This window comes from Equus przewalskii, chromosome 14 (assembly GCF_037783145.1).
Source record: "Equus przewalskii isolate Varuska chromosome 14, EquPr2, whole genome shotgun sequence".
NCBI lineage: Eukaryota > Metazoa > Chordata > Mammalia > Perissodactyla > Equidae > Equus > Equus przewalskii.
Genome location: NC_091844.1, coordinates 56,440,192 through 56,728,549, shown reverse-complemented (window position 1 = coordinate 56,728,549; position 288,358 = coordinate 56,440,192). Strand labels below are relative to the sequence as shown.

Genomic DNA, 288,358 nt, shown 5'->3' with positions numbered 1-288,358 from the left:
AAGAACCTAGAAGGGTAGAGGGGAAATTATGTTTCCACCCCACACTCACACGCAGGGAGGCTTAGAAAGAAGGATATTTTCCGAAAGGTGAAAACTTCACAAAAATCAAATGATAATGATAGCTAAAATTTGTTAAGAGCTTAATACATCTGTGCTACACCATAGAACCCTCGGAAGTAAGAACTGTTATTTTGCACATTATACAGTAAAGAAACAGAGATAGAGAGATCTTAAATAACTTGCCTAAAGGGAAAAATAAATGGAGGGGCCGAGATGTGAATGCAGGCTATTAGGCTTCAGAATATACTGCACTTCAGAGGCCGGGCCCTCTTCTGTCTCTCAGGCAGATAGCTGTCTTTCTAGTGGGATTAAACATCTAACTGTACTCACTCAAAAGTTTGGTTTTCTTGAAACTCATCCCACTCCAGGATACATGCAAAAATTTCTCAGTTTATTAATGCTAAAGTGATGTATAAACATACCAAGGATAAAGGAAGTTATCCCAACTGCTATTTAAGGAATATTAATAGTTCAGAATCCAAAATTATGTCCTACCCATTAAAACGCAAAGTGCAATTGATAGTTCTTCCCTCTATTTTTATCTTCCGGTGGTGTGCTGGAGTCAGCTTTACGGGCCCACCAGAACCATTAAATTTGCAGGATTTTTGTGAGCAAGTTGTGTAAAGACAGACAATACTTAAAAATTAATTCATATAGATGTACAATTAAATCAATTACATTAAAGGCAAAGGTAATAAATACCTAAACATATCACTTTCTAATTGTTTTGCAATATTTTACCATTATCTATTGCTGGGGCCCAGGGCAGGCTGCCCCAAAATATCCAACGATGATATATTGATGATTTTGAATTAAAGTTACTTGAGAAGCAACCAATGCAAAAACAGGCATTTTGACCTTCCTCCCTCTGTTCCCCCTGAAAGCAGGAAGCAAACCTCCCATGTGAAAGGTTCTCTTCCTGGATCCTCATCACCAGAGAGAGGGAATTCAAGGCCAAGAAGCCCATATAAACAAATTTTGTCAGTTTACTACTTCAAGCCTAAACTCTGCTTAAGTTCTTCACTAATCACAAATTTCAAACCTAAGTTTTTTTGTCCTGCCATTTCTCACAGATTTATTGTTTTTATTGTGTAAAAGATATATTCACATATATATATATATAGTCTCTCTGAGCAATATTTTCAGGATTCTCCTATGTGCATATAATAAAGTTGGGTTTTTCTCCTGTTAATCTGGCCTTGTGTCAATTTCATTGTTAGTCCAGCCATAAGAACAACAAGACAGGTAAAGTGTAAACTTGCCCCACCCCCAATGCTATGCTTTTGAAATAATTTACGTTGTTGACCATGTAACGGAATGACGGAAATACTGTAGAATGGGATGCTGTGTATCTCTTTCCAACTCCTCATGTAACCAAACCAGGTTCATTTTGCCTGTGGCATGACAAGCCAATCACTGAGACAACGAGTTTGCAGCAAAGAAAGCGTTTAATTCACAAGGCAGTCAAGTGAGGAGATGGGGGAACCAATCTCAAATCCACCTTCTCAAAAAACGGAGATTGGGGATATTTATGGGATAAAGCGGTGCGGTGGTCTGAAGTATGAGACTAGGTGGTTGAAGGGAAGGAAGAGTGAGGTATTTTGATGATCTGCACAGGCGTAGTCAGACTTCATCCCTCTTCACAGGACACATGTTCACAAAATGGTGGTGTAGGTATGATCTGAGGGTGGAGTTTTTAACTTTCTGATGTTGGGAATTCACCAATCAGGCACCTGCACAAGTCTCAACCAGTCTGAACTGGACAGGGGGTCAACTCTCAGTTCCTGAAAAACTTAAGCACCCCACCCATTACCATGGTGACCCATTAGCATAGGGTGGGCTTTAGTAAGCATTATCTAAATTCTCTGGCAAACAGACAACTAACCAAGTGTAGTTAAAGTCAGCCCCTGGTTTCACTCATTCAATGATATCACATTAGAGGCTAGAAATTGGCCAAAGTAGAAGTATTTACACCATGGAAATCAGCAAATGGTACAAATTAGGCCTTTGTCTTGTTTTCTTTTCTCCTTGTTAAACATTTACCAGCACATCACAGCCAAAAGTCCTTGAAGGCATATATATATCCCTTTATACATACATATGTATAAAATTTCTTTTTTAAAAAATAGACTTTATTTTGTAGAGTAGTTTTAGGTTCATGGCAAAATTGAGAGGAAAGTACAGAGTTCCCATGGACTCCCTGTCCCCACACGCACACAGCCTCTCTCATTATCAACATCCTCCCCCAGAGTGGTACATTTCTTATAATTGATAAACCTACATTGACACATCATTATCATCCAAAGTCCATAGGTTACATCAGAGTTCACTCTTGGTATGGTATATTCTGTGGATGTGGACAAATGTATCATAACATGTATCCACCATTGTAGTATTGTAAGAGTAGTATCACTATCATAAAAATCCTTTGTTCTCTACTGTTCATCTCTTCTTCCTCCTTAACTCCTGGCAACCATTGGTCTTTTTACTGTCTTCATAGCTTTCCCTTTTCTAGAATGTCATATAATTGGAATCAAACAGTATGTAGCCTTTTCAGACTGACTTTTTTCACTTAGTAGTGTACATTTAAATTTCCTCTATGTCTTTACATAGCTTGATAGCTTATTTCTTTTTAACTCTGCTTAATATTCCTCTGCCTAGGTATTCCATAGTTTATCCATTCACCTACTGAAGGATATCTTGATTGCTTCCAAGTTTTGGCAATTGTAAATAAAGCTACTATAAATATCTGTATGCAAGTGTTCACGTGGACATAAGTTTTCAACTCCTTTGGGTAAACACCAAGGAGTACAATTGCTGGATCATGTGTTAAGAGTATGTTTAGTTTTGTAAGAAAGTGTCAAACTGTCATCCAAAGTGCTTGTATCATTTTCTTTCCTGCCAGGAATGAATGAGATTTCCTGTTGCTCCACGTCCTCTTCAGCATTTGGTATTAACAGTGTTTTGAATTTTGTCCATTCTAACAGGTGTGTAGTGGTGTCTCATTATTGTTTTAGTTTGCATTTCCTAGATGACACATAATGTGGAGCACCTTTTCATGTGCTTATTTGCCATATATATAACCTATTTGATGGGGTATCTGCTAAGTTTTTGGCCCATTTTTAAATCAGGTTGTTTATATTCTTATTGTTGAGTCTTATGATTTCTTTGTGTATTTTAGATTGCAATCTTTTATCACATGTATCTTTTGCAAATATTTTCTCCCATATAAATTTTCTTCTTAAGGAAAAGTGACATGTAAGATTTGTATTGATTTTAAAGCATCTGTTTTAAAAGTAAATCAACTCAGCAAAAGAACTGGGAGGCATTGATAAGAGCAGCATGTCGGGAGAAAGTCCAAAGATCATTATTAGGTAGGGGCCTTGTTTCAGTGGAAGAAGAGAAGAGAAATGGTGGGAAAATGCAGAGTGTTTAGGCTTTATATATCCATTTGATTAGATGCTGCTTGAGGAAATGGAAGGTTTTTGAATTCATACTGCCTCTAAGTGTACTTCCCTTCAGTTGGAATCCTTTAATTTTAAACGTAATTGCCCAGAGTTAAACTGCACTTGTAAAACATATGACTCCGAAGAAGATTAAATTTTATTTTTGTGTAATCAGTTCCAGCATGCCATCAGAGGAGGGTAGGAATTAAGACTCCAAAGAGTAATCATTTCAGAATAGCACCAATAACTATAGAAAATAATCAACAGTATGTATTCCCCACATCATAGCTTCAAGTAAAATTATTTTCTTAATCTTATAATGTGCTTCTTTTTAAGCCTCCAGGTGCATCTACCCAATTTAACATTCTTGCAAATGTAGCTTTTTCCATATGAAATTATCTTGATTCAATGGCTTATGACTTTTTCTAGGGAGGAAATCGTCAGACTACATGGAGTATAAGCCCCATTCTAACCACATAAGCATATGAAACCCTTTTCTCGATGCTGGAAACTTCACTGACTATAAAAAGGGATGCATTCAGTATTGTACCGTAGGGGAGAAAAAGTAATTTTCCCTCTACCCTTCTAAGTTCTTAGCTGAGACCTCTGTAATAAAAGATGGATTAACAAGAGGAAACAAACAGAAGTGTATTGACATGTTTACCTTAAGTGTACATGGAAGACTCCCAAAGAAAAAGTCACTCCTTGAGGTGGCTTAGAATTCAGGCTTAAATACCGTGATAATAGGGGAGGGGGAGGTGGTGTAGGTCTCTCAGGGGAGAGTAAATGATTTTTAGGGAAGATGAATGGGCCCTTGGAGGAATAGATGGGAGGTCTGATAGTTTGCAAGCAAGTTTGTCTGGGTGTGGTTTGGACTTTCAGTCTCCTCTCCTGTGGGAAGAGTCAGTCTTTTCCGGTAGATGAAACTCCTGGGGAAGAAATTTGTGACAGCTGAGTTTCTTTTAGAGGATCTGTCTTTAGGCAGATAAGGGGAATTCAGAGACAGGTTCTCCCTATATAAGCTATTTTTCAAGTGCCTACGGCTCAAAATAATCCCTATCCCAAAGCGGCATATTTTGGGGTGCCATATCCTAAACTCCTACAGTCATATTTTGGGGTATCGCATTCTGCTGCTCTTCAGTATCATTAGTTATACTCATTTATCACCCCAAATCAATTGTCCAATCCCTGTTTTTTACTTTTTGATACAGAAAGACCTTCAGCCATGCTTGTGCAAGTATTCCAAGTGGGAAAAAATAGCTTTAATTTTACAGATCATAATTTTTTAAAACTTGAAGAGATTAAGAAAAATACCCTATTCATGTTTCCATATCAAATTGTTAGTAATTCACACCCTCAATCCTAAGGCTCTAGCCTTTCAATTGTGTTTTTCTCTTCAGTGCATCTAGTCAGCACTGAGTGAAAAAGCAAGGAAACACATTTACCCTAGAAATGGCAAAAGCAAGTGAAAAATGAAATGTCTAGGACAGTACAAAGAAGAATTTTCTTAATGTCTTACAAGAACATGGGTTTTATACAGTTTAATATATCACTTTCTCCTTATTAATTTTTCGTATGGGTCACTTTTGAATAGGAAATTGAAAAGTTCTGTAGAGTAAAAACCTACTTAAAAACACTTTGCATTGAAATCTGTCCCTAGAAAATGTTCTGAATACAATTACTCATATATTGTACCTTAAAAGAAAACACAAACATTTTCTTCACAAAGTAATTTTCCTGGTTATAATCGATGATGAGTAAATTTATCAAATCAACATCCCAGCTACTCCCTCCAAACTCCCTCCTTCTCTCCCCTGACCTCCATGCCCAACCCAATCGAAAACACACATCCGCTAGCTGAAGTCTCCGATTCTATGGTTAGTCTTTTAAAGCCTGTGACTACTTGGCAGAGATAATCCAATTTATAATAAGGTGCAGTTTAAATGAATTACAGATTGTTTTCCTTAGAAGAGGCCTTGATCAAGAATGATGACAAGCACTAAGCCACCACGCAAAAATAAAATGGTTCAGGAGGGGGAATTGGATGGTGACAAAGATAAAACCCTCACTTCTCAGTTTTGAATGAGACCAATGGTGACTTCAAGCCATTTCTTCTAAAGATTCCAATCTGTTTTGGAATTCGTTCTTTGAAGAGTGGTCCATCTTTTGAGTACCTGCTATGTGCTAGCTTTGTTCTTCTATATATTTTGATGTGATTTTCATAAGTCTTTAAGATATAGAAGTGCACTTATTATAGAAATGAGCAAAATGAAAGCTCCAAAATGTTCAATAATTTATGTTCAGTTATTCTTTTAGAAAGTTGCAGTATTAAGAATCAAAACTAGATCTGTCTGTCTCAAAAAACTTACTCTTTATATAGTACCTGTAGTTCCTCAAACAGGTGGCATAAATATGAATTATACTAATTGAGGAACAAAAGATGAATTTCACCATCGCATCTGATACATTCTAGCAATAAGCTTAAAGAGCACACTATCGAATGGATTTACGAGGCCTCGGCAGAGCTGTGCTGAATTTCTGTCTGGATTTCCCACAGTCTAGATAAACTTGAAGCTGTTCCTTCAATTAATCTTATTCCTTTTGTTTAGACATTTGTTCCTTCTCCCAGGCAGTAGTATCATATGAATGTGGTCTCCTATTCATTGGGCAAGAAGCCAGCACACTGTGGATCACTCCTTCTCCACGCTGAGGCAATCATTCACACCATAGAACTTATGACTACAATTATCTCTTATCCTGGAAAATCAACTACACGATTCATGAATTATGTATGGATCTGGTGGGGTATAGTAATGAATGAATAATTGCCAGCAATTCATGGGATTATTCATATACAGATGACCTCTCAAAGCCAAGTCATAGTAACCACATCATAAATAAATTGAATCATATAAGTGTTAAAAGCTTTAAAAAGTACTTCCACATACATGTTATCTATAAATGTCGTTTGTTGGAATGGACTTAGTAGTTTTTATTACATTTTATGAATTTCTAAGTTACATAAAATGTAGATTTTTAAAAGCCATGATAGCTTGGTGTTCCCATTACTGCTACAGTTCCCCTCATTAAAGATCTGTTAGAAATTCTACTTGGCCTTTACAAAATCTGAGCATTATAAAAAAGAAAAATAAAGTATGGTAAACCACAGGTGAGCAGAATGCAATTTAGCAGTGTGTGTTCAGCTTTTATGTTCTTTGTTAAGCCAGAATTGATTTCAGTAATTATCCCAATTTTCTAAGAGCCCTGGCCTGTGGGATATTTTTGCTTCCACAACTGACTTTTCTTTTGGTGTTCTTAGAACCCCAGCTATAAAATGTCAATAACCTGCCCCCTTTTTCAAAGTGATGTTGCCTGGATACAGAAGTTTATGTCCATAAGCATCATATGTTTTTTAAGATATTCCCTTGAGAAACAAAAACAAAAGCCTGGATTTCATTCTGCCTCTAAAAGTGTCAGACAGACGTTTATTTTTGAGGTAGAGCATCATTCAAACCCATTTTTAATACATTACTTGATCAAATACATTTAAAAATAAACTTAAACCTAAAACTTATAATGCTACATCTTAGTTAAGTAATTTTGCAGAGGTATTATCTACTGCCAGATTCATTGCTTCATTCATCACCTTTTCCACAAAGACCCTCCACATTCTCTCATTTAACAAGCACACCATATTCCTCCAAGCTTTGCTGTCTTTAACCTCCCAGAGAGCCTTTTCATATTAGCTGCCAACAACGCTTAGCACTTGGCTTTGCATAGATTTGCACTAGTTACATATTGTGTTTGATGGTTTCCTTTTTGTTCTCTTGTGTGAGTTATCTGGTCTCCAATGTTACACTCTAAATTCCTTTATGAAAAAGGCTAAGTCTTTTAAAATATAGGTTTTGTTATTATTTAAGTATACGAAGGCCAACAGATCAGGAAAAAACTGCCATTAAAAAGGTAGTTCGTTATCCTCAAAGATCCCAAGAGGGGCATGTCGTGCCATGGGGGCCGCACAGGGAAGCACCAGGATCAATCAGGAGGCAGAGGGAGTAGAGGAAAATATGGGCAAGGGCTTTATTCTGTTTTCCATGGGAAAGAATTAGCAAGTCAGGGTAAGCAGGCCTAGGATTGGCTAGTTTGAATAATTTCGGCAGGTTTGGCTCTCTAACTATCTGGTATGTGGCCCTGAAGTGATCAGGGCAGGGGAATAGGGACCCAGGATGTGGGAATGTAATGGAAGTGGTTAGAGCTATCGTTTGCATATGCAAGGTGTGCGTGAGTTGTTTGCTTCGAAGTAGCTAACCCAGGGAGAAGCAGTCTCTCCAGGTTCAGCAAGGCCCCAAGACGTCAAAGCATCAGCAAATAAAAGCCACAGGCAATACACTAAGGTGTCTATGTTTGAACTCTTTATAGTACCATGCAAAACAATAAATAAACTGAAACTGAGGGAATTACATTTTTCCTAGTTTTTAGTCATTTGAGATAGTTAGCATGGGTTAGCTTGACAAATGTAGTTATAAAGTCAAGAAAATCACTACTGCTTACTAGTAGTCCTCCAGCCAAGGACCACCAGGAACACACGTAGAGTTGAACAAAGTGGGCTTATTTCTCTACAGTGAGGGCATGGCGTGGGGATGCACGGCATGGGGAAGTGTAGGATGTCTCAGTAAGATGCTGTTAGAAAGAATTTGGATTTGGGTTGATTGGGTGATTTTGGAGAGAATCCAAAACAGTGAGAGTTTGAGCTGGATTGGGTGTTGCCAGAGAGTGGGGGCAATTCTATAACTGGGTATCTTGATAAGTCTTATCTGGAGAGAGGGCAGACTAGAGGGACGTAATAAGAAAACAGGTAAGGAAGCAGCAATCACTCTTATTAACAGTGAGAGATGAGGTCCATCATGGTCACAGAGTCACCTCATCGGATGTGGATGTTCTGTGAAATTTATGCTCAGCAGGAGGATACCAGTACCTAGCTGGGAGTGCCAGGCCAGCTCCTGGATCTCAGAGGCTGCTTTTCTCTTTCTAACTATAATGTATCAAGCACTAAACTTATCTATATATACACACAGAGTCAATTTTCATTATGAGTGAGTATTCACAAAGTCACCACGAACATTGAATTAATGCGTACTGAAGCATTGCTCCTATGGGAAATAGAGTTAGGTTCCTATGAGTCACCAGTCACACTTTTGTCAACCAATCAATATGTAACCTTATTTTATGTGTTTCTGTTTAAAGACACCTTATTTAATATATACTGTTGATTTGTTAATATTGAACTCACAGCCAACAGCACTATAGCTCATGCCTGAACAAAGCTTCTCTAACGCATGTATTTGTCTGACAAGGCACATCATAGCCTTCTTGCATTTAGGAACACTAGACGGCACTTACACCATTTGAGGCCATTTTAAACAGCAAAATCACCAACAAAAATGTGGAACTAAATAGACCATACTCTTTACAGTATGAGAGCTGAAACAAAATGGCAAAGCATAGCCTTGCTCAAACTCAGCTGGGAAGGTGCCTGATGGAGGATTCAAATCTTGTGCTGCTTTGTGCATATCCATGCATGAGCACGAACGTGCCACAGGTATTGATTTGGGGGTTACAAATAAATTTTAGTGAGTGGGTGGATTGACAGAGAATCCACATATGATGTGGATCAACTGTATATATTTTCTTTAATCCTCTGAAAAATTCTTCAAGGTAGCATTGTACTGAAAAAGTATCTCAGGGAAAATGAAGTATGTCATTTGCTCATGGTCACAGAGCTAGCTTCTGGCAGAGTCAGAATTTGAACCCAGGTCTATTTGATTTAAAATCTTAGTTTTTCCATCCCCACGCTGCTCCTATTTTGAATGAAGATGTATTCTCTTTAAACGTTAAGGCCGCTTCTTAAATTTAAGAAGGACATTATAGATAGTATTTCCAACATAGTGTTTAGTGCAGTCAATAATTTGGAAGCGAGTATAATGTTCCTTTCTTAATAATTATTAAGTAAATATGAATTGCAATTCAATCAGCATATAATATAATGCCTGCATGTGTCGGACAATGTTCTATAATTAAAGGACTCTGTAATTAAGGGAATGGCTAAGAGATTTCTTTTCAGAAACTGCAGGAGACTGCTATCACTTATTTATCTAAGAGCTTATTGTTTGAATCTGGAAGCAATGGGAGAGGCTTGAATGTTGCATGTTAGCTTTCCCTATGAAATGGGGTGAATTCTGAAATGAATACAAGTCAGAAAACTATGGCTCTCTATCGTTATTTGCCTACCAAAGGTTGAGAAACTAGAATTCCAAATGTTTGGCTAGATTCTGACAATATTGAACCTGTGATCCTGGAAAACAGAGATGGTTAAAGAAATTCCCCCACCCTTAGTGTTCCAGAAAAAGCTTACTGCAAAGAACCACCTTTTGCCACATGACTTAGATAAGCCTCGAGATGCCGCCTTGTTTACCTTGACAAGGCCATACATGGACCCTCCGAATTCCATTCTTTGTCTTGTAAGAGATTCGCTGAACTCTTTGTCCCCACTGATCAATCTGAACAAAATGGTTGTGAACTTGACTTGACCAAACTTTAGTTAAGCTTTTCTCCTGCACACATGACACTGAACTTGGAGACCCACACAGCCTTAGCCAGCATCAGAATGAGAAATAGTCCCTTCTTAACCACGCTTCCCCAAAATCACTGACCGTAAAGGGAGACATTCCCTGGTCAACTCCCCGATATCTGCTCTTTCTAGCTTTGTTTACTCCTTCCTAAGAAAAACCCTTTTCTGCCTGTCCTTTCAGATGCTTGCAGTTCCCATGGCCAGAGCACTCTCCCTACTGAATTGATCACCTCTCCCTATGGCAATAATCTTTTTGAATAAAGCCTCTCCTTGCTTAAGTCTGGGTTTGTTTTTTATTTGACTTTCTTCTTCTTCTTTTTTTGGTGAAGAAGATTGTCCCTGAGCTAACATCTGTGCCAACCTTCCTCTATTTTGTTTGTGGGACACCACCACAGCTTGGCTTGATGAGTGGTGTGTTGATCCATACCCCAGATCCAAGCCTGTGAACCCTGGGCAACTGAAGCAGAGTGCACGAACTTAACCACTACACCATGGAGCCAGCCACAGACAGTTTTTATGTCATAAAACTCTGATGATAAAATAAGGTTAAAAACAAAACTCTAGATTGCAGTCAGACTTTGAAATATGCTATTTTCCTGGGTATAGCCACATGTAACCGTGAGACAAGTGACATTTTCTTGAAGTTCCTTTTTTTTCACCCAAGTAAAATTGAAGTCGAGAACAAAATGCACTCTCTTAAGAAACTATATTTCAGAGGAAAAATATATCTTCTTTCATCAATTTATGGAAATAACTTCTTACCTTACATAAATCTGAGTAGGTTTTAGCCTTGGATTATATGCTTGAATTTATCGCTTACTATAAGTAATCTTAGAAAAGTAGATATATTGTTTCAGTTTATAAACCTGTTAAAGAGCATAAATACAGGACATCAAATTGATGAAAATCTTTGGGTGGAAAACTTAAAGTGAAAGTTTTTAGTATGAATGTTAATGTAAATTACATTCGACATAAAATGAGTCTATATACAATCCTATTCTAAGTTATTAAATTGACCTGAATATTGATATTAGTCTTTCAAGGAGCCTGTGTATGGTACAAATCAAGCCTTTGTTTGCTCTTGAAAAAGCAGTAACATTAGAATAAACATGATAGCTTTCACCTTTATTGAAAGGAAGGAAGAAGGATAATATTTATGGAGAATCTGCAGAGTTCCAGACACGGTGTTGACTACTTTCACATCCGGCTTTATTTAATTCTCTTAATCTTTTGAAGTAGAACCAGTATTTCCCAAATTACTAGAACATTGAGACCCAGTAAGACCTTGAAATTAAACTTTCCAACTAGAATCTAGCAGAGACAGACTATGAACACAAGACTTCTGCTAGATGTCTAGAACTCTTGCCATAGCTTCTCTCCATCAGCTTGGATGAAAATTGACTTCAAACTTTCCACGATGCTTTACGACTAGAAAAGCTTATAGTTTACTCACTCAAAAATGGATTTTAAGTCAGAAATTCTGCAAATAAGAGGGAGCTACAGTCCACAATTAAAATTGCTTTTTTGTTTACTCAAAGAAATGAGGGTGGTGAGCACAGACACTCTGTAAATGAAAGTTAACTCAAATATTAAGATACTGAAAGAAGGAAGTCTCTCCAAATCAAAGAGGAATTATTACCAGAACCTTCTTGCTTGTCATTTATTTGGTTCAAAATTCCAGATCAGCTCCCTGATGTATACTCTGGCTCAAGAGAGGAGCATGGCCTTTATGGATTATAAGAAACTTATCTACTTGATTACCATGAAAGCTGTTATTTTATTTCAAATAAATTTTCACCTATGACAAAGCTAATTATTTATAAAGATTATTTTACAAAAATTGCTTTTTATAAAATAGCAGTCAGAAAATAAGGATATTAATATAACTCTCAAGAGAGTATAAAAAAACTCTCAGATAAATTTTGATAAGACCTGAAGGCACATGATGCTCAAACATATATTCACCTATGTTAAAAAGGATTAATTTTGAAATCTTTCTTCAATGTCCTCAAAATATATTTCTTCCCTTACTCCCAAACTCGTTTTCTAGAAAGGGTTCAATCTGTTGCAGAAAATTGTATTACCTAAAGAAGTTATCTTATTAAGAAATTCAGAGTAGTAAATGCAGAATATTTGCTGATGGGGTAAGGAGGAATGAAAAAAGCATGTTTCATTGAGGTGGGGGGGATTAATGGTTTATAAACTAGTCTTTTGAGAATATCAAACTCAGAAAGGTTGGTGAAACATGGTCAATTCTAGTCTTCTTCTAAGCTTCAGAAATGGTCCCTTTCAGAAAGACAGTTTCAGGAATTGTACAGTGAATTAACTATTAGAAAATAATGAATTATTGAACTATAACATGTCTAAATTACTTGCAAAAGAATACTACGTCATACTGCTTTCAACAAAATAAAATCTCAGGGCCCAGCCGCGGTGGTCTAGTGGTTAAATTTGGCATGCTCTGCTTCGGCGGCCTGGGTTTGGTTCCCAGGTGCCGACCTACACCACTTGTGGCCATGCTGTGGCAGCGGTCCACATACAAAACAGAGGAAGACTGGCAATGTATGTTAGCTCAAGGTGAATCTTTCTCAGGGAGAAAAGAAAATATAGGATACCATGTACTCCCACGACTTTTTAAGTAAATGTAGTATATCCCATTGCTTGTTTTTTTAAATTGTTATAGACTTGAGCATGTTCAAGGTCAGTGTTAAATTTAAAATTCTTCTGTCCGTAATGTTAGGAAGCATTATTTTTCCCTACCTTATGTATCCTCTTAACAACTATATTCAAAACAAATTCCCAACACGCAAGTCAAGCTCAAAGATTGAAAGCTTTAATAGGTAAAAACTGTTTCTTCATCTCTATATTGATGTTTTTGTACATTTCGTTCTCCATTCTGTGAGAACATTTCTTGCCTTGTTTGTGATACCAATAATGCCTCCTACCTAGTTTTTGTTTTCTTTCGTGTATTCCATCTTTCCCTTTTTTCTTACAGTTAAGTGTCCTGATATTTTTCTGCAACAAAATTGTTTAAATAACAAAATAAAATATGCAAATATCTGTGGGTGAATTTTTCTCTAACAAGGTTGTTTCGATTCTCAACAACTCAAATTCACTTAATTTTTTGCTTCCCGCATAAATCAGTAGAGGTTATACTGGTTAATCAAATATTTTGGGTAACAAATAAAAATATGAAGTACACAAACCATAATTTTATTTCTTATTCACTTACTTTAGGACAATTCATGTCTTTCTGGTCTTCATTGCATTTTACTAATTAACGTAGAGCTAAAGGCAAGAACGCAAGGAAGGAAGCCTATTGGGATACCAGCTGTCCTTTCTCCATACTGTACTGTTTTTGTATATAAGGAAAGAGATATGTTCCTGTTCAAAGCTTGTGTCTATTGTTTAAGTTGGGTTGCTTTTTTTTAAATTGTTTTGTGGGAGTTTTTAATATTCTTCTCATGTCCTCTGTTGTAATTGTACATCACAAATGTAGCTTTCCTTTTAATAATCCTAATAGTTTCAGTTGACAACACAACATATTTCACTTTCTTACGTTCATATCTACATCTTACCTGGAATTGATTTTTGTGCATAGTATAAGGTAAGGAATAAAAAAGTATTTTTTGCCTGTAGATATGCAATTGACCAACATTATTATAAAAACAAAAGCAAAAACACCAAAAGAAAACTTTCTCCACTCCATTCCAGTGACATCATTGTCATAAATAAAATTATCAGGTGCCAATAGCATGACGTTATTAATTACTGTGGTTTTATAATGTCTTTATATATTTTATTAAAACTCCTTCAAATTATTCTTACTCTTCAACATTATGTTGGCCAGTTTTGAACCTTGATATTTTCATATGTAAGTTTTGGAATCAGCTTGTTCAATTCCACAAAAATAATACTGGGATTGGGTTAAACTGAAACTAGAGAAGAATTTGGGAAGAACTGACATTTTTATAATATTTAATTTCCCTATCCAGTAACCAAATATAATCTTTCAGTTATTTAAGTCTTTTATAATTTATCTTATTAGTATTTTGTAATTTTCTGAGTAGTTGTTTGAACATCTTACATTTAATTTATTCCTTAGTAGTTACTATTTCAGATACTAATATAAATAATGTCACATTACATTTTACTGTCTGGTTATTTGTTGCCATATATGGAATTATTAGAATTCTAGGGAAGATCAAAATTATTTTTTATATATATTTATGAGTACTTATACATATATATTTTGCATATTCAGCAGTGATGCTAAAAACCACCCATTAATCCCAACCATTTATCCTTGAATTTATTTTCTGTACATATAATCATGTATTTTATGACAATTAGCAGTTTTATTTCTTATTTTTCATTTCTATGGCTTGTGGTGGTTTTTTTTTTCTTTTTTTTTGCACTTGAGAAGGCCCCCCACATAAATATTGAATAGAAAGGTTGGTAGTGAGCATACTTCCCTTTCTTCCATTTTTAATGAAAAGCTTTCATAAATCTCCACTACGTATGATGTTTACTGTAGGGATTTCTTGATATGATTAATTAAATTAAATAATTTCACTTCTAATTTTTAGTTTTTACTTTTCACTTAAAATGGTGCTTATACATATTTTTTTAAATTAGGTGTTTTATATGTATCAATCAAGTCAAGTTCATTATTTCTGCTGTTCAAATCTCCTATTTGCTTGCTACTTATTCTATAAGTTATTGAGAGAGATATGTTAATATCTCCCACTATGATTGCAGAATTGTTCATTTCTTCTTACAGTTCTTCACTTGTTGCTTTACTACGCATTTTCAAGCTACATTACTGAGTTCACACAGATTTAAAATAGTGATGTCTTCTTGGTGGAAATGTCCTTCATTGTATCTAGTAACGTTTCATGGTTTAAAGACTTCTTTGTCTGATGTACAATATTTATTTTGGTTAGTATTTTCGTAATGAATTTTTCCAATCCTTTTGCTCTTAACTGTCCTGGATTACACTTCTTCATAAGCAGCATGTACTCTTTTCTTTCAATCTAGTCTGATAGACTTTGTTCTTTAATTGGATACTTAGACTAAATGTACGTATTTTTTTTTTAACATATTATAATGATTGATACAGTTCAGGTTTTCTCAATCACCCTATTAGTTTTCTGTTTTGTCTCATCTATACTTTGTTTGGAATAATTAATACATTTAATTCTTTTCCAGTTCCTCCAATTTGAGCTTGTCAGATGTAAATTCTTATATTTTCATTATAATAGTTACCCCAAAATATGCCTCCTTGCCTTATTAGAGTCTAATATAAATTGGTCTCTTTACCGTTCTTCAGTGTTAGCACTTAGAGGAATGCTTTAATCTCTTTCCTACTTTATGTCTTTGTGTTAGTATTGCTTGTCATTTTAATTCTACATCTATTTTAACCCCATAGATAGTATTATTTTCTTTTGTACAGAGACTATTATTTAGATTTATGTGCGTGTTTTCCTTTACATTGTTTTTCAGCCCTTCTCATGTTTCAGTTCTTCTCCATGGGATTATTTTTCTGCAGCCTAAAGGATGTTTTCTAGGGGTTCCGTTAGTGCAGGTATGCTGGCAATAAATTAGTTAAGCTTTGATTTTTACTGAAAATGTCTTTGTTTCTTTTTTCAAATAAATTTTTAATTTTGGAATAATTTTAGATTTACAAAAATGTTTAAAAGACGCTACAGAGTTCCCATTAATCCTTTACCCCCTCACTCAGTTTCTATAATGTTAACATCTTATATTACCATGCTATGTTCACCAAAAGTAAGAAATCAAAATTAGCACATTGCTGGTAACTAATCTCCAGATTTTATTTGGATTTTAGCAGTTCTTACGTCGATGTCAACAAAAGAGAAAATATAAAAAAAAATTTCCCCAAAAAGGTAGAAAAAGAGAAAACGTGGGGCAAAGAACAGGTGAGCAAATAGAAAATAATTAATGAGTTGATAGACTTAAACCTAACCATGTCAGTAACACACTAAATGTAAATGCAAATGCATGGATAACATGTCACAATGGCTGTATTCACGTGAAAGACACTGAGAATCAAGGTCTAGTTTGAGATATAGTCTATGCATTCTATGGTAGAAGGCTAGTTCCCCAAAATTCTTGAACTTGAATGTTTTATTTTTAAATTAATTTTATTAAGTTCCTAATTTGTGGAGTTGTGAATATCAGACGTGATATATAGAAGGTTCCTAATGCTAAGTCTAACCTACAGGAGGCCCTTCTGCTGATCACAATTATTATCTTTAGGTTATAAAAATTTCCATTTTAGAAAATCATGCAAAATGTTAGTTTTAATTTCAACTCTAGATTGTGACCCTCAGTCAACTGAAAAATTCACCTACACTGAAAGATTCAATCACTGAGAAATCTGGATAACCAATATTCAGCCCAATGTACTCAGTACCACATATATGCTATTTTATTAAATCCTTGCAGTATTCTGAGGTAAAACTTATTATTTACATTTTAAACATGGAGAAAATGAAGATAAGTGCTGTTCAATATGTATGAGGTTGCTGAATTAGTAAGTACAAAGATGAAATTCAAATCTCTTTTGTCAGATTTTAAAATCTATGTTCTTTATATTACAACTGCTTGACAACATGGAATCCATAATTAATACCAGAAGAAATAGAGTAGGAAAAGAAAGTAAAAGAAGACAATTATAGTAGCTTTTGGTCTTCTGATGGAATGTCTCACCCACTTTCCTCTGATTTCTGAAGATAAGTTAGAGATAATGGCTTTCATTCTGCCTGTAATAGTATCATCTTATTTTTGTTTCAATTTTTTATTCTTTTACCTGAAGGTAGTGAGAATACAGTAGAATTCAGTAAGGAATGTAGATCAACTTTCATTCAGCTATTTGTAATTTTCAGACAAAACAAGACTAGACAAGAATTCATTCACTTTAATCCAGAGGGAAAAACATACACATAAACACATTTTTTTAAAATAAATTGCTTAGCTCTTATAGAATAAAATGCCTCTAGAAATAAAACATCATAAAAAATTTTTAAATGATGACATGTAATGTTTGATGATAAACCATTTTCTAGTCTGAAAGATTACACATTGTCTTTATTCCCAGATGTAGGTCTGCAATCTTTCTTGGAGGATGTATTTCCTGTCTTTCTTTGATATCATCTTAGCAGCAGGTAGAGTGCTAGAATTCTTTTTCTTTTTTGAAACAAGTGATCAACCTTAAATACTGTGTGTTATTACAACTTTATTCTTGCATTAGAAGAAACAGCTGCTAAAACCTTCCTCGTGAAATATGGAGAAAGCTACTGCATTATATCAGTCAGTATTTCATGTGTATGCATATGTATATGTATATATATATATATATGTATGCGTATATATATATATATATGCTTTTACTCTTATGTCAAAAATGTAAGCAAGATGGTACTCTACAGAAACATACAGTAAATTATAGGCTAAAATGTGTAACCAGTATTTGGACAGTGTCATTAAGAAACACTACAATATTTTCCAAAGATTATTTTTGGTATCATTATGCAAATACAAGTGTTATGCTTTAAGACTTCGCTATTCAACTCAGTTCGGTTAAATACATATTTATGGAAATCTTGTTTTGGAGGAGGGATTCTGATAGTCTAAGAAAATATGGCATTGCTTATCAATATTTAATTATTTGTGTAATTGGTAAAGAGCCATTGGTATTTCCCTTCACATTAGACATGATCTAGTTGTAACTAATTGTAGAAATATCTCTGGAAAACATTTATTTACACATTGGTTTTACATAAAAATATGCAACATAATGACAATTTAGTTATATTAATCAAAAAATATTACTCTCAAAGTCTATTCTCACAGGAACTTCACCAACACCCATCTTTTAACTCTGAAGATAAAGTCCATCAACCAGCAAATTCTAATCAGAAGGACACTTGGTAAGCATGAAATTAGAGTGAGAAGAACGAAATAGATGATGAAACATTTAATGACTTTGGAATCTGATAACCTAACGAATTCACATGATTTCACTTTATAATCATCCAAACTGAATCAGTTAAGCTTATAAACATTTGGTATCTATAATAGTAAGAACTAAAATACTCAACTTGTTTATGCTTCAAATGTACACTGTACATATATATGCACATATGTACATAAAGGTATATATGATAGCTTTAATAATTTTAGTGTGATTCACCTCTGAGCTGTTAAGCACACATAGATGATGATGATAAAATGCAAATGTCAGCAATGATTATAGTTTATCACAATGTATATAAGAGGAAGTCAAAGGTCAATAAAATGCACTCAATTGGGAATTTAAAACATGTCTCTAGAAAAAATTTCATATTGTTTTTAACCATTTGGAATTTCTTTAACTTTCTGTTGTTTAATTACAGTACCCAACAAACAGAAAGAAAGGATAAGATAAACAATAAAAAACACATTTTAATGTTAAGATACAAGCAGAGAGAAGTTTGCTTAACACATGATTATTATTTAATATTTTATAAATCTAGAGAGCTTAATAAGTCTCAATTGTAGTAGAAAGTTCCACGAGGTAGCAACTTTAACTGCCATGATCACCCTTATATTCTTAGTACTTTGAACCTTGCTTGAGAGAATTGCTGCTTAAATAACGTTTATAGAATGACTATCTGACTGAACATATAAAAGTACTTTTGAAACACTATTGCCAGAAATTAAAACTGATTAAGAAGATCTTCAGATTATAGTAGTATTTTAGTCATTTATTTACATGAATCAATTACACATCTGTTATATGCATGGCATTATGTTGGACATAATCAAAACTACAACTGTAAAAAGGATAAGATCATATATAAGTAATCGTTATTGATTCTCTTTATTTTTAAAATAAATCTTTTTATATTTGTGGTTCTAAAATATTATAAAATAATGCATGTTGACTTGTAAAAATTTGAGAATATAAAGGTAAAATATAAAGAAGTTATTTCAGTCCCAAACTGAGTTAAAATTGATGAGGATTTTTAGGCTGGTTAGTTTTAAAACTACAGATGAGATTCAGCTCCAAGGAGTGGAATTTGTTTGCCCCTTTGTTGGGAAACATTTACATTTCTAAGGGAAACCTCTATCTGTGAAGATGCCTCCCTCTCTGTGCCAGGAAGAAGGGGGGATGGTCTTATCTCTAGAAGCTCTTAATCAATGCCAGAGGCAAGAACTTAAGTTGGTTACTGTCTGGCAACCTCATGTAACTGACCCCCCCCCCCCCAAATCCTCCTTTGTCTTTAGCCGAGGATAAAATTCAAGCGGTGACTTCTGCCATTTACTCAATCCGGTTTGATTCTTATCTAAAAGTTGTGGGACCGCCAAATGGCCAGACCATACGGGCACTGATACCATTTTAACTTTTTTACATATTCTTTGTCTTGTAAAGAGATGACTCACATACCTATGCCTTAAATTTAGCCCTAACCCTCAACTTGGGGCAGCAGCAGGAGCTCTGCCTGCCCGTGGGTCCTGTCCCCACGCACCAGCTCTGCCTGCCCATGGATCCTGTCCCCATGCCAGCGGGGGCAGCAGCAGCGGCTCTGCCTGCCCATGGGCTCTGTCCCCATGCCAGTGGGGGCAGCAGAAGCGGCGGCAGCAGAAACTCTGACTGCCCATGGGTCCTGTCCCCATGCTATTCTACTCTCTAAATAAAAGAGCACTACTGCCAGATCTTGAGAGTCTAAGAAATCTTTCTTTCGACTCCTCGGCTCACCGATCCCGCATCAAAAATCGCTATCAATATTTTGATGTAGTTCTTTTAATATTCAATTTATGCACATGTGCGTGATTAGACATTGTGAAGAGTTGGGCTTATTTTTTCAAAATAATGTTTTGCATGTTTTGGCAACTTAACCTTGCATTTTAAGCATTTTCTCATGTCTCCTAAAGTTTTGGGATGCACATAATTTTAATGAGTGCAAAGAATTCAGTCATAATTATTCCTTTATTCATTGATTCCCTTTTTTGTTCATTAAACAAATATTCATCAAGATCCTACACGGCAACAAACACTATTTTAGCAAAACAAAGATCCTGCTTTTTTAAAGTTTATATTTTACTGAAAATGTACAGACAATAAACAATTGTGCAAATACATATGTGTCAGGTAGCAGTGCAATGCAGCGGGGTTTGCCAGTTAAGAGGTCTGGGGACCTGGAATTGGCCACCCCAAGATATGTCTCTTTGGCATCAGGATTATTTGAGGCTGATTGCTTTTGATAAACTGGGACAGGGAAGGAGGCTCTGAGGAATGGAACTTGCCCTTCCTTAGGACACGTTTACATTTGTAAGGTAAATCTCTATCTGCAAAATGTGCCTCCCTCTCTGTACCAGGAAGAAAAAAGGAGATGACCTTCTCTCTAAAAACTCTTAATCAATACCAAAGGCAAGGACTTAAATCTGCATTTTATTGTGCTAGTCTGGTAACCTCCTGTAACTGACTTCCCTCCCCCTCCCAACGTTAGCATCTCCTTAAAGATTAAGCATCTTTCTTTAGGCTGGGAACCTGTGACCCCCACCCCCAGCCTGAGGCAACACACTTGCCACCCCGCAGCGTTCACTGGGACAGCAGACCTATCTGTCGTTTCCATCAAGCGCTGTGCTGACAGAGCAGCCTCGTGACTATTGTAAAAGGGACTTTTCAATCATATGTGAAACTCCCCGTTTGGGGGCTATATAACCACTCTGTGCACCCCACTTCTTCGGTGCCCTTTCTTCCTTCGGGAAGAAAGGCCCTGGGCCGTGGTTCCTCATAAAGCTTTGTTTAATTTTCTCTTGCTATTCTGTCTCATGTGAATTTAATTCGTTCTCCAGCCAGACGAACCCCCATTTGGGGAGAGGAAATGTCCTCCTCCCCTACAGAGGAGTAGAAGATTGGAGTGGTGGTTGTTTTATATAGGGTGGTCGTGAAAGGCCTCTCTGACAGGGTGACATTTGAGTAGAGAACTGAAGAAGTGAAGGAGCCACTCCTGAGTATCTGAAGGAACTTTCTGTTAGAAAGAAGAGTTATTGCAAATGCTGAGGCAGGACCTTGCTTGAAGTGTTTGTGGGATGAGGAGAGAAAGTAGGGAGTGGAGAAGAGAAAGCTGGAACAAGAGAGTGACAAGTGACATAGGGCTGCGGAGGCTGTGTAAACATTTTGACTTTTCTCCTAGGCGAAGGGTAGTCATTTGGAGGAAGTGACCTGACTTCCATTGTGAACTGATACTCTGACTTCTCTGCAGAGGGCAGAGCATAGGGAGGCAAGGGTGAAAACAGAAAACATCCAGAAGAGTATTGCAGTAACCTGGGTTAGAAATGATGGCGGCTTGAACCAGTGTGGTAATGGTAGTAAGAGTCAAATTCTGCGTATAATTTGTTTGTAGACCTGACAGGATTTGGTGATTGGGCAATGTAGCGTGTGAATGAAAGAGAATTATAAAGAATGATGTTGAAGATTTTGGTTTGAGAAAATGAAACTAGGGAGTTGCCTAAGATGGAGAAGGAGCAGGTTTCAGGGAAATCAGCAGTTTGGTTTTGAACTTCTTAAATTTAGATGAGTGCTTGAGATTCAAAGGGAAATGCCAAGAATTGAGAATTTGGATCTCAGTGAAGTAATATGGGCCAAAGATAAAACTTTGGGAGTTCGCAGTAAATTGATGCTGTTTTAAAGACTTGATATTGCAGATAATCCAAATGACTGTATGAAGAGAGAGAGGAGTTCCAAGGCCCAAGCTATGAGCAACTCTAACATATAGAGTTCAGGAATGTGAGGAGGATCCAGCACAGAGAACAAAAACAAGAGACTGGAAAATTTGGAGGAAAATCAAAGAGAAAGTGGTGTCCCAAAGGAAGAAATCGAAGAAAATTAAAGAAGAGTGAAGTGATCAAAGTTTTCAAATGCTGCTGTCAGATCAGCTAATAGGAGGGCTAAGAAATAAGCAGTGTATTGAGGGCGTTAGTGGTTGTGAGAAGAAGGGTCTTGGTAGAGTGGCAGTGTGAAAATCTGACTGGAATACTTTTAAAATAGTGAGAGCAGAGAAATTGGAAAAAGAAAATATAAACTAATTATTAGAGAAGATTTTCTGGAAAGAGAATTGGATAGTGTATTCTCTGGAGGGGAAAGGGGGTCGAGCAGAGGGGCTGTTTAAAGACAGGCGATGTGAGAGGTATACCAGCTCTCAAGTCCCCCTTTCTCAAGAAAAGCTTTCAGAGTAAAACACTGCAAACTTACATGTATGTCTCATTGGTCAGATTGTGTTTCATGGCCAATCCTACTAGCAAGGGAGGCTAGGAAAATGACTGCCCATCCGGGATCATTGCTTCCCTGAATACTGTCAAGATTCTATTAACAAGGAAGAAAGAGTGAATATGTATTGGGAGGCAGCTAATAATGTCCATTATAAATCCCTACGAAGGGCTAGGTATTGTGCTTGATGCTCGGCAGGTTTCTTTTTAAATATCATTGTCATTGATACTGAATAGGGGCACACTTTTTGTTCACTTTCTTACTACACTTGGCTCACTCTAACCATTTTTCATTATTGTGATTGCATTACTACTTTCAAGATCGAACTTAAAGAGGAATTTATTGGGTTTGCAGACACTAGAGTCATGTGAAAGCAATTATGGACATCAATGGCTTCTGATTGCTACTGCTCTTAAGGAGCCTAGGTCCCTTCTAACTGCTTTGCTTAATCTCTGCTGGCCCATGAAGTGTTGCCAGAGCTTGGGTGGCTGACGATTTCTCCAAGTCTTAAGTATGTCACTGAAGATTCATTGTAATGTCATTTAAACATATGCTGAATTGTATAGCTCTCAATAACAGGAAAATGTCCCAAAACACTAGCTAACAGGATGTGGGGCAGATGGCAACTCTATAAGCCCAGCTCTCTTATTACCTGTAAAGTTTCATCCAGGACAAGTGATCCTATGCCTAAAGATATAGAAAACATGCTTAGGTTGTTCTTCACAGGGGCAAAAGGGAGAATAAAAGTATTTTCGTAGGATTATTCTGCATAAAGAGGAAATAGCTTTGCTGAACATTTGCCTATGTAGAATTGTCAAATTGGTACACTTAATCTGAGCAAGCAGTAAATAAGGTACTTTTAAAGAGGAAATTTCCAAAGACAGGTGGGTTATTAGTCACGTTTCCCAGTCTTTCAGTTTAGTACATCACTTCTCAGAATGCGCAGCATTTTTAATGAGCAAGAGGGGCTGAATGTGTGCAAGTGTAACCCCTATATGCTCTCAGAAAGACAAATGTTTACTTGAAAGTGACTCACTGCGTCAGCGACTGTTTTTGAACTCAGTCTCAGCAGAGCGTTTCTGTAAACAAGTTCCCCTGAGAAGAGTAAAGGAAGTCTTCAGCCTTGTCCAGAGCTTGCCCTGGGCTTTCGCTTTCATCATTTCAACCAAATTTTATAGACTGCCTACACTGTATCGTGGTTATAATAAACTGGGAATATAAAAGTGAAAAAGACTGCTGCTCTGCCCCAAAGGGGGTTTACATTCTGACGGCAGCGGCAGATGAGAAGGAGATGTATGCGGAGGGGAGAGGACTACGGAGAGGTCTGTGGGTAGTCACTTCCGTAGTCAGTGGTAGGTAAAACAGGGAGTGTGTGGGTCGGAATATCCCAGTGAGAACCGCATCCCAGACCACTAACACATAATTCCTTTTTCCCCCTCTTTGTTCCACTATCTATTTCAATAAAAGTTTACAGTTTTAACTCAAGAGCCAAATAACACATCTATGAAACTATTCTCCAATTCAACTGTAAAAATTAATTTTTATTTTTAAAATCTTATTATTTTCATGTGGTTTTTAATTGTTCTTGTTTCTATTTGCATAGGCTTCCCGGAGCTGGAATTATGTCTTATGTGTTTGTGTACCCACGCTGCCTTAGCACAGGTCCCCAGGATCACCTGTCTCTCTTGGATCCGTCTTGCTCTCCCCTTCCATCCTCCATTCTGGAGAAACCTTGACAGTTACTCCCAGTTGTTTATGGGGCTGCATATTTTCCTCTGCTAACTCTTCTTCTCCACCTCCCTTTCCAAGGCTGCTACTTTTGCACGTGATGACTAGAATTCCAATTGTGCACATATTTTGACTTGCTGAAATCCTATGAAATCAATTACTTCAATTTAAGGATACCGATACTAAAAAATACCTATTTTGTAGTGGACAGGGCTCTTTCCTCTAACTTTATGGTTATTTTGCAGTTAACAGTGTGATACCAAAGTCTTGTTTGGAGATGCTCCAAATTTGAAGTTACATTTGGATTTTTAACTCTCATTATGATATGTTTTACATTAGTATTTATGATGAGAATTGATAGCCTTGATGTCTCTGATGTTTTCAACGACGAATTAATTTTGAAATGTTCATAGCTTCTTCTAGATCTGAAATTGTGGATTTTACTCTGGTTATTCCAGAGACCATGAACCTGTTGATAACTAGATATTGCAAATTTGTAGTTTGCTTCATACAGGGAGAATTCTCAAAAATAGCTTCAGATAAATCAATAAATCTTTGAGGTAAGAGTTGAGACCACTATGTGTACAATGCGTTTAGAGACTAAATTATCTGAGTATGTACTAGTAAATATTTTTATGTTTATGTATGTATATATATATGTGCTTAAATATATATGTCTATATATGTGTATATGATATATATGTGTGTGTGTATATGTGTGTATTTTAGCATACATGTAAATTTTGGTGCTTTTGTATTGCTTAGAGTCCACTAATTTTGACAGACTTTGCGGGGTCATTCTTATTTCCTAATAAGCTTCATTATCTTCAGAAGAATAGGTGAGAAGTTATGTAATTATGGTAAAATAGTAGACTTTTCTTCCCACATTTCCCCTGGAGTGTGGAAATGGCAATATACATCTTGTACTACTTCCTCAATCTAAGAGCAATCTAATGTAGCTAAGAGGCCCATTTCCATAGGTACTAGGATTTTTTTTCTTAAAATTGCAAAAAGTACAGTATGTGGGACAGATGGCAGTACTCTAAGATCAACTTCCTACCTACAAACTTTGACCTGGGTTCACCCTGCCTGAATGCAAAGTCCCAGCACTCTGACACTTGGGGCTGGATAATTCTTTGGAGCATGTGTGTGTGTGTGAGTGTGTGTGTGGTGGGGGATTTCCTGTGCATTGGAGGATGTTTAGCAGCATCCCTGACTGTTACCAACTAGATGCCAATAGCACCACACCCTCAATCTGTGACAATCAAAAATGTCCCCAGACATTGCCAAATGTCCCCTGGGGGACAAAATCACCCTCCTTCCATTTCTTGCCGTGAGTGACCAGACTTGTGCTTTGGTCAGGTCTATACTGTTAACTATAAAATGGCCCTGGGCGAGTCGTTGAGACTCTTGTTTATGTTCTTATCTTTAAACATGAGCATATTACCCTTATTGCCCACCTTGTAGTGTGGAAATGAGAATTAAATATAAATGTCGTGGTAGAGATGGATGTAGCTGTGAAAAGTATTATTCGTGTTTTTTTTAATTTAATGAAACAGAAATTAAATCCTATTTAAAACATAATTTAAACCGAAGGGTTATTTTTGCCTGAAATGTATATGTAATTGGAGTATTTTTTTACTTAAATCTTCCAGTCCCATAATGCTAAGATCCCTCAGCATTGCTGGCACCCTGCCCATATGGAGTGGGTACCCACAGCACTACATTTGACTTGCGCAGCAGCCCTCATTTCACAGTAGGGAAAGGCAAAGTGGTACATGTCCTGAGGTTGCTCAGGCAACATGTGGAAAGCCATACCAAATGCAGCCGGGAAGAAGTCCAAATTTCTAGCCTACCATGCAGCATCCTGAGATCCCCACACACTCCCCTTTACCTCCTATTCCTGGTACGCCTGGCAGTCACTGAATTAAGGGAACAAATCAATTTCAAGCTACAAATGCTCTTGGTAAACAGAACAAACTGCTGCCAGTTGACCGGCTCTATGACACACCACAACATGACAGGCATGGAAATTTCACCATCAGTGAGACAGGCCAGAGTTCATCCAATGGAAACACTGGTTAGATCTGACCTCAACTGTGGAAAATTTCTCTGCTCTGCATTATCATAGCTGTGCTGACCATCGTGCCCTAGTCCAAAAGGCAAACAAACAAAAAACTCTTCTTTTCACAAAACTCTTCACATTTCCAAAGTTCTCTCTTGAAGAAAATAATTAAATTATTCCAAGTTTGAACTAATAATCTTCTTCATTAAAAAGTCTCACTGTCCCCTGGGTTCCTTATGACATCATTGTCATCATGCTGGTTGCTCAAGTAAGAAATCCAGGCTCCCTTCTCAGCCCACCACTTTCCCTCATTCCCCTCATCAATCACTCTAGCAGCCTTGAAGGACTTCTTATTCCAATGTCTAAACATCTAACAAATTCGCTCCTTCCTCTGCACCCACTGCCATTGCTCTCCCTATTGCTCATTACTTTCACCTGGATTATTACAATGTCGGCCTAACTGATCACTCAGCTTTACTCCAGTCTCCAGTTTGCTCTCTAAATAGCAGACGTGATTTCCTTTCTGTAATGCAAATCTGATAATATTTCTGCCTGCTGAAGACTCTTCTCAAGTGAGACAGCTGAAAGAGTCTAGGTTCCCTTTCTCTCTGTACCCACTAAGACGCCAACTATAAGGTGCAAGCTCTAAAAATAGCTGCTGCATGAAAGTCCTTTTGGAACATTCTCCATATATGATTGCATTCCAGTAGAGGGCACATTCTCACCCAGAAACTTTTCAAATGAATGCAGGCTGTTTGGGTGTGAATGCTGTCTCTGCTTACTTGGTCCATTATTCAAATGAGACATGAGACAGGAAGGGAATGATGACAGAGAATATTAAAATCTATAGATGAATATGTTGTAGGTAACCGAGGCTTTCTCTGTGTCTTTGAAATTAAAAGAAACATAGATCCAAATAGATTTCTGGTTCTGTGGTTCAGGAGCATGTCCAGTGTAGTGAAAAGAGCAAAGAATTGGAATCAAGAAAACCGAGTCCTGAGTCTCAGAGTCCTGTTCAAATAATTTGTCATCTGCTATTGGTTTCTTCATCTGTAAAATGAGAATGGTGAACCGTGTTTATGTTATTAAGGAAAACACTGATATACAAAAAAGAACCACTCAAATCTGAGACATTATAAAAGCACATCCACAAACAAGTTTTCGTATAATTCTGTTTATTCTCAATTACCTAAAATTTATCCACGGACCCTGATGGCTTTGATAGTGACAATTCGACCCTGTATCCTGTATCCCAGGTTGGGAAAATTTTCTTTACAATTTACATTATCATTTTCCACTCAGCACATCATTCAATCCTCTGAAAAATCCTGGCGTGTTATATACTTTTATTTTTTCTAATTGTATAAGAAATAAACATGAAAAAGAAGACTAAACTTAATTGCTATATTCATCTTATTCATCTTATATTCTTTAAAAAGAAAAGATGGTTAGACACAAACTATATTGAGAAAACATTTTTATCCCCACAAACACATCTGAAAAATATTAAGATTGAAAATGGTTTACCATGAACGGAATAAAGTAATTGATTTTCCTGTTTTCTACTGGCACAATTACCTCTAATCACCACTGCACTGCAGCGAGTCTTTGTGGAGATCAGAGGGTATGTATAAACAGAACAGAGGAGATTTAGCCCAGAGTTAAATGCAGGATGTGTGGCATTTACAAAGGGGCAATGCAAATAATACCAGCACAAAGGTTTCATCCAAGGAGTAGAAAAATCTTTCAAATCAGTTCTGAAATGCTCAGTGCAGTTTTACACTGAAATTGGTTGTTCTGAGATTAGCTTCCTATAGCCTAAGTAGCAGTACGTGTAATGAGGGCCTATCAGAATAACCATTATCTTTCCTAGAAAATGCCGTTAGTATTCCAAGATGATGCTTCACTTTAGAAATCACGGACCTAAATTGACTGGGGTCAGAAATTCTACTATAGGTCTTGTTAAAAGAGCAGGACAGTGCCTACACAGTGATATTTTCTTTCTTAAACTTCCCTCAATATCTTGAGCATGTATTCCAGCTTGCTCCCGGATATCTGTTACTCTACATTTGCATATATGATGGCTATATATTCCAGGTCTGCACATGCTCATTAATTGGGGCTTAAAGGGTTGAAAGTCAGGTAGCTGAGATCTAGTGGCATTCTGAATTTAGGAAGGAAAACTGTTTCTTTGATGACTTGTACTTTTGGTCTTTCTTTTTTTTCCTTCAATAAGAAATGAGGATAACATTTACCTACCTCCTAAAGCTATTTAACATACCAGATAGGAGAAAATGATTTAAAGCATTTCATAAATTGTAAAATACCATATATATCCAAGGTAGTGTTTTTATTACTTTGTTACAAAGAAAGTAGAGCTAAGATAGAACTAAAGAAAGTTTCTTGGATGGGCAGACAGAAGGTTCTAGGAGAATGAATAAGCTATTTGCCTGTGATTCCATAAAGATATCTCTGTGTGATGCAGTCATTATAATGAGAGAATTCCAGCGAGGTCTTCACCTAACCTGGACATGGCTCCACACCGCATCTTGACACTACCCTGTGTCTGTCACTGCACACCTATGTATATTGTCTATCCTGATATTCTCTCATTTTTTGGGCATTACAAAATGCTTAATCTGCAGTTGTTTGACTCGGTGTTATACGGCTGGGGGAAAGTACAGAAACAATAAAGAAAAGGGGAGGGCTGCCCTTCTAAAGCTGTCTTTACAGAGTGGAAATTTCCAAAGGCCATAGTCAAGAAATGTCAGAAATGTGGTATGCAGTTTAGCACTCTCCCATCCTGAGCACGTTAATGACACTTTCATGAAGCCCAACCAAAGATTATGAATCCTTCTCATCATTGTAAGCCGGGCAGCCAACACTAAGCAATTGGAAATTGGCATGCAAACATACACCCATTTTTCATTCCTGTCCTAGGCTGAAGGTGAATGCTACAACCTGAGCCTGGCATGTCTTCACAGGCAGTTATAACATTTTTCATTAGAGAAGAAACACTGCTATCAGCATCTCTCTCTCTCTTGAATTATATATATTATAAAACATTTAAATTCAACCTCTGATCACTAACTTTGGGATGAGGACTTTTTTAATGATCATTCACTATATATCACTGATTTGAGAATTCAAATGGAATGGATTGCAACTATCGTTCTCTCTTAAATTAGTCTTTGGAACGTTTTTCATTTTAGTTCTTTATACATATCAATACACATCAGGTCTCTCCCCATGTTTGGAAGCCATTGTACAGTTTCCCCCTTTTTTTTTCTTAATGACATAACAGTGTCATTATTTTAATGCTCTGTTTCTCTTTGAAATAGGCTGACAAGGATCACTGGGTGAGGAGCGAGACGAACTAGAGACAATTCTGTCATAGAAACAGAGTCACATATAGTTTAACAGCTGAATAAACTCAGGATGTGGTCTGTGGCAGCCATAGTCATAAAGAATAGGTCATGTGCAAGCCACATTAGCAGAGCTTTAGTGTCAGAAGCTAAGGCCTCAAGTTCAAGTCTGCCCATTACTAACTTTTGGATCTTGAAGAAGTCCCTCAACTTCTTTCCATTTTTAGTTTCTTAATAGCAAAATGAACATGTTGATACCTCATGGGGATATTAAGGATTAAATGAGAAAATAAATATAGGTGATTTGTAAACCACAACGCATAATGATGGTATCATCTAAGTTTCTGTTCCACCACCCAGACAAATGTGAATGACATATAAAGACATTTGAGGATATAAAGTAGACTCATGTCAAAATTAGCAAGCGAGTGGCCTTTGACCACAGCAACATATACAGTACGGTCTTTGCCTGAGTAATTCAAATGTTCACAGTAAATCAGAACATTTGGCAATTTATACGATTTTGTCTTTGTTGGCATTCTCTTTTTGTTTATTAAAAAAGAGAGACGTAATTTACGTGCCATAAAATCTGATTTTAGTTTTAGTTCTATGAGTTTTGATATCTATATACACCTCTGTACTACCATCCAAAACAAGAGTTAGAATGTTCCCACTCCCCTTGAATTTTCTTTTCTGCATTCTAGTCAACATACGCACGTTAGCAGGTAACCATTTCTGATTTCTATCACCGTAGACTGTTTTATTTCCTGTATTTTGGTTTTATAGGACTGTTTGTTCTCTGGCGTCGTTTACTCAAAAACGTGTTTTGGAGAGTCAGCTATGTTGAGGATATCAGTAATTTGTGTGTTCCCTTAAATTGCTGACTGGTATTACATTGTATTGATAAATAAATGACAAGCAACAGGATATACTGGAGTATATGAGGAAGCCATTTAGTGTAAAACTAATCCAGCCTGACCTAGTTTTTCCAAAAGGGCCTAACATGGCTGTTGAGCATGCAGTGTATATCTGCTTTAAGCATTTACTATGTCCAAAGACAAGAACAAGTGCCCTTAAGATAAAGATGCAACTTCCCCCACATTGGCATTTCCTTAAGGATAAGCATCTCTCCCTAGGCTAGGAATTGATTGCTGCACTCACCCTCTGACTGCCAGCTCAAGACAACAGACCTGCTACCTGCTGTGTCCACCCAGACAACAGACCTGCTGCCTGCTGTGTGAATCACTGTGCTGTGCCGGCTAGGCTAGGCAATCTGGTGACTGTTATAAAAGGGACATTCCAATCATATGTGATACATGCTCTTTGACAGTGTATAACCACTCTGTACGCTCCACTTCTTTGGTGCCCTTCCTTCCTTGGGGAAGGAAGGCCCCAGGCTAGTCCTCAGATCTGGCTTACAATAAACTCTCCCTAATTTTGATTTATAGACTGGTTATGGGTTATTTGCATTGACAGTATGAATATGTAGAAAATTTTATTGCCATTTTTTTGTTGAAGGACACTTGGCTTGTTTCCAGTTTTCGGCTATTATGATTAAGTTTACTGTAAACATTTTTGCACAAGTCTTTTTGTGAATGTATGTTTTCACTTCTCTTCAGAGGGGGACCTTTCTTAGGAGCACACATTCCCTGAGGGTGTTATTTCTTTGGGAGTAGAATTGCTGAGTCATAGAGTAAATGCTGATATGAGTGTAAAATGGTACATCTGCATTGGAATATTGTTATCAATATTTTATAAAAGTAAGTATATATGTAACCTAACATCTACTCTATATGCTAGGCTTTCAAGAACATTTCCAAATTGTTCTTAGAAATGTTTGTACAAATTTTACACGGGCACCAGCAACTGATGATGATTCTAATCAACTCCATATTCTAACCAATGGTGCTTGTGTTGGTAATTTATTCATCTTCATTTGACATTATCAATTAAAAAAATTTCAGTTTCCTTGATGTTAGTTGCATGGGTAAGTGTTTCATTCTTTTTAATTGTTGAGTTGTATTTCATTATACAAATGACTTAATTTGTTTATCCATTTCTCATGTTGGTAGACAAGTGGGTTGTTTCCAGATTTGGCCTATTAAGGATAAAGCAGTTATAGATACCAGCATACAAGTCTTTTAATAGACTAAACTAATATTTTTATTTATCTATAAAAGTAGGATTTCTATGAATTGTTTATATCAGAGATCAGCAAACCACTATCTGTGGTTCAAATCTGGCCTACCACATGTCTTTGTAAAGAAAATTTTACTAATACACCATTGTACTCATTTGTTTATATATCATCTATGGCTGCTTTCATGCTGCAATGGCCAAATTGAGTTCTTGTAATACAAATCATATAACCTGCAAAGCTTAAACTATTTACTGTGTGGCTATTTATAGAAAAAGTTTGCTAACCCTTAGTTTAGATGTTCATTTATCTTTATGAGAAACTGCTGTAATTCACCAAAGCAGTTAGACAATTTTAAATTCACACCAACATTGTAGGACAGTTTTAGTTGTTCCATATGCTTGCTATCTTTTGATATCATTACTCTTTTTTTTTTTTTAAGATTTTATCTTTTTTCCTTTTTCTCCCCAAAGTTCTCTGGTACATAGTTGTATATTCTTAGTTGTGGGTCCTTCCAGCTGTGGGATGTGGGATGCCACCTAGGCATGGCCCGATGAGCTGTGCCATGTCTGCACCCAGGACTCAAACCAGCGAAACCCCGGGCCACCACAGCAGAGCACATGAACTTAACCACTCGGCCATGAGGCCAGCCCCAGTATTGTTACTCTTTTTATTTTACACATTCTAGTTTGTTGGAAAGATCTTATGTTGTGGGTTTTAGTTTGCATTACCCTGATGACCAAAAATATTGATCATCTTTTCATGATCTTATTGATCATCCACATATACTCTTTTGTGAACTATCTATTGAAATCTTTTGCAACTTGTTAAATTACATTGCCTATCTTTTTTTTTTTTTTTGGTGAGGAAGATTGTCCTGAGCTAACATCTCATGCCAGTCTTCCACTATTTTGTATGTGAGATGCTGCCACAGCACAGCTTGAAGAGCAGTTTGTAGGTCTGCTCCCAGAATCTGAACCATGAGCCCCGGACTGCCCAAGCAGAGTTTGTGAACTTAACAACTACACCACCACCTGGCTGGGGCCAACATTGCCTATGTTTTTATTGTTCATTTGTAGGAGTTCTTTATATACTCAAGAGATAAGTCCTTTTTAAAGATACATGTATTTCAGTTTTACCTACTTTATGACTTTCCTTGTCATTTTTGTAAGGGCATCTTTTGATGAACAGGAAAGCATATTTTTATGAGGTCCAATTTGTTGCTTTTCACTTATGGTTAGCACTTGCCATGTCTTGTCTAAAAAATCTTTGCCTACCCCAAGATAACAAAAATGTTCTGCTAAATTTTCTTATAACTTTAGGAATATGCTCTGCCCCATATTAATTGTGGTGTGTGGAGTGGTGGAACAGGCAAAGTTCGTTTTTTTCCCGTTGGTTATCTAGATGTTACAGCACCCTATGTTAAAAAAGATTTTCTGTCCCCATTTAATTGATTTGGAACCTTGGCTAAAAATCTATTAATCATATATGTTTGAGTTTGCTCTTGGCTTTATATTCCTTTTACTATTTGTCTATCCTTACACCAACACATATTATCTTCTTCACTGTAGCTTTATATGATCTTGAAATCAGTTAATGTAAATCCTCCACATTTGTTCATCATTTTAAAATACTGCTTTAGTCATTTTAGGTTTTGCATTTCAATACAAATTTTAGAATAAATATTTCAATACCTTTTAAAAAAAAATCTGGGATCTTGATTGAGATTGTATTGAATCCATACATCAACTTGAGGATAATGGAAATTTTCACAGTATTCAGTCTTAAAATAATCCATGTACAATCTCTAATCCATATATTTAGGTCTATATTATTTATCTAAGCAATTTTTTCTACTTTCTATATTTCTATTTTCTGTTTCTATTACAGACATCTTGAATATATTTCATATTTTATATCTTGGCATTGATATTCTAGATGTTAAAAATTAAGTTCTAATTATTCATTTCTAGCATATAGAAATATAATTACTTTTATATCCTGTGGCCTGTGTTGTGTTGGTAAATGTCTTATAAATACCATGTCAGATTTCAAGTTACAAACGGACATCACTGAACAATGAGTTGGGAAGGTAAGCGTAGTAACATAGAGTTATATAGAATTTCCATCATACAGATACAATAGATGTAAATATCCTCAAGAGCATAGATATTGTTAAATGTAATAAAACTATTGAGAAGTGACCATTTTGAGTGTTTATTACCTTTGTTTTTAATATAACCTACTTAAATGAAACTTCAATTTTTATTAACTTCTGTGCTTTACAACCTGTACACGAAATTCCTGAAAACTTAAAATCAACTCTTGTAAGCTAGTATCAGTCAAGTCCAGCAAGCTATTGTCTGTGACCTCTGTGATTCCTTTATTAGTTCCATTGTTAGTTCTAGCTTTTGTTTTTTTGTTAGTTTTTGTTTAGGATTCATGGGGTGTTCTACATAACAAGTTACTGGGGAATGAGGGCATGTTTACTTCTTCCTTCTAAAATGCTATGATTTTCATTTCTTCTTCTTGGTTAGGATTTGCAGTATAATGTTTAATAGAAGTGGTGGGAGCAAGCACACTTTCCTGTCTCCCGATCTCATGACCCCACAGATCTTCTAATGTTGTACAGCCTCATTACCAGCTTTCCAAGAATTAGTTCTCCCTCTGTCTCATAGCCTGCCATCCAACTGAAGGGTACATCAATGATCTCTTCGCTCTCCACCTGCACCATCAGTTTTCTGCACCTTGAGAGACCCCTCTCCTCCCTGGTGCCCTGACCCCAGCGTTTGGATGTTTGTTTCAGTGCACTTCCTATAGGCCTGGGATGCCTTGGAAGATTCCTTTTAGTGCCCGATGTCTGCATCCAGCCTCTGGCAGTGTCTGCCTTCCACTTGGTGAATCTTCAGAGCTCCTCAGAGGGAATTATATCGGTACATCTGCCCTTCCCAAAGCCTCCAGGAGGACATTCTCTATTCTCCTGCCCTAACCCAGCCTTAAGCAGTCAGTGTCTTGCAATTAAGAAAGATCTCATGAACTTCAGAGGGGCTGACTCTCAGCTCTCTTGAGCTGACCTCACCTTTTGGCATTTACCCTGTTGAACTCTTTGAAGGCGCATGGGAAAGTGTTGGCGAGTGGATGTAAACTGCTCTGGGTTTAGGGCTCCTGAGCACTCTAATCCATCACGCCAGTCCACTTATGGCCATTAAAAGTTTGACTAATTCCTCCTTATACCCATTTAGAGTGTATTTCTACTTTCCCACTGATCTGCATAGAGACAAGCAGACTTGATGTCTTCTTTCTTAGAAAATCACTCGTTACTTTCTATAATTTAGTTTTCTCTGTTTCCCCCAGCTCTCTGCTGAGTGTAAAAATACCATGAGTTTTTGGATTACCTGTCTTACTCTCATTGTTATCATGGGGGTGATAGAGTCCTGTGACTTTTTACATCCTGAGTGAAAAGGAGTCTTAATTGGTTCATTCAAATTTTGAGTGCATTAAAAAGTATTTACAAAGGTTCTTACCATTACCTAAGAGTTTTTAAGGAATTAGAAGCAAGAAAAGTAGAAACTGATTAAAATCATTTCATTTATTAGCTTCCGTATGCTAGCATAAGACCACTAAAAAATATAATACAATAGCCAATGATAACACATACATTAGCATTTTGTTTAATTGAGAACATAGTCATCATTGAAAGGTTATCTATTTGTTATTGTTTAGTATTATTTGACGAATGGTCACTAGTTGACAGTAACACGATGTACATTATAGAAATTTTTTAAACAGGATTAATATTTTTAAAAATTATTGGTCTCCTGTTCTTCCCTTACATTTCAACTAGTAGTCTCCAGATGTCCATCGGCTAGGGGAAAACCCAGTTTTGTTATGGACACCATGCAAAAATAAACTAGGTCCGCTTTAATAGCTAACATCAAAATAGGACTATGTAAAAAAGACCATTGACTACAAAGCCAAAATATTGTCTTGACAGATATTTTCTTCTTAATTTCTTTATCTCGTACCTTAACACATCAAGGACCAAACCTCAAGTGTTATATAGTGTCTTGCTAACCATCACAGCTGGCCTCAACCTATGGCAAGAAGAAAATATGATGTAGCAGAACTGAAAAGAAAGTTTTCCCTTTCTCCTGTCTTGGAAATAGATGAAATAAGGAAGAGAAAGAAGAGAATAGACCACAGGATGGATAAAGATAGGGTTTGTGTTAGGTAAGTAAATACACAACTAAGGAGAGTTTTTGCCTTCCAATGTCCCTCTCATTTTGTACTCTGAGAGGGAGCCTGCCTCCCAGGCTTTCCAATACTAACCTCTGCTACAGACACAAGTCAAGTAGGCAGCATCATGTAGTCAGAGTTTCTCTCTTTCTTCCTTTCTCTCTCTCTCCTTCCTTCTTTTTTTTCTGTTTTTCAAGCTAGCTTTGGTTCCCAAATGGACCTAGAACAAAAGAGAGACAGCTAACAGTCTATCTGTGGAGTTTTCCAGCAAGATATGTGAGGTAATTATGTAGCAAGCATTGTTAATAAGACTTCTCAAGTCACCCTCAAATATAAATAATTTCCAGCCCACCTCAGAAGCATCTATAATAGAGGTTGAGACTGAGGTTGGTTGAGTCATCCCAGTTGACCCATTAAAAATAACCAGACTGTGCCTTACACCAGCCCCATATTTAAACAATCAAATCCATAAGGAAAAGCAGCAACCACACAAAGGACGGGGCCCGTTGACCAGAGGAGCAGAGGACATTCTGCATGAGCACCTGAATCCCTGTTCTCTGCCTTGTAGATAAATGGGCCACACCCCTGATCCCTTTACTCTCTACATTCTAACCCCATCTTAGGGAAAGAAGAAGAGGGAGGGGGAATGTCCCTGAGAGAGTGGAAAATGGTACCAAAGAAAGAATATAATCCAACTAAGATTAGATCACTTATAGACCCCCCTCCAAATTTATATTTTCTCTGAACGTTTGAGTGACAGTGTGAGTTTTGAATCCTAATATGTATATATTTTATGGAATACATGAAAATATATTTCATATGTAATATGTAGATATTATGTTTCACATATCATAAATATATATGATCACATAAATATTTAAACATTTTTATGATGTATATATCATATATTTTATGATATAATATAAATAATTTTTTTTTTGAGGAAGATTAGCCCTGAGCTAACATCTGCTGCCAATCCTCCTCTTTTTGCTCAGGAAGATTGGCCCTGAGCTAACATCTGTCCTCATCTTCTTCTATTGTATATGTGGGATGCTGGCCACAGCATGGCTTGATAAGCTGTGCATAGGTCTGTGCCCAGGATCCAATCCAAACCAGCGAATCCTGGGCCACCGAAGTAGAACACACAAACTTAATTGCTATACCACCTGGGCTGCCCCTATAAATAATATTTTTGAGTGCTTAATATATGCTATCCATAATATGATACAGTAAATATAGAGTAAATATATAACATATGATGTACTGTGATAAGTGCTTTATGTGTATTAATTCATTGAATTACCTATGAATTCTTGCAGGTTACATACTATTTAGATCTTTTAGAGATAAGAAAAATGAAATCTGAGCAGGTGGGTGGACAGAGATGCAAACTCAGGCAAAGTCCTTGATACCTAGTCTCATCCACTCACAGGGCAGAGTAATCAGCACCTTGCAAAGAAATCAGCTACAGAGCAGTAAAGGTGTCTACATGTAAAAGCTGTGAATTTTGAAAAAGGCGTAGGGCTCGTTTTGAATTCTGACTCGGGTACTTACTAGCTGAATGATTTTTGTCAAGTCACTTAAACTTTTCTGATATTTAATAAAATGAACTGCTCATCATCACACTGAAAATTAAGAGATGATGTATGCAAAAGTAGGTAATGGGCAATAATTTTCTTTCCCAGGAAAATAGACAATAAATCTGAGGAGGATGTTAATGATGGAAAAATATACGGCTCCTCTGGGTACCAAAGATTTATGAAAAATATTCTAGATGTTTGTTAAATATGCTTCATACTTCCCGGGTACAAGTTCTGAAGTAATAACTATGTAGAGACAGGTCATCACAGAAATTTCAAACACACTGATGGGCTAAGATTTAAAAAATCTATTTCTGTTTTACATTTAATCTTGTTTCTGTGAAAATTAATCATTTTTGCTTTAAATTGAAACACTTTGAAAGTCACTAAAAGAATGGCAAGCGTTGTTTGCTTATGTAACACATTAGTAGGTGCATTGTATGGTTATATGCGTAGGATATTGCTTCTCCTCACACTTTTGGTTCAATGTAACTGATTTGTCAAATGGAAATAATTACTTACATTTCTTTCTCAGAATACAGTTATAAATAATAACTCTTACAGTGAATATAAAACCCTGAATATAGTGAAGTGTTGGCACGAATCTCTGGAAACTTTATAAGCCCAACTTCTTGGGAGGTTTCTGTTTCAAATCTGCATTTCCCTAAATGTATTGAACAGGATAAGGTCCCTAACTCCTTGTAGGGGCATTGTTCTCTGCCATTCTACACTGTTAAAGCAATCTTATCTTAAATTCTCCCAGCTTTGTCAGTCTTCTATTCAAGCTAAATTACAAGATGTTAATGGCACCTTTAAAAAAGAGACTTCCAAAAGCTCTTTTTAAAAGTGAATCAGATGCCATGGAAAGAACCAATGTACCTGAAAAGAGAGATAGAAAGAAACATTTATTTTAAATTTGAAAAAAGGGAAAAAAGCTGGTGATCTGTCCCTAAACCCCACATATTGCCGACTCCCATCTTTTCATCTTGAACATATTTTTCTTTTCCCTCATTCATTCAGAGCTTCCCTAGTTGGTGGGTTTTTAATGACACCACCACTTATGTGATGGAATCAAGAAACAAAAAACAGCACAATTAACAAGTTATCTTAAATTACCTTAGATGAAGATTGAGAGTGTTTAATATCTTTGGGTAAAACACACTTTGCATTCTCAAAAATTGTAGAGGTGAACTCTTCCTGAGAGTTGAAATGTGAAATTCTTTCAATCGAAGTCTCCTCACCCATGTTTAGAAGGTCAAACAATGATCTTAATTTTAAAATATATTGAGTTGATTATAATGATAATGTACATTCTCTTTTCGTCTCAGCTTGGGATCTCCTAAAGCACTCCCACAAAGGCCTCAAGAGACAGAAACACAGAAATTCCCCTCTCCTTCCATAGTGGTCCAAAGGTGACCTTAAGTTGGGGGTGGAGGATTCAGTGAGGCATCCCCATTGGGTAGACAAATAATGTGACGTCCAAATGCTGAAGATGTACACAAGCCTTTTCTTCCGTTTGCATGAAGAGTGTACGATTTGCAGATCAATATCTTATCTCAGGCAAGCCTTGCATCCCCTCAGTTATGATTAGATAATGGAAGACAAAGGCAATTCTCACACTTTTCTAAGGAATTTTGTCTGGGAGGAAGGGCTTAGATTGCTTCTCAGATCCAGTATCATTCTTTGGAAATTTCCATAGATCTAGCAGTCTTTCCACACATCATTCACCCACTATCTGAGTAGTGGATCCACGGTAGAACCTCTCTCAAGATGTGGCCCAGAGATCTGAATCCCTAGCACCAGGACCCCACTACTCTCTCCTTGTTTCCACTTCCTTCTGAGTGTTCAGCCCGTAGGTCCCATAACTAAAATGGTCCATCCATTCCACCTTTCTCTGCAGATGACTCAGTTTCAATGTCTTCATGAGCACTGAAACAAAAAGTTTAAGGAAAGACTTCAGGTCATCCTTAACACTGACTGCCAATGGCTCCTTTCCAACTCAGAAACATAAAAATGGTAGTTAATTCTTTTGAGGAAAGATAAGTTCCTATGAACAAGACCTGACTGTCTTTCTAGGGATGGGACGGAAAGTGGCTACTGTCTTGGAGGGGACTGTGGTGGTAAAAAACAAGATGCTCTTTGACTTATCAAAAGGTTATCTAGCTACATCCAGTCAACAGGTTACTTCCAATCTTTAACCAGATCTAAACTTGACTGACCACTAGTGGCTTTACTGGCAATATTAAATTCTGTGTTAAAATACACCATGAGTTTTGTACTTTGCTGTAACCGAGGAAATTGAGGCTCAGTGAGGTTACATGTCCAAGGTCATGATTAATAACATTGCCAGAAGTCAAACTTTTGTTTGTCTAATTTGAGACCCTTTGCTTAACACTATACTCTACTACTTCTAAATTTATCCAGATTCCTGAAAGATGACTACTTCGTAGCTTACCAGTCTCATGAATCACTGCATCATTGTTGCCTCGACTGGTTGACATAAGCCTGTGTACGAACTTATGTCAGGCTTGGAGGAGTTTAATTTTAAGAAAAAAAAAAGAATCTTTCACTATGAGGCAGGTCTATCATGGTTAAAAATTAAAAGAAAAAAATTGCATGGTTGTGATTATTAGTGCAATTGGTTAATTTTCTTCTTCAAATGCTTGTTTCTGAGCTGGATGGGCATATCGTCTCAGAGCACCTCCTCTGCAAGCCTGTACCATGATTATCAATCCCTTTGTAACTTTAAAGCTATTGTTGAGAGAGGTCTGGAGTGCTCAGTTTCTGATTCATTTCAGGAGAACAGCTGGAGTCAACAACTTGAGGCTATTTTTTTTTTCTTCCAGAATTACTTCTTAATTATTGCTGTACAGTGTGGGCTGTGGAATAAGTCTTTTTACTCAGAATTATAGGAGATTTTGTACAAGGTCGCCATGAACCTAATTTAAGGAGTAATTACTAACTCCATTTTCTTTTTTTGTCTGCACTCCTTAAGAAAATGTGTTCAAATTAATAATGTGATTGGTTTTGCCAGAATCAGTCCTGTTTCTGAGGCATATTTTATGGTCAGATTTTATACTCTGTGAATTCTTCTAAATTTTACACTTAGGCAAGGGTTAGAAGAAAAGGAAGTATGCAATATTTAATTGATGAGGCCTGGTTGCCATCCTAGTGCTCAGAAACAATTAAGATATTTTAACGACAAAGAAGCCCTTTCTGTAATCAGGCCATGCATCCAAATTTGAAAGGAACTGATTAGCATGAAAAATATTTGGCTGTTGTGCTGTCGCTGTAGGTCTCTCACTGGGTAGAACTAAACACGATGAAATTGTGCCGCTCAAGTTTACTATCACACTTTGGAGCATAAACAATCCCTCCAAACCCCAGTGCTTCTCCCCCACTTAATAACAATGCTTCTCCTCTACTTAAGCAAAGCAGAAAACCTGAACATTTCTGCTCCAATGGTATGTTTGCATTTCTGAAAAACTTCAGTTCAGAAAAATCAGAGTTTACAGGGAAAAACAGGATTGAGGAAGACCACTCAAAACCTATGGAACTTTGTAACCAGAACATTGACAAAAACTATAATAATCTTAATAGAAGTACTAGCGCAGTGATATGCTGATTTTTTAAATATCTCAATTTAGACTTCTCTTTAAGAGAACACGAAGTGAAAAAGTTGCCCATAGCTCCCTTTAGGAAACGGGTGAAACCTATTTTCCGTGCCCTATCTTTGCCATGCTAGACTGGCGTGGCAGAGAGGCTCCTGTGCTAGGGACATTTCTATCAGGACTTTTTTTGGAGTAATGTTTCAAAAAGAACAGAGCCTGGTGGGCAACCGCTACCAGACGTGCTAATCTCTGTAGAAATCTGAGTTGTATTTTCATTTTTGTTTATGTTTCTTTGAGTCAAGATACATTATTTGCAAAACAACGATGATGATGAATTATTTTTAGGCAAAAGGTAAAATGGTAATTAAAAGGGTATTTGGGACAACCACGTGTACATAAGGCATCCTTTCTGCATACAAACACTTTAGTAGTAAAAGACAGCTTATCGGCAATTTACTTCCCTTGTTTTGGGAGGTTTACATATGTGGGGTGGGATGAGGGTGAGAATTAGACACTTTTGAGGTTTTCATTGAGATTTCCTGCCCTCACTAATCCATTTACTTGTCGAATTGTACTCTTTTGTACAATTGTACAAAATTGTACTCTTTGTACTTGTTGAATTCTCACTTTTTAAATTTTACATTAATGCTTATTAAAATAATCAGAGCATTTTCTTCTTATTATTCAGCTTGCTTAGTCTATATGAAAAGAAGATGAGGCTGATAATGTGTTAATTTATGCTACCTTTCATCTCTCTCTCTAAAGCTATATAGAAGTAGAAATATCCTGGCCTATAAAGAGAATACCTGCCACGTGGAGCATACTTGCTTGTTGATCAGTGAGAGGATTCACAGGAGAAATCTGGTAGATCCTGACAAGAGAGCATGAAGAGAGGCATCCTGTGGGACACAGGAAAAAAGGGAGGGCAGTGCTCACTCTGCAAAAGAGTAGACAGATGGTGTACGGGGTTGTTGGAGGAGTTCTGAGGAAGATGCTGGGCAGTGTGAACCCAGTCATGAGGCTTCTACTTGCTCTGAAAAGAGGAATGAATATGAATAATGCGACCAATAGTGGGACAGAACCAGCTACATGGCTCCAAGGTGATAGTCACTGGCGGTGAGCAAGTCAGGCCCACTGCATATACACTGTGATTCAAGGGAGAGCAAACATCAAACGTAAGAAAGGCTGGGTATGTGAAGTAAAGTAATTGAAAGAACTCAACCTTTCATTCACTTACAGACAGCCCATCACTGAGCCTATCTTGAGGTCAACTGCTTGTCCTCACCAGGCACCCAAAACTGGTTACTCCTTAGTCCCACGACAATTTGGAGTCTGGGGCATATAAAGAGCCTCTGCTTTGGTGCACGTCACCTCAGAGTCAAGCGAATTAGCTGCCATCCACTTACAGACCTTCTGCCAAGTCACTTGTATCTGGCCTATTGTCCCCTTTCCCTTGGCAGAGAGCAGACACCGCTTATCTCAGACTCCACCTCTATTTCTAGTCCCTAAAAACCTGAGTTGCCATATGGCCCAGGTTTTCCATTGTTCTCCTTCAAGCCCATTTTTCTCATCTGAAACCATGGGGTCTGTCACTCCTAGATGCTAAAATTTGCATGCCCAACCATGACCACATAGTTTTTCTAAAGCCAAATTTCTATAGCCAGTTTTTCTACTCTTTCCCCAAAAGCTGTATGAATTCATCTTCCAGCATTGGCAGCAAGCACCAGCAAACCCTCTGGTCTCCCATCAAATCACTAACCCCACCCTCTCCCTCAACCTTCCTGTTTCACATTTCTGCTCCTGCCTTTGACAGTTATTTGGAGATAAGCTCTTTTCAGTTTTGAGGAGCCAAGACATGAAGACTTACAGGTTAGAATATGCCTATGTTACTTCTGGAATGATTGGCTTCTTGAAATATATTTCCCTGAGAAATTGAGCAGACAGAAAGTTTCCCAACTGATTATCCACATATGTACTTTCACCCATGACAAAATAATAAAGATAATAATAATAGTAAGAGTATTACTTTGTGTCAGGAATTCTTTGGCTCTTTACAAGTATTGAACAATTTAACCTGTTCAAGAACACTGAGAAAGCTGAGGCATAGAGCGGTTAAATACGTTGTCTAAAGTTACATAGTTAGTAATTGGCAGAGGAAGAATTTTAACCCAAGCTTTCTAGCCAAGAGCTTATGGTCTTAACTACCACATTAATATAGGAATCTGCTGAGAAAACCATCATTGATTAAAAGAAAAGAAAATGTAGGAGGAGGCACAACACGTAGGTGGAGGTATAAATGTGACTTGAAAATCAGTCCGTAGAAGCACACAACTAACGTTTGAGGGAAAAAGCAAATGGAAACTAAGATCGTTGATTTGGAGCATTAAATAGAGAAATAAGAACCCAATGAGACTATTTTGATCTTGAACTTCTGATTCCACTAAAAATGAAACTGAAAATTAGGGAACTGTGAAAAAATTGTCTCTCATTAAAAGAAAATAAGAACAGTCCAATGACATTTTATAGTTAGCAAGTTTATATAAATGACCGGGAACAGAATCCTAAACATCATCAGTTTCTCCCATGCAATTCAAAGATATGTGTGTATAACGTTAATGCCATTTTAGATGATTCTTACTCCCTAAAATCCTACAACTTAATTTTCTAAAATCTCAAATAATTTTGGACTATCAATTTAACATAAATTTTAGAGTTATACGCAAGATTAAATGATCAGATAAGTGGATTTTTGTTTCTGTTGAGTTAGTGACTGAGAACGAGAATCGAGGTACCTAAGATAATTGCATGGCCTTCTTTCTGTTGCTCAAAAGGAGCAGAGAAAGCTTTCTCTGAGACTGTGTGAAACGACACATAAATCCTAGCACTTAACATAGCGCTCTGTGACCTGCTGGTGCTCACTAAATGCTTGTCGTTCTATTGACTGAATTTAATGACCAGTAAATAAGCTACTGATTCATGGTCTTTAATAGCATTTCCATTTGGTGTACTAGGTAGGTTATATACATTTGTGAATTTAAAATCAATGCTTAGATAGCAAATTATTAAAAAAAGAAAAAACTACAGAACTACAGAATTAAAAAAAGACTAAAGTTTTAGCTTTTTTGATATATATACTAATTCTTATTCCATTTTGTTTGAAGTCTTTATGTGGCATCTTGTGCTAATAAATTCCACTCTTCTCCAGCCAGTTACTTCCCCCTAATTATTGCCATTGACAAGAGACGGGCCCAGTAAACTTACTTTCAGTCTACAAGACACTTCTAGGTAGGCACAGAGAGTGGTGACTGAGGAAACGAGGTCCATCATTTGACTACAGAAGCTAGGAGAAATACGCAGTCTAAACCTTGCTCAACTTATTAGTTGTAGCAGATGATTTTTTAAAAGTAGTTGTTCTATTGATAGCAATCATTTAAATTCATACCACATAAGTCAAATTGCATTTCTACTATTTCTGTTGTTAGAAGCTATAAATCCTAGACAGCTTACAAAAAATAAGTTTGAAACACTTCACTCTGACTATTTTCCTGGAACTGATCATAGGATTATATTATGAAATCTGGCTACGAATGCACCTAGAACATTCTAGGAATATCTCCAATATCCAATATAGAAGTTAGTGATTTCACTACCATTGCAATCAACTATTTTACAATAGCACCATGTGCAAAGAAATTGGTTATTTTGACAAGAAAAATTCTACCAAACTCCCTCCATTAAAAAAGATTTCATCCTGCAATGGAAAAAGTGAGGCAGGCATACCTACAGCATTGTATTAGTAAAGAATTAAGTAACAAAACAGACACCCAAATAATACGGAACTTAGTCAAATGCCAAAAGTATGCAGCATTGATTTTAGTTTCAAATGATCTTGAATTTGAGTTTTCGAGTAAGATTTTTAACTTACAGTAATGTTCTCTAAAAAGCAACATTTTAACTCAAAAAAAGTTTACAAGAGGTAGTTTTATTTTATTTCTTCAATTAGAGAATAGAAAGGTTCATTATACTTAGATTTGTACCTTTTCTAATGCTAGAGTAATATATATTTGACTATTCCCTTCAAACATTTTGTCAGCAAATTTAGAATCTGCCTTTTCTTATAAAGCTTTGCAGAATGCTGTGAAATAGCCAACAATAACAAAACATTTTAGAGTAGAAAATTCAAAAATTTAAAAATCATATTTAAAGAACTTTTTTATAACTATTCCCAAACCTTTATCCAGCCTAACTTTTCTGAGCATCTTGTTCCCCTTAATTGGTAATGTGCCTCAAAACGGTATCTTTGTAGGGGGAGCAATGCCATTTTTGAGGGACCAAGAGAGGTGAAGCAAGGTCTATATCCTTACATGTAACGTGAACTCTATATGAGTTTCTTACACTTAAAATAACATTGATTATTTAAATCAATACTTTAACAGTATTTTTGGCAATTTAAACATTTTAGGGCACATGCACAAAGCTCTGGTGTAAGCATAGAAATTTCATTATCTCCATCTAATTAAGTGAGGAAAATTAGAATAAAATGTAGTGATTTTTCTCAAATAGTTCTGCACATTAGGAGGTCTTGAATACAAGATTTCCTGTCTTCTCAATACTTAGATTTTTCCTTGTGCTTTTCATAACCAAGAATATTTTTTTTGAGGTCTTTCAGTCCCAAATACCACTTTTTTTATTTTTCCTTTTACAAAGTATTCCAGTATATAATTAAATCAAATAGCTAATGAAGCGTCCTTGTGAGATTTTTCCACTCAGAAAATGAATAGAATTCTTTCTGGAGCTGTGAATCACCAAGAGATGATGGGTATATTCAAGACAGCAGTTTAATCTTCGTTGTTAAGAAACTAGGCTAACTGATTCCAGTTCAAAGATTATTCCATTATCTAGAAACTAGATTGTTTTCCAAATCTTAATTGACAGATCTTAAAAGGGGTTTTGACAATATAGAATGTCCACATTGCTAGAGACATCGTATAAATATAGACAAATTTAGACTTGTCTAAACAGCCAAATAAAGATGGATACATGAGGAGGTGGCCTGTGGATCTTAATAATAATATACTGGTAGGAAGGACAGGTGGTGTTCAAACAAATGGCTAAAAACTACTCCTCCATGTGTGAACCATTGCCAGCGTCCCTTAAGGACTTTCTCTTACAATCTATTCTGCACAGCAAACCTAGAGTAATGTCCCTAAAGTGCTGCTTGGGTTGAGAATCTCCTATCTTTCTAAAGAGTCAAGAGAAGAGAGGCAGCATAGCAAAGAGAAAGTATATGGGTTTATGTTTAAGGTAAACAATCCCCAATCTGGCTATTTATTTGCTAACTGATCTTGTAAAAATTATTTAAACAATTTTCTTTGTCTAACCTGAAATTTCCTGAATGTGTCTTGTCTTACTGCTACAGTCTTTTGCTAGTGCATTTCTCTTAATGAAATGTTCACTCCTTTATTTGCACTTACCCAAAGCCACTCAGGCTTCAAGACTCAGCTCAAATATCTCCTTCCCTGGATCAGGTAAGATAAAAGATATTTCTTCTTACTCTGGTCTTCAATACCTCTAAATTTGGTCCTGCCATATAACCTTTACCAGATAAAATATACCATTTTATATATGTATTCTTCTAGTAAAATACTGTAAACACATTAGGAGTTCAATGATGCTATAATAGCTACAAAATGCTCATGGGGTCAATGATTATATAGTTAGAAATATTAACAATTGACTGACCAAAAGATTAACTAATAACAAATTTTAATGTAAACCTAAAAGAAAATCTGATATGGAAATGTAAGAACCTTTCCTAGTCAATATTTTCATTACCTTGAACAAGGACATCAATGTAATGCTCTTAAATCTACCTATAACATCAAATGGGAAATAATACGCATTACATTGGAAGACAAAGTCAACACCCTACTCAATGCCAAGACTTTCATACTCACATGCAAATCCAGTCTGACTCATTTTATTAAGAATTTTTCCCAAACAGCCACTCAACTATTTAATATAATTTGCATGTATTCTATTGCATCTAAAAATCAATTCCTAGAACGCTGACAAATTCTTGGGGGAAAAAAGCTATAGAAGAAGGAAGCCAAAGAAAGCCATTTTTTTCATCCTTTTTTTCCTTCAGTGTTCAGAATAACACCCCCTACCTTTCAACTTTAAAATAATCACATGACTCTTTATCATTTCCACTAAGTGCAAGGCTACAACACTATCTCCTCTCCTCTCTTCTCACATCTCCTCCCCTCCCCTCCACAATCTCTTCTTCTTTTATCTTCTGCACACACACACACACACACACATGTCTCAATCAGTACATCAAGCCAGAAGAAAAGCTAACTAATTTAGAATAGGAAGGGACCCCCCACCCGCGCCCTGAAATCACAGTACTTAGATGGCAATATTCTGATTCCCCATGAGGCTGAGCTGCAGTCACATTTTGTTTTTTGAATAACATTTGTAATAGAACAAATACCACAGGCTGCGTTTTCTAGTGCTTAAAGGTTCTCCAACTAGATTTTTGTTTTCTTTGACTTGACTTCTGTCTGTTCACCTGCCTTTTCTTATTTTCACTCAGAATCCTCAAACACAATGTGACGGATCCTTTAAAATGATAACCAACTTAAAACAAAAACATTAACATAAAAGTAAGTGATGTATCTTTGATTTACACAAAAATATTTACATAATAAAACATTTTGTGTTTTACAAAATATACTTTATTCCCTGCCAGTTTCCAAAGAACAATAATTTGAGAGGGCAAAGAAAACATAAACAAAAATAAAAAATAAATAAAAGAAATGTGTAAATTAAACTGTCATAAGAAAAATGTGAAGTCACGTAGAATTAATCCTTTTTATTTTATTTTATATTAAAAGTAAAAATACTCAAATTACTGAATAAAAGCAAAAAGAAGAAAAACATATTATCCCATGATTTGAGCACAACCCTGTTAGCATTTTGCTGATTCCCTATGGTTCTTTTGTAAGTATCTTTCTTTTAGTTATAATTATGTTGTATGTATAATTGCACCTTATTTTTTTCACTTAGCTTTGTCATAGGAATTTTAAAAACAAAATCCTTCAAAGAACCCAAAATAATACAGTTACTGCACTGAAGCATTTTGCTTAGTTATGAGTTTTCTATAAGGAAAAACAAACAAAAAACAAAAACAGAAAAAAGCAACCTGGCATGTTCTATTTTTTTTCTTGTCTGATAAAAGAAATCTTATGATGTCAACAGGATTAGTAAAGCTTTCCTGGAACCAATTTCTAATGCAAAGTCATATGGTGTCTTACAGGAGGCCAAATATGAGAATACAATGAGTAGTCATGCCAATTTCCGTGTCATAGTAAATTCTCATGAAAAAAAGAAAGAAAGAACTATATAGCTTACCCTGACCATGGCCTAGATATTGACTAGACTAAATCACCTTCTTCCTGGGATAAGCTACAACTCTTGAAGTGGCCTTTTCATTGAATGAGAGCATGGCTATACAGGAGCCCAACTGACCATGAGTCTCCTGACAGATTGTCATTGCCATAGGGAAAAACACCAAAGCCAGTCTTTATATCACTGCACATAGGACCACCTATAGATATAGCAAAGCTAGGAAGCTAGCCCAAGCTGGAGAAACCCAACAATAATGCTGCCTATTTGAGAAGCATTTCTAAGGGCTTGTATTCTTTCTTGGTAGGGCTTTCAGAAGGGACTCGAAAGATACAGAGCAACAAGCAAAGGTGGACTCAATGAGACTCCGGGGGACTGAAAAAAGGCTCAATGAAAAGGAACCTCTTTTCCCTGCTTTGACCTCCTTTCATATCTTCTCAGTCTCACCACCATGGAACGCTTTTATGAGTTTACTTACTTAAGTTTATCATAGTAACAACATTAATGAGTTATTATTGCCCTTGCTTTTCATATGGGAAACTACAGCCCAAACAAATTAATTAAATGGCCAAAGTTATGTCTACTAAATAGTAGAATCAAAGTTCTGTCTCATAGCTGTTTAACCCCATTTCCATGTCTCTGTACAGCATCAACAGATGCTTTTCTTCCATTCTTCTACTTGCTATCCATACTTTTTCCTTTCCTTCATTACTTTCATTTCAACATTGAATTTTTTATCTCTTTCTACATTTCCTATCACCCTTGAACTCCCTATCTGTACTTTGCCATCTGAGCCATCATCCTGCCAATACTCCTTTTGTGTAGGTTGGCAAGGCTAATTCAGTGGGTTTCTTGTAATCCTTAGTTCTTCCTAGCCTCTTCCACAAATGCAACATTAAACAACCAAACCTCAAAACTTGCAGTGCTGTTATTAAAATGACATTGCTATTTCCTTTTTTCACACCTCTACAGAATGACAATCAATTTTTTTAAGCACTCTTTCTTAGCTTTTACAACAATGTAGCAAAATGGCAATAAGTACATACTTGTCAATAGCTACTTTACATGTCAATGGACTAAACACTGGAATCAAAAGACAGAGGGTGGCTGATTGCAGAAAAAAAACAAGACCCATATATATGCTGGATACAAGAGATACACTTCAGACCTAAAGACACTCACAAACTGAAAATGAAGGGATGGAAACAGATACTCCATGAAATGGCAATTAAAAGAAAGCTTGGGGAGCAATATTGTATCAGATAAAATAGAATTTAAAACAAAAATGGTAGCAAGAGACAAAGAAGGGCACTACATAATGATAAAGGGGACAATCCAACAAGAGGATATAAGATTTGTAAATATCTATGTACCCAAGATAGTAGCACCTAAATATATAAAGCAATTATTAACAGATATAAGAGGAGAAATAGACAGTAACACAATAATAATAGGGAACTTTAACACTCCACTTATTCCAATGAATAGATCATCCGAACAGAAGGTCTATAAGGCAGCATTGGCCTTAAATGATACATTAGAACAGATGGACTTAGTAGATATACACAGAACATTCCATCCAAAAACCACAGAATACACATTCTTTTCAAATATTCATGGAACACTCTCCAAGATAGATCATATATTAGGCCATAAAACAAATCTCAATAAATTTAAGAAGATTGAAATAATACCAAGCATCTTTTCAGACCACAACAGTATGAAACTAGAATTCAACTACAGGAAGAAAATTGGAAAAGCCACAAATATGTGGAGATTAAACAAAATGCTACTGAACAACAATTGGATTAATGAAGAAAAGAAAGGAGAAATAAAAAATACCTGGAGACAAAAGGAAATGAAAATACAACATGCCAAAATTTATGGGATTCAGCAAAAGCGGTTCTAAGACGGAAGTTGATGTCAATACAGGCCTACCTCAACAAATAAGAAAAAACTCAAACAAACAATCTAACAGTGCACCTAAAGGAACTGGAAAATAAGAGCAAACAAAGCTTAAAATTGGTAGAAGAAAGGAAATAATAAGAATCAGAGCAGAAATAAATGAAGTTGAGACTAAAATAAGTTAGAAAAAATTAATGAAACCAAGAGCTGATTCTTTGAAAAGATAAACAAAATTGACAAACCTTTAGCTAGGATCACCAAGAAAAAAAAGAGAGAAGTCTTAAATAAATAAAATCAGAAATGAAAGAGGAAAAATTGCAACAGACACCTCAGAAATACAAAAGATTATAAGAGAATGCTACAAAAAACTATATGCCAACAAAGTGGATAATCCAGAAGAAATGGATAAATTCTTAGAATCATACAACCTCCCAAAACTGAATCAAGATGAAATAAAGAATTTGAATAGATATTGAATAGACCAACCGCCAGTAGCAAGATCAAAACAGCAATCAAAAATCTCCCAAAAAACAAAAGCCCAGGACAAGATGGCTTCCCTGGTGAATCCTACCAAACATTCAAAGAAGACTTAATATCTATCCTTCTCAAACTCTTCCAAAAAATGGAAGAGGAAGGGAAGCTTCCTAACTTATTCTACAAAGCCAACATTACCCTGATAGAAAAACCAGACAAGGACAACACAAAAAAATAAAATTACAGGCCCATATCATTGAATATCATCGATGCAAAAATCCTCAACAAAATAGTAGCAAATCGAATACAACAATACATTAAAAAGATCATAATACAATGTGGTCAAGTGAGACTTATTCCGGGGATGCAGGGATAGTTCATCACCCAAAAATCAATCAACATGATACACCACACTAACAAAATGAAGAATAAAAATCACATGATCATCTCAGTAGATGTAGAGAAACCATTTGACAAGAAACAGCATCTATTTATGATAAATACTCTGAATAAAATGGGTATAGAAGGAAAGTACCTCAAAATAAAGGCCATCTATGACAAACTCATATGTAATATCATACTCAATGGAGACAAACTGAAAGCTATCCCTATAAGAATAGGTACTAGACAAGGATGCCCACTTTCACTACTTTTATTTTAACATAGTATTGGAAGTCTTAGCCAGAGCAATCAGGCAAGAAAAAGAAATAAAAGGGATCCAAATTGGAAAGGAGGAAGTGAAACTGTCATTATCTGTAGATGACATGATTTTATATATAGAAAACCCTAAAGAATTCACTAAAAAACTTTTAGAAATAGTAAATAAATATGCTAACATTTCAGGATACAAAATCAACATACAAAAATCAGTTGTATATCTATACACTAACAAGGAGGTAGCAGAAAGAGATATTAAAATACAATCCCATTTACACTTGCCACAAAAAGAATAAAATATCTAGGAATAAATTTAACCAAAGAGATGAAAGACCCGTATACTGAAAACTATAAAACATTGTTGAAAGAAATTGAAAAAGACACAAAGAAATGGAAAGACAGTCTCTTGGATTAGAAAAACTAACATGGTTAAAATGTCCATATTTCCCAAAGCAATCTACAGATTCAATGCAATCCTGATCAAAGTTCCAATGACATTTTTCACAGAAATAGAACAAAGAATCCTAAAATTTATATGGAACAACAAAGGACCCCAAATAGCCAAAGGAATCCTGAGAAAAAAGAACAAAGCTGGAGGTATCACACTCCCTGATTTCAAAATATACTACAAAGCTATAGTAACCAAAACAGCATGGTATTGACAAAAACAGGCACACCGATCACTGGATCAGAATTGAGAGCCCAGAAATAAACTCACACATCTATGAAAGCTAATTTTCAACAAGGGAGCCAAGAACATACAATGGAAAAAGGAAAATCTCTTCAACAAATGGTGTTGGGAAAACTGAACAGTCACATGCAAAAGAATGAATGTAGACCATTATCTTACACCATACACAAAAATTAACTCAAAATGGATTAAAGACTTGAAGTTAAGATGTGAAACCATGAAACTTCTAGTAGAAAGCACAGGCAGTACACTCTTTGACATTGGTCTTAGCAGCATATTTTCAAGTACCATGTCTGACTGGACAGGAGAAACAAAAGAAAAAATAAGCAAATGGGACTACATCAAACTAAAAATCTTCTGTATAGCAAAGGAAACCATCAACGAAATCAAAAGACAATCTAACAATTGGGAGAAGATATTTGCAAAGCATACATCTGATAAAAGGTTAATATGCAAAATATATAAAGAACTCCTACATCTCAACAACAACAAAAACTAATAACCCAATTAAAAAATGTGCAAAAGATCTGAACAATTTTACAAACAAGATATACAGATGGGCAACAGGCACATGAAAAGATGTTCAACACCACTAATTATTAGGGAAATGCAAATAAAAACTGCCACAAGATATCACTTCACACCTGTCAGAATGGCTATAATTAACAAGACAGGAAATAACAAGTGTTAGAGAGGATGTGGAGAAAAGGGCACTCTCATACACTGCTGGTGGGACTGAAAACTGGTGTAGCCACTATGGAAATAGTATGGAGACTCCTCAAAGAATTAAGAACAGAACTACCATATGGTCCAGCTATTCCACTGCTGGGTATATATCCAAAGAACATGAAAACACAAATGCATGAAGATACATGCGCCCCTATGTTCATTGCAGCACTATTCACAATAGCCAAGACAAAAGCAACCTAGGTGCCCATCAAGGGATGAATGGATAAAGAAGATGTGGTGTATACACACAACGGAATACTACTCAGCCATAAAAAAGGATGAAATCTGGCCATTTGTGACAACATGGATGGAACTTGAGAGTTTTATGCTAAGCAAAATAAGTCAGAAGGAGAAAGTCAAATACCATATGAACTCTTTCATAAATAGAAGATTAAAAACACGTGATAACTTAAAACAGTTATACCTTTAAACCTCGCTCCTTCTCAACTCAGACCATTGGGAAATAAAGGACAGTATAGAATTCTGTGAACTGGAATCTGGTTGTGTATCGATCCTAAGAAGGAGATGATATGAGACTAAGTCACTTGGTTTAAATTTCTCTATATAAAATAATTAAAGTCTTAATTAGGTCCTAATTAGACCACCCCTTAGTGGAGGGCTGTGATCAACAACTATTCAGGGGTGCTTCCTTAGCCAGACAGCAAGGTGCTGTGGTTTCAGAATTAGTTTCGTTTTGTGGTTCCAGCAAGCTACATCACTTTACTCCTATGGGATGCAAAGTTTAAGTGAGAAAAGTATGATTTATTCATCCAAACATCCGTCTTTGGGAATAGTCTCCAAAATAAAATGTTATTCTTTTTGTACTTATTCTGCTATAAACAATTAACTAGGAGGCCACAGGAGACATTAGAAAAGGAAATGTGTGCGCCATCTGAACATCTGTGGTTGTTTTTTCTTCTGGCTTAAAGACAACACCATATTAAAACCTCAAGCAATACTTTACTGTCATTCTTCATCCAGCCTCAATTAAACAGGACGTGGTTTTATACCTTTGGTGGTTTTGAGGTTTTGGCATGGCTTGCATGTTTGAGGTTATATCCTTTTCTAATGTTACAGCTGTTTTCGTTATAGACATTGAAAACTAGAGGAAATGTACTAAGCTTACTGCTTTAGTGGGTATTGTAGATTTTTTACTTCTTCCAGCACTTGCTTCAGGTGACCTGCTCTGGATGAATCCAAAATCATTCCTTCCATACATTGAGTTTCCTGTTAAGGTAGATATTTTATGAGTTGCCTGCGCATCTACTAGTCCCTCTACTCATGCAAAAATACATTTGAATCTTCAGCCACAGTTGAGTAGCTTTGGTCATGACAACTGTTAACAAATTAGAATGACAAATTTTAGTAGGTCTTTCCAAAATGATAATGATAGCTACCTTGACAACGTATACACTGTCAAACTAGCAAGTTCTGATCTCCTCCACGTCCCCAGTCTCAGTCTAACATCAGAGGACTTTTTTTATTACAAAAATCAGTAGTCACATAGTCACAACTAGTCAAAAGTTACCAATTTCAAAAAATTTAGATTATTTTTTAAACCTAAACTATGATATCCCACATTAGGATTTAAATAAAGCCCAAAGAATAGTGATAGCAATGCTGGTGATAATAACAGAATAAAATGATTTAAGTTTTTTTAAAATATCAAAGCACTTTTACGTTTGGTGCTCTTTTTGTCATTTGTGAAGCAGGCTGTGTAGGATTATTAAACATTTTGGAACACAAGAAAAATGAAATCCAAGGAAATTAAGTATCTTCTGTGAGATGACACTTTGATGATGTGGAAAGTCCAGGTTTGTTGGACTGAGCCCTGAAGTCGTTACTGTCAGCGGTTTTCTTTACTAGTTTCTCCTGTGCCTAGAAGAATGATCTGGACGCTTTTCTACCAAACATTTCTGGAAAACAGATTAATGTATCTGTAAGGAGTTTCTGAACACAGTGTTATTCTGGGACTCAATTAGAGTATGATATTTTGCAGCTCCTGTCATCTAAAGAACAAAACCGTACTTGGCAAAAGGACTTAATGCTATGCACTAATCATTATAAAAACTCATCCTGAATTTGGTTCTGCTAGTCTATGCACTCATAATCCGAGAAACATGGCAAAATTTTTGTGGAGACATGATAAGGGCAATTGTTTAGGGGCAAGAAACATCCGGGGGATTTAGCGTTTCCAATTTCATGAGGACTCTCTTATTTTTTTCAAGACAAGTTCTTTACTTAACCTATCCCTAGCTAGTCACTCATTTAGTCTACAAATAGCAATGATAATGTGAAATTACCAAAAGAATGCTAGCAAAGAGTTCTGCAATTACAAATTTTAGTAAAATGCCAAGTGTTATTCTTTATTTTTCAGATCACTGCTACAACTAAGGAGGGTAAGAAAAATACCATAGTGCTTTAAATATTTTTGTTCACTGAATTTCTAGCCAAAAATGAAAATAATTTGCTAAATTTGTTTAACAATGATCTCTCAAATGAAATTGGTTGTGTCCAAGTCATCTTATGTGAACAATGATATCATCAATATTAATGTAGCACAAGGTAAAATGAAAGCTGTAGCGGAAGTACCATGACAGTACGTTCCACAGTCCAAAGAGAGGTGCAAGTATATGAATCCAGAAGTATCTATCCACCAGTTATGACTTTTAAACCCTTCAGCCCCATTGAGGAGATAAGAGGGCTTGAGGTGGTTAGAGATGGTGATATAATTTTGGCAGAGAAATATCGGCATGTTGTCTATCACAACATCTATAGAGAAGGCTTATAGGAGGCCTGTCCCTCACCTCAAGCGTAAGGGTAGGGCCTTTAATTGGGAGCTCTCTGAGCATCCTGTATGAGTGTATCCTAGTCTGTAGGACACTATGGGTTGGGGTCAGACACACAACAAAGAAATCTGAAGGTATACTGAGTAATTAACCAGTTGCTTTGATGGTGGAGAAAAGGAACAGTTGTAGTTGTCCACGAAGGGGCCTGAACTTACAAATTTTTCAGGCTTTTCAGGGTACTGAAAACATGAGAATTTCCTTTGCCACATATACATGAAAGAAAGAAAGAAAGAGAAAGAGACAGAAAGAAAGAAAAAGAGAGAGAGAGAGGGAGAGAGAGAAAGAGAGAAAGAGAAAGAAAGAAAAAGGAAGAAAGAAAGAAAGAAAGAAAGAAAGAAAGAAAGAAAGAAAGAAAGAAAGAAAGAAAGAAAGAAAGAAAAAGAAAGAAAGAAAGAAAGAAAGAAAGAAAGAAAGAAAGAAAGAAAGAAAGAAAGAAAGAAAGAAAAAGAAAAAGAGAAAGAAAGCAAGCCAGCATGGAGTGTTTTTGAACATATTCAAGTTCTTAGCAGAAAGAAGCTGGGCATCATGACATGGTAGGATCTATGAAAGGAATTACAGGAAAAAATTTAGAATGGAGATGAGTTCACCAATGCTTATGGAACCTTATTTGAGTGATCAAAGTGATGCGGATTTTTCTAGAGTCATCTTAAACATCTGTCAGGTTCAGAGGGTGGTAAGTCTCCGCAATGCAGTCATTAGAAACTTTGCTGCATCCATTTCCTCTTCTTCCTCCCCCTGTTCCAATCATAAAGGAGACCTGAAACCAAAATTAACAAGATAGAAAAGGAAGAAGAAAGGGATTTGGTGGAGAAGGGATAGGAGCTATGTACCACTTTCTCTGTCTTCCAGGCTCTCATTTATAGTAAGCGAGTCACGGATGAAAAGTTTTAACTTGAAAGCAAGACCAAGGAAATTACTATTACTCAGGCCTAAACAGTTGGTTACTAAACTGAGACTATGCTATGTGAACTGAAGAGACTGGAGAATAATCTTTACTACTTAAATTAACCAAAAAATGTCATTAGGACCTGCCTTATTACTTTTCATTCAGGGGCAGGAGAAAGCTTGGGCCCACAGAGAAATTTAAAGAAAACATAGGAGGCGTGTTGTTCTCTGATGACGCTCCTTGAGTCCTGCAGTAGACTGGTGTAAAACCAGTAATAATAGTCATTAAGAATGTGGCAAAGTTATTCGAACGGCCTACAATGTGATTCATGAGTTTTGACTTTCCTTCTAACGCTCAACTTCCGACTTACATTTTCAGACTCAGAATATCTTTTTTCTTTTGATAGCTATTACCCACTTCTGTTCTCAAGTTTCCATTCTGTTTCTAAAAATATTCTAATATAAAACAAGAGGTTCTGTTTTTCCTACCAGGCTGAGAACATTTTGAACCATGTTACAGGAAAATAGTAATCTAAACAGCTTTTAACTTACAGCATTAAATATCTGCATTTCCCTCTGTTTTATGAAAGGACAGATAGTGACAGAACAACTCATGGGAAATTAATAATAGAATGGTGGCTGAACCAGTTTAGACATGTTCCTCTTTGGCTGTGCTTTCAAGCTAATGATGAAAGAGTAGCAATTTTATGCAGTAATGGCCTTCCCCCTACTGTTTTTCAAAACTGCACTCATTAAACCACAGCCTTCCTATGCTCCTTTAATAATCAGCTATATAGTTAGGAGCAGTATGAAAGTGTTTCCATATTTTATAGTAACTAAGAATCCCTGCTATCTATAATTGCAGTCAATACTTGGATAAAAAGGGAAAGACAATTTTCTTAACGTTTTCATGCATGGAAAAACAATCAAGTTTTCCTGTTTTGGGAATTGCATTGACTGGCCCTAGCTGGGTTTACTTTTCCAAATTAAAATCAAGCCAGGCCATTGAAGTGTTAAAGTCTTTAAACATCTAGCTATTTTATTTTCTATAGCCCTAATGGCAGTGATAAGAATCTCCCCAAGTCACATTTATCTTTTACTCTCACACGAGGAGGGGCCAAACCAACTCTCTATTCATTGACTTTAAATCTTGATTAAGTTTTGACTGGAAACTAATAAAGCTGAAAACTGGAACATGGAATAATCCATTATTGATGGAATCTTGCCTTAAGAAGCAGTAGGAGAAGGAATAATAAATGTTCTTTTATTAAAGCTTGTGCTAAGCTAATGGGTCTGACTTCGTCAAGTTACTAATGGAAGCAGGGAAGTTGAACATGAGTTCACAGAGTGAAGAAGAGTGTGGAAAGGATGGAGGAGGTGAGACCTCAAAAGATTTTATTATCAGGTCTTGAAAACTAATCTTATTTAATGATATGCAGCTACTCCAAATTTGACATTGATGTCTAGTTTGTGTCATACCTAATGCGTGACAATGCTGAATCTTGACTATTTTATCTCATAACCTCAAAGAGAAAAGATAACCACATTCTGGTATAAGTGATAAAATAATTTCTTTTTCATAGACATTAGTTATTGTATCAGGAATTTTTGTGGGAACTCTATTCAAGAGCAATATGTATTTTCTTGTATTTTATGCTCATATTATGTTGACTTTTCCATCTTATTCCATGAAACATTGAAAGAGGCTGGTTCAAATCCCCCACTATATTGTAGAGTTCATTGTTTCTTCTCATAGATCTGTCCTTTTATGGCTATGTTATTGAGTGTATACAGATTTGAAATGGTTATGCTTCCCTCGTGGATCTTTATCATTTGGAATTCTTCTTCTTACCATTGTACCTTTTCTACTTTAAAGCTTAGTTCATCTGATGTTAACATGGCTGCACAATCTTTTTTTGGATGTAGTTTGTAAACTGTTTATTTTGCCCTCAACTTTCTTCTATCAGTTTTGTATCAGTATGTTTATATGTGCCTTTTGTAAATGACTCATAATTAGATATTTAAAACTTTAAGTGCAGTCTGAAAATATTTATATTGTAAATGGAACATTTAGTACAGTTTTATATAATAACTAAAATATTTGGGTTTATGTCTACTACCTTGTTGAATGTTCTGTAGCCCCCCTCTCCAGTTTCTTTTACTCTCCTTTTTTGGTTTATTTCAGTGTGTGAACATATGTATCATCATATTTTCCCTTTAACGATTGACCTTTATTAGCACAATTTTATGTATGAGGAAACTGAGTAATAGGAAAGGTCATCCATAGGAAAGGTCACTTAAGATCTGAAGACCTGTTGAGTGCCCCCAGGGACCATGCTCTTATCCATCATGCTGTTGCTCCAGAAACTATATCTCAGTTATCATTAATCCCACCATATCTGACACAGTGTTATGTCCATAAGACTAGTATCTTTAAAATGCATTCCTTTCTTAAATTCTCTCTCTTTTTGCTTCTGTGCTGTAATTTGAAGCGCTAGGCTCCCAGTGCAGAATTAGGAGTGAGGCAAGGAAACATTAGTCTAAGGATAGGTTATATATAGTCAGCTCTGTGAATTCCAGATGATCCTTGCAGATCCACATTTACAAGAAACATTTCTGAAAAGCTACAGTAATGAAATAAACTCTCTTTCCATCTCTCCAGAAGCTTAAAGCAACACAAAGTATCATTAATTCTCAAAGAATCTATGTTTGGCTCTGTGAATAAAACCAAGCATATGAGGAATCAGAAAGTTGTTTACATGTTGCCACGTATCTCTGAATTAAAGTATTTTTGAAGACAATTTCAAGGATTCTTTCAATTTCACAGTTTTATTAAACATTGTCAATTGAGTTTCTTAGTTTGGCTGTATTTGTTTATTGTGCTAAGGGGGATTAGAGGCTATCAAAGCAATATCAATGCAGATGGTCATGTAGCTCCTATTTGGTTGCCATAAATAATTGATAACAAAAAATGCTTTAATTTCATGAAATGCATATTTTGTATCATTTCTCCTGAATTTAAAACAGATCATCTAATTATAATGCAATATCAGAATAATTTGGCTGAGTTGCCTTTCTAATATTTATAGCTCATATTTCATTGGGCTTTCTCTTTCACGAGGCTAATTTTCCTTAACTTTTCAGGTTATTACTCATGAAGAGCAATAAAATTTGCTTTAGACAGTTTTCCCAAGCAGAATTGTAAACAGCACTGAGGAAACTCTCTAGAATCAAAGAATAATGCGTTCACAATAACTCCTACATAAAGTCAAATATTATTTAGACAATCTAAAAAGCTTGTGTGTGTGTGTGTGTGTGTGGCTGTTGCTGTTTTGCTCAATAGCGAAACTTTAAATAGAAGTAGATTCAATCTTAGGGTGGTTTTGATTTATTTTTATTTGTTTGTGTTTGTTTTCTTTTTCAATTAGTAAATGCAGTAGACTTAAGATAGACCAAATAAAAGTATTGAAAGGAGAGCCTTCCAAAGCAAACTGTCATTCAAATCATTCTTTGTGTGCAAAACATTTGCAATATGACAAAACTCTTTAGCATCTTTGGATTTCTTCCTGGGAGTTGTGTATATTATAAACTCAGATTGGTTCAGATTTTTGATTTAACAATTACCAACATTATTCAATTGGTTCAATTATATCTGAAGACATTTTTCTGGTAGAGCTGGCTTTGTGGTTCTTCCTTTAAAGTCTGGGAGTAATTCCAATGCTATTAAATGAGCTCTCAGGAAGATGAAAGAGGGAGAAGGGACATGGCAGGGCCTACAAATACAGAATGAAAAATGATTCCGAGTCAAATCTCACATATCAAAGTGCGAAATAATTTATTGCTTAAGGTGTTTCTACTTCTCAGTATTTTTAGTAGTACTGTTTTTGGTGTTGCTAAAAAATTAATTTACAAAGTATGAAAGTATATTAACCTTAACACTTTATAATCACAGATCATTTTTGGCCAAATATAATTAATATTATGCATATTGATCACCCATTCTTTTTGTCAGACCAAGTTCTTAGTGACATTTGTTTATTTTTAAAAAGTAAATCCTCCCTCAGATTAGGAAGATGGCCCACTGTAGAGAATATTAAAAAAAATGAAAGTAGAGGCTTGTCTTTCTAGTGTTTGTATCAACAGGAATGCCTAGAAGATTGCTTATAACCTAGCTGGCAATCTATGATCAAGAAACATTAGTTAACTGAATTTGAAGAACCACAGAGCTAGAAAAAATTTCAAAAAAGGGACTCAAATTGGTATGAATGGTTATACCCAAATTTTGAGCTGGGATTCTCTATTTCCAGGCTGGATTGCTCAAGTTGGGTCATACAACTCTCCTCTGTGATGCCAGAGTACTATGGAGGCCTTCCTTTCCCAGCCTGCTTCACGCCACCATTCCGTTGCCTCTGTACTTGACTGTCTCACAAGTACAAGCTACAATCTCGTTGATTGCAGAGCTTGTGTCCCATCTGCATTGTGTGCCCAGGACCTTCCGCAGTTACTGCAACATAACAGAAACTCAGTGTTTGTTAAATGAATGAATTATATGTTTTAAAGACAAATAGGGAAGTTAGTAAGTTTCTGTGAAGAGTATTGGTTCATTAAGTTGAGTCTCTAGACTTGTTACACCAGTAATCCTGTGCAATGGGAATTACTGCTCCAAACAATAAACCCAAAGTCCTGTAAGATTCTGAGGTATTATATAAAATAATATACTTAAAAAGTAAATGTCCAGTACAATATCTGGACATAATGGTGGTAGATGATATGAACATAAGTATACTATATGTGCACTTTGTATATGTATGGAAATAAATCACATAATTGAGTATCTGCTTTGCCATAATCTTACTAATCTACAAAGTGGTCATAATGATACTGACATAATTACCTGGAAGTAAAAATTATCAAAATAATATTGACTTTAAAACTTTGCAAAGAGACATTTCACAATGCAAAGAGACATTTCACAACGTAAAATATATATATAGTCAGGTACTGCATAACGATGTTTTGATCAACTACGGACTGCATATACGATGGTGGTCCCATAAGATTACAATGGAGCTGACAAATTCCTATCTCCTAGTGACATTGTAGCCATTGCAACATCATAGCAAGAGAAAAGGCAAAAGAAAAGGAAACTACAGACGAAAAAGAAGAACCTCTGAGAAAATTCGCAGTGAAGGGTTTAGCAGAAGCTTTTGCAGACCTGGACAAACTCCTTAAAAAGTTTGAAACATGGACCCCAACACCAAAAGGTTTTCATTAATAGAGGAAAAATTTCATGGTGCATTATCTTCTTACAAGCAAGTCTATGATGAAAAAAAGAAACAAACCAAGCAAACCACCATGGACATATTTCTGAAAAGAGTGACACCTCTGCAAGAAAAATCTCAGGCAGGTCCTTCAGGAGGTGTTCCAGAAGAAGCCATTGTTATCATGGGAGATGGCAACTCTGTGTTTGTTATTTCCCCTGAAGACCTTCCAGTGGGACAAGATGTGGAGGTGGAAGACAGTGATATTGATGATTCTGACCTTGTGTAGGCCTAGGCTAATGTTTGCGTTTGTGTCTTAGTTTTTAACAAAAAAGTTTAAAAAGTAAAAGTGAAAAAAAAATTTAAATAGAAAAAAAGTTTATAGAATAAGGATATAAGGAAACAGCTGTACGATGGGTTTATGTTTCATTCTTTCATTTTTTTCTCCCCAAAGCCCCCCAGTACGTAGTTGTATATCCTAGTTGCAGGTTCTTCTAGTTCCTGTTTATTCTAAGTGTCATTATAAGAGTCAAAAAGTTAAAAAAATTTAAGAGTTTATAGAGTAAAAATGTTACAGTAAGCCAAAGCTAATTTACTATTGAAGAAAGAAAAATCGTTTTTTATAAATTTCATGTAGCTTAAGTGTTCAGTATCTATAAAGTCTACAGTCGTGGACAGTAATGTCCTAGGGCTTCACATTCACTCACCACTCACTCCCCGACTCACCCAGAGCAAATTCCAGTCCTGTAAGTTCCGTTCATGGTAAGTGCCCTACACACACTTAGATACACAAATACCATCACGTTACAACTGCCTACAGTATTCAGGGCAGTAACATGCTGTACAGGTTCATAGCCTAGGAGTAATAGGCTATACCACATAGGCTAGGTGTGTAGTAGTCTATACCATCTATGTTTGTGTAAGTACACTCTGTGATTGCACAATGACAAAATTGCCTAATGACACATTTCTTAGAAGATATCCCTGTTAATCAATGACTATAAAATACATAAATATATATAGTTCATATATATATATATTTTAAAAAACTAGTAAATACATAGATATACCAACTGCTTTGAGCTTGTAGTTGATGCAAAAGAAGTACGTCTTTCTCTGAAAGTGTTTATAATCTTATGAGTCTTACCTAAAACCAATAAACAAGATCTAAATATTAAGTGCTGGTTATAAACATTAAAAGCCTTCTGAAAGGGAAGATATGAACGTGATTTGGAGACTAGAGAATAGAATTCATGAAGGGAAGAGAGTTTTGTTTCGGTGCAAAATAAAGGATAGGATTCAGATGTTCTAAAATAAGTTGAATGGAATTCCTCAATGAGAAGAAGGGTTGAGCTCAGACGTGGAGCTGAGAATAGATATGTCACATGCTAAAGACAAAACTATGGGTATGTGAAATTTTAAGTGGTACTGTATAGCTGGTAGTGAGAGGGTACAGAGATGGGGAATTTTCTGATGTTTAGGTAGGATCCAGAATCACAAGGTTATTCTAAGATCTTGAAGAACCAGGTTACCTGAAGAAACTAGTGTGTCTTAGGATGGCTGTTCTGGCAATGGTGAGCAGGACATTTGAGGAGATGATGACACCGTGTCAGAGATGAGATGGTGCTGCAGACACCTCATGCTATTAAAGCCCTGGGACAGAATCAAAGGGTGAGTAAATCAAGTTGAGTTAAAGTTTTAATGGAATAAATAAAAACACTTAATATGAATATCCAAGATGAAAACAGGAATGAGAAAGGTGACTTCAAGGTTTTAGGCTGGAAGATTGATGAAATGGCTATTATCACAAAACAAAAACCATTAGCCACAAAGATAGAGATTTCTGGGAGGCAAACAATTATTTCAGTTTAGCATCCTTTTATTTCAGTTTAAACCAAATGGATTATTCTTTATTATGTGTATGCTTCATTTCCAAATATTATGTGTATGCTTCATTTCCAAATACTATGTTCCAATCAGGAAGAGGACGAGCAGAGAGGGGCCCAGATCAGGAGCCTGACTTCATTTTTAAAGTAGTTTAATATGTTCCAGTTTCAAGATTTTTAATATAAATAATTTACAGTCCCACAAGGAAATCCCTCAAGGAAAGGAACGCTAAAACTACCATATTTAAAGAGCCATTTGTATGGATAATCAGATTAATTATATTTTTTTCGACGTATGACTTCTACACCAAATGAAAATGGCCAGATGAGAAGAATTTGATAAGCCTCACAGAAGACTGAAATGAAAAAAAGCAAATGGGTTCTGTGACTATTGAGTTATTAACACAGAAACAAAGACAAATAAAGTTAGAATGACGAATGTTCTTCTACCGTAGTTCTAAACTGCACAAGACACAAAATCAATTCCTGTGAGGATGGGACTTGGAGTAAGAAAAAGAAAAAACTACAAGATGCAAATTTGACCCATGCCTTTTTTTTAAATAAAAAAGCCTTAAAATTGATATTAACATTAATGTCATAGAAAAATACCAGTATTAGTAGGATAAAGTAGGTGCTAAAGAATATGGATCCTGGAATCAGATTGCCTGAGTTTGAATTCTGGTCCTGCAAGTCACTAGCTCTGTGACTCTGGGCAATCTACATAGCCTCTCCAACCTCTGTTTTCCCTTATATGGAATCAGCACAATAAATTTACCTTCCTAATACACGTGTCATATAATGAATTTCCTGTATGTAATGCTCTTGATACAAAGGGCCTGACACATCATACCTGCTTAATTTTGAAATATTTTTAAAAGAGAAAATTAGCTTTTTTAAATTCTCAAATGGAGAATGATTAACTTTCTTGTTTGATAATTTAAATTCTTGTCTTTTATTTTGTTTTATTTAACTTTTTATTAACAGCTTGATTAGGATATGATTGACACACAATAAACAGCACATATTCAAAGGGTACGATTTGATCATATCTGAGATGTGCATAAATCTGTAGAATCATTTCCATGATCAAAATGTCCATCAACTCCAAGAATTTCCTTCTGCCCTTCTCTCTCTCCTTCTCTATGTCCTCCCCTCTAATCCCTAGGCAACTGTTGATCTTCTTCTGTCACCACAGACTTGTTTGCATTTTCTAGAATATTTTTATAAAGGGAATCATGAAATATGTATACTTATCATAGATTACATTAAAAAATATTATATCTTCATGCATAGTAGAATAAACTTGTAGCAGTATACTACCATTTCCCCACTATTAGCCTTTGCACTATTGTAGTCAAATATTTAATTTTTACAGATATTCTAAACCCCACAATATAATTTTTTTGCTTTAAATAGTCAATTATATCTTAAAGAGGTTTTAAAAGATAAAAAAATATCTTTTACAAGTACCCACGTATTTACATTTCTATTGTTCCTCATTCCTTTGTATAAATCTATATTCCCATCTGGCACCATTTTTCTTCTTCCTGAAAAACTTCTTTATAAAATTTCTTGTACAGCAGATCTGCTGGTGATAAATTCTTTTAGCTTTTGCATGTCTGAAAAAAATTTGATATTGTCTTTGTTCTTAAAAGATATTTTTGCTTGGTACAGAATTCTGAGATTTACCTCTTATATTTACATATATTGCTCCACTGTCACCTGGCTTGCATTGTTTTAAAAAGAAGTCTGCTGTCAGTTTTCTTTATTTCTTTATATATTGTGTCTTTTTTCTCTGATCGTTTTTAAGATTTTCTGTTTATATTAGTGTAAGCAACTTGATTATGATGTGCTCTGGCAGAATTTTATTCATGTGTTTTGTACTTAGTATTTGTTAATTTTCTTGGATCTGTGAATGTATAGTTTTCATTAAATTTGGAAAACTTTTAGCCTTTTTCTTCAAATATTTTTTCTGTTCTCAATTTCAGAGACTCCATTTACATCTTTATTTGGCCACTTGAACTAGTCCCACAGCTCACTGATACTGTTTATCATTATCATTGTTATTATTATTACTTAGTCTTTGTGTTTCTTTGGGTATAATTTCTGCTGCTATATCTTCAAGTTTACTAAGCATTTTTTTCCTGCAGTGTCTGTCTGTTAATACTAATTAGTGGGGTTTTTTTTATATTAAATATCAAACTTTTTAATGTCTGTAGATTCAAGGTGTCTTTATTATATTTTACACCTTTCTCCTTAACTGACTCACGCTTTTCTCTACCTTCTTGAACATTTCTAACATAGCTATAATAACTCATTTAATGTCTTTGCCTACGAATGTTATCACCTGTCTCTTATCTGAATCTATATCTATTGATTGTGTTTTTTCAACATGGCTTGTATTCTCCTGCTTCTTTACATTCCTGGTAATTTTTGTTTGGTTTCGAAGTATTGTTAATTTTATTTTGTTAGATGTGGATATTTTGAATTCTTTAAAGTATTCTTTATCTTGTTTCTGAAGTGCAGTTAAGTTACACAAAAACTGTTTTAACCTTTGAAGGCTAGCTTTTAAGCTTTTTTAGGCGGGGCCACAGTAACTTCTCATTTCTGTCTAACTTTGACCTGCTACCAAGGTAATACTATCCCTTTGGTTTTTCTAATGTATTTTTTGACATGACTATGTTTTTCAATGCTTGATTATAAATTTTAAACATACAGAAAAATTGAAAAAAGTTTACAGTGAATGATCATATATTTACCACCTATATTCTATGATTACCATTTACTATATGCTTTATAACATATATTTAGATTTATTCATCCCTCTATCCACCTATCAATCCATCTGAAGTCTGCTTCATCTGACATTAGTCTAGCTACTCTTGCTTTCTTTTGATTAAGTTTTATACAGTATTTTCCCATATTTTTGCTCTCTTTGTTGTTCTTTCTTACTTCCTGATGTTTCAAGATTATTTTACCAAATCCTCTGTGTTTAAACAACTTCTTTTACCCATTCTTCTAGGAGAGATCTGATGGTGAGAAATTCTCATTTTTCTTCATTTGAGAATATCTTGATTTCCTCTTCATTCCTGAAGGGTATTTTCTCAAGATATGGAATTTTGATTTGACAGTTTTCTTCTTTCGGTATTTGAAAAATGTGGTGCTACTTCTGTCTGGCCTCCATAGTTTATTATGAAAACTCTGCTGTCATTTGAATTGTTTTTCCCCTACAGGTAAGATATCATTTCTCACTCACTGCTTTCTTTATCACTAGTTTTCCTAAGTTTGACTATGATGTATCTTGGCATTTTGGGTTTTTTTAAAATTTATTTATTCTGTTTGGAGTTTGCTCAGCTTCTTAAATCTGTGAATTTAAATCTTTTGCCAAGTTTGAGAAATTTTCAGCCATTATCTTTTGAATACTCTTTCATTCCAACAGTCTTTTTCCTCTCCTCCTGGAATTCTGACCCAAATGCTAGATCTTTTGTTATGGTTCCACAGGTCCCTGAGGTTTTATTATCTTTTTTCAGTCATTTTCCTCTCTGTTGTTGAAATTGGGTAATGTCTGTTGTCCTATATTCAACTTCACTGATTGTTTTCTCTGTTCCCTCCATTCTGATGTTGAGCACATCCACTGAGGGTGGCTTTTGTTGTTGTTGTTGTTGTATTTTTATTTCTAAAATTTCCATCTGGTTCTTCTTTGTATACTCTATTTCTTTTCTGAGAATTTCTGGTTCTTTGCTAAGATTCTATTTTTTTCCTTTTGTTTCAAGTATGTTCATAATTGCTCATTGAACCAATTTTATAATGGTTGTTCTTAAAATCTTTTTCCACTAATTCTAAAATCTGTATGATTTCTTTGGTTGCCTTTTCTCAATCAAGTTTAGATTTTTTTCGTTCTTGGTATGAGGATTGATTTTCAAATGAAACTTGGACGTTTTGGGTATTATTTTATGAGACTCTGGATCTCAGTTAAATATTTATTTCAATGTCCTTCCTTTGACACCATTCTAGGAGGGAAAGGGGATGGCCTCTCATTTCTGACAAATGGAAAATGAGATGTAAATACAGCTTCCCTACTTGGACTCCATTGGCACCCTGGGACCCATACCCACCTGGCCTATAAGACATTGTAGAGAGGCAGCCTCATTGCAGTTAGGTGGTCATGAAAGTTCTGAATCTCCACCGGATCTCCTCTTATACCACTCCAGCAGGGAGGGGGCAGGATGCCTCATTACTACCATGTGAGTTAGAAGTCCAGGCTCCCCATATGGTCTCCACTGATACCATGGAAGAGATGCCTTGTTTACCATCCGGTGGAGGATAAATGGCCCAGTCCCTACTCAGCCTTCTCTAACACCACCCCAGTAGAGTGTTGGAGCACCTTGGTATAGCCTGACAGGGGTAGAAGTAAGGCTCTCCAATCAGTCTTTGCTGGTAGGGGTAGAGACGGGGCCACAGTTTTTCTGAGATGTTTGACTGGAGTGGAGTGGTTATTATCTATCTTACTAGACTAGGTCTTTTAGTTAGAGAGAACGGACTTGTGCCAGGGCTTTGTTTAGTCTGTGCTCATTGGTACTTCTAGGTTGCTGGCTTCTCCAATACTCAGTCCAGGATCTATGAGGCAAAAAGAATGTACTACATGTCATTCCTTAGATCCTGAGGTCTCTAGCCAGTCTGCTTCTTCTTGCCATCTTTCAGAGTCTTCTTTTGCTTGTTTAATACATAATGCCCAAGATTTTAATCTGTACTTACCTGGAAGAATACAAAAATGTACCAGCAACATTTGTTTACCTTACCAGGAACCCCACATATTATGCAGTTTGCCATGCTCACCAGTAAGAACAGAGACTATTCTTGGCCCTATGTGAGTTCCAGACGTTGTTTAATCTGCTCCTATCAAGCGGTACCTTTCTCAGTCTTAAAAGCATCTGCTCATCAGAACTCAACTGAAGACCAAAGGGAGCTTTCTGCAGATCTCTAGAATCTCCCTTAGTGCACAGCAATCTCACCTTCATACAGCTCCCTCTTCTGTAGAGCTCTTTCCTGTGTATTGTAGCTGCTTTGGCTAGCCCTCCTTTTCAATTCTGTCGGCTCCCTGTTCTGTGGCCAAGAAATTCTCACAAAAGAGTAAACAGAGAAATCAAAGGGCTCACCTTGTTTGCTCCCTTTTCTCTCAGGGATCAGTGTCCTGTACTGACTTTTTCCAATATCTGAAAATCACAGTTTCATATATTTTTCCTAGTTTTTTCCTTTTTCTGCTGAGGAAAACTCTCCCTGAGCTAACATCTGTGCCAACCTTCCTCTATTTATTTTATATGCAGTTTGCTGCCACAGCATGGCTGATGAGCGGTGTAGGTCCGTGCCCAGGATCCAAACCCATGAACCTGAGCTGTTAGAGCAGAGCATGCTAAATGCTAAACTTAACCCCTACGCCATGGGGCCAGCACCCCAGTCCTTTTTTTTTTTCAAGGTAGGGGCAGATATGTTCCAGTTATTCCATGATGGCCAGAAATGTAATTTATTTTCCTTACTTTCCTTTTTAAGTATTATCTTGAATATTCCTAAAACATGATACATTTACTGCAGTTTTCCCATTTAAACCTCCTGAAAATACAGGCTTGCAATGGAAAATATTAATTCTGAAATGAGATGATTTGTATTACATTTACCAGGGTAAATGAACATCCTTCTATTATTTCATAATGTTTCAAGTAAACAAACAAACAAAAAACCCCAACAAGGACAACAGCTCATTAATGCAGAAAGTAGAGATGATAATTAATATGATCTAACTTCATCTAGAGATGAGCTGATATATTTCTACTTTGGAGCCCCTCAATGACATTCTAAATGTAACCTGGATCCTGTGATACTGCTAAGGGTAAGAAACTTAATTTTACCTTATTATTAAATTCATTTTACCTTATAACTAAATTGTTTATTTACTCGGAAAATGAAATCTTATACTGTATGGCTGTATTATAAAAGAACTTAAATTCTTGAAGATTATTAAAGGCAGCAAAAATTTTCTCCAAAAGGAATACTCTCCCCAGTAGGAAAAAAAATAAATAAAGTCTTGCCTCTGTTTTGTGTTATATTATTGCTAGTTCTTGTGAAACTGAATGAAGGAAACCTCATTTAAAATGGATTTGGGAAGCCAAAGGGGGGAGCTTTCACACAGGACCACTGAGGTGAGGTCAATTACACAAAGAATTGTCAATTTCAGACCCCAACAAGAAGAGATGTGCATTGCAGCCCCAATAAGAAATTGACTACCCCAGCAACTCAGCCAATGAGAAACCATCACAACCCTGAAATCTGGCCATCCACCAGTGGACTTTTGTTCAAAACAACCCCTCTCAAATTGCTCCTTTTTCTCTATAAAATAATATTCCTCTCTTTTGCTTGCTAGAATTGCCTATGGCTTTTGCTATAGCTTGCTTGTCCTAATTGCAATTCCTCTGCTATTCATGAATAAACCCATTTTGCTGGTAAAATAACTGGCTGTTTTATTTCTTTAGGTTACCATTACATAGTCCCACAATACATGCCAAACCTTAAATAGCTACAAAATACAAGATATGGTTATACGTGCTTATTTGTTAAGTTTAGGAGGACTGAGCAGTCATCAATGTGTACTTGTATTTAAATAGCATCATGGATGTCATCTGTTGCAGGAGAGTTATTCCATTACCGAACTCACATTTATTTCGTGTCACAGATATTTAATGTGTAAAAACGGAAATAACGGCTAATTGTGATTCTGCTTTGAAAATTGGCATTAGAAAAGTGTCTTATTTTGATGAATTGCAATCCTTTCTAATTTTCTTATGGATAGGCACATTTTAGAGGAGCCTGTAGGAACTGCTGCTGAGAAATAGATGTCTCTTCCCTATATACATAGAATATTTAAATAACTTAGAATAAAGGTTTGATACTACTCAGTGTTATACATGCTGCCTCAGAACTGGTTTGAAGAAATTGGAATAGCAGGGTCTTTTAACTCATTGAATCCTTGGCAGTTACTTTATTCGAATGTCAATGGATGATGAAATGAAAGCAGAGGAGGATGTTCCCATTCTAGCAGCTCACGGAGTAGAAAAGTTCTACTTTATATAACTAATTTATAGTTATGCTTATAATTATTGGTATTTGATTTTCTTTTTTAGCTACTGACTAGGATGATACTAATTCTGCCTGCTGAACGGTTTATCCATTTTTGTAAGGATTTCCTGTTCATCCATTGCAGCAATTTTCAAACCAGAATGATCTTTGGGTTGGAATAGATTAAGAGTAAGTAAGGGCTGCTAGTAACAAGTGCCCCTCCTCAAATGCTGAGTTAAAGTCCAATAGTTTCCCCCTTCTAATCTTCACTTAAGAGCTTTTATCATGCTAATATTCATAATCTCTGTGTGGAATATAATAGGTAGCTTTTCTCAACCTCAGTGAGGAAGAGAACAATTTTCATGCCTTTTCTGTGAATATTGTAGAAAAACAATGCACCCTCTAGAACACCAGTTGAGAAACACTGTGCTCAGCCATCCTAGAAAGAGTATACATGACCCATGATACTAGTCTTTGATCTTCATTCGAACATGAGCAGTGTCTGTGATGATGATGCCATAAAGTTCATATTCATGGATCCTTTAAGGACCACAGCTTCCTCCCATCCAGCTATGCGTGTCCCTTTCTATTCACACTGCCACTTCTCCCATCCAAAGATGGAGGCTATTTCTCCACCCTCCTATAGCTAGACTTTCAATGTCACTCATTTGGACCAATAGAATAAAATGACATAAATAACAGCATATGAGTTCAGAGCATAGGTCCTAAGAAGTCTTGCAGCTTCCTCCCACACCTGCTTGAAATGTGGCCCTGAAATTAAGATATAAGGAAGCCAATGTAGCCTAATATGGGATAGGATGAGAGGCTTAGTGGAGAAATAATGTGCCCCAAATATGTAAGTGACGCCATCTTGGATGTTCTAAACCAGTTGACCCCACAGCTGACTGCAGCTGCATGAGCCCAGTTGAACCCAGCAAAGACTACCCAGTCAACTGACAAAATCATAAAAAATATTAACTCATTGTTTTAAGCCACTAAGTTTTGGGCAGGTTTGCTATGGAGATAACTGATACAGTGGTCATACTAGAATAACACTCATAAAGTTGTGTTCCCTGACATTCAGGAATTCTACCAGTTTGGGAGGTAGAAAGAGTGTTGTGGCTCGGTCAAGTTCATTTGGATACACTTTATGTTTTAACAGAAACACGAGGAAGTTGAAGAGAAGTATCATATTTTTAAATGCTATACATTTTAATTTTGGGGAAAAGTTCAGTGCAGTGTGTTTCTTTATCCTTTTTTCTTTTCTTGAAAACAGACCCTCCCTCAGCAGATGAAGGGTTCCCACTGTTGTGAGTTCTCCACACCTCCTCTTTCCCATTTGTCCAAACATACTGCCTTTCCAAGAATAAGAAGAAAATGGAGGGTCACCAGAAAAGATGCTCTTCTCAGGGTACGATCCCAGGGATAAACTGGGCTCATTTGTAGAAGCAGCAAAAAGGGAAGCCCCATGTTGGGAAATGGATGAGGCAGTGGAGGAAAGAGCAGTCTCCCTTAGGAGAGTTCACAAGCTTTTAGATGTGTGGGGTTGTCATACAGATGAGCACCTTCTGTTTTTTTATTGGTGATTCTTTTCTGGGGTACAATGTGAACTGAGCATCCAATAGCACCAGAATTGACATTTATTGCTAAGTGAAGATGTGCTTTGTGCTTGTTATATCTTTTTCTACCGCAAGAAAAGGACGAATTGCTTATGGGGGGCATTAACTTTTACAAGCCCTTGAGTCTCATTAGTCCTTACCATAAGAATTGTTACTAAATGAGCTATAGGAATTAATGGCCCTCCAAATGGTCAGAAATCTCATCCTTTTGCTAACAGTAATATAATATAAAGCACAGACAAATGCCAGTGAAGTGAAGACCATATTGTACAGACTACTAAGTTTTGCTGGCATCCAGATATGTTATGAATTACTATAGTAATAGAAGCCAATGTGGCATATGGTGCATGGCATATTTTAAAATGTTACACATTTTAATTTTGGGCAAAAGTTCATTGCAGTGCCTGTTTCTTCATTCCTCTTTGTTTTCCTTGACAACAGACCCTCTCTCAGTAGCTGAAGAATGCCCATTGAAATATGTCAATACAATGCTATATTAATCAGCCTCCTTTATAAAATAACAATTTAGTTAACAGACCTGGAGTGTACATTACAGAGTTATAAAATAATAGAAGGTTATGAGTGTGCATATTATATAAACATATGTAACACACAAACACATAAACATATATGTGGATACAGCAATGTATGGTATGATAGAGCAGTGCTTATTATTTCAGTTATCGTTGGATGCATAAGAAACCATGACAAAACTTAACGACTTAAAACAAAAAAAGTTATTATTTCTCATGATTCCATGGGTCAACCGGACGGTTTGTCTGGTCTGTGACAGCTTGTCTGATATTTATGATGAAAAGGAATCTCAAGTTGGGTTGGATGGCTTAGGATGATCTCACACAGCTATTGTTGGCAGACTGGCTAATCTAGGGAGTTTCAGCTGGATGGCTCATTTCTGCTTCATATGATCTTGTATCCTCCAGTAGGCTGTCCTGGACTTCTTCACATGGTGCTCTCTGGATCCAAAAAGAGCAGCAAGAAAGGATAAGCCCCGATTCTGAAGAACTTTCGATGTCTCTGCTTGCATCACATTTGTCAATGTGCTATTATCAGAGCAAATCACATGAGCGAGTCTTGACTGAAGGAGTGGAGAAATAGATTCCATCTCTTGGTGGTGGGGTAGTTGCCAAATATTGTGACAATTATTGCAATCCACCACAGCGTGGGCTTTGAGAGCCCACATTCTTTCATAATCCATAATGTTAATCCTACTCTCCTTGCATGTGAATACAGACACATGATGAAAAGAACATGTTTTTGTTTGCTTGTTTGTTTCCATTTTGGAAAAGGATTATGCATTATTCATCTTTGTTGTCTTGGCACAAGGTACGATGTTTGGGGCTTGACTGTTACTTTACGGGTATTTGTTGAATAAATGAATATGTAAACAAATAAAGATATATATGAACAGAAATTAACTGCTTCATTTAACTGTAATTGAAATAATGGTAGAGTATAAAAAAACACGTGACATATCTAAGATACTTGATGTCAAATTTATAACATTTACTTTAGTTTCAAAAATACCAAATAAGTTTATGATAGAATCTGTCTCAGGAGTCAGCAAACACGTGACTGGCTGCCTATTTTTGCAAAGAAAGTTTTATTGGGACACAACCACCCTCATTCATTTATGTACTCTCTGTGACTGCTTTTGTACTACAATGGCAGACTTAAGTAGTTGATGACAGAGACTGTATGGCCAGCAAAATAAAAAACAGTTAATATCTGACCTTTTAAGAAAACATTTGCTGACCATTGTAGTATTTGAATATTTGAAACCATTAATTAGTATAGCATTTTCATTGTTATGTTTAGTAGCGTATCATTGCAAACATATGACTATATTATGAGTTACTAAGCATTGTGCTGTTTTTTATACGTTATAAAATCCAATATTTACAATAACTCTGTGAATTAAGTATTTTTAAAACATTATTTTATAGCTAATAAATGGTATTTCTGGGAATCAGTTCTGTAAGTTTCTAAACCTGTGCTCTTAGTCTTCATGCTATATTGATGGCTGGCATGTGAAGAATAACAAAATGGAGAACGAAGTTCTCAAGAATAGATAGATAAGTGACAGGCAGTGTGCTAGCAACTTTTCCTTCTACGAAAGACATCTTCTGGATATATACCCGGAAGTGGGATTCTTGGATCATATGGTAGTTCTATTTTTAATTTCTTGAGGAACCTGCATGTTGTTTTCCATAGTGACTGTACCACTTTATATTCCCACCTACCAGGATTCCCTTTTCTCCACATTAGCCAGCACTTGTTATCTCTTGTCTCTGATAATAGACATCCTAACAAGTATGAGGTATCTCCTGAGGACTGAGTATAAATCTAGAGGAAATAAAACTATTATCTTGAAGAGATATCTGTACTCCCATGTACATTGCTGAATTATTCACCATAGCCAAGACATGGAACCAATCTAAGTATTTGTTGGTGGATGAATGGAAAATAAAAATGTGCTGTATATGTATATACATACACAATGGAATATTATTTAGCCTTCAAAAAGAAGGAAAGTGTCATTTGTGACAATGTGGATCAACCTGGAGGGCACTAGGCTAAGTGAAGTGAGCCAGACAAAGAAAGATAAGTACTGCATGGTACCACTTACATGTGGAATCTAAAAAAAAGAAAAAGTTGAACTCATAGAAACAGAAAGTAGAATGACGGATGCGGGGGAGTGGGAGAAATAGACAGAAGCTGGTAAAGGGCACAAACTTTCAGTTATAAGATGAATAGATCTGAGGATCTAATGTATAACACAGTGACTACAGTTGACAACACTGTATTTTATAATTGAAGTTTACTAGGAGAATAGAACTTAAGTATTCTCACCAAAGAAAAAAAAGTAAATCTGTGAGATGATGGATGTGTTTATTAAACCTGGGGAAATCCTTTCACAATGTATACATATTTCAAATCATCATGCACACTTTAAATAACTTACAGTTTTATTTTTGTCAACTAAACCTCAATAAAGCTGAAAAAAAAATTCCTCCTCAACTGAGTGGAGATTTCTAAAAGAAATACATAAGAAGTGATGACAATAGAAGAGGATAGTTACCTATAAAATCAGATCAAGGTTTTCAGTCAATAGAATTAGAAGTATTACATCCTTACAACAAATCAAAACACTGTGCTCAACTGTGTTGACCTGAGTATTGAGTGCCCAGCTCTCAGCGTTGGCAAATGTCCCTGCAGGCTTTCCTGAGTCTCTTGACATTTTGAGTGAAGAGGGAAGGTGTCTAGGAGGACTTCTTGCTTATTCAATGACATCAAAAGATGTGTGAGAATTGATCTTCCCAAGAGTAATTCTTAGTAAATTTTAGTAATTTTTAATAGACATCTCCTACCTCAATCTGACAATGTCACTTGAAAAATTGAAAACCTAATTCTCCTCAAAACAGATTGAAGAAAAAAGAAAAGATAGGTAGATTAAATAGATAGAAAACTAGGGGAAAAATAGGAATAAATAGACAGATAACCAGAGTGTCAAAATGGCATTAAATAATCCATGAAGCCTTAAAATATTCCTGTTAATTTTACAGCTACTTAGAAATAAGTGTCGGATAGTTGCAAACACATGAAACTGAGATGCTCATAAGGCAGAATTTTCCCTTAAGCCAAATTGTCTCAGTAAAATAAGATGAAACAGAAAAATTAATCAATTTAATCGTAGCTTTGGGTAATAAATTATCATATAATATACACCAGCCATGGCATACATAACTGTTAATTGAAAATCATGGATTTTTCATATGGATATATGGCAGGCAAACTTACCTTTCTCTACCTTGCTTAGTATGACTTTTTTATAATGTGTAGCCATTGTATGAAAGAAGATAAAAGAATGAAAAGATCCAATGCTTTATAAATACAAGATGGGCATATACTCTGTCTTACTCCATTTTTAATACTATAATTCCGCTAGTAAAGTTAAAAATAGTGACATTTATTTAACATTTATTAGGTGCAGGCATAGCATTAAATGTTTAAGTGCATTAACTTATTGAACTACAAAACAACTCTAAAAATACTATTCTTGTTTTATAGATAAACAAAAGCTTAGAGGGACAAATGGCCTACCTTACCTCACACTGCTATTAGAGATAAGAAAATTAGCCCAGTGCTTTTTGAGTCCAAGTTCACCTGGATATATATTTAACACCTTTGATTTAAAAGAATTTTATTTTATTTTTCGTAAAATCTCTCATTAGATATAGAAAAATCAGTTCTATAACACAAGGCATGAGCATCATCTTTCTTAGTTCTCAATTGTTCTTTATGTGTTTGTTTCGGGTTCCCCAATCAGTTGACGAGCTCAGTATCTTTTTATTCCCTATTTCCTCTGTTCCCATGAGTCCCCCACAAACACTACCTAACTCCAGCACTTAACACATAGCTCTGGACGTTTAAGTGGAGTACAATGAACATTTTTTGATTAATTGAAAGGAGCAGATATTGTTATATTGAGTTCAAAGGCAATCAGTGGGCTTGCCTAGATCCACATTGTTAGTATCCAAAGTAGCGTTTAAGTCCATATCCTAGCCCCTATTTCTCTTTCAGCTAGGCAAAGCTGTTTCCAAGATTTTGGATTTACTGTATTTCATGATAATATATCCCTCTACGATCTTCCTTAGCAGAATATTTATATTTGATGCCATTCTCTTCTCATTGCACTTTTAACTCTCTACTCTGTTCTTCAATGAGAATCATATTTACTTGATAACATAGATTTTGTATAGTTTCATATTATTTCCAGGTAAATACTAATTATGACCTCATATGCTCCTCTAAATTCACCCATAATTTTCATCCCTATCCCATTTGTCCATCTTTGCTGGATTTATCTTGCCCACCATCCCTCAGCAAATCATTGCATCATTGACCCAACCGTCTCTATCCAAATTCTTCTTTATCCAAATCACTTCTCTCAATCTTAGTCATTCACCCATTATTGCAGAGCATAAGGTTATGCTCTGCAGTCTAGAGCATAAGATGTATTTAATTCCTCCCTTAATCCTAGAATCGAAAAAAATCTCAAATTTAGAAAAGCAATTACTTCCAAGTCTCACTAGATTTGCTCTCCTATCTGAAATCTGATTTCTTTGCATATTCCAATCCATTTTCCTTTAACAAAACTAAGATACATTAAACCCTGATTTTGTGATTATCTTTGTTATTGTTTCGTGTTCACTATTAGGAGTTTCTACCTCCCTAGCAGGTTGCTCAGTGAACTTTGGGAATGTGTCACATTTGAAGAATCTCCTGCCGTACTTTGCAACCTGATAGGTTTGAGCCTCCTTACACCACTTCCTGAGCTTTGCTAGAGAATGATGATGTTTATTATGTTCTGATAACAAAAATCCCCACATATCCTGTTGCTAACAGCTGTTCTGTGAATGTAGCAAAGTGAGTAGGAGGAAATGGCAATTCTTATAAAATCAAGCCTTTTTCCTAATCCAAGAACAAGTTGCACTTGGTTTGATAGGCCTCATGAGAGCCAAAAGAAATACTGGAGTACTGCATTTGTTTGCTTAAGCTGTAGAACTATATTTAAATTTAAATAGAGAGCGAAACCTGAAAACCTTCTGTGTATGGCACAAGTCATGTAACTTACAGAATAACTGTCACGATGGGAAGTTTCTTTCAGTTTTGCTATCTTATACAAGTTAGTATGTGAAGCTAGCAACCACTACCAAGGTCAGCAGCTGAATGTGAGTTTTCTCTGAATCACTTCCCTCAAAATAGGTAAATTTGGAGGGGGGTGTGGATTGATGGCTCAGAGTCAGGACAATGGGAGGAGGTTACTAGAACAATGGTAGAGCTCTCTGCTCTGAAGCAGTCTTTCTTACTATGCGTTATAATAAACAGTACAGACAATGAGATGAAATCTGTAGTTAGCAAAGTTCCAGATGACACAAAATTTCAGGATATGTTGTATTTGGTAGATCAAGATAGCTTGGAAGGTTTCATTATGTTGCATGCCAGCATGTACACCTATCAGCTTGACAGCCTGATTGCATACCCTCTGCCTCCTCTGCCAGTTTAGCAAATGACGTATTAGCGCTACTTGATTGACTCTATCCTTGTCATGCTCATTAATGTCTTGTGTCAATACACAAATGAAAAGTTGATTCACAGGTATTTTGATAACAGTGTCTGGGGCATAATAAGTGTTAATACACTACATTATCAGACATAAACTTTAGCTACCATTTCAGGGAAATTGATAAAATGAAAAATAAAAGGTTAGAATTAACGCTGTACTTAATATTTTAGCATGATTCCAATTACAAAATAAAAGGCGACTTATTTTTGAGAACTTGTTAGGTATTGTGTTTTATTCTAGGTCATTTAATACAAGGGAGCAAATAATCTGAGGATTAGTGACACTACCTACGTCTGTGTGTTGGTTCATCCCCTTGAAGCATCCCTAAGAGTTCATGAAGCTGAACTTTTCTAGTGCTCCAGCACATGCTATAATTTTTCTCTTGTACAAATACAGTTAGTCAAATCATAAGGAAATTATTCTTGTTCAAACTTCTCAACTCCAACTAAAAATAAAGATACTTCTAGTAGGGTAACAGCATTTATTAAACCTAATTATATATGACGAGGTAATTCAGCAATGACCTTAACAATATTAATTAAAAAGAATAAAGCAAATAGTATTTCAGAGGGTTACTATGTGCCAGATAATATACTAGATGTTATGTAAAAATTATTTCTACTTCTCAAAACCTCCTTTCCCCCTAGTTTGGAATTATTATCCTCATTAAGCTCTGTAGGAACTGAAAAGTAATGAAGTGGATTGACTTGACCCAAGTTATGCAATTGACTTATGTAGCTGCTGTATTCAAACCCAATGTTTCTGGCTCCAAATCCCATCTGTTACCACTATAAACATTCACTGAGGACCTGCCATATGCAAGAGAATTGTAGGTACTACCAGGAATCAAATATACCCTCGAATATTTACAAGGTAGGAGAAATAGTAAGAAGAGAACAGAAAGCTATATTCCAGGAATGTGATATTGTTCAAAAAGTGAGTCTGAGATTGAAAAGGAACAGAAGGTGTTGTCTTAGCCTTGGAATAAGTCTTGGGAAAGCATGGCTTTGGGGCTGCTCTCCATAGTTCGTGAATGTAGCAAAGGGTTGGTGTAGACTGACATTCTGTTGTTGCAAAAAGCATATTCAATGTGCACTACTTCAGAGGTTGCCTTCCTGGACCTCCTAACACTTTGATTGCTCACCGGACATCTGTTACTTAGCAGTAAAATCTTGCAAAGAAAAGTCATAGTTGATGTTCAAATAGCTCAGTATGAAAGACACGCACTGAGTAACAATGAATATGGGGAAACCATCTGACCCAGAGTAAGTAACATCCTCTAGAAAAGGTTTCATTTTTATATTTATGTTTCACCTGCCTACTCTGGATCTCTAAGAGGAGCCCAAAGAGTTGATGCTCTTGAGCTGAGAGGTTGGGTTTCAGGAACTCTCTTTCCCATTACAAAAACTGATCTGCTTTTGTCACTTTTCTAAATCGGGATTTTGTACAAATTCAGGTGGAATGAACTACTTCTAAAACGTAAAACTTAAAGATGACTTTTCCAGGATTTAAATGTTTAGAGACTTTTCCATTTTGGGTTTTCAAAGTTTTCCTCAATTAATAATCACTAGAAATGGATGATAATGATTAGTTCACAATGATTGCATTCCAAGGGTCTCAGTGAATCAACAGAAGAATGTCTGACAACAATTCTGTCCCTCAGGGTTTCCATTGGCATCATACTGAGCCACCTGCTGGGTGTGATCTGTCATCGGTATAAGTTGCTTTTTGTTGGACCCATTTCCAGAAGTCTGTTTCTTATAAATCCCCTTGGAGACAAGCACTTCTTTAAAGTGAAGCAATCAGATTTGGGGATTTTTCCAAAAGTCTCAGGAAACTAAGGCAGAGCTCATGCTGACATAAAGGTACATACACTGTTAATTAAATTTCTGTTCCAACAGACCAGCCTTCTTATTGATATAAATTAGGATCACAAGAGTTCAAACCTGTGACAACCCCAAATGATTTCTTATTCTTTAATAAATTAAGCTTTTGATAGATACATATTCTGTAGGAAAAGGGAAAAACTCATACTATTTTCCCTCATCAATATCTTCATATAATGCATTTAAAATATAATGCACTATATACATAGAAATGGAAAGAGGGATTTCTGAAAGATAGTTTGATGAATAATTTTTTTTTTGCACACACATTAGCAAAATAACATAAAGGAGTTATTTTTCCCTCCACTTTCAAGAGAAAAAGTGTCTTGGGTCTGGTTTTTACCATAGGATAAAAGAGATTTGAAGAATTCCTTGAAAACTTAGGCCTCTGAAGGAGACATTGTCCAAAAATGGGAGGGGAATAAACACTAGTTCTATCAGACTGAAAAAGAGAGTAGTAAGACTGGGGAAGGAATTCATATCACCAGGCTCACAAGTACTAGTCAAGGGAAGATAGAACTTCAGGCTTGGGTGTAGGCATGAGGGTTTCTTTGGCCTATTCCGTGGGCAGAGATGAATGACTCTATGGAGATCATCTCTGTATCTCACCTGGGGCAACACTGTCTCACAGATGGCAGAGAAATAGAATTTAGTCTTGGATTTGTGTGGTGTTTTACAGAAGAGGTCCACAAGTTGGTACCAGCAATTTGGTCTTCTCAAGTTAGGCTCAACATCTCTGAAGCTCATTTATAGCACCACCACCTTAAAAGGTAGGTCTTGATCTCCAGTGAATAATGTTCCACCCTCGTCAACAAAGAAATTCAGAAATCATCAGTACTTTTGTCAGATGATATTATATCGTCTGGGTGGATTATGGCCCTTTTTGGGTGGATTATAGTCCCTTCTGGGCTTGTCCTAAGCTAATTCTTCAGGGTTCAAAAGTCCCTCCCTAATCTATCTCCACTGGTAGGTAATAAATGAGGTCCTAAAGATCTAATAAATGTGTCATGTATGAGAGCTTTCACTCCAACACTGCATTGTCAGGCCAATAAATGATTGGTAAATAGAAAGAAAGACATGACAGTCTTCTATTCTGTTAGCTCTTTTCCCAACCCCATCTGCCCTTTGTCATCTGTATCACAGTTACTCTTATGTATGATTTTAAAAAGAATGCACTCCTATTTAAAGAAATACCACTTGGCACTGAATACAGAGGAGTGCTTAATAAAGCTACTGTTACGAGTTATACGTTTAAATAGCTATTTTTATGAATAGTAGAGCAAAAAACGATAAGTAAATAAATCATGTTTGACATCAACTTTAGTTGCATTAAGATTATTTATTTTTACCTGAATAAATGAAGAATAAAAGTATGGTTTCCGAAGTGGACTTTTTAGCTTGATGTACGAAATCACTCAAAATGTTGAATTGATATTAATATGATTAAGAAAAAACCCTGAGTGATATGTAGGTGTTATTATAATTCTTGCATTACCTGTGGCTGAAATAGTTTAAATGTTGGTTAAAAAACATTTAAATTGTTTAAATTTACACATTTCATAACTGTATCTCAAAGTACGGGACAGTTCTGCATCTTCATTGTGACAGTGGTTACATGAACCTACATATGTGACAAAATTGCACAGAAGTATACACACACACACAGACACATGCACGAGTTCACGTAAAATTGGTGGAATCTAAATAAACTCTGTGGATTGTGTCAAAGTCATTCCCCATTTCAATACTGTCCTATCGTTATGCAAGTTGTTAGCATTAGAAAAAATTGGGTGAAATGTACAAGGGACCTGCCTTTACATTTTTTATTGTAACTTCTGATGAATCTATAATTATTTCAAAAGAAAAAGGAAAAAAAAACCAGGAGAAAAAATAACGTTAAGAAAATGAAAAAGTAAGCCACAGACTGGAAAAAAATATATATAATACATATTTCTGACAAAGGACTTGTACCTAGAACATATAAAGAACTCAACAATAAAAAGGCAGCTCTCTTTGTTTAAAAAAGTGTGCTTAAAGTCTTGAAGGGCCTGCACAAAAGATGATATTTGAGAGAACAATATCTCTTTCAACACATGAAAAGGTGATCAAAATCATTAGTCACCACAGTAATTCCAAATAAAACCACAGGGCGAACACTACACACTCAACAAGTTGGCCAATATTAAAAGACTGATAATGACAAGTGTTGGCTAGAATATGGAGTTGCTTGAACTCTAACACATTACTGATGGAAATGTACAATAACAAACCACTTCAGGAAATTGTTTGAGAATTTCTAATAAACTGGACACGCAACTACCCTGTGACCCATCAATCCCATTCTTAGATAAGTATATTACCAAAATTAAATGAAAAAATATGTCTATGAAAAGACCTGTGAAAGAATATCCAAAGCTGCTCCATCTGTAATAATCAAAAGCAATAAATAACCCAAATGTTCACAAGCAAGAGAATGGATAAACAAATTATGGTGTAGTGAAGCAACAGTATATTACTCAGTAACAAAAAGGGATAAACTAATAGATGCAGCAACGTGATTGAGTCTCACAATGATACGTTGAATGAAGAAGCCAAAAACAGCTGAGTATACATTGAATGATTCCATCTGTATGCTGTTTGAAAATAGACAAAACTATTATATGACAATAGAAATTTTTAAAAATATGATATCTGATTGGGGTTGGGGTTCGGGATTAACTGGTAAGAGTCAAAAAGGAACTTTTTGGGGTTTTGTAAATGTTTTTTAAAGTTTTAGCATTAAACAATATAATTAAAAGGAAAAAATTCAATCAGCTATCAATAAAGACATGGAAGGGATAATTATAAGAGACTGCAATTGTTTGGTAGTTACATGAAAAGTACTTCTGCACAGGAAATTACAAATGACTGTGGGACAAAAACAAAGAAGAATTAATAAATGGAATTATAAACCATGTTCATGAGTTGGAGAATTCACTAGGGGAATAGTATCAATTCCCTCAAATTGATCTATAGGTGCAATTAAAACCCAATCAGAATACTAGAAGGTTTTCTTTTGTAGAGGTTAGCAATTTAATTCTAATGATATACAGATATAAACTTTCTAAAATAGACAAATGGGACAGAATAGAGACTAGAAACAGACCTACACGTAAATGATCACCTGATTAATGGCAATGGTGCAACTGTACCACACACTGAGGGAACGGAAGGTCTTTTTAACAAAAGATGCTGGCTCAACTGAATGCTCATATTAGGGGGAAAAATCGTGATCCCTACCACATACCATTCGAGAAATTCTCCAATGCACTAAAGAGCGAGATAGGTTAAGACAACTTTCCTTGCTTTTCTTCATATTCTCTCAATCTCAGTTTCCAACAAGATTTCAATTTGTTCCTGAATCTTGGTTCTTTATCTCAGCTGCAATCCTATTCCTGTCTGAAACACTCGATATTCTCCTTTTGTTTCTCTGTCTTTTTGCTGGTTATTGGCTCCATCTAAAGGACTTTAGCTTAGATGTCTGTTACTAGTGTTCCTTACTCCGTATTTGACTTACAGCTCATATTACTGGCCTTTCACAAGCAGCCTTTATTAACAACAGATACATTTTAAAAAATAAAGTGAGTACAAGCCATTTACTCTGCCTACACCTGACCTATGAAGGCAGATTCGAATGTAAACCCTGAACTAAACAGTTACTATGTATAGTTTGTAATAACTGTAACACCATGATTAAGATGATACCAGTAAATTAGTATAAGAGTCAGAAGGAAAAACAAGTAAAGAAATGGATGCAGACATCAAACGATGTGGAGAAAGCTGTTAATTTCTGTTGTCATAAGGTTTTAAGATATAAAGAAACTGATAATACACAATGGAATAATAAAAGACACTGGAATTTGCATTTTATGTAATAAATGCTGCATTTTTTAAAAGGCTAGAACTGGTTTGGAAGGCTTTCTTGTAAAAGGTAGCACTTAAACTAATCTTCCAGGATTGAACGGGATTTGGAGATGTGAAATTCAGGATAAACAAAACTAAGTTAAGCTTTTTGGGATAAGTTTACCTATGATGCATTCGTGTCTATTGTAAATTCGTCTAATAGTTCTAGTATTCTTATAAGTATCGCTTTTCTATGTTACCTTGATGTAGTTTTATGATGACTATTCATGATCTTCTCTTCAAATGCTAATGCCAGTAGGTCATATTCAGAGTAAAGAAATTTTTTTAGAAAGCAAAACATATTTCAGTGAAGATCCTGTCTATTACAGACCTCCTCACCCACTTCTTAATAACAGTTGTTTCTACAATTTGAATTCTGTTCAATACTTTCTGTCTTCTGGGTTAAGCGTTTTTTGGCTTATTAGAAAAAGAGAGTTACAATGGAAACAGGAAGGAGAATTCAAGTTCCTTTCAAAGTGGAATAATGGGAACCAGATTTACCATCCCATTTGAAACAATCAGAAAAAAAAAGAACAAAATACGTGGAAATCGGTTTGAAAGCACTGCACACCAGGTGACAAAGAACAATGATTCCTGAGAAACGGTGAACCGTATGAGTGCCACAGGCTGAGGTCTTAATGCCTTGGAAATGACAATCTGAGGGGACTAAGGTGGCTAAAGTTCTCAGCACTTTGCAGAGTGACCTGAAGATTTGAAGACTTTAGTCATTGCCTCAGTCACAAAATATCATAAAGGAATTGACGGCTGAACAAAACATGCAACAAAAATCAAGAGTTAATTTTCTAAAAAGACATCAATTAATGTTCTCTTTCTTGATTTGATACAAGTTATACAATTTAGTTAAAATTCATTAAGCCGCATCCTTTTGATATGTATTTTTCTGTACGTATATTATTTTTCAATAAGAAACTAAGTTCTTAAAATAGACATGATTTATAGTAATAAAAAGCAAAAACTAAAAACCATTTGGAAAGATTCTAACAAAAGATATGCAAAACTGATATGGAAAAAGGACAAAACCTTCCTAAAATTTGATAAAGAAGACAAATAAATGGAAAGAGATCCTGTTTCCATCAACAAGATTATAGCTGTGGAAACAGCAATACTCCCTAAATGCTAAAAATTCAATGATACTGTAATAAAAATTTATTACCAGGTTTTTCATGAAATATGACATAGAACTTTCATTTCAAATTTATATGGAAAGGTAAGTTTCCAAGAAACTTCAAGATACTTTTGAAAGAAAGAATAAAGAGGGGAAGGAAGCTGCCATACCAGATACTAGCGCTCATAAAACTCTAGACGTGAAGGGTATTATATTTGGAATTTGGGGGAAACAAAACGTCTAGAATTTAGAGAGAAACAGGGTTTTAGAATCAGAGAGAAGCACATATATATTGTTAATTTTCCAGTTCTAGAGTTCAGTATTGTGGGCACAGCATTCATTATATCATTAGAATAAATAAGGCAAAAGATTCATGCACTGAGTAATTCTGATAGTATATCATAAACTAAGGATTATGATCAAAATATTTATTTGTACCCAAGAGTCAGTGAAGGAAGAGAAGAAAAGGAGAAGGATAAATAATGAGGCCTCGCGGAGGCTGTTGAAATGAAAATGATAAGAAGAAATTAAACATAAGTAAAATCCATATGAATTATTGAAGGACTATGTGGTGTGAAGTAGAGGTCGAAACTAGGCATTTTCCAGTGTAGTTAGGAGGATGTGAAATAGCTAATGCAGATGTGGGAAGGTTAGGGACATTCAGATGCAATTTCGGTCATGTTGATTTAGAGGGATTCACTCTCTGTACAGGTAGTGACAATAAAAGACAATTTGAAATTCCAGCCTACAACTTCTAGAGAGGACAAGGCTGGTGATCTAGACATGGGAATTGTCTGCATATTAATTACTAAGTGAGATGACCTAAGGAGAGAATGAATTAATTTTACTCCGTGTGAAAATTACATTTCTAACAATCAAAGCTGTCAGATACTGACATCCATTGCCTTGAAAGGTACTGAGCTTTTAATTAGTTGATGTATTAATAGTCATCCGACATGTATATTTTAGGAAATCCCTAGACGGAGTCAGATATTAATCACTTTGTGAATCTTAGAGTTAATGCTAAGATTTTATGGCTTATGATTATTGCTATTTACATTTATTACTCTAAGCCCTACCACTTTATGTTTATAGACACACGGGCAAATTTAATTATTTTACATAAGTAAACATACAAATAAAAGTGTTGATATAAATTATATTGTTTGCCAAAGGATTGAATATCATTTGTGTATGAAAAATCACTCTCTTCATTGGGCAAAAGTTATTTTTATAGGGTTAATATACTTGGATTAGATACGATATAATGAAATTGGAGTAAGGGAAAAAATTAAGTCAAGATAAGGCTTTCATTGACACACACAGCAAAATTGACCTAATATTTACTGAGCTCTGTACTGCAAAAGAAGAGACAATCTAATATACAAATGAGTGAGTTTATTAGAAAGGTATACACATTTTAAAGTGAATGTTTTAATATTTCTCCAAGGAATATTTCTACCTTTGATTAGGAATGTGACACAGCTACGGATGGTAATTTCTAAGGCTCCGATTGGTGCTGTCATTTTCAGGTAGCGTGTTATTCGTTTCTCTGTTATTCTCCTCTCATCTTTCCTCTCCTTACCTTTTCCTTCTTCTTGCTTCTTGCTTTTTTTCTTCCTCCCTCTGCTACCCTTTCTTCCTTTTGAAAAGAAGATATACTTTTCTGAAGTAGTATAAGAATGAAAAGATGCATTTTCTAGGATCTTTATTGGCATTTTTATGTTCATAATAAAAAAACAATTAAATGCCTCTGATTTGTGGTTCCCAAGTTTTTCTTGCCTGTACTTTCTTTACAGATTAACACATTCCTCTTTTTTTAAAATTGAATTTATTTGAACTAAAAAAAATAATTTTGATTCTTTAAAATAACAACTATGTTGTGTAACATGTATAATGTGTAGAAGTAAAATATTTGAACATTGAACCATGGCAAGATGAGAGCAAATAGAAGCCAGAACATATGTTGAACTGAGTAATAGTGAAAATATCACAAATTGTGAGATTTAGCTAAATTCAAGGCTTTACATGTATATATTTATAGTGAAATACATATTTTTACATGTATATATTTTTTTTAAAAACACTTGTGACCATTAATGTGTTTTTACTTTACAAGAAGCTAAAATATTGAAAAATAAGGTAAATCCACAGGAAGTAGAACGAAAAAAAAAACAGATAAAAGCAGAAAGCAGCAAAATAAAATGTGTTTCTTCAAGACAGAATCAACAAATACAAACTGAGTTCTTCGAAACCAGTGTCAGGCATTGAAAGAGAGCCATCTCTATAGTTTGGCACTGTGCAATACAACTTTTTGTGATGATAAATTCTGTTCAATATTGGTGACGTCCTACGGCATTGCTACTAGTCACACTCTGCTATTTAACACTTTAAATATGGTTAGTGGGACTGAGAAACCAATATTTTCAACTTTTAAGCTTATTGCATATTTATTAATAAATATATTATGAAAAATTTTATTTCAATACATTTGGCAAGCTTTTTAAAATAGTTTTTATTGATGTATAATAGATATGCTCTATTGTATTCATTTTAGGTGTATAACATAGTGATTTGATATTTTTATACATTACAAAATGATCACCACAATTTGTCTAGTTACCATCTGTCACCATACAAACTTATTACAATATTATTGACTCTATTGCCTATGCTGTACATTGCATCCCACGACTTATTTATTTTATAACTGGAAGTTTTTCTTTCTTAACCACCTTTACCTATTTTGCCCATCCACCACCCTCTTCTCTGTTGGCAACCACTAGTTTTTTCTGTCTCTGAGTCTGTTTCTATTTTGTTTTGTTTGTTCATTTGTTTTGTTTTTTAAATTCCATATATAAGTGAAATCATACAGTATTTGTCTTTCTCTGTCTGACATTTCACTTAGCATAATACCTTCTAGGTCCATCCATGTTGTCTCAAATGGTAAGATTTCATTTTTTATGGCTAATATTCCATTGTATATAGACAAGGGTTATGGGTTTGGGAGAGGAAGACCCGAGGGTGAAGTATGATTCTCAACACATCATGTCAAGGGTACATTCTGTCAACACGACTTACCACTGTTGATCACTGTTGGTGTTAACTGTGACCACCTGGCTGAGTTGGCGTTTGTCTGGTTTCTCCACTGTAATGTTATAGAGATCTATTCTGAATGCACAAGAAACCCCAGAGCCAGTCTATTTCCACAGACAATTCTTTCATCATGAAAATTGAGGTCTTCCCATCTACACTGGTATGAGGTATTATTTGTAGCTGAATTATACTGAATCCATTTAACTGATTTTCTTAACCATATGACATAAATTCTCAGAGAAAATGTGGGCAATGAGGTTGATCATTAAGTTTGAGAATTATAGCTGCTCTTTAAAACAATCTTATGATTTAATCTTGAAATTTTGACTGCAAATACTTTCCCATTTTACAGTGGCATAAATACATATATATATTTATAGGAGCATAAATATACATATATAGTCAGTGAAATGTAAAAGGCAGCAGTTTGAGAAATTTAGCAATAACTTCCCAGTTAGAAAACTGTCTCAGCCAAAAAAAAAGTTTGTTATAGTAAATATAGTTAACAAATTAAAATATTAAAAATATTTTTAAGTAAATATATGAAATAGGAAATCTTAATACTGCTTCTTTCAAAGGATTCTCATTAGAGAATCTTTAATTATTACTTTGTGTTAGATTATTATTTTCCAGGGGAAAAGAGAACTTGGAAAATCTCATACCATGTAGGTTTTCAAAATCTTGTCTGTTTTAAATTCACAAATTTGCTACTCAAGTGCTTAATACTTAAATAGGGCAAAGGAGATCATATTTGGGTTAAGCAGAGAGAACTCATAAAGGATAAAATAGGTACAATTACTACCTTAAAGGGAACCTTAGGAAAACACTGGACTATGTTTTGGTGTCTGATGAAAAGACCTAAGATATACTCTCTTTTTTTTTTTTTTGAGGAAGATCAGCCCTGAGCTAACATCCACACCTATCGTCCTCTACTTTATTTGTGGGATGCCTACCACAGCATGGCTTTCCAAGTGGTGTCATGTCTGCACCCAGGATCTGAACCAGCGAACCCCAGGCTGCCGAAGGAGAGTGTGCGAACTTAACCACTGCACAACCGGGCCAGGCCCTCAAAATCCCTTTTTCTCCTTGTTAATGGATGACAATAAAAGAATTATGATTTATGTGTATACTTAGCGTGTAAAAGATAAGAAGACCTAGAATAAAAATAATAAAAAAATAGATAAAACTCACCAATTGTTCCCTAATATTATTATCTTGGCATATGTGAGAGTTTTCAGATTTATTCCCCCCTCCCCTTTTTTTCATGTTATGGGTCAGTGTTGATAGGTGATAAATATTAAAAAACATATAGAAAGTGTGATCAGAATTGAGCAAGTCAGTTGAGCACTGCAGAAACCTTTAAGCAGCAGAAGCCCCTGGGAGCCAGTGTGGAGCAGCGCTGCATTTGTGCTCTTTCTGTGAGAAGGGCCGCCAACAGGCAGCAGCTTGGCTTAGGAATCGGGAAGGTCAGTGAACTGTCTATAATTAAACCAAAGCAACCTTCAAGTATTCTATCCTGGGGCAAGACTTTTGAAAATACCATATTTTCTGCTTAAACCATCAAGATTTTGGCTGAATTTAGTAAGCGACCATTTTGCCAGAATTTCCTCCCACACACCGTGCTTTTTCTCAGAGGGGAATAGTATTTTCATGGTATTTATGGTTCCTCTCTAGCATAAATCTCTCCAGCCTGAATATGGTAAAACAATTTGAGGTAAAAGTAAGTATACTTAATTCTCTTTTATCAGGAAAGGACTTAACTCTTTTCCCAATCACCTCTTCCTCCTCAAAATCACTCACTGTGTTAATGCATCCTATTTCACGAATTATTACACAAAATCAAGGAAGCTTGGGACTCAAAAGTTATTCTATGACAATAGATTTCTTTAAAGTCAGATGTAATTTTTCCCACTCCTTGCAGAGATGTTATAAAATATAACTAACTTTACATTTGACAAACATTTAAGTGACTACTTCTTGCCAGGTGTCATGGAACTACAAAATAAAAACAAAACAAACACAGAGAGAGAAATCCTACTCTTAAGAATTCAGTGTTTAGTAATGTACTAAAGCCACCTATTGAAATTCTGGAATTAGATTGGGGGTCATTGAAATTTCTTCCTTTAACAAATATTTATTGAGTGCCTAGGAACGTTCTCCATGCTAGGGGACTGCAGAATAGCCTCTGCCTTGTGATGTTAAATTCTGGTGGGGCAAGACAGACAATAAAGATAATAAATAATATTACAGAGAAAAATAACAAATAGGCAAAAGATATAGAATTTAAGGGTGGGAGCTTGCAGTTTTATGGAGGATGGCCAGGGAAGGTCTCGCTGAGAAGGTTGCATCTCAGTAAAGTCTGAAGAAAGTGGAGGAGTAATACAGGTGGATATCCGGGACAAAGCACTCCAGGGAAACAGAAGAGGGAGTGGGAAGGCTCTGAGATGGGAGCGTGGCTGTCATATTTAAAAGACAGCAAGGAAGCCAAACTGGTCGGAGTGGAATGGGCAAGGTGGCAGGAGCAGCAGACAAGTCAGAGAGGAAATAGGAGCCTCGCATCATTAGAATATGGTTTGCCAAAATGTCACTCTGAAGACCTCTCTTAGAGGGATGCATCACATTCGAGATGACTCTTAGCATTTTCTTTTCTTTCCCTGTGTCCTCAGATAAATGGACTCAGATGTGATACCTTGGCTTATGACCGGAAAAGGCACGATGCTCACAGAGTAACTTCTAATTTGAATATAGCCGTCATTATCATCAACTTGGCAAATGTTCTTATTGACTTAGTGGAAATGCTGTTTGCAAATTACTTTTTGTGATTCTCACATTCAAAGGAATTTTCAAACCAGTGGGAAGAACAAGTTAGTTCTCTCGTTTTTTTCTGACTGTGGAAAAAACATGATAAAATTCAGTGGTGGTGGTGGAGAGAGACACGCTAAAGAACTCATTTGAAGTCACAGTAATTAAAGTAAAGCTTCACTGATTCCCTCCACACCTTATATCCAACTTAACTGCATATCTTGTCCATAGAGAGCCCTTAGTAAATATTTCCGAGCTAATGGATGATAGAATCTATAGAAGTTTTAAATGATAGAACTATTAAAGGAAATAATGACTAGGAAATAGTTCACTCAGTTCGAACAGGTATAGTTAGGTAATTATCACTTATATAATAAGAAATACATACTTAAGTGTTTCTAGGCCCACAAACCTTTCACCATTTATACCAATGTGAGTATCTACCTATACCTGTGCTTATATCTTCACCCAGGGTCTGATGTAGATGTCAGAATGGGAATCCACATATCAGACTCACCACTGGGTCACTGGTTTGTCCCTTTGTTTCATAAGTGACGTGCCATAAAGTAGGTCCATTGGATCATCTTCAGTGCAGAGAAGACGCCATCACCTCAGTTGGTTTCCACAAATACATCATCTTTAGCCTTTTCATTTCATTGCCTTCATTGAGTGTCAACGTGGCGCACAGAAAAAGGCCTGGCATTGGTCTAGGAGCTGGGGGGTGGGGAGTGCACAAAGCTGAACACCTACTGCAACGACAACAAAATCTCCACCTCGTGAACCTTACTTCCTAGTGGGAAGAAACAGACCCTCAACAAAATAAACATTATTATCAATGACGTCACAGAGAGAGTTTAAAAAGACAACAGAATAAAAGGCCACGAATGAGCAGTAAGGATGAGAATCCCTCAACTACTACTTGTTAGGAAAATTAATGAAAGCTGTGAACACAGATTCTTTATCTTTATTTTGAGATAAAAAATAATTCTTACTTCATGCATTAGATAAGAAATAAACAAAAATCTTAAAGAAGAAATATTCACATTGTATTTTATATTTATAAATTTTCAGAAGCATATTAACTTCATTGAAACTTCTTATAAATAGCAGCAGCAGATACAGCTACTTAAAAGTCACTGATTTTAAACACTAGAAGCTTCTGAGGTTTCTATAATGTCTAATAAATTTCCAATTGGGGAAGAAATTGTAATAAAAACAACAACAGTAAGTTTCTTTATAAATTAAGTTACAACTGAAGTGATTAACAATATCTCATCCTTGGGTGGTAGGCAAATGGCGCCCCTCCCAAAGATGTCCTTGTCCTAATCACCAGACCCTGTGAACATGGCAAAAGAGAATTAAGGTTAAAGATGCAATGACGACTACTCATCAGATGATCTTGAGATGAGAAGATTATCCTGGATTATCCAGATAGACCCAATAAAATCATATGGGTCCTTAAAAGTGAGAACCTTTCCCAGCTGTGGTGAGAGAAGGTGACTGACGATGGAAGAAGGGTCAGAAAGGCACCGTGTTGCGAGTTGATGGAGGAAAGGGGGCCCCCAACTAAGGAATGCATGTGGCCTCTGGAAGCTGGAGCAAAGCAAGGAAATGAATTTTCTCATGGAGCTTCCCGAGGAACCAGCCTTGCTGACACCAGCCCAATCAGACTTATGTCAGACTTCTGAACTACAGATCTGTAAGACAACAAATTTGTGTTTTTATCCACAAATTACTACAAAATTCACAGAGATATGTTACATTAGCAATATAGAAAACAAATATGCCATGATTTATGATTTTCCACAATTACCGGCAACATGTCTACTGAACATCAATGTCTATGCTGACACAATGTTTACGTCTCTAGCTGGGTAGAGGCAAGTTCAGAAGTAAAAGAATTTGGCAGCAAATTAGCTCTTGTCTCTTTGAGAAAAAAAAACATACGTGAGGAGAAAATATTAATTTCGAAAGAGATTGGAACATGAGGAAAATTATTCTTGAGACCTCTGTCTCAAACCAAGTCATCAAAAAGGATTCTTAATGGTACAAATTTCCAGGTTTAAGATTAACGAGTTCTGGGTGTCTAATGTACATCATGGTGATTATAGCTAATAAAACTGTATTATATAGTTGAAAGTTGCTAACAGAGTAGATCTTAAATGTTCTCACCACAAAAAAGAAATGGTAATTATGTGACATGATGAAGGTGTTAGCTAAGCTATGTTAGTAATCATTTTGCCATATGTAACAGTATGAAATCAACATGTTACACACCTTAAACTTACACAATGTTATCTGTCAATTATACCTCAATAAAGCTGGAAAGAGGGAGATGCTTATTTGCTTCCATGGTTCATAAATATTTTGCATCATTTAACTTTTCTTATCAGTCACGGAAAGAAATTTACAGCACAGTATTTGCACATTTTAAAAAGGATTTTTAGGTCCAAGTGTTTGCCTCATTGTTCCTTTTACCTAAATGGGATTTCTTTTCAGAGAGAGACTCCTACTTTTGATTTTGTGTTTCCTTTATCAGAGAGGAAGCTCATATTAATTATTGTTTCCACGTTTCATAAAGCATCTCACATTGTATGTGGTTCATGTAAGATGTACAATATGTTATCTGCCTCTTCTTTTCTCTTTTTTTTCTTTTCAGGGGAAGATTCACCCTAAGCTAACATCTGTTGCAAATCCGCCTCCTTTTTTCTTCCTTCCTGTTCTCCAAAGCCCCAGTACATAGTTATGTATAGTTGTAAGTTCTTCTGGCTCTTCTATGTGAAGCACCACCATAGCGTGGCTACTGACAGACAGGTGGTGTGGTTTTGCACCCGGGAACAAAACCCAGGCCACCAAAGCAGAATACGCCAAACTTTAACTGCTAGGCCATCAGGGCTGGCTCTTTAATTCCTTTTTTCACTCCAGCTCTTGTATTTGGGCATTCTTGAGGCTGGCCCTTGGCTTTTTAATCTATTACCTTTATATACTGTTCATGATTTTATCCACTATTGTTAAATATTAAATTTGTACAAATGATTTAACCATTATATTTTTAATATGATATTTCTCACATAATGAAAAAAACAAAGCACATTTACTCAGTATCTCCTATGTGCCAAGTACTGATAATAATACTAAAAATATCTGCTTGGATTTCTCATAATCATCCCAAATCATTAGATTATCTTTCCTTCTAAACCAGATTTTCCTCTTGGTTCCTAACTTCTATTAAAGGCCAGATCGTTTTCCCAGAAATCTCTCAAAAGAAATGTGTATAAACTTGAAATTATCTTTCACAAACTTCATTCTAAATCAGTCAGTATGTTTTCTTTACTTAAGAGTGACTTATTAATTGCCATGTTGTCTCCCATGTTTGGCTTCTCAGCTCCGTCTTCATGCAGGAAACCAATCCCCAGTGTTAAATTCCTTCTGTTAGAAATATCTTAAGTGTTTTCTGTCACTAACTCTCAGGGACAAGTGGATTATAGTGGAACAGAATAACGAGGCAGTGTCTTCCCCATTAATTTTCTCATTGATCTTTTTCTATAATTCAATCTCAGGAACCCATCCCATGGTGTAGCAGTTAAGTTTGGCATGCTCTGCTTCAGTGGCCCACGTTTGTAGCTTTGGATCCCAGGCATAGACCTATACCACTTGTCAGCCATGCTGTGGTGACCCAAATACAAAATACAGGAAGAGTGGCGCAGATGTTAGCTCAGAGCAAATCTTCCTCAAGGAAAAAGAGGAAGTTTGGCAATGGATGTTAGCCTAGAGTGAATCTTCCTCACCAAGAAAAAAAAAAAAAAGGAAGTTCATACACAAATACCTCATTTTCACAAAATGGAAATCTATTTTCATTTTCTCATTATAAAACTAATGTATATTCACGAAATTTCAAAACAGTACAGAAAATAGAAAGTGAAAATAAAGAGGCCTCTGCACTAAAAATCAAACATCCTGTGGGAGAGACAATAACTCAACAACAGCAGCCAGGTATCAAAGGGCTAAATGTGACAGAGACAGACACAAGACTAAAGATTGGAGAGCTGTAGTCAAGGATGGGGCATACGAGGCGTAAAGTGGGCACCGGCAGCAGTGAGGGAGGACCTCAAAGGAAGCTTTCTTATTTCACAATTGTCATCAAAGTGTGTGTTCTCTTTGGGCTTCTGAAAAGCATGCCCCCTGGTCACATGCTCTGTCACTCCTCTCTGCAATTTTTCCTTTACTCAGAAAAAGTGGTGCCATCAGCCATCACAGAGCACAGACACAGATCAAAGTTCTGTGATGGACTTGCGCAACGTGATTGAATCTTCGTGATGACCACAAAGGAAATAGATTTAAAACATCAATATCTCTAAATGTCTCTTACAATGAAAAACTTCTTCCTAGGCAACATGTGAAAAATGTGAGACTTTTAAACATTTTCTCAAATAACATCCTTAATTTCCTACAGAGAATGAATAACAACTACAAAAATGAATAACAGCAACACTACCAGGAAAGATAAAACAAAAATTGTTTTATCTACTAGAAAATGGGATGTCTGCCAGGTGCTATAACACGTAGAATTTAATTGAATGGTAATCTCCCCCACTTGCCTTTTTAATGCATTACTTGATAATTCAGTTGTGGTAACGTAGACATTTGGTCATCATTTCCATTGAGCACATGGATAAACATCATTAGTTTTCTCTTTGAAGTAATCCTTGTATTTGAAATGATCCCATTTACTGATTTTTATTCCTTAGTGTACTTTGTAGACTGAAATGACTGAAAAATTAAAATTTAAAACTAAACTTTTAAACATCATGATATTTTCCTTTAAATTTTTTTTTTCCTCTTTTGTTGGCAAGAAAGAACCTTGTTTTCATTAGGCATTCTTCTCTAACAGGACACAGACCAGACGTATGTACCATGCCTCAGATTTTTAAGCTAACGATTTTATGCAAAGTTTTAAGTACTTAATCCAGCTCTCTACTTTGTGAAGACTTGAAGCCATCGGAGGGACCGAGATGACCTTTGGGACGTGTGACGGGGGCAGTGCTTTAGAATGAGCTTTGGACATGGAATCTAGAGACCTGGATGGTGCCAAAACCCAACTTGTTCTTGGTCCGTGAATTTACAAAAGTCATTTAAAGGTGTTTAGCTTCACTTCCTCCTCCTCTTAAATGACTGTGATAAAATAGCCTATCTCACTGACCTAAGAGGAGTGTCACTCAAATCAACAAGCACTAGTTGCTAGCAGTCAAGAGCAAAAGTGTGGACAGGTCCCAGGAAGAGGAATAAAGATCTTTGTAAATGTCAAAGGGCTGGATTCATGTGAGTTATTATGAGGATGCAGCAATACCTCAGCAGCACATTTGCCAAAGATGGCTGAGTTGAGACACCACAGGGAGGGGATATAACCACTCAGATCCTTAAAATGCTACTGCTTTTCAAGTCTCTTGCTTTGTCACTGATCAAAATATGACTATATACCTTCTAGTGAACTGTAATGTTACTTGTTTTCTGAAAGCTATGTAACTACGAAAAGAGAAGTTTACTGCTAGCCTGACTCAGAGTAAGGTGGGAGAGAAGGGTCTTATCCTCTCAATTATAAAGAACGTAAGGCTGTTTGTGATCTGTCTTCTCCTTCCCTTTCTAGTCTCTGTCTCATCTCTCATTCTCCTTCCCCCAGTCCAGCCAACCTGCACTTCACTTCCCCAAGTATTCCAGGCATCTTTTGCTTCTGGGCCTCATATACGGTTTTCTCTCTGTCTGAAGAGCTCTCTCCACTTTCTCATTTTCCTGCTAACTGTGAGTCAAACTTCAGGTCCCAGTTTGGGCATTGCTTCCCCTAGGCAGACATGTACTGGATGCTGAGTTAGAAGATTCTGCTCTGTGCTACTGAGCACCTTCTGCTTTTACTACCACAGAACCTATAACATTTATTATAACTATTGGATTAATGTTCCCTTAGCTTCTCCAATAGAATTTAAGATCTTTGAAGGCAAATTTTACTTCCTATAGGTCATGAAGGCCATTGTATTTTCAGCCCTAGTGCAGTTCTTGGCAATAGAAGATATTTGACACATACTTGCTGAATGTATGATTGAATGGAGAATTGAATGACTGACAGCCTCTATGTTTCTGTTTATGTGGTCTTCATAGTTCAGAACTACTGTTCTAAGAGACTGCAGAGACCCACTCCTTGGTGGACATGGTCCACCATACTATGATTGCCTCTCTGCTTGCTACCATGTCAAGTGGGTCATGAAGTCATGCTTTGGCTATAATCCAATTCTATATGAGAAATTGAGGGAGGGAAAGTAGCTATAGCTAAACCAATTGACAGTGTCATAAGCTAAGTAGGGTGAAGAAATAGAAGGATATAAGGAAGTAGTGTGCATTTCCATATGTCACTAGCTAGGAGAAAACAGAGATGGAATTTAGGAGGCTGTTTAGGGGCTGGTAGACTCAACAGAGTGTCACACAATATAAACAGAGGGACGTCATATCTTCAAATAATAGAGATATTTTCATTTGTTTTGTTTTTAAGCAAAACAGTTTCTCTGTGGGGACCAGAGAAACTCCTTGTCCTAATTTGTGTCCCTTAGTAACAAAGCCTGATGTGAGAATTCTTGTGCAAGTGATTTAGTAGGGAGTGCCCTCAGGAAAAACCTGTAAGAGAGTAAGGGAAGCAAGATATGAGGAGCCTGGACAAACATGAGGGCTCAGCTGAAGCCCAGAATCAGTCAGATCCCAGCTGAGCTCTGGAACCTGCATAGTAATGCAATGTCCCACATGGGTAAGGAGCTGACCTTTTGTTCCCCAGGATCAGTCAGTCATGAGTTGTACACTACCGTCTATGGAGATGGTGTCGTTTTCCAGGTGTATCAAGCCAGGTGGCAATTCTCAGGAGACAGGGGAATCTGAGCTGTTAGCAACTAATACTCAACAGTGGCTGGGATATGAGTGAACCAGCCAGGGCAGAGAAACTGAGCAGGGCACCAAGCACATCTACACTCATCAGCTCCAGAAACAGATTGTTTCAGGGCCGAGCTGACTATTCGAGAAAATGATTGAAACCCTCTCATATCAGTATAATACCTGAATAGGGTCAATTCCACTGACTGTGCCATTTCTTGTATTTGAAACTTTTGAAAAGAAAATAGAGTCAAGCTAATCTAATGTTACTAGAAAAAAATGTGCACTTTTTGCCATTTCTAGATTCCCACTAAAATTAACTTCTATGAATCTCAGCTCTATTGAATTTGTCTTGAAGCACTCCAAGAAGAAGATGAAGGAAAATATTCAAGCTATAGCAAATGAGATTGAATTTAGACATTTGGAAGACAAAGTGTATTATTAAACTCTAGGGCTTACTCACTCTGATAAGAATTGTTGTGAAATTACTTTTATTAGAGATTTTTGAAAATAGGAAATACCTACATTCTCAAGATTATAACCTTAATTACCTTTTAATTCCGTTCTCTATTTGTGTCTCTGTGGATGAGAATGTAAAAGAATCAAATTTGAGCCCCACAGGAGGCTGTGTATTTAACTATCTCCTAAATGTAGTATAATATAACAGAATGAGCCCTGAATTGGATATCCAAGTTATGGTTCCCTACTAAATTAACTGGCCTTTTGACAGAAACGTAACCTCTCTAAAATCAATTTTATTCTAATGTAAAGTGATGAAGATGAACAATATAATCTTTCTGGTTCTTTCAGTAGTTCCTGATTTTATCTGGTAAAAACAAAATATTTATAAAATGCGTGCATTGGAGCTGGTTGTTTCTAATATAAGACAGACAATTTTTTTCTGGGTAATTAATGTATTATCCTATCAATATTTAGTGAATAACTCATCTTTTCCTGACTCATTTGAAATGTCATAATTAAAGAATGAGTATTTATAATTGTATCAGTTCATGGCTCTTTTATTATTTATCAACTTATCTATTCATTTGCTGAAGAACTATTTTTTAAGCACCTACTATGCGTCAGTCACTGCCCTTCGTGCTGATTTATCTGTCAATTATAGCAGTACCACAGTATTTTAACTATTTTATAGCACATTTAAGTGAAATAAATTCTCCTTAATTACATTTCCTTTTACTTGCTATCTATTTATTACTCCAAATGAAGAGTCATTTTGTCAATTTTCAAAATTCTAGTTGGAATTTTATTTGACCATCAAGCAGTGTTCTTAATTTCCTAGAAGATTCAAACAAATTCCTAGTTTGTGGGTATTTTAGAATATATGTTCACTTTCTCCTTGCATTAGGAAGGTGTACATTGTATCTCGGAGTCTTTTTCCAACATTTTCAAAATGATATGGTTTCTAGCTACACAACATTGGTATGAGGTTGTAACAACTCCTAAATTTCAGTTCAAAATGAATCTCATTCTTTGCAGTTGGTTCATTTGTTTTCATTTCGATGTGATTGAGTAGGTTTAGGTAAGTATGTATTTACTTGACCATCTTTCCTGGGAGCTCATTTATGTTCTGAGAAAGGTATGTGCAGCAAAGGTTCTGGTAGTTTATCAAAAATCCATTTCCCCTTCTTCCTGGGCTGCATCTAGACTACCTTTCCCAGCCTCCCTTGCAGGTAAGTAACTGAGTCAAGCCAATGGAAGGTGAACTGAAGTGATGTTTGTAATGTTTAGGTTGCAGCTTTTAAGAAGTGAGTATCCTCCATTCTCTACACTCTTTTCCATTCTGCTGCCCTCAGGATATAAGTTGTGACAATGCCCTAGGGAATGGGAGAGCTGCACTATGAAAGGAACATTGAATCACCACAAGAAGACCAACTACCTAGTCTTTCATGGCTGGAAACCAAACTCCTACAATGTGTGAATCATTATGCATTAGGCTGTTTTTCTTTTCTGATCACAGCCTAGCCTCCCTTAGTAACACCACTTTCTAATTCTCTCACCTTGTTTAACTCAAGGCACTGTGGTTTCTATTACACATAAAATTTAGTTAAAAGATTTTATAGATGAATTATCATTCAAAACTCTATGAACAGGGGGCTGGCCCAGTGGCCAAGTGGTTAAGTTTGTGCACTCTGCTTTGGCAGCCCAGGGTTTTCCCATTTGGATCCTGGGTGTGGACCTAGTACAGCTCGTCAAGCCATGTTGAAGTGGCATCCCACATAGAGGAATTAGAAGGACCTACTACAAGAGTATATAACTATTTACTGGGGGGCTTTGGGGAGAAGAGGAAGAGGAAGAAGAAGAAGAAAAAAGGATCGGCAACAGGTGTATGCTCAGGACCAATATTTAAAAAGAAAAACAAAAAACTCCATGACAAGTGTTCTTTCCACACTGAGAATTAGAATGATATGGTGTCTTAGATTTGGTTTCCTGGAGTCAGACTCTGAGATGGGGAGTTGTGTGCAGAAGCTTAATTGGGAGATAACACATGTAAGCGAGTGAGAAAGGCAGGGTTGGGCAAAGAGAGAAGGTGACCACAACGCGGCAGCAACTGAATGCTTAGTCTAGGTCCTATAAGGACCTCTGAAACTGGGATGGCCCTTTGGTGTTGTCCCAAATTGAGGCGTGGGAATGAGATGTTTGCATTTCCACATGAACTGATGGACATGAGCAGAGCAGCCCCTTGGAAAGGTCATAACCTTGCTGGAAACAGTTTTGTGTGGCCTAGGACCTGTCCCAGTAAGTGCTATCAGCATCTGATATTTCCAGCAGTTAGCACATTGATGCTTGAAGACAGGAATTGGGGGAGTGACCCCACAGTATACAGTACCTATAAGCATGTAGGTAATAATTTACTGTATGATTCTTTTTAAGAATCCATATCTGGCAAATTTAATAAAAAGTAATGATTTAGTACCTGAGTAAAACTTTTCTGTTGGAGGGGATTTGATTAAATCAACATTCTCCAATGCATGGTATATGCACTGCAGGATATGGGCACTATCCATTGGTCATTCAGAAAGAAAATATGAGTATGTTGCATAAAATACTTTTATATAGATATTGCATAACTAATTCATAAAAACTCTTAAAAACAGTTAATATAAAGCAGGCAAGTAGTACATGTATATCATTATAAATATTCGATTTACCATACTTCATATTTCATTAAGTCTATATTTCACATAGACTCTAAGATGAAATCAGTCAGAACATTACCATTTTATGTAACATTAGGAAAGAAAAGAATGCTGTTGGAAAAAATCCTAAGACACGGGAAAAAGAGTCCAGAATGACACATAAATTGATCACAATAGACGCTTGTTGCTTTGAAATTTCTTGAATCTACTCTAAGTTATTCACATTTTTTTTTTTTGGCTGTCATCGGTTTCATTACTTTGTGTTTGATAAGAACTAAAAAAATAACAGCACGGCTTTATTTATTTGGGGACATCTTCCTTCCTTAGGATATGTAATATATTTTGTTGCTTTGCCAAAAAATATGGAATTGAGGTCATTCTTCCAAAGACAAATGTTTGCCTCACTTCTATTGGATTTGTGCTCAGTCACGCTGCTTTGTGCCTTACACAATGTCTTTTTCTTTCAATGTCCAATTACAGGGTAATTATTTTGAAGACTTTTAAATGACAATTAAACTCACTATTCACAGAACCATCAAGGCACATAACTTGAAATCATTAAACTATGAATAGCTGTCTGACTGTAATTGTGAAATGCATCCTGACTTTGGAACTATTAAAATGTGAAGAAAGTACATTTTTAAATGGATGAAGTCTAGTATGTTACTGTTTTGTGTTAATTTATATTAACTAATGAACAGTTCATTTATTAATTTATTAATAAATTATTAATTGTTATTATACTATGTTATTATACTAGCTATTGTGCAATAAAATTTTTTCTTGAGAACTCTGGCTTATATTGCCAGGGGTTTATCTTACAAAAAGATTTAACAAATGGTTTTTTTAAGTAACATGTTTCTCTAGTTCATTTAAAGGATTTTTAAAATAAAAACCCAAATATGACATAAAATAAGGCAGACCTAACTAACAAGGATCCCAGCAGTTATTAAATGCCGTTTTCCAGAGAATTCCATATATCTTCTTGAGTTTGAATAATTCTAATAGACCATGCATTACTGCTTGGTTTCATAAGCTTCTTTACTCATTTTTTAACAAAACTTTCAGTTCAAAATATATCCATTACCTACTCTCCTAATTTTTTTGTTCCTTGTTTGCTCTGCCCCTCATAGATTCCTGATCTCAGATCATATATGAACAACAAATTACATTGCCAGTTTTAAAATACCACTATGATACAAGACTTAGAACCTATGGCCAAACCTCATTTGCGAACAATTGGATGACATATATTTCATTTTATTCAAGGTATTTTTTTTTGCCCCTGGCATAATTTTAAAAAATACAATCTAATTTAGGGAAAAATGTATAAATAAGAGGAAATTATTAGGTTTCAATATTTATATACTCATCAAACAAAAAAATAACTTTTTTGGTTAAAAAAATAGTGGCCTGCAAAACAACTTCCCTACTTTGGCTTATTGTCAAAAATGTTAAATAAAAGCATAAATAACTGTCAGTAACGAAAATTTCTCAGAATTTCTAAATTATTCTTGAACTCAAAATACACTCACAGAAAATATTTTACATAACTATGAAGCAGGGAAGTGTTTTCCCTCAGAATGTTTCAATTGGTTCCAGAGCGTGTTAGGAAGGCTTTTCCATCATGCTCTCACCCTGACAATGAAATAAACAACACTGCTTTTCAGTTCCACTGGCACTTTCAAGCTCTGGGCTCAGAAAGTGTAATTAAAAACTATTTGAAAGACTCATTTCACTGTTTACACATGGGAAGAAGCACGTCTTGTTCCAATTCCATTCCTAAAAAGACCTCCCACACTAGTACGGAAAAATTTTCAAAGGTCATGATTGAATTAAGCACCTACCTTGTTTTGTACTTGGCTCATGCTACCAAGTCATCACTATACTCCTGAATTATATCACCAACTTTGTTTCCCAGAGACAGGCTCATGCCACCCTCTGAACTCCAGAGCAGATTTTAGACTCCGTCTCTTTAAAAAGTTCTTTCCATATTAAACAGCAATAAATACAGACTCAACTTGAGTACATGGTTTGGCAATCTGATCTTCCAGTTGCCTGGCTATTAATCTCATCCAAACGTATGTCACTAGCTGTTCTGATGCTATCAATAATAACGTAATGATTTCAGACATGACGCGGAAGAAAAGCATACCCAGAGTTAGACAGCGACCTCAAAAGAAATAAACTAAGTGGAGCTACATTGATTTTTTTAAGAGAAGAAGAAAATCATACCATATAGAAAAGGCAAAAGGAGCAGGATTAAAACACATATTTCTATAATTCTAAGAATTGATCAAGAGGCAAATATTGCATATATAAAAGTGCATGGACTTGGTTGCACAAAATATTCATGTATTAACTTTATCTTGTTTTTATCAGCTTTATTGAGGTGTACTTGACAAATGAAATTGTAATAAAGTGTTTCCCATGATGATTTGATATACATATACTTTCTGCAAAGGATTCTGACCATCTAGTTAATGAACATATCCATCACCTCATATATTTACCTCTTTTGTTTTGGTGAGAATGTTTCAGTTCTACTCTCTTAGCACATTTCCATTATACAATACGGTATTATCAACTATAGCCATCATCTTGTACGTTATATCTTCAGACCTTACTCATCCTATAACTGAAAGTTTACACCCTTTTAACATTGTTTCCCTATTTACCATGCCCCCCAGCCCCTGGCATTCACCATTTCACTACCTGTTTCTATGAATTTGACTTTTTTTGTTTTTGTTTTTGTTTTTGTTTTAGATTCCACCTATAAGTGATACCAGGCAGTACTTGTCTTTCTCTTTCTGGCTTATTTCACTTAGCGTGATGCCCTCCAGGTAATCATGTCATCACAAACAGCAAGATTTCCTTGTTTTTTGAGGCTAAATAATATTCATTTGTGTGTATATATATATACACACACATATATATGGTGGTATATATACCACATTATATTTACCCATTCATCTATTGACAGACGTTTATGTTGGTTCCAGACAATGACTATTGTGAATAATACTGTTATGAACATGGGAGTGCAGATATCTCTTTGAGATAGTGATTTTGATTCCTTCAGATATATACCCCAAAGTGGGATTGCTGGATCATATAGTAGTTCTATTTTCATTTCTTGAGGAACCTTCATATTATTTTCCGTAGTGGCTATACCTGTTCACATTCCCACCAACAGTGTACAAGGGTTCCCCTTTCTCTACATCCTCGCCAGCACTTATTCCTGTCTTTTTGATAAGATATCATAAAAGTGTGATGTGATAACACATTGTGGTTTTGACTTGTATTTCCCTGATAATTAGTGATGTTGAGCAGCTTTTATGTTTAAATTTATTTTCAGGAGAAATACAATTGACGTATAACATTGTATAGGTTTAAGGTGTACAATGTGTTGATTTGACACATTTATTATATTGCAATATGATTACCACCATAGTGTTAGCTAACACCTCTATTATAGCACATAATTATCATTTCTTTTTTGTGGTGGGAACAATTAATATCTATTCTCTTAGCAACTTTGAAGTTTATAATACAGTACTGTTGTCTATAATCAGTATGCTCTGCATTAGATATCTGGGACTTGTTTATCTACTGGTTGCAAGTTTGTACCCATAAGCAATATCTCCCAAATTCCACCCCCCTCCTAGCTCCTGGTAACCACCATTCTACTTTCTGTTTTTACACATTTGGCTTTTTTAGATTCCAAGTGATGTCATGTAAGTGATATCATACACTCTTCATTTTTCTCTGCCTGACTTATCTCACTTAGCATAGTGTCCGCAGGGTCCATCCATGTTGTTATAAATGGCAGGATTTCTTCTTTATCATAACTGAATAATATTCCATTGTGTATATATACCACATCTTCTTTATCCATTCATCTGCTGATGGACACAAGTTGTTTTTATATCTTCACTACTGTGAATAATGCTGCAACAAACACAGAAGTACATGTATCTCTGATGTCCTGTTTACATTTCCTTTGGATATATACCAAGAGTGGAATTGCTGGACCAAATGGTACTTCTAGTCTTAATATTTTGAGGAAACTCCAGACTGTTTTCCATAATGGCTGAACCGGTTTGCAATCCCAACAACAGCGTACAAAAGTTCCCTTTTCTCCACATCTTTGCCAACAGTTGTTATCTCTTGATGATAGCCATTCTAATGGGTGTGAGGTGATATCTCATTGTTGTTTCGATTTGCATTTCCCTGATGATTAGTGATGTTGGGAACTTTTCCATGTACCTGTTGGCCATTTGTATGTCTTTGTAAAAATATCTATCTAGGTACTTTGCCCATTTTTTAAATTGTGTTATTACTTTTTTGCTATGACTTGTGTGAGTTTCTTGTGTATTTTGGATATTAACCCCTTATCAGATATGTGGTTTGAACTATTTTCTCCCATTCTATAAGATGTCTGTTCATTTTGTTGATGGTTTCCTTTGCTATGCAGAGTTTTAGTTTGATATGGTGCCATTTGTTGATTTTTGTTTTTGTTCCCTTTGCATTTGGTGTCAAATCCAAATAATCATCGCCAAGCTCAATGTCAAGATTACCCTGTATGTTTTCTTCTACAAGTTTTATGCTTTCAGATCTTACATTCAAGTCTCTAATCCATTTTTGTAGTTATTTGTGTTTGGGGTAAAACAGGGGTCCAGTTTCATTCTTTTGCATGTGGATATCCAGTTTCCCAACAGCAAGCACTTATTGAAGAGGCTATCCTTTCCTTGGATATGCTCGGCTCCTTTGTAAAAAATTGACCATATATGCATCAATTTACTTCTGGGCTCTTGATTCTCTTCCATTGAACTGTGTCTTTTTTTACACAAATACCATTCTGGTTTGATAACTACAGCTTTGCAATATGGTATGAAATCAGGAAATATGCTTCCAGCTTTGTTCTTCTTTCTCAAGATTGCTTTGTCTCTTCAGGGTCTTCTGTGATTCCATGCAAATTTTCAGATTTTTTTTCTATTTCTGTGAAAAATGCCATTGGAAATTTTGATAAGGATTGCATTGAATCTGTAAATAGCTTTGGGCAGTATGGACATTTTAACAATATTGATTCTTCCAATCCTTGAACATGGAATATCTTTCTATTTCTTTGTGTCTTCTTCAATTTCTTTCATCAAAGAATTTCATCTTTCAATTTCTTTCATTGTACAAATCTTTCACCTCTTGGTTTAAATTTATTTCTAGGCATTTTATTCTTTTTGGTTAAATTATAAATGGGATTTTTTTCTTAATTTATCTTTCTGATAGTTCATTGTTGGTGTATAGAAATGCAACTGATTTTTGTATGTTGCTTTGTATCCTGCAACTTTACTGAATTCATTTATTAGTTCTAACAGCTTTTTGGTAGAACCTTTAGGATTTTTTATATATGATATATCATCAGCAAACAAGGAAAATTTAACTTCTTCCCTTCCAATTTGAATGCCTTTTATTTCTTTTTCTTGCCTAATTTCTCTGCCTAGGGCTTCCAGTACTCTGTTGAATAAATCTGGTGAGAGTCTGGGCATTCACATGTTGCTCTTGAAATTAGAGGAAAGGTTTCAGCTTTTCACTATTGAGTTCGATGTTAGCTGTGGGCTTGTCATATACAGCCTTTATTACATTGAGGTATGTTTCTTCTATACCCAATTTGTTGAGAAGTTTAATCATGAAAATATTGTGGGCTTTCTCAAATTCTTTTATGCGTCTGTTGAGATGATCACACAATTTCTATACTTCACTTTGGTAAATGTATCACATTCATTGATTTGCATATATTGAACCATGTTTACATCCCAGGAGTAAATCCTACTTGGTCATGGTGTGTGATCGTTTTAATGTAGTGTTAAATATGGTTTGCTAGTATTTTGTTTAGGATTTTTGCATCTATGTTCATTATGGATATTGGCCTATGGTTTTCTTTTCTTGTAATACCCTTGTCAGGCTTTAGCATCAGAGTAATGCTGGCCTTGTAAAATGGATTTGCAAGTATTCCCTCCTCTTCTAATTTTTGGAAGAGTTTGAGAAGGATAAGTATTAATTCTTTACATCTTTGGTAGAATTCACCAGTGAAGCCATCAGGTAGTAGGCTTTTAATTTTTGAGAGGTTTTTGAGTACTGATTCAATCTCCTTACTTGATGGTGGTCTGTTCAGATTTTCTGTTTCTTCCTAATTCAGGCTTGATAGCTTGTGTGTTTCTAGGAACTTATCCATTTCTTCTGGGTTTACAATTTGTTGTCATATAAGTGTTCTCTATACTCTCTTATGATCCTTTTATTTCTGTGTTATCAGTTGTAATACCTCCTCTTTCATTTCTGATTTTTTTATTTGCATCTTCTGACTTGTCAATCTTGCTTATCATTTTTTAAAACCAACTTTGTTTTATGGTTCTTTTCTTTTGTCTTTCTAGTCCATTTCATTTATTTCCACTCTGGTCTTTGTTATTTTCTTCCTTATACTAGCTTTGGGCTTAGTTTGCTCTTCTTTTTCTAATTTCTTGAGATGCACAGTTAGATTGTTATTTGAATTATTTCTTTTTTTTATGTAAGCATTTACTGCTATAAACTTCCCTCTTAGAACTGCTTTTGCTAAACCTGTAAGTTTTTGCATGTTGTGTTTCCATTTCCATTTGTCTCAGATATTTTTTTATTTCCCTCTTGATTTCCTCTTTGACTCATTGGCTGTTCAGGAGCATGTATTTTAGTCTCCACATATTTATGAATTTTCCAGTTTTCTTTTAATAATTGATTTCTATTTCATACCATTGTGATTGGAAAAGATGCTGGATATGATTCAATCTTGTTAAATTTATTAGGCCTTATGTGTGGCCTAACATATGGAAAATGTTCCATGAACACTCAAGAAAAATGTGTATTCTGATGCTCTTGGATTGAATGTTCTGTGTATGTCTGTTAGGTCCATCTGGTCTAACATGTAATTTAAGTCCAACATTTCCTGATTAATTTTATGTCAGGTTGATCCATCCATTGTTGAAAGTGGGGTATTGAAGTCCCCTGCTATTATTGTATGGTTGTCTGTTTCTCTCTTCAGATCTGGTAATATTTGCTTTATATATTTAGGTGCTGCTATGTTGGGTGCATAAATACTTATATCCTCTTCATGAATTGACCCCTTTATAATTATATAATGACCCACTTCATCTTTTATTACAGTTTTTGGCTTAAAGCCTATTTTGTTTGATATAAATATTACTAGCTTTGATTTCTTTTTGTTTCCATTTGTGTGGAATATCTTTTTCTGGCTGTTCACTTTCAGTCTATGTGCATTCTTAAAGCTAAAGTGAGTCTCTTATAGGCAGCATGCAGTTTAGTCATTGTTTTTAATGCAATCATCCACTCTGTCTTTTGATTAGAGAATTTAGTCCATTTACATTTAAAGTAATTATTGATAAGGATAGACTTATTATTGCCATTTTGTTAGTTGTTTTATAGCTGTTTTGTAATTCCTTTGTTCCTTTGTTCCTCTCTTCCTCTCTTTCTTTGTGAATTGATGATATTCTGTAGTAGTATGCATTGATTCCTTTCTCTTTAGCTTTTGTGAATCTACCAGGTTTTTGCTTTGTGGTTACTGTGATGCTTAGATGAAACATCTTATAATTATGACAGTCTATTTAAGATATAAGTCTGGGTCTCTTTAGAATTGTTTTTGTTTCGTTCTCTTTGGGCTTCTGGATCTGGATGTCTGTTTCTTTATCCAGTTTAAGGAAGTTTTTAACCATTATTTCTTTTACTAAGCTTTCTTCCCCTTTCTCTCTTCTTCTTCTGGGAGATGCATATATTGGTCTGTTGATGATGTTCCATAAGTCCCTTATGCTATCTTCATTTTTTGCATTTCTTTTCCTTTTACTCCTCTGATTGGATGAATTTCATGGCCCTGTCTTTGAATTTGCTCAGCTTTTCTTCTACTTGATCTAGTCTGATGTTGAACCCTTGTATTGAATTTCTCATTTCAGTTATTGTATTCTTCAACTCTATGATTTCTTTTTGATACCTTTTTATGTTTTCAATCCCCTTATTGAAATTTTCACTTTGTTTATACATTGCTCTCCTGACCTTGGTGAGCATCTTTATGACCATTATTTTGAACTCTCTATTGGGTAAATCACTTATCTGTTTTCATTAAGATTGGTTTCTGGAGTTTTATAGGGTTTTTTTTGGAAACGTATTTCATTGTTTGTTCATTTTTTATTCTCTCTGTAAAAGGAGCAGTTGATGCATGGTCTGATAAAGGATTAGCTCTACCAGAAATTCAGTCACTTTCTTTATGACAGTCTGATGACTCATGTACATTAACCAACAAAACTCAGTAGACGGATTGGAACTGGAATTCCCTTATGATCATTTCTAAAAGACTGAACAATTAAAATCTTACTAATGGGGAGGAATACAGGAGACTCTCTATGGGTTTATTTGTAGGTAAATATAACAAGTGAAAAAAGTGTTATTGGATTCATTCTGTATAATCAATTATACTGATCCAAAAGACACATTAAAAGAACCACTTCTTCTTTCAACTCATTATGTTTTAGTAATATATCACAATGCCATCTATATAAATAGTATCTTTGTTACTGAAAAAGTTCATATATCCAGTTACTCCCTCAAATAATTTGTGTATGAGAAATAAAACCCCTATGCTGAAAGGCTACCATGTAACTGTTCAACTTCAGCCTAATCACAAATGCTCCCATTTATTTTTTTAATATTTGATCTGCCAACTGCTTCATTAAATACTTTATATAATTAACTCACTTAATTATCATATATATTCCATATATTCTATTACTATTTTCATTGTACAGAAGAGAAGAGAGAGCCTCTGGTGGACAAAGTAACTTGCCTGGTGTCATACAGCCATTAAATGGGAGGTAATTTCAAACCCTTATCTGTATGGTTCTGAAACTTGTGGTCTTTACCATTGTGTTATACTTTTCTATCTCAGATCATTCATAAATTGAGCACTGTGTAAAGGTCAACAGAAATAATAAGACCAGAAGTTGCTATCTCTAAGACTAGTTTTAAAATCTGTTAGCAGATAGATTAAATGTGACACTCTGTATGTGTCAGAATATGCCCACCTTCATAGAAATAAAGGAGAAATTGTGGCAAAATTCGCTACCTTTTTACCCAAAAACTTCCAAGGACTTTCCAGACATATTCAAATAGCTCTTATTCTTTCAATTCTCAACCAAATACAAATGGAATCTTGTTATCAACTCTCCATGTCAATATAAATGTATTTCTGTGCATTTATTCATATTTTCTCCCATATTTAGAGCACAGTGCAGTCTGGTTCAATCTGCTGGTTGTCATTCTGAACCTCTTTTATGGAGTATTTCTCCAACCTGGGAGGCAGATAAAGGAAGCTGGGCATTCTATTCACTGTCTCTACATTAAAGAATCCCTAAACAGATCAATGTCTATCCTGGACAGAAGATATATCTGTGCAGTTTTGTGCAGTTGTCAGAGCAATGCATGTCAGAATAGAAAGTAATTTTATTACAGCGTTAGCTCTATTTCTGAAAGGTCATGGAGCATCTTCTAATGTTGAAGCACCTGAGGTTTTGAAGGCCTGATAAAGTTTCTTCCGATCTTTTAATTCTGTTTCTAGACATATCATGGAACAATAGTGAAATACTTCTTCTCGTCTTGAATTCAGGTCCATATAGCCTTATGGTTGATTTAATCAGATGTTAGAATTAAAAGACAAATAGATGATTAAATAAAACATTTTTAAAGGAAAACTGTATCCTTCTATATGAGATTTTGTTGAAGGTGTAAATGTTTTCAGAGCAGGTTGATTCATCCCTAATGAGGTGTACCAAGGCATAAATCGTAAAAAGCAGAGAGATAACAGAAAACGAAACTCAATGGGATATATAATAGTCTCCAAACTAAGAAACCATCACGTATTTAATCCCATTTTCTCTCTTAAATCACCATGTAGATACGGGAAAATCATTTTACCTTAGTTTCTCCTCTGTGGGAGAATAGAAGTGCTTGAGAAAAATGAGGGGAAGTCTGATTCATGAAAACTATCACAAAACATTTGGACAGCTAAATGTTTCCAGTATAAAAAGTACAATCACAAACCCACATTTGGGTAGACTAAGAACTTTTCAAATAATTTGCACCAGATTAGAACAATGAGTAGATTCAAATCAATACACAGAGAAAATTATCTTGGCAGTGATGTTCTGGCTAGAAAAGCCTCTATTCCTTGGTGGCCAAAGTGAGTGAGAATTGTAAAATGAAAATGCATGTATGTATGGAACTCCAGCCATATCAAACAGCTTGAATTTCTCCAATTAAAAATGCTCCTTTTCCCTTGAGAATATTCTCTTTCATCTTCTGCCTTGTTGTTGCCTACTTATTCTTTAGACTATAACTCTGTTTTCATCTTCTTAGCCAAACATCACTTGATACCTTGTTCAGAGGTGTTCTATTTGGTGTTTCCGGATCTCTGTCTGTGCCTGTCTCTTGTAACGTATCCTACACTGAACTATTCATTCTGCTTCTCTGTCCACTTCACTAGATTGATAGTTCCTAAGGCTTCAATATTTTGTTTTAACTGTTTTCATTCCTAGTATCTAGCACAGTTCTTAATGCATGACAGGTAGTGATAAAAAAAGGAGAAGTAAGAAAGGAGAGAGAGAAAGAGAGGGAGGGAAGGGAAGAGCAGGAACTGAAATAGAAGAAAGAATATCTTAAAAGGTCTTTAGAGAGTAAGAAAGATTAAATCCTCTCAGATTTTTTTCTTTAACAGCTATAGTCCTTCTTCTGAAAAGAATGGAGAGAATTGTCCAGTGAGACTCTCCTTCCTTAGGCTTTCCCTAAGGCAGAAGTTGCAAAGTATGCCCACAAGGAATATAGTGATTTTATTGTAAAATTATCTGGTTCTGTATGTAAAAATGCCTTGTCTTCCAGCAAGCATGCAGTAGATCAATTTATCCCTTAAGTGTCACACAGAAGATACACCGATAGATTATGTAATATTTTTGTAGTACATTTCATTTAACGCATCTATATTAAACATCTAAGACTAAGAAATGAAAATACGATGGAAAAATAATGTATATTCTGTTATTAGTATGAATCAAGATAACATTAAGTATGAGGTTTTAGTCTGTGTCTGTGAATATGTGTATATATGCCTTAATAATTAATATGATATGATAGTATATTATATTGGGGGGAACGCATATGTTTTTGTCGAAGTAGAAACTGTAAAATAACAGCATTATACTATAATCTTAGTTTACATTCAGGAAACTTGAGACAACAGTTATTTATCTACCATAACAGAGATACTCCCATGCCCGAATAACTTTTCTCTTTTATTATAACTCAAAAATAAAGAAAATAATTAGAATCAGTTATTATTTAACCAGAAATAAAACCCGTCTCAAGCTTACTGTTGGGAAGAAGAGACAAAGTCGTAGATGTTCTGCTTTAATACATATTTTGACACTTTTCAGCTGAACTTTTCAGTTTTCTGGGGATACCACTGGGATATGTGTGCCAAAAATTTTATGCTCCCTTTTGTAGGATCAGAGTGGTAAGCTGGATGTTTTTAGCCAACCAAAATTGTTCTCCAAAAGAGCTCCATTATCTTTCCATTGTACCATACAGTAGAAAATTCTGAAAAATGTATGTGTATCTATAGAAAGTGCTGTTTGTCTCCTTCCTATATATGGATCCAGATCCACATCAAAATACCAACTTCTTTCCATGATACTGCAAATGCCATCTTCTTAATTTCTTCCTGAAATTTTCCCGTTTCATCTTGGATGTGTGTGGTATATTGACTAATCATAGACTATGCTCTTTGAGGCTATTTGTCAGCCTCTAATTTTCAATTAGATAGCAAACTGACCTACTCAGTCCTGAGTGTGAGCTTAGGTTCTAAATAGTGGGCCTTCTTCTGGGATAGTGCATTACATCCACATACCAAGATTTCAACACTTATGACTGGGGACCCTGCCACCATCTACCAGAGAAGCACTCTCAAGCTTTGGGGCAGATAGGCCCATCTATAGTGTCAGACAATAAGTTCTTAAACTTATTACCAAAGAAACACTGGTCACCTTAAGGAGAAAGCTGCAAACATGTAAATTCTGAAAAATTTTTTCTTTGGTTCTCGTACCCCTATACTTTGCGAATTGCTCTTTGTCTAAAACTGCTTGCCACACTATTTTATCCTCCTGGTTTCCATTTTCACCTGGATGGTGTGTTTACATATGATGTTGAGTATTTCTTGGAAAAAAACATCCAGTCTTTCTTTCAGATACCTTTCCTTCCCCCTGCTTCTCTCCCCAAAATGGTATCCAGGTATGGAATAGAGGAAGAAAGCTGTGAACTTTATGTGACACCAAAATATAAGTGTAGGAAGATTGGACTCCTCAGTAGCTTCCTCTCCTACCCAGGTGATGCGTCTTGCCTTGCTAGCACTTGCAGCTTGTTTGAGACTAGTATAACTTACAAGCTCATCTTCTGCCTTCCTTGTTTTCCATCAGACTGTGACCAGTAGCTCCCCCTTAAGCTTTCTTGTAGAGTTGCCACACTTTGCCACAGAGTTTCATCCAGACCTGAGGTTAGTCACAGAGCATCCATGCCACAAGGAAGCTAAGGGAAGTCGGACTGCTCAGAACCAGAGCTTTCCTTTGCCTGACCATGCTGTGCTGCTGTATTAACTTGCGCCCCAGGTGAGTGACCTCTTTCCGAGGTTCAAAGCAGAAAGCAAGTTATATGCTCTACTCTCCCAATCCTCACTATTTAGCTAAGGCTCATCCTCCACTCTCCAGATTTGTCCTAGAGAGAGAAAAATCAAAGCGCTGATGTTTGACCCTCTTATTCTCCTTTCCCCCATCAGTCCCAGGGTCAGAAAAACAGTAGACTTTTCTTTTCATTTCCCGTATTCATATCCTCCTATCAGTAAGCAGCAAGACTTTTTACTGAGTAGAAATATCTTTTCTGCATACTCAGTGCATAAGAGGGGAGGTGGATAAAAGTATTGGGAAAATCCTCTCAAGATCATAGCTTCAATTTCAAAGTTACTGTCTAAAATGTAAGTAGCAAGGCAAATTTATTGTCTTTTAACCCTCCATGTCAAAATAAACTAATTTTGCATTGTCACATATTTTAGAAAAAATTCACATAATTTAACTTCTATTTCTAAGTCAATAAGGTCATCTTTGACTCAGCACTCAACTGAGAGCTTATCCCTCTATTGTTTCAGTCTTGGTTCTTGCAATATCAAGTACTTGGGGGAGCTGGGGCCATATAAAAAGGCTTTCCCATCATCTAGGATAACCAAAGTCGCAACAACAAATGATGTCTGAGAGAGATCCAAATGGGAGATCAGGAATGGCATAGCTGATCTATTCAATTTTTTTTTTTTTTTAAGTCAGACTTATTGAGATAGAATTCACATACCATACAATTCACCCACTTAAAGTGTACAATTCTTTGGTGTTTTTTGTATATTCACAGATATGTGCAACCATAATCACAGTCAATTTCGGAATCTTTCATTGCCTAAAAAACAAAGCTCATGCCATCGAGGTGTCACTTCTCTATCACCTCTCATCCCCCTCCCCCAGCCTTAAGCAAAAATCTACTTTTTGTATCTACACATTTCCCTATTTTTAACTTTCATATGAATGGAGTCATACTGTATGTGGACTTCGGTAACTGGTTTATTTCACTTATCATAATGTTTCCAATGTTCACTCAAGTTGTAACATATGTCAGTACTTCATTCTTTCATGACCCAATATTATTCTATTGTATGGATGTATCACATTTTCTTTATTCATTGATCTGTTGATGGACATTTGAATTGTTTCCATCTTTTGGAAATTGTTAACAATGCTGCAATAAACATGGGCATACAAGTATCTGTTTGTGTCCCTGTTTTCAATTATTTTGGCTATATACCTAGGAGTGAAATTGCAGGAGATGGTAATTCTACTTAACTTTTTGAAGAATTGACAAACTGTTTTCCACAGAGGTTGTGATATTTTACATTCCCACCAGCAGTATACAAGGCTTCTAATTTCTCCACATCCTCACCAACATTTGTTATTTTCTGGTTTTTTGATAAAAGCCATCCTAATAGATGTGAAGTGGTATCTTGTGGTTTTAATTTACATTTCTCTAGTGATGTTGAATGTCTTTTCACGTACTTATTGACCATTTGTATATCTTTGGAGAAATGTCTATTCAAGTCCTTTGCCCATATTTAACTGAGTGTATGTTTTTTGCTGTTGTTGAGTTGTAGGAGTTATTTGTGCATTCCAGATATTAATCCCTTACTAGATACATGATTTGCAAAAATCAGATTTATAGTTTTAGCTCTTAAATTTAAGTTTTTGTTCCATTTTGAGTTAATGTTTATATATAGTGCAAACTTCATTTTTTTGTATCTAGATATCCTTTTGTCCCAGAACCATTTGTTGAAAAGATATTCCTTCCCACTGAATGGTCTTGATACCCTTGTTGAAGATCAGTTGATCTGAGAAGAGTGGATCTTCTTTTTGACTAAATCAGATTATATATTGCTAACTATTTGTGTTATAGAAGAATAGCTTCAAAAGAAAAATCCTAAAGGACATTCTATGTGTCAATTGGTGACAGACTATACAGATATACCAAGAGAAAAATTAGTGGCAAAACTATTTTCAGAGAAGATAATTCTAGCCATTTTAGCTTTGTGATTCATTTGAGGAGAAGTTAATTCTGTAAGAGCAGTGGACAATTAGGCATGTATAGAATGTAGATTTGTGCTCCTGACAAAATAATATGTTTTTCAAAATCAAAAAGTGAATGTGTCTGCAAACTATCAGTAATATGATCATAACCAAAGCTTTGACCCTCAAGCAAGGAATATCTTGCCTCAGAGTATATAAGCAACTCATGTGTAATTTCTACTGACAATAAAATTACAACATAACACAGATCTTTGTCAGCAATATCATGACTACTTTAAATGTGAAGGTCATAACATGAAATACAAGGTGACAAATAACTGAAACTCTTTTGATAAACATGTTCCACAGTACTTCACCAAGATCTGAATACTCATCAAAAGATTGCTATATTCAAATTAGAACCAATAAGCAAAATTTGAATGTTTCCTAAAAAGAATTCTTAGAACCATTCATTATGAATTAATACAATTTAACTTGTGTGAATTAAACAGTATAGTAATTGGGGGGGGTGGGTTTGAGTATTTTAAATTCTTCAGCTATAGTTAGCATCATAGTGAAATGAAAGTTCTATTCTCCTTAATCAGAGAACCAAGACAGTAAACTTCACAGCTCTCGGGAACAATTATGGGCACATGAGTGTGTATGTGTGTGTGTGTGTGTGTGTGTTTAATTATCACTATTGGTGAGCAAAGATGAAAAATAGAGGATCGTTTCAGTTTGTTTGTATGTTTATATATATGTGGTCAAATGCCAAGAAAAACTCAAATAAGTAGTTAGGTTGAAAACTGCTACTCCTAACAGAGATTTACACATGTACCAAGAAAACTTAGTGAGTTTTAAAACTAGTATATAATATTTAGGCTTTACATGGACACACTTATTAGCTTAAATACTTCTAATCAGCGTTAATGAGTGTACGTATTCAATGAACATCCACAGAAATACCTCTGCCTGATTTTCTTGGATGAGGTAAGCACTTCACTAATCTTAATATCAGTGCTCTCCCGCTGGTATGCGGTGTTTGTAGTTAATAACTTAAGAAAAGCAACACTGCCACCAAAATGTCTTCCCATATCAATCTGGCAACACTAATTGCTGCCTAGATTCTAAGATAGTTTGAAGAGAAAATCTCAGGTGTTTGTTTTCTTATTTTTTTTCTCTTTTATTCTGAAAGAACATTTAGCGGCACAATTCTTAGGAAGACCTGAGTAAGCCGAAGTCAACATAACTACTCGATTACCACAAAGTCTAAAGTTCTGAAGTATTCTTTCAGCATTCTTACGAGGAGCATGTCGTTTCCTCTGTTCCATGTCTGAGGGGATCCTTCACACATATCCAACCCTGCCAGAAGCGTGTGGATTCTGATATGAATATAAACAACCTTAATGAGTTTAAGCTATGTGGCTTTAAGTGGTCTTCTTAATTTCATTCTGGATATTAGAGTTTAGGAACGAAGGAAGTTGGGGTGAGGTGAATAGGAGAGAGAAATTGGGTGATGGACTAAACTGGTCAACTTAGTCCATATTGCTCTTCCTTGCAGGTGGTGGTAACCATGTGATCAAGATATGGACAACGATATGTTAAGGAAAATTTCTGGGTGGACCTTCTGGGAAAGCCTTATAAAAGGGATGAGCTCAGCTGGCATGGACCTTTGGATTTTTCTCCTTTAATTTTGCCTATTCATTCCTGGGAAATAGACACAATATTTGTGGGAGCAGCAGCCATCTTGTGATCATGAGAACAAAGCCCACATGCTTAAAATACGACACAACAGAAAATAAGAAACTAGGTCCCTGGGCATTTGCAGTTGCCCTGGAGCCTAACTGCAAACATCTTGCCATTTAAGACACTAAGCTGCTCTCAGTTTAAGCAACTGGAGTAGAGTGTTATGTTTCTAGATCTAAATATAATTTTAAATTATATAAGAGATGGGGTGCCTGTCCCCAATATATTTAAAAAATTTATTACCAAACATTTTAGAGTAACTTCCACTATCACCTTTGTTCTGGTCTGGAAGTCAAAAATTGCTTTTCATGTTGGTCTTGCCAAGTTGAGATGTAAGAAAATCTTATTAAACTTACTTGTCAATAAACGCCCCAAATCAAGGAATAAAATAACTGTGATGAAAGTTTAAAGTTAGTCCGAACCTGAGCATTAAGGAGGACTGCAAAGGCAAGTGCCTGCTGCTATGACAAAGCCCCTCAAGGCCATAGCAGAATGTTCTGGCACTTATGGGTGTATTTGTATTAAGGAGTGTGTGGTGTGTGTGTGTGTGTGAGAGAGAGAAATGTAACTACAAAACGTGGAAATAGACATTGAGTAAATTTGCTTTCTTGTGACTGTATGAACATAAATATTTAACCAAGGTAAATGATATAATCTATGAGAACCTCCTTTTCATGGAAAGATTTATTACTTCCACATTAGATTGTTTCTCCAGATTTGGGGAGAAGGCATTTTCCTTCTACTCCTCTGGGATCCATGTCAGCATGATGGTAAAATGAGAATGAGAAGGAATTTATACTTTCAAGTCATTTTCACTTCTGCCTCTCTCCATCCCATTCCCCACCCTCACTCTCAGTTCCCCTATCCCTAGGGTCCTTATATTTTCTCTCTCCTCTTTTCCCATCTCCAAAATGAAATCAAAGATCAATGTAAGATTTGAACCTGGCTTGCTTGGCACTACTGAAGGGTCTTTAACAAGACCTTCGGAGTTAATGGGGGTAATAGAATACCACTAACTTGTCTCAAACCAGCAATCGGACTGGACACTTTGAGCTGCAAGCTACATGATTTCCTGCAGCATCACAGTAATACCATAGGTCCCAGGATTAGCCATCCATTTGTAGCATCCTGTTTAAATTTCTGATGCCTAGTTCTTCCAAGTTGCAGAAGAAGGAAAACAAACAGAACCAGAATTTTCAACCATGATTGAACATTAGAATTGCTGGGGGTGTTTCTCTTGAAAAAATGATGCCTGAGCCCCCAATCCATACCAATAAATTAGAACAAATACTGAAGCTCAGACTTTAATTTTTATTTATTTTTAAGCTGATTTTCATAAGCAGATAAGGTAGAGAACTGTTGATCTAGAAGCTAAAAAGGCAGTTACAGGGATTCTGGGCTCTGGGCTAGAGTTATTGGTATGGACAATTATGGCTTTTGAAGTGTTAGACTCCTTGCCTTTTAATAAGTGTTTCCTATCACTATCTGCTTAAAAATCATCCATGATATACCCATTGCTCTAAGATAAGCAAATTTCTAAGCATGATTTCCTGATCTCTTCATTCTCCCATAGGCAATTTATGATCCAGCCATTCCACATTATTTTTTGTCTTATCTACCTTTCCCCCTAGACCATTAGCTCTTGGAGAACATGGACTCCGGCTTCTCATCTCTGTAGACCTGGGTATAGACCAAGGCCAGACACAAATAAGGGACTCAAAAATAATTCCAGAATTGGGTGGGTTTGTCTGATCATCTCAATTGGTCAGTAAGCCAATCTGAAATGAGGCTTACATAATACATGTTTTCGTGGACAACTGTCAACTTAAGTGTATGAATAGACAGATAAATAGATTCACTCGTTCAACATTTATTGTGAAGCTCCCATAAAGTAGACATTGTGCTAAGACCTGAGGACACACTACCAAGAGGCTATTAGTTGCCTTTGGGAAACTCCCTTTTGGGGGCACGTCATTTGTAAATACTGAAAAGCAGGCAAAGATGTGAGAAAAATATGTTTTGGTTCAGCATAAGAAATACAAAATATAGACACTAGATTAACTATTTCACATTTATGCTTAATTATCACATAATATAATAGTAAAGATGTTGTTAAATATATGTCAGGTTGACTTTGTTGTAAGTCTTATGTAATTATAACATACACCTCTGCTAACATGTTTTTAGTGTTTTAGTCCCCATATAGCACAGCTGTTTGCAACAAATAGATTCAACTACTTGTTCCTGAGGACTCTTCCATATTTACTACAGGGAGTTTTATCCCTTATTTAAGAGAGTATATTTCAGAGGGGTTAAATAAATTAAAAAGGTAGATTAAATGAAATATCCTAGGGAGAAAGGTATATGAGTTAATGATAATTAAATAATGCAGGTGTAAATAACATGGGAAGATGGGAATGGAGGGCAAGAGTTAACTGAATGTGTGCAGTAAACTTCGATTATATTTAAAGGCACCCTAGGCACTATTTAAAAATGGAATATTAAAGGAAAATGTTTGCCTTCAATCGCCAATTACTCCTTTTTCTCTCTTTCTAGCTAATATACTATAATCAGAACTTACAATGATGATGACTCTGACTGAGTTATGGGGAAAGGGAAGCAGTGGTTAAATGTAATATCAAAATATTAAAATAGATTAAAGAGATGCAGCTAAATGTTGGAATGTGTTTGGAAATAAAATAGTTTATAGCTACTCAGAGCCATACTATATTTAATAGTTTTAGAAACGTGGACAGAATCCTCTGAGCAAAAAAAATGCCCTCTAGTATTCCATGCCTGGAAATGTATCTCTTTAGTTATTGAATATGTTTTACTTTTCAAAGTTATGTCAAATTACACAACTCTTTAGGGCTTAATCAAAGTTCTGAATCAAAGTTCTGGCTCAATGGGGATTGTGTAGGGCAGAAGGGACCCTGGGCACCAGAAGCAGTGAGGACAATCCAAAGACGAATGTGCTTGTATGGGCAAGGATCAGACCTCTGCCTGGAGGGAGAGCTGACCTCCTGCAGTAGAGTGGTGGCCACATCAACCGCTTGCTGATCTTTTACAGATCAAAATTGTCAACCAAACGCTCTGTAGTGAACCCAAGCTGCCATTCTGTCTCCTCCCAGGACTGCTTTTGACTGAAATGAATTTCTTTAAAAAAAAAAATAGCACAATGCAAATATCTTTGTCACTGGTGGTGACATTGTGGCTGTCCAATTCGAGCTTGCTCCTGGTCTAACATCTTTTGAAACTTATACAAAAAAGAAGAGAGTGAACACACAGGGCCCCATTTCACTTTGAGCAATATATTTACTCTGTGGGGATCAGGAAAGCAAAATTAGAAAGAGATGAAGGCTTTGGTTAGCCTGCGAGGCCCGCCTATCCTTCTGTTTGATTGGCTTGCTTTTCATTCTCTGAAATATAACCTAGGGCCTTATAATCAATTAGCTGCTTCAGTTGAAATATGGTCTTGTCACTAGGAAATGTACTTCCAATTCCCAAACAGAACTTGCTGGACAGTAGTACAATTACATTCCAAAGCAACATACACACTTGACATGTTGCAAGTTAAAAGAGACATGTTTTTTATCCCTTGAGTTAAAATAGAATTGAAGGAAAATATGACCAAAGGCTTATATAAAATGACAAGGAAGAACATGGTAAAACTCTTCTTCTTCCCACAAAATTTGTCTTAGATGAAATGACTCAGAAATTACTTTCTTTCACAGTAGAGATGTGTTGCTTTGTGGAAATGATGCCTTTCAGAACAATGGAGCACAAAATAGATTCTGTAATACTCATTCAGCGGATATAGATTTCCTGGCCCAGAGGTGGGCTCAACAAGTGTCACCAAGTGACACGGGCTCAGATTTTAGTTTACTAGTCTCTAGGAAACCCACTTTTAGGTGTGAAGCTTTTGGAGAAGCCAGGCAAACACTACTCAGTCAGCTGATCAAGGTTTACACCAACAGTTTATAAATCATGTTGACAGTATGTACCTTTGATATGATGCGATGAGAATGGCACTTTACCTCTGTGGTCTTCCTCCCCTAAATCCATGACCTCAGTCTAAAACATCAGTCAATTCCCAATTGAGAGATGTTCTACAAAGTACCTGACCATTACTCTTCAAAACTGTCAAAGTCATAAAAACAAGGAAAATCTGTAAAACTGTCACAATGAGGAGGAGCCTCAGAGGACATGAGACTAAGTATAACTCGGTGTCCTGGATGGGATCCTGTGACAGAAAAAGGACATCAGGTAAAAACTAAGAAAATCTGAATAAAGTATGGACTTTGGTTAATAATAATGCATCAGTATTGGTTAATTAATTGTGACAAATATAGCAAGTCAGATGTTCATAATAGGGGAAACTAGTATGGGAATATATGGGAACTTTGTACTTTCAAACTTTCTGAACTCTCCCTACTATCTTTGCATCTTTTCTGTAAATCTAAATCTATCCCAAAATTAAAAGTTTACTAAATGTGAAGCTGGTAGTTTTTTCCTGTGCTAATGTTGTGTTAATATTGCAAAATTCATTTTACAGATGAGAAAATTGAGAGTCGTAGAACTTAAATGATTTGAGCCACATGACTGCACACATAAGCAGAGGGATAAACATACGGAATCAAGTCTGCTCATTTCCAAGGGCAAAGCTCTTTTTACCATGTTTAATGCCTGGGCTTCTTACAAGGGTTTGGAAACACATTCTAACTGGTGTAGGGGAGGAAGACATTACCTCTACCCTCTCTGGGTTCGTCTGGCCGGAGAATGAATTAAATTCACATGAAACAGAATAGCAGGAGAAAATTAAACGAAGCTTTATAACATGTATACATGGGAGAGCCTCAAGCAAGCTGAGCAACTCGCCAAAATGGCTGAAGTCCCCACCTTAAATATCATCTTCAGCTAACGACAAAGGAGGATGTTGGGGGTGGAGGGGGAGTGGATCATGGGAGATAATCACACAAGTACAGTAAACAAATGCAGATTTAAGTCCTTGCCTTTGGCGTTGATTAAGAGTTTCTAGAGATAAGGTCATTCCCCCTTCTTCCTGGTACAGAGAGTGAGACATCTTTACAGATGGAGATTTCCTTTACAATGTAAATGTCTCCTAACAAAGGGCAAGTAAGTTCCACTCCTCAGAGCCTCCTTTCCTGTTTGCAGTTTATTAAAAGTAACCAGCCCCAAATAATCCTTATGCCAAAGAGACATATCTTGGGGTGGCCAATGCCAGTCCTCCACACTGGCAACTTCACAAGTGTGGCTCACTCACTCACTTCCTTTAAGTCTCTGCTCAAACCTCACCTCCTCCAATGAATCTACTCTAAGCACTGTATTTAATAAGGCACAGAACTCCTGATTCCCCTTAATCAGTTGTACTTTCTTTTCCCATAACACTTTTCATCTTTCAACATACCTAGTAATGTACTTATTTATTCCCATGCTTGTTGCCTACTGTCTATTTTCCTCCACTAGAATGTAAGCTAAGGAGATCACAGATCTTTATAATATTCACTGATATGTCCTGAGCACAGAAAACAGTGCCTAATGCACAGAAGATTCTTATTAAATGTCTCTTGAATGAATGAATCAACCAATCTCAGTCTAGTCAGAATTTCTGGGGAAATATCTTCTGCTCCTTTTCGAGTAAGGACTTTGTGTAATCTCAATTCACATGATTCATTCTACAGTGGTGGCAAATTGCTTCATTTTGTTCAGCTTCTTCATTTTAACTTACCTATTTTAGACTACAATGTGTGCCCCTGACCATCTTTTCTGTATCTTAGTTTTTGTGCTTTTGACTCTTCACTCCTCTGAGTCCTTCTCCTGAACTCACATTGCTACAACTAACTACAAAAAGAGACAAGAAATAACAAGTGTTGGTGAGGGCGTAGAGAAAAGAGAAACCTTGTACATTGATGGGAATGTAAACTGATACAGTCATTGTGGGAAAAAGTATAGAAGTTCCTCAAAAATTTAAAAATGGAATGTCCAGCAGTCCCTCTTCTGGGTATAGATCCAAAGGAAATGAAATCATTATCTTGAAGAGATGGTGGCCCTCTCATGTTCATGGCAGCACTGTACATAGTAGGCAAAATATAGCAAAAACTTAACTGTCTGTCAATGGGTGAATGGATAAAGAAAACGTGATGTGTATATACAATAGTATATTGTTCAGCCTTAAAAAAGAAGGAAAGCCTGCCATTTGCAACCACATGAGTGAACTTGGAGGACATTATTCTAAGTGAAATAAGCAAGACAGAGAATAACAAGTACTGCTGAATCTCACTGATATGTGGAATCTAAAAAGGTAGAACTCACAGAAGCAGAGAGTAGAAGGGTGTCATGGGCGGGGAATGGAGGAGATGGGGAGATATGGCTCAAAGTGTACAAACTTTCAGTTATAAGATGAATAATTTCTGAAGATCTAATGTACAACATGGTGACTATGATTAATAATACTGTACTCTATACTTGAAATTTGCTAAGAGAACAGATGTTGTGTTCTCATCACAAAAACAAGGTAACTATGGGAGGATGACGGATGTGTTAATTAGCCTGATTGTGGTAATCATTCCACAATGTATACATAAATCAAATTATAATGTTGTACAGCTTAAATATATACAATTTTTATTTGTCAATTATACATAAATAAAGCTGGAAAATAAAACTAAAATAAAACTACAGTGTCAGTAATCACCAGTACTCAATTATATCAGCTTAACACTTGTTATTCTGAAATAAATTTTTATAACATCAAACATCTTTATATTTTCATATAGCCTGTAAAATTAGGAAGTCATATCTCATTTCTTTCTGTATTTCTAAATATTTGTCTGCAGGAACTGAAATTGTCACGGGTTACTGAGGAAGCCTAAAATGTCTCCATCTTCTCCTCTTTCACTCATTGCTTTTCTCCTGCTGTTGAAATTAAAGAACATTTCTCAGCAACGTGTCAGCCATTGTTGTGTCCCTTTTCCCTGATGCAGATATATGAGAAAACCGTAAATGAGTGTGGTTAAATAAGTTGTAAAATCTTTATGTCTAAAGGGATTAGCTGATATGTATTGGTGCATTATTTACCATGTTCATTACTTCTGCTGTTGAAAAGGAACGGTTTGGGTTTGGAGAGAGGGAGGAACACTGTCACCTCACTTCACTTGATTAGGAAAATTTTGTGGAAGCTGTTGCATTTATATGCAACAATAAAAATATTTCAGGAATTAAATTTGCCTCTGAGGTTTGTCTGCTGTACCTCTCCTCCAGCATAGTCAGCTCGATGTGTGTGTATCATCAAAGCCCCTCCATTAGCTGCTTAGAGTCTAAAATGAGGATATTTTGAGCACAAGACAAAGCTAATGTTATAAGACCTTCAGACTGACCATTTGCCATTGATACTAAAAATGGAACCTAATGATCTATAGGATCTTTTTCAATTGTAATATTCATTTTTCATGCATTCAACAAGTGGTTATTGAGAAATTACTATACAAGAGGTTGTGAAAAGCACTGTGGGAGATAAGCAGATAAAACAAGAACTTTGCCCTCAGGTAGCACACATGCCAAATCTCTACAGATAAAGCAAGGTAGAAAGTATGCACCGCGAAAAGGACATAAAAAGTACAATACAGGATATCTCAGGAGAGAGAGGAAGAAGTAAGGGACACCTGGTAGAGGAGTTTGAGTAAGATCCTGAAAGACAGATAGAGTGGAATCAGGCAGGTTGCCGTATGGAAGGCCAGTGACAGAGATATTTATTAGGTATGAAGACTCGGGTGAAAACAAAGTCATGGGAGTATACACTTAACACAGCGAGGAAGCATATGTGGATGAAGAGGAGAGTGGGTAGTTGAGATCACCATGGAAAATGTCAACATTTAAGGAAATGGTGAAAGAGTGGACACCAGTAATTAGGCCAAAATAGAAAGGAAACCAGAAAAGATTAGTTACCTATAAATCAAAGAAGGAAAGAGTCTAAAGAATGAAAACGGTAATGTTAGATGTTTGAGAGGGGTCTATCTAGTGAGTAGTGAGATGAGCCATTGGATTAGTGATTTTTAGTTCACCTGTGATATTATAAAGGTCAATTTCAAAATTAATGAAAAATCTAAATCAAAATGAGTTGAAGAGTAGGAGGAGCTAAAGAAGTGGAAAATAGTCAGTCTTAGCTTAAGTAATGCACCAGTGAAGGAAAAGAGTAACAGGAGGTGGGGTTTGAGTGCAAGGTAAGGTTGCAGCAAGCTTTTTAAGGCTGAAGGCAGTTTGAACACCCTACAGATAGAGAGAATGGAATTATAGAAAAGGAAAGTACGAAGACACAAGATTAAAGGGAACTTTTGAATCAAGGATCTGGGGAAATCGAGAGGGATATTGAACACATAGGTGGAGTTAGCGCTTTGGAGAGGAGAAGACACATGGCTTCCCCTGAAGTGAGAATGTAATTCATGTACTTTTAGGGGAGGAGAGGGGCGGGCAAGTTACAGGGCCTCATGCAGATTATAAGGTTTTTTTGTTTTTTAGAATGAGAGATTTAAAGGAAGAAGGAGGGGTAGAGAAATATGGTAAAGTTTTGCAGCAACCTCTGGGGAGAAGGCAAAGAAGACAATCCACAGTATGTGTAAACTTCTGCCATCATTTGGAACCAATAGAAGTGATATGCTCACAACTACTTTTTGGAAGCGTCCCCTTCAGTGTGACCTACTATAAGTTGAGTAGAGTCAAACTGAAGGGTAGTGGACAAATTAGAAAACTGCTGAAATAGTTCATACAAAATACAATGAGTGTTTTATTTGTAAGTGTTAATAGTAATAGTAAGAAGGAGCAGAAGCAAAATAGGCAGCATTTGGCAATTATTTCCTTATGTAAATTTTTACACCTATTATGTCATTTATTTTCATTATCTATCTGAGAAGTTGACAGAATAAGTTTTGTGTAACACAACCTACAAACAAAAACAATAGAAGTTAAATAACTTTCTAAGAAAACACAAAATTCATTGTAAACCAAAGCTAAAACAAAGCTGCCCTTACTTTTTGTCCATAAATTTTATCACTAAACTACATTGAAGTCAATATCTGTATTATAGGAATCGTTCCCCCATGGCTGAAACAGAAGGTTTTGATTCTATATGACACTCATTTTGCAGCAACTAGAGGCAAACAGTTCAAAATTAACCTTAACCTGTTTTCCAATTTTAGACATTGTGTCATCTGTCTGGATTTTTTAAAATATAAATTTGATCTTTTACATGTATATTCCTCTTTAGTAGAATACAATTTTTCTTTAAGCACATGCAAAAGTGGTAGAATAGTTACTATTTCAGACAATTGAGGAAACATCAAAATCACCCCAGTCCAGGAGAAAAGCTGTGATCAGCTGTGATAAACAACCACACATCATAAACCAACTGAATTTAACAAAAGCTAGTTCACAATCTACCTTTCTCGTTGGCCAGTTCACAAAAAAACACTCAGTAGTCTTCTGCGTCTTGTGAGATACAAGGATCCAAAACAAATTAGGATTGCAAAAGAACTGACCAGGGGCTGGCCCCATGGCCGAGTGGTTAAGTTCACATGCTCTGCTTCGGCGGCCCAGGGTTTCACTGGTTCTGGTCCTGGGCGCGGACGTGGCACCGCTCATCAAGCCATGCTCAGGTGGCATCCCACATGCCACAACTAGAAGGACCCACAACTAAAAAATACACCACTATGTACCCGGGGGCTTTGGGAGAAAAAGGAAAAACAAAAAAACTGACCACATTACCAATCCTTACCAATCTGCTGGGAATCTCCAACCAATCATGCATCTACTTAATCTCCATATACATGAACAGGTTTTGTTCTAAGCACATTACATCCAGCTCAGTGAGCTTTGGAGTTGGCATACCTACCTGTTTTGCTTGTTTATGATGTCACTAAGTGTGGAGTTTGATAACCTCAGCAGGTATTGTTTCCTGCCTACTTGGTTCTCCTGGAAATTTCCTGGGAGCAAACTCTGCCCTGTGAAGGGATCAGCAAGGACCTAAGAGTCATTCTCCAAAATTTTCCTATCTGGAGCTGGTAAGGAAGCTCACTTCCTCTTCCATCTGAAAATGTAAACTCAGAATGCTTGGGCCATGATCCCCACTTATTGAAGTCCTACACAAGATAAAGCTGAAAAAAAGAAGCAAGTATCAAAGACAGACACACAGAATCTTGACAGCATTCAATTCTTAATTCCAATCATCTCCAAACCCAACTTCACCCATTCCTTTCCCACAGCTCAATGGATCTGACTTTCAGTGGAAGTCTAAGACTGGAAAACTACCAAATGAACCTTCCTATTAGGATTCAGGGATTAGGAAAAGTGGCAGTAAATCTGCTGAAATTTGGGGGGTATTTACTGTAACTCATTACTATAGTCCACAGAGCCTAAGAGCATGATCTTCACATTCAGGCAGACAATTTGAATCAGAACTCCATCTTCTGTTAACACTGGTTTTAGGAAAATTATTTAATACGAAATTATTTAGTCCCAAATTCCTCTTCTGTAAAAGAGGGGTCATAGTGATAGTACCTGCCTTGTATGCTTACTGACTGCATGAAATTAGATAGTGATTTAGAATTCTTATTAGAGTGTTTGGTATAAAATAAGTATTCAATAAACTGTACCTATTATTTTCTATTATTGTTTATGTTGGTTGTCATTAATGTTATTAAAAAGTTTGGAGAAAACCAGTTATTCAGGAGCTGACATTGACACTGCTGCAATAGAGATGGTGCAGATTTGTGTTTGGAATTGTAACAAAGAGCACCCTCTTTACATCAGTCAAATTTTGCAGAAAAATATATTATTGGATATTTCAGTCTTTCTCTGATTTGAATATTTTGAGATCTAAGCATAAAGTAAAAAAGAAAGAAATCCTGCGGCTCCTCTACATATCCCCTTTTAGGAAGCTGTGTATTCAGGCATTTTGCCCGTTTAAAATAAAAAACTGAGTTATCTTTTTCATATTCATTTTAAGAGTTCTTTATTTATATTTAATATGAGTACTTTTTCAAAAGTGTGTGTAGCAAATATCTCTTCCCAATCTGTGGTTTGTATATCTACTATCTTAACGGTGTCTTTTGATGAAGAGAAATTCTTAATTTTACTGAGTACAATTCATCGATCTTTTCCTTTAATTTCTTTGCTTTTTGTGTACTTTTTACAAAATCTTTACCTACCACAAAGATATAAAGAATTACGTTTGTAACTTTATAGAAGCTTTGGTTTTAAATCTATCACCTTTTTTCTCCCATCCAATTGGAACTTATATTTTTGGTGTGTGATGTACAGGATAGAGTTCAAAGTTCACCTTTTTTTCCATATTAATATCAAATTGACCCAGCACTATTTACTGAAAAAACAATATTTTCCCAATGTCTTGCAATGGACTTTAATTGTAAGTTGTAAATTGGGTCACTGTATAAATGTGGGCCTATTTCTGGAGTCTCTGTTCAGTTCCACTATTCCATTTGCCTTTCTTTATGCTAATATAATTCTACACTGTTTTAGTTGATATATTCTTATGATAGGTTTTGATACCTGGTAGTTTATGTCATTCTTGCTTATTCTTGAATTTCCATATAAATCTTAGACAGAGCTTATTAATTTCCACAGGAAGAAATGTCTCAGGATTCTAAAGAGTATTGCATGAGTCTATAAGCAACTTTTGGGAATTGTTATCTTACAATATTTATTTGTCCAGTCCATGAACATGGTATATCCTCTGTTTATTTATGTCTTCTTAATCTCAGTAGTGATGCAGTTTTCAGTTAGGTGCCTTCGTAACTTTTCTTCAATTTATTCCTACATATTTGATTTTGTTGACGCTGTTATAAATAATGCATTTGTTAAATTTATTTTTGTAAATTGTTTGCTGCTGGTATATGTAAGCACATTTCATTTTTTATATTGACCTTGTATCTGGTGTAAAATCACTTGTGAATGCTAATAGTATATCTGTAGATTCTTGGTGAAGAAAGAGCATTTGTCAATTCACTATATTATAAATCTCAGTGAAAGACATAAGAGACTGTGGAATAAATCAGACACTTTAAATTCCATTTTCTCTTTATCATCTAATCTCTCTCCTGAGAAATAGCAGTACCTCCAATCCAGAGACCTTGTAGTCATCTGTGACACTTTTTTCTCTCATTTTTCTACATTCAATCACCAAAATCCGTAGACTCTGTTTTCTTCACATGACCCAAAATTATCCCTTCCACCTCTTCCACATACTCTTGCTTTATTTAGTTTCAATCTTCATTATGTCCTGCCGGGACACGTAAAAGAGGCATCAAACTAATTTGTACCCTTCTATTGCAACCTTCCCCATGAAAATCTTGTCATGACGCTCTCCTGTTTGTAGAAAATATATTAAAATTTGGCTTTTACTTTAAATTTTTTGCATTAACTTGAGTACATATTCCTAGATGATAACTTGTTTCCTGACTTAGAATACCATTTCCCATAAGACTGTATTCAGGGGGCTACTGACCCATCCCCACATCCGCATTTATATTACTTTTCTCTTCCTTTTAGCAAAGCGTAGGATTTAAGCAGAGACATAAGCAAAAAATCCAATGCTTTTGATTAATTTGGACTTCTGGTCATAAATCAGTTTGAATAATCTAGATAATTAATTCAGCCTAGATTTCCTTTAAAAATTACAGCAATTTCCACATTTTTGTTTTCTTGTGATATAATTGGTCTTCATGACCTTTGCAATGCCCAGAGAGAAGATGCATAAAGTTACCAATAATAAGCTTTAAAATGATGTTCTATATATTCTGTTGGAGTTAGCAATAAATTCCTGAGCCAGTAAAGTGAATAATGTAATATTTTTAGGAAACACATCAATCGAACTGCTTTAGAGACTTGCATTAAATTTGTGTTTATCCTAGAGTGCAAAGCTGTGATATTCTAGTTTCAAAAGCCTAAGTGACCTTGGAATGCTACGCCAATAAATATAACTTAGTCTGTTCTTTGCATTAATAATAATATTATCAAGCTCTTTGATATTTATATGGAAGAAGAATATTGTGGAGATGTATATATATTTTTAAATCTAGTGTTTATCTTCAGGTAACACATTTCTAACTTGTAGCTTCTGAAGTATCACCTGAGGTGATTTTATCTGATGTAGATCTGAGATCTGCCTAGTAACAACAGTGCTGATTAATAACTAAACGAAAAATATTTTATGGTCATTGGCATGAAACCTTAATGTGACTCAAATAAAGTAATCTCCATAGTTCTTGCTGTATTTGTGGAAATTTTTATGACCTTTCCCTTCATGACCTTTGCTAGTATAACTGAGTAGCAAAATCGACAAAGATCAAAATAATAATTTTTCCAGGGGCCGGTCCTGTGGCCAAGTGGTTAAATTTCTGCACACTGCTTCAGTAGCCCAGGTTCGCAGGTCCGGATCCTGGGCTCAGACCTACTCCAATCATCTGCCATGCTGTGGAGGCATCCCACATACAACATAGAGGAAGATTGGCACAGATGTTAGCTCAGGGCTAACCTTCCTCAAGCAAAAAAAGAGGAAGGTTGGCAATGAATATTAGCTCAGGGAAAATCTTCCTCACGAAAAAAATAATAAAATAAATTAAAAATAATAATAACTTTTCCAGTTGGTAAAGTTTCTGAATTCACTTGGTGGAAGCAAAATCAGCATATTCATGGCACTTCAATTTTCATTGCTTCACTCCCTCTTAATTGACGAAAATTCCTGAGATGACACAGAGAACCCTCTTTGGATTCCAGCCTCAGATATTTCTGCTAAATTAGTCTTACCTTATTCTTCCTCAAAGAACAATAAATGCACCAGATCATAGCTAAAGGCACTCAAGGAAACTAGGGCTGCAAATAGAAAAATTTCATTCACCATTTCTTTGATCACAGTCTTCAAATTGAAAGCAGAAGTCTCCTATGCTTCTGTCAAATCAGTTGGAACTGGTTTGAAAGCCCAAATTGAAGTTCATATACTCAACAAATCAAAGGCTAAATGAACTGTCTGAAAGTCTAACAGCGTGTGATGAAAAGCAGTGTAATTTTTCATACAAGTCAGTCAAGTTCCCCTGCATGATATGCTGCAACTGCTATAGTGCTTTATATTATCCTCCCACTCTTACTTGGTGACTACAAAGTGTTTTATGGCACCCTAAGTCATAGTAGAACTTCTAGAAAAAGCAAATTCCTGCTTTGCATAAATACATATTCTTATAAACATATCCTAAAATATTTTTACGTAGTTATAAACCCTAACTATGCTTCTATCAAAATTTGTTGGAAGTTAAATTTTCTTAGTGTGATAGCCCTATGAGGTTTCGTTTGTACTGTTATTTTACTTTACCCAAAATTACTTCACATTGCTCTTAAGAGTCATTCAGCGCTCCTATCCATCCACCAAGCTTGCATGACTTCAAATCTTATCTATTCCCCTAACTGTCTGGATTCGGAGATACTAATTTGTAGGGCTAGATAGGCTATTTTACATGTATTTTCCAAACAGAAATTTGGGACATTTTCTTTAACAATTTATTTTAGGAATAACAATAAATGGATAAGCAAGGACTGTGCTCAAGGTCCTGTTGTCCTAATTACTCACACTCCACAAGTCTCCATAGTTTGTCCACGTAGTTCTTTAGGGATCGCATAACAAGCTAGGCACAGTAGCCTCAGTGGGATCTGACCAAAGAGGAACAGAATGAAACTATTATCCATTTGGCCTAATACCTTCAATGCAGCCTAAGATTTATGATGGTATTATCTTTGCTAGCAGCTGAATAGAATTCTTCGCTCATATAGACCAAAATCTTCTTTTAGAAGTATTTCTAATTCAAGTCACCCCTTTCTATATGTGGGAAAATGACTCTTTGTATCTAAATGTGTGGATTTGTGTTTATCTCTATACAGTTTCCTATTCATAAATTTTATAAACTTTGGCCTGGCATGGGTGCAGAATGAGCTCTTGAATAAGAAAGAGCTGGGATAAAATTTTTCTTCTGCCACTGAGTATGCCATTTAATTTTTATATGACTTCCTTTTAAATTAAGGATAATAATGTCTACTTTGGGTAGTTATAATAATCAAATGAGATGCAGTCTGTGAAGGTGCCTAGTCAGCATATAGTAGATACTCCAAAATGTAGTAATTAAAATTATGACTACCATTTCTGTTCAATATTTCTGTAACCTTGATTCTGTCATCTTGTATCTTAGATAGCCTCAAAATTTTGTAATTGTGCTTTATTTCAATCTACATTTAAATCATTGATACAAATGTTAAGAAAAAACAGAGATAAGGTAGGGAAGTTGCCGCATAAAGACTTCATTCTAGGATGATATTTATGCATTCATAAATAATTGGTGGATAAATATTCAACCAGTTATGAGCCAGTAAAATGTTGTAATTATTTAACCCCATGTTGTCTGCAAGGTGTCAAGAGATACTTTGTCAAATACCCTGCTTAGATACAAGCAAAGGTGCATACACAAATACACAACAAACACGGGCATACTCATGCCAACCTTAAGATAAAATGCCAAACCCTTCTAGCAAGTTTTGTTATCAAGGAGCCTATGCTAACTCCTGGTCATTGCCAATTTTGCCACTAGTTACTCACAAAAGATTTGTTTAGCTTGTTCATTCAATATATTTCTTCATTTCTGTCATCCATATATATTTATATGTGTCTTTAATGCATTACAGAAGGTTCTGTCATTAATATTTAGTTTTTGTTTATTTTTGTGTGAGTGATAAAATATCCTCAAGAGAAAATATAATAAACACAATAGGAGAATTTCAGCAGTTAACTTCCAGAAAATGGAGGAAAAATAAGAATTATAAACTAAATGAAACTTTTATAGTATATCTCAAAGGAAGTTACCCCAAATTTAATTATCCCAAAGTTACAGAGAAAAAAAAAGCTTATCAGTTTTATCACTCAAACTTAGTAAGTTTTGAAAGTCAGTATTTTTGTTTTTGCAAGTTTTCCTTAGCAGAGTCCAAGTGTTTATACACCAGAGTCTATAGGGACAGGCACTGGATCAGGATGACACAAGCTCTTCAATTACTACGCGGGCACATCCTGTGGAGAGAGACGTCACCAGGCTCTTCCAAGGCCTGAATAACCTACCCTCAGTGCAGCTCTCTCTGCTCTCATTTCAACCTGTAAACAGTCTTCAAGCTTTGAATTCAGCTTCTTAGAAATCATGATTGCAAGAAAGGCATGTGCCGAATAAGAAAATGGATTATGAAAAGGAGGAAATGGAATCACATCAGCAAGATGGGGAGATAGGAGTTTCCAGCACTTATCCACACACAGAAACATCAATTTGAACAACTATCACAGGTGAAAATATCTTCATAAGAGCTAAGAATTCCAGGTGAGAGATTACACACCTGGGTGGAGGCAGCAATAAGAGAAAACACCCTGAAGAGGAGAGGGAGGACAGTTTCACATCTCCCTGCTCATCCCTCTCCCAAGCCTGGGCAGCCCAGCTGAGAGGGAGACACCTCTCTGTGGGAGAAAGAGGGTGAACTGAGTACCTCACCTGACCAAGGACCCCAGTACCAGGCCAGGCCCTATGGCCTCAGACTCCCAGCTGGCACGCATGACCCCAGGCTCCTGGCCAGCTCCAGGCTCCAGACTGGCACTTGTAGCCTCAGCCTCTAGGCCAGCACCTGCAGACCAAGATTCCTGGTCTGCCTCAGCACAAGGCTGATGTCCTCAGTCCCAGATTGCAAGTTGGCACCTGTGGATTCAGGCTGCAGAATGGCACCCATGGACCCTGGTTCCCAACCCAACCCTGTGGCCCTAGGCTCCAGGCCTGCCTCAATGCCAAGCCAGCCTCTGTGGCATCAGACACCAGGCTGGCACTGACAGACTCAGACTCCAGGCCAGCCCTCTCGGCCCCCGGCTCCAGGCTCACCCCAGTGCCAGACTGGTTCCTGTGGCTCCAGATTCAAGGCCAATCCCAATGCCAGACCAGCCCTTGTAGCCCTGGGCTTCAGTAGACACAGGGTCCAGGCCTGTCCCAGTAAACCTAAAGTTAGCAGAAGGAAGGAAATATAAAGCTAAGAACTGAAATAAATGAAATAGAGACTAGAAAAACAATAGAAAAGATCACTGAAATCAGGAGTTGGTTTTTTGAAAACAAACAAAATTGACAAACCTTTAGCCAGACTAGGAAAGAAAGAGAGAACACTCATAACAAAATCAGAAATGAAAAAGGAGACATTACAACTGATACCACAGAAATACAAAGAATCATGAGAGTACCATGTACATTTATATGCCAACAAACTGGGTAATCGAGAAAATGGGAATAAGTTTCTAGAAGCACACAAGCTACCAAGAGTGAATTATGAAGACACAGAAAATCTCAACAGACCAATATTAAGTAAGGAGATTGAATCAGTAATCAAAAACCTCCTAACAATGACCAACAGGTCAACACTTATTTAAGATCAATCAAAATGAAAAGTTAAAGTATTACTGGAATTAAAATACATTAAGGAAAAAATAATTTGGTATGTACATTTTTTATTGATGCTGAGCTTTGAAGACATACAGTGTTAACAGGAGGCAAACTATCCTTGGGTTGACTGTGCAGTCAACTCTTAAATGAGAAAAGTGTCTTATTTTTAATTTTGAAGATTAACTATTTCTGAAGACTATTGATCCTCCTTTCAAGCAGACTAATTAAATTTTTCACCTAAGTCATGTAGGCTAGAAAGATCATTATATCAAGAAAAACATTTAAACTTGTTTTTATCTGCAAATCAAGGCCTCTTTTTAATGTGATCTTTAATTGATTTAACCATTTTTGAACATTTTAATATCTTCTTTGAAAGTTTCTCTCTATTATGAAAGTCAATAAAAATTAAAAAGACATAAGTTTTCACTGTATCCATTATCACCCGTAATATCCAAAATTACATTGTTGATGTTATCTTAGCATAAATATCTTCACCACACTAGTTTGAATGAGTAGGGTCCAATTTAAGAAGGGCCCTTGAGGTTTGTTTATTCATTCGCTATTTGATGGACCACTTGGGCTCTTTCCAGATTTTGATTATTGTGAATAATGCTGCTATTAATATTCGTATATAAGTCACTGTGTGTACATGTTTTCATTTCATTTTATTTTATTTGGGTGGTCTTACACAAGAATGGGATTCTTGAGTCATATGATAAGTGATTTATAATATACTGCTTTAAATTTCCCAAATCGGCCATGCCATTTTGCAATCCTACTAACAATATATGAGAGCTACAGTTCCTCTACATTCTCTCCCATACTTCATAATGTCATCTTTTTTTTTTTAATTTAACCATTCTAATGGGTGTCAGTGGTATTAATTGCATGTCCCTGATGACTGATGATGTTGAGCATCTTTCGGATGTTGACTGCTCATTCATACACCTTCTTTGTGAAGCATCTGTTCAAATGTTTGACCCATTTTCTATTTGGTTGTTTGTTTTCCTATCATTTTCATGCACTGACACACATGAAGAAAGAAGCATGAGAAAATAGACTTGGAAAAGAAAGTGAGGCTTGTATCTGATTACCGATATACAGACACAGGAAGGACTCATTAAGAGATTTCAAGTTTAAACAGTGGTTCTGAAACCTGGCTAAATATTAGAATCCCCTGGAAAGATTAGAAACCTGCCAATGCCCGGGTTCCACAAAACCCCAATTAAATCAAAATCGCTAGTGGTGAGTGAGCCTCAGTAGTTACGAAATCGTCCCATATGATCCTCTTGTGCAGTCAGCACTGACCACAACTTCTTTATACATTTTTCGCAGTGGCAGAGTTTTCAAAATGATTAAAGCCAAGTAAGCTTTAAATTCAATTAGGGAGTTTAATTCAAAGTTAAGAAAATAGTTATAATTTGATTAGAATACAGAATAGAACATTTTCCTCTTGGAATAAGATTGGCAATTGGACCAGATTGTTAAAAACAGTAATGAATGAGAAGATAAAGTGTACTTAGACGTTTATTTCTTTTAGTCTTAATGTGAGTACATATCGTCTTTGAATTGTGGTGTTTTTCAAGTTAGCAAACCTTGATATTTTAATAGAGAATAGTGTTCCATCAAAAAATACATTATACAGAAAATGTACCAATCTCTTTACCTATCAATTAAATTTAGTTGTTTGGGTCATGAAGCTCAAGATAAATAGACATTTTTTGATTAACATTTACTGAGCAATGCCTGTTAATGGGAAAAAAACTGAAATGAATTTTAGCTCACTGTAAAATAGGGATAATATTCTAAAGATATGCCCCCACATCTAGTGTATAATATCTAGGATGTCTCTTCCCAGCAAAATAATCAATAATTATTTTAAGTAAATATATGAACACTTTAGGAGGGAAGACAGTCCCACCACTACGGTTTATTTAAAACAGAAGCTATCTGGCCATCTGCCAGAGATACTGCTGAAAAAATTTCTAAGGGAGTAGCAAATTGTTGAAGATGACTTATAAAGTCCCTTTGACTTCTAAAATTATTTGATCCTATATCTTCAAAATATTGACATTTTTACTTCACAATAGCCTGCTGATCGTTCACTTGCTGTGGGAAAATAACGCAGTTTTAACAGAGTAGATTTCGGACCCGAATCTTCTTTCATATTTGAAGAATTCTTATTAATTTTTCCTTAGGACTGAAAAATTGAATTGGTGACACTTGACAGGAAGTGAAGTTGGCTTCCCTGCGAACATTCAATAAAGGGTCACCAAATGAGAGCGCTGTCCCAACCAAGCCAGAGACATTGTGATTTTAGTTGCTGAAAATGACACATCTCATTCTTGGTTGTTTTTTTTTAATAAGACCCTCCTTCCCCACCTTTGAAGTTGTGTAAGTTGGAGTCATTTATGCCTGTTGCCTCAAGACTAACATTATTAGCCTTCCATCATCCCAGTGAACAGAGGTCCAGCTTAAATGTGACATTGCTCTAACAATGTTTTATCACGCTGGCAGCTTGATTTATGACTCTATCCTTTGTATTGCATTTTCCACACTTTATTGTAAAAATAATAAGACAACAACATTCCAGACAACTGCTATTTAATTTTACAAATGTATACTTTTCACTGAATTGATTGAAATGACAATGTTTATTTTTAATTGTTTATATAAAGCATTTCTTTCCCTTTGTGCATAACTAAAGAAAAATTTGTACATCATAAATAAAATTTTCCTAATTTTCCTCTGTCCTGCCATCCTCCTTCCTTCTTTTCATTTAATCTTTCTGCGTCCTTCCTGAAGTTACCTTGAATCCATTATGTTTAAGGTTGTATTTTCTACTCAGGATAAATGTGATGTTACTTTGCCTTCAATAACTTGACGTATAAAATTTGTTTCATATTACAAGGTTTGGGGAGGAGCGTTTAGCTACACATTCAATAGTATTGAGGACCCACCATATGAAAGGTACTGGGATACAAATGAAAGAGAGAAAATTGTTTTCACACAAATCATGCATTCAGTTCCTTATAATCTTGGGGCAATAAGATAGATATACCAATACATGGTGAATAGTTATAGATAGTAAAGAGAAAGAGAACAGAGAGTAGATTAAATTAATTTTTGGTATCTAAGGAAAAACATCTGCTATACTTCTCTCTACTAAGAAATATATGAGATATCAAAACAAAGATTAAAAGGTTTTGCAAGAGCACCTAGTCTAGCTACATTATGCACCCCACCTACAAAACAATATAGTAACAGATAGAGGCAGCTCGCTGAGTCTTTGCAAAGGCTGAAGACTTTGAACTAGGGGAGTGTAGGTCAGATTCTAACACCTGGATTACACTGCATGCTACTCCAGTGGAAGCCTTGCAACAGCTGCCCCCAAACGAAGCCCTGGCACTCTCACTGCTGGCTCTGGGCATGAGATGCTCTGACGGACAGGTATTTCTTCATCACACCTGTGTATCTTCCCCCATTAGTTCTGCCCAGCATACTCTTCCCCACATCACTCTCTCCTGAATCAGACTCTCATATGTGTCTGTCTGATGGACAGATCCTTGGTCATTTGTCTGATTTAATTGAAGGAAGTTAGGAAAAGAAATTCAGGCTTCTAACTTGGGCAGCCCGGACCCCTAATGCACTAAATTCCTCTAACACAGAAAGTGTTCAAAAGATGCTCAGCAGCAACAAGTATATAAATGACCACTAGGGGTACCAAAACAGACTTTAGATATAATGCTGGTAAAACTCTTATCACTATCTCGTTACACAGCAACCACAAGGTAAACAGTTACTGGTCAAGGAAGAAAATAATACCATCTGAGAAAGAATAATTCTTGAGGAAGGAGAGTGGCTGCCAGCAGGAAATAGGTACAGAAATTTTTTCAAAACAGTTTTCTTTGCCACAGAAAGATCAAGCCTACGATGTAACTGGCTATGAATTTTAACCCCTTCTTAGTACAATGTATTCAACAGAGACTCAGTTAGAGATTAGGAAACCTGACTCCACTTCTGCAGTGGAATACTGTGGGAAGAAGTTATTCACACGATAAGAATATAGTGCCCACATTCAGGAATTTGAGGTGTGCCTGAAAACACAAGCCGTTTTCAGCACATTTCCAGGTGTGCCCCACAGCTGTTTACTACCCGCCAACAGCTTTACATAAAGGAAGCTGGGCTAAGGGGTCTTTTCACTGCTGCTGTAAGCGGACAAGGGGTGGAACGTGCTCTATCCAGCAGCAGGAACTAAGAACCATGCCAAAATCACGCTGTTCTGGAGACAGGCTGGGATGACTTCCACAGGCGTCAACAAAAGCTGCAGCTTGAGGGCAGCTGATCCGTTGTGCTTAAGGAAGCGTGATCCATCTGACCTGCTAGCTGCCATCAAGGCCCATCGCCTCCTGCTAATCGCTGGCTGTATTGATATGGCATGCTGCTCCCTCCATGTCACTTAATGCAGCATCACCATTCATCAAATGGGGTGCAAGTAGGTGCTCTGCTGGGGTCGTTCCTAAATACTGTAGGAATTAGAGTATGAGAAAAAATCTGGTGCTGACGCACTGGCAGCAGCAAGGGAACAAAGGAAACGCACATTTGGAAAATTTCGGATTTAAACAATAACTACCACTATAACAATCAGATTTTGCTATTAATTAATATTTGCTTGTAAGCTCTTATCTTTTCTTTCACTGCCCTCACTCAACCATTTTTTTTGTTGGTGCTTGATATTTGTCATTAAAATTTCTCCGAAAGCACTATAAAGGATTTTGTTTTAATTATTGTTTTTTTAAACCAGGATTTCACCCATCTTATCATCAGTGTAGACATCAGAAACCAGAGCAAAATCAGCATGGGCTTAGCTTGATGAGACAGAAAATATTTTTGTCCTTATTCTATTTGGGTATCTAAAGCAGGGAGCGCTGAGGTTGAAATGTGGCTCTGCCACTTTTTGTCCTGTTAGCGTACACTTCACCTTTCCGAGCCTCAGTATCTTCAACTGTATAATGGAAACAAGCAAAAAACAAAATCAAACGATAAAAGCAACAAAAAGAACCTAGGTCACAGGGCTGTAGTCAGTATTAAACAAGGAAATAGCTGTAAAAGCACCAATAGCAGTCTTTGGGACATTGTAATGATCCATTATACGTCAGCCATATCTAGATGGGGGTCATGATGAATTTACATAGATAACAAATATGTTATGTATTGAAATAGAAAACCCAGTCAAATAACATACTGCACTTTTCATGTAAACAGAAAGTAGATTTAAAATTATTCAATTCTTATCTTGCATCTTATGTTTGAAAATCAATGCAAGTGACCATTATGTTTTTACTGCATCCCCGGGGCCTTCACCAGTGTGCATAGTAGAATTGAATTTAAATACATTGTGATTTCAATCACATTCAAAAGGATCTGCATGAAGGAATTCTTTTGAATATATATGACAAAAACATTCTGAGAAGAACACATATCCTTTTTTTAGGTGAGTGTTCTCATTATGCTTTAAATTATTTTTAAAATACATATCATGCACAGTTATATAATGTGTTTTACTATTCTTGAGCTGGCAATATGAGGAAGAAATGTATAAAGTTTGATTCATCCTATAGCAAAACAATCTTGACTTTTATTAGGGAAGGGAGACATAACGATTTCTGAGAGGTTTTAGTTTGACTTCTGACAATTTGAAGCAAGTAATAATTCATGATTGTTGGTTGAAATAGTGAATTAATAATTAAGGACAATGTCTGCCAAATAAAAACTTAAGTGACTAAAACGAATGGGTTGCCTCTGACCAATTTTTGTCCTTTGCCAGATGAGATGTGAAAGTGTAGACTTGAGCCACTTTTGAGATGGAATAACTGGGGTCTCTCACACCAAGACAGATGGGATGTACGCCGCTGGCTGAAAGGCAATGAGATAATTACACTGATTTCAACATAAAATACTCATGTTATTTCTCAACATAAAATACTCATGTTATTTCAATTGAATATTATATATTTCATTTTCCTGCACCCTTCTTTTGCCTTCTCTTTCCATTTTCATTTCAGGTTAGACAGGAAAATGAAATAGCTACTGATTTATGCAGGCAGCAACATCACAATGGCATCATTTTTGTTGAAGGAGAAATGACGTTTGGTATGAAACTTACAAATAGACTCTGTAGTTGAAGTATCGGTTAATTGTTCAAAGGGTAAGCAAAAATAAGGAGGAGGAACTCTGACTAAGATGAAAAGACTTTTAATCTTTTTTTTAATCAAAAATGGTTTAAGTTGAAGGAGGCCTATGTTATAGACTAGTCCAGGGGTCAGCAAATCTTTCTGCAAAAGGCCAAATAGTAAATATTTTAGGCTTGTGGGCCATATGGTCTCTTTCACAACTACTCAACCCTACCTTCGCTGAAGGAAAGCGGACATAGGAACTACATAAACAAATGAATGTAGCTGTGTCCCATTAAAATATTTACAAAACCAAGTGGTGGGCCAGATTTGGCCTGCAAGTCACAGTCTGTGGGCCCCTCATCTACTCTAATCTTTTTATTTTAGAGAAGAAGAAAACCAACTTCAGAAAGATTAGGTGACATACTTAATCAACGTTCCAGAAAACTTTGTATCAGAGCTCAAGTTGTAGCCAAGGTTCCAGGTATCCTAACCTACTATTTTTTTCTATTGTATTATTGTTATACAAATGAGCAAGCAATGGCCTCTGCACATTGGCCCCTAGGTTATTTCTACACTGCTGACTGGGACCTTTCAGCGATGAAATTATACCCTTAAATATAATTAATAAAGTCAGGTAAGATTGAAAATAAATAATCTAAATACTCAGGCTACAAAGCTATCCTTAGAACAAAAAGCTTCTTTGACTCGGCTTCTCTGTGAAGTCAATCCATGTTGTAGTTCCTTCCTCTGTATGGCTCTGCTGAATTGCATTATAGAATTAACCACATTTGTTTACCGGTTTCCCTGTTGATGGACACTTGGGTTGCTTCTAACTTTTAGCTGTTGTGAATAAAACTGCTATTAAAATTCAAGTACAATTCTTTCTGTGGATATATGTTTTTATTTCTCTTGTATTAATACCTAGAAATGAAAATGACATTATTGGGTCAAGTTGTAGTTGTAGTTTTAACTTTATAAGAAACCGTCAACTTTTTTGCCAAAAGCACTATTTTATATTCTGGCAGGTATAAGTATTTGAAAGGAGAGATAAACCCATCACTTTTGGTGAGGAATATGATTGGATACCAACAAAGTCATCAGAAATGTGTTTAAAATCAGTAAAAGTTTACAGATTTAAGTTTAACATCTTAAAAAAGCAGCTTTTATATACACACCAGCATTTATCAATTACTAAAATCTAATGAAAGAAAGCATCCCATTACAAAAATAATAAAAAGAAAAATATACATATTAAAATATAATTAGGAAAACATTCAATAAGAATTATGTAAGTACCATATAAATGAAATCATGAAACTTTAGTGAAGAACATAAAAAAGATATAATTAATGGTAAAATGTGCTATAATCCTAGTTAGTGAAAATATCAGTTCTCCTCAAGTAAATTTATAAAGACAGTGAAATCACAATCGAAACTGCAATAGGTTACATAATAGAAAATTACAAACTCATTAAAATTTATATGGAAGATTATAAACTTATCTGAATTTTATGTGATTGCATATATAGGAAAGAATAGTTATTTTAGAAAGAAAAGTACAAATCAATGTATAATTAAGTAATTAAGGATATTTGAATGAGATATTTAGTAGATGGAATTGATACAAGAAACCATAAATTTATAGGAATAATAAATTTATTAAAATAATTGCATTGGTTACTCATTTATAAAGAAGTAAAGTTAGAATTTTACTCAAACCATCCACTATGATAAACTCCAGGGTAATTTCAGAGGGAGGGAGGTATAAATCTTAAATTTATATTCATTTTGAGAGTCTCCTCCTTGTATTCAATCATTGAGTGTTCGAGTATAAGGAAAAAAAAGACCATTTGGTCCAATTTTTTTTTCAAATCATATTTCATAAAATAATATTATCCTGGAGAGGTGACTTGGGAAGAACAGAGAGTCTAGAAGAGGATAAGTGATACTGATGGATGTTTGGAAATAGAAAGGGAAACTGAGCCAATGAGACAATTTTGGGATTGCCGAGAAGATTTCATTCTGAAAACGTTCCACATCAACAGGTAGGGAGCTAGGTATACAGATGATGATGATAGATAGATAGATAGATAGACAGACAGACAGACAGACAGACAGATAGATAGATAGATAGATAGATAGACAGACAGATGGATAGATGGATAGATGGATGGATGGATAGATGGATGGATAAATAGATAGAGAGAGAGAGAAAGAGAGAGAGAGAGAGATAGGCAGATAGACAGGCAGATAGGCTGAATATTTCTGATCTAATATACATTTCTGATTTTCCATCAGCAGAAACTCATATCCAAAAAATTAAAATGATTTCCTATAAACACTCAGCTAGAAATCAGCAGCATCAGAATGGGAACATATAACTTATTTTCCCAAGGAAAGGCTGTTTTCTGATACACCACACTGAATGATCAGAGGCTGTGGCTTGACTTGAGTCACCCTCAGCTTCCCTTCCACTTTCCTTTGAATCAACACATGCGTTTGCATATGACTTCTTATACGGATGGAAACATCTATATGCCAGTTGTCTTCATGCAAAACTACCTGATCTGTAATATATATATGTATATACATATCATTACATATTATATAAAGTAGTTTATATAATCTCATTATGTTTATATATAATATGTATTTTATACAATATATTCATAATTATACTATACATTATATTGTATAATGATATATATATATATTACAAGACAATGAAGTATATATAACATTTCTCCAAGCCAGGCCCATCTCTTTTCACTCTTTTCTTGCAATTTTGGATTCAAATGAAACTGTAGCTGCAATAAAATAGTTTATTACAGTAGGACTAGATAATAGAAATGCATGAATGTTCCTAAGTGAATTGGTATATCATCTGCAAAAGAAAACCATAAAGAATTAATGCAATTATACCCTTATCTGTATGGAAATGTGGAAATCAATAAAATATGATTCAATATCCATATCTTTCACAATAATTTAACATGACCACAAAATTAATGTATTTGAAATTATTACAAATATGATACCAGCACTACTCCTGTGGTAATAAGAACAAATCTATCAGATTATCTATCAGATAATGATTATACATAATGATTAGTTTGCCTGCTCACTGAGTAGTTTTATGTAACTTTAGTAGTTTAAAATGAAGTCCATCTTTCACAAAACAAAGTTTTATCACCCACTTGCATTGTCATGAGAAAAAAGCAGTAGAAGTCTCTAAAGAACACTAATTACTATTATGCACTAATTACTAAAATGCACTGCGATTACCTCGATAGTCCTGTAATGTACATGGGTTCCTTAAACTTGCCAGCTACAAATCTGAGATCTAAGCCCTGCTGGAGAATTTACCAGCAACATTCCCTCAGGAAAGTCACCGTTTCCTCTGAACATCTTTGCTCTCCTGTAAAAGGAGTTGTGGCAATCAAAGGAGAGACTATATAAATGTATAGTGTAAATCACAAACTACTCCACAGATTTTGGTTGGCAGTGTTGATATAATAATGAGGGCAATCAAAAGATATATAGGAATATTCTTTTTTTAACCTTAATTTTTATATTTCCCTCATAAGTTTTATAAATAATATTGTGATTATGAATAACACTTTATGAAAAGTTATGCCTGGGCACAAAGTATAGAGTCACTAGCTCATAGAGCATAAAGATTTCTATAAGCTTGTTAAATTTTATGTATTTTGTTTCTTTTTAAAAATCTTTATTGAAGTATGATTGACACACAAAAAGCTGTACATATTCACTGTATACGACTTGGTGAGTTTGGAGATAAATACACAGGCATGAAACCACCACCACAATCAATGCCATAAGCATACCGATCACCAGAATATTCTTAATGGCACCTTAGGGTTTGCTCTTGACCTCTAACCCAGAAAAGGATTCTGACAGCTGTCCCAGAGGACAGTCCCATCTGACAATCATATTTTAAAATATATGTTTGAGTAGCTGGTATGTTATGGAAAATTAATGATACCAGAACTTGGTTTTGAAAATAAAATACAACGGCAGTGTGATAACCATGCATCCTTAGACATTGTCTAAAGTAAATGGAAAATAAGAGGTTGTGTGAAGAAAAATGTAGAGAATTAGTAAGATTGAAGGCATTTATGATTTCCCTTAGGGTGTATAAGTATAATGGAAACATTTTACAAAAGGAGATTCTCTTTTTTCCTACAAGGTGGTATAATAGTACTGAATTTGCCCAGCCAGGAGAGACAAGAGGATTAAACCAGGAGTTAGAGGATCTGTGTAGTAGTACCAGAGTGATTGTCTTGGCCACACCTCCATATTGCTCTGTTTGTGAACCTCCTCATCCAAAAATGTAGATTTTGAGTATAAAGGCTGTTTAAGGCTCTTTTAGGTCTAAAAGATGGTGATGGGGATGGGGTGAGGAACAAAGCAGTAAAATATGGCAGGAATTCTACACATCTAAAAGAAGGACTCCATAAAATTGCTTGGGGATTTTGATTGACTAGAAATGTAGTCTACCTATGATTTTCAAACCTTGTGTGTATCAGCGTCATTGGGGAAGCTTTTAAAATATGTGTATAAATTGCTGGACCTCACCCTCAGGATTTCTAATTTAATAGATTTTCTGTCTTTTTTCCTCATTGGATGATAAACTCACTTAAGATATCTGCTCGTATCCCCAGTACCTAGCATAATTTAGGCTCAGCAAAAGTTTGCAGAATAAGACGGAATATACAATATGAGGGGAGAAAGCAAATACATCTATGTAAAATGAATCTAACACACATTGACTTCAAGGGGTTATAAGGAATGGACTAAGGGAGAGACAGAGGGATAGACTATTGCCTTAACATAAAATTGGGACCATTTAGTTCTCTAAGTTATAAAATTTAGAAAATTACAAGTTTGATATTAGAGCATGCAAATTCAATGCAGACAGCACGGTGAGTGGATGCTGGAAAGAGAAGCAAGTTAAGTCAATGAAGGGTCTTCAATGTCATTCTAGGCACTCTACTCTGTATGCTCAATGCTTTCAATGAAATTTTAAAAAATTTTTATTACAAAATACTTCTTTTCAAAAAAAAATGTTACAAAGAAATTTAGCACATGAGTCAGATTTTTGAAAGAGTGGCAATGCTGAAGAAGGACTTAGGTCTCTAGAACCCTACAGGTCTAGGGAGCCGACCCAGCCTCCAAGACATTTTCATGAAATAAACACAGGGCTCCACAAAACGCAGCACGAAGAAGTCAGATTTAGGTGACAGAGCACACTGATGACAGAGATTGCTTATCACCACGTAGGTGTCAATCATAAGCTAGAAGCAGCTGGGACTGTGAACATGAGAGTCTTAAATTTTGCCATCTAAGAACTCCGATCACAGTAATATGGTGACCTTGACTCTCCAGAGCTGGAAATGATTCCCAGTTTCATCACCGAATAGCCACACATTGAGGAATTATCATAGGTACACTACACATAATACGTATGAAAAACTGGATCTTATTTCGACAAATACTAATGATCCTTTGTGTATAGTGAGACTCTTTTAGTGTATAGTGAAGACACAAGTCACTTTCGTGTAGTATATGCCTGCTGCATTATAAGACAATGTATAGTTCAGGTTATCACACAGCTTTCTCTAGTTGCTAAAGGCAGACAAAATGTAATGTGCACTTGTGGCCTCATACAGTAGGCCAAACCAGAGTCGAGTCATCAAACACGTGTTTTCTCAAGCAGACGTAGAGGCTTTTATGAAATCCAATCCATACTAAAGCTAACTGAGAAGCAGGCATTACCTACCGACACTGCTCCTATATCAGCTAGGGATGCATTTGGTCCCAAGCAAAAGAAAACTTGTACTAGGTTTCACAAGAGTCTGTTTAATGGATGCACCGTGAGGTACCAGGAATGGCTGCTATGTAAGCTTAACAATGCCCTGCAGAAAGAAGCTCCCTCTATCTTACTTTTTCACCATGGTTAGTAATGGTTGCTTCACTTTCATGCGTTGAGAGCCCCTCTCAGGCAGAAAGAAAGAGTAAGAAGAGGTGGTGCTGACAGACCAGGCTTTAAGTTTCATCGTGTCTCCTGGCAACTCCTAGTTTCAGGGAGGAGGAAAAATTGGTATTTTTAGCTTTAGAATGACTGAAATAGTGAGCAGGGGTTTGGAAATGAGGTTTAGGTCATCCAGTTTATTGGGTCGACTACTGGTTCTTATATAACATCCTAAATATCCGTTAGAGAGGTTCAATGGAAGGAAAATATATTGAAAAGCTCTTATAATAAATCCAAACGTATCTCCATATGATCTATATATCTAAAATATTTTGATTCTGTTACCTGTTTTTATCTTACCAAAAGGAGTCAATAGAATATTTTCACACAACTATGTCACGATAACCACATTCCTCCCCCAATTTCAGAGGTTAAAAGTTCAAAATAATGCATATTTATATATCTTCCAATGGTGGCCACTTCTATATCATTCACAGCAACAATTTCAAGTATAAAAGCACCATTCTAAAGTATTTTCTGAAAACAAAAGTATTACATTGTCATTTTAATATTTTTGAACAGTATGGAAAAGCACAAAAAAAATGCCCATAATCCTAATGTTTACATTTAGGATGTAAAATTCCAGTGCATTAAATCAATGGATGTTCAATCATGTGCTAAAAAAGAATTGTATAAAATCAACGTATTGGATTTAAGGAAAGATCAAATAAATGTCTGTTTTGAATCTGTAACTTTGAAAACTGATTTTGTAAACACGTTAAATCAAAATCTCCTTTGAATTCATGTAGGATGGTGTAAGACTAATTGAACAGATAGGCAGTATTCACATGACTCCATACAGAACAATATATTATAGGAAGGTATGCATTAAAATGTTAAAACTTAAGTTGTTTCACATACATGTAATGGAATCCCTGAGGAAGAGAAGTAGAGAGAGGGGCAATAGAAAAATATTTGAAGAAACAATGATTGAAATTTTTCAATTTGATGAAAACTGGAAACCCACAGATCGAAGAAACTTCACAAGCACTAAGACAAAAAATGTGAAGAAAACTATTCCAAGGCACATCGTAGTCAAATTGCTTAAAACTTGTGATAAAGAGAAAATCTTAAAAGCAACCAAAAAATAAGCACTAAGTACAAAGGAACAGAAATAAGCATGACAGCAGATTTCTCCTGGGAAAAAATGCAAGTGAAACTACAATACAGGGGGTACATCCATACAATGGAATAGTACTCAGCAGTCAAGAGAAGGAACTATTGATACACACGCAAAATGGGTGAATCTCAAAATAATTACATGAGTAACAGAAGCCAGATGAAATGGAATACATACTGTATGTTTTGATTTTTATGAAATCATCAAATAGGAAAGTTAATCTTTAGTAAGAGAAAGCAGATCAGTGGTTGTCTGGTGGGGAAGGTACAGGAATTACAAGGGGAATGAGGAAACTTTTGGGGGAGGACGGAAAAATTCATCTTCTTGATTTTGGTGATGGTTTCAGGGTATGTATATCTGTCAAACATATCAAATTTTACACTTTACGTATGTGCCATGTGTATGTGAATTATACCTCCATGAAAAATTTTTAATAAAAAGCCTATAAGCAGTAAAAATTGTTAAACTCTGCCATCGTGATTTTATACACATCCTTTATTTTTACACTGAATTTAGCATAAGATGAAAATGTGCGGCAAAATATGATAAAGCCTTATGTCAATTGCTTTTCCATTCACTACTAAATGTGATAGGATATAAAGAGTCTGATATTTTTTTCCTGTGGAAAGTTTTTCCCAATGTAAACACGAAGCTGTCAAAGCTGAAGTGTGCCTTTACTTTGCCCATTCCCAGAACACTTTGGGTTAGTGTGAAGCTTTTACTTGAGAAAAAGTTTCTGCCACAGATAGAGAGGAAAGATATTATACCCTCTCTAGATAGAGAGGTAATCTCCTGTTAAGTAAATGACCCAGCACCACCCACTGCTAACTTTCTAATGTTTTACCCCAAGCAAAGCATTTTGCCTGGTACGCAACTATTAGCGCCTAACTTCCCAAGTCCAAAAAGCACCATAACATCAGTTTCCAACCCTGACCACTTTATTCTCACTTGGGAAAGGGTCTACTACCTGAGTGGAGATGTCAGAGCTGTCTCAGAGCAGTTTAGGTGCGGAGATTACAAAGGTGGACCTTCTACTTCTTTGAACCTAGCCAGCAGCATCTCTGGCCTCCAGAGGGTGGCACTTGAGGCTCTTTGGGTTTGGGGCTCCATATCTACACTCCTACACTTTTGGTGCAGAAATTCAGGATTACGGCATTAGAGAAACCAAGATTCTGCTAGTTTGTACCAGCTCTAAAGAAGTCATTTGGTGCCGACCTAGGCATACAGTATACTTGTGTGTGTGTGTGTGGTGTGTGGGTAGGCTCACCTTGCTGAAATTGAAGACTCAATCTTTGGAATAATTTTATGTAAAATGAAATGGTGAGTTCTAACCAAGGGATTTTCCCTTCTATAGCAATTATCAATTATTTACAGTATTACACAATCGTCTCTGAGATATATTTTCAGAGCTAGACGAGGAGAGCACTCAGTCTTAGTTGTCTGACTGCCTTCCAAATCAGGTCATCATAGGTGTCTTTCTTAAATAGTGATTAGAAGGGAACAATGTGCCCTAGGGAAGCACATTAAACTGGCAATAAAATTGTGAGAGTCTTTCTCTTTATTAAAATTAGAGTGAATCAATTTGAGCATAGAATAATAAGCAAAATAAAGTTCTTGTATATGAGTACCTTGGGAAAGAGTACACACCAGTGAAGCAGCACGGGAATAGATTTCATACTCAGGATTCATTTCAAATACCAACTGGAATTCGAGGATGTAAAGTGATGCCAGTCTAGACCAGCAGAGGGGCCCAACCTGCTAGATCTTAGATGCCTGTCGACTTACTAGCTACTTCTCCTTAGCCTTTGAGTATGCCCACAGTGCTCCCACTAAAAAGAAGAGCAAGGAGGAAGAGGAGAAAAAGAGAAAAGAAAAACAGCAAAGAAAAGAAACATCGACAACAAAACAAAAGCTACACAACTCTATCGAGAGAGTATATAACATCTTTTCTCTCTATCTGTGGCAGAAACTTTTATTTGTTTACCATTATCAATGTTCCCTGACTTCCTAGTAATACAACCCCCAGTTTTTCACTAGGCGCATGTGCTACCCCGAGTGAAGAGCACGTTTCCCAGCCTCTTTTGATCCTAGGCTCAACTATACAACCAACACTGATCAATAGAATGCAAATAAAAATAAAATTGTCATGATAGGAGGGGACACCCTTCCTTCATCTTTCTCTTTACTGATGGTTGTAGTAGTGATACCGCTATAAGGATGAGATAATATTCAAAGGGCCTAACAAAAAGCCTGGTTTTTATACATGCTACCTATTAAAAATGTGTTTAATGAATAGTAGCTATTATGATGATGATTATTATTGTGATGATAATAATGAAATTATCATTATTAGCCAGACGTTGCACGAGGCAGTATGTATACAGTCAGCGAGCTCACAGCCGAGGAAATGATAAACAGCACAGAACAACCTATTAAAATGCATAAAATAGTGAAACCCAAGTATATATTAATAACTTTTTATTTTATATTGTACCATATATTTTTTCCTGAGTTCCTTAAAGTCATGGTAAAAATTCTTTGAACTCTCACCTTTTAGATAGATCATCAATAATAAAAATGGATAATAGAAGTAAAACTACAAAACATCCACCAACCCTCTGTTTGCAGCTAATCCGCTTTACTTTCCTATAGTAGAACAAAAAAATCCCAAAATATTTTTCAAATATCATATCTTTTTTTTAATTATTTTTTTTAATTGAGTTGTTGATAGGTTACAATCTTGTGAAATTTCAATTGTACATTAATGTTTGTCAGTCATGTTGTAGGTGCACCACTTCACCCTTTGTGCCCACCCCCCACCCCACCTTTCCCCTGGTATCCACTAAACTGTTCTTGGTCCATAGTTTTAAATTCCTCATATGAGTGGAGTCATACACAGATTATCTTTCTCTCGCTGGCTTATTTCACTTAACATAATTCTCTCAAGGTCCATCCACGTTATTGCAAATGGAATGATTTTGTTCTGTTTTGCAGCTGAGTAGTATTCCATTGTATATATGTACCACATCTTCTTTATCCCTTCGTCCATTGATGGGCACTTAGGTTGCTTCCATGTCTTGGCTATTGTAAACAGTGCTGCAATAAACATTGGGGTGCACAGGACTTTTGGGATTGCTGACTTCAGGCTCTTTGGATAGATACCCAGTAGTGGGATGGCTGGATCGTATGGTAGTTCTATTTTTAGTTTTTTGAGGAATCTCCATACTGTTTTCCATAGTGGCTGCACCAGTTTGCATTCCCACCAGCAGTGTATGAGGGTTCCTTTTTCTCCGCAACCTCTCCAACATTTGTTACTATTAGTTTTAGATATTTTTGTCATTCTAACGGGTGTAAGGTGATATCTTAGTGGAGTTTTGATTTGCATTTCCCTGATGATCAGCGATGATGAGCATCTTTTCATGTGCCTATTGGCCATCAGTATATCTTCTTTGGAGAAATGTCTGTTCATGTCTCCAGCCCATTTTTTGATTGGGTTGTTTGATGTTTTGTGGTTGAGTTGCGAGAGTTCTTTATATATTAAGGATATTAAGCCTTTGTCAGATATATGACTTGCAAATATTTTTTCCCAGTTAGTGGGTTGTTTTTTTGTTTCATCCTGTTTTCATTTGCCTTGAAGAAGCTCTTTAATCTGATGAGGTCCCATTTGTTTATTCTTTCTATTGTTTCCCTTCTCTGAGAAGGCATGGTGTCCGAAAAGATCCTTTTAATACTGATGTCAAAGAGTGTACTGCCTACGTTTTTTCCAGAAGCCTTATGGTTTCAGGTCTCACCTTTAGGTCTTTGATCCATTTTGAGTTTATTTTGGTGAATGGTGTAAAAGAATGGTCAATTTTCATTCTTTTACATGTGGCTTTCCAGTTTTCCCAGCACCGTTTGTTGAAAAGACTTTCTTTTCTCCATTGTATGCCCTCAGCTCCTTTGTCAAAGATAAGCTGTCCATAGATGTGTGGTTTTATTTCTGGGCTTTCAATTCTGTTCCATTGATCTGTGCACCTGTTTTTGTACCAGTACCATGCTGTTTTGATTACTGTAGCTTTGTAGTATGTTTTGAAGTCAGGGATTGTGATGCCTCCCGTTTTGTTCTTTTTTCTCAGGATTGCTTTAGCAATTCGGGGTCTTTTGTTGCCCCATATGAATTTTAGGATTCTTTGTTCTAATTCTGTAAAGAATGTCATTGGGATTCTGATTGGGATGGCGTTGAATCTGTAGATTGCTTTAGGTAGAATGGACATTTTAACTATGTTTATTCTTCCAATCCATGTACATGGAATGTCTTTCCATCTCCTTATGTTGTCATCCAATTCTCTCAGAAAGGCCTTGTAATTTTCATTATATAGGTCCTTCGCTTCCTTAGTTAAATTTACCCCAAGGTATTTTATTCTTTTTGTTGCGATTGTGAATGGTATTGTATTCTTGAGTTCTTTTTCCGTTGGTTCATTACTGGAGTATAGAAATGCTACTGATTTATGCAAATTGATTTTATACCCTGCAACTTTGCTGTAGTTGTTGATTACTTCTAAGAGTTTTCCAATGGATTCTTTGGGGTTTTCTATATATAAGATCATGTCGTCTGCAAACAGCGAGAGTTTCACTTCTTCCCTCCCTATTTGGATTCCTTTTATTCCTTTTTCTTGCCTGATTGCTCTGTCCAGGACCTCCAGTACTATGTTAAATAAGAGTGGTGATAGAGGGCATCCTTGTCTCATTCCTGTTTTCAGGGGGATGGGGTTCAGTTTTTGCCCATTGAGTATGATGTTGGCTATGGGTTTGTTGTATATGGCCTTTATTATGTTGAGGTAGTTTCCTTCTATGCCCATTTTGTTCAGAGTTTTTATCATAAATGGCTGTTGGATCTTGTCAAATGCCTTCTCTGCATCTACTGAGATGATCATGTGGTTTTTATTCCTCAGTTTGTTGATGTGGTGTATCACGTTGATTGATTTGCAGATGTTGAACCATCCCTGTGTCCCTGGTATGAATCCCACCTGATCCTGATGTATGATTCTTTTGATGAATTGCTGAATTCTGGTTGCCAAAATTTTGTTTAGAATTTTTGCATCTATGTTCATCAGTGATATTGGCCTGTAGTTCTCTTTTTTCATGGTGTCCTTGTCAGGTTTTGGTATCAGCGTGATGTTGGCCTCATAGAATGTGTTAGGAAGTGTTCCATCTTCCCTAATTTTTTGGAATAGCTTGAAAAGGATGGGTATTAAATCCTCTCTGAAAGTTTGGTAGAATTCCCCAGGAAAGCCATGTGGTCCTGGGGTTTTATTCTTTGGGATGTTTTTGATTGCTGTTTCAATCTCTTTCCTTGTGATTGGTCTGTTCAAATTGTCTGCCTCTTCTTGAGTGAGCTTTGGGAGACTGTAGGAGTCCAAGAATTTATCCATTTCCTCTAGGTTATCCATTCTGTTGGCATATAGTTTTTTGTAGTATTCTCTTATAATCTGTTGTATTTCTGCAGAGTCTGTTGTTATTTCTCCTCGCTCATTTCTGATTTTGTTTATTTGAGCTTTCTCCCTTTTTTTCTTTGTAAGTCTGGCTAGTGGTTTGTCAATTTTATTTATCTTCTCAAAAAACCAGCTCTTTGTCTCATTGATCCTTTCTACTGCCTTTTTTGTTTCAATAGTATTTATTTCTGCTTTGATTTTTATTATTTCTCTCCTTCTGCTGACTTTGGGCTTCATTTGTTCTTTTTTCTCTCGTTCAGTTAGGTGTGCTTTAAGGTTGCTTATTTGGGATTTTTCTTGTTTGTTAAGATGTGCCTGTATTGCAATGAATTTTCCTCTTAATACAGCTTTTGCTGTATCCCATATGAGTTGGTATGGCATGCTATCATTTTCATTTGTTTCCAGGAATTTTTTTATTTCTTCTTTAATTTCTTCAATGATCCATTGCTTGTTCAGTAGTGTGTTGTTTAGTCTCCACATCTTTGTGCCTTTCTCAACTTTTTTCTTGTAATTAATTTCTAGCCTTATAGCACTATGATCGGAGAAGATGCTTGTTATTATTTCAATTTTTTTTAATTTGTAGAGGCTTGCCTTGTTTCCCAACATATGGTCTATCCTAGAGAATGTTCCATGTGCACTTGAGAAGAATGTGTATTCAGCTCCTTCAGGGTGAAGTGATCTATATATGTCTATTAAGTCCAATTGTTTTAGTTTTTCATTCAGCTCCACTATTTCCTTGTTGATTTTCTGTCTGGATGATCTGTCCATTGATGTGAGTGGGGTGTTGAGGTCCCCTACTATTATTGTGTTGTTTTTAACATCTTCCTTTAGGTCTGTTAATAGTTGCTTTATGAATCTTGGTGCTCCTGTGTTGGGTGCATAGATATTTATAAGCGTTATTTCTTCTTGATGAAGTGTCCCTTTGATCATTATATATTGTCCCTCTGTGTCTCTCTTTACCTGTCTTATTTTGAAATCCACTTGGTCTGAAATGAGAATTGCAACACCTGCCTTTTTTTCCTTGCTATTTGCTTGAAGTATTGTCCTCCACCCCTTCACCCTGAGTCTGTGTTTGTCCTTGGGGCTGAGGTGTGTTTCCTGGAGGCAACAAATTGTTGGATCTTATTCTTTAATCCATTTTGCCACTCTGTGTCTTTTTATTGGAGAGTTCAATCCATTCACATTGAGAGTGATTATTGATGCATGTGGACTTAATGCTGTCAATCTGTCGCTCATTATCTTGTTTTCCTGTGTTTCTTTTCCTGTATGCTTTAGACTATCCATCTAATACTGCAATTTCTTATGCTGGGTTTCTTAGATTTTTCCTTATCTATGATTTGTGACTCTGTTCTGTACTTTATTTTAGTGTCTACCTTGAAGTTTGTATTTAGAATCTCGAGTATAATATAGTCTATTCTCTGGTGGTCTCTTACTTACTCGACCAATACTGATTTAGACCCTTTGCTCTTCCCCTCCTAAATAATTATTTTCATTTTTTATTCCAACTCGTCTTATTAATTTGTAGTTAGAGTGCTAAGATCATCCTTGTTTTGGTAGTTTCCTTATTTTTACCCTAATGCTATAATTGAATATTTGCTATCCTGTTCTGGTTCTATCCATCGGTCTCCCTAGTCTGTGGCTTGTGTCCCCTCTCTCCCTTTTTTCTTTTTTCAAGTATGAGAGCCTTCTTGAGGATTTCTTGTAATGGAGGGCTTTTAGTTACAAATTCCCTTAACTTTTGTTTGTCTGGAAAAGATTTAATTTCTCCCTCATATCTGAAGGAAATTCTTGCTGGGTAGAGTATTCTTGGCTGAAGGTTTTTATCCTTTAAAGCTTTGAATATATCACTCCATTCTCTCCTAGCTTGTAGGGTTTCTGTAGAGAAATCCGCTGACAGTCTGATAGGGGCTCCTTTATAGGTTATTCTCTTTTTTTTCCTTACTTCCCTGAGTATTCTTTCCTTATCATTCCTATTTGCCAACTTTACTATTATGTGCCTTGTGGTGGGTCTTTTAACATTGACAAATCTAGGAGATCTAAAACCCTCCTCTACACACATTTCTCCGTTCATCCCTAGATTTTGGAAGTTCCCTTCAACAATTTCGTTAAGCACACTTTCTGCTCCATTTTCCTTTTCCATATTCTCGGGAATTCCTATGATCCTTATGTTCTTACTCCTCATTGAATCCATTATCTCTCAGAGATTTTCCTCATTTTTTTTAATTCTTAGTTCTCTTTCTTCCTCTGTCTGGTGCCATTCAGCCTGTCTGTCCTCGATTATGCTGATTTGCTCCTCTATATTGTCTACACGGGCATTCAGGGAATCCGTATTCTGTTTTATCTGGTCCATTGTGTTTTTCATCTCAAGTAATTCTGTTTGATTCTTCTTTATGATTTCAATCTCTTTTGTGAAGTAACTCCAGAACTCGGCTTGTTTCTCTCTCTCTCTCTCTCTACCTCATTGAGTTTTTTGATTATAGCTGCTCTGAATTCATTATCACTTAGTTTACCTAATTCCAAGTCCTCAGGACTTAATTCTGTGTTTTTATTGTTTTCCTTCTGGTCTGGGGCTTTTATAAATTGCTGGATGGTAGAGGAGCGGTTTTTTCTCATGGTGGTCGAATTCAGTTGCAGTTACAGCCTGTCGCCACTAGATGGGGGTCGAGAGCGGCGTGTTAGCTCTCCACCTTGGGGCAAGATGGCTGCGCCCACTGGCTTTGTTAGGGGGGAGGGGCTGTTACTCACACGCGCCAGTCTGGGTTCAGATCAGTTGTGTTCTCTGGTCTCTCAAGGCCCTTGATTTATAGGGTCCCCGTGGCCGGAAGCTTTCCCCCCATCAGCAGGTCTCCTCTGAATCAGCGGCAGGAGTCCTGGATGATCCCCGGGTTGCGCGGCCCCTCCCCCGCTCCTTCCTGACCCGCGCCGCAGCGATTGCAGACTCTAGGGGAGGGAGCGATGTTCTCTCCTACCCTTCCGGCGCCTCCGAAGGTGTAAAGCTAGGTTTATGATCTCCTCCTTCTTGGTATTGTAGGTCTCTAACAAGCTGGCATTATGTTTATTCTCTGAAATTCAGTTCTTCCAATCTGTTGCTGTATTTTAGAGGGGAGAGACTCCCTGGTCAGCTCACCCCGTCATTTTGCTCTGCCCACCTTTCTTCCTCAAATATCATATCTCTGAACCAAAGATTTGAAGAAATGAAACCCTATTTTACAACATATCTTTTTTTAAAAGTACAGACCTTTTACTTGAGGACATATAATTTCAATTGTGATATATATATAGGTGGCATGAGCCAGACTCCTTACAGATGAATCAGGGCAATGGGCCTCCAGCATCTGGTACACCTAGGTATTGTTCATCCCAGGACTCCCGATTCAGGCTTGGAACTCCCGAGATCCTGTAAGATCTGGCTCCCTCTAGGAACACTGGTCCCAGCAGCAGCTCCTGGAGCCTGATTCACCCATTCTCTGAGCTGCCCCTGATGCTCAGCGCATCCCATCCCATCCTCTCTCAGCCCCTCCATCAGAACCCACACTTACTCCCCCAAAAGCCATGTAGAGCTCCAACTGTGCTATATTTGCCTTCCTGCGAAACCCAACACTACATCACCTGGGCTAGGAACTGGCCCAGGCTCACAGACATCCCCCATGGTGTTCAAAAGAGGAGAACATTTCCTGATAGAGGGGCTTGGATGAAGGGTCCAGCTCCCCATCACAGGCAGTTGGGAAAAAAATAGGAGTGTATGTCTGTGTGTGTTACTGACTTAGATAAAAACTGATGGTAAATATAAAGCCTTTACTAATAATAATGGCTATAAAGACTATAATACAGATATGGTACCCAACATGATAGTGTGACTTACAATTTTTCAACTTTACAATGGTGCTAAAGTGATGAGCATTCAATACAAATTGCACTCTGAATTTTGAATTTTGATCTTTTTCCTGGGCTAGGGATACGCAATGTGATACTCTCTCATGATGCTGGGCAGCGGCAGTGAGCCGTTGCTCCCAGTCAGCTATGTGATCTTGAGAACAAACAACTGATAGACTTACAACCATGGTGTACCCATATGACTATTCTGTTGTTCACTTTCAGTACAGTAGTCAATAAATTACATGAGATATTCAACACTTTATTATAAAATAGGCTTTGTGCTAGATGATTTTGCTCAACTGTAGACTATTGTAAGTGTTCTGAGCACATTTAAAGTATGTGCTAAGCCTATGAGCACATAGGCTAAGCTATGATGTCCCACAGGTTAGGTATATTAAATGCATTTTTGACTTATGATTTTTCAACTTACCATGGTTTTATTAAGACATAACCCCATCATAAGTTGAGGAAGGTCTGTATATACCAATTAAATATATTTAAGTAGATTTAAAGGGAATTGAGAAATAAAAAGTAAAATTTCTCAGGAAATGCAAATCATATTTCTGAAATAAAATTCAAATAGCGTTAATTACAATTTTATTTTATAGTGAGAATTTAATTAACTCAGTGCATGCACATGTTGAATATTTTTTTACCAATGTGACATTTTTCAAAGAATAGTAAACATCTCTGGATTAAATTTTAAAAAAGAGGAAATGACAATTCAAGCTCTTGTCTTGGATTTCATCTTCAGTGCTGCAGATGTTTCAGATAATGATATTAAGTAAGTGAAATTTTTTTAAATGAAATTAATTTTAGTAATCAAATCAGATTGACTCACAAAACCGCAAGTTGTTTCTTCACATGTACTGGGTAAATGGCCTCCCAATTTTTCTTTTAATAGATAAACTTTCTTTGTGAATTTTTTTTATTAAGTCATATAAAAATAGAAAACAGATACTTAATCCTGATAAAATTATGTACAAAATAGAAAAAGGTCCAGACCTTCATTCACTCAGATTTTCTTCTTCCTGAAGTGCCTCCTGAAAGGATTCTTACAGACCAATAAAGCATGAAGAGAAATCTTTGTGAGTGTGGGGACGAGGGAGATGCTACTGCAAAACAGTGGTCTTTTCTCTTGTAGGTTGTGAATGTAGAAATCATTGGGACTTGCTTCAGTCGTCTGGAAGCAAGGGGAGAAGCCAACCCACGGATAAAGCTGGACTCACCATGGGAAAACCAGAGAAGAAAAAGGACTTGAGTCTATGACGATGTTGTTGGGCCACTGAATTAACAAACTCTGGAAGCACCATACCTCTGGACTTGCTGGTTGTTAAGAAACTAAATTTTCTATTGTTTAAGTCAATTTGAGTAGAAGTTCCTATTACTCTAAGTCAATAGCCTCCTGATAAATACAGTCTCTTTCTGCACATTGGAAAACCACCACATGTAGACTTGCATTTGAAAAGGACATAGAAGTCGTCGTGGTACAAAATCTTCTCAGTTCACAGTGGAATTGGTAAAATCTTTTGCAAGTAATATTTTACTAATAATTAAGTTCTAATGCTAACAAGTGATGAACTTTTTAATAAATTGCAATGGATTTAATATAATCCCTAGAGTAACACCACTCTTCCTCAATTGTAGTCCTTTTCCCCAACAAGCTTCCTCAATAAAGAGCTTATCTCCCTATTGCAATGTTTGAAAATCGTGTGCTCTGCCTGAGAGAGAAGAAATGGTCATCAGCTTCCACTTTCATGCTTCTGATGAGAGATTATACTGACTTTTACAAAGATGAAAAGTTATCCGGGTATTTAAGATGTGGGAAGAGTCAAGAGCCTCCAGTATTAAAGATAAGTAAGGATTCAAGGTTTTCATTAGAAGAAATTGGCCTGAGTTTGCTAGTCATTGGAACATTAATTGTGAGCAATTTTGGCATACATCTTTGTTAATGCAACACTGAAGCATCTTGTTTCACTAATGGCTAGCTCTAATTCATAGAAAGGTCTTTCTTATAATAAGCAGAACCATGGCTTGCCTTAACTTATCAATATTTATCTTCTGCATGAGGCCTTTTTTTTTTTTTTTTTTTTTTGGTGAGGGAGATTGCCCCCCTGCTAACATCTGTTGCCAGTCTTCCTCTATTTTGTGTGTGGGATGCTGCCACTGCATGGCTTGATAAGCAGCATGCAGGTCTGTGCCTGTGAACCCCAGGCCGCCAAAATGGAGAGAACAAACTTAACCACTACACTACTGGGCTGGCCCCAAAGAGGGCTTTTCATTTACTACATTAGGGCCTTTTAAGTAATTGAAGGCAGCTGCCATTTTCCCCTCTCATTCCTGTTTCTTCTTTCCAGTGTCTGTGTGTTGCAAGGATAGGGAAAGAGGAGCATTCCTCCACCCATAGGGTAAATAAGGATAATTTTATTTCTTTTTCAGGAGAGATGAGTATGGGAAATGCAATTTGGGGTTCTCGCTCTGTTCACACCATCCACCCACTCCCTCTTCTCCCTTTCACTCAGAGGAAGTGATTCATATAGGCAAAGGCCTATATCGATTCCTCTCTCATGGTAAGAGTTAATATTCCAAAGTTCACTGATCCTGTGTGTCTTGGCCTCTCAGCAATTTCTCTCCCAGATGACAAGTATGCTTATAAATGGCAGATCTCCTCCTCAATTCTGTCTGCGTGGTAAGCTCACCACTAAAGACCTCCCTAGTCCCTCTAACTTTAAGAAATAACTTTTAATCAATTGCTTAGCCTGAAACTGGATGAGTGAGAGAGTTCAATTCATAAAAGAGAGTGAGGAAAGCCTCTCCTCACCATTAGGTCAAAAGCCACATTTTGACGTTCAACTTTAACAGTGAGCTGTGTGCTGTGGATAATAAAGCTGATACTGGATGTATTTCACCCTTTGTCCAAATCCTTGCACTTCATCTCAGTTGGCTCAGAACCTAGAGTGAATCTGAGTATTATTCATATCTGGCCACCCTCTCCTAAAAATCCCTAGTTCTTTCAGTATCGTCTTTTACATGCCCTATTCGCCAACATTATGTTTATCCTTTCCTGAATATTCTCTACTTTGTAGAGGCATCTCTTACAATGTGACCTCATAGCACCATAGTATATTGAAAAAAAATTCCTTTTAATTGAAGTCAGTTAGACCTTGGTTAACATCCTGGCTCCAGTTAGCAAATGGGAGTGCTTGGGCAGATTATTTAACGGCCCTGAGTCTTAGGTTCTCCAAGTTAATCAGACAGAATGATATCAACCTCACAGAAGTGGAGATAAAAGATAGCATTTGTAAATTATTTAGCACAGTGCCTGATATATACTAGGTCCATGAGAAATGTTAGTTTTCCTTTCAATGTTCTCACACAAAACTGAGCCTACTTCAATGTCATACCTGGCACATACTAAAGACACTTTAAAACTTAATATTTGCTCCATAGATTAGACACATTTTGAGGAACTGATTTATTTACATATTAATAAATGAAAGACCACCTTTCTATTAAGAAACATCTTCTCAAAACATCTGTTCGTTGTGGTACAAAAATCAAACAAATTAGTCTCTTTTTTGAGCCCCGCTTAAATGCCATTTTCTCCATGAGGGTTTAATGATGCCACCTCAACTGCAGCAGAATCAAATGGATGCATTTGATTTAGACATTTCTTATACTCCTGATTCCATTCTTTATTTTACTATAATTATCTGTTATTTCGTAATCCACATTGCGTTGTAAACTTTTGCGAAATCAGGCCTGCCACTGGGGCACTGAGCCATCCCAGTGTACCAATCTAACATTAGAATCTCTTAGAGGTCAAAGGGCAGTGTGAATAAAGAGTTAACATTAGACCTGGGATGATGAAGTGCTGCTTAAAAAGTTCTTTTTGGAAACAGTAGTTAGGACAAATGAAGAAGTTGTTTACACCTCCTTTGCCGTGTGGCACTGCGCTACGTCGGGAGAGACGTGAGTCGGCGTGGAAGCCTTCGAATACAGTGGTTTATAACACTGGTGGGGTAGAGGAGCTTTGGCCTTCTCTAGGTCAAGGTGATCCACACACGGCCCTCACCCATGGCAGCCATACATGCCCCGTAGGCACGAGGAGACAAAAGAAGTTGCATCTTTAGGTACCTGTCAGGCTTCCTGATGAGATGAAGGTGCTATACTTTCTGTATTTCCTGCTTTTTATCCTGCTAAAAAAGCTAATGAACTATTGTATTAAAGACTTTTTGTTTGTCTCAGGAGTCTTATTGCCGATATGAAACCATAACCACAGCTTTGACCCTGCAGGGAGTCTACTGTAGTTCATTTGAATAATGGCACAACCAATCGAGCATTTACCAAACGATCTTAGCTCATCAGAATAACAACCCTGGCGCTTGTAACTGTTGAAAGATCATGGCAAAGGTCAGAGGTCAAAAAAGTTCAGGATGTAATATAACCACTGAATAGTCAGTGTGACTGTTATGTAAGATGGAAGGAAGGAAAACCCGTGGCTCCAGAGTCTGTAATACATTGCAGTGAACTTGTGCACCCCCCTGAAATTTTGCAATATTTTTTATAAACATGTATATGATTATTTCTGAGATGTTCACATTTTAAAGACATCCTGAAAGATGACCCCATAAAAGGTTACGAGCTATTACTTTTACTTTAGAGAGTCTGTCTGAACATTCTTTTGAGAGGAATTCAGGCAATTTATGAGGAAAATTATTTCTTTGATGCCTCCAGGTTACTGCTCAGCAAATTACTCTTAGACTTTACTAAGTGGCTTTCATTTGCTAAAATTAAGGTTAATTTTTTTCCCTGAAGTGTCTTGCTCATCTCTGAGGAATTACTCCAACACTGCTTAAGGGCAAACGTTCGAAAAGTACAGGACAAGAGTCAATCTGTTATGTGACTTCCATTGAACGTTATCAGAGCTTCCTTTCTCCTATTGCTAACGCAAATGTAGCATGTTATTGGGTTTGAGGGGAAAATGCAAAAATAGAAACAAGGTTAATGTGAAAACAAAGAAGTAGCTAGTTTTTAATTTGATTGCTGTTGGAGACAAAATAGTTAGGTTGAGTCAAAGCATTCTCCCACCCACCACCCCCACCTAATGACCTTCCAGTTCCTCTAACAGAGTCAAGCATTCGGCAGAGACCGACACCACAGCAGTGAACAACATAGATGAAAAGAATTTCAAAATATTCACTATTAGTGTTAGTGGTTATGGTAATGTTGATAATCTATAGGCAATGTTTCTTTTTAACAGAGATTGCCTACAATGGCTACTGTATCATAGTTAGCAAAGGCTTTAGCTTCAAGTAAGACAGTAGCCAAGCAATAGCAGCTTAAACTGGAGGCCTGATTTCTTTTTCACACTTAACAAGTGTACGAGAGATTACTTCTTATAGTCATTTGTAAAGCCAGTGCCAAGGATTTAGGATTGGCATTGCTACAATTTTCTAAGTCTTCTTTTCAATGTTCCAAAATGATTGAAGCCACTCCTAACGTTGGCACCACATCTTAACACAGTTTCATTCAAGATAATGAAGCAAGCAAGAAGCACCCCAGGACAAGTGCTTCTCCCTGTAACTACTGTAACTTTATACTAAGCAGAAATAACTGTCTCAAAACCCTCTCTTCCTCCAAAGGACTTATTCCAAGATCTGCCCACCTCTAGACAAAGGGCTAGCTAGGACCACATTTGCTGATGTCAAGAGGTTGGCATCTAATCCATAAACAAGAGATGTTAGCAGAGATGGTATAGGTAGTATTAGCCTTGGGATAGTCAGTCAATATGTTTATTTTTGTTTTATTTTGTTTGTCTGTTGAACCTCAATTGCAAAGCTTTCAGTTCATCATAATCCTCAGTTCAAGTTATATTCTCATTAAAGAGTCAATGCAAGACATCTCTCTTTTTATAAGTATTTATTTATTTATCACATTTGATCTCCACCAGATGGTACTTCCCTCACATTGGATAATGGATGGGCTCATTACTGTTGGGTTTGATATTGTTTCTATGCCTTTTTTAGAGGTCAGAAATAGAACATCTGTACTTTTAAAGATAAAGCACAACAGGAGTTATTACTGATTATTTTATTACCAGTTCAGTATTACAGATTTTTTTACTTAGCCTCATTAATCTTACAATTGAATCTAATTTAGCTCACGCCAAAAATCTCAGTCTCAAGGAATCAACATAGCTACTTATTTGCTTTTATCACAAAATAAAAGCAATAGTCTCTGAATAACACTACCAATACTGGAGTGACATCATCAAAATAGTGACTAGGTAGTTCCCAACTTTTGCCCCTCTCACAAGAAGTCAACTAGCAAGTATCCATAGACAAGACACCATTGTGAAAATAGGTAGATAGATTATGATAGAATGACAGATAGATAAATAGATAGATAGATAGATAGGTAGGTAGGTAGATAGGAAGATGGGAAATAGATAGATAGATGATAGATAGAGATATGTGAGGAGATTTATTATAGAAATTGACTCACACAACTATGGAGGTCAAGAAGTCCCACCAGCTGCCCTCTGCAGGCCCACAAACCAGGAAAGAAATTGATGTGATTCAGTCCAAGTCTGAAGGCCTTAGAAGCAGAAGCACAGATTTCTGAGGGCGGGAGAAGATCGATGTCCCAGCTCAAGTGGAGGCAATGAATTCTCCCTTCTTCCACGTTTTTTGTTCTAGTCAAGCCCTCAGAGGATTGGATAATGCCCACCTGCACTGGTGAAGGTGATCTTCTTGACTCAGTCTGCTGATTCAAACACTAACTTCTTCCAGAGACACCCTCACAGACACTCCCAAAAATAATGCTTGCCAGCTATCTGAGCCTCCCTTAACCCAGTCAACTTGACACGTGAAATTAACCATCGACATTTTCCTTGTACTGTTATTGCCTGGATAACCTTGTTATCACTCTATTAAAAATATTGAATTCTACTGCTTCATATAATCCAGATTCAGCATCCACGTACTTAATTTCATAATTCTTCCATACCTCCTTGCTTTTCTCTATTTTTGCCACATCACTTATCACCTCCTAATGATCTGTATTATTCATGATTATTTTCTATGTCCTCTTGCTAAAATTTAAGCTGCATAAAGACCATAATTTTTATCTGTTTTATCTCATTGATACATTTCAAGCAATTAAAATACAGCTAGTACATAGTAGGGGCTCAGTACACATTTGTTAAACGAATGAATAAACAAAATCTTGTTTACTGTACTGGCACATAGTTTTCTCTTTCTCCTTTATATTCCATTATCCTCTTTGATGAACTCTAGTGCTGATTTTTCTTGTTTTTGCAATTTTCATGAGTCTCCATTTTTTGATGACAAAAGTAATGCATACTTATGTAACATACACACATATAGTTTTATTACTCTCCCATATACTTTCATTTTTCTTTTCATAGGTTCCTTTTGGATTATTTTCTTCCATTCTGTCAAATAAGGTATAGTACACAGGTAGAAGCGTAACTCAAACTTTTTCAGGAAGCTTTTGCATATTAGAACATATTATGGATGACCATATCAGTGAGGCAGATACATAAGATACCATCTATGCTCTCAATGACAGTTTTTAGACAGAAACTGAACTGTAGTAATTTGTGCTTCCACTCACCTCCAAAGTGTCCACTGTAAAATGCTTTTTGTGTGTGTACTGCTCAGTGGGAGTCAGTAGGATTATTATATTTAAACCTTCCTGGCTACAGTAATGAAATAAATGGTCCCTGAAAGGACTAAAAGAACAAATTATCTCTACATTCTTAAGCTATGGTTGGAGAGGGACTTGGAATCAATGAAAACATGGCCTGATACTTGGGTATCCTTAAAGACTCAACAGCCATGATGGAATTCTAGACTCCATTGCTCCTGACTCTTTTGATTGACCCCTAAACCATGTTTCATGGGTTGATGGAAATCGGAATTAACTTTTATCTATAGGGAAATAATATTTTTATAGCTGCTCACAATCCTCCCTGTAAAACTGTCAGTTTTATAAATGCTGTAGGCAACAGAAACATAAGTTGCACTGCTTCATAATAACCCGAAGTGCTGCGCAATAAAAGCGAATATCCGTGCCCTGTTCTTTACAGAGACTATTATTTCTTGATTCACACTGGCGTAGTGCTAGTTGCTAATATTTTTATTGGTTAAATTTATGTTCTTCCCCTCGTCTGCTTGACTCCTTGCCTCCTATGAAAACATAAGAACATCTATCTTCATGACCATTACAGCATTAATGACACACTCAATATGACCTCAAAGGAGCATCCAGCAGGAGCATCTGCTCCCCTATCTCTTCTCCGACTCATTTAATTGTAAATCCTCCCCTTTCACACACACATGCCTTTAAAGAGTACCCCCAAAAAGAGTAAACACACTAAGTCTGGTGGTACATACCACCAATCAGTAAATGCTTTTCCTTTGGGAAACAGTCTCAGTTTTCAAGGATGTTCATAATATTAGCCTTAGTGAGTATATTCTTCCTGTTAATGTTACTCATAGGGTCCTTCCACCTCATTATGAAACTAAGAATATAGATATTAATTGTCAAGGCAAATTACCTTCTAGACTATAAAATGAGCAGCATAAATAAACTCTGGAGCCAAACTTTCTGGGTTCAAGTCACAGCTCTGACACTTACTAGCTTTGTGATGTTAGGCAGGTGATTTAACTTCAGAGTTTCTTCATCTGTGTAAACCAACCAATAGGAATGGCTGTGATTGGATATGTCATAAAGATCTTGATAACAGTCATAGAAGTGTAAGGGGCTGTTATCAATATAGGGCCTTGACTAATCGGCGTTTTAGGAATATGGTGACGGCGGCATACGGTGTCTCTCCAGTTCTTACTCTCCCCGTGCCTTAGGAAACTGCACCCGTCCCAGCCCTTATTTCATCCCTAGGGATCTAGAAATGCTAAATGAACCACCAAAGGCCAGGAAAGGACCACATTTATTTGTAGTGTTACCTTATAGAAATTAAATGTTTGAGGTTTTAATATAAAGCTAAAGCTTTTATAAGGCCATTTCCAAGGCTTGAAAGACAGTAAACATTTTTCTGTATTTCCATTTTCTTTGGAAAAATGTCTCTTTATATATTCCGCCCATTTTTTTTTTATCAAATTGCTTCTTCTTTTATTGTTTTGTTGTATCGATTCTTTATAAATTTCGGAAATTAACCCCAGAAAGTGTTTGAGGGGTGGGTGAAAAGGATAAAGGGGCACATATATACGGTGATCGATAAAAATCAGACTATTGGTTGTGAGCATGATGCAGTCTATCCAGAAACTGATAAATAATAGTGTACACCTGAAATTACACAATGTTGTAAACCATTATGACCTCAGTAAAATAATTTTAAAAAAGAAAATAGAGAGAAATGTATTGTTTGACTATTATTTTTACATATGAAAGTCAAATTGATATTTTTAAAAATAGTAACGTGACAGAGGCAGAACTTCTCTGTGATTCCATTTGTGATTAAATCCTCCTTTGGGTTTAAGCTGTTACATAGCAAGATGAAGTCCCAGATACTTACAGGATTTTTACAAGACGACCGTTTACTACATAGACGTGTGACACCAGCAAGGTGGAAGGTTTACGTAAACAGATGTTTGAAAAATTCAAGAGAGTTCCAAGCCTCAATCACAAAACTACTCGGTTCGCTAAACCGTACTGAATATGTTTCACAAAAAAATGTTTCTTTAGATTTTGTTCATATACTTTCAACATCAAAATAGTGTCTGAATAATTTCTTCGTTTTTAAAAAAGTGACTTGAAAAATGGTACGTGCTTAATGTTAAAAAAATAGGGGGCTGGCCCCGTGGCCGAGTGGTTAAGTTCGTGCACTCCGCTGCAGGCGGCCCAGTGTTTCGTTGGTTCGAATCCTGGGCGCGGACATGGCACTGCTCATCAGACCACGCTGAGGCAGTGTCCTACATGCCACAACTAGAAGGACCCACAACGAAGAATATACAACTATGTACGGGGGGCTTTGGGGAGAAAAAGGAAAAAATAAAATCTTAAAAATAAATAAATAAATAAATCACACAGGCCAACTCAAAAGAAGAAAGCTTAAAATGAACCAATACCATATCACCCTGAATGAAGTGCTGTTAGCATTTGGTGCACGTGGTCCCAGACATGCTGATGTGCCAGGACAAAGATGAAAATAAGAGAAAGAAGAAAGAAAAAAATAGAAAAACAGTTCAAATTATAACATTATTTTTAATAGAGTTATTCAATTATTTATCTCATATTTAGATGAAGAAAAGAAACTGAAATGAAACAAATTTTGGGTGAATTTCAGGTAAAGTTTCTTCACCATAGGTGTATTATTTTCTAAAAACATCAATCTAGAGTCATATGAAATTAATATGAAAATAGTGGAGTCATTAAAAGACCGGTTCTACATTTTCTGGGTTAAACCCTCAGTCTCCTTCTTTTCTCCAGAGTTCCTCTATTCCTGTGTGTTTTCTATAGATTCAGCTGGGGTTTTTTGTTTTGTTTTTCCTTGTGAGGAAGATCAGCCCTGAGCTAACACCTGTTGCCAATTTTCCTCTTTTTGCTTGAGGAAGATTGTCCCTGAGCTAACATCTGTGCCAATCTTCTTCTGTCTTATGTGGGATGCCACCACAGCATGGTGTTAGATGAGCAGTGCTAGGTCCGTGTCCAGGATCCAAACCTGCGAACCCCAGGCCGCTAAAGCAGAGCGCACGAACCTAACCACTACACCACCAGGCTGGCCCCTATTCAGCTGTTTTTTGAGGTACCATTTTGTTATGTAATAGTTTTATTGGTTTTAAGAATGACGCAGTCTTTTCATAGTTCTGCTGTACTTAAGAATGCCTTTCTGCTTCCTTTAGAGGTGGAGGGCAGCTAAGAGAACATGACCTTCTTGAGCCACCCTTTTTTCTTTTTAATTTTTATTTTTTTCGGATGAACATCATATTTCAAATTCTGGATACATTACATCATGTTCACCTCCTGAACACTAATTATAGTGCCTCCCCTCACATGTGAGCCTAATCACCCCTTTGGCCCTCCCCCCTCCCCGCTTCCCCAATGGTAACCACCAGTCCAATCTCCAATGCTATGTGGGGGTTTTTTCGTCGATTTTATCTTCTCCTTATGAGTGAGCTCATATGGTATTTGACTTTCTCCCTCTGACTTATTTCACTCAGCATAATACCCTCAAGTTCCATCCACGTTGTCGCAAATGGCCGGATTTCGTCATTTCTTATGGCTGAGTAGTAGTCCATCATGTATAAACACCACATCTTCTTTATCCATTTGTCCCTTGATGGGCACCTAAGTTGCTTCCAAGTCTTGGCTATTGTGTATAATGCCACAATGAACATAGGGGTGCAAGTATCTTTATGCCTTTGTGTTTTTAAGTTCTTTGGATAAATACCCAGCAGTGGAATAGCTGGATCATATGGTAGATCTATCCTTAATTTTCTGAGGTTACTCCAAACTGCTTTCCATAGTGGCTGCACCAGTTTGCACTGCCACCAGCAGTGAACAAGGGTTCCCTTCCCTCCACACCCTCTCCAACATTTGCTGTTTCCTGTCTTGTTAGTTATAGCCATTCTGACCCGAGTGAGTTGATACCTCATTGTAGTTTTGATTTGCATTTTCCTGATAGCTAATGATGTTGAGCATCTTTTCATATGCCTGTTGGCCATCTGTATATCTTCTTTGGAGAAATCTCTGTTCAGATCTTTTGCCCATTTTCTAATTGGATTGTTGGTTTTTTGTTGTTGAGCTGTATGAGTTCTTTGTATATTTTGGATATTAACCCCTTATCTGATATGTGGTTGGCAAATATCTTCTCCCAATTGTTAGGTTGTCTTTTCGTTTTATTGATGGTTTCCTTTGCTGTGCAGAAGCTTTTTAGTTTGATGTAGTCCCATTTGTTCATTTTTTCTTTTGTTTCCCTTGCTTGGTCAGACATGGGACTTGAAAATATGCTGCTTAGACCAATGTCATAGAGCATACTGCCTATGTTTTCTTCTAGAAGTCTCATGGTTTCGGGTCTTACATTCAAGTCTTTAATCCATTTTGAGTTGATTTTTGTGCATGGTGTAAGGGAATGGTCTACTTTCATTCTGTTGCATGTGGCTGTCCAGTTTTCCCAACACCATTTATTGAAGAGAGTCTCCTTTCTCCATCGTATGCTCTTGGCTCCCTTGTCGAATATTAGCTGTCCATAAACGTGTGGGTTTACTTCTGGGCTCTCAATTTTATTCCATTGATCTGTGTGTCTGTTTTTGTGCCAGTACCATGCTGTTTTGGTTACTATGGCTTTGTAGTATAATTTGAAATCGGGGAGTGTGATACCTCCAGCTTTGTTCTTTTTTCTCAGGAATCCTTTAGCTATTCGGGGTTCTTTGTTGTTCCACATAAATTTTAGGATTCTTTGTTCTATTTCTGTAAAAATTGTTGTTGCAACTTTGATAGGGATTGCATTGAATCTATAGATTGTTTTAGGAAGTATGGACATTTTAACAATGTTAATTCTTCCAATCCAAGAGCACAGAATATCTTTCCATTTCTTTGTGTCTTCTTCGATTTCTTTCAACAATGTTTCATTGTTTTCAGTGTACAGATCTTTCACCTCTTTCGTTAAGTTTGTTCCTAGGTATTTTATTCTTTTTGTTGCAATTGTAAATGGGATTGTATTCTTAATTTCTCTTTCTGCTACTTCGTTGTTAGTGTATAGAAATGCAATGGATTTTTGTACATTGATGTTGTATCCTGCAACTTGACTGTATTCCTTTAGTATTTCTAAAAGTTTTTTAGTGGACTCTTTAGGGTTTTCTAGATATAAAATCATGTCGTCTGCAAAGAGTGACAGTTTCACTTCTTCTTTTCCAATGTGGATCTCTTTTATTTCTTTTTCTTGCCTGATTGCTCTTACTAGGACTTCCAATACTATGTTAAATAAGAGTGGTGACAGTGGGCATCCTTCTCTGGTTCCTGTTCTTAGAGGGATAGCTTTCAGTTTTTCTCCATTGAGAATGATATTTGCTGTGGGTTTGTCATATATGGCCTTTATTATGTTGAGGTATTTTCCTTCTATACCCATTTTATTTAGAGTTTTTATCATAAATGGATGCTGTATCTTGTCAAATGCTTTCTCTGCATCTATTGAGATGATCATGTGATTTTTATTCTTCATTTTGTTAATGTGGTGTATCACATTGATAGATTTGCGGATGTTGAACCATCCCTGCATCCCCGGAATGAAACCCACTTGATCATGGTGTATGATCTTTTTAATGTACTGTTGTATTCGATTTGCTAGTATTTTGTTGAGGATTTTTGCGTCGATGTTCATCAGTGATATTGGCCTGTAATTTTCTTTTTTTGTGTTGTCCTTGTCTGGTTTTGGTATCGGGATAATGTTTGCTTCATAGAAGGAGTTAGGAAGCCTCCCCTCCTCTTCAATTTTTTGGAAGAGTTTGAGAAGGATAGGTATTAAGTCTTCTTTGAATGTTTGGTAGAATTCACCAGGGAAGCCATCTGGTCCTGGACTTTTATTTTTTGGGAGGTTTTTAATTGCTGTTTCAATCTCCTTACTGGTGATCAGTCTATTCAAATTTTCTACATCTTCTTGGTCCAGTTTTGGAAGTCTGTATGTTTCTAAGAATTTATCCATTTCTTCTAGACTATCCAAATTGTTGGCATATAGCTTTTCATAGTATTCTCTTATTATCTTTTGTATTTCTGAGGTGTCCGTTGTAATCTCTCCTCTTTCGTTTCTGATTTTTTTTTATTTGAGCCTTCTCTCTTTTTGCTTGGTGAGTCTAGCTAACGGTGTGTCAATTTTGTTTACCTTTTCGAAGAACCAGCTCTTGGTTTCATTAATTTTTTCTATCATTTTTTTAGTCTCTATTTTGTTTATTTCTGCTCTGATTTTTATTATTTCCTTCCTTCTGCTGATTTTGGGCTTTGTTTGTTGTTCTTTTTCCAGTACCTTTAGGTGCGCTTTTAGATTGTCTATTTGGGATTTTTCTTCTTTGTTGAGGTAGGCCTGAATTGCTATAAACTTCTCTCATAGAACCACTTTTGCTGTATCCCACAGATTTTGGCATGTCATGTTTTCATTTTCATTTGTCTCCAGGAATTTTTTTATTTCTTCTTTGATTGCTTCATTGACCCAATCATTGTTCAGTAGCATTTTGTTCAATCTCCACATTTTTATGGCTTTTCTGGTTTTCTTTCTGTAGTTGATTTCCAGTTTCATACTTTTGTGGTCAGAAAAGATGCATGGTATTATTTCGATCTTCTTAAATTTATTGAGACTTGTTTTGTGGCCTAATATGTGATCAATCCTGGAGAATGTTCCATGGGCATTTGAAAAGAATGTGTATTCTGTGGTTTTTGAATGGAATGTTCTGTATATATCTACTAAGTCTATCTGGTCTAATGTGTCCTTTAAGGCAAGTGTTTCCTTATTGATCTTCTGTTTGGATGATCTATCCATTGGTGTAAGTGGAGTGTTAAAGTCCCCTACTATTATTGTGTTACTGTCTATTTCTCCTCTTATGTCTGTTAATAATTGCTTTATATATTTAGGTGCTCCTATGTTGGGTGCGTAGATATTTACAAGTGTTATATTTTCTTGTTGGAGTGTTCCCTTTATCATTATGTAGTGCCTGACTTTGCCTCTTATTGCAGTTTTTGATTTAAAGTCTATCTTGTCTGATATAAGTATTCCTACCCCAGCTTTCTTTTCTTTGCCATTTGCATGGAATATCTTTTTCCATCCTTTCACTTTCAGTTTGTGAGTGTCTATAGGTCTGAAGTGTGTCTCTTGTATGCAGCATATACATGGATCTTGTTTTTTTATCCAGTTGGCCACCCTATGGCATTTGATTGGAGCATTTAATCCATTGACATTTAAAGTAGCTATTGATAAATATGTATTTATTGCCATTTTGTCACTTTTTCTTTTTTGGGGGGGGTGTTTTAGTAGTTCTTCTCAGTTCCTTTCTTTTTCTCTTGCTCTCTTCACTTGTGGTTTGGTGGCTATCTTTAGCAATATGTTTGATTTCTTTTGTCTTACTTTTTTTCCTGCTTCTTATAGGTTTCTGGTTTGTGGTTACCATGAGGATCCTATTTAATATACTATGCATATAACAGTCTATATTGAGTAGATAGACTCTTTAGCTTGATCTCTTTCTAAAAGCTCTACTTTTTCACTCCCCTCCTCCCACATTATATGTTTTTCACATCATATATAGTCTTTTGTTTAGTGTGTGTATATCCATTGCTCTCTTATCATTGAAATAGGTAATTTTAGTACATTTGTCTTTTAACCTTCATATTACCTTCACAGGTAGTTGATCTGCTGCCTTTACTATACTTTTACCTTACAAGTGATTTTATTGCCTGTTTTTTCTTGTTGTTGTTTTGGGTTTTTTGGATAATTTTTTTTCTTTTATCTCTATTTGTGGTCATTACTTTCCCACTTAAATAAGTCCCTTCAGCATTTCTTGTAGAAGTGGTTTCTTGGTGATAAACTCCTTTAATTTTTGCTTGTCTGGGAAGCTCTTTATCTCTCCTTCCATTCTGCATGACAGCCTTGATGGATAGAGTATTCTTGGTTGTAGGTTTTTTTCCTTTTAGCACTTCAAATATGTCGTGCCATTCTCTTCTCGCCTGTAGGGTCTCGGCTGAGAAGTCCGCTGACAGCCTGATGGGCTTCCCTTTATATGTCACTTGTGGCCTTTCTCTTGCTGCTTTTAGGATTCTCTCTTTGTCTTTAATTTTAGACATTTTGATTATAATATGTCTTGGTGTGGGCCTCTTTGGGCTTCTCTTGTTTGGAGCTCTCTGTGCTTCCTCAACTTGGATATCTGTTTCGTTCCTCAGGTGAGGAAAATTTTCCTCTATTATTTTCTGCCCCTTTGTCCCTCTCTTCTCCTTCTGGGACCCCTATAATCCAAATGTTAGCATGCTTGATATTGTCCCAGAGTTCCCTTACACTGTTCTCATTCTGTCTGATTCTTTTTTCTCTTTTCTGTTCTGCTTGGGTGATTTCCTCTAATCTTTCGTCTAGCTCGCTGATCCATTCATCTGCTTCCTCTACTCTGCTATTGAGTCCCTCTAGTGAATTTCTCATTTCAAGTATTGTATTCTTCATTTCTGATTGGTTCATCTTTATATCTTCCAGTTCTTTGCTTATGTGCTCACTGTGTTCATCCATTCTTCTCTGCATATCTGTGAGCATCCTCATTATATTTTATTTGAATTCCTTGTCAAGGAGGTCGCTAGTTTCTGTTTCACTTAGTTCCTTTTCTGGTATTTTGTAGTGTTTCCTTGCTTGGAAAGTATTCCTTTGCCTCCTCATTATGCCTCTTTCTCTGTGCGATTTTCTTTGTACTAGGTGAGTCGGCTATGTCTCCTGATCTTGGAGAAGTGGCCTTATGTATGAGATGCCTTATGAGGCCCAACAGTGTGCTTCCCTCTTGTCACCAGACCATAAGAACCAGGAGTGACCCCTTTGTGGGCTACTTGTGTTCTTTTGCTGTGGCAGGGTTGCTGCCACTGCAGGTACCCAGGGAGTCTGATCTTTCCTTCCCTGGCCAGCTGTTTGTAAATCTGGTTTGGAGGGGCCTCAGCACTGTTGGCTACAAAGTCTATCAGCACACTCTTATTGCAAGTGTCCTCTTAATTGGGTTGGTACCCAGTGTAGCTGGTTGCTAGGCTCAGGGGCGTACAGTTGTGATAGGCCTGAGGCCAACAAGGCTGATGTCAGTTCTCTTAGGAGTGCAGCTGAGTGGGGCTAGCCCTTGGCATGGAGGCACTCAGTTGTTTCAGGCTTTGGAAGGTGGGGCTGACCCTTTTTATGGCTATTTGTGAAGCACAAGTCTTCTGCCGCTGATAAGCCTCACACCCCTCTGGACCATATACACTGTCAACACAGTCCTGGTCCGTGCACACTTCTCAACCCCCTGGAGCCTACCCCACTGCCACACTGCAGAGGCCCCCACCTCTGCCCCAATGGCCCCCACAGTTCACCTGGTCCTCACACAGGCCCTACCCCACAGAGGCAGACACCCTTGCCTGCCTGTAGAGGATCAAGGCACTCAGTCAATGCAGGCTGAAAAGTAGCCTGAGGGCTTGCTGTTAGGTGGGACCAGTCCCTAGGGCGGGTTGCCTACCCTGGCTGAACTGGATTAAATCTGTGCTCTAGTGGGTGTGGCAGACCCCTGGGCTAAGGGACACACCTCAATGGCCCCCACCAGTGTCTGTATCAGCACGCCTGGACCAGCTCAGAACAACGGCCCCCACCAATGTCTCAGTCTCCGGAGAGGATCTTCCTCTCACCAAGATGCCCCCAGAGTCCACCAGATGAGTCTTGTTTCACCAAAGGACAGTCAGCCTTCTCTCTGGTGATTTTAGGTTGCTGCAATGAGTGAGTTTGTGTGTGGGCCCTTTGAGACCCGGATCTTTTCAGCTTTCGCTGGCTAGCTTTTCTGGGGTGTCCTCGCTGCAGTTAATAGCCAGCAAAGCCAGATAGTAAGACCCCATCTCAGTTGGGCTGAGTCTGAAGGATAGTTATAGCAGTATTGCCCCCGCTCCGGACCTCACTCCTCCAGGGAGGGCTGCGTACCTTAGGGTGGCTCCCGCCTGGCCAGCTGAGAAGCTCTGCTGCTCCCAAAGGTGGCTGTTTTCCTCTCCAGCTGGAGTTACTGCCTCTTCTGCTTTCATCAGGGCTGTCCCTTGTGGTGGGGATTCTTTTTATCCAGTTTTCAGTTTTCAATCAGGGTGATTCTTCCCAACATTGTTGTAACCTGGTTGTGTTTGTGGGAGGAGGCGAGTTCAACGTCTGCTCACAGCGCCATCTTGACGAGTACTTCCTTGAGCCACCCTTGTCAACGTTCTTTCTGGAATTGTGGGTTGTTGCAGAGATATCTGAGACCAGCTTGATTCCCCCTTCTATGTGACTTGCTCTTTTACCTGAGTGCGTGTTTTAGCTCATCCTTGAGATTCAGGGACAAAGGGCCTTGGAATGACCTACAAACAATCTCCAGTGCCCCTCCTAGCTCTGCAGTTTTATTTGCACTCTTATGTCTCCTCTGTTGCTGCAATTTTAATTTGTAATATTTTCCTTTTCTCCCCCAAGTCTTCCGCTTTTCTTCAGCCTGTTGTTGTTTCGCCTGTTTGAGACATAATGATGGGTCCAAATCATGTGCTTTGCACAGATATGTGATAATGAGTATTCGCTGGACTGTATTTTGTGTTTCTGGATGTAATAATGTACTTTTTGTCTGCTTAACAGAATGTGGTACTTCTAGGTGAAAAGATGTTGTGAGAGGCAAGTGATAAATACAAAAATAGAAACCAGAAACATTATTTGCTAAATAAAAACAGTATCACTGCAATAACTGTCAGAAAACATGCTATATAAAATAAGCTTAGCTTAAAAAACATCATTTGTCAAAAATAACCTCATTGAGAATCTCTCTCCTCCTGCAACACCCCCCCCCCCCCACACACACACACATAATTTCTGTGGTTTTGAAAATTCCACTCTGGTTATCTCTTAGGGCTCCTCACTGGCTTACTGCAAAGGGCAGACTGGTCTTTTGCTGCCGTTCACCAATCTCAGGATCTTAGCCGCCCTATTCTTTTTTTTTTCTTTTTGGAGGAAGATTAGCCCTGAGCTAACATTTGCCACCAATCCTTCTCCTTTTTGCTGAGGAAGACTGGCCCTGAGCTAACATCCGTGCCCATCTTCCTCTACTTTATATGTGGGATGCCTGCCAGAGCATGGCTTGGCAAGCAGTGTGTAGGTCCACACCTGGATCCAAACCAGCGGGCCCTGAGCAGCGGAAGCTGCACGTGCACACTTAACCACCGTGCCACTGGGCCGGCCCCTAGCCTCCCTCTTCTTTAGGGAGAATTAGCTTCTTTTTCATAGAGAAGACGACAGGTCAGGTCAGATATAATTTGGGGGCTCAACAACAGGCCATATAGAATAGTCAATAAGAGAGGCATTTGAACTTCCAAAGGTGACGTATAAAATGATAGTTTTCTCACAAAAAAACCTATCTTCTTTATATTTATCTACTATTGTTTCCCCTTTTGTCCAGATAAAATTAGTTTGGTTTTAAAGTGAAAATATTTTTAAAAAAGGAAGTTGCAGAAGTTATATGTCAAATTTAAAGGCTCCATTCACAAACACCACATTAGGGAACCATAATAAAAAATCCAATTTCCTATTCAACGTATATTTATGAATTGCTATGTGTTTATGGTAGGTTATACATAGAGCAGTCCCCATCAAGGACCTAAGGGTTACTCAAACAATAATAATACCCTGGTGTCTGTAGTAAGTGTCAAAGTGAAGTGCAGACATAATTCTCTAGGAGCTTCAGGAGCAAAAGCCCACCGTTTTCTGAAGGAATCAAAAAAGGCTTCATCAAAGACTTGACAGATGGAGAGAGGGAGACAGAATCAGAGACTAACGGAGGCAAAGGCATGGAGGCAGCCTATTACAATGGAAGCATCCCCCCCGCCCCCAGGAGATGTCCTGACTGACGATAGCTGTGACCCTTAAAGGTTCTTAAAAGTTGTACAGCTATTGCACACACATCAGTAGTTTTACAAGTCTTTCTGGTAACAAGTAATATGAAATTGAATTGTAGTTGATACTATATTTCTTACCAGGTCACTGATTTAGAGAAGGTCAACATTTGCCGTGAACTGAGTAGTAGTTGAACAGGTGAAGTTTATGTTTGGAGTTCCTCTAGTCACTCAATTTTTGTGACCACCCCTATACACACACACACACTTACTCTACCATCCTAGACTTTCAGGTTATTTTCCATTAATTTTATATGTCTTCCACTATCCCACTCCCAAGATTCCCAGTGTCTCAAAGTATGGTGACACTCCTCAAGAGGTACTCTCTATAATGTCACTATCTTCCAAAAAGTAGTTTTTAAGCTCTGTGTGACGTCATTATTGCTATAGTCCTAGTGCCTGGAACACAGGGAATACTCAATGAATAGTTAATGAATGAAAAATGAATAGATTGATTAGCAGCCCACATGGCAAGCAGAAGAGGAATTATCATGTGTTTGTTACAGAGAAGTTCACAAAGACAAAGGAGAGGCTCTAACTGTCTAACTCATGCTCATTTTACCATAAGATATTGCTTTTACTAAAACAATGATTAATGGTGGGAATTATAATTTGGATGGAGGAGCAGAGTAATGATGGTTTAGGCACATAGAACCTACAGTGGGCCCTCAAATCATGCTACAGAAGCAGCTGCCTCTTCTGTATATGCACTCAGTCAGCCAAGGAGGTGATAGTAATATCTATTGAGAGAGAATACTACCATGGAAGGAACAAAAATTAGTAATGTGTGAGTTGTCACATTTTCTCCGAATTTCCTGTCCCCTAACTCCATCTTTGCCAACTCAACTGCTTCCCCTCCTATTACCTGAAATGTTAAGAATTATGCCTTTAGCCACTGGCTTCCAATTATTTGTTTTCAAGAACAGTTGAGGCAATGGTAGGAACAGCAGTGGAGCAGTGAGTTACTTTTGTTAGAAAGAGCTGATATTTAGTGCTGAGGTCGAGAAAAGGGAATAAAATAGTCATATAGTGGGAAATTGAGAATCCATGTGGCCTATGTGAGAGTAATCTTTGGGAAATTTTGGGATAAAATGGTGAAATCCTTAGAAACATTTGCACATGGTGTGTGAGACTGAGATATTAAGTAGGAAACAAAGCTTTGAGAAGTTCTGCTCTATGCTAAAATGGTAGTTTCTAGAGAGACTGTAACAAAGATTCCAATTGCTCTTAATCATCGTTTGATTGCCAGACATGTTGCTTATTGAAATGCAGATTCATTCACAACTGCACCGTGAGGCAGCTGGGTCAATATGGTTTCCCAGTGGTCTTCTGATTGGTTAGGAATGTTTCAGCTACATGTAACACAAAAGTGATGTACAGTGGCCAAAATATATAGAGGTTAAATTCTTCTCACCTAACAACAAATCTGTAAGTACTTTCCTCGACCACTTTCTTCTATCAGAGAAGAATGTGTAAAACGCGCTAATGTCTGCATGAATACAGAGAATTTCGTGCCACTGCATAAGTCTCAATATGAAGCAGGGTGGTCCATGGGGTATTTAATATACCACTATTGTGAAGGACAAGTCAAGGATAGTTCATGGGAAGTAAAATAGAGGCAAAAAAGCAGAGACGTATGACGTGTGTTCATTGAATTATTTAAGAATATTCATTTCTTTTGTAAAGAACAAGACAAATAAAAATAATAGACAAAATTAAGCAAAGAAGCAAGTAACTGCTGAGAAACGTTGGACATAAAGTAAGTAGAGCATGTATATGTGTGCTGATCATAGAAAGAAAGGATGGAAGGAACAAGTACACCTTACCTGTTGATAAGGCATATATCATGCCACCTCCAGCTGGTAGCTATGCAGTCAGGTATCCATATGTGACAACCATTCTGGCCTTATGTGTCCTTTTCCCAAAACACAGATAAAAGCCATAGAGACTCAGCAGGATATCAGCAAGTTTCCACCATGACCAGGAGTACTTGCCCCTGACTCTATTAGAGCAGGTGTGTTTAGGCTCAAGGCACCTTCCATCTGTTGAATCTCCTTGCTTATCTTCAAGTCTTGTCCTTAGGACCATATGATTAGCAGAAGAGATTGGTGGTGTAGAGAGACAGAATACAGAAACACTGCATAATGAGGAATCCATCATTCTTGCACTTTACCTAAGGATGTTACCTTACCCCATTGTTAAGGTTAATATTAATAGTTCTTAATATTAATATTTGTTAATATAGCATGCACGGTATATATAATTGTATATTATTTATTACCAAAATAACTGATAATTATTCATTATATAATATTGCATATATGCATGCATTATATAGAATATATTAATATTTATTAATGTTAACAGTTAATAGTCATAATGCACAAGTATTTATTCCAGGAGATTGGTTTTCAAACAAACCCGTTTCCTTTGCACCTAATAAAAATTTTGAAAGCAGATTTTATCTAAAGGAGCTATTAAATGTGAAGTCTTGTGTTTGCCATAGATATTTTCCTCTTGCTATTGCAGGTGAAAATTTTCATGCCTACACAACTCAGGGTTGGCTTCTAGGCAGAGTGCCTGCAGCAGAGATCTCCCTGCATGGAGTAGACAGGAAGAGGCAAGAGAATGAGCTCTCTCTGTCTCCCAGAAATTGCCCTTATCATACTCCTACCCTAGGTTAGAAAACCCACCTGAGCTTAAAGTAAGGTGAAGAAAAGAAGGAGGAATGTAAGGGGGATGGGATCAAGGAGAAAGACAAAAGGGTGGGAGGGGTTTATGTTGACGTAGAATCCATCAAAACTAATGGCTGGAACTAAACAATATTCCATGTTATTTTCGGACAAATATGTTTGAACAGCACCAAATACAGGACAATGGTTATTACTAAGGAGAAAATAGGAAGGTAAAAACGTATAGCTACATGGAAGTAAGTTTTATTTCTGAAACTTGGTGGTAGGTGGTATCTAGGTAGTCATTGTTTTATTATCAAATTTTGTATACCTGTATACTTCATGAAAGAAATTGACATCTTTCTACACAAACTTTTATTTCCCTCTCTGTTCCTAATTCTGTCCTTTGATTCATGGGGTTTCATGGGTTAGTAGTATTCCAAGTGGGTGATGCATCCACCTAATGAAACATGCTAAGTGAAAACATGCTAAATAACCACAAATGGTTTTTTTAAATTGAGACACAATTCATATACCATAAAAATCACTCTTTTAAAGTGTACATTTCAGTAGTTTCTAGTATATTCACAAGGTTGTACACCCATCACCTCATCCAATTCCAGAACATTTTTATCACCTCAAAAAACCAAACCAAAAGTCTGTACCCATTATCAGTCACTACCCATTACCCCTCTCCCAGCCCGTGACGATCAAGAATCTACTATATAAATAGTCCTGGGTGTGGTAGGTTTTAGACAATGTTTGCTAGAGAGGGCCCACTGTCATCAAGAATCCAGTTCCTCTCCCTTATTTTTAGAACTCTACCCTCTTCCATGTGTCAATTTCCTCTTGAGCTTTGCTTGCTTCATTGTAGTAAAAATAGCCGTAGCAGCTCTGGTTCATATTTATATGAACACAAGACCACCCTGAAAGGGAGGGCTTCTCTTCCTCAAGCTCTCAAGCACAAGTCCTTGGCTTCACAGATGTCAAACCTACTTAGGGTAAGTTCCTGCCTGAACCAATCCCTGTGGTGAGGGAGCCGGGGCTAGGTGAGTCACTCTCCATCCGGGAGTGGGTGGAGGTCATGGAGGCAACTAACTAGGTGAGCAACTGCCCAGTTTGCCTGGGGCTTGACCTGTTGTAGTGCCGATTGCTCGCTGTCCCAGAAAACCCCTCAGTCCCAGGCAAACCGAGACGGTTGTTCACCATACAGTAACAGCACAGACATAAAAGTCAGCTCCCCCCAAACCCATGCTCAAGTCTCACTACCAGGAAGTAGATTTAAATAAATATATATGTCTATTTCTACTTTCTCACAGTAGACGTCTTTCTCTCATGGAAACTACTGAATCTTTTTCAATTATAGAATTCCAGACTCTGTAAAGAATTTTCTCACATTTTTTTTGAGGAAGATTAGCCCCGAGCTAACATCTGCCGCCAGTCCTCCTCTTTTTGCTGAGGAAGACTGGCCCTGAGCTAACATCCATGCCCATCTTCCTCTACGTTATACGTGGGACACCTACCACAGCATGGCGTGCCAAGCAGTGCCATGTCTGCACCTGGGATCCGAAGTGGCAAACCCCAGACCGCCCAAGTGGAACACGTGAACTTAACCACTGTGCCACCAGGCCGGCCCTAAGAATTTTGAAAAACTTTTTATCTCTTTCTCTTAAATGCCTAATTCATATTCATCATCTTTTCTAATGATATTTGACAGACTTTTCTAGTCTGTCAGTGGTATTCTTGAACCTTCCTTAGAATAAGAGCTCTTCAATAGTCATGCCCCAAAACATGAGATCCTATAGAGGGTGCTGTGTACATTTCATAGCTTCAGAGATAGTTTCTTGGCTATTCTCCAAATCTTCAGTGAGCTGGGAGCTAGAAAGATTTGTCTTCTGAGAAAGATTTGTTATTTTCTGGAAGAAGGAAGTCCTTAATGACCATTTTATTTAGAGTGCTATAACTGAATTTTTCTTATTAAAGTATAGAAAATAATATCCTGGTTAATTTCTTAATTCCTCTCATTTTATGTTTCTTATTGCTTGCAAATATTCTTCTAGTTCCCCTGATGACATTATAGAACAGTCAGTTTTACAATAAGTTTAATTTCCCTCTTATTTTCTGTTTGGTTTTCACTGTCTCTGTGTGAAACTGAGACTCTGAGGTTCTGTCCAATGAGTGTCAAAACAACTAATAACATCAATGAAAATGTTAAGCCATTTAGTAGTTGCTGCGTAAAACAGATAGGGATGATTTGGTATGTTTTATGTCTTTCACTTGGTTAATGTCAAGGATGGTTTATAGAGTCGCCAGAAATCTCTGTTACAAGTGGAGATTTTCAGGCCCTGTCCTCGACTTTTGAATTCAATAACTTGGGGTGGTAGGGACCATCCTATCTGCTTCCAATAAGGCTCCAGAGACTAACTGCTCATAAAAATCACTTCTGATGAATTACAAATGCAGATATCAGGTGGGAGGCTTCAGAGGCTCTAATTCCAAAATCTGTAAATGACCATGAAATCTATAGTTCTGAGAGGGTCTGAAACCAGACCGGTGAAATTCCACCACAATTGAGGCTTGAATTAAATGTGTTTGACAAAGACATTGGGCAACATAAGGGAGTTGGCTTCCCTTGGGGTTCAACAAGAAGTGTCGTGGAAAGCCCCAACTGCAAAAAAAATATTGCAGTTTGGAGAGCGTTTGGAATACAATTATAAAGCTATTATCAGTGAGTGTTAATATGATGAGTAGCACAGTGGCTTCTTTTGCATTACAATTTTGTCAGTTGATCAACCATTTCTCCTCCAAGCCCAAAACCGTTGGAAGTCAGTCCCATTATAGCACAGGATTTGTTTTCCCCCTGGTGTATATTGACCAAGGACAATTTCAGGTCAAGAATTCATTCAGTAACTTTGCTGTATCCACACAGGAAATGGCTGTGGCCTTTCTGGCCCATAAGGTTATGCATTTTGACAGGCAGCACAGAGCCAATCCCTCCAACCCTGTGGCACAGACGACCGCACACTGTTCTCCTGGGGCATGCTGTTATTCACGTTGTTTAATCACATGCAGCAGGTCTGGAGGCGAACGTCATTCAGACCATCAGAAAGGCAGAAAAGCTGTGCTGCTGATTCTACGGAAATCCTCAGCGAGAAGCAACATTCATAGCTGGCTGGTTACTTAATAGATGTGCATTCACTTCCAGGGAGGTCGTCCCCTTCTGTCCCTGGTACCTTCTGCCACATCCACTACAGCCCCAACCATTAATTTTGATTTTTCAGAAATTACAGGACTTGTTCAAAAAAATTAGATGGCTTCTTTGCTCCACATTATGCAGAGAAAAATGAATCGCAGTCCCTGACTTAAGGAAGCTTATCGCCTAGTTAACGCATGGTTGACAGAGGACTCCATTTACCAGTGTTATCTCTGTTTTGACCCATGTCAGAGACAAAGAATATCTCTTTCCCTCTCTCTCTCTCTCAACACACACACACAATTGCACACAGCACCTACTTACAACTGCATCATGAATTTCGGTAGTTTGACTACATTGCTGAAGATTCAGGAGTGATAGTGAGGGTTCATATCACAAACAGGATGAATTCCCACTGTCTCTAATTGCTTCCTCTGTTGTCTCTGTCTTTTCTTTCTCCTTCCCCCCACCTCTTTATTTTTCAGGAACAATATGAATTCTTATTTTCTCATTCGTAGCAATTCAGCTAGACATGCATGCCATCAAATTTCAGCCCCTAACCCAAATTGCTTACCAAAACCTTTCTATGAAAGAAATTCAGTTTTTTTCCCTAGGAGGAATCTATTGAATAACAGTTTCTCCACCTTCAACTTCTGAAACAACATTGAAAAACACAAGAGAATATTAATTAAGTGCTAAATTGTGTGGTGCAAGAAAAGGTTATGTAGATGTCAAAAGATTGAAAAGAGCAGTGATGGCTGGAGTAGTTAATGACTTGCTGAGGTGCTCTTCCAATGTGTTCCCTTTATGAGTTTTGTGATTCAAAGACTCAATGCTCATATATTTGTTGGTTAACTTGGCTCTCTCCTCATTAAACTCTAAGCTCATTGAGGGCAGACATTACGCGCGTATCACTATTTTATATTACTGACACTGAGAACAGTATTTTATGCAAAATAGGGAGTCAATCAATTTTAAACTGAAAGGATGGCTTACCTGAGTCTTGAAAGATGCATGAGATTTAGGTGGTTTGAAGTAAAAAGATGAGGCTTTCCCAGCAGGAAGAATAAAATGAGTCAATTGCTAGAGAATTTAGAGGCGAAAGAAATAGACTTAGTTAGAGTAAAAGAGTTGACAAATATTGAGAATTAAGTATGCATAATTTAGAAAGTGGTCAGATAAAGGGGAACTTACATGCCTGTTGGAAGAGGTTAGATTTATTGCTGCAGAAAACAGAACAATGGGAGGTTTTGGAACGTAGCAATAAAATAATTAAAGTGATATTTTATAAGGTTAATATTGAAGAAACTTAGGGTTCTTGTTTAAGAGTCTTAAGTTTAAGGGTCACTTATGATCCTTGCTTGTTCAGAGTGTCATAAAGAATCTGGATTTCTCATATTACAACAGAGTTTCTATCTCATTTACTTTTTCTGTTGCATTTCCTTCTATTTATGTGTCTCTTACATCATTTCCAGGATTATATATTTGTGTTTGTGTATATATAAACATATATATCTATATGGAGAGTGAGAGAGACAGTGCTTAGGCCTGTTCTATCTAGTTGAAAACATTTGAGAGGCTCACTTAGAAAGAAGCATTAGGGTCTTAAAATCTCCTGGAGTAGTTTACAAAAACGTTAGAAGCAGACACGAAAGCTCAACACTTAGGAATTACTACGGAAGCAATTCCAATAGTAGCAGTAGCAGGAGAATGTTGTGGGGTGGAAAAGCAGGTAATTTGGACTTCAGAGTATAGCTCAAATCACACATAATAAATAGCAGGTTAACAGTTCGTTAATAAGGTTGATCTATTTGCCAGCAAAGGGGAAATGAAGCTTTAAATGTTTATATTGCATAAATCTCTGATAGCTATCATTCTTCCTGTTGTGATCACTCCATAAAGACAGCGTAGATCCCCATCCAAAATTTGGATCAGATATTCTCATTGGTGAGGCCATACACACACCAAGAGGGTATAAAAACTTTTATTACTTATATAATGAGGTTTCCTGGGGAGACCAGAGTGTATCTCCCCAGGTGGGCTGCAAACGGCTTGAGATAGCAGGAAAAGGTGTTTGGCTTTGGGTTTTTATGATGGTATGGGGGTGGGGCCGAGATGAGGGTTCCTGCTGGCGCGCAGGGGTTTGCATGGTTTGAATTTCCCACTGGCACCCAAGGAGAAAGCATGCAGGCTTTCTTATCAGCTTGCCCAGCTCAGGGGATGGGGCAGAAAGAGAAAAGGGAGAGGTGATTAAGTCTATCAGAAACTGAACATCAGAAAATGAGTCAGATTCTACTTTACATGCATAGTTAGGTTTGTTTAATTTTCCTCAGTATGGATATAAGAATCACAATGATTTTTTTTTAAAGAGAAAGACATACATATTTGCCTTTTCTCAAGCAACCTTACATAATACGATATTAGCAAGTGGTATTACAATAGTGCATTGCCCCTAAGTACTAGTCATTATGATCAATTCTCCAACAGCATTTTGCTCTAAACAATAGCAATCTCAATTCTCCAACATCGTTTCACTCTAAATAGCAATCTCAATTCTCTAGTACCATTTCACTCTAAACAATAGCAATCTCACTCCCATGGTAAGAGATTAGTTTAGAAACAGACATGTGATGATAACCTGCCCAATGAGGGGGAAGCTTACTGGGAATTCTGAGAATTCACTCCAAAAAAGAAAACAAAGAAAAGAGATTGTTCTATTTCTTTCCCTGGAAGTTGCCAAGCCTGAAAGTGTGACCTGAAGCTGCTGAAGTTAAAACATCCTAACCAATATACCTTTTATATGGAAAGTCTTGAAGCAAAAAATTGCTAGAGTATAAACCAATTCTTATGTATTTAATCATACTTGTAAATGAACAACATGGTACTATGGCGATGTGCAGAGTGTTAGCCATGGAATGAGAAGATCTGGGTTTCAGCTCCTTTTCTAACATTTACCAGCAATGTGACCTTGAGTGAATAATTTGAACATGTTGAGCATCAGTTTCTTCATCTGTAAATAGTGAGTATGAATACTCATCATATATGCTTTGTACGGTTATTATGGTAATCATGTGATTTAATGTTTTACTCATTATTTAGTCAATTCACTAATTAAAATATACTAAATGAGGAACTGCCATAGCCAAATATTACACTAGGAACTCAGAGAAGACTGGTGAATAAGATAAAATCCCTGTCTTCATATTCTTTATAATTTGGTTTAGGTAAATTTCTCTACATGTTGCAAAGCCCTGAATATATATAAATATATGTTTTTGTATCCATTTTATTCACCATCTATTTATTAACACCCACCATATGGGAAACATTATTTTAGGTGTTGGAATTTAAAAATAAAGAAGAAATAAATCTTGCAGAGAGGTACTCCATTATATTTATATTACATATAATTTAAGAATCTCTTCAACAATAAGAAGCAAAATACCAGATGAACAGAGGATTAAACAAAAATGATATTTAATTTTTAAAACAAGAAGAAGCCTGGATATAAGCCTAATAATGTCAACAAAGGTATAACTCTTCTTCTTTCCAAACTTCAGCTCTAAAGGAAGCTAGGAAAGTATGTATCTGGCACCAGGGAACAAAGATAACATTATTGACTTAGGCAAATTTTGATTTATCACTTGGGACTGAAAACGTGGTTGCTACAAACAATTGACAAGAAAAAAAATAGAAATGGCTGATGGACAGGAAACTAAAAGCATCTGTTACAATGTCTGTGTCTATTTTATATTATTATTTAAAAGTAACGTAGTAACATCTTAATTTATACAAGACATTCATTTTGCACTAGAGAGAAGGATCCTTACATCATACAGTTCCCAGTCTGTAATTTTCATGTTTACAAGTTCGTGATTTTCATGTTTATATGTCTGGGTATTTTCCCTAACTGGCCTTAGCGTAAAGTTGAAGAGAAATCTAATTCACAAACACTTTGGATTTAATTCCTATGTATCTTTGGATTTAACACCACATACTCCTGAAGGATCTATCCATGGTGCTGGCTAGATCAAGCAGTTACAACAAAATAGTGCATCTACTCAGCTTGTACACTGAACCTTAGAGATGTTGATCTCAGGGAAAAAGACATATGTCAACCTAAATCCATCACAACTCAGCATCAAAAACAAAGCCATTTTGCATTTATTTTTTCCTATCATTTTTTATAGAACATCTTATATGTCATTTTACCCAGAAAACATTTCTATAAGGTCAAATGGGAAATGTGTTCCTTGTTTTATGGGTGAGGTAATTGAAACAGGGACCTTTGAGCGTCTCCTCCAAAAATGCGCAATATATCAATGTCCGCAGAAGACCTTACTCATTATAGTTCAGGTTGAAAGAATTTGGTAGCACTCCAAGCTTTCAACCATATTTGCTCAGCCTGGAAGCTGGCATTCAAGGAGTTGAGATAATAGGTATGCTTCAAAGTTGGGGAGCCATCCACATGATACAGAGCTATGAGTCCATTAAAAAGGATGTTTAGGTCATAAAAAGGCAAGGCTAAAAAAATTGAAAATATAGTCATATGTACTATTAATTCAATGCTATGAATGCATATAATATAGACCCACATATCAAACACTAGAAATACAATAACCAAAATGTTAGCAGTGATTTTCTCTGAGTGGGATTATGGAAATCTTAATTTTTATCATTCTTTTTTGTGTGTTTTTTCCCAATTTTTCTATAGTGAAAATATATTAGTTTACATAATGACCTTTATAAAATAAAATGGGTGGTGCTGTGAGGCAAAAATGAATCCAATCTATTTGATAGTCATATTTGTTAACTCAATGTCTTGTTTCATGTCATTTGTTAATATATCTTCAAAGTTGGACCCTCTCCCTTCAGAAAATTCATAGAACAAGGAAAGTATGACTTCCCTTAGAGTACACCTTTATTATGTATAGGTTCCTCCTTGGGTCTCTATCCCATTAGACTTAAGCAGAATTAGCCAAGGATTTTTTTTCCCCTGAGGAAGATTTGCCCTGAGCTAACATCTGATGCTAATCTTCCTCTATTCTTTGCTTAAGGAAGATTAGCCCTGAGCTAATATCTGTACCAGTCTTCCTCTATTTTGTATGTGGGTCGGTGCCACAGCATGGCTGATGAGTGGTGTAGGTCTGCATCCAAGATCTGAACCTGTGAACCTGGGCCACCCAAGCAGAGTGTGCTGAACTTAACCACTATGCTACCAGCCAGCCCCTGGCCAAGGATTTTAAGCCAGTAAGCAAAATATGTCCATTAATCAGGGCAATTCCTTGTGTTACACATCAAGAAGGATCATTAGAGAATATACATTTGCAAACCATTTCCCATGATATTGTGATTTCCATCTGACTCAAAATTGCTACTATTGAAAGTAAAATCAAATTATGCCCTACAAAAAAAGACATGACACCAGTGTCCCCGGTGGGGAAAAAAACATGCACATACAAAATTTGGAAGTCTTATTTTTCAATGATATTGTAGTTGTTAGTATGACATAGTTAGAAACCTGTCATTAATATTTTTTATAAACAGTCTATTTAAAGGTCTGGTTTGACTGTCACATGCCTGCCTAGTTTCTGTTGTAAAATAATCTACTCACGAAATATTACTTTTACTTTGAGATTTTTACAGGAAACATATGTGGTTTCTCTAGCAAGGGTAGGAGGTAATATAAAGTGATAGAGAATTTAATACATATGCAAACAGAGCAGGTGGCTATTATGGAGATAGACATGAACATTAACTTTCATTCCCATAATAACTTTGGCTGAGGTAGCACTTTTCTGCAATTGCAAGGTTTTTACATGCGTGATCCTTAAGACACACTTCAGTGTGGAATGAGTGGGTGGCAGCTGTTCTCTTCATTTTACATACAGGAAAACCCCACAGAGAGGCACCAAAAGGCTGTCCACCACTTCCAGTGGCAAGTAAAAGATAGAGATGTGTAAGGAAGCCCAACTCTTTATGCTAGGTATACTTAAATTTCAAAATAACCATCTGCAAACAACAGCTTTAAAAAGAACGCATTTTCGAATATGCATATATTCTGTATTTAAATAAAAGAAACAATTATACCTCAGCAAGTGTACCAAAATAACATAATTAGTGATAGCATTTCTTGGCAGAAAATGGCAAGAGTTTGAACAAACATCTAAAATTGGAACCAGCACCTACCAACACTGTTTAATGATGAGATGGCAACAAGTACATTTCTACACCAAGTACAAGGATGCCCATCTTTTTCTCTTACATTGCATTCCACTAACAGGATTGTAGGATGTGTAGGCTTTAGACTTATCTTGGAAGATTTAGGACCAAAAATTCAAATTTCTGAAGATCTTAAGAAAAATAAAGACTAACGTAAGGGGTTATATTCTTAAATAAATATTCTAGACATTTTGATTAGTTTAGGGCAAAATTAATGCTAAGGCAAGTAAAGGAAAAAAATTTACATCATATTCAAGTTGCCAACAATAAGAACAAGTTATAAATTTTTAAATTGTCATACAAATGAATCTTTCGTTGAAATTTTAATAATTATCTGGTATCAAAACTTGCCTAGATCTCTCAACAATACAACTTCTCTAACACCAGTAACCTTCTTTGCTTCCATACTAGTGCTTTTCCCCCCTCGTTGACACTGGTAGATTCCAGAATCCCACTAACAAATAGCAAATAACAAATTTATTTTTAAAGAAATCCTACATTTTAAGGGGCCAGCCTGGTGGCACAGCAGTTAAGTTCACACGTTCCGCTTCGGTGGCACAGGGTTCGCCGGTTCTGATCTGTATCAGAGATTAATCAATGCTAATTACCATCTATACAAGTTTTCTACACTTTTTTTCATGAAAACTTTATTGTGACAATTGCTTTTAATCCTGATAGTAGGTAGTTTTAATATAAAGACTAAAGCTTGTATTTTTTATGATTATATTGATTAATGACTATAGCATTTCAAAAACTTCTATTTTCTATTGAGGTCCAAAGTATTTTAAAAACTTCCTACCCTGTACCAAAATGCAGCACACACATGGCAATGGATTCCACCTCCTAACCTCTACCACCAGAACCCGCACTGAAAACAACAGGAGTAGAAATTTCCCTAAAATGCCTTCTTTATTCTATGGCCCTCAACAACATATGGGATGATGCCCATTATGCTTATTCATTTCTGTGACGCCAGAAATTTCCATTTAATGTAGCAATGAAAATTAGCCTTCCAGAAAGTTGAAAAAAAACGGATCTTCGTTTATATTCTTATTATTGAAGTTAAACTTGGTATCAAATCTTTTATTTATTGAAAATAGGGAAACTCGTGGTAAAATGTTCTGTTCTTAGCCATAAGGAATTTTACTGCTTATCTTCTAAGAGTCAAATACATTGGAGTTTCTGTCTGTTGGGAACTGTCAGATAAAACACTAAATCAAATGACAGTAAAGCTTATTTCCCTTTTTGCAAGGCTACTTAAAGGAATTACCCTGAATTAAAAAGAGCAAAGTAAAGAAGATAAAAGGTAAATGGTGACTTGTCTGACATGATAAATGTGCAGCTGATTCCATGCTGCTTCACAAAAATGTCACACTCCTAGGGAGGTTTACCATTTTCCCAGCTAAATTATGCATACACAAACAGCCAAATGCTATTGTTACTCAGATTCCGTGAAAACCATCAAATACCACTTATACAACATATACGATACATTTTTAAGATATATTTGCAAGAGTGACAGGTCTCAATCACATTGTCAATCCTTGAACCTTTGCACGGAGTTAAGTGTTGCCAGCCCTGGCTCATTACTGGCCTAGAAGTTAGTCAGCTGAGACAAAATGTAGACAATGAGGGAAGGTCGGAGGGAAGGGAGACTAAAGGAAATGAAGTGAGTTGTGAAGCCCAAGCCATTTAACACTTTAAGAAGAAAGAGAAGCATGTGACATCTTGGAAGCATTTCCTCTTCCAAAACATAAGCCTAAGGATTAATGCCTGTGACCAGCATTTTTATTTTGACTTGAGCTACAGTTTTAGATCAATGTGATCAGTTAATTGCTCAGCTGTGCTCAATTACATTACATCTGAAATTATAAAGTTGAATATTATACAAGGATTTTTTTTATCCTCCTCCAGTAAAATTGTATCTTACTAAATACATGATATAAGCATCTATAGTAAACAAATATAACTTTATGGAGGGAAGAAAAAACTCTTTAAGCGTCTCTTCATACTTCCCCATCTGCACATTATGTATTAGGAATCAGAAAGAAATTCACACCTCTGAGTTTGAATCATAAGCAGATTGCTACAAGAAATGTGTCACATCACTGGCTTCAGGAAGAACTTTAAATTCTTGGAGCAAAATATAGCACTTCTGTCAGTTTCAAATACCTCATATCTGCATGTTTACTTCAAAGGGTTCAAAAGGAGCCTTTGCCAACTCCATGTCACTCGTCCCCACAGTTGGATGGTTGTCATGGCTGGATTGTTCATACAGTCCAGAGCGGTTACCCGACTTGAGGAAGCGCAGGTCAGCCTTCCTCTCACTTCAGCCACTGAATTTGGGCCACCTGGGGAATAGGAGTCAGGTGCACTGAGCGGAACTCAAGAAAATATTTCAAGTCATTGATGCTTGCTGTTATATCTCTACGAGAAGCATTCCACCCTACTCCAATGCCGTGACTCAAAGTGACCTCTACATCGGACACCATAGTCTTGCTTTTCAGGGCTTCAAACACACTCAAAGTTTCCATCTTGAGATAAGCAGAATCTGGTAAAATAAATGTAATGTATAAGCAAAGAAGACCAGTAAAGAAAAATCCCATGTGTAAAGAGAACAGCAATTTTGGTTCTCTTGCCTATCCCCTCCTCACAGATCTCTCACCCACTCCCATCCTCCAGCCCTACTTTCATCAGTGCCTTTATGGTTTTAATCATTGCCTCAAACACTTTGGGCCATTATTATTATTATTTTGGTGAGAAAGATTGGCCCTAAACAAACATCTGTTGCCAATCTTCCTCTTTGATTGAGGAAGATTATCCCTGAGCTAATATCTGTACCAATCTTCCTCTGTTTTATACATTGGATGCTGCCACAGCATGGCTTGATGAGGAGTGTGTATGTAGGTCTGAGCCTGGGATCCGAAGCCTTGAAACTTGGGCCACTGAAGTACAGTGCACAAACTTAACCATTATGCCACTGGGTGTGCACCGGCCCATTACTTTTTTTAAAATGGACCCAAAATTTTGCAGTTTGGCAGACTAAACATTACAAGAGTGTCATTAGAATAGACTTCTTATTCTCCTCCTCCTTCTCCTTCTTCTTCGTCTTTTAAATAAGGACAGACTCCTGTTCTTAAAGCTCTTGATTTTAGTTGGAAAATGGTTTGGTGGGCATAGTATATCTGTTTATCTGTTCCCCTTCCTAGAATCAATATTGTCTGAGTAACATTGCAAAACTCTTTCTGCTTTCCTTTCAATTCCTTTCAATCGCTCTCCTTTTCATTGAGCTATGTAGTGGCGGGGATGGAGCAGGAATAATAACTTTTCAAGGGGAAGGGGTTTAGTCAGTGTGAGATGGAACTTCACCTCTCCCTAAGGGTATGAAAACATAGCAGACTCATTTTACAGAAGATGTTATATTATCCCAGGAAAGAACAGGACACTAGTTAGCAGAAGAATGAGTGAAAATAAAGAAGAAATAGATGGCAATATATAACTACTTTTTTTCCCCTCAGGAAAGTTGGCTTGAGATAAGAAATGAGCCTCAAACTAAAAGAATTTTCTTAATGTAATAGCTATTAAGTGGCAAGGTTGGGATGTGAACCTAGGATATCTGAGTCCAAAATCCAAACTCCTTCTGATATGCCATGTTGCCTCATTCACAAAATCAGTCATCCTCCAAATGAGACTCTCATTCATTCATTCACTCAGCAAATAGTTATTAAGGGCAATCCACACATTATGTAGGAGTTGGGAAGGGGAATATAAATAATAAAACCAAGGACCAGTGCCAAAGATTTTATACTTTAGTAGAACTCATAATATAACAATTAGGAAGAACATAATTGTTATACATCCTAAGGTCATTTTCTATTAATTAAGTCAAACTATCAGTTATTAACAGATTGGATTGAATTAGGAAATTGAAGAAGCAATTAGATATTATAGACTCCAAATACTTTGACCAGAGTTAACTCAAATTTTACAAGCTTTAAATAGAGTCTCTTCCTCTTTCCCTCTCTCCTCCCTCTCCCCCTTCCTCTCTGTCAATCAGTGTGATAGCGAGCCACTGCTGTTGATGGTGCCTCAGTTGGTGTAGACAGTAAGATAGTAAACTTGAGAATCACTGCTTAGTGCATTTAGACCAATTATTTTGAGTAGATTTGAAAAAGAAAAAGACAAATCAAAAAATGACCTTGAGAAGAGTAGCGATGAAACTTTAATGAGGACAGTGCCTACGGCTGGATTTCAATGTCACTAAAAACATACAAATTATATGCAAATCTGAGAACATGCCTCTGTAAAATCCTTGTAGAAGCCACAATTGTAGATCATTTCAAAATGCAGACTTTAGGCAGAGATGACACTTTTAGGACCGTAGTCTGTTACAGTCTATCCAAGTAGTTTTCAGCCATACCACAAAATTCTGTGTGAATACTGAATTAGTTTTGTGTTGATCAGTCTATTTAAACAATATTTGTTTTATTTATAGGTCACTAGACTAAAACATAAAACTCAAACAGTTGAAATACTTTAAAAACCAAATTTCCCTCTACTAAATCTAGAGTAATGATGGCAAGTATGCAAAGAAGTAATTATTCATAAAAAGAAATGGGCAGACTCAAAATAAAGTAGGGAATACCTTTTTGAAAAGTTAGTTACAAAATGTCCAGGAAAATCAGTAGTTTCAAAACACCAAAATTGGATGAAATTGTAAATATTAGATTCTTTCTTCAGTGAGTAAATCAAACATTTCAGTGAATATTTACTGTGGAGAATTCAGAAGACAAAATATGGTTTCTGTCATTATCACATAGGGAAGTTTGTCAGTGCACTTGAAATACATCCCGAGTTATGGGCACCTAAGTGCAACACTCTTTTCTGAGGAAAGAGAGAAATTCTTTGAGTGTCCAAGCTAGGAAATCTTCACAAGTCAGGCTGATCACAACCCACATGTGTGTCCTGGGGAAAGAATAACAGGGGTGTGAATGTTAATTAAATAGCAAAGATACAGAAGAAGACAGGGATGGTTTTGACATTGTGAGACAGTGGAAGAAATTGACATGCCTGGCACAGATGACATAAGATAAATTGATATAAGTTTACATTGATTTTCGGAAGACTGAACCACACCCTCCAAACTATTTCACGTCCACAGGAGTGTCCTGGCTCCTCTATTCACCATAATTGGGATAAGTGCAAACAAACAAACATGGTCTCTTAGTCTGCCTATGCTCCCAGTTCCATAATCCCAGCAGTCATGTGTGTGCGTATGTGTGTGTGTGTAGAGATGGCACCATATTATTGTGGTGGGGAAGGAAATGAATAAATAAAGAGCAACCTACCTTTATAAGAATGGATTACATAGTTTTTTTGCCAGTTTTACTCCCAGGGATAAATATTTCTATTATGTATTGGGAATCTTATTTGGCAAAAGGAACATTTTAATGATAACTTCTCTGCCCCAGTTATAAACCAAATCATCTTTACAGTGGAGAGTTAACTTTCTGACTGATCCTGTACAAAAAGTGCTATGTCTGTAAATCTGGCCAAATGTCAGCTATTGAATAAAACCCTATATATCGTCATTTGATGGATTTTTATTAAAACTGAATAATATAGATGTAAATAGAGATATAAATCTGGAGTCTTTAGAGTATATATAGCATTTAAAATCACAGAACTTGATAAAATCACCAAGGTAACAAGGATATCTAGAGAGTATAAGAAGAGTGAGAGCTACACCAATGGAATGCCAATATTTAAAAGTCAGCAAGATGATGAATGAAAAAACATGGAAAGAAGCTGAAAAGGAAGTACCAGTTAGGTAAAGGAGAACTAAAACAGATTGGTGTCTAGAAATAAAGAAATGAACAACTATCTCCAACCCTGCTGAAAGTTAGAGTAGAACGAGCCCTGATAATTAACCATTGAGTTGAATAAGGTGGAAGTCATTGGTGAGCTCTATAAGAGCAATTTTAATAGAGTGGTTAAAGCAAAAAGCTGATTGAAATGGGTTCAAGAGGAAAGGAAATGAAGAGAGCAAGCATAGGCAACCAGGAGCAAAGGTGGGGCAGGAAGACTTAGAGGTTTTAGGTTTGAGAAGACAGTTGAAAAACAGCTGTCTAAAGAAATGGGATCCATGAATAAATCAGGAAGGCCAGCACTCTGGACCCACTTATCTCACAGCGGAAAAAGCAAATGAAATGCAATTTTATAAATTATAAAATAGCAGTGTAGGAGAATAACAAAGTGAATGGATAGGTAAATATAATGGGCAGCACCAAAGGCCCACTTGAGGCTTATGATCATGAAATTAAAGTAAGTGCATCAGCATGTTTGTGTTTTACTCTCCAGCCATGTCAGGCTGCCCATGTACATGGAGTAGCAGCAATAGTAATGAGAGATAATATATTAAAGGGTTGTAATGAACCAGACTTCACAATATATGCTTTAAAGGATTATTTCTTTTAATTCTCACAACAATCCTATAAGGCAGTGACAACTTTCAACTTACAACTTCTACAACTTTATAGATTCCGAAATACTTCACAAGGAGTAAGTGGCAAAGCCAGAATTTGAATGCGGACAGTGGTTAAGACTGTGTGTTCTTAAGCACTACTCTACAGTGCCTCAGCTACTCTATTTCATTCTGCGCACAGCGACCTCAACGTCTTTTCTAAGTCTGGCTAGTAAATAAGCCCATTCCTTCTCATGCCCCAGCTCTATCTTCCTCCTTGAGTTTTGGACCCAAATATTTAATAGCCTACCTGAATTTCCCAGTGGATATCTAATACAAAATCAACATGACCCAAACGGGTATGTATTCCTTCTCCCTAAGCCTACTCCTTTCTTAGTCTTCCCCATCTGCTCACATATTGGTTCAATAGATCAAAAAAACTTAAGATTTTTATGGTTAAATGATTTATAATGGTGAAAAAAAGTCAACAAAAAAGTCACTAGAATGGAAATTATAAAGGCCATAAAGGCATAAAAAAATGGATTAACAATAGTAAGTAATAAAACCCACAAAATCCTATTCTTACTATAATTGAAACTAAGCATACATGTAAGTATACGGGAAAAAACTAGAAAGGAATATGTGCAAATTAAAATATTTATCTCATCAAGTTAGACCACTTATGTTTCTTTTTGCAAATTACTATTTTGGTTAAATTATTACCACAGCTAAAGGAGAAAAAGCAAGATGTGCAACATAGACACACAGTATTTGAGGCAAAAAAAAAATCTTTTAAATGTTTTAAGAACAGAAACAGGTCTTAAAGTGTTGCTAAGTGATTCTTCTTCAAAGATTAAGAAGACACTAGATTCATTTCAGGTTCTATCACTAAAGCTTTAATCCATTTTCAAAATATTTAAAGGTTTCTACTTCTCTTCTGACAGCTCAGAAATGTGGTAAATAATCACTGATGGTTGATCTCTGTGACAATGATAACAGCAATAACGAGAGCCTAGCTAGAGAAGACTGAAGAGATTCCTTCCAGACTTCTGAAAACACCAACCTGTCATTTTCATTAAACTGCTTCCTGCTGATATGATCATTTCCTCTGACAACCACTCAGATTTTGCATCTGCTAGAGTCCCTCCTAAAATATGCTAGTTTTGACTGAGTCAATGTTTCTGAGTATGAAACAATTATATTATTAGGTGGATGAAATAAAAAACAATCACCAAGAGGTAAACGTAAACCCTTTTTAAACCTTAAATAACTGCAAAAAGTATTTCCACCCAAAATAAGGAATGTGGCCTCATTAAGATCAACCATATTTCTTGATGAGAAAGTATGTTTAGATTGGAAAGCCATGAAGGCTTCTGTGCAATGTGGTGTCTTGCCTCGCTGCCTTCATTGAGGGGTGGACAACGCTGAGAGGTGAGTCTGTGTATGGGGTGCACTCACGTGCCTATCAGAAGATGTAATATCATTTGACACACTTGGTGTTTTCTCATATGATATGTTATCAAGGGCTCAGGAAGGAATCCTTCTCTGAACATCCTTCCCAAAAAAGGATCCTTTCCCTGTGATCACTGTCATTTAAAAATTTAGCAGACCTAACAAAAGTAAGATATTTCTTGACAACATAATGGCATAAATTATTTCTATTATGTATTGTTTCCATACCATATCTAAAGGTCTAGAAGAAAGAAGGGAGAGATGTAAAATATATATTGAGGGAGACTGGTCTGACTAGGGTATTAACTGGGAGATCCTGGGTCTGGCTAAGGAAATAAATGCCTTGGTAAAGGGTCCTCTGGAAAGGGAAGATGAGTGGGATTCTCTGCTCAGGGTATTTACAAGGCTGAGATCAAGATGGCAGTCAAAATGAGTCCTGGTCTGGAGGCTTTTAGGAAAATTTTACCTCTCAGCTCATTCTTATTAAAATTACTATTATTTTACTCGTGTTTCAGTTTATATTTACTTTCTTTCTAATTCACTGCTTCTTGCCTTGGCTGTATGGTTTACTAATGAGCCCATCAAAGGAAACTTTTGTGTCTGAAATCATGATCTTTATATCTAGTAGACTAGCAATTCCTTTGTTGCTGTTAAATCTGCTTAAATCTCTCGTTTGCTCGTGTACTTTAGTATTAGACGCTTTAACAAAACAATCATAATTATTTCAAAATTCCTGTTTGTAATTCCAACATCTGGGTCATCTCTGAGTCCACTTTTGTTGACTGTTTTTCATTTGATAATGGGTTGCTTTTCTCTTCCTTTTTTGTGTGCTCTATAATTTCTGGAATGTCAGAGATCTTGTGTAAAACAGAAGGGACTGAGGTAAATTGTATGTATACCTGGAAATGGGTTTGCCTTTTCTTTTGTCAGGCCATTAGTGTGTGAGATTGAGTCAATCTAGTCAGGAATTACACTTGGGTTTATTGTTGCTATGGTTACCAGCAGGGTACCACAGGCCTCAAATCCCTCTAGCAGTTGACTACTATGGCCCTGTGGTTAGAGTTGAGGCTCAGTTGTCAGAGGATTTTTCTCCTTGTTTGGCTGTCCCTTCATTTCTCCACCACAGAAGAAACTTTCTCTATGCACTTTTCCTTTCCCCAGAGGTAGTCTGCTGTTGCTTGTATCCTGTGCTAGACTCATGTTGTGAGTATGGGTGTTTTCTGTTGTTCTAGTCCCACCTCAGTCTAAGAGACGCTTGTATGTGTAGGTCTTGGAGGTAAGCCTTTCCCATCTTCCTGTCCCTCTCACCCATGGCAGACAAATTCTACCTTGCATCTGACATTGGTCTTAGATGGGAGTTTCTAGCCCACTGCCCAGTAGTATGTGATCTTTGCTTGGTGTCATTATAGGATCTTAGGCCCAAGGCAGTTTCTTGCCCCTCCCACAGTGGTAAAAAGATTTTCTTCTGCCTTCTCCCAGACACCTAGTAGGAAATACGTTTCTGGGGGTGAGCAGAGCATTGTGCCTATTCTGTGCAGATGGTCACCAATTTTGAGTCTTGTGGGAAAGAGGATTCATTCCTACTATCACAGCAGCTTTTGTTTCCTAGGAGAAAAGAGTTTGGAAAAGCCGGCAGGTCTTTGTGCCTATATTCCAGAAAATAACAATCACCTCCTTCACACTTGCACCATGAACATAGGCTCACATTGGTCTCCAGCCCTGCCCTCAGTCTTCCTCTTCAGCTCCTGATAAAGGCTTATGGGAGAGAGCTTACAAGCAAGTGTGCTCTCCCCTTGTATCTGTGGTCCCCAGCTATTTTCGACTGACATGTTAGGCCTTCGGAACTTTGTTAAAATTTAACTGATTGTGGACAGAGACTCTTTTTCCTGTGTTCTGCCACAGGTCTGTGCCACAGTCAGTGTGTCCCATCTCTTTGGAGGGGCTTGCCCACTTTGGAGCTTACTTTGAGGTGGTTTTGCAATCTCTTCTCTCTGCTGGTTTCAGAGAAATGACTTTACAGTTTACTAAGCTTTTCTCATTGTTAGGATGGGAGCAACATTCTTTTTGGCTTTCTATCTCTTAGGAAACAGAAATCCCTTGCACACCAGTTTTTAAAATTTTAAATGTAAATTCCTTTCCTTGGACATGTTATAATTCTCCCCCCACCTCATGTTCAATTACTCGTACTTAGATTCATGAATTAACCTTAGACTCTTCCCTGGGTTCTTGGTAATTAGAGACATTCAAATTTGCAGACTCTTTTCTGATCCAATATTTTAGGAAACGTAACTTTTTCATAGCCTCAAATAACTTAAAAACTTAAGAGAATTTAAAGACAATTAATTAATTCATCTGAAATGGTGAATATACCATCTTTACCTATTAAAATTCATCTTTAAGATTTTCTAAAGGGGACGTCTGTATCAAAAAGTTTTCTCCCGGCATCTAAATTATCTTGTATATATTCAAACATAGGCAGTAAAAGGTTAGTACTTCCAAAAATAATACTTAGGAAAGGAAGTCCTGGGTTGTAAACTACAAGTGCAAAAATAAAAATCATGACTCATTGATTTCCAGGTTGAGCTTCCATATTTCAAAGGTCTTTTTTTAAAAAAGAAAGTTGCAATAAAGTGGAACTAAAGAGCCAAATAAGGATAAATGTGTCTGTGTATCAACTTATCATTCAGGTATAATTGATTGATTAAAACCCAAAAGTGACCATCTGCTATAAAACTATGTGCCCAGCACTAGCTGTTTCATTAAACTGTTCACTACAATTTCAGACTGTCAAGAACAAAGCCTTCCAAGCTGGTGACTTCATTTACCTGGACCACGATGAAAAGAAATATATATATACATATATATAAAAAACCTTTACCTTCATAAACTATTTAGAAAGTGCATAGGTACCTTGGAATACAAACTGGCTAAGATTTTATTTAAAATAATAAAGCCAGAGCAATCTCAGTTTTCTGGTCCATGCCCTTGCCCTCAGGCAGGCAGATATCCAAATATTCTAACCAAAAGGCTGGCTATGCTATATTTCCAGTCCTTCAAGAGAGAGATTTTGTAGCTTTCCTTTGCAATACATCCTAGGGTTTAATTTCTCACTCATGGGTTTAGGAGTTTATATTTTAGCTTTCATATTTTGGTGGAAGATAAGAAAAAGCAAACTGCATCCTTTGTATAAAACATTCTTGTCAGGAGTAAGGGCGTTTGGCCTGTATTAAAGACTGTTTATAAATAGTCACTAGAATGCAAACAAGACAGCAAAATTGACTTTGTTTTCTTTCCCATGCCTGGCACAAAGTAGGAATGTCAGTCATTTATTGTCACAACAAAAAATCCTCCCGAATTCAGATAACAATTGGTTTGGCTCATCTAGTGTGGGCTTGGCTGGTGGCTCTGCTTCAGGCTCAGGTGAATGGGCAGTGCGTACCTGAAGCTTGCTTTACAAATGATGAAGCATTGTTGCACAGAAGGCAAGTCAGCTATTGCTCTAAGATTGGTGCATAGAGAAACATCTAAACACCCAGTGGCTTAAAATGCAAGCATTTTTTTCCCCTTTCCCACTGTGTGCAGGTCCGCTTGGGCAGCTGTGATTTAAGCTATTGATTGGCTGGACTCAGTTTAAGTCTTCAGGTTGGATTACATGTCTCCATACTCTCCTTGAGCCAGCATTACCTGGGGCATATGCTTCTCAAGGCAAATCTGGAAAAAGAGCCATGTTAATGTATGCAGGCACATTTAAACTGTTCACATCAAGCCACTCACATAACTATAATCAAAGCAAATAAAATTCAGTTAAGCCAAAGGCAATGAAGTAAAGATTCTGCCCCAAAGATGAGGCTAAAGGGAGAAAATATTTACTGGAGTAGGTACCCACATATTTGTTGCTGAAAATAATATTCACAATAGATAACACAAAGCATTTATTGATCGTTTGCCAGTGCCAAACACTGGGCTGAGACATATGTCATTTAATTACATTTTCAAAAGACCTGTTAGAGAAAGTACTATAATTATCCACATTTTACAATAAGAAAACTGAGATACAGTGGATGGAAGTCATTTCCCAATTACATGGAGGTTCTAAGTATCTGACATACTATTTGCCCCCAGTAGTCTCACTCTAGAACACAGCATGGAAACCACTGTGATAATAACACTGTGATGACTGAGTCTCTCCCACAACCAGACTGGGCAATCTTACTTCCTGATTGACTTAAATTGTGAGTCTGACCTGACATGTCTTCTGGGTTGTAGACAAATGTAGAATGCACAAACTCACAGTACTTTTAGTGTTAGGGAAAATACTGCGCTCCCTTTAATTGGGCCTTTCAGCTTCCTGTCCATTTAGACTGGGCTTTTGCCTCCAGCCTTTGTTCAGATTTTTCGCCAACTGGCTGATCTCTAAATATCCCTTTGTTGGCTAAGAATCTGCTTAGTCTCCTAGTCGATGATGATGTCCCGTATATATCACCTACATGAGTTAGCATGTGCAGTTCAAACAAGTATTTCTCATCCCTCTGAACAATATCAGCATAGCCACAGAAACAGAACAGTGGGACAAAAGAAGAGAAAGATCCAGAAGAAGGTAGAAAGTACAGACCACAGCATAGCAGAGACACCAATGAGGTAATTTTTCCTACACTAGAAAGGAAAACAGTGAGAAGTTGGTTAGTTCATCCAAAGTTGCTCAGATGACAAGTTGCACAATCAAGTCTCAGAACAGGGTTTACTGATTCCAAAAATGATCTCACCTACTACTCTGGATTGCCTTCCATAAAAAACCATAATCTAACCTGGGTCTAACAAACCTCAAATCTGATGAAGCTCCTACACCCTAGGGTGACAGAGGCTCTCCTTGAGTCCATCTTCTTCCTACGGGGGAAACATCCTCAACACTCTCCCTCATCAATCTCTCTAACTCACTGTTGACATGACATGTTATCAAGTCTAAATTCTTCCTCCTGACTTTCTTGTTCTTCATTAGCTAACTACATTTGACCTAAGCTGATAACATCAAAGGTGGTATGAATTGCAAACGCCATCCACCTGCATCCCACAGGTACTATCCCTTCTTCAACAACACTGATAGAGCATAATTTACTGTCACTTGAGTATGTCCAGGAGCCCACCAAAAAGTCTATCTTTCTGGTCTACTTTCTCCGCATACTAAAACCCAATTAAATGACACGCAAACATCAGCTCTATAGCACTCTTTTACCTTAATCAGTCACACATATCAAAAATGTATCTTTTTAGATATAAATATAGATAACAAATCCAAAAAGAGTTTACTAGAGGAAGCAACACTCATTCTGTCTCCTCTTTCTCTATCTCCTTAGAAATACAACAGAAAAATAATCATAAAAAGGGAATCATAATGTGGTAGATAGTACATGAGTCTAAATGTCAAAGGATATGTGTTCTGCCAATAAGTAACTAATTCTGTGATTTGGGAAAGTTACATCCATCCTTTTTTGGTATCTCCTAGCAACTCCACTACATCATAACTATCTCAGTTGTGATTTTCTCCTTGCCTCCAAAGCTATTCTTCTTCAAGTGTTTCTTTTTCAATAAATGGTATCACCACTACCAATCCATTGCCTAAGCCAGAAGCCTAGGAATCTTCTTAGCCACCTCCTCTCGCCTTCCTACTACGTCCAATTAGTTACTAAGTCCTAGCTAGCCTACTTTCTACCTATATTTAAAATATGTTCTCTTCTTTCTACATCAACCATCACCATCTTGTTCAAGTCTCAATGCCCAGGCAACAACTTTTTAACTTCTTTCCCTACGTCCATTCTTGTCCCCCTTCAGTCCACTCTCCACAGATTAGATAAAGTATTGTATTTTGTTTGTAAAATGTTGTCTTAATCATGTCCCTTTTCTACTTGAAACCCTTCAAAGGCTTCCCATTGCCCTAGGATGAAATATAAAATTCTTAACCTGAGCTACAGGCACTGTATATGCTAGTTTCTCTTTGTACCTCTCTCAGCCTCAACTCACAACTCCCCTTCCACTATTATCTCCATAGCCACACCAGTCTCCTTTCATTTTCTTTAATGTGATCTCTCCTGCCTTGGGACATTTGTGTATGTTCCCTGTTCCTGGGACTATTTCGATCTTTCAACCTTCACTTATTATGTGGTGATAAATCTGTTCATCCTTCAATTCTTAGCATAATGTCTTGTTATCAAGAAAGGGTTTTTTAATGCCCCAGACTAGAAATGATAAACACAGTGATGTTAAAGCATAGCCACAAATTATGTGATACTCCTCTTTTCAAAAGGTGGGGCCTAATTATATCCCTTCCCTCCCTGAATGTGGGCTGTACTTAGTGATTTGTTTCACAAATAGAATGTGGTAGAAATGATATTGAGTAACTGATGACACTAGATCATAAAAGATATTGTGGCGTCCTTAATGCTATCTCTCTTGGATCATTCACTCTAGGGGAGTGCAGCTGCCATAACATGAGAATATTCAAACGACCCTGTGGAAAGGCCAATGTGGTGAGGAACTGAGGCCTCTTGCCAATGTGCTTAAGCTGTCTAAAGTGGATCCTTCAATCCCAGTCAAGCCTCCCATAACAATCTTCCAGTTGACACATTGACTGCAATCTCATGAGAGACTCTGAGCTAATACAACCCAGCCGGGCCGTTCCAAATTTCATTGTGAGATAATAAATACTTGTTTTAAGGTGATAAATTTTGGAGCAATTTGTTATGATGCATAGATAACTATCACAGTCCTCACATATGTATCATTAGGCATATTCATAATGTATTCATAATGTATTCATTTTACTATTATAACCAAATTATTTTATAATAATTTGTTTGATAAATGCCTGTCCAGGTTGATAGCAAACTCCATGAAGTTAGAGACTATACGCATTTTTGCTTCTCATTTTATCCCTCTTCATTCACCCCCCAAGACAGAGTCTATGAAAACATGGTACTCAATAAATATTTCTCAACTATATTAATATATCTGAATTAATATGTATGCTAATGTCACAGAGAGAGACACAACCTTCTGGTAATTTAATGAGTGCTATTTAAATGATTGATTTATTCATTATGCAAAATTAGAAAAATAGATATCCTTATGGCAGAATGATTAAAACTTCTCTTTTAACGGTGCCTTCTGGTAATGAGATAAACCAGTACATCCTTATGAATGCCTGAGAAATTATACTTTCAGCAGTAATAGAAGCATCAAAACCAACTCAGAGTTTTAGTAACAAAAGCAATTAAGGGATAAGTAGTTGTCATGATGTACTGCAGGGTCTCATTCATAATAGAGAAAACCAATCAGCATGTCACTGTCTTTTTAAAAGATCACACAGCACTTTCTCAGTTTCTGAATTTCACACTGGCAGTATGAAATGTGCTATTTAAAGTAATATTTCAGGGAACCTGGTCTTTCAGCCACTGACCCAAAAAATTCATCGTTTACAGGCAGTCCTAGTTGTTCTATTACATTAGAAAATTCTATAATGTACTTTGAAGATGGAAAGTCAGTCTGAAGCATTGCAACTCTTTTCTATTAATAAGAACTAACAAGATCTCAGTAAATTTTTTATTAATTATATTTATGACTTCTTTGTAAATTTTCTAATAGTAATTTTCCTGCCAGGATGCTGGAGCCCCTCCATTGAAACATTAAATCCAATTATTATACTTTCTCCTTAGCAATATCATCATTGCTCGAACTCTTCCAAAATATTGCTCTATATTCCGTAGGAACTTTGGGACCTGGTTTATTATATTTCCCTAATGCTCATTCACTCTCATCATCCCAGGTGAGTTAAAAGCCCCTCTGTTCACTCACTCATTCAAAAAGTATTTATTGCACTTCTGTTTTGTGCTTTTGCACAGGATTAAGAACTAGGATTATATCATTGATGGGGCTTCTAACCTCATGGGAGAAATTTTCTTTGAACAAGTAAGCATTTATTGCAACTCTGATAAGTACACACTATCAAGAAGAACGAGATTCTGTAGAGTATTTATAGGAGAACCTCCCCTAGAATGCTGGTTAGGATATAATGTAAAAATGGATATAATGAAGATCTGGATGAAGAAGAAAGCTTTTTTCAGGGAAAGGTTCTCTGAAAAAGTTACATTAAACCAAAGTTTCTTGACCTCAGCACTATTGACATTTCAAGGTGTATCATTCTTCTGTGGTTGTGGGGGCTGTCTTGTGCATTATAGGAAGTTTAGCAGCATTGCTGGCCTATACCTACCAGGTGCCAATAACATCCCATCTCCCAGTGTGATGACCAAAATTGCCAAATGGTGTGGGGCCTGGTGTGGGGCTGTCAGGTTTAGCAAATAAACATAGAAGAAACCCAGTTAAACTTAAATTTCAGGTAAACAACAGTTTTTTTTAGTATGAATATATCACACATATTTCATGGGACAGACTTATGCTTTAAAAGTTATTTGTTGCTTATCTGATACTCAAATTTAACTGAGTGTTCTGCATTTTATCTGGCAACCCAACCCGGGGGATGAAATCCCCCCTAGTTGAGAACCGCTGCATTAAGAACATGTTGATGAGCCCTTAGACATTCAGTCTTCACAGACCATTGATCCTGAACATCTCTGAATTTCCTATTTTCTTCACTTTATCAACTCAAATTGCTCTGAAGTACTCCAACTCAAAATATAAAATCTCAAATACTCTTCTCTGACCACTACTTCCTATGGTTCAAGTCCTCAGATATCCTTTAACCTGCTAATCCTGTCCTTCAGCTTATTTGTGACTTTCAGTATTTTGAATTCTTCCTTAGTTCAGCAGCCTGGTAGATCCCGTAGTCAATTACTGGAACAAACACCCTCAACAAAAGAAAGACAAACTTACCTTCTCTAGCACCCATCTCAATTCCTTAGCCTGGATTAACCCAGTTGATCTTTGTTATGCAAAGATGTTGAGGAATGTTGAATAACGCAACCAAACCAATTAGCTTCTTTAAGTCTCTCTGCTCCCCTGTCTCATCCTCTTCAAATGAGTTCTCACCTCAACTTCTAAACTTGCCCTAATAACTATTCCAAACATTCTTCACGTTCCTCACCCTCCCAATTTTTTTTCCTCAATCTTACCAGACATTCTTGCCTAAGGTCACAAAGTCTAACTGTTATGAACTTTCTCATATTCACCAGACTTTATCTTGAAATGGTCATATCACTTGCCCATTTTTTTCTTATTTCCTTATTGTCTAAGAACTTAATTCATCTGAAGTTTCTTCTGAGGCTAATTTTCTACCTCTATCTCATTCTCTTGAATGTCTTCCAAGATTTTACTCTGTGCTGAGGATTTCAAAAGTTGTCCTCATTTTGGGTTGTAGACATGTTATTTTCGACTGATTATCATACATCTTTTCTCAGATGTCCCATAAGTGTCTCAAAATTGCCTGAAAATTTACACATGTGCCAGCGTTGTCCATGCTTATAATTGTTATCAAGCCACAACCTGGGGTCATCCTAATAACATCTCCTCCCCACATCTCTTGCATCCAATCAGTCAGCAAGTCCTGTATCTACGTCTATTTGACATGTCCATCCTTGCTTCCTCCTCTTACTGATTTAGACTTTGTTCTGACCTCCGCAATCTTTCACAACTCATCCCCAGCCATACCTATGCATCCTCCATATTCTCACCAAACTGTGTATGTATGTACATATATATTCATACGTCACATTTTGAAACTCTTGCATGAATGTCCACCACCTTCAGGATAAAATGTAAACCTCATGATATAATACTTTCCTACATTTCTCATCTAATGCCCTTCCCTAGCTTACCATGTTTTATCATAATAAATTATTCAGAAGCACCACACTTTCATATTTACCTGCCTGTAGGCATCAACTCTCTGCAGTAATACTCTCTCCATGCTGTTTATTCAAGCAGCACTATCTCTTACTGTCCTTCATTCTCTTAAGCACTCTTACATGCCCTTTCTTCATTCAGATCTTCATTGTACTCATTTTTCCATTATATTCTATGTTCTATTTTCCCATAAGAATACAAGCTCCCCAAGGATGCAAGTGTAGCCCAATCACCTCAACTAGTGCCCAGTATATGAGAGGTATTTAATAAATATTTATTGGTAAACAGATAAACCAGTGAATGTTTTGGCAGACAATACTCTCTTCCTTATACTCATTTCTTTAATCTCTTCTCTTCCTTCTAATTCTGCCCCAAACACATACTCAAATACATTCTACCCTAAACACACACACATTTCCTTATGACTTATGACTACACTTCTCTACTTAAGCTGCCTTTTAAAGTTTCTCTCACATTTAATGACAAACTTAGTTGCTACTTCTTGCTTCTTTTCAGTGTAATAGTTTAGAAGTTATTATTCTTTATAACCAATATCCATTTTCAGCATTCTGCTGAAACTGATTTTAAGAATCCATGAATTAACTCCTAATTGCCAAATCCATTGGCCTTCATTGTCTTCATTTCACTTAACCTCTCTGCAGTATGGGCATCTCCCACCCCTGACTGACTTCACGAGAGTGTATTCACTCATTCACATATCAAGTCACTCAATAAATATTTTCTGAGTATCCACTTTGTGTTAAGCACATCACTGAGTAGTGAAGAAATATAATGGTAAGCAAGATTTCTTCTTCTTGCTCTCAGCTTGTAGACTATGAAAAAACTATGATTCTTAATATAGGTCTCTTTTATTATCTTCTCTGTTTCTTTTGCTTTCTCTTTCTATGTTTACACTGCAAACAAAATAATTCTTCTAAATTCCAATCAATTTCAAATTCTTCTTACTAAATCTTCCCTCTTTAGGTGAACCCATTCACAAAACAATTTTAAAGCTTAAAATGCTAATGATTCACAGATATCCATCACCCACCTCCCAAACTCCAGACTGAAACTTGCAATTGATCACTGAATATCCTATCTCACTAGAACCTCAAATTCAAAGTGACCTAAATTAAACCCAGTACCTTGATCTCCACTGGCTCCAAATTCTGTATTACCAACTCAGTTAAGGAGAGCATTACCTTTTCTGGAAGGCAAAGCTTCTAAGAACTTCCAAGTTATTTTAAACTCTGTCTTCTCCCTCCCTGTACTTCCTCAGACTAGTGGTGGGTAGAATTCTAAGATGGGACCCAAGATTGCCACCTCTGGTATACACACACATTCTCTCAGTTATTCAATCAAACACTAATCTAAGTGTTGCTGTGAAATAATTTTTTGGGAGGAGAAAGAATTTTATAGTTGTAATAAAGTAGCAAATATGTTGACCTTAAAACAGGGAGACGATCCTAATCAGGCAGGTCCATAAAAGACACTGATCTCTTACTGAAAGAAAGATTCGAAGTATGAGAGAGATTTGATGTGAGGGAGATTCTCCATTGCTGGTTTGGAGATGGATAGGGCCGTGTGGGACGGAATATTGGCAACCTCTAGTTGCTGAGAGCAACCTTTAGCTGAACGGAGCAAGAAAATAGGAACCTCAGTTCTACAACCACAAGAAACTAAATTCTTCCACAAGCACCCAAACTTAATAATTCTTATCTACATATAACTTTCCATGTGGAATCAGAAGAATATTACTTTTATCACATGCATGTGTAGCTGCTTGAAATTGTCCACAGCTCACTGATGATATTTTTTCTTCTTCTCCTTTTAATCTTTTTTCTATTTTTCATTTGGTTCATTTCTATTGCTATGCTTTCAAGTTGACTATTTTTCTACTGTGGTATCTAATTTCCCCTTTAATCCTATCAAGAATTCTTTTTATTTCACCTACTTTAAGTTCTCATCTCTAGAAGTTTGATTTGTGTGTGTTTTAAAATATCCCATTTCTCTCCTTAACTTTCTGAACAAATAGAATAAAGTTATACTACTGTAACTATTTTAAAGTCTTTGTTAATTCTAACATCTTTGTTAGATGTGAATTGATTTTGATTATTTTTTCTTTTCATTGTTGGTCAATGTTTCCTTCTTCTTTACATACTTGAAATTTTCATTTGATGTCAGAGACTGTGAATATTACCTTGTGAGTACTGCATATTTTTGTATTCATATAAATATTTTGAACTTTGTTCTGGAACTCAGTTAAATTACTTGGGGACTCATTGATAAATATGATATTTATAAACAAAGTGGAAAGTTATTTATCTCTAGAAGAAAGATTGGCTTAGAAAAACTCTTTCAACATTTGTGTTTATATTAGAATCAACATAACAGTGCTATTATGCAAAAAATAGAGATCATTTTAACTGGATTTTAATTTAATTTTGTTTTAAAAATTGTTAATATTTAAATAGTATGTACTCCCTCTTCATCAGTCATTTTATCTGAAAATGTGAGCATTTTTTTCTTTCAACTATATATAATGGACTCAGATTTTACTTTAGGCCAAAGGATGGGCTAGCTAGTTAAGGTCTTGATGATCAGGATACAAATATTTCAGTAGCAAATATTTTGAGTAGAGGCTGCGTAGATGACATTGACAGTGGTGGGAGGTAGAAGCGTCCCCTAATTTTGAAAGTTATATGTAGATAAGAATTATTAAAATGTTAAAACTGAGACAGCCTAATGAAGATGTACTTGGAGGCCCTAAAGGAGAGGAAAGGATGGGGTAGAGACAGAAAAATATTTGAAGATTTAATAGTCAAAATCTTTCTAAATATAATGAAAACTATAAACCCATAGATCTAAGAAGCTCAAGACCCAGAAACAGGAGGAAAACTACACCAATCAAATTGCCTAAAATCAATGGTAAAGAGAAAATCTTAAAATCATTCAGAGGAGCGAAGGGTGAAACACATGTTTAAAGTGCTGACAGAAAACAAAAGAAAGCGTCTACCTGGAACTCTATAACCAGCAAAGTATCTTTCTTTGTCTCTTTGCATTAGGGAAAATTGAATTAGAATAATATCAAAAGCACAAAATTATAGATTAGACTTCATCAAAATTTAAAACTCCTGCTCTTTTAAAGACACTGTTAAGAGAGTGAAAAGACAAGCCATATACCTGGAGAAAATACTTGCAAATCACATATCTGACAAAGAACTGTAGCTAAAACATTTTTAAGAAAACACTCAAGGGGGCCAGCCAAGTGGCGTACTGGTGGAGTTCTTGCACTCCGCTTCAGCGGCCCCAGTTTGCAGGTTCGGATCCTGGGCTTAAACTTATCACTGCTCATCAAGCCACGCTGTAGTGGCATCCCACGTAAAGTGGAGGAAGATTGGCCCAGATGTTAGCTCAGTGACAATCTTCCTCAGCCAGAAGAGGAGATTAGCAACAGTTGTTAGCTCAGGGCCAATATTCCTCATACACACACACAAAATCATTCAAAATTTTATAATAAAAAACCAGCAAAATAGGACCAAAAGATCTGAAGTGATACTTCTTCAGGAACATATATAGATAGCAAATAAGCATACAGAAAGATATTCAATGTCATTAGTCACTAGGGAAATGCAAATGAAAAGTATAAGGACACACTGCTACCCACCTAATAGAATGGTTAAAATTAAAAAAAACTGACCCTACCAAGCATTGGTGAGGACGTGGAGGAACTGGAACTCTGATACCACTAGTGGGAATGTAAGATGGCACGATCACTTTGGAAAACAAAGCAACAGTTCTTAAAATATTAAACATATACCTGCCAATAGACTCAGCCATTCCACTCTTAGCTATTTACCCAAGATAAATGAAAGGACATTTTCATAAAAAGACTTGAATGCAAATGTTTATAGCAGATTTATTTGTAATAACCAACTGGAAACAACCCAAATACCCATCTACAGGTGAATGATAAACAAATTATGGTATATCCACACAACAAAGTACTCTTCAGCAACAACAGTGAATATGTTTTAAAATATGCAACAACATGAATAAATCTCAAAATAACTATATTACATATTAATAATATATTATATATAATAACATTATATATATATTTTAAAGATTGCCACCTAAGCTAAGAACTGTTGCCAATCTTCTTTATTTTTCTTCTCCCCAAAGTCCCCCAGTACATAGTTGTGTATTCTAGTTGTGAGTGCCTCTGGCTGTGCTATGTGGGACGCCACCTCAGCATGGCCTGATGAGCAGTGCCATGTCTGCACCCAGGATCTGAACTCGGGAAACCCTGGGCCAGCGGAGCAGAGCGCGTGAAATTAACCACTCAGCCATGGGGCAGGCCCCCATAACATTATATTATATTATGAAACAAGACCAAACAAGCAGAATATATTGTAGGATTCCTTCCACTTATGTAAAATTCTGGAAAATGATAACTAATTTATAGTAGCAGAAAGCAGATTAGTGGTTCCCTGGGGTTCAGGCAGTGAGAAGTGTGGATGGGACATGAAAGAGAGATTAACAAGAGGCACAAAGGCACTTTGAGGAGTTATGGATATGTTCATTATCTTCATTTTGGTGATAGTTTCACAGAAGTGTACATATCAAAATGCACTTTAAAGACGTACATGTATTATATCAATTATACTTCAATAAAGCTATTTTAAAACAAAAATAAATATGCATATATGGAGCTGGGTGGGGGATCAGTAGAACTGATACATGAGCATATAGGTGATCTGCAAATGTTAAGTTTGTGTTTCGAACAGTGGTCCACCACAGGAGTGGTGGCTGGAGAGGGACAAAGAAGGCTTTTGTGAATAGGCTACTAAAAAGCATTACTGGAAATTTTTTATATTCTTAACTTTTTTAATTTTAAAATTTTCTATTTTTCTGTTTCTTTGTTCTTCCCAGTATTCTTATTTGCCTTTTCTGCATCAAAACCAATCCTGGTTTATTAGAGAGTAAGAAGAATCTATTTTGGAGAAAATGTTTTCTTGTTTTGAAACATGAACATATGGAATTAGTGGAAAGGGTCATTTTGTTTATTTCTAGGAAGAGGAAGAAAAAAATCTCAACTCCCTTCTAGTGCTTAGTTCCCATCATAATACACAATCTTCCAAAGTATCTTAAACAATCTGAGCTCAGTTTAATTTTTCCATGAGAATGAATTAAGTCAATATGTTCCTTTTATCGTTTCAAGAAGTTTCTAATTCATAGGAAATGAATATTTTCTGGTTAGTTTCCCCTGGAATATTTTAGTTTCATTATGTTATTCTGTCATCAATATTTACATGATTTTCATGCAGAAAGCATTAAAATTATCTGAAATAGGAAAAGTAGTAAATCTAAAAGAGAGAGTAAAGCAGCTGCTTATTCAGGGTTTTGTGATGGTAGGCAAATCTGATCTGCTCTGGGCCCTTTCTCCTTGCAATAAATTCTGGCATTCTTGACTTGAAATCTCAAACTCTATAATTTTAAATATGATTCTGACACATCTGTTGATGAATTAGATATCTTCATTTCATCAGTTTACTCACTCATTTAGTTGTTTGTTTACTCGGGGTAAATGGAGAACCCAATATGCCTTAAATATTATAACAGGATCCATAAAGAGTTAAAAGTTGGAAGTTCTAGTTCTGTTGTCAGGGAGCTTATAGTCTGGTTTGTCTATATAAGACAAATGGTAAAGACACAAAGGAAGTATATGAAATTACCACCCAAATGGTTATATAGTTTAAAAAAACAAAACCTAAACATGGAAGTAAAAAAAGGACAGAAGAGAATCATAAAGGAAACTTTGCAGTATAGTTAGTGTGGTAACCAACCTTCAAGATGGCTGCCAATGATTTCCTCCTCCTATTATTTACACTCTTTTGTACTCCTCCCCCCAAAATTGGATAGGACTAATCTGTGTAACAAATAGGATACAGCAAAAGTGATGGAGGATGACTTCTGAAGCTAGGCCAGAAAAAGCATGAGGCTTCTGTTTTTGGAGCACTTCTCTGTAGAAAGCCAGCTGCCATCTTGTGAAGACACTTAAGTAGCCCTATGTAGTGGTTCACACGGCGAGTAACTGAGGCCTCCTGCCCATAGCCGGCACCACTTGTCAGTGACATGAGTGACCCAATCCAGATGTAGATTCTCCGGCACTAGTCAAGCCTTCAGACAACTGCAGTTACAGCCAACATCAAGATTGCCAACTAATGGGAGACCCAGAACCAGGACCACCCAGCTAAGCCACTCCCAAATGCCTAACCCACAGAAACTGAGATAATAACCATTTAGCGCAAGCTACTCGGGGATAATTAGTTACACAGTAATAGATACTTAATGAAGTTGGACATATCTTGGAACAAGGAGTTGGCTCTATTATCTGTGAGCAAGTGATATCGACCCTGATATCAGTTTCCCCACATTAAACCTAGCATATATGGGGTTAAAACCAAAACATTCATTCCCTGCTTATTCTCTGGCTTCCTGGCTCCAGAATCCACTATCCTCCATAGAGACAGACACTGTCAAGGACAAGCACCTAGATCATCTCCTCCTCACAAAGAGATACAGGCTGGTGGGAAAGCTGCTGACCAGCAAGGTCATAGGCTTCCTCCTCTCTGCAAGTAGTCTCAAGGCCAAAGACAGGCTGGTGGGAAAGCTCCGACCAGCAAGGCCATATGCTCCCCCTCCCCTACCTAAAACCCCAAATAAAAACCCTTCCTTTTAGCTTTTCAGGGAGTTTGGCGTTTCAGTGTTAGCTGCCCTCTCTCCTTGCTCAGCGCTGTGCAAAAGTAAAATTCCTACTTTCTTCCACCACACCCAGTGTCAGAGATTGGCTTGCTGCGCAACAGGTGAGCAAACTCGGTAACACAAGGTCAGGTCACTTAACCTGACTAAGCCTTATTTTACTCAACTGTGAAATAGCAGTGTTATCCAACTTTGAATACCTTATTGTGTCATTGCAATAAATAAGATAAATAAAAGTATTTTGAAAACAAGAATTTTGTCACACTTAGGATATCATGATAGTCATCATTTGCTTTCTTCACATAGGCATTCAGTATTTTCTGACTGTTAACCCTTTATATCCTGATTTGACTAGGGAAGCATTGTCTATGAAGTGCTTTGAACACCACAGAGGGAGAGTGGTGAGCAGAGCAAAATTTGTTGGGTAGGGCAACCTCATATATATGTATCAGGTATAATGTCAAGGGATTGATGGGGAGCAAACGACAAACAAACAAACAAACAAACAAAAATCCTTGCTGGTATCAGAGACTGACTGAAAAATTGTGAGAGAATAAACATGGGGGAAGAATAGATCCTTCTCCAGTACTCTGAAGATTCTAGGGGCTGTAAAACCAGCTTCCTATTGGTTCTCTTGCCACATTTCCCTTTAGCTAGCTTCTTTCTTCCTATTTTCTGCTACTTCTTTCGTCTTTCTTCTTCTGCCTGAATCTCACTTTTCACAAGGATTCCTTTATGGTTAAATGTTTCTGCCTTTATCATCTTGATATAAAACCTTATAACAATCTCACTTGTAAAATTCTGAGTTTGATTTTTAAAAAGTGAAGAATCATTTCGTGATTCCTCTTGTTCCAAAAAGTATTTGGAGCCTTACCGTAGTTTTCCTTCTTTCTTTAAACCATGCCTAGAGGTTCGACACTGTGCATACTTTTCTTCTCTGCCTTTTCTCCAGGATCTTTCTTTTTAACCTTTGTCAATATCTCCCAGGTCCCCACTTGCCTCTGAAAATCATAGGACTATAAAGATTGCTCATCTATGCTCTAATTGCTATTGTCATCTTTATTAAATACAATGTCAGATGACAGAATTAAAGAAACTCAATGCTTTCTGTATTATACATGCTATAAACATCTTTGCACATGTAGTTGTTACTTAGATGTGAATTACTCCTTAGAAAAACAGTTCCTGTGTTCATTTCCTTAGGAAATAAAAATTGTTGTGCTCATTAACTCTGTTTCCTTTTCACTTTCTAGACTTCCATCAACTTTCTATCTCTTTTGGACTCTGTGGAGAGAATTAACTCATTAACTCCTTAAATATATGTCATCAATCTGTATCCGATGGCCTATAATTTTCTGAGGTTAATTTTTTATGTTTTCTTGCTGACCTGGAGACTATGAATTGAAAAAACAGTCAAAATTAATTTTTAAAGAAAATTGGCATGAAAATTTTCTTTCTTTATCTTGCTAAAGATGTACATTCCCTACGTCACACAAAGAATTTGGAGAAGGAGGCGGGGAAGGAAAGGCAGGAAGTAAAAGACTTCTCCGGTATATGCAGGTTGGTTTTATTTCCCCTTTTCTTTTCTTTGATGCACAAAGGGCCTTGATGCGTCTGGGAGAATATGAGGGTGTTCAATGTGCAGTCTCACTGACTGCAGTAAAGTCAGGAAGGAGGGGTTTATTTTTGCTTCGCTTTGCCCTGTGTTCATTTTTTCTGTTGCATAAGCTTCTTATCGACATTAATTTTAGCCTCCAAAGATGTTTTGCATAACGCAGAATTATAATGTAGTGTCTAAAATAGTGCTGCAAGCCATAGTTTCAAATACATTAGGAAGATGAATCATTTCCTTAACATGGGCCACTGTGTTATTTGAAATGATTACTTATGAGACAGAAGCAATACATAATTAAGCAGCATGTGACATGCAAAAAAGAAATCAAGGAAATTCAAACAATAAATGCTTCTTATGTTCTTCACGGAGGATGGGAGAAATCTGCAGCTCCTTCTCTTTTCCATTTCTAAATGAAGGGGTGTTGAGTCCCAGAACTATGTGCTCCACTAGTAAGCAGAAAGATCTGGGCCGCAGAAATGAAGAAATACGCTGAGGCCAATCCACATCACTTTGGATTATAAATCCTCCATGAAACTACTACTGGGTATACATTATTGGTGTTGAATCTATTTTTTTCATTTGAGTTTTACTTCTTTTGTGTGTGTGTGCTTCCATTTTTTTTTACCCATCTTGAAATAGGTTCAAAAATCAAAGTTTTGTGCCAACTCTGAACAGCAAGAGGAAAGGGAAAAGGGGCTGGCTATCTCTAATGCAGTCAAGTTTATAAGATTCTCGGATTGTTTTTCCCCAGGGTTTCACTCTTAACAGCTACACTAGTACCACTGTGAATACTAATGAAATATAATAGCGAGCATCAATCATGGTCCATCCAGGCGAGGGACGTAACCATATACAAAGGAATAGTCCCTCTGGCTTAATGAAGCCTTCTTAAAGAAAAATGATTTGCGTTCAAATTCAGATGTGCTATCAGAGAGCTGGTAAAGGAGGAAAATAACACTTCTTATCCTGAGTGATCTCAGAAACTAGATTGTCCAGTTGTGAAGGGCAGGCCCTGGCGCAGGGCACATCTATCAACTCATTTCTTTTCCTTCCCCGATTTCGTGTGCTTCATGAAAGTTCTGAGAACACAATGCTTCCTGAACAAAGGGTGGAAGAAATATCATAGGCGATAAAGCATTAAACTGCTGAAATAGAAAGTGAAAGGTTATGAACCTGGACTTAACAAGATGTAAGTCAGCAAATATTTTTTCTGCAATCCTCAAGGTTTGCTGCCAGCCTATGGAGTTCAAATTAATATATCTCAGACTTAAACCTCATCTTTCTGCCATCGTCTTGGACTGTGTGTCTCTGTTCTGTATATTCCTCCTTTCTAATGACAAATAAGTCTCAGGAGTGGTTTTGAAACTCACTCCTTTGGGACCAAACTAATATAGGGTAGGATTACTGTAAAGTGAAGCTATTGTCTAACTATCAGAGACATGACCACAGCAGCTCCATCTCTGGAATCACTGCATTCATTTATAAAACTCACTTTGCAGGACGTACGTGATGAATCTTGGAAAGCATGTCAACAGAGACTCCAAGTAACAGCAAATTGCGATGTGTTATAACAGTAAAAGAAAATTTTAAGTTTATTCTGGCATATAGTATTTTGCGTGACCTGCTCAGGCCTCTATCAATCAAGGCCTTGCTGAAACCCCCCTCCCATGGTGAAGTTTTTCCAAACTGCCTACAAATAAAAGTGATTCTCAGAGAACAGACGGGTCCACATTTTATATGGTAATATCTGATCACGAAAGTAAAGATTACTCAGGCCAGGACCATGTGTAAATTTAGTTACTAAATTGTTCCACATACAGGTGAGTCTTTGTCTATTTTTTCTTTTATTCTCACCATTTAAAATTTAGATTATGAACTTCTACAGGAAAGATTATTTTAGCTGAATTCCTATGTCTTTCTGAAGGAAGAGATACAAAGAAATATGGTATATTAGTCAAATATTTCTGCAACGCAGCTGCATGACAAATAACTACAGCCTCTCAGTGGCACCCAACCACGAGCATCTATTTCTCACTCTGTCTGCTGTCAGCTAGCATGGCACCGCCTCAGCCTCTGCATCTACAAAGTTTCTGGACATCATTCCTTTTAGCTCGTGCTGGAGCCAAGGCTGAAGGCACAGTAAGTACCTGGGCCACATTCTTCTCATGGCAGAGATCTGAAGCTCCTGGAGGAGCAAGCCAAACTATGTGATGTCTCTTGAGGCCTAGGCTCACTATTTAAACACTGTCCCTGCTGGCCATGGCCCACTGGATTAATTACGTCCTTTGGTCTAGGACAATATCAATGGGTTAGGGAAATATACTCTTGCTATGGGGGGGGGAGGTCACAAGATGTAAATATATACTGAGAAACTTTCTAAATCTACCATAGTTTCCCCTCTTATTCAAAAATGTTCCCATCTCGCCATTTGGAGAAAGTGATCTTACTATCATTCTAAGAATCTCCAGTCTCCTCCCCTAAGGTCTTATCCAGATGTGGCATCAGGCCAGATGTAGCTTGTAGGCTTGAACACCAGAGGTAGTTCCACATGACCCAAAAACCTGTCAGCTAAAAAGAAAAATTATCTGCTCCCTACATATGCAACATTAAACAGTGGAAAAAGGATAGGATAACTCCAGCAGACACTTCCATACAGAAAGGAAAATCTCACAGGGAAAAGGTTACTAAGACCCTCTCCTGTAAATACACACTGCTTCTTGAATAAGCCCTAGTTCAACTTCCTAGGAATACTTCCTTAGGACATTGCTCTCTATGGTTCTCAGTCTTACCTTCCAGAAGATTCTTTATGTTTCCTTGTCCATGGCCACTTGAAAAGGGAGCACATATCTACATCCTCTGTTTCTGTTATCTATTTCTGCATTAAAAACTACCCCAAAATCCAGTAGCTTAAAAGAACAATGACTTACTATTTCTCACGATTCTGTGGGGCTGCCTGAATTTAACCGATGTTCTTCCACAATATTGTGATTTATAAGAAATATGTTTCTAATATATTTGGTCTTTGTCCATGGTTCCTGGCTCACAGCTCCTAAAACCCTCCGAATTTCCTAAGTGTTGAGAGTGATAAAGGTGTCTTTTTCTATATTAATGAGGTGGCTTTTGGAAAGCACCTAAGCATGGGGGCTGGGTGCCAACAGAGCTGACCACGTGATCAGAAGGTTGGAATTTTCATTCTCACCCCCTGACCTCTGAGGAGGGGAGAGGGGATGGAGGTTAAATTAATCACAATGGCCGATGACTCAAGCAGTCAAGCCTATGTAATGAAACCTCCATAAAATGCACAAGGATGGGGTTTGGGGAGCTCCACATGTTGGTAAACAAGTGCAAATGAGGGGAGAGTGGCGTGCCTGGAGAGAGCAGGGAAGCTCCGTGCCCTTGCCACATGCATTGCCCCATGTGTCTCCTCATCTGGCTGTTGATTTGTATCCTTTAATATCTTTTGTAATAAATCAGTAGTCTAGTGAGTAAACAGGTTCTCCTGAGTTCTGTGAGCCATTGTAGCAAATTAATCAAACCCAAGGAGGGGGTTGTGGGAACCTCTGATTTATAGCCAGTTGGTCAGAAGTACAGGTAACAACCTGAACTTGGCATTGGCATCCTAAGTTGGAGGAGATTGTTGGAACCTTGAATTTGTAGCTGGTCAGTCAGAAGCACAGGTAACAATCTGGGCTCACAACTGGCATCTGAAGTGAAGGATGGTCTTGAGGGACTGAGTCCCTTATCTGTGGAAACTGATTCTATCTCCAGGTAGATAGGGTCAGAATTTTTGCTGAATTCTCAAACACCCTGCTGGTGTCCAAGCGTTGCTTGGTGGCGGTAGGGACACCCCTTCCCACCACGAATTGGAAATGGGGTCTCAGAACATCTAGTTTATAGTCATTCTTACGTTTGTTATTCTACATATAATGTGCCTGTTTTCCTTTGCCTGCTTTTATATTTTTTTCCTCTTATGTGATGTGAAAATTTTCATTCCAGCCTTTTTATGCTTTTAGTTTGGATGGTATAAGCATGTATTTATAAAATCTCTTGAGGAGGCATATAGTTTGATTTTACTTTTATATTTAATCTGACAGTCTCTACCTTTTAACTGGAAATTTCCATTAAATAAATTCCGTTGAATATACCACTGTTTGCCCCTCTGTTTTTTGTTGTCGTTGTTCTGCTCTTCTTTCTTTCCTTTTTTGTTGTTTTGTTTTGCCTGAATAACTACAGATGGAGAAGGCTCCAGGTAGAGTATTTTTGAGAGAGTAGATCAGGAAATTGTTGTTGGGCTTATTGATTTTGAGATAGTTAAACCTCCAAGTGGATATATAAGCCTGGTGGTTGATAATGCAGTCGGAATTCGACATGAAAAATTAGGAATTGTCAGCTTTTGTAACAGATATCATGTAGAGCTGTGGGACTAGAAAAAAAAATCAACAATAGAGTGAGGGTAAGTAAGGAAGTAAAGGGGGCTAGGAACTGTGTCTTAGAGTACTCCAATATTAAGAAGTTAGAAAGTAGCAACAGAAAGTGAGAAGAAACATTCCATGAGTTAGGATGAAAATCAGTAGTTTGTGTTATTCTGCAAGCCACATAAAGAAAGGTAATTAAGGAAGAGAGAATCAACAGTGTTAAATGCTACTGATAGGTAAGATGAGGAGAGAAAATTGACCATCAGAAGTAATAGAACGTAGGACACTGGCAGCCTTGAAGTTTTGATAAGATGGTGGGATTAAAAGTTTGATTGGGGGGCTGGCCCTGTGGTTGAGTGATTAAGTTTGCATGCTCCGCTTCAGCAGCCTAGACTTTCACCAGTTCAAATCCTGGGTGTAGACATGGCACCACTCATCAGGCCATGCTGAGGTGGTGTCCCACATAGCACAACCAGAAGGACCTACAACTAGAATGTACAACTATGTATTGGGGGGCTTTGAAGAGAAGAAGAAGAAGAAAAAAAGAAGATTGGCAACCGATGCTGGCTCAGGTGGCAATCTTTAAAAAAAAGAGTTTGGTTGGAGTGAGTAGTTAATTTTTGATGATGGTGAATGAGAAAAGCTAAACCCCTTAACTAGGACATAATGATAGTGTATAAGTAATATTACATTGTTAGTCAAACATTATTCTTTTATATTTTTTATACCATTTGGTTGAATTCATATCCAACCAGCAACTACTTCTCTGAGAACTACCGAGCCCCCTGGCCCAAGAAAATATATTACATGAGCATTTCCTCTTGGCCCCAATTGATATAACAAAAGGAGCACATGTGACCCAATGCAACCCTATCCGCTCATTCCCCTACTAAATTTGAATCGGCATCCAGAGATGTTAATTAGGTTGTGTTGGTTATTTGCACTGAGGATTAGTTCTTATAACTACATAGAATTACTGGATGAGAAAGAAAAAAGAACGTGTATAAAGAGAAACATGAATAGCAAGCCAGGAACTCTAGAAATAGAGAAAGTTCTTGTTTCCTGATGTGTTTCTAGTTCCTACTTTTGCTTCCTTATGAACTTCAACTGTTCTTTCTTTCCTTGGATTCCAGGAATTACTCTTGTATCCTCATGTTATAATTCATTTCCCAGCCAGCTGACCTCAAAATACCAATAGAAAACGAAAAGCACCCTTTCCGCAGAGCAGTCAGAGCCTTCATTTCCCTGCCAATCTCTTCCTCTCCCAGTGAGCTCAAGTCAAAGAAAAAGGGAAGAAAAGTCCCCCCTATAAATACCTTGAATTATTCTGGCCTAAGCTCCAATTTTACATTGAGAAACTAGGGAATATAATTGTCATAGTCACGTCCCTTTATCATCAATTCGATTACATCCAATACAACCTATTTTAATAGCTATATAAATACATGTGCACATTTACCACCAAAAGATTGATTCTTATTGTGAATACAGGCTCTATTTTTGAAGAACTAAACAGCTGGAAGCCAAGTGTGACACAGAAAGATAAATAACAAGTCATCCTGATAATGGGAAAACGACTGTGGCATTTTCTGGTGGACTTTGCAGTTACTTAAATTGCTAATTCCCTAGATAATAATAAGACTAGAAGGATATACCTTGTAGGTAGGTTGTCATCAGAAAATATCAGTGTTAGTTTACTTACTATCTCTCAGACTAGCTTAATTCAAATTCACTGAGGCACAACCCGTCCCCATCTGCAAAGTAATAGCTCTAGCATTTGTGAGAAATCCTGTTTATGATACTAAACACACTACTGGAAGCAAGGCCTTACAATGTTCAGAGATATAAGAAAAAAATAACCCACAAATGATCAAACTCGAAAGAGAAACAACAAAATATATGCATATGCAAATAAGAATATATATATATATTAACCATCATGAATATTCTATGCATATATTTATATGTATATATTCATTCTAATTCGAAGAGCTAAAATGTTTTGTATTTTCCACTATGGTTGGCTCCATAACAATAAAAGGGTCTAAAACCATTAGTCTATTTTTTCTTCACCCAAAGAAAGTATTTTTGATGGTACATGTTGTTATTAGGACTGAGTCTGCTCAAGACAAATATTTTCAAGCAACATTGCAGTATTTGTTAGGATTTGACTTCACTGGTCACAACATTACATCCTGGAAAACTCCCCCAATAAAGTAGATACCAACATTTTCATCAAAGTTTCAGTGTTAACATACCGTTACTTCCAATGAAATCACAGAACTTTAGAGATGGAAGACACTTCGGAGAACCTCTTGTCCAAGTCACTCTTTTTATAGGTAACGGCTATGAGCTCTGCAGAGAGGTCACAGGCCACTCAAAGATTGATGGATATTTCGAGCTAGTTCTCGATCTCCTGCTTCTGGGTTCTCTTTTCCTTCAACCACCCTGTGTTATCTTTTTATTTGCTAGGCAGTGTGTATCTGCATACACTTGTTGCTCTCTTTAAAACACTAACACTTCTGTTTTTGACCTGTGAAATGAAGAAGATATATAATTGTAGCAGGCTTAGGTGTATTTTGGCTGAAGTCAGGACCTCAGAAAAATGCAGGAAAAGTGATGAAGGCAGAGGGAATCTTCTTAGGGCTGAATAGAGTAGAAGGTTGTCAATATTGATTGTGCAGCATCGATTCACCTTACTCTAGTTTATGTACTACTGATTTCCTCTGAGAGCCATTCTACTCTCAGAACTCAACTCATTTTAAGCTCTTTGAGGAGAGGTAATTCCAACCTCGGCCTTAGGGATGGGCATGTTACTTGAATCTGATCAACTAGAGCATTTCCGTCACCAGGCATGTTATTCACTGCAGATGCGTATGTTACCCAATCAAAGCCAGAAGAATAATTTGCATGCTCCTGGGTCACTATACATAGAAACGAGTCCTATATCTTCACTCCTCAATCATGTGAATCTCAAAAGTCTCTCTCTCTCCTACTCTCCAGTGTATATTTTTTTGATGATTTCAAAAGTATAAATTATTACAAGGAATATTAATAAATCTTGGTTATTAAAGCTAATAGCTGGAGTATAGGAAAGTGAAAAATTATATTTTTCCCAATTTTCACTAATACATAATATTCAGAATTGATCCTGAAATTAGTTCTTAATACATCTAACCATAACAAGTTCATGCAATATTTCCAAAGGTATGAAACAAGAATCTTAGTCATCAATTATAGCGTTTTACTAGTTTAATAAAGTCAGGGATGTTTGTTATTAGTTCCATGAGATAATTATTGCTTTCATTTACTAAATCTTGTATGGTTTACCTGTTTTTGTAGTTAAATTGGCTACCACTGAAAGGAGAGGATGAAAGCTGTCAGGATTTGAATTGTGTCCCCTAAAATTCATATGCTGAAGTTCTAACTCTAGTCCTCAAAATGTGACCTTGCTTGGAGATGGGGGTCTTCACAGAGGGAATCAAGGTAAACTGAGGCCGCTAGGGAGGGCCCTAATCCAATATGACTGGTGTCCTATAAAAAAAAAAAAATGGATATAGAAACGCCCACAGAGGGAAGATAATGTGAAATACACAGGGAGAAGACGGGCATCTACAAGTCAAGATCAGAGGCCTAGAAGAGATCTTTCCTTCTCAGCCCCTGGAAGGAACCAACCCTGCTGACACCTTGATTTTGGACTTCTGGCCTCCAGAACTGTGAGACACTAAATTTCTGTTGTTTAAGCCACTTAGTTTGTGGTTCTTTGTTATGATAGTCCTAGCAAGTTAGTACAGAAAGAAAGATCATTTGAAACTGCTGCATTAGTTTCCTAGGGCTGCTGGAACAAATAGCCACAAACTGAGCGACTGAAAACAATAGAAATCTATTCTTTCAGAGTTCTGGAGATCAGAAGTATGAAACCAAGGTGTCAGCTGGGGCATACTCCCTCCAGAGGCTTCAAAGGAGACTCCTTTCCTTGCCTTTCCTAGCTTCTAAGTGTTGTCAGCTTCCTTGGCTTGTGGCCACATCACTCTAAATCTTTGTCCCCATCTTCACATCGCCTTCTCCTCTGTGTCTATTTTCTCTCCTATGTGTGTCTCATATAAGGATGTTTGTCAGTGGATTAGAGCCCACCCAAATAATCCAAGAGGATCTCTTCATCTCAATGTCCTTAATTTAGTTACATATACAAAGTTCCTTTTTCCAAATAAAGTAACATTCATAAGTTCGAGGAATAAGATGTATATACACATTTTTTAAGGCCACCATTTAGCTACTATAAATGTTTTTCTTTGTTTTCAAAGTAAAAAAAAAAAAATTAAAAGACAGCCTAAAATTATTTGCAACTGGATTATTTTAAACAGTTCAAATAGTTCTGCAATGAGCATTAATCAAACCACTAGTTCTGGTGACAAAATTGGAGCATCTTGATATATATGTTTTCTATCTGAAAATGCACTGACCCATTATGAAATCCTCAGACCTCATCTCGCAATATTTTCTCCCTTGCCTAAGGACTCTTCAATCAACCAAAGGGAATTTTCCTTTGCTAATATATGTTGCAATCACAGAAGCATGTGTATGCTCCATCTGTGGGGTGACTCAGTGGAATTATAGACAGCTTACTTAAAGCCTCATGCTGTCATCCATGACAGAAAAATAAAACAGGGTCCACTTAACTTTAGGAGCTTTCATTTGGAGTATAGAGTTTCTGATTAAACAAGAAAGGAATGCATAAATTAATAGAATGTTTAAAATTGTCTTTGAATTAATGATTAACATTCCTCAGTCATATTTGTAAACTAATATAACCATTACAAATTTTTGCCTATGAATAGGAAGCTATTATCATTTCTACAGAGGTAGGTATGTCCATTTTCTGTGAGTATAAACAAACTTTTAAAATATGCAAAACCATATTATGGTAAACTGCATTGATATCAGAGACCCACATACTTTTGAAGCTGAGGGTACACAGATGACTTGCCTACTGTGCTAAACTTATTTCTAATTTTATCCAAACTATGTGCCAATCAATGTTTTTAAACACTATTTAATAACAATGTAACTGACATGCTTTTCTAATTTAAATTATCAAAAGAGAGAATGTTAACACTTAAAAAATAATGCCTAGTTCATATTCTCCACAATTTGCCTCATCTATTATAAATGAATAAAGTGAGTCTGTTTGTGAAATGAAATAAATAAGGTCACATCTAGCAAGCGCTCATTTACTTTGACCTGGGAGATCCGTGGAATTCAAGAGTAGTGTATGAATGGAATTTATTGGTGTATGGTTCCCCTAATGTTGTTTTTAAAAACATCTGTTTTTAACGAATGTGTTCATTTCTAGCATGGACTGTCCACTATTTTCATCAATACTTTTAAAGTGTTTGTGACTCAAAAAATTACCCAAAATTCCAACCTACGTCTCCTGTTTCCTAGAATAATGTACTGATAAAGTTAATCTGTTGTTCATACAAAACTAAATAAGATCTTTTAGACAGAGAATATTTGTCTACACGTCTTGAGATTGCTATTTGCAACTTTTCCAAGCTTGGTCATGAATCACCTTTAAAATTTGTACTTAGGCAAAGTCATCACCAATCAAAATGCAAGAAAAAGATGAGGGTAGAAAAATGTGACTCAGGCCATTTCAACTGACTTGAAAGTCACAAGTTACACAAAATATAAAGCCCTCTCTCTCTGGGACAGAATATTTAACCAACCGTGTGACTAAGATATGCTTTTATTCCTGCTGGCTCCATGAGTAAGTAACACCAGTCCATCCCTATGTGTATTTGTTCTTTTCTAAAGCATTTATGTGCTGTTGTGTGGACACATTCTTATTGGACTACCTGGAGTGTATAACTCACAATTTGATGTAGAACTAAGAGCTGAAAGAACCCTAGATATTTATCAGAAATAAAAAAATTACATTTAATTTAAACATCATTTTCTATTATATTTTCTGAGTTCTGAATATGATTCTTCAGATGAAATAAAACTAAAAGCAAATATAAAATATTTATAAATACTTTCTTTATAATTGATTAAGAACTTGTCTATGAATAAAATTTAATTTCCATGTATTTATACCTCAAAATGAAATTACTTTCCTCGTATTTGTAGTTTTAAAGTATTAATGGGAATCCTATTTGCATAGTTCTATTAGACTGCCAGAATTGCCACTGGATACTAGATTTCTTGGGGTACATGGTTTTGACTGTACAGCAGAATTTCCTAACATTGCAGAAAAAAAAGAAAGAAAGTGAAAGTTACCTTCAAAACAATAGTATAGAACTCTAGTACATCTCTGAGTGTTAGCCACAACAGAAATGAGTTTGTCCCAATGACCATGTAGCCAGAGCACCTAGTTTCTAGCAGAAGGCATATGGAAAACTAGACTCATCCTTTTTACCAGGAGTACCAGGGATCAGGAGAATGAAAAATGATAGAACAAAATAGAGTAGCTGTAAGTATGCGGAACTGTGAATCAATCTCTTAGATTTAGCTATACCTGGAAAAACTTAAAAGTGGCTTAAACAATATAGACCTTCATTTCTTTCTCACATAAAATGAGTCTAAATTATCCAGACCAGGACTGTTACGAGGTTCTAGTGTTTGTATCTTAGTTCAAACAAACAAAAGAATACTTTCTGATTGTCATGAGTACAGTGATCAAATTGGTTAAAATTTAACCCAGAAAATATAAATTTGAAATGTACTTCTGCCATTGGGAAAAGTAGTTAACAATTTTCCAGAAGTGTTCTAATGGGGCAGAGAATATTTAGAACTATTTTAGGGGAATGGCCTACTCTCTACCTAGATGCAACTGTTCTTGAGTATAACGTATTTAAGTGTTTCAGGAGTATAAGAAAAGGCCCTAGAAGTATCTGCTGCAAAATAGGATGCATTACATGTTAATTCACAGGAGAACCACATCTATGGAAATGTTCCAGTAATAAACCATAAGAACAGGGATATATAGATATATTCATATGCACAGAGCCCGGCAATACTCCATGGGTCAGATGAAAGTGGAGGCATTCAAGCATGCCCAAATAAATACAAGGAAATGACCTAAAAATAAAAATAAAGACGGGAAGAAAGAAAAAGAGAAAGGGAAAGGGAAAGAATGGATTCTGGTGATAGAGTCGGAAAGTAAAGCAGGCATTCAGAATATGGATTTCCATTGATGGTAGAGGTAAGGATGCTGCAATACAGATGGTATGGAACCCATTCACAGTATCACTTACCATTTGACAATTTGTCTTGGACACTTTCCTTTTCTACTCATGTCAGAGAAAGAAATTACTATATTTGGTAGGCAGAATTCTGAAAATGGACCCCCAAGATTCCCTACCCTAATCCCCAGGACTATGAATATGTTGAGATCTCACACCAGGAATATGTTATATACTTTATACAGCCAAAGAGACTTTTCAGATATAATTAAGGCTACTATCCAGTTGCCCTTAAACTGAGGAGGTCCTTGGATTATCTGGTTGGAACTAATCTCATCACAATCAGAGACTTCTTTCTGGTTGGTGGCAGAAAAGGAAGTCAGAGGGATTCAAGGAGAAGAAAGATTTAACATGCCATTGACGGCTAAAAGACAGAGAGGGACCACATGTTGAAGAACGCAGGCAGCCGCTAGAAACTGAGAGCATCCTCTAGCTGTCAGCCAATAAGGAAATGGGAGTCTCAGTCCTACAAGCCCAGAGAAATTAATTCTGTCAACAATAAAGATGAGCTTAGAAGGAGATGTTTTCCTAGAGCCTCCAGAAAGGAGTTCAGACTGGTCGATAGCTTTAGTTCAGCCTCAGATTCCCTGAGCACGTACACAGTCAGGCCCATCTGTCCGCTTGAACTACAGAACAAAAAGTTAATAAAGTGGTGTTATTTTAAGTCACTGAGAAGGTGGTGCTGTGTTACATGGCAGTAGAAACTAATACACCAAAATAAAATCACTGTAGTTTTACCGTGGAGTTTTTCAGGCAATGTGACAATATGCATATGTGTCCCATGAGTAAAATAGAATTATATATGAAATTAATAATTTTAACTATCATTTTGAGGACAAATGACTATGAATGTAAAAGTTCCCCAAGTTGCCTAAATGAAGTATTTATTCCATTGGACTTTGCTAAAGATAATTATTTTGAATGACAGCTGATTTTTTAAAATTAATTTGAAAGTGATTCATAAATTATTTATTAAGTATAAATATAAATTATTTATTAAAAATTCACCAGAAGTGGCATAGTTTGACAGAAGGCACATTCAAGTAAAACAAAAGACCAGCTCCAGCACTGATTATAGAAGTATACTTACGTGATCTTGGAGAAGGCATCTATCACTTTGACCTCAGTTTTCTGATCTCTGTAAGTTTAGACTAAATTCCCTCCAAGTTCCCTATGAGCTAAATTTTAATAGTTATATCAGAGGAGAACGGGCTCAAAAGTAACATATATTATTGAAAACAAAAAAAATGAGATAAAAAGAAATAGTAAGGATTTTAGTGCAGCAGATTTAAAACTCTTATTTGAGCAACTTTTCCAAACAAAATACTACATAATAATAATCATTTTGAGCAAATAAGATCATTATATATGGGAGCTTTGTGAAGAAAATAATATATATGTATATACATCACATATATACATATGTGATTTCAAGGGATTATTGAAATCACTTGCACATTTTCAATTTCAGGTAAAATCTTTATGAGGAAAAATATAGAACGCAGGAACAAGAGTAGAGAGGAAAGCAGGAAAAAAATCAAAGGAGAAAACATGACCCTGCTTTGAGAATGCTTAAAATCTCCTCAAATCAGAGAAAATCAGTTCAGCTAGCAAATGAGAAGAAAAACCCAAGGCAGTAATAAGAAAGAAATTAGGATAAAACAGTCACTGAAAAGAAGGGAGGATGAGAATTTCTTTCAAGAAAGAGAATGAGACATCTGGAAAATAGGAGAGGCTTATTGGAATATAAATAATGGTCTAGATTATCACCTTCAGGAAAGGATTTGCCAGACTTTAATGGCAATGGGAACCTTATTTATTAGAACTCTATCTCTCCTAGGCCAACGTTCTGAGATATTTTGACACAGACAGATTTCCATGAGCAAATAATGGCTACCATAGATCTGTCAACTTAGTGAAAGCATTAAGTCAAAAAAAGTAAATATAAAAATGAAGTTCTTATAGGCGAGAAAGAGGGAATTTTGCAGAAGCATAAGCCTCAATTACCCATTAATGGCAAGGTCTGCCTATTTTGGAGCACACTCAAGCATCTGTCAAGAATTCTGACATTAACCACTACTTTTCCAATGAGAGAAAAAATTCCTGTTACCCTGCTGCTCCTGAAAGTTCTGCCTCAATGACAGGAATTTTGAGAAGCTGGTGACCTTCTTAGAAATGTCATTTACCAAGACCCCAAAAATGGTAAATGGTTGACAGAAGACAGTCCTTGCACCTGTCTGCTCCTTATTAGGGTAAGAGCAGAATAAAGCATTTCTAGTGGATAGAAGTTGCTAATTTATGCTTGCTCCATAACCTGCCAAGAATTACTGGTTAACATGACAAAAGTAATAGCCTCCAGAAGTGTGACACACTGTGCACATAGCTATTACTCAGATCAGTCAACACAGCAGTTTGCAGAAAAAGGCAATAAGGAAACATACATTGTTATCATTTCTATATTGCAAAATAATTGGCGCAAGTCTAGAACATCGCAGTCACACTAGGAAAGTAGCTGACATTTCTTTTCTCTATCTGGCCAAATATATCAAATTAATTTTCACTGCAGGATGGGATTAAGACTTCCACCCTGCAATGCACAGAACCATGTGTTATTCTATAAAAGTGGACTTATCCTTTTCTATTTTGTTATTTTATGCACATCTTCATCATCTGGATCCAGAAATGATTTAAGTAATCTCTGTGTGATTTGGACAAATGTTCACTTAAGAGACTTGGTTATCTGGTTTGGCCACCCACCTTGATCTAACTAACTAAAAAGTTTTATACTTGACCCAGAATTAATTTATAGTTATTTTTCCTATCTTCTACAGAGCCTCAACCAGATTAGTTGTTCAATAAATTATACTTGAATGGCAATAAATTAAAATAAAAACCTAAATTATCTCTTGATTTTCTGGAAATTTGATGGTCAAATTCCAAATAGTGATATTTTAAAATTATAGATGTTACTAATACAAGACAATACAGCAGTCCTCCCTTACCTGCAGGGGATGCATTCCAAGACCCCCAGTGGATGCCTGAAACCGTGGATAGTACCAAACCCTATATATACCATCTCTTTTCCTACACAAGAAAGTTTGAGGTACGACAGCTAAACTAGCATGAATTTCTTTCTACTTCTTCACAATTTTACAGATAGAAGATTTGTTCTTATGGTAGATCTTGGCAACCTCAGCCAATGATTCTTTTTTCTTTCCAAATTAACTCAATAACTTTCACCTAAAGGAAGCGCTTTATGGATTCTCTTTGGCGTATCTGAATTGCCAGCATCACTACTCTTGTGCTTTGGGGCTGTTATCAAGTAAAATAAGGGGAACTTGAACGCATTGTTCTTCCTCCAAAACAAAATGACTTGAAAAATAATTTGGAGATAAAAGTGGAATAAAAATGTTCACTAAAATATATTGTGAGGGAGCTTTCCTTAAAAATACAAACAAAACAACAACCCAGCCAGAACAACAACAATTCAATGACAAAACCAACCAAGAAATTAAAGGAAAATATGAGAAACAGGACTGTGTTATGCTGAATTCACCTAAATATAATATTTAGTTTAAAAAAATATGAAAAATGGGTCACAGAAAATAAATGTCATGAATTCAGTAATAATATAATAACATTTTTTGTGGAAGAAAGAAAAGGAAAAATAAGGATAACATAAGGGCACTACTTCCATTTAGTACGACACCAATAGATAAAGGTTAATGTGGATACATTGAGACAGTTTGAAGTGTATTATGGAAAGCCATAAAGAAAAGAGCAATAACTAAAAATCAGGACACAACAAATAAAATTTAGAAGACAGAGAGGAGGAAGAAAATATGTGTGCTCATTTCTTGACTTGTCAGAGGGGTGTGTAAACACATACAGACTGTGATACTTCTTTTTTACTTTTCTTTGAATTTCTCTCTTGAAAATACAAAAACAGAGACAGCCCTGACAGCCTAGTGGTTAAAGTTTGGCACTCACTGCTTCAGTGGCCTGGGTTTGCTTCTTGGTCATGGAACCACACCACCCATCAGTCAGTTGCCATGCTGTGGCTGCGGCTCACATGTAACCAGAAGGATTTACAACTAGGATATACGACCATGTACTGCAGCATTGGGGAAGAAAAAAAGAAAAAGGAAGATTGGCAACAGATGTTAGCTCAGGGAGAATCTTTCCCTGCAATAAATACCGAAAACAACCCCAAAAACTACTGATGTTATCCTTTTGAAAAAGTTACTACATTGCTCATGTACAAGTTTATCAATACTCCTCTTAAAAATAAGTATCAACAATATCAACTTTCAGACTTTGAGGAAAGCTGATATAACAATGACTCTGAACAACCTTTCTATAAGTTGACTCAATCATACAAAGAGAACAAACAATAAGAAGGAAAAAGTGCCTTTCGATATCCTAAAAATAGGGAATGATGTCAGTCACATACCACCAGCTTAAAGATTAGGACAATGAGATACTGATGTCCCTCGAGGGTGTAGACTGTAGTCACGAGTGAGCCATAGCAAGGGCAGAACTAGCACAATTAGAGGTCATTTTCCCACAGCAAATCAATGGTGTTCTAAACTTATAATAGCAAAGATAGAAAAACCTGTGCAGCCATTTCTCTGTCTATGGCATAAGTTCTTCTTAGGAGCACAGGACTACTTTGAGTTTAGAGAAAGCACTCTGAAAAATGGCTCTAAAATAGTTCTAGGAATTAAAGACAACCTACCTAATTTCCTTAATTCTTAGAAGCACTGTAGGAATAGCAATTTGTTTTGTATTCTTGGATGTGAAGGGAGGCAGGGGTGCAACAGTTTTAAGTGTATCAGTTGTATTAGTTACTATAGTAACTAATTACACTGCAGTCACATTAGTTTCAAATATTAGCTTGCCTACATATGGCAAATGCTACTCATTTTTTCTAACATAAAATAAAGTCAGAGAGTAGGCACTTTCGGGGTCAGCCAAGCACTCAAGCAAAACATGAAGCAATGAGGCTCCTTCCTGCTCTGCCAAACAGAGCATGTGGTTTCCATCCCCATGATTTAAGATGGCAGGTCCCCTTCCAGGGCGCCTTATCCATATTCTACAAAAGTAGAAGGAAATGATCAAGAATGAAGGGGAAAGCATGTCTCCTACAATTAAGAAATAAAAATTTTCTCTCAGAAAATCCCAGCAATCTCTGTTTATTTCCTTTTGACTACAATTAAAAGGAAACCTGAGAAACGACATTTCTTTTGGGAGGAGAGTAGCAGGGAGAAGAGGACACACTGTCACTCTGAACAAAATCAAGGTTGTTAGGAAGGAAGAAGGAGTAGGAGTAACAGATATGTGACATAAAGTTGGATATATCTTCTTCAAGCTATCTCGTTTGCTATCCAACAATCATTTACATATTTCCTCTCATCTCCCATTAACACCCTCAGCCCTCCCCAAGGTAGTCTCATCCAGTTACTCTCTCTTGCCAAAAGTCCAGGATTTCTGAAGTTCTCTCCGTCAGCTTTGGGAGTAGCTCCTAAATGAAGGTCTGGAGACCTATAAATTTAGATCTTAAAGCTTATGTGATACCAGCATATCAATATACAATAGTTTAGAAGAAACAGGAAACTACAATTTAAAAAATAATCTCCATTTAGATAAGGAGAGAATAGGAAATAAACAGCATTGGCTAATTTCTAGAATTTACCAAATCCTGAGGGACAAGATAAGGGAGGACTTCCTAGACTAGGAGCGAGGGAACTTCTTGGGAACCAATCTGGGAGCTCCTGAATCTACTATGAGGAACGATGTCTCTTGCCATCTTCAATGTATCCATGGATACCTTGCCCTCATGGAATATGCCCACTTTCATAGCCCGCCCCTTGTGTTGGTTGGGTGTTTCAGGGACTATCTCAAAGATTGAAGCATCAGAAGCTGTTGCAGGCCAAGTCGGGAGTTTCTTTAGCATAACGGTGGGCTCCCCATTATGCAGGGGTTAGGAACATAGACCTTTGAAGCCAGAACTACCGTATATCAAATGATGGCTCTGCCTCTTACTAGCTCTGCAATCTCAGTTTACTTATCTGTAAAATGAGAGTAACAATAGAAAACACCACAAGGGGTTAAGGATAATATATAACAAGCAGTCATAACAAAGCCTGATTTATAGTGAGTGCTATATAAACTTTAGCTATTATTCTTATTCTAGTTAGTTTATAACCACCATCATTATTATCAATATCATGGGTAAATAATCACAGACAATGATCACTGAGACATAGTCTTTAAGATATTTGCCTTATACATGTTGTTCTTTTTTTCTTTTCTGTTCATCTGTTTATCCTTTCACACAATGGCCATGGGCTTACATAAATTTGAAACAATAGGCTTAGCTGAGTGAAGAAGATCTAATGATAAGCCAACAGCAACTGAATGACCAAGAATGCTTAGAGAAGTGTGCCTAAGGGAGACGGGGTACCACAATCTAATCTCCTGCTCAGATCTTGACTTCACAGATGCTGATCACAGAGTTAAAGTAGTTTTTTTTTTTTGTTTTAACCTTGCAGTGATCCAAATTATGAAACTTTTGTCAGTTTAAATGGCAGGCATAAGATGACAGCATCTCTTTTAACAATGCAGCATTTCCTTCTGTCTCTGCTTTGAAAATTGGATAGCTCTATTCTTAGCTCTTCCTTCTCTTCCAGAACTTTGTTCAACGTATCCAAAAATAAACAGGATTTTGCCGTGTTTTGTTTTTTTTCCCCACCATTTACCCCAACGCTACGATCTCCATATACGCATGATGTGAACCACACAACAGATTGCTGATCATTTGATTTACTGTCTTACCACTGCATAATAAGAGTTACTACCTTTCTAGCTACAGTTTCAGAGATACAGCAATTTAGGAGGATAATCTCATCTAGAACCCAAAAATGGGCAGTGGAAGTAAAGCACAGGACAAGATCAGTTCTGAAGCCAGGATAGTAACTGGGTCATTTATGTGTATGTTGACATTACACAGGACTATAGATCCCTAGAAAATTACTGGATTCTAGACACAAAGAGAAAGGGTTCTGTAGTCTTTTAACCTTCACACAGTGTCACATGGCAATAGAAATGATCCATTCAGCCATTAAAGCAAATTTGTACTTCCATGCTTCTTTTTTGAGTAGTCTGAAGATAAAATACCTCTTCCTAAATCTGGATTCATTTGGCCTTCAATACTGAGTACATTTTTCTTCCCCAACTTCTTTCTTTTCTTCTTTTCTTCCCTCCTCACATTTATTCCTTTCCTCCTTCCATCTCTCCCTCTCCTTTCTCCAATTCCTTGTTTTTCTTCTTTTTCTTCCTTCTTCTCTATATTTTTAGGGGGCTTCAAGTATAAAGGCCTAAACTAAATGAACATCTACAATTATTTTACAAATCTTTCTGGACAGAGTTCAAGAGGAAATCTAAAATACTGCAAAAATAACATTGAACAAAAATAGGAAAAGGCGGAAGGAGCAAAACAATAAAATAATATATCATAGATATGGAAGTAAGGATAAATTTACTGCATTATTTTATACAACAAATATTTATAGACTACCTTACGCTTAAGATATAGCCTTATCTCATTATGGCAGAGGGAGACCTGATAAAATAAAGTAGTAATAACTGCAATGAATAAAGCAGGATAACGTAAACATTGACAAAGGGAGGCACTATTTTAGATAGAGTACTCAGAGAAGACCCTTCTACTGGAAAGAAGTTTGAGAAGAGACATCATGAATGAAATGAGCGAAGAGGCCATCTTCTGGGGAAACAGCCTTCCCAGCAGAAGGAACCTCAAGTGCAAAGGATCTGAGACAGGGCCACATTTTGGTATTTCCATAACAGCAAGAAGGCCAGCGTGACTGGACATGGCATAAGATAAAATTAGAGAAATAGGCAAGGTCTAATTCACCTTGTAGGCCATCATGAAGATGTTCAATTTCATTGCAAGAGAAAAAGGAAGCCAAAAAGGTTTGAAACATGGGAGAAACAAGATGTTGTTTCAGTTTTTCAAAGTTCATCCTGGATGCTGTGTGAATAACAGCATTAGAAGGGTGAATTTAAAATTCATAGCAGCCAACTTAAAAAAGGGAAATCAGACCAATTTTGTATTTAATATTGACCAAGAGATAAAAATAGGCCAAAAGTCCAAAATAATATTTCCTGAGGCTAAGAAGATAAGCATAATCCAGGAGTCTTTATTATATAAAGAACTACATCTTAAATCACAGCTGTGCCATTGTTATCTAAACATCACTGAGGACCCATTGTGTCTAGGCCTCAAGCTAGTTAGAAGGCAAAATATTAAAACTCTTGTTACGTCTCCAATGATTTTTCTCACTTTACCAAAGAATTACATGACCATTTTGTAGGAGATTGAGAAGATTTTAGATCATGTACAACATAGCACTAAATATCATAAATACTCATTTGACCAGTCCTTTTCCAAATCTTCCCAGATATACCACCACTAAGAATGTCCTCCTTCTACACTGTTCCCTAAAACATATCTAACACCATTGGCTTCTGGTGGCCCAACTCCCACATCAGTTGCCTAATACTTTTCACTTCTAACAAATTTTATTATGCAGAACAACTGAACTCTATTCCAGTGTTTTCAAATTGAACAACCACTCATGGACACATACTTAAAAAGAGACCTTTCAGATGCTGACATGCACTCTTTTTAGAAGGTAGTCTAATAAATTATTTTAAATAATTTAATTTAAAGCATGACTTCCTGATTCAGGTTTCATGGGTTCAAACAAAATTTGCTGAATGCTATGTGCATTTAGACAAGTTACCGTCTGTCTCTCTATCTTACTTTCTCCACCTTTAAAATAGATATTGAGATAACGGACATAATCTTAGAGGTGTCATGAGATATAATTATGATAATACATGTAAAATACCTGGCACAGCACCTGGCATATAATAATGTGATGAATAAATATCAGTTATATTTGTTACTATTTTAAAAATAATTTTAGTTTCTTTTAAATTATTTTTATATGCATAAAATGTAACAGTTTCTCCTCAAAGAATCTCAGAGCAAAGCTCTTCATATCATAAAAGTGTTTTCCTCTTTGATACTTTGTTAAGACTAGGTTGTGGACAGTCATCCCTCAGTATCCAGGAGGGATTGGCTCCAGAACCCCCACAGATACCAAAATCTGCAGATGCTCAAGTCTCTTATATAAAATGGCGTGGTATGTGTGTATAACCTACACACACCCTCCCATATAGTTTAAACCATCTTTACATAACTTATAATACCTAATACAATATAAATGCTATGTAAACAGTTGTTATACTGTATTGTTTAGGAAATAATGATGGGAGAAAAAGTCTGTACATGGTTGGTATAGATGCAACCATCGTGGGACTTTCATTGGCAGTTGGTTGAATTCGTGGCTGCGGAACCTGTGGATACCGAGGGCCGACTGTATTTACCTTAAGGATCAATAGAAGACGCGAAGCTGTTCTGATAATAGTATTTGTTCATGCATCTCTGTTGTGTATAAAAAGCCTAACTGAAGTAAAGAAATGATGAGGATTGTAGGGCTAGATAGCGTAAGCTGTTCCATACTACAAACTTTCTTGGGCAAAGAGTTCCTAAGAAGTAGACTTGGAATCATAAAATTAAGTTCAATTTCCAGCTCTGTCACCTACTGTGCAACTTTAGTCATGCTACTCAACCTTTAAGAGCTTTCAGCTTCATCGTTTCTAAGCTGTGGTTACCAAGAGTAAATATCTTCCAATAAATAGGAGTGCAATAAATATTTTCCAAACTAAGTTGAATGTCAGCTTCCAACCAACTATCCACACAGAGTTTTCCAGATTCTTGAAAAACAATTTGAGGTTTTTTTTTTAAAATGATTTCCCTAACGAGTTGAAAACAGTTTCTCAAATAAAGGGTTTTAATCATTTTGATTTAAAATTCCTTGAGGGCAAAATGATGTCATAAACTGAAACACTGAGGATTAGATTCACCTTTAGAAGGAAGAACTTTCAAAGAGTAAAAGTTACCCAAAGAGCTTTTGAAACTTCTTTTCTGAAAAGCGTTTTAACCCTGAGATGACTTTGGTATTATCTTCTTTGAAGTAGATTTTTTACTTCAAAGTATATATGGAAGATAAGCTTTCTTATTTTCTGTTCTCTCACACTGCATTCCAGTGGAATTACTTCAAACATAAAGCTATCATTAAATTTGTGAGTCAGTTAGCTATTGCCACAAAAACACAGCATAAGAAACGAACACATAATGCTCAATAAACGTCTATTTAGCTTGTTCATCTGCAAGGGAGATGACCTAGATAGGTCCAAGCTGGGAAGGCACCGCCCAAGACTCTCTCATCCTCCATGAACCAGCAGTTTCAGATAGGCCTGTTCTTGTGGCAATGGCAGAAATGCAAGAAAGTGAACACAAACCAGCCAGCTCTCTTAAAGCCTGGGCTAGAAACTGGTGCACTGTCACTTCTACTTTATCTTATTGTTCAAAGTGAGTCAATTGGTCCAACCTAAAAGTCAAGGGTCATGGAAATATTCTCTATATCTTTTAGTAGGTGAAATTACAAAGCCACAAGGCCAAGAGAGTACATAAAGGAAGGGTGAAGAATTATAGTCATTAATGCCATCAATCTTCCAAGTATTCAAAGAGGATTCTAGCGTAAGGGACATTTTTTCTACCATCTACAGTGTTCCACTCAGCATTATCACCTTTCTCCCAAGGACTGTTCCCCGGGGTGGTGTGGAGTGGACAGAGCAGTTTGGTCAAAAGGTATAACTCTAAGGAAAACAATTTTCGCCGCTATTTAATAATTTAACTATTTAATGAAATTCTCATCCTCTGTCACTGTAGACAACCTTCAATATAAAAGTAACAGTAGTTACAGCCAAAAGAAAGAAAGAAAAAAACCACAAAGACAAGACGTACAAGGGCATAGAGAAAGAAGATTGCCTTTTGAGTCTCTTCTATTCTTCATTTCCTTCTCTAGACCCAAGTGGGATATTTCCAGACTTTGCAAACATACCATATGCTCCCAATTCCTTAATATTAAAAGCTGTCTCACCCTGCTTTATTTAAGATGATATTTATAGTTCCCTCTGTTCTATATGTGAGTAGTTAAGCATTTATCCATGATCATTAGCATTTATTAAAATATTTCTACCAGGCTTCATATAGCAAATTCTATTTGTGAGTTATTGCTCTAAGCTGCCATGTGGTAAAGCTGAGAATTAGGGGGGCTCTTCAGTAATATTATTTTTTCCTCTTTTATGTAGCTTTTCATTAAATAATAATAATATTAATTAGATTTCCAGAATGTGACCATGAGAGGAAGAGAGGATACAGTAAGACTAGTTGACGGGGAGACATGTGATATTGAAACAAGACACTTGAGAGTTATCAACTTAAGAGACGGCAATTACAAAATGTGGAAACTCTCATGCTAATTTTTTGGAGGGGTTTGAAACAAAAAACACATGCTTCATCTTATAATTTTTTTCTTCTACAGGTTAATATTAAAATAAAATCATGCTTCCTGGGCAGAGAGATGACTCTTAGTTGGGCAATGTCAACCCAGAAGAATTTTGAGGAGTCAAACTCTGAAGTTTTGCAAAAAATATTCCATTAAATGAATATTCCTCCTATACATAACTATTATTTATTAATAACTTATTTATTGTATAATTTTAATAAATATTATACTGTTTATTAATAATCTATTAATATATTAACTGATATCTATTTATCAACTAAGACCCCCACAAAATGTAGACCATTTATTTTTAAATTGCCAAAATAGAAATAGCTTCCTTGGTAACTTTTTTTGCTTTGCATGTGGACCAAAATCCTATAAGACTCTGGGTCTAAACCCTGCCCTCCTGGCAAGCTTCATCTCTCATCATTTGCCTTTCAACCCCTGCAGCCCAGACCCTTAGCTCTTTTGGTTCTTCGTGGTTGTGCCACACTCACTCCCACCACAGGGTCTTTGCACAGGTCTTGCCTGCCATCTGTAATGACGTTTCCCCAACACAGCTAGAGGAAAATTGGAAGCCAGGAGAGTGAGGGAGGGACTTTCATCTTCCTGGTAGCTTTCTGCTCACCGGACCAATGGAACCGTCACGCATTTTGGATAAGGATTTGCTTTCCCTGCCAGTATTACCATTTGTGAACTCGCAGAATGCCTTATTCTATGCATATTCCACATAATGTTTCTCATTACTGAGGAACTCATTTTACTGTAAAAGAAGTACAGTAATGGTCATGCCCACAGAATCACTGGTCTTATCAGATAAGCCATAATCCTAAAGGAGCTGACCTGAGAGAATCGTCAAAAATAGCCTATTAAAGATTCAGTTTTGGTGCTAGTTGTGAAATAAATGCCATGAAATACTGAAGTGCTATCATACAGAGTATAGGTTATGCATGAAGTCAGCAACCTACACATAGCGCTCTTTCTTCCATACTGTAATCCACAGGTACGGGAGTCAAGAAGAAGTGAAAGTAACTCTCCTTGCTATTACACCTAATAATCCATTCTGCGAATTTTTTTTTCTTACTGGAAAATTTTTGGTGCTACTAGTTTGGGTCTTAATTATCAGGGAGAAAGGCTTTTATCAGGGGACAAAAATGGCTCCACTGATTTCAAAGTTGAGACTGTCACCTGGCCATTTTGGGCTTTTTCTGTCAGGGAACCAATAGGTGAAGAATGGGATAATGGGGATAACTGTTCCCGATTATTAAGGACCAAATGGATTTTTGCTACACAATGACTTTGTCTGACACACTGGGAATTCTTTGAGATGCTTCTTACTTCCATATCAAATGATAAAAGTTAATGGGAAATCAATGGGAGAAAAAGGTCACTGAAGATTCCAAATCTCCAGTTAATCACCAGGTAAAGAATCACAACAATGTAAGGTTCTGACTTGAGGGAAAATGGAATGGCCAGTGGAATAAGAAAGGTGTAAATAGCAACTACACCCTCATAGTCATTTATAGAAAAAAAGATTGTAGCACCTATACATATCATCTTCTTTGCTTCTTACACACATTTGTACTTGTATGTATTAACTAATTCCCTTTTTACCCTCTTCCTCTTATTATTGTATATAAGAATTGTTGGGAATTGCTAATGTTACAGTTTATCTTCAGCTTCTCCTATATTCAAGTAGAACTGCGACTGAATAAGCGGAGTATTATCATTGTTCAGAGAGGGAGACAGAGACTACTGAAATTTTGTGTCTAGCTTTTGAAAATGGAGGTGAATGCATCTCTTACAAACGTTAGTTGATTCTTGTCAGATAGTGCAAAAACTTGTTCAAATGAGTAACTGAGTAACTGTTACTGGAGTAACTGAACTGAATAAGTATAGGGGCGAGCTGCAGCTGTTTTTAAGCTATTGTCTCTGGTCCAGATCTAATCTTCTGTCCTCTAGTTCATGACTTTGGGCTGAGATCCAGTGGTGTACTAGAGTCTAACACATACCAGCACACAAGAGCCAATTATTAAATTTTCAGGAATTTTCAAAGCTGGTTGTTAAATAGTCATTATTTAAAATTAAATTATGTAAACTTAATATTAAATAAATTATACTAAATAAAGGAAAAGAATATGCAAAATACGACTTCTTAATTACTACATTTCACTATTATCTAGTTTGAGATCATTTATATTGATTGTATCTGTAATATATCTGAATAATATCTTCATACTGTTGTATCATGTTAATATCTTGAAATAAACTATGATGGAAGTATCTACACCATAAATATAGGCTAGCTCTACAAATTTGGCCTTCTTCTTTTCTCCCAGAATCTACTTGTTAAACATATATCAGCATACCACCAGCTGAGACTCTGTAAATTACATTTTTCTTTTGTCAATTAACCATCTAATAGGTTCTTCCAATAGATGGAACCAGCAGAGGGAAACTGAAAGGCAGGAAGAAGAAAATTACTTCCTTCCTGTTCAATTGCTGTCATTGTCAGCATAGTGCCAGTAAAAGCACTTCACTCTGATGGCAGCAGCTGGCTTCAGTCTTCAGCTTCTTTCAAGCCCTCAGTACCACAATCAATTCCAAAGAGTAATAGTTTGAACTCTCAGAGGTGGGACGAGAAAATATGCCCGACTTCCGTTCAAATTTTCACCTTTGATCCAATCATTCAAGAAGAGACCTCACCTACCTTTGACTGTTCTTATCTAAATTGGATTCTCTTTAAACATAAATTACATATTTATTATAATATGATATTCAGTATATGAAATTGATTGAAGTTACACGCTAAATTTACTCAAACCATAAATTTCCCAACTCTTCTTGGTCCTCACATGTTCCCCTCCTTTCTCTTCCTGAGACTACTTCTTAAAACACACAGAATTATCCTATCTTGAGTTAATCACAAATAATGTTATCTCTTGAACTGTATATTATTGTCCTCCTATTTCAAATAGAGCCCATGGACACTTCTCCTTCATTTACTTGAACCAATGTTTGAAAAGTAATTATAGCAGTTTATCAACAACAAGCGATTTATTTAAGTGTTTAATAACCATTTTTCCATTAGTGAATATTTTAAACTACTGATAATTAGATCACACACCCACACAGTGACATAATCACATTACTCTTATTGTGAAATATAATACTGAAAGTTGGGCCAGATGGTCTTGTTTTCTTTTCTTTCTTTTTCTTTTTTTTAAACTAAGAATTGTACCTAGTTAGGAAAGACTTTTACAAGTTCTTACATGGTGACCTCATTTATTTATTAAACAACAATACAAAGTTAATAATGAACCCTTATTTTTGCCACACGTAATGCCTTGTTCATATAATACTAAGAACTTATCTTGCTATAATGTCTTTCAGTAACAGTGTGTTTGTGTATACACAGCCAATTAATGTAAGCAGAATTTTCTTGTTTTTTTATATTGCTAACGTTGATTATATTTATTGATTAGCTACTCAGAAGCACTAGTAAGTTGCTAAACTTCCATATTTTAAAAATGACTACTGTTAAATATAATGTAAATAAAAGTTTCATGTTTTTAAAAGGACGGTGTTAAATATAATACAACATTCTTTGCAAGTATAAAGAAATGCCAGCTTTCACCAATATCTTGGACTTGTAAACACAAAATGTAATTCATTCTTGTTTTCCTCATACCCAGTTTTGTAGTATTTTTTCCAGCTTCTCAAATGGGGAGCTTGATTAATGTCATGGAAGACTCACTAATATTAGGATAATTTAGCATCGAATCTTCTGCCTTCAAAAGGATCTGAAACAAAATCATTCCATACAGACAAATCACTAACACAGCAAGGAACTGAGATTTTAACTCTCAAAGGAAAAAATGGCTTGTCACCCGCAGTTCACGGAGTACTTAACCAGGACAGAGCTGGTTAAGTGCCTATAACTGAGTTAAGAGGAGACTATAAAATCAAGAAGCTTTAATAATGTCTTCTCATGTATTATGTTGAGAATCATGAGGAGTGGCTGGGAAATAAAATTAAACTAAGCTAATTAAATAATCTAGTGGCCTGGTCTATTCATATTTAGTCAAGATATCTAGAAATTCCCCAGGCATCTCAAGTTAACTTGGTCATACTTAATATTCATCAGTAAAATGATTTTTTTTTTTCTCAAAGATGTAAGGAAAAATTTTTTTTTGTTTCTCAAAGATGTAAGGAAAAATTAGAACATTGTGAAGTTTTAGGTTTCTGTGGGGTTTTTTTCTTGATGTTTCTAATATGAAAAACTATCCTAGAATTCATAAAGTACCTTGATTTATTATTACTGATATTTTAATCATTGACACATTTTTTTTTTGCCTATTGCATAGATTTTTAAAGGAAAACTACATTTCTAAGGTAAATTCTGTATTTTAAGGTAATTTACATATCTATACCATGCAAATTACCTTTCAGTAAAATTCATCCCTTTTGGTGTACAGTTCTGCAAGTTTCAACCAACGTGTGGTTTCGAGATGTTAGGCTTCAACATCTCCTAAAACTTTCCTCTTGTCTCTCTATAGACAAGCTTCCCTACCTCCAGCTTTAGGCAATGCTTAATTAGTAATCTGGACTCACAGTTTTTCTTATTTCAGAACATCACAGAAATGGAATTATACATTACATGAGCATTTGAGCCTGCCTTCTTTTACTTAAGGGATTTAAGATCGATCCATGTTGTTGTCTGTATCAATGGTTCATTTTCTTAAATTGACAAACAATAGTTTACTCTGTGGATTACCATAGTTTGTTTTTTCATTCACTAACTGAAGGAGATTTGGATGCTTTCCAGTTTTGAGTGAGTACGAGAAAAGCATCTCTAAACATCAGTGTATAGAATTTTTTGTGTGAACTGAAGTATTCATTTCAGTTAGGATAAGACTTAGGAGTAAAACTTCTGGTTCTGTGCTAATTGTAAGTTTAACTTTAGAAGAAGTTGCCAAAATGCTTTGCAAGTAGCTGTGGAATATTATGCAGTCATTGAAATATTGACATATAACTACTGACATGAAGAAATAATCACAATTTTCTTTTCTTTCTTTCTTTCTTTTTTTTTTTTGGTGAGGAAGATTGGCCCTAAACCAACACCTGTTGCCAATCGTCCTCTATTTTACATGTGGGACACTGCCACAGCATGGCTTGATGAGGAGTGTGTAGGTCCATGCCCAGGATCTGCACCTGTGAACCCCAGGCCACCAAAGCAGAGCACAAGAACTTAACCACTATGTCACCAGGCCAGCCCCCACAAAAGTTTTTTAATGAAACTTGTTTTGAGATAATTGTAGATCTGTATACAGTTGTGGTAGATATTATAGAAAGATCCCACATACCCTTTAACTAATTTCTACCAATGGTAACATCCTGCAAAACTATAGTCCTATATATTGTCCAGAATATTGACATCAATGTAGTCAAGATACAGAACAATTCTGTCACCACATGGATCCCTGTTGTTGCTCTCTATAGTCACACCCATCTCCTCCTTCCACTCCCAGTCCCTGGCAACCACTAATCTATCCTCCATTTCAATAATTTTGTCACATCAAGAGTATTAGATAAATAGAATCATATAATATTTAACCTTTCATATTGGCTTATTTTACTCAGTATAATCCTTTTAGGATTCATCCAAGTTGTGTGTGTATTAACATTAAATTTGTAAGTAAAGTATCAAGTTATAAAATGCTATGCATAAATTAATCCCATTTTCCATAAACCATAGATTTTCTACCTAAAAATATGTATTATAGAGCAAAATGGTGATACATAGGAATAATGACAGCAAATAAGTGTTTGTATTCTTTTTAAAATCCTTCTCATATTTATGATCATGTGCAGGACTTATACAATGAAAAACTATGTAAATATAAAAACAAGGGAGTCAGGGGAGTTGCAAGAGAATTGTTTAGCTCCCTGTGGTTACCAGATAGTTAACACAGTGGGCTTCATGGTTTTCATTTTCAGATGGAAAGAAAATATGCTACTTCTTTTGAAGTGGAAAACATCTCTATGTCGCTAAATTCTAAAAGGAATATGTCATACAAATCCTTATATAGGGAAAACTAAGCTATCAATGCACAATGTATTTAACAGAGATTTAGCAAAGAATGCAAAATATTCCTAACATGTTCTTTTTTCAATTTTCTATGAAATCCAAGGAGCAAACACTAAATTTTAAATTGGTGCAGTCTTAGCTAGATTCTTAGATTTGTCTTCTCCCACCTACTGCTTGTCTCTTGCACGTTTTCCTACTCTGACCCTTTATTTATAGGAAAGAATGAGAGGAAATGAGTAGTCTAGTCCAAATTTGAAAAATAGGCCAAAAGATCTGCTCAAAGAGTTTCTGTAAAGCAGATTGATTGATAGCATCAAATTTAAATGACATTTTTGATTTGTCCTCTTGATAATTTGACTTGATAATTAAAATAAATTAACTGAAATTTGTTTAATGCTATTTTTTCTATTTCTTAAATACAGTATTAGAAAATATTATTGTGATTGTATCCTATTCTGCTCACAAATGTTTTTCTTTAGGAAACATAAAAACACTGGAATTTCTTGCTGATGCTAAATGCATTGTTTTTCTGGGAAATTATAAAGTACTTTAATTTTCTGACTAGATATTCTTTTTTGGGGGAGGTAATAATTCACTACTAAAACTTAATAACAGGCATCATGACAGTGCTAGCTGCATTGTCAACAGCAAGAAAGCTGCCAGATGTCCTTCATGACATCTGAGCGTTGAGGTCTCAGCTCTCAGTAATTGTCTAAAGAATGAAGCAACGCTACACGGCTGAATTTAAAACATCTAAATATCTAGAGTAGCTGTCAGTGCAACAGCAGAAAGCCGTCTAGCTATTGAGTTTTGAGATTAGCATTCCTAACATGGGATTATGCAGCAATGTTAGGAAAAAGAAGTTATATTTGAAAATGTCATCAAAGAGAATTAAAAATAATTTCAGCAAATAATTGCTAAGTAGATTTTGAGCAAAGCAGGCTCAGTAGCACTGTATAATTAGCTAACTTTATTAGCCAGCAAACATCTAAATGCAAAAGAATATTGAGCGACCAAAACAAAAGGGTGGAAAGTTAGTGAAAGCACAACATGGACAATTATAAAATTAGTTTTTACAAATGCCACACATAAATTATAAAGTTATTGTTGCCCAACATGTGTTTTCACTGGATTGTGCATTCTGTCTCATTCCTAAACTGCTTTGGGAGAAATCAAGAACTAAAGTTTATGCCCAACGCACTAGTTCCCCCTTATCTGTAGTTTCGATTTCCGCGGTTTCAGTTAACTGGTTCAAAAATATTAAATGGAAAATTCCAGAAGTAAACAATTCATAAGTTTTAAATTGCACGCTATTCTGAGTAGTGTGATGAAGTCTTGTGCCATCCTGCTCCATCCCTCCTGGCATGTGAATCACCCCTTTGTCCAGCGCATCTACGCTGTATACATTACCTGCCCGTTAGTCAGTTAGTAGCCCTCTCGATTATCAGACGGACTGTGGCAGTGTTGCAGTACTTGTGTTCAAGTAAACCTTGTTTTACTTAATAGTGGCCCCAAGGTACCAGGGTAGTATCACAAGCAATTCAGATATGCCTAAGAGAGCCATAAAGTGCTTCCTTTAAGTGAAAAGGTGAAATTTCTTGACTTAATAAGGAAAGAAAAAAAATCTTCTGCCAAGGTTTCTAAAATCTACAGTAGCTTTTATTGTGGTATAGTACTACAATTGTTCTATTTTATTATTAATTATTGTTGCTAACCTCTTACTCTGCCTAATTTAGAAATTAAATTCCATCATAGGTATATTTTACAGGAAATAACATAGAATATATATAGTATTTCGCACTATCTGAATTTCAGGCATCCACTGGGGGTCGGGGAACATTTTCCCCCAGGATTAGGGAGGACAACTGTATAGGAAAATATTTTCTCAGATTTAAAATCACATGACTCCAAGATACAACATAAACTGTTACTAACCAAAAATTATAAAGCACATCTTGTGTTCTAAAAGAGAAAATGAAGTCACGATAACATTCATGTCCAATAAACCGACATTTCAAGCGTAACGCTTACTAGGCTGAGTTTGTATCCATCCCTCTACAGTATGACATTTTGACATACATCCTTCTTTAATTTGCTGAGGAAGTTGGATGTGGCTTATTCCCATGCCAGGCTTTCTTCACAGAGTACCTCGAGTTGCTCACTGTAGATGGATCTCAACTCCCTCTCTCCATTCCAAGTTGAGTGAAATGAAAAGAAAAAGGGAAAGAGAAGATGTAATGGATTGAAACGTGTCCCCCAAAAATTCATGTCCATTTGGTTCCTTAGAATGTCACTTTATTTGGAAATAAAATCTTTGCAGATGTAATTAGTTAAATTAAGATGAGGTCATACTGGATTAGGGTAGATTCTAAATCCAATGCCTGGTGTCATTACAAGAAGAGGAAAGGACACACAGCAAGACACACACGGAAGAAGGCCATGTGATGGTAGAGGCAGAGATTGAGTAATACAGCTACAAGCTGAGGAACGCCAAGGATTGCTGGCAACCATGAGAAGCCAGGAGAGAGGCATGGAAGAGATTCTCTCTCAGTGCCTCCGGAAGGAACCAACGTTGCCCATACTTTGATTTTGGACTTTTGGCATTTTGAACTGTGAGAGAATAAGTGTCTGTTATTTTAAGCTCCCCAGTTTGTTATAATTTGTTATACTAGCCCTAGCAAATAATACAGAAGGTAAAAGAATCAATCTGAGAGCAAAACTGAGTTGGTCAAATAGAGTCATGATTTTCTTTGTTTACCAAGCTCTCATCCCCCTGACACCACCTAGCTTCTACCTCTAGGGACCTTATCCTGTCATTCTGTCTTAATTTTCCACAGTCTCCCTCTGTGTTTCAGCAGTAGGTATGGAACGCTCCTAAATTTACATTCTCATTCTCCCACTGAATCAGAACCTCTATTCCTTCAGTACAGCACATGCATCTTCTCTTTAAACTATATTTATATTTTACCTATGACAAAACAAAATTTTAAAACTCCATAAAATAACTTCCAGGGGCTACACACACCACTCATTTTCTCTATAAAAAATTTTAATAATACTATAAATGTATCTTTGTATTCTAATTTTAAATTAAGCCATATAAAGTGAACATTCTGTCATTTGATAAATACTGATAACAGTTTGTAATAGCCACATATTTCATCTGATAGATATACCATAGTTTACTCAGTTATGGGAATATTAGGTGGGTATCCTTTTTGCCCATTGTAAATGATGATGCAATAACCAACTTCACACATCAATCTCTAACCACATATCTGATATTTTCCTTGGTATACCATTCTAAAAGTTGCATTTCTGTCTCAAAGGGTATGAATGATGTTAAGGCACTTGATTTGTGTTACTAAGCTACTTGAGAAACACTACACCAAGTGTTAACCAAGCCTCCTCATCTTAGTGAATGTGATTTAATGTATATATTAATGTATGAATTATATACAGTATTGACAGTTCAGTTTTCTCTCTTTTTCTTGATCAATCTGGCTAGAAGTTTGTCAATTTTAATAATCCTTTTAAAGAAACAATATTCACTTTGTTGATTTTATTTTATTTTTTATTGTGGTAACATTGGTTTCTAACATTATATAAATTTAAGTATACATTACATCATGATCACCACCCAAAGACTAATTACAATCCATCACCATACACATGTGCCTAATCACCCTTTTTGCCCTCCTCCCTTTCTCCTTCCCCTCTGGTAACCACCAATCAAATCTCTCTACGTGTTTATTTGCTGTCGTTTTTATCTTCTACTTATAAGTGAGATCACACAGTATTTAACTGTCTCCCTCTGACATAGTTCTCTTAGCATAATGCCCTCGAGGTCCATCCATGTTGTCACAAATTGCAACATTTCATCTTTTTTAATGGCTGAGTAGTATTCCATTATGTATATATACCACATCTTCTTTATCCATTCGCTCCTTGATGGGCATCTAGGTTGCTTCCAAGTCCTGGCTATTGTGAATAATGCTGCAGTGAACATAGGGGTACGGGTATCTTTATGCCTTTGCGTTTTTGTGTTCTTTGGGTAAATACCCTGCAGTGGAACAACTGGATCATATGGTAGTTCTATTCTAAATTTTTTGAGAAATCCCCATAGTGGCTGCACCAGTTTGCATGTCCACCAGCAGTGTATGAGGATTCCCTTTTCTCCACATTCTCTTCAACACTTGTTATTTCCTGTCTCATTAATTATAGCCATTCTGAAAGTTGTAAGGTGATATCTCATTGTAGTTTTGATTTGCATTTCCCTAATAATTAGTTATTTCAAACATAGTCATCTGTAGTTTTGATTTGCATTTCCCTAATAATTAGTTATTTCAAACATAGTCATCTGATAGCTTTATGTAGTTTCCCTTTGTATGTAACTTATTCCCTTTCTCTTTCAACATTTAGGATTCTCTCTTTATCTTTGTTTCTTGACATTTTAATCATAATGTGTCTTGGTGTGGGCCTCTTTGGCTTTATATTCTTTGGTGCCCTCTGTGCTTCCTGTACCTGGATGTCTGTTTCCTTCCTTAGGTTAGGAAAATTTTCAGCTATTACTTCTTCAAATAGCTTCTCTTCCTCTTTGTCTTCTCTTCTTCTGGAATGCCTATAATACAGATGTTAGTGTGCTTGATGTTTTCCCAGAGGTCCCTTAGACTATCCTCCTTCTTTTTAATTCTTTTTCTTTTATCTGTTCAGCTTTAGTGTTTTCCCCTAGTCTTTTGTTCAGCTTGCTGATCCATTCTTCTGTATCATCTACTCTGCTATTGAGTCCCTCTAGTGAATTTTTCACTTCCAGTATTGAATTCTTCATTTCTGATTGGTTCTTCTTTATTTTTTCCAGTTCTTTGTTGAAGTTCTCACTGAGTTCATCCATTCTTCTCCCAAGACTAGAAAGCATCCTATTAGTTTGTACTCTTTGTCAGGTAGATTGTTTATCTCTGTTTCATTTAGTTCTGTTTCTGGGGTTTTGTCCTCTTCCCTTACTTGGAACATATTCCTTTGTCTCCTCACTTGCCTCTTTCTCTGTGCTTATATCTATGTATTAGGTACATCAGCTACATCTCCCAGTCTTGGAGTGGTGGCCTTATGTATTGATGCCTTATGAGGCCCAGCAATGTGATTCCTTCTTGTCACATCTTCCAAATGTTCCAGAGTCTCCCCTGTGTGGACTTCATGTGTCTTTCTGTTATAGCAGGGTTCCTCTTGCTGCAGGTGTGTGGGGAGGCTAGGCTGTCCCACTGGCCAGCTGGTTGTAATGCTCAGTTGTGTGTGACTGCTGTGGTCACTTCAGTCACTTTGTCAGGCATAGAGAGCCCCAACAGAGTTGGCTGCAAGGTCTAATATTACATTCTTGTTGCAGTTTTTCTGTTAAGTGAGTAGGCCATCAGCATGGCTGGTTGTTAGGCTAAGGGGCTTAAAATTGCTGTAGGCCTCCAGCCTGCTAGGTTGTTGCCAGCTCTCTCAGAAGTGCAGCTGGATGGGGCCGGCCCCAGGCATGGGAGCACACAATTGTTTCAGGCTTTGGAAGGTGGGTTCAATCCTCTCTGTGGCTGTTTGATAAGCATAAGTCTGCTACAGCTGACAAGCCCCACTGCCCACAGGGCCATGCACCCCCTCAACACAGTCCTTCCCTGATCCACTGAAGCAGACCCAGTCGTCCTGCTGTAGAGGCCTCACACTCCCTGCCCTGCAAATGTGGACCAACTTTCCCAGATGCAGAGGTTCCAGGCACCCTGTTTCTGTGGGCCCACAAGTTGCCTAAGGGCTTGTTATAGGGTGGGGCCAGTTCTTAGGGTGGGCTGCCTGCCCTGGCTTACCTGGATTAAATCAGTTCTCTAGTGGATGTGGCATATCCCTGGGCTAAAGATCAGTGGAACGCCAATGACCTCTGCTAGTGTCTGTGTCAGCATGCCTGTACTAGGTCACAATAATGGCTGCTGCCAGTGTCTCATTCCCTGGGGAGGTGGTCCCAGCCTGGAGTGGTCTCACCCTTCACCAAGATGTGCCCAGAGCCTATCAAGTAATTCTCTTTTCACCAAAGCACTATGCACCTTTCTTCCTAGTGATTTAAGTTTGCTTTACAAAATGAATGAATTTGTGCCTAGGCCCTTTAAGAGTAGGCTTTTTCCCCTTGTGTCCAATAGTTTTTCTGGGGGTATTCTTCATTGTTGTTAATAGCCAGCAAAGCCAGATGTTATGACATTTGTCTCAGTTGTGCTGAGTCCAAAAGCTGCTTATTATCCCACACTTGTCCAAGGCAAGCTCTGTACCTTAAGATTTCTCCTGATTGGCTGTGAAGCGCCATGGCTAGAATGTGGCTTTTTTCTCTCCAGAAAGGAATTTCTGCCTCTTCCACCTCAGTCAGCACTGTCCCTTGTTGTGGGGGTTCTTTTCGTTCAATTTTCAATTCTCTCTCAGGGGGAATTGTTGCAAGAGTAGTTGTAAATTTGTTGTGCCAGTGGGAGGGGGTGAGTTCAGAGTCCACCTTTGCTGCCATCTTGACTCCGGATCTGACTTTGTTAAGTTTCTTTTTCTTTTCCATTCTCTCTATCATTGACTTCCACTCTAATTTGTATTATTTCCTTTATCTACTTCCTTGGCTTTAATATATTCTTCTTTTTTATTTCTTAAGGTCGAAGCTTAGATCATTGAAGTATAAAAATATTTTCTAATATATGCGTTTAAAGACACATATTTTCCTCTACCTACTGCCCTAATTGCATGCCATAAAATTTGGTATGTCATATTTTCATTATCATCCAGGTTAAAATATTTTCTAAATTCCCTTATAATTTCTTTTTGACCCAGGGATTATTTAGAAATGTGTTGTCTAATTTCTAAATATTTTGAGAATTTTCTAGGCACTTTATTTTTATTTAGTCTAATTCAATACTGCTATGATTAGAGAACATACTCTTCAAGATTCTGATCCTTTGAAATTTCTTGAGAGTTAATTTTGTTGTCCAGTAAAAGTTCTATCTTGGTAGATGTTCCATGTAGAATGATCTCCATTGTCCACTGCTATGATAAGAAGGAACCCATTTATCTGTTTTAACTAGCATAGAACCTTCTAGTTCCCATCTTTAATTTTGCTTAATTTCCATTTTATAACCAAACTCAAAAAATCTATCCAGTCATCCTACTATAAAGTCTTAACAAATTCAGAATATTTTCTAAATTCTAAGTGAACATTTTTGTTTATGCAGAAGAGGGAAGAATATATTTTTATTAATACATCCATTTCCTGTCAAGATTTTAAGAATAATTAAGAAACTATTAATTAATACATTAAAAAGATCATACATCATGATCAAGTGGGTTTCATTCCGGGGATGCAGGGATGGTTCAACATCCGCAAATCTATCAATGTGATACACCACATTAACAAAATGAAGAATAAAAATCACATGATCATCTCAATAGATGCAGAGAAAGCATTCGACAAGATACAGCATCCATTTATGATAAAAACTCTAAATAAAATGGGCATAGAAGAAAAATACGTCAACATAATAAAGGCCATATATGACAAACCCACAGCAAATATCATTCTCAATGGAGAAAAATTGAAAGCTATCCCTCTAAGAACAGGAACCAGATAAGGATGCCCACTGTCACCACTCTTATTTAACAGTTTTGGAAGTCCTAGCCAGAGCAATCAGGCAAGAAAAAGAAATAAAAGGGATCCACACTGGAAAAGAAGAAGTGAAACTGTCACTCTTTGCAGACGACATGATTTTATATCTAGAAAACCCTAAAGAGTCCACTAAAAAACTTTTAGAAATAATAAAGGAATACAGTCAAGTTGCAGGATACAAAATCAACGTACAAAAATCTGTTGCGTTTCTACACACTAACAACGAAGTAGCAGAAAGAGAAATTAAGAATACAATCCCATTTACCATTGCAACAAAAAGAATAAAATACCTAGGAATAAACTTAATGAAAGAGGTGAAAGATCTGTACACCGAAAACTATGAAACATTGTTGAAAGAAATCGAAGAAGACACAAAGAAATGGAAAGATATTCCGTGCTCTTGGATTGGAAGAATTAACATTGTCAAAATGTCCATACTTCCTAAAGCAATCTATAGATTCAACGCAATCCTTATCAAAGTTCCAACAAGATTTTTTACAGAAATAGAACAAAGAATCCTAAAATTTATGTGGAACAACAAAAGACCCCGAATAGCCAAAGGATTCCTGAGAAAAAAGAACAAAGCTGGAGGTATCTCACTCCCTGATTTCAAATTATACTACAAAGCCATAGTAACCAAAACAGCATGGTACTGGCACAAAGATAGACACACAGATCAATGGAACAAAATTGAGAGCCCAGAAGTAAACCCACACGTTTGTGGACAGCTAATATTTGACAAGGGAACCAAGAGCATACGATGGAGAAAGGAGAGTCTCTTCAATAAATGGTGTTGGGAAAACTGGACAGCCACATGCAAAAGAATGAAAGTAGACCATTCCCTTACACCATGCAGAAAAATCAACTCAAAATGGATTAAAGAGTTGAAGGTAAGACCCGAAATCATAAGACTTCTAGAAGTAAACATAGGCAGTACGCTCTATGACATTGGTCTGAGCAGCATATTTTCAAGTCCCATGTCTGACCGGGCAAGGGAAACAAAAGAAAAAATGAACAAATGGGACTACATCAAACTAAAAAGCTTCTGCACAGCAAAGGAAACCATCAATAAAACGAAAAGACAACCTAACAATTGGGAGAAGATATTTGCAAACCACATATCAGAAAGGGGTTAATATCCAAAATATACAAAGAACTCATACATCTCCACAACAAAAAACCAACAATCCAATTAGAAAATGGGCAAAAGATCTGAACAGAGATTTCTCCAAAGAACATATACAGATGGCCAACAGGCATATGAAAAGATGCTCAACATCATTACCTATCAGGGAAATGCAAATCAAAACTACAATGAGGTATCACCTCACTCCGGTCAGAATGGCTATAACTAACAAAACAGGAAACAGCAAATGTTGGAGAGGGTGTGGAGGGAAGAGAACCCTTGTTCACTGCTGGCGGCAGGGCAAACTGGTGCAGCCACTATGGAAAGCAGTTTGGAGTAGCCTCAGAAAATTAAGGATAGATCTACCATATGATCCAGCTATTCCACTGCTGGGTATTTATCCAAAGAACTTGAAAACACAAAAGCATAAAGATACTTGCACCCCTATGTTCATTGCAGCATTATATACAATAGCCAAGACTTGGAAGCAATCTAGGTGCCCATCAAGGGACGAATGGATAAAGAAGATGTGGTATTTATACACGATGGACTACTACTCAGCCATAAGATATGACGAAATCCGGCCATTTGTGACAAGATGGATGGACCTTGAGGGTATTATGCTAGGAGAAATAAGTCAGAGGGAGAAAGTCAAATACCATACGATCTCACTCATAAGTAGAAGAAAAAAACGAGAAAAAAAAAACACATAGCATTGGAGATTGGACTGGTGGTTACCATTGGGGAAGGGGGGGAGCAAAAGGGGTGATTAGGCTCACATGTGAGGGGATGCACTATAATTAGTGTTCGGGTGGTGAACATGATGTAATGTATACAGAATTCGAAATATGATGCACATCCGAAAAAAATAAAAATTAAAAAAAAGATTTTAAGAATAATTAAGAAATTATTTTTTCTAACCTACTCATTCATCTGTTCATTTCCAGAGAACATATTTTTGGTCTTTACCTGGAATCTTAAAGTTAAAACATTATTCTAGTTTTAGTATATAATCTATGGAACAATTGACTAATATACCTTGATAAAAGGATTTTTTAAAAATTTCAATTTATTTAAACTAAAAGAAAACAAAAGCAATTCACCCACATATCCCTCTCCCCTCTCCCCACCTCTGGCAGCCACCACTTTGTTCACTGTAACTGTGAGTTTGGTTTATTTATATATATGTATATGTATATTGCTTGTGCATATATATATATATATATATACACATATATATACGATTCCACATATAAGAGAGATTATACAGTATTTGTCTTTGTCTGACTTATTTCCCTTAGCACAATGCCCTCAAGGTCCATCCATGTTGTTGCAGATGGCAAGTGTTCATTCTTCCTATGACTGAATAACATTTCCTTGTATGTATGTAGATATATATATGTATATATATATACCACCATTTATTTATCCATTCATCCACTGATGGACACCTAGGTTGTTTCCATATCTTGACTATTGTAAATATTGATGCAATGAACATGGGAGTGCATATATCTTTTCAAATTCATGTTTTTGATTTCTTCAAATACCCAGAAGTGGTATTTCCATGTGGTAGTTCCATTTTTAACTTTGTGAGGAACCTCCATATTGTTTTCCACTTTGCTTGCACCCATTTACATTCCCACCAACAGTGCACAAGGATTCCCTTTTCTCCACATCCCTGCCAACACTTGTTACTTCTAGTCTTTTTGATAATAGCCATTCTAACAAGGTGTGAGGTGATATCTGATTGTGGTTTTGATTTGCATTCCCCTCATGATGAGTGACGTTGAGCACATTTTCACATCTGTATGCTTTCTTTAGAAAAGTATCTATTCAGATCTTCTGCCCATTTTTTAATTGGATTATTTCTTTGTTTGCTATTGAGTTGTATGAGTTCTTTATATATTTTGGGTACTAGCCCCTTATCAAATATATGATTTGCAAATATTTTCTCCCATTCAGTAGGTTGCCTTTTTATTTTGTTGATGGTTTCCTTTGTTATGCAGAAGCTTTTAAGTCTGGTGTAATCCCACTTGTTTGTTTTTGCCTTTGTTGTTTTTGTTTTTGGTGTCAGTTTCAAAACATCATTGCCAAGACTTGTGCCAAGGAGCTTACAGACTATGTTTTCTTCTAGGATTTTCATGGTTTCAGGTCTTACATTCAAGTCTTTAATCCATTTTGAGTTAATTTTTGTGTATGGTGTAAGACCATGGCCCAGTTTCATTCTTTTGCATGTGCCTGTCTAATTTTCACAACACCATTTGTTGAAGAGACCGTCCTTTTCCCATCGTATGGTCTTGGCTCCTGTGTCATAAGCTAATTAACTATATACGTGTGCCTTTATTTCTGGGCTTTCTATTCTGTTCCATTTTTCTACATGTCTGTTTTTATGCCAATACCACACTGTTTTAAATATTATAGCTTTGAAATATAGTTGAAATCAGGAAGCACGATGCCTCCAGCTTTGTTCTTTTTTCTGAAGATTGCTTTGGCTATTCAGGGTCTTTTATTGCTCCAAATAAATTTTAGGGCTGTTTGGTCTATTTCTGTGAAAAATGTCATCGGAATTTTGAGAGGAATTACATTGAATCTGTATATTGCTTTGTGTAGTATGGACATTTTAATAATATTAATTCTTCCAATTTATGAGCACAACATATCTTTCCATTTATTTGTGTCTTCTTCAATTTCTTCCATTAACGTCTTGTAGTTTTGAATATATAGGTCTTTCACCTCCTTGGTTAAATTTATTCCTAGGTATTTTATTCTTTTTGATGTAATTGTAAGTGGGATTTTTTTTTCATTTCTCTGTCTGATAGTTCATTATTGGTATATAGAAATGCAACAGATTTTTGTGCATTGATTTTGTATCCTGTCACTTTACTGATTTTACTTATTCGTTCTAACAGTTTTCTGATGGGGTTTTTAGGGTTTTCTAATATAATGTTATATCATCTGCAAATAGTGAGAGTTTTACTTCTTCCTTTCCAATTTGGATGCCTTTTATTTCTTTTTCTTGCCTGATGGCTCTGACTAGGACTTCCAATACTATGTTGAATAAAAGTGGTGAGAATGGGCATCCTTGTCCTGTTCCTGATTTTAGAGGAAAAATTTTCAGCTTTTCACGATTGAGTATGATGTTAGCAGTGGGCTTTATTATGTTGAGGTGCATTCCCTCCATACTTACTTTGCTGAGAGTTTTTATCATAAATGGATGTTGAATTTTGTCAAATACTTTTTATCTTTTTTTTTTTTTGAGGAAGATTAGCCCTGAGCTAACATCTGCCACCAATCCTCCTCTTTTTGCTGAGGAAGATTGGCCCTGAGCTAGAATCTGTGCCCATCTTCCTTTACTTTATATGTGGGACATCTCCCACAGAATGGCTTGATAAGCAGTGGGTGGGTCTACACCCAGGATCTGAACCAGCGAACCCCGGGCTGGCGAAGCAGAGCACGTGAACTTAACCACCGGGCCACCAGGCTGGCCTTGCATCTTTTGAGATGATCATATGATTTTTATCCTTCATTTTGTTAATGTGGTGTATCACATTGACTGATTTTCAGATGTAGAACCGTCCTTGCCTCCCTGGAATAAATCCCACTTGTTCATGGTGTATGATCCTTTTAACTTATTGTTGTCCGGTTGATAATATTTTGTTGAGAATATTTGCATGTATGTTCATCAGGGATATTGGCCTGTAATTTTCTTTTCTTGTGGTGTCCTTGTATGGTTTTGGTATGAGGGTAATGCTGGCCTTGTAAAGCCAGCATTAAGAAAACTCTATTTTTTTAAAGAGTTTGAGAAGGATTGATATAAATTCTTCTTTGAATGTTTGGTAGAATTCACCAGTGACGTTATCAGGTCCTAGACTTTTGTTTGTTTGGATCTTTTTGATTATGGTTTCAATCTTCTTACTAGTAATTGGTCTGTTCAGATTTCCTATTCATCATGAATCAGTCTTGGTAGGTTGTTTGTTTCTAGGAATTTATCCATTTCTTCTAGGTTTCCAATATTTTAGACAAATTTCATTTTAAAGAATAGAAGAAGACTAAACAAAATATGATTGAATATTTAGATTAGCAATTTTTGTTTTAATTTTCAAAAAAGTTGTAGTTTGGCTAATACGTTCATGGTAAGACCCTGCATCTTTGAGTGCTTTTCAAGATACATATGAATTTTTTATTGCAAGTTTCTAATTGGCTTAGTTACCCCAAAATAAAGCAGCTCAGAGCAATTTGGAATTATAAGTATGAGACAGTTCTTTGAAATGGTGTTTATATCAGGAATGATTACTTGAGAATTATTTCCCTACCTGCCCAAATTTTATTCCTGTTATTATTTCAAAATTAGAGTATTTGGATCTGATGTATTTTTATGCAATTGATGGATATCAAATTGGCCTTTTTTTCCTTTTATGCATTCTGCCAATACGTAAAATACTTCTGTGGTAGGCAGAGTACTTGCACAATGAGTCTTTTATTTTATAAAAAGCAAGGCTGGTCATCTTCCTGATTTGCCTCAAGGAAAGATGGCTGGTTTTCTGTACAGTATGAAGATACATATACAAGTATATATGAGAGAAAACTAGTTAATGAAAATAACTAAAACATAGCAACAATAATATAAACTATGTTCTTAGAATATCAAATTATATAGATGTGGTTGGTGAATAAGGCAACTAATTGCATATTGAATGGCAGGCAGATTGGGATAGACATCATTACAGCCTATTTACCAGTTGATGACTTATCTAAATAAAAAAGATTACCTGTGTCAATTTTACAGGCTCCATCTAGTCTGGTCAAAAGGATTAAAAAATATATCTCTACCAGGGGATTCTGGCTACGTGAATAACGTGTCTGTAAGCCACCAAACAAAACTCCGAGACAGCAACAAGTGTAAATTATTTGCACCATATAGATGCTCTTCCTGCAGAAAATTTAACGGAACAGATCTGTTCTGTTTTTCCCTAAAATCCTTCTCATAGGAAATACATTTCATTCTTAATTTCCAATTCGTTTCTCCTAATTACCCACAAAGGAAATTGATGTCACTATTTTATTTTTCTAGATGTTGAGGAAAAGATTTGACCAGATTAACCGAATATTAAGGGTCCAGCAATAGATCCAGTGAGAACGGCTGAATGGGAGAAAAAGGGAAGAGTCATCTAGGGCATCAGCCTTTGAAAAGTGCAAAATGAGGCACAAGAGAGGAGTGGAACAAGAAGCATGCTCTCAGTTGAATCTCTGCTTGGGTTCATTTGCTTTGTTCCCGCCTATGCCTACAGTCTGTACCTTAACTTTGGCTAGTCATTCCCAAACTCATTTGGCAAGTCAGAGAAGACAGAGCAAAAAATCTAGAAAATTGATTCAATGTGTGTACGGTACTTTGCCAGTAGCACGTCTTCATGTAGAAGAAAGAGGAAAAATAAAGTAAGCAGAAGTCACTGGACCTCGAGATCAATACTCTCCCTGCAGTTTGAATCTTAGTTCTATTTACAGCTGGGTACTGTAAACAGTATTTCATCCTTATCTCTTAAGTAATACCTACTTCAGAGACTTTGTATGAAAAATTAATCATAATTTAAGTAAATCTTCTCACACATTTAATGGAACAGAATAAATATCAATAGTCATTTCTATTATTTTGGCGATTAGGGCTGCCAATCATCTCCACATACATGTAGGATGCCTCTTACCTTTGGCTTATCTTATCTCCTTACCTCCTTCTGTCATTAGCAGCATACCAGAGAAAAATGCAAGCTTTTGCATACTACTCTATTTCTCGATACTTCTGTTGAGAATACTTCTCAATACTCAGTATTTCCTGTGCTACTTGTCAGACCCCAGGACTTCAGTGACAACAGGAGTCATACTCAGGGAAAATAATCTAGCCCACTCAACACTGCCACCGACCATCCAAAGCCTTATCTGAGCCTAGCTGGGGGTACTCTGGATCACCTGTGACTTACAGAAAAGAGTCACCACAATGTGTGACTATCGTTTTGAACAGGATAATTGTAATCATTCATTCACCTGAGTGATGTCACCTGTGTTCATTGCATTTCTGTGACTGTTGTGTTCCAGTTCCACAGTGTTTACAGTTAGTGGGGAATGGCAGCTCTAACTCAATTGGATTTACCCTCAGATGCACCTGTGAGATTCAGTTTGTCAATTCTGCTCTCAAAAATACATATAATTTCCACAGTATAATGTCAATATTTTCTTGTTTGAGAAACATCTATGACAGCTTGGGCTTTTGATCTTTCCCACATATTTTCTGATTTCAGTGTGAAGATTTGTGATGAACTATAAGAATGAGAAAAATGCCCATGTAATGTCTCTATAGCTGCCTCTTCTATGTAGAATTGCATTACTATTAAATGACATCCTTTGATGTACAGGTGTTTGTTTTCATTCTATACACAGAATGAGAAACAGATGACATAAAATGAAAAAAAAAAAAATCTGAGACATAGTGCGGAGCAGATGTCAGCAAATGGTCTTCAATACTGTGAATCCTAAGCCAATTTCTCATTCAAATTTTACCTTCTTTATAGACTTCACCATCTAGAAAAATGACCTGCAAAGGCCCAAGTCAGCACATTTCTCTCTGGGGAATCTCATTTACATCTTTTTTATTGGTTCTTGGGTACCTTTTGTTACTTGTGACATTTTATTTCCTTGTTTTAATTATTTTTTATTAGCACATTGTGATGTAATGTGCTTTGGGCTGTTTATATGTTGCAAGATGTTCATTTGCAAAATAATTGAACTCATATTTTTCTCTGTCCGCTGAGCAAAGGTTAGACTTTGAAATTTTGAGTATTATAGCATTTCTACCAATTGCCTCACAAATTGAATATATACACACTCATGCACGGCATAACGATGTTTCAGTTAACAATGGACCACACATACAATGGTGGCCCTGTAAGATTAGTACCATTTAGCCTAGGTGTTTAGTAGGCTATACCATCTAGGTTTGTGTAAGTGCACTCTATGATGTTCACATAGTGGCATAATCCCCTAACAACGCATTTCTCGGAATGTATGCACTTCGTTAAGTGACTGCATGACCGTACAGTTAAGTGTATTTCAAAATATAACAATAAAAGTCAAATAAATATTTCACAAAACATGTTGTGAAGTGAAATCTATAATTTCATCCGAAACACACCCATATTGGATGTCTACTGTGGTGAATCTCTCTCATTCCAAAGGAGGGAAAACAAACAAAAAGAATCACAAGGGAATTAATTGAGAAAATGGACCCAAGAAAGCTGAGAATAAATTCCGACTGTAGACTCTACTAGCTTGTGGTTTGGGGAAAGTTCTTAATTTCACTAAACCTAAATTACCTCGTGTCTATAATAGAAATAGGATCATTTTGGGAATCAAAGGAATTTGTGTATATGAATGTCTTTTACATTTTAAAGCATCATTCTTGTGTGATTATTTATTGGACATCTTCAAAGACTGTGCCTAAATGTGGAATGTCAAAAAAGAAGATCCAAAAATCTTCTTTTGGTAGCTTTTCCTGATGTTTATGAAAAAGTGCACTTGAAAATATCCTCTATACCAGTTCTTTTCAAAATTACATGTGCGTGCAGAACCCCTTCAGATTCTAGGATGGGGCCATGACTCAGGATTACTAAAAGTAAGAGCCAGGATCCATGCCTGTCCTTGAACCATTATCCCCAGCGCATGGCAATGAGATAAAGAACTTGTACCAGAATGTGGATCAACATGATTCCTTCATTTAAAAAGTCTGGTTATGAAAAAATTTCAGCTGTACAAAACAGAGTGTTTGGTGATGCAGTTAATCTCCATCTGGCTGAAACTCCCTATCCCAGTGTGAACTGAGAAATAATCAGTTCCGTCAGGCACTTTGAGCGCACTGTTTTAGACTGCTGGGGGGAAAGCATTTAAAATGTTATTTTATTTTTCACCTGTTATAAAATCAGTTGTCAATCTAAAGTCTTTAAAGCAATGATGATATGGGGAAAAGTGCTGATAACTAATGGCTAATCCACAAAATGTTAGACTCTAACAGATCTGAATCAAAACTCCTTTTCTGCCACTTAGTAGCACTATGATTTTTAGGCAAATTATTTAATTTCTCCAAACCTCAGTTTTCTCATCTACAAAATGGGAAGAATGATACCTATCTCATAGATAGCTTCTCATTAATTTATCCATTCAACAAATATGTATTGAGTTCTACAGGATGGGGTAGTAGAAGTAGATAAGACAAAGTTCCTACTTAAACCTGATGCCATGGTCAAGTGAGATAGTAAATAAAAAAGAACTTTTCCATTCCTATTTCCATTTTTCTCTTTCCCAAATAATATACCCAAACTCCCAAGTAAATATGGACATGGTGAATTATGGTTGATTTTTGATACTATTATGAAAACAAAATCTGAGATTATAAAACAACATCTAATTGGCCGTATTGTATTAAAGCACCTTCCTTGAGGTCAATTTGAGCAGAATGTAAAGCCTGGCTTTAACAGTCTCTAAACTGTGAAATATTGGGCAAGTTACTGAACCTCCCGGAGCTTCAATTTCCTCTTCTAAACCCAGAGATCATAAGTTCTACTTCATAGTGCTGTTGAAGAAATTAACTGATATCTAAAGACCTGGGAGAATGGAAAGCACTCAAAAAATTATAGCTATTTTATTATTAAGGGCCCAATTGTGGATGAGACCATTTAGAGATGATTGAGATGCATTGTTGCAACCCCGATATTTTGCTTCCCCAGGAAAAGAACTGTATATGATTTCCAATACATCCCTAATGCACACTTTAGATCATGATATTATTCAGCATTTGTTGAAGGAAAAGAAGAGAAGGAGCAGAGGAAGGTGAAAGAAAGGGAGAGAAAGAAAATACAGGATGACAGAATGCCATCACACGGTATCATCAATGTGATCAGCTTGACATCAGGTCATTGTACAGAAATCACCATGGCCAACACACTAGCCTGGCGTAACATGGGAATTAATTGATAGACCAACAGCACATGTGTGCCTAGGTATACTGGTTACTCTAGCATTAGCATCATTTTTCTCTGTCATTCATCCTACCAGCAAATGAGGATTGAAGTTAGGATCACTTTAACCCTGTGGCCCACATGGTGCCGAAAAGATTAATGCTAGCACTGGATAGTGATTTCCTAAAACCATAGCCTTCATATACACCCAAAAAAGAAATTCCTTATCCTAAGGTTATAATTTTGCTCTTCCTTGCAAAGTTAGATATCTGAAAAAGAAATTAAGAACTTGTCTCATGCTATTCTCTATAATAAGGAATTGCAAAGACATGAAACAATCCAGAGAATATAGTCTGTGATTCCTTCCTTAAAAGCGTCTTGAGCGTAAAATATCAAAATTTCCCAATATCCCATTTTGATGTGTACTCTCACAGAGAAGAGTTTTTCTTATGACCAAGCAACATATCCATGCCTTAAAGTAAGATGAGCTTGTTTCCTATTACCTGGTCTGGTCTTCTGTAAGCACAGAAAGCAGGTAAGCCTCCTCTTTGTTAGAGCCAGTCAGGGTTTAATTGTGAGGTGTGATTAGAATGTTCTCTATGTCATTATCACTTTCTGTACTCACTTCTTGCCTTCATTTAGGGGTCTTCTTCTCTCAGGACCTCTCAGGTGGCCTCTTGGTGGTGGTGATGTCCTCCTACCCCAAGCACGTACCCTTACACACATTCTGTCACCTGTTCCTTCTCTCCCATGAAGGAGTATCATACACTCTGGGAAAACGTCCCTTTTAAATCTGCCCCGTTCTCCCTGATTTCACCTCTCAAAATAACAATAAATAAATTTGGAAGTGTCAAAACTCTATAAAGTACGACATTTATATTTTAACCAAATTATTTTGAAATCTTCCAGAATCTTAGTGATATAAGCTGCTTTATTATGATGACCATTATTGCCAAATACACAACCAGTCTAATTTTTCTGGCTGGTTTCAAAATCATACTAAAAGACAGAATGTAGTAAATTCCATCAAAGAAATCTAAACATAATCCTATGGAAGTTGAACAGAGGAAAAGGTTATTCCTGGATAGGAAAATCAGAAAGAATTCTTGGAAGAGTTAATATATGCATGCACAGGACATTAAAGACTGATTAGGATTCCTATAGGTTGAGAGACAATTCAGAAGTCATTGCTATATCATTTTTATCAACATATAATGCAGTGTTGTGTTTAAAGGTTATGAAATTTGATTTGTGATGAATAAGAACCTGTATAAACATATATCACCATCGTATAGTTCCTCAAAGTAAAAAATTCAATATATTTTGTAAATTCATTATGAAAAAGATTTAAACAAAATTTAGACCTTCTAAGAAACACAGGTTATTGCACATATAGTCTCAGATAAGGGGAAAGGAAAAAAAGCATGAGGAGGAAGATTAGAAATTACTCTAAATCACTGAACTCCAGTGCAAAATTTGAGAAAGCGTAGTTTAGCGTGACATTTCTTATTATAAAGTTAGGTATATTTAGAAGAGGACGGAGGAAACACAGTGGATGCTACTGTTGTGAGCATTGAGTCTATCTGTCTCCTACCCACTGCACGCAAAATTATAGCTCTTGGAAACCTGATTGTCCTCTGTTAAACACTATAATTTCTAATATAATTGACCAATAAATAACAACATAAATTAATTGCTGTATTTAATACTAATGAGATTCATTTCTATTGAGCTTTGGCGTATTTCTCATAGGCATTAATGTGCCTCAAATTCAGGGAATAAACTAAACCACAGCAACCTTCTGAACATTTTTAGCTTGTAAAGAGCACTTCTTTGTGGTGATATTTAAATAAGCCTACTTTATATAGAAATCTGGGTGTCTTCAAGCTACTTCAAGCTACTTTATTCAGTAAGGTTCTTTGGGTTGCTCATTAGGCTGTGATTAATGTCATGCTTATTTTCGTCTGCAGTTAGAAAACTAACATTTACATGGAATAAGAAAAAGGAAGAGCAGCAGTAAAGGAGATAGAAAGAGCTAGCAATGCAAAGCTGACTATGAAACCATCAGTACAAAATTACTTTAAGTTCTTCTGTCAGGGAAGGGGACAAAAAATTATTCAACAATCGTATTTACGACTGAGAAAATAAAAAACAGTCCTGCTGATCCCAAATATTGTAATTCTGGTAAAACTTGAGGTTTGCATACAGAATATGAATATAAATCTGGTTATTTTACACTTACTTTTATTATGATTTTTGCAAATTCTTTCTAAAAAAAATCAGAAAATGAGAAGCTCATTACCATATGTAATTTGATGTATAGCTCCATTAAGATAAGAATTCTCAGAAGACTAGAGCCTACAAAATTTTAATCTTTCTTTTCCAAAAATAACCCAGGGAGAGCACTCGGGATACATTAGGATGGATTCAATTACAGTCATATGTCGCTTAATGACAGGGTTACATTCTGAGAAATGTGTCATTAGACTATTTCACCCTTGTGTGAACATCACAGAGTGTACTTACACATACCTAAATAGTATAGCCTACTACACAAGTAAGCTGTATGATACTAATCTTATGGGACCACCATTGTATACGTAGTCCATTGTTGACTGAAATGTCATTAGGCAGTGCATGACTATATAGTAAAAGAAACGCTTTGGTCTAATGATGGATTTCCATACCCTCTATTTCACATTCACCTATGTATCTAATTTTTTACTATTATGGTTAAGTATTTGCATACTTGTTTTATTTACAAAATGTTTATTGGTATTTCTATTGACTGCAGGTAGAACATTAGTGCAACCAGAGGCTGAAAGTGTATCTTTTCAAGGTCAAAAACTAAGTTAGGAGCTACTAAAGCAAGATAAAATTACTTTTTATCCAAGCAACCTATGGTGAATTGTTCATTAGGTCTTAGAAAGGTATTTATGATAATAGCCATGAAAGACTCAAATCTTCTGTTTGTAGGGAATGTTGATGTTCTCTAGTAGTACAAACTCTTCCAATATAAGAATATTTTCTTTTGAATAACATAAATTGTGAATCAGACTTGCTTGAATACTTCCAATGAAAGGAAACTGGGGAGCTCATAAAATGCCAAAGAGCACATTTCTACCTATTAATCCTAATTTTCCATTTTAGAGGAAAAAAAGTAAACAAACAAAAAAGAAAAGTGTATTGTATCTAGCTAACAAATCTTTAACCATGCAAAGACTTTACAGAATGATATTTACAGAGTCAACATAACATTTGAGACTATATATTCAGGTCCTATTGAAGTGTTTACTAAGGTGGGCAATGAAAAATAATGTTGTTAATGAGGTAGATCCCAGGCCTTCACACAATCAATCTATTTTATAAGCGCTAGCCATATACCACGTATTGCTTAAGACATGAGCACTCAGAGTAAATGAGATGTGCTCTTTGCCCTCATGGAGCTTGTGGCAGGAAAGGCAGATATTTAATATACACTTAATTACATGCTGGACATGTATAATCAAGAAATATTATTGTCACTAGCTTTCTCAATGACTACAATAAAATCTAAATTCCTTCCCATGATGAGCCTCATCATGTGTGTCACACTCCACCTTCCAGCAGCAGTGACCTCTTTTTATTGCTTGAGCATGCAAAGCACTTTCTCACTTGAGGAATTTGGACAAATTGCTTCACTTTCTTAGAATGTTCTGTCTCATGTTGTTTATATGGCTGGGTCTTTTTTCTGGTCCAAGTCTCAGCTTAAAAGAGGCTCTCTACAACCACCATCTAAAAGTAGGGGGCTGCTTCAGTTACTTTCTTATGGGGAATTCTGCTTATTTTCTTCCTAGTACTTACCTGAAATCTACAACTATTATTCTTTTAAGAGAATTTTTATTCTTGTTTATTTTCCCAAAACGAGGACTTATTGTTTAATTCAAAAATATTTATAAAGGGTCTACCATGTACGAGGCACTGTTGTGGCATTGGGATATAGCAATGAACAAAATAGACTTAAGTTTCCAGCAATCTTGATGTCTATGTTTTAGAAGGGGAAGATAGTAAATGAATGGAAAAAATCAGTGTACAATATGTCAAGAAAGTAGAGAAAGGAAAGTGCACAGAAGTGGAGTGCTAGTCTAGGGTGGCCAGGGGAGATCTCTTTGGTGAGATGACATTGGCACCCATGAGGTCAATGAGGGCAGAAACCCTGTCTGTGCACTGCAATCCCAGAGCGTGGCACAGTGGCTGGTCTATAGGAGGTACTCAATCAACATTTGATTATTGTGAATGAGAAAATTAATTTAAAAAATTACATTCCCCCGCACATAATGGACTACATCCTTATATTAATCCTACATCCTTGTATGAATCTGCCATCAGAGATAACTGGAGAAGACAAGACTAAAGACAGGGAAATCCCATAAGCAGCTGTTAGTAGTAATACAGATAAGAGATGATTATACTAGTGGGGTGGCAGTATGAATGGGTAGTAAAAATGATAGAACACAATGACAGTAAATGCCAAGAGAGTTCAGATTAGGTAAAAAAGGGTAATACAAAAGTAAATAGAAAAAGATAAATATGAACCATAAAAATGCTTAATTAACTGAAAGCTAAGCAGACAAAGAAGAAAAAAGAACAAGGAACAAATGGAAAACAAATGGAACAAATGGAAGATGGCAGATGTGATTCAACCATATTAATATTTATATTAAATTATAATTAACTAAACAGACCAATTAAAAGACAGAAATAATCAGGTTTCAGATAAAAGCAAGATCCATCTATATATTGTCTACAAGAAACAAGCTTTATATGTAAAAACACAAGTAAGTAAAAAGTGAAATGAATAATAATTTACCATGTAAGTATTAGTGGAAAGAAAGTTGGAGCAGCTATATTAATAAAAGGCAAAGTAAACCTAAGAAAAAGGAACGTTATCAAGGATAAAGTGGAACGTTACACGATGTTAAAGATATCGATTCTCCAAAAAGACATGACTCCTAAATGTGTGTACACCTAATAACAGAGCTTCAAATACATGAGGCAAAATCTGATACAAGTGAAATGAGATACAGACAAATCCACAATTATAGTTAGAAACTTCGAGACTCCTTTCCTGGTAATTACCAGAACAAGTTGACAGAAAATAAATGAGAATGTAGAAGACCCGAACAATGCTATCAACCAATTAGACCTAATGGATATTTATAGAGCATTTCACCGCACAATAGTAGCATATATCCCTCCAGACTCCACTGCCATTAAAGAAATAAGAGAATAGAGTCATGTGTCACTGAATGATGGGGATGTGTCCTGAAAAATGCATCATTAAGCAATTTCATTATCGTGCGAACATTATAGTGTACTTACACAAACCTAGATGGTGTAGCCTACTACACATCTAGGCTATATGGTACTAATCTTATGGGGCCATCATCATATATGCAATCCATCATTGACCAAAACATCACGACATGGCACATGATTGTACCATAAACAACTTTATGCCCAAACATTCTGCAACTTAGAACATGTGGAACAATTCCTTGACAGACACAAACTACCAAAAGACTGCCAATGACTCAGAAACAGATAACTTGGATAGTCCTATGTCTATCTATTAAAGAACTGAAATTTGAAGGTAAAAACTTTCCAAATAAAATACCCATACAATCAAGACTCGAGGCCAATGTGATTTTACTGATGAATTCTGTCAAACATTTAAGGAAGAAATACAATTTCTACACAATCTATTCCATAAAATACAAAACTAGAGACTATTTTCCAACTCATTTTATGAGGATGCCTTTATCCTAAACTTAAAATCAGGAAAATAGAATATAAGAAAAGAAACCTACATACTAATATGCTTCATGAATATAGACACAAAAAATCCTCAGCAGGGGCCAGCCTGGTGCCATAGTGGTTAAGTTTGTGCACTCCGCTTCAGAGGCCCAGGGTTCACAGGTTCAGATCCCAGGCACAGACCTACACACCTAATGTGGGAGAAGGGCTAAGTCTTCCTTACAGAAAAAAGTCTAAATAAATAAATATTGCCAGGAAGTTATTATTTTCTTTCTCCCTAGCAGAAGTAGTCAAACTAATATCTCCTCTTCAATTCCTATCTTAAAGATTTTGTTGGTTGTGATGACACGATTATATTTTCATAATCTTATAAATTGAAGCTCGATGATACATTCTAAATATTTTCAGAAGGAAACTTAAAATTGCCTCCCTCACTTATAACATTTTTATTTCTAACGTTTGTTCCCACACCTGCTACTTCACAAAAATCCCTTGAGAAAAAAAAGTACTCTTCATTTTGGCTCCATAAATGTGCCAATGGAGCAAAGCAATTGGCTTTTAACATAAATAATAATCTCTCAATTTGCTTTCCTGCTCTCATTATTCTCACTAAAATTTCAGCATCTACCCTAGAGTACGATGATGGGAGAATCTTTCAACAGATATCATCTAAGTATATTTGCTCTCTCAAAGCACTTGAATTCGGTTACTTCTTCAACTGGTTTCTGGAAACACACTACTTTCTGTAGGAGACTATTTCTTGTCAGTCCCGCTATGTCAATATTGTTATCTGCAAAGTAATTATTAGGACTTTCTTTGGTTCAAGCAGACTTTTAACTTGTGGTAGTACTTAAACATCTTATACAAACACATGACAAATTGGTTCCAAAATCTTTTATGTGTCATATAGTTTTTCCTGGCTGGAGAAGAATGAGAAAAGGGGCCCACCATCTTCCTGCCTCTGGCTTGTAATTCCATTCCATTACACCGTGCTATCATCACTTTCTGAACATACAACTGTAGGATGAGAATAAAGTATCATATGCCTATAATGCGTAAGTCATTCAAAATCTTTACTGTGTTTGTTCAATTTTCAATGAAGTTGCATGACACTTTTGTTATTTTCTCTTCTACAAGAATTTCTTTGATTAAATTCACGTTGCTAGCTGCTTGAGACCAAGAAATCGCTTAGCAAGCCAGTCAAGTAGAAGCAAGACTGAATTCATCATTACCCGCTGAGTTGTCAGATTTAAAACTGATTTTTTATTGTTTTGACATGTTCAAATGTCCAATGTGAAGAAACAGAAATTGTTAAATTACTAACATCACTAATCTTCAGGTATACAGCAAAATATATTTCAGAAGAAGTTTTTCAATAATAAGATTCTAGATGGAACATTGTACCTGGAACTCATACTGTGAACAGATCTTAAAAATCCTTCATGTTTATTAAAAATGATTGGTAGCTATGGCAATTATTTCACATGTTTTATTTAAATTTTAGCCATTACATACCTAAAACTACAAGGAATTATCTTCTTAAAGCATTCCTGAAAAATCTATTGTCTTGAAGTTTGATTGATGAGAATAAAGTTATTTTGAATACTTCATTTTTCTCCAAAAACTATTTTTCTTCACTCTAAATTCTTTCTTATTCTTGGATCAAAGATGACTAAACATGAAATTTTTCACTAACTGTTCTTTTGGAGGGCTTTTTTCTCCTTATGAAATTTTGAGCTAGACTATTCTGCTTCTAATTCATCTTTAAATAATTGAAAAATTCCAAATAAATAATATTTTTCTTCTTGGAAGATTCATGACATAATTGGAAAAGAATAATAAAAATTAAGTATAGTTTATACAGATTATTTTTAATATTCTTAGTTATGAAACACCAGACAATTCTATATGATTACAATTAGCATATAATATAATCTTTAGCATGCTGCTTTGAATTTTTTAATATTATCAACGTTTTTCATTCAAAAGATATGCATGCTTCAAAGTCTTATCTAGCTATCAATCTTTTACTGATTGATCAAGTAAAACCCCAGATGATTGTTTTTGTGCACAAAATTAATCATTTTTATCATTATCTAATCATTTTATTCTTGTAATAATAGATATCCTCTTACTCTTGAAGTGATTAAATTTCAGCATAAAAAGCATATAAGGAAAATTTCAGTCTAAGTTACTTATACTTGAAAGCAGATGCTCCAGATATTAAATTTATATCTTAATTTCTTTCTGTCAGTTGTTCATTTTATTAATGTACATTAATTAGACGAGATAGTAGCCATGTATTATTGTTCCTGTGCTTTAGTTATGATGTGTCTAGCAGGAATCAGCAAACTACAGTTCATGGGTCAAATCTGGCGTATCTTCTGTTTCTGTATTTCCCATCAGCTAAGAATTGTTTCTACAGTTTTAATTATTTACATTTTACATGGTTATATAAGTATAACTATAATCGCATAAACATGGCATATCTCTCTATTAATTTAACTCTTTGCAATTTCTGACAGTAATGTTGTATAAATTTCAGTGAATCAATTGCATATCTTCCCTAAATTTATCTTTAAGTGTTTCTTATTGTTGGTATTATTTTTAACATTGTAAAATTTCAATTTCCAACTGTTTGATACAAAGATGTAGAGATTCATTGATTTTTGTGTATATTGAACTAGCATTGTAATACAGTGAAAAACTCACTTATTGGTTCTACTAGCATTTTTGTATATAAGGTAGAATTTTCTACAGAGACAATCATTTTGTCCTTGAATAATAACAATTTCCCTTTGTCCCCAAACATCAGATTCTAGAAATTATATCAAGAAAACAAGTAAGAAGTACAAAGAAAACAAAATTTCCCCAATGACTCAGAAATAGGGAACAATATTTCACTTCTCCAACTTCCCTTTATTTCAACTGGCCAGCTCCCCCACTCTGAGAATCAGACCTCACTTGGTTCAATGGTGTGTGATAAATTAAAGTTCGTTGAAAAGATGAACTGAGATCAATTGATATAACACGTGAAAGCATTTTTTAATGCATAATAAGTCATCTAGTAATGTTGTCTAGGATTGAGATTCCCTATGATTATTGCATTTAGATAGCGTTTTATTGTATTCACGCTATCCTTAAGTAGCAAATTTGGTGCATTTTTTATCCAAAATCTTTGTTAATCATGTGTTGGACCATGATCTTTGAAAGGTTACTCATAAAAATGTGCTTTGACATTTTATTATTTTTATTTCCTTAAAAAAGAAAGAAAGAGAAAGAAAGATTTTTAAATGAGTGAAAAATTTTAAACACCTTTCACTTACTTATGAGCACATATTTTTGATAAGAAAATGGGGCTGTTGAATTAAAAGAGTAACTCTTGGAAAGTTTCAGTTCTTAAAAGCGTCCGGCTGAGACTACTGACCTCGAACGCTGACAACCTAAGGAAACGCCCATGAGACAGCAAACCACGTGACTCCTTTCCCTGTTCAGGCAAGTTCCACACAACACATGACAGGCTTCAGGTGAACACCGCAAAAATCTCTCAACAGCCAAGACTGCATCTTTCATTTCATTTGGCCAGTTCCCAAAGAGAAAGGCAAAGCAGCTTTAAAGAAATAAGGATAATGGTTGGAGGGTTGAAAAGGCTAGGGAGAGAATGAGACCAGAGAAACTGAGTTTTAATAGGGACTTTTGTGTTTGTGTCTGTACCTTTACTAGTTATGGCTCTCTTAAAACTTCATTTTTGTAAAGGCAGGAAGCATGTCTGACTATAGTATGCATGGCTTTATTGGTCTTTGCAAAATAATAAATGGTGATGGAGAGGGAGATTTATTACAACTTTTCAGCAAAATGCACTCTTCTGAAAACAACGCTGATTTCGGTGCGATGGTACAACAAAAATGAGCTGCCTTCAAGGAAGCTCATTTTAGTTAGTGATTAAAAGACATATGAAGCTCCCTCTTCCCATTGGCTTTAATAATTTATACCAATCTTCGGTAGCATAAGTGAATGTTTTGGTTTTCAGCTATGTTGAAGCAATTATATTTCCTAATTAATGAATGGATGGACTATCCCTACAGAGTTGATGGACTGCGTGACTCTCCCTTTGCTGAGTGAATTAATTTACTGTTCTAGGCTCTCTGTGCCCACTCACCACCCCCACCACCTCAAGCACTTCCTAAGGCAATTGTATTTCCATTTAAAGCCTCTACTGAAACAAACTTTGATGATAAAAATAATAATTTCCTTCAGTTCAGTATCCTGAGTTGTTTTAATGTTTAGAAGACAACTCCCCAGAGTCGCTTTTATTCTCTAAATTCTTCTGCTTGATTCTTATTGGAAAGCACAGGACAGAGGCATTTTGAGAGTTTGTTCTGAAGGTTCTAAATAAGATCTCCTTTTGATGCGCTTGATTTGGAAACCACACCAACTCACCAGGGAGGCCTTTACTGCATTTACTTGGAACTGTTTCTAATACGACCTTAAAAATAATTCTTTAAATTTTCCACAGGAGGAAAACAAATATAAATTCTCCAAATATAATTTTTTCCATTTTTAGTACAGAAAAAACCAGCTCTCTATTCAACTCCTCCTTCTTGTCAGAGTTTTTTATATTGTCAACAAAACCACAATTGCTATATAAGTCTACAATTTTAAAAGAAAATTTAAAAATCCGCTTTGTATGGAAAGCTTCCAAAGGAAAAAAAGAAAGTCTCAAGTTTGGATGATAGCCAGAAGAATGTAGTTAAAATTTGAGAAAACACTTTAGAAGATTTATTTTTTCAGAAAGTGTTATATTGAAAATTGGAATACATAACTTAATTAACGTTTAACGCTGGCAGACAAATGAGAAGGGGAAAGCAGCCAAGCTTCAATGGCTACTTTCCTAAAGAGAAGCAGAAACTTCATAATCCATCAACATGAAGCATTTATTGTGCAATCTATTGTATGTCCATCATTAGTCTATGTGTTGTGGGGAATACAAAAGAATGAGAAACCAGAACCTTTGCCTCATTGTAAGACAACATCAAAAGATTCAGATAGCTAGTTTATTTTTACTCCAGTGTCTACTGACCTCAAATTGCTCTGAACCTAAGATTTCATTAAAAGGTACTTCAATGAAAAGATAGCATTTGAACTGGCCCTTGAAAGATGACTAGGTTGTGAATAGATGGTGGAAGGGAATATTAGGAGAGCATTCAAAGAGAATGGAGAAATAATAAGCTTACTTTTTAACACCCTTATTTCAGACTGATTAGAGCTCTGTATGGTTGTCATACAGCAACGGGAAGTCAGATTGTGTCTGTTACGTTGAATCCAGAAGACATGTAGAGATGTTGTGTTAAGACTTAGAGAGTTACAAAATTTTCCGAGCAGGGAAATGGGGCATTTAAGGACAGTTGCAAGAAATAATTCTTGTAGACAGAGAACAATTGAAACAACTGTGTAGTTGTCTGGGCATGAGGGAATATAAGCAAAACCAGGGCTCTGGCTTCAAGAACAGAGAAAAGGATAGAAATGGATGACACTTTAAAGAAGGAGATAATTGTTGACCTACTGGATATGGAGAATTAAATAAAAGGATTACTGGGGCCGGCCCCATGGCCGAGTGGTTAAGTTTGCACGCTCTGTTTCCACAGTCCAGGGTTTCTCCAGTTCGGATCCTGGGTGTGGACAGAGCACTGCTCATCAAGCCATGCTGAGGCAGCATCCCACATAGCACAGCCAGAAGGACCTGCAACTAGAATATACAACTATGTACTGGGGGGCTTTCGGGAGAAGAAAGAGGGAAAAAAGAAGATCGGCAACAGATGTCAGCTCAGGTGCCAATCTTTAAAAAAAAGAAAGAACTACTTCAAGATAATTTCGTAGAATCCAGCCTAGATAACAGAGGAAGGAGTCATTCTTTTGGCAGAATCAGAAAAGTTTGGATGAAGAGTTGTTTAACAAGCGTGTGCCTCTGTGTGTGTGTGTGTGTGTGTGCGCACACGTGTGTTAGAGAGAGAGAATAGAATGTAGTTGAGCTGGTAGGAGGAAGAGGATGGACAATACAATGGGTTTTAAATTGTGACATTGATTTTAGGGTGATGGTAAAACATTCAAAGACAATTTCTAAATGACAGTTGAAAAAGATACACGATAAGAGCAAGAAAGAATGGAATATTCTGGGAAGCCTGAAGCCAATCAGTTGTCATTCAGTGCATTTTCCTAAAAAGAACAACATTCTTTTTTTCCCATCTGCTTAACACTTTATCAGTTATTCTTACCTCTATGACTTCTTCCATGCCTACCACATAGGGTCGGTGACTAGATCACAGATAAATTCACCCAACAAATTGGAAAGGGCTATATACATTTGTACATCATCATTACATCACATGTTATCTTTATGTTATTTTTTTTAAAGCCACTATATCCCCGCTCCTTAAGTGTGAGCTGCACAAAGTGACTTCCTTACAAAGAATGCTGTATGGAAAAGGAGAAAAGAGCAGTAACTTTATAGTGGAGTTACTACCTCAGCCAGGTGATCTAGGTTGACATCAATAATGATAGGTCATGATATTAAGTATCTTTTATATGATGTATTGAAAATGGCAATTTACCTTGTCTTCCTCCAACAAACCCATAACCCCAGCCTACTCAGAAGAAAAAAAAAAAAATCAGACAATTCCCAGCAGAGAAGCATTCTACAAAATACTTGACCAGTTCTCCTCAAAAGTGCTGGGGTCGTCAAAAATGAAGAAAATCTGAGAGATTGTCACAGTAAAAAAGAGTCTAAGGAACCATGAACACTGAACACAATGTGGTACCTTGGAGGGAATCCAGGAACAGAAAAAAAAGACATTAAGTAAAAGCTAAGGAAATCTGACCACTAAAGTACAGAGTTTAGTTAAAAACATCTTCCAACATCAGTTCATTAATTGTGACAAATGTGCCACACTAAAGTAGGATGTTAATAACAGACAAAACAGAGAGTGCTGTATATGAAAATTCTCTATACTATCTTTGCAACTTTTATGAAATATGAGTATATTCTAAACTAAAAAGTTTAGCTAACAGTTTTTTTTAAACATAAGGAAACAGCATATGGAAGGAAGAGTAGAAGGAAAGACAACTTTTCAATGTCATGAAATTTAACACTTTTTGAAAACTTCAATATAAATTTCCTAACTAAAAACTTGTATCAAAAGTAGACCTCTTGGTCAGAACACAAATGTTGGAGATTTAAAGCCAAATAGGGTAGATATTTTGGAAATATGCTCTGGAAAAATGAAAAACTTTAAGTTAAATGTTCTAAAATAATTGTTCCAAGATGATATCTGTTGTAGAATTTGGTTGTATCATTTACTAGATCTTTATTAAAATAATATTTACATTTTAAATGCCATTATGAAATTATTCTATGATGTTGATGAGATGGGATAGGAAAGGTATTTTTCAAACCTAATGCTTGAATACATAATTAAAGTTTTACGATTTTGTACCTTCCTTCCTATTAGACTCAAGAGACTCCATTTGTGCCTAATTTATTATTCAGAGTAGCTATGATTTTTAGTCAATAAAAATGATTTATCCAAGAGTAATTTCTAGGACTTCCCTCAAATAGTTAATTAGCCCCTTTAGAAATTACTATTCCTCCTCCAATTACTGTTTTATTCCTTTGTTTCAACTTAGAATATAAAAGACTCATTAATGATAACTAAGCTTTCACGTAAAATTTCCAGTCTGAATTTTAGATCCTGAAGTCTTAAGGTCTGGCTAAGAAAATGGAAAAATTTGCAAATCTTGGATGGGTGTACGTTTAGCCTGTTGAAGTTTGCAACTAGGGCTGGGTGCCTGCAAATTAGGTGTCTGTGGCTCCAACCCCAAACCACTATAACTAGGAGGTTTCATTGAGTTTGAAATGAAAATTAAGGCATATGCAAAGTTTTCATTACAAATGGAACAGAGCTATGACTGTTTGTCAAGCAAGAAGGCTGAGAGAGAGAAGCCCTGGCAAATGAGATATTATTAAAAGTACAATTCTGTACCCGAGCTCATCAGCAACACTTTGTTTGCAAATCCCTTTCGGGAACTTCTCAAACTCCTCGTGTCCTAGATTAATAAAACCCTAAGAGATTTTAGTGATTATCTATTCTGTTTTCTTAACTTTACAGATGATAAAAACGTTCTGCCTAAAGGGCACATGGAGCTAGGATGAGTCTCCTGGTTCAGTGTGTTCTCTTTCAATACAGTTTCTACAACTGTGTTTGGAAGATGGTATCCCGTGACAGACTGAACCCGAGATTCAGAAAGTGTTAGCATATTAAAGACTTGGAGAAGTCTTCTAGTTAAAAAAGTAACTTTGTTTAAAATGGAATTTTCCACGATCACTGATGTCACGGAACATCTCTTTTGAAGTGCTACCTTTTGCCACTTTGAGGAACACTATCAGGGAAAAATTGTTCAAAATCATGAAAAGGACGCAACTAATAAAAATTGTTATGGCAAAATTACTCAATTTATGACATTATGACAAAAATACTCAATGTTGCCCTCTTTAGAAACATCTCCCACTCCTTTGACTTTCACTGGCTACAATATTTAAAATTGGCTAACTGGGAGTCTTAATTTTTAAACATGGATTAATATGTGAAAAGAATTGAGTGGTATGCTCCATGAGAGGGGGAGGGGCATTAAACACCGAATCAATGGGAAAATAATCAGTAAAAAATCAATGAAATATGAAATATCTTTCAACACTCACTCTTTTTTTTCGTACTTTCCTAAGTGAAGATCACTGTGACTGAAAGTTAATAAGGTCAGCAACGCTCTTGAAATTTCAGACATGTCACATTTTTACGCAGTCCAAGAATCTAGCACATTTAATAAAACATAGAAGTCATGACCCATTAGTGGGTAGCAACAAACATTATTAAAAAATAACTAGAATGAGGTAAAATAGAAGAGGCTAGAAAATATCAGAATATATGATTACATAGTAATGATATGTATATATGTATTATAATGTCTTAATGTTAAACGTTTTATTGTATGTTGAGATAGAAAAATGCTTGTAAAACACTGACATAGAACATGATTCACAGATGAAGTCAATGAAAATATTTTATATGAGTCATGTGAAAGTATTTTAAAACCTTTGTGCAGCTGAAATTACTATCAAAAGGCATACATTGGACTCTTTCTGTGGAGGAGAATAGTACCATCTGAACTAGCAGAATTTGAAGACTAACATATATTATTCCACCCTGCATCTGGCTGGGTTATCCATTCCTTACATCACGTGCTACAAAAACAGGGATTGCAAAGATATTAAGTAGAGCATGTTTAATAGTGTGCAAGAGAAAGCAATAGACCAGAGACCCTAGCCAACAGTAGGGAGAATCGTAAACAGCAAAATCTGCAGCTGGGGCTAGGCTAGCTAGAAGGAATGTCTTCATGAAGACAGAATTTGGACTGAAGCAGGGAATTCGGAAAATGTCAGGGGAAGACCTAGATTTCATTTCCCGAACAAGTTCAAGCACAAAATTCAGGACTAATGACTAAGATCTGAATTTAAGGAGAAATTCTGTGGGAACAGTCACTGAAGTAACGAAAAACAAAGGGAGTAGTACACCATGCCAGTGTGATTCCAAATGTGAACAAACGTTAGGGAAGCCAAAATTGCAAGGAGAATAGGTGGAGCTAAAGAGAACTCATGACAAAACATAAAAAACAAGAGAACTAAGCAAAGTGTAAGCTGGGTGTCATTGAGCAACTAGGAAGAGTGGGTCCAGAGGAAGTCAGGAGACAAGCTGTCTCTGAAGGTAAACGGGGACAGCAGTAAGCATGCATTCATTCCTTAATTCCTTTCATATGTTCATGCATTCGTTTGTTAATATGCTGACTGTCTCCCAGATTTCAAAAATATTTATTAAATCCTTAGTGTGTGCCAAGCACAAGTTCAAGACCAGGATTCTTAACCACAAAACTTCCATTCCTTAGAGTAGGCATTATAAAATCAGCATAGATTTTAGGGCAAATCCTAGCACTGTTGCATACAAGATTAGAAACAAAACAAGAATAAGATGTCCCTTGATATAGGCATATTGACATCAAATGAAGGATACAACCAATAGCTTGAAATTGAGGTAGAAAACAAAAGATGTAAAGAATACTAAAGTGAGGATAATATTTGAAGGACATTTGTGATAGAACCAAATAGTCCTGAACACTTCAACATGGTTCAGTTCAAAAACTGATATTTGGAAATATAACTCTGACTCATTAAAAAATGTGGTATTATAAAAATAACTAGCATTTCTTAACTATGGATCATGCACATTATATGCATTATCTTATTTAGCCCTTACTGTAAACTTACTATTCCCAAGTTATACTTGTCTTATCTCTTCTTTACAAAAGAAATAAAGAAAGAAACTGATGCTTATAGACATTAAATAATTTTATTATTAAATAGGAGAGTTGGTATTTGAACCTAAGTTTGTTTGACCAGTTTGGCCGCTTAACTGCTTATCTAATTTTAACACAATCTATTTCAAGGCAGAAAAGTAAGTTATATATTTCAGAAGTATTACACATGGTACTTACCCTCGAAAGCCTTATAGTCCATCTGGGATAAAGAGGTTTGAATATATAAAACAGAAAGTAATTTGAGAGAGTATTTAAAATTCCAAATTAGTGGTGCCATGGGAACTGAAAGGGAGGAATCACTGTACGTTGCAAGAATTGGAAGAAAAATATGAAAAATTTGGGACTGGACTCAGGTTTCGAGGACATGTTTGAATGGATGGATAGGAAGAAGGAGAGTATATTCAGACTGAGGGAAATGTGGAGGGGCTGTGGAAGTCAAGGAGCAAGAATAAAGGCTCACAGGTGAAGATGAGCATCCTGTGGAGGGAAGACCATGAAGAAGCAGTTTATCCATTGGGAATAGCTGCTGCCAGGGAATAGTGAACCAGGAACTGAGAGGTGAGGACAGCCAGATTATAGACCCCATGAAACTTAACCAAGAAGCTTGGACATCAGCTTTCAGATAATGGAGGACTAATGAAATCTTACAGAGAATCTTTTCATGCTTTTAACTCAACTATTTCAGAACCTTCTCAAGTCTCTAAACTCAAACAAATGTAGTATTATTTTTCCTTGCTGTTATCAAGGGACATTAAATTTCACTTTACAATGATTGAAAAAAAATCACCCATAAATGATGACAGAGATGCAAAGAAGGTGTACTCTCAATTTTTTCATAAAATTGTTGACAAAAGGTCTGACGGGAAAAATACAAACCACCCAGGTTCACAGTTTTGTTCCTTTTACAATGCAACCTTTCAACAAAGTAGATTTTGGAATCTCATGGAAATTTTGGACCTACTGATCTCAATTCATAATAGCTGCTCAATTTCCATGTGTAAAATCAGAATGTATTTCCTTCGATCCTGAACCAGCACACAGATACAAATGATATGTTCTACTTTAATAGTTACATGTTGTATGTAAATGTTGATACCTCAGATATCTGAAATAATCTGTCAGCCTTTGAGTTCAGTAATTATTACCTAAACGGCTCAAAAATAAGTTTAGGAGGCTTTAAAGTCGAGTTAGCTATAACTCTGCTATGATTTCGCTAGAAGAAAATTCAGATTGGGAATATTCCCTCTCTAAGGACCATTTACCCAGGGAGAATGCCTGAATTAGAAGAAGAAAAAGAACCTAGTAACATTCACTTTATATCTTCACAATCTAGTAATATTTAGTAGCAAACATTGAGATGAGTGTGGGGGAATTTCACTTACATCTCTGACCAAAGAACCAGCATTCTACATCTCTTAATTAAGAGTTCTGTATGGTTATCACTATTCTTAACTCAAAAGCTGGTTGAAAGTAAACATTTCATTTAATATTATTATTCCTGGATCTGACAATAAATACTTGTAACTAAAAAGAGATATCATTCATTCATTTACTTCATAGAAAATATTTAGAAGGCACGTATCCTAGGCCTGACGCTGTGCCAGACATTGAGGATGAAATTTGAGCCAAAAAAAGATACAGAGAAAGACATTAATCAAATAATCTAATACATATATGTCAGTTTTAAGTTGTGCCAAAATTAAAGTTGGTTTTTTGAAAAGAGAAGAAATTTGATAAATTCCTGGCTGGATATTAAACAAGAAAAATTAAGAACAAAGAGAGAAATCATAAATTACCACTACCAAGAATGAAAGACTTAAAACATTTAGAAGGAAATATAATGAACAACTTTATGCCAATATAGTCAACAATTTAGAAGAAATGGACAAGTTCTTGAAAAATATTAACTTACCACACCATCACACAATGAAATACAAAATACCAATAACTTTATATCTATTAAAGAAATGGTTTTTGTTAAGGAATCACCCCACAAACAGCATTCCAGTCCCATATGATTTTGCTGGTGAATTCTATCACATCTTTAAGAAAAATATAACCTTAATCCTAGTGTAACTCTTTCAGAAAATAGAGGGAAAGGAACACTTTGCACCTTGTTTTATTGAGATCGGCATAACTCTGACATCAGAACTAACAAAATAATTACAAAAAAAATTATAGACCAATATATTTTGTGAATATAGACACAAAAGTCATTAATAAAATATTATGAACTTGACTCCAGCAGTTTATAAAAAGGATACTTCATCATAAACTAGTGGTGTTTGTCCCAGAAATCCAAGGTTTGTTTAATCTTCAGAAATCATTGTAATTCACCATATTACCAAGTTAAAGGAGAAAAACAGGCGATCATCTCAATAGATGCAGAAAATTACTTGATGAGATTTAAAACCTGTTCATGATTAATACTCTATATAAATTATGAAAATCAATTTGACAAAGGACATCTGTGAAAAACTACAAGCTAACATCACATTTAATGTGAAATACTGAAACATCTTGCGTATTGAGAACAAGGAAAGGATGTTTACTCTTACTCTATTCATAATTGTTCTGGAGGTCCTAGTCATTGCAATAAGATAAGAAAAAGAGATAAAAGACATAAAGATTTTTTAAATGTAAAAATATCTCTACTCATAGATAACATGAATGTTTGTCTAGACAATACTAAGGAATCTACCAAAATACTACTAGAACTATGGTAAACTGTGTTTCCGAAAATAGTCACTGCAAAATTACTGGTGCCATATGCTCTTACAGAATTTTGTTACTTCCCTATCAGAGTCTTTTCCCTTTTCCTTGAAACTGGGTAATTTTGTGATTGATTTAAAAGATAGAATGCAGAGGAAGTGATTGTGACTTCCAAGGCTGAGTCATAACAGGTGATGCGTCTTCCACGTGGCACACACTTGCTCACACATTCTATCTCCCTCCCTCGTTCTCTTAGGAGTTTTACCCTCAGAACCAAGCTACGATGATGTGAAGAGGTCAAGCAGCCATGTGAAAAGGCCACATTTAGGTGTTCCAAGCACAGCCCTAGTTATCTAACCAGCCAGCAGTCATCATCAATCACTAGATGTGTAAGTGAGCCTTCAGATTATTCCAGCTTCCAGCTAAGTGGAGCAGAGACAAGCTGTACCCACAGAGCTCTGCCCAAATTGCAGATTCATGAAAACTAAATCTTCTATTTGTTTTAAGTTACTAAGCTTGGGAATTTTTTTGCAGTAGTGGATAACAGAACAAGAACTAATACATGATCTTAGCAAAGTAACAGATTACAAGGTCAACATACAAAAATCAATTGGATTTACATATATACTAGCAGCAAACTGTTGGTAAGTGAATTTTAAAATAATCCATTTACAATAATGTCCAAAAAATAAACAAAAAAAATCCTTAGGAATAAATTTAACAAAAGAAATGTAGAAACTATATGCTATGTCCTGGTCAGCTCAGGCTACTATAACAAAATGCCATAAACTGGGGGCCTTAAACAACAGAAATTTATTTTCTCACAGTTCAGGGGGCTGGAAGTCCAAGATCAGGATGTCAGCATTATCAGGTTCTAGAAAGAGTTCTCTTCGCGGTTTGCAGATGGCCATCTTCTTAATGTCCTCACGTGGCTTTTTCTCAGTGCTTGCACTGAGGAAGAGAGAAATCAAGTTCTCTGGTGTCTCTTCCTGTAAGGACACTAATTCTGTCAGACTGTGACCCCTCCTTCACGACCTAATTACCTCTCAAAGACCCCATCTCCAAATACCATAAAATTGGGCGTTATGGTTACAACATACGAATTTTGGGGGACACAAGCATTCAGTTTATAACCCACTAAAAACTATAAAATATTGAAGAAAAAAATTAAATAAGATTTATATGACGTTAGATTAAAAGTCTACTTCATTAATGCTCTTCAAACTTATCTATGGATTTAATGCAATCTACATAAAAATACCATCAGGTCTTTTTTGTAGGAATTGACAAATGGAGTCTAAATTTTATGTGGAAATGCAAATGACATAGAATAGCAAAATCCATCTTGCTATTTTGGAAAAAGAATCAAGTTGGAGGACTTAGACTAACTGGTAACAAGACTTAGTATAAAACTACAGTAATCAAGACTATTGTCTGAAGATAGACAAAAAGAACAACAATGCAACTAACTCAGAGCCCAAAAATAGACCTACACGGTCATTTAATTTCTGACAAAAGTGCGAAAGCAATCCAATGGGGAAGAGATTTTCAATGAGTGGTGTTAAGCAGCCGAATACCCATGTGGAAAAAAAATTAGCCTTAACCCCTGCCTCACAACATACACAAAAATTAATTTGAGGTGGTGCATAGACCTAAGCATAAAAGCTAAAATTAAACAATTTTTAGAAGATTACATAAAAGAGTCTATTCACTACTTAGAGATAGGCTAACATATGTTAGCCATATCACAGAAAGCAATAACCAAAAAAGAAAAAATGTGATTAACTAGATTTCATCAAAACTAAAACTTCTCTTCAAAAGCCGCATTAAGAAAGTGAATCATCAAGGCAACAAACTGGGAGAAAATATTCACAAAACGTAGATCTGACAAATCCAGAATGCATAAAGTTTATTAGCATCAATAATTATAAACAGCCCAAATTAAAAAACACTAGTCAAACAATTTAAGCAGACACTTCACAATTCAAGTTATATAAATGACCAACAGTACATGATAAAGTGCTCAACATCATTAATCATTACAGAAATGCAAATCAAAACTATAATGAGATATTGTTAGACGCCCTTAGGGCCAAAAATAAAGACAAACCCCACAATTGGCTAAGATATGGAGCAACCAGAACTCTCATATGTTTCTGGTGAGACTGTAAAGTATGACCACTTTGAAAAACAATTGAACAGTTTCTTATAACCTACACCATACCTAACATTCTTACAGCGTTCTTAAACATATACCTAACTCTATGACCCAGTAATTTAACTTCTAGGAATTTACGCATGAGAAATAAAAGCATACGTCCACAAAAAAAACACTGTATAAAAATGTTCACGGCTGCTTTATTTATAATACCCCTAAATTGGAAAAAGCCCAAGAGCCTCTCATCAGAAAATGGCTAAAGAGACTGCTAAATATTCATACAATGATCATTACTTAGTAACTAAAGGAACTAACCACTAATACACATAGCATGAATAAATCTCAAAATCAATTTGCTAAGTGAAAAAGGCTTACACTAAAGAGTTTATACCTTATGAATCAATTTATATAAAGTTCTAAAATAGGTAAAATTAATCTGTACAGGAAAGAAATGAGAGCAGTGCTTGCTTTGGGAGTGGCGGTGACAGGGAGTGCCCAGGGAGGGGCATGGGGGTACTTCTTCGGGTGATGATAGTGTTCTGTATCATGATAGGAGTTTGGGTTACATGAGAGTATGCATTTTTCAAGACTTATTGAATAGTATAACTGTGTTTTATACATTTCATCAGGTGTATTATTCGTAAAATATACAAATACATATTTGTTCTTACACACATACAATTCTACGTAAAATATACATAAAATATACAAATACATATTTGTTCTTACACACACAAAACATATGCACTCAGGCACATGCAAATATTGAATTCTAGCTAATTGTGTGCATACTGAAATTGTTTAGGGGGTTAGTGCACTGATGTCTTCAACTAATTTTGAACTGCATTAAAAAACATGGAGTGAAGAGTAAGTATAGGGATGGATAGATAGATTGATATGTGAAAAAGAAAATATAGCAAAATGTTAATTGTAGAGTCTTGGTTTTGAGCATATGTGTGTTCATTGTACAATCTCCACTTTTCCATATGTCTGAAAGTTTTTCATAACAAAATTTTGGGGAAGATTACAATTATCTAAGGGGTTTAAAAGGAAGTATAATGTGCTCTGAAAACATATAATATGAGATTTGATGGAGTCAGGAAGAATTTTCTTTTTTAAAAGTAGTGAAGTTTTCCATTTTTCTTGAGTAGTCTGCTAAGGGCTGCAAAATGGATAGCTTCCAGAAGTGGTTCTACTCTAACTCCATTCGAAGATGTTTCTATCCTAAGATCCTTCCACTGTTTGTGAAGCACTATCTCTAGGAACTTCCAGTCAGTTACACTCACTTCCCAGGCATCAGTTTAGATGCTGTGACCTCAGAGTAGCCTTCTCTGCCAGGTTAGGAACCCTGGTGTCCCGGTCCTCTCGCAACACTCACCACCATTTGCTTTGTTTCCTTGTTTAGTGTCTGCCCTCCTCAACAGCATATAAGAGGCATAAGGGGTGTGACCATGTGTGTCTTGTTCATCATTGTATTCCCAGTCCTTACAAGAGTGCTTGGTACATAGCAAGTACACATCGGATGAATGAATTCTGTTGCATTAAACAGCAAAAGAAAATAGTGGATCATGCAGAAAAGTGTCTATTCACAGAAAAGCCTTAATTTCATCTCAGAACATTCCTGGGCTCTTTAAGTTAAGATCATCAAAACTAATTGATAACCTGGTTCTATAGAATAATTGAAAGACTTCTCCTATGAGAGCTTTTTCCCAACAAAGAAAAGCTAAGTCCTCAAACTGGATAATATCCAAATTTTTAAAAATCCAAGACCGGTCATTGTTTTCAACTTATTCCTTATTCTATTCCCAATTTCTTTTTTGACTTTTCCTTATTATATCAAGGCACATCCCAACCTTTGGGCACAAAGTTCAGCATGATGTTAATATAATTCTTTATGGGAAAAAAAAGGCCAAGAGGGAATAAACAAACAAAACCAACAATCACAATGTGGTAGCTTTTCATATCAGTGAACTAAAAAGAAAATCAGCACAAAGGATAGAAAACGAAACTGGATTACTTTGGACAGTACTCACAGCATGGGATGGAGAAAGACAACTGTAGGATGTCTACCTGGGGAAACTTAACAACAGAAGTTGCCTTGCAAGGAAGTAAGACAGTTGCAAAACCAAATAAATTCTCTGCTGCAATAATCACACAGAAAGATTGATGCTGGAAGCAGACATATGGCTCACAGGGGAGGGGTAATGAGATGAAGGCACATGCTGCTGGAGCAGGTGATCTACTAATTAGATTTCAGCGATGATGTTCATATGATGTTTAGACGGAAATTTTCTTAAAATACACAAAAGAAACAAAACAGAGTTGCAGGGAAATGATTTAGAACCATAATCATAATTAAATCAGGATGATGGAGCTGAAATGCTTTTATAAGACTTTTGCTATCGAATAAAAGCTATCAAAATCTTAATAGAATTAAGTGAGTAGAGCAATTCAAGAACTAGAAATACAGATGATATGATTATCACTTCATCGTACATTGTTTTCACATACTTTCATAAAGATATATATAGTTATTGAGGACCAATCATAACAAGTATTCATTTGTATAATCTATTGTATTCTCCATCACAATTATATGAGATAATCGTATCTTAGGAAACAGGACTCAGACAGGCTAAATGACTTGCCCAAGGACACACACCTGTAAGCAGCAGAACCGGAGTCTAAACTTAGTGTCTAATTACAAAGATAATGTCCCTAATACTGTGCCATGTGTTTCATCTGGTCCATAGCACTGAAAAGTCATATACGACTTGGAACATGCTTTGTGAGGAAATGAAAATCAGTGCATGTCATTGTTTTTTAACACATGCTTACTTTTCCACATGACACGGAGAAAGGTTTTGGTGATGGTCTTGACCATGAAGAAAAGCACTTGCTCTGGGCTAGTTACTTGGGTGAGACCTTATATTGGACTTTGAACTTGAAAATATTACACTCAAGGAGACTCGCCACCTCTTACCTATTTTTTGATGTCCCCGTGACTGAAATGCTATATAATCACTATAGTTTTCATAATTTTAAACTGAGCCACTGATACTGGCTCTTACAGCATTGAGATACAAGGGAAATGTTTGACATTTGAGGAAGGAAATATAAAACTATCAAATTATTCTTGAATAATCCTTCACACTTTTAAGTGACAAGGCATTTAGAAAGCATATGGACAAACATCATTTCCAAGGAATTGCTTTAGAATAATTTGGGTGGCTGAAATGCATTACACCTGATTGAAATAATTCCCTGATACTCTGTCTGTTGTGATATTGATAAAACACTATGGTCAAGTGTTCTGAATTACACTGACTATTCCACATATTCTGGCTAGTCAATGGATAGGAAATTTTACCTCTACCTAAGGATAAACATTCATTATGGAAAGAAAGATTAATGAATTTAGCAATAAATCAAACTTTAAAAGATACTCCCTTGGTTGAAGAATTAACTTATATGATTTCAAGAATTAGTCAAAGAAAATAAGTTCATTGGCAGTATGCTTACATAGGAATTTTGGCAAAAGCCTTTTGATAGAATTCATTAAAGTGTGGCAGCAGCACACCTAAGTCAAACACATGTGGCAAAGTGAAGACCAGCTCTACCTTCTAACCTGCTAGCTCCAGCAGGGACAAACATTTGCAGTAATAATAGCTACCGTATATTCAGTGCCAACTATGTGCCAAGGGCTATCTCACTTTTTGTGTGGTATTTCACTTGAAAAATAAAAGACGCATTGTAAAGAATAGTTGGATCCAGAATGAGTTAAATGGGAACAGGTCTCTGAAGGTGGAGGATGCGCAGCAGAGTTCAATCTTTAAGCCATCTGTCTGATCAGCTAGAGGATGCCTGGGGGGTAGAGAAAACGGAGAGAGAACTCCTTGAGAATAGTCTTAGTACAGCTGAGGGGAAGATCTCTGGTCCCTGCTGAGTAGGGAAAACATGAAGTCAAGTACTACTTGTTACAAGGTGAACTTGACACCACAGAGTA

At 36.3% G+C, this 288,358-nt stretch overlaps 1 long non-coding RNA gene across 1 annotated transcript; it reads right to left on the bottom strand.

Moving 5' to 3' along the window:
• Positions 1-141,293: 141,293 nt before the first annotated feature.
• LOC139075787 (uncharacterized) lies at positions 141,294-263,830 on the bottom strand. The gene is made up of 4 exons (XR_011526577.1): positions 263,771-263,830; positions 192,257-192,435; positions 184,859-184,945; positions 141,294-141,589 (listed from the first exon to the last, which is right to left on the bottom strand). It is a non-coding gene; the product is annotated as an uncharacterized lncRNA (long non-coding RNA).
• Between the last annotated feature and the right edge of the window lie 24,528 nt (positions 263,831-288,358).